The sequence below is a fragment of the Aotus nancymaae genome, unplaced genomic scaffold (genome assembly GCF_030222135.1).
Source record: "Aotus nancymaae isolate 86718 unplaced genomic scaffold, 86718_ANA_hifiasm-v0.15.2.pri h1tg000008l, whole genome shotgun sequence".
In the NCBI taxonomy this organism is placed as follows: domain Eukaryota; kingdom Metazoa; phylum Chordata; class Mammalia; order Primates; family Aotidae; genus Aotus; species Aotus nancymaae.
The window spans coordinates 2,705,868-2,982,869 of record NW_026988419.1 but is presented as its reverse complement, the minus strand read 5'-3'; the positions used below and the strand labels follow the sequence as shown (position 1 = coordinate 2,982,869).

At 48.8% G+C, this 277,002-nt stretch overlaps 5 protein-coding genes, 4 non-coding genes and 3 pseudogenes across 15 annotated transcripts; 6 read left to right on the top strand and 6 right to left on the bottom strand.

The window, feature by feature from the left end:
* Window positions 1-8,021: 8,021 nt before the first annotated feature.
* Window positions 8,022-8,128, bottom strand: LOC135273792 (U6 spliceosomal RNA). The gene has a single exon (XR_010341594.1). It is a non-coding gene; the product is annotated as a U6 spliceosomal RNA (small nuclear RNA).
* Window positions 8,129-40,556: 32,428 nt separating this feature from the next.
* On the top strand, window positions 40,557-41,969 carry TEX44 (testis expressed 44). Its single transcript, XM_012434046.2, has one exon. The coding sequence runs from the start codon at window positions 40,593-40,595 to the stop codon at window positions 41,832-41,834; it is 1,242 nt and encodes a 413-aa protein (XP_012289469.2). The 5' UTR covers window positions 40,557-40,592; the 3' UTR covers window positions 41,835-41,969.
* Window positions 41,970-96,992: 55,023 nt separating this feature from the next.
* On the bottom strand, window positions 96,993-97,100 carry LOC135273695 (U6 spliceosomal RNA). Its single transcript, XR_010341511.1, has one exon. It is a non-coding gene; the product is annotated as a U6 spliceosomal RNA (small nuclear RNA).
* A 32,502-nt stretch (window positions 97,101-129,602) lies between these two features.
* LOC135273692 (5S ribosomal RNA) lies at window positions 129,603-129,723 on the top strand (annotated as a pseudogene).
* Window positions 129,724-145,639: 15,916 nt separating this feature from the next.
* Window positions 145,640-146,378, bottom strand: LOC105704721 (glutathione S-transferase P-like). The gene has a single exon (XM_064372794.1). The coding sequence runs from the start codon at window positions 146,349-146,351 to the stop codon at window positions 145,719-145,721; it is 633 nt and encodes a 210-aa protein (XP_064228864.1). The 5' UTR covers window positions 146,352-146,378; the 3' UTR covers window positions 145,640-145,718.
* Window positions 146,379-159,677: 13,299 nt separating this feature from the next.
* On the top strand, window positions 159,678-164,932 carry PTMA (prothymosin alpha). Of its 2 annotated transcripts, none has more exons than XM_012434092.3 (5): window positions 159,678-159,905; window positions 162,775-162,846; window positions 163,283-163,376; window positions 163,822-163,895; window positions 164,197-164,932. In XM_012434092.3, the coding sequence occupies exons 1-5, from the start codon at window positions 159,861-159,863 to the stop codon at window positions 164,242-164,244; spliced, it is 333 nt and encodes a 110-aa protein (XP_012289515.1). In that variant the 5' UTR covers window positions 159,678-159,860; the 3' UTR covers window positions 164,245-164,932. The 2 variants fall into 2 exon arrangements, with proteins under 2 accessions (XP_012289515.1, XP_012289514.1); XM_012434091.3 differs by having other exon boundaries at window positions 163,280-163,376.
* LOC135273789 (U4 spliceosomal RNA) lies at window positions 162,930-163,082 on the top strand (annotated as a pseudogene).
* Window positions 164,933-183,643: 18,711 nt separating the features above from the next.
* PDE6D (phosphodiesterase 6D) lies at window positions 183,644-242,953 on the bottom strand. 2 transcript variants are annotated; one of them, XM_012434138.2, is made up of 5 exons: window positions 242,718-242,953; window positions 190,103-190,191; window positions 189,046-189,171; window positions 188,225-188,330; window positions 183,644-184,255 (listed from the first exon to the last, which is right to left on the bottom strand). In XM_012434138.2, the coding sequence occupies exons 1-5, from the start codon at window positions 242,765-242,767 to the stop codon at window positions 184,174-184,176; spliced, it is 453 nt and encodes a 150-aa protein (XP_012289561.1). In that variant the 5' UTR covers window positions 242,768-242,953; the 3' UTR covers window positions 183,644-184,173. The 2 variants fall into 2 exon arrangements, with proteins under 2 accessions (XP_012289561.1, XP_012289562.1); XM_012434139.2 differs by lacking the exon at window positions 188,225-188,330.
* LOC105704739 (histone H3.3A-like) lies at window positions 201,138-203,321 on the bottom strand (annotated as a pseudogene).
* On the top strand, window positions 214,620-214,721 carry LOC135273709 (U6 spliceosomal RNA). The gene has a single exon (XR_010341524.1). It is a non-coding gene; the product is annotated as a U6 spliceosomal RNA (small nuclear RNA).
* On the bottom strand, window positions 220,864-220,967 carry LOC135273754 (small nucleolar RNA U13). Its single transcript, XR_010341563.1, has one exon. It is a non-coding gene; the product is annotated as a small nucleolar RNA U13 (small nucleolar RNA).
* A 210-nt stretch (window positions 242,954-243,163) lies between the features above and the next one.
* On the top strand, window positions 243,164-271,938 carry COPS7B (COP9 signalosome subunit 7B). Of its 5 annotated transcripts, none has more exons than XM_021676870.2 (7): window positions 243,176-243,534; window positions 250,479-250,656; window positions 253,306-253,381; window positions 256,442-256,530; window positions 258,983-259,185; window positions 261,392-261,497; window positions 270,150-271,938. In XM_021676870.2, exons 2-7 carry the CDS (start codon window positions 250,495-250,497, stop codon window positions 270,306-270,308), a joined length of 795 nt encoding a protein of 264 aa, XP_021532545.1. In that variant the 5' UTR covers window positions 243,176-243,534; window positions 250,479-250,494; the 3' UTR covers window positions 270,309-271,938. The 5 variants fall into 5 exon arrangements, with proteins under 5 accessions (XP_021532548.1, XP_021532545.1, XP_064228958.1 ...); XM_064372888.1 differs by lacking the exon at window positions 270,150-271,938 and adding an exon at window positions 266,126-267,720 and having other exon boundaries at window positions 243,445-243,534; XM_021676871.2 differs by lacking the exon at window positions 243,176-243,534 and adding an exon at window positions 248,401-248,494.
* The last annotated feature ends 5,064 nt before the right edge of the window (window positions 271,939-277,002 follow it).

The window sequence follows — 277,002 nt, the reverse complement described above, 5'->3', positions numbered from 1 at the left end:
TACAAAAATTAGCCGGGCATGGTGGCGCATGCTTGTAATCCCAGCTACTCGGGAGGCTGAGGCAGGAGAATCGCTTGAACCCAGGAAGCGGAGGTTGCAGTGAGCCAAGATTGAGCCACTGCACTCCAGCCTGGGTAACAAGAGCAAAACTCCATCTCAAAAAAAAAAAAACAAAAAGAAAGTCCACAACAGGAAATCTATAGTGACAGAAACCAGATTAGTGGTTGCTTAGGGCTGAGGGACGGACAAATAGAGGTGATCACTAAAAAGAATGGAGTTTCTTTGAGGTGATACAAATGTTCTAAAATTGACTATGGTGATGATTGTACATTGATGGTGACAATAAAATCCACTGCACTTGGCCGGGTTTGGTGGCTTACACCTGTAATCCCAGCACTTTGGGAGGCTGAGGCAGCTGGATCACCTGAGATCGGGAGTTCGAGACCAGCCTGACTAACATGGAGAAACCCTGTCCCTACTAAAAATACAAAATTAGCCGGGCATGATGGTGCATGCCTGTAATCCCAGCTACTCGGGAGGCTGAGGCATCACTTGAACCCGGGAGGTAGAGGTTGTGGTGAGCCAAGATCACACCATTGCACTCCAGCCTGGGCAACAAGAGTGAAACTCCATCTCAAAAAAAACCCCACCGCACTGTACACCTGTACACTTTCAATGGGTATGTGAATTATATATCAATAAAACTGTTTTTAAAAATACACCAGGCAAGGTGGCTGAAGCCTGTGATCCCAGCACTTTGGGAAGCTGAGGTGGGTGGATCACTTGAGGCCAGGAGTTCAAGACCAACCTGGCCAACATGGCGAAACCCCATCTCTACCAAAAATATAAAAATTAGCAGGGTGTGGTGGCACATGCATGTAATCCCAGCTATTCCAGCAGCTAAGGCAGGAGAATCACCTGAACCCAGGAGGTGGAGGTTACAGTGAGCCGAGATCATGCCGCTGCACTCCAACCTAGCCAACAGAGCCAGACCCTGTCTCAAAAAATAAATAATAAATAAAAGTAGGTAACGAATGCACTACGGCTTCCTTGCCCTTCTGTGGGAAGACTCTGAGCCACGCTCCACAGGGTGTCTCAGGGGTCTCGACCGTGTTGCCCATAGTCCTAACTGGCCTGGAAAAACACACTTCATTTTCTGTCTTCTCCTCGTTGTCGCACTTCCTCCACCCCCTCGCCATGCTTTCTGGGCTTACATATCAAATAAAGGACTTCATTCAATTCATGCCTTCAGGTCTTCTTTTTGAAGGAACCCAAGCCACAGCAATCCCCCTCGATGGGCTGGAAGTCAAGGCACCCCTTGGGGTGGAGCTGACCCTGAGCCCTGTCTGTAGGGAACCTGGCCCCTGGCTGACTGTCCAAGGCGTGGAACAAAGTCAAGAACAGCCACAGAGCTGGCCTCAGCCCATCCAGCCTGCCTGGCATCCACCTGATGTGATTTGCACACACGCTGACACCCGTTTTCAGGCCTGGGAACAGTGGCAGGGACTGTTGAACAGGCAAGCCCTGTCACTGCCCCTTACCCCAGAGGCAAGCTGTGTGGGACATGTTCATTTCCCCTTGAGCTTACTCTGCCTGTTCCTGTGGCTGGGCTGTATCTGACCACACAAACCACCAAGACTGAGAAAGAGGAGGTTACGGAAGGGTGTTGGGGCAGAGTTCAGCAGAGTCCGTGGGAAGGGTCAGACTCCTCGACTGTGATCTTAATTCTCCGATTACGAGAGGGCAAAGATTGCACAGCCAAGACTTGAAATTAGGGCACCAGGAACACCCCTCTGCCCCTCAGAGAAGAGGTGTGTTCATTTGCCAGGGCTGCCACAACAAAATACACAGGCGAGGTGGATAAACAACAGACGTTTATCAGCTCCCAGTTCTAGAGGCTGAAGTTCAAGATCAAGATATCAGCAGGTTTGGTTTCTCCGGGCTTGCAGGCGACCGTCTTCTCCCTGGGTCTTCTTACGGTCTTTCTGTGCACACACATATCTGTGTCCTAATTTCCTCTTCTCATAAGGACAGGAGCCATATTGCATTAGGGCCCACCTCTGTAAACTTATTTTACCGTAATTACCTCTTTACAGGCCCAATCTCCAAATGTAGTCATATTCCAGGGTACTGAGGGTTAGGACTTCAACACAGGAATTTGGGGTGATACAGCTCAGCCCATAACACAGGGAAAGGAGGCACAGGGACCAGTGGGGTACAGCATCCTCTGACCAGCGAGGCCCCTGCCATTTTGGCTATGAACTCACTGACCACCACTCAAAGCACAGGCCAAGAGTCAAAAGGCAGAGAGGAGGCTATGGGCGCAACACCGCCTCCCCGACTGGCCTCCAGGCCCAGATTGGGCAATGAATGCCCAGAATTCTATTCTTTCACAGATTCAGGCCTGTTCAGGCTTCATCAAAGGCCCTCATCCTCAACCCGAGGACAGTTGGTCAATGTTAATGTCCCCAACACTCACACGCAGGGTTGTTCAGAGCGATAAAACCAAAGAGCCTTGGGTTGGCTCAAAGATTGCATGAGTTGGGCTGGGCGTGGTGGCTCACACCTGTAATCCCAGCACTTTGGGAGGTCAAGGTGGGCAGATTACTTGAGCTCAGGAGTTTGGGACCAGCCTAGGCAACACAGTGAGACCCTGTCTCTACTAAAAGTACAAAAATTAGCTGGGTGTGGTGGTGCATGCCTGTAATCCCAGCTGCTCAGGAGGCTGAGGTGAGAGAATTGCTTGAAGCTGGAAGGCAGAGGTTGCAGTTGAGATGACGCCTCTGCACTTCAGCCTGGACGACAGAGTGAGACTCCACCTCAAAAAATAAATAAGAAAAGGCTGCAGCATCAACTCCTGCCTGAGACTCCAGCCGCTGGCCCCACAATCACATGAGCCAACACCTTGAAATAAATAAATATATGTAGCTACACACACAGGTATACATACACATGCGTGGTGCGTGACCTGTTGCTTCTGTCCCTGCAGAGCCCATGGGGATACATCTACCCTTCGTGGAAGGCAGGCATGCAAGGTGCTGGGTGTCAGTGTGCCAAGGGCATGGCGTCCACCATTCAGGGGGTTGTGTCTCCAGGGGAGATGGCCCTCGAGGTCATGGAGGAGCAGGTGGGACGTTTGCTGAAATGTGCCCTGATGCTCCGTGCTTGGAAAATGCATTCTTCTGTTGGTTTGACCAAAATGGCCAGAGAACCAAAAATAACCCGCACAAAGCTATCCCAAGTCCACACTATAAGTGGAAAATTACAGAAAGCACTTAAAGGACTCACGAAGTCCAGCTCTCTCGTAAATCAGACCAGATCACGCCACTGTCTGCTGAAAATCCTCCCAAGGTCCCTGAGAATAACCCAACGCCCAATGCAGCCTGTGGCCCAGCCGTGCCCACCTCTGCTCCCCTTCTCCTTTCTTGTGCCCCCGCCAGGCCACTCTCTGCCACCTCAGGGCCTTTGCACGTGCTGTGTGCCCTGCTGAGATTCCCTTTCCCTGGCCCATTGCCCAGCACTTTCTCATCCATTAGGGTTCTGCCCACGCGTCCTGACATCCCACCCCAAACCTTCTATAACATCTTCTGTGTGTGTCCTTTTGGAACAAAGGATGCAAGAGAATGAGATGAGCTTGTTTTACAATATAGGAGATGAGCTTCTGTGAGCCAGTTTTGGACCGCAGTTTTACTAAGCTCGGAGGAACTGAGGGAGAGTGTTCCAGGAAGAGAGGACAGCAGGGGAAAGGTCACGAGGCAGTGTCACCAGGAACCCCTTAAAGCCACAAACCCACCACAAGGAACCAGGGGGACAGCCACCTGAGCCAAAGGCAGAGGGAAAGACAGGGCTCAGAGGCCACTCTGAGAGTCACAGAAGGGATGTGGTCTCATCCTCAGGTGGAAAATGTAAAAGATTGTTTCTTCGGTGGGAGGGTGGGGAATGGGGTGAGAAGGAGATGCATTTTACCGTCCTATCAGCTACACTGCTAGAATTTTTTTAACCATATACATGTATTGCCTTAAAATTAAACAATCAGCCAGGCGCAGTGGCGCGTGCCTAAAGTCCCAGCTACGCGAGAGGATCACTTGAGCCCAGGAGTTCTGGGCTGTAGTACGCTATGCCAATCAGGTGTCCACACTAAGTTCAGCATCAATATGGTGACCTCCCGGGAGTAGGGGACCACCAGGTTGCCTAAGGTGGGGTGAACCGGCCCAGGTCAGAAATGGAGCAGGTCAAAACTCCTGTGCTGATCAGTAGCGGGACTGTGCCTGTGAATAGCCACTGCACTCCAGCCTGGGCAACATAGTGAGACCCTGTCTCTAAAAAAAAAAAAAAAAAAAAAAAAAAAAAAAAAAAAAAAAAAAAAATTAAGCAATCACTGTGGCTGCTCAGCGGAGCCTGGACTGCAAGAGATGAGAAGAGATTCGGGTTGGGACCTGCGGTGGAGGCTACAGGCCGCCCACCCAGTGTCGTCTCCTCTCTCCCTATTTCCTCGATGACACATCCCAGATTGTTTGTTTTTCCAAGTGATCATTTACACGGCATGTCTCAGCTAAATGACTACATTTCCCAACTAGAGGAGGCCATTCAGAGGTTGCGGAGTGGGACTTACAAGGAAATGGTTTAAGAGAGACACACAGCTGCTTGGAGGATCACTTGAGCCTCGGAGTCCTAGGCTGGCGTCAGCTAGATCATGCCTGAGAATAGCTGCTGCACTTCAGCCTGGGCAACACAGGGAGACCATGTCGCTTTAAAAAAATTTTTTTTAAAGAAGAGAGGCCGGGCCAGTGACTCACCTGTAATCCTAGCACTTTGGGAGGCTGAGGCAGGTGGATCACCTGAGGTTAGGAGTTCTAGACTAGCCTGGCCAACATAGTAAAACCTCCTCTCTACTAAAAATACAAAAATTTGCCGAGCATGGTGGCGGGCACCTGTAGTCCCAGCTACTCAGGAGGCTGAGGCAGGAGACTTGCTTGAACCCAGGAGGCGGAGGTTGCAATGAGATGAGATCACACCATTGCACTCCAGCCTGTGCAACAGAGCAAAACTTCGTCTCAAAAAAGAGAGAGAGAGAGGCTGGCGGGCAGGGCACAGTGGCTTACACCTGTAATTCCAGCACTTTGGAAGAATCACTTGAGCTCAGGCCAGGCTGAGCAACATGGTGAGACCCCATTGCTACAAAAAAATAAAAAATAAAGAGAGGGTTGGGGACAGACAACTGATGAAAACTTTGTTTTTGTTTTTTTTTTTTGAGACAAAGTCTTACTCTGCTGCCCAGGCTGGAATGCAGTGGTGTGATCTCAGCTCCCTGCAGCCTCTGCCTGGGTTCAAGAGATTCTCCCACCTCAGCCTCCCAAATAGCTGGGACTACAGGCGCACACCACCATGCTTGGCTACTTTTTGTATTTTTAGTAGAGATGGGGTTTCACCATATTGGCCAGGCTAGTCTAGAATTCCTGACCTCATGATCCGCCCACCTTGGCCTCCCAAAGTGATGGGAGCCGCTGCGTCTGGCCTGATGAAAGCTACTTTTTACCTTCTCCTTAGCTCCTACTTCCTTTCTGGAATATAGATGTGAGAGCTGGAGGTCCAGCAGCTATCATGGACCCTGAAGTGATCTAGACACTAGACATCACACCCTAAGAATGGCAGAGCTGAAAGGCAGAGGAAACATGAGTCTCTGGTGATACTATGAAGCTTCTAGACCAGCCCTGAGCACAAGAAAAGTTTCTTGCTTTCTCAGTGTCTCTGCAGGGAGACAGGGTATTCTCCTTATCCATGTCACTCATGGACTGATGCTAATGGAGTAACCACCATGTTGAATATCACTCTATTAGACTCCTAGAGGGTACTGGTAACTAAGTACTCAGCCTGGAAGTCAAATGACTTCTGCTCATTGACCAGAACTCGTCCCATGTCCCCATCTAATCAATGGTAAGACAGCCAGGAAATGTCATCCTGCCAAGTGCCCAGAAGGCAGGGAGCAGAAGGAGGTGCAGTGATCATCATTAAGAAATCAAGTTGGCCAGGAGCGGTGGCTCACGCCTGTAATCCCAGCACTTTGGGAGGCTGAGGAAGGTGGATCACTTGAGGTCAGAAGTTTGAGACAAGCCTGGCCAACTTGGAAAAACCCCATCTTTACTAAAAATACAAAGTCAGCCAGGTGTGTTGGCTCATGCCTATGATCCCAGCTACTTGGGAGCCTGAGGCAGGAGAATCACTTGAACCTGGGAGGTGGAGGTTGCAGTGAGTGGATATCACAACATTGCACTCCAGCCTGGGCAACAAGAGCAAAACTCTGTCTCAAAAAAAGAAAAAAGAAAGAAAGAAATCATTCAATATTTATTCCTCTTGATACAGAAGGAACCGATAATATTTAAACATATTAAAATCACATTTTTGTCAAATAATATAATGAACTTAGAATATTTTAATGCCAACCTCTTCCTATCTTTTGTGGTATTATGTTCTTTTTTTATTTTAAAAAACTGTTTTAGAGACAGGGTTTTTCTCTCTGTTACCCAGGCTACAGTGCAGTGGCATGATCATAGCTCACAACAGCCTCAAGATCCTGGGCTCCCACCTCAGCCTCTGAGTGGCTAGGACTACAGGCAGGCACTACCATGCCTGGTTAATTTTTTAAAAAAATTTTTGTGGGGCCGGGCGCGGTGGCTCAGGCCTGTAATCCCAGCACTTTGGGAGGCCGAGGCGGGTGGATCACGAGGTCAAGAGATCGAGACCATCCTGGTCAACATGGTGAAACCCCGTCTCTACTAAAAAAAAATAATAATAATTAGCTGGGCACGGTGGCACGTGCCTGTAATCCCAGCTACTCAGGAGGCTGAGGCAGGAGAATTGCCTGAACCCAGGAGGCGGAGGTTGTGGTGAGCTGAGATCGCACCATTGCACTCCAGCCTGGGTAACAAGAGCGAAACTCTGTCTCAAAAAAAAAAAAAAAAAATTTTTGTGGAAACGGGGTCTCACTATGTTGCCCAGGCTGATCTCAAACTCCTGGCCTCAAGTGATCCTCCTGCCACAGACTCCCAAAGCCCTGGGATTACAGGTGTAAGCTATTATGCCCAGCCCTGAGGTATTATTTTCTAAAAAATAAGTTAATATATGTAAAGTGCTTAAAACAATGCCTGGCATGTAGCAAGCACTATATATGTCTTCTCTTATAAGTGGTTGCATTAAAGTAAAATTGGTCTTTTTCTTTTCTTGTTTAAATTTTGTAACATTTGTATTATTTAGCACAGATTTGCCCATTTCTAGCTCCTCAAATATGAACTCTCTCTCATTCTGTTACTGTGTTCCTCTGAAACTCTTATTTAATGGCTACTGCATCATTTCATTCTCTCCTCCCAATTCCATTTCTTTACCTCATTGTGCTGCATTCTGGGAAATTTCTTCAGCTTTGTTTTCTTTTTTTTTTTTTTTTTGAGACAGAGTCTTGTTTTGTCGCCAGGCGCCAGGCTGGAGTGCAGTGGCAGTGGCGCGATCTCGGCTCACTGCAACCTCCACCTCCCGGGTTCAAGCAATTCTCCTGCCTCAGCCACCCGAGTAGCTGAGACTACAGGCACATGCCACCACGCCCAGCTAATTTTTTTTATTTTTTTTGTATCTTTATTTTTTTTTAATTGCATTTTAGGTTTTGGGGTACATGTGAAAAACATGCAAGATTGTTGCATAGGTGCATACGTGGCAGTGTGATTTGCTGCCTTCTTCCCCTTCACCTATATGTGGTATTTCTCCCCATGCTATCTCTCCCCGACACCCCACCCCTCGCTGTCTCCCCCCACTCCCCCACAACAGACCCCAGTGTATAGTGCTCCCCTCCCTGTGTCCATGTGTTCCCAATGTTCAACACCCGTCTATGAGTGAGAACATGCAGTGTTTGATTTTCTGTTCTTGTGTCAGTTTGCTGAGAATGATGGTTTCCAGGTTCATCCATGTCCCTACAAAGGACGCGAACTCATTGTTTTTGATGGATGCATAATATTCCGTGGTGTATATATGCCACAAAAAATATGGAACACTTCATGAATTTGCGTGTCATCCTTGCGCAGGGGCCATGCTAATCTTCTCTGTATCGTTCCAATTTTAGCATATGTGCTGCCGAATCGAGCACTTTTTTTTTTTTTTTTTTTTTAGTAGAGACAGGGTTTCACCATGCTGGCCAGGATGGTCTCGATCTCTTGACTTTGTGATCCACCCACCTCGGCCTCCCAAAGTAGTGGGATTACAGGCATGAGCCACCGTGCCTGGCCCAGCTTTGTTTTCTAATTCACTAATTATTTCTTTGGCTATGTCTAAAATGCTGTTTAACTCATCCAATGATGTTTTTTCCTGTTCCATAACTGTATTTTTATAGCTATAACTTTTGTTAGAGTCTTTCTCAAATCTGCCTGTTCTTTTTTCCATTTTATTCAGTCTTTACCATATGGTTAATAGCTCTTTCTTTCTTTTCTGTGAATATTTTAAACACTTTGCATTAGAGTACATTTTAGATTTTTCTATTAATTCTATTTTCCTTGGGAGGCTATTCTTCCTATTTCCTTCTGACTGCTGCTTTTCTTACTTTTGACCCCTTGTGAGCTCAACTCAGTGGGGGATGCTTTCTGTGGGAGTCTCTCATTCCCAAATTGTAGAAGAAATCCTGCAGAGAGGCTTCACATTTGCCTCTCTCAAGCTCCCGAGATGTGCCGGTTATGCTAATTTCTTGGTCCCCTTCGTAACTTCAGAAGCCCTGCCCAAAGCATTGAAGGCCAACATCTGGCTCCAAAACTCCATGAGCCATTTCAACTTCTCCCACTAACGCTCTCATTTGATGTTCCCTTTGTATTCCCGGCAGCTGGAAATTTTCTGCTCTTAGTATAAAGCTGGTTGAGCTTTCAAAACATTTTTGAACTATATTTTCTTCAGTGTCTCCATATGTAGTCATTTTTTATATACTGTTTTATTTTCTCATTTCTTTATAGCACACAGTTTAGCAAATAACTGTACACTATCTTGTCCATTTCTTAAGTGTGTATGTTTTGTCTCCCTGACAATATGTAGATGCTCCTCGATATGGGCAGAATTGTCCTCCCAAAATTCATAAGCTAAAGTCCTAACCCTCAATTAGTATCACTGTATTTGGACATAGGCTCTTTGAAGAGGTGGAGTTCAATGAGGTCCTGTGAGGGGGGCTCTATCCAATATGACTGGTGTCCTTACAAGAAGACAAGTTCAGGGCCGGGCGCGGTGGCTCATGCCTGTAATCCCAGCACTTTGGGAGGCCGAGGTGGGCGGATCATCCGAGGTCAGGAATTTGAGACCAGCCTAGCCAACATGGTAAAACCTCAACTCTACTAAAAATACAAAAATTAGTGGGGCATGGTGGCACATGCCTGTAGTCCCAGCTACTTGAAAGGCTGAGGCAGGAGAATCGCTTGAACCTGAGAGGCAGAGGTTGCAGTGAGCCAAGATTGTGCCGTTGCACTCCAGCCTGGGCAACAAGAGCAAGACTCCACCAAAAAAAAAAAACAAAACAAAAAAAGACAAGATCAGTATACAGACACTCACAGAGGGAAGTCCACATGAAGAAGCAGAGAAGACGGCCATCTGGAAGTCAATCCTGCTGACACCTTGATCTTGGACTTCAATCCCCTAGAACTGTGAGAAAATTCATTGCTATAGTTTGAGCCCCCTAATCTACGGCACTTTGTGACAGCAGCCTGAGCAGTCTCACACGCTTCCTTCCTTCCTCTGCGTACTCAGCCAGCACATAGTCAGCCCTCATATGGAGCCGACACACCCGTGACCAGCAACGACTGCGCGCAGGGCTCACTGGAGACGCACTGACACCTCGACTTCTTTTCCCACCCACTGCCCCCGTGAGGCTGTGAGCCAAGCTGGTCCCCATCAGCTATTTGTAAGCCTTCCCAGCCCCTTCTCCCGCTCCTCTGCCTCGATCCCCTAAATAAAGCAGTCTCCACGCTGAGGCCTGGCCCTCTGCCCTCCCACTCCCAGGGTGGTCCTTACCAAGGCTGCCCCCACCCTCCCTCCGGGCCAGCATCCAGGCTCAGCTCTCCCCTGACCCTGGTTCTTTCCACCCCTGTCTTTCCATGGTCCTCTGGACACGACACGGGCGAGGCCACGGCTTTGGCTTTCCCCACGAAGGGGACAGCTTCTTCAAGTCTCCAGCTCGGGCCTCCCAGCCTCCCTAGCTCCGCTTTGATGTCTTCCTCTCTGCCACAGCAGTGGGTCCTGTCAATTCAACCTCCCAGTTGTCTCCACCTCTGCCCTCCCATGCCACCCCAGGCCACCGGCTCTGTAGGGCCTTCTCCTCCCCGGAGGTCCTTCTGGCTTTTGTTTTCTTAAAGCTGAAGGTCTCAGGAGAACTTGGAGGGTTTACTGAGCAAGTACAAGGAAAGAAGGGGCATGTCTGACTGGAAGCAGGGGACAAGGTCCCCCTCCCTCAATTAGAGGACAGGAGGGAACGATGGGCTAGGGCCGGGGAGGGAGAGCTGGGTCCTGCTCCTGGACGTGAATCGAGACCAAGAGAGGGATGCCGTTGGCCTGGGACATCCAGGAAGAGGACCCACGGCAGCGTCACAGGAGCCCTGAGGCCCAAGGGCAGCCCCAAGCTGTGAGGGGTAGCTGGCTTCCAAGAATCTGGCAGAGCCAGGCACAGTGGCTCATGCCTGTAACCCCAGTACTTTGGGAGGCTGAGACAGGCAGATCATCTGAGGTCAGGAGTTCGAGACCAGCCTGACCAACAGAGTGAAACCTCATCTCTACTAAAAATACAAATATTAGCCAGGCGTGGTGGCACGCACCTTGTAGTCCCAGCTACTCGGGAGGCTGAGGCAGGAGAATCGCTTGAAACTGGGAGGCAGAGGTTGCAGTGAGCTGAGATGGTGCCACTGCACTCCGGTCTGGTGACAGAGCAAGACTCTGTCTCAAAAAAAAAAAAAAAGAATCTAGCAGAAAGACAAAGAGAGGCCAGGTACAGTGGCTCATGCCTGTAATTCCAACACTTTGGGAGGCTGAGGTGGGCAGATCACTTGAGGTCAGGAGTTCAAGACCTGCCTGGGCAACACGACAAAACCTACAAAAAATATAAAAATTCGCTGGGCACAGTGGTGTGCACTTATAGTCCCCGCTACTTGGGAGGCTAAGGTGGGAGGATTACTTGAGCCTGGGAGGTCGAGGCTGCAGTGAGCAGAGATCCAGCACTGCCTCAGCCTGCATAACAGAGTGAGACACTGTCTCAAATTAAGAAAAAAAAAAAAAAAGGCCAGGCATGGTGGCTCACACCTGTAATCCTAGCACTTTGAGAAGCCAAGGCAGGCAGATAGGGTGGATCACTTGAGGTCAGGAGTTCAAGACCAGCCTGGCCAACATGGTGAAACCCTATCTCTACTAAAAATACAAAAATTAGCCAGACATGGTGGCAGGTGCCTGTAATCCCAGCTACTCGGGAGGCTGAGGCAGGAGAATTGCTTGAACCCGGGAGGCAGGCAGAGGTTGCAGTGAGCTGAGATTGCACCATTACACTCTAGCCTGGATTACAAGAGTGAAACTCTGCCTCAAAAAAAAAAAGCCAAAAGGAGTCTTGCAGCCATGGTGTGGGTTATTGACTGGGGACCTGCTGCCCGCCTACCATGGCCTTGGCACTGGAATGACCTGGCGGGAGAGAGCCCTCAAGGACTAAGATTCGACCCATCAGAGCGGGAATTGGGGGCTCAAAGTCAGCCCTCTAAAGTTCGGTGATGAACTTAATTTGGAAATTCCTAACATTCATAGGCTTGGTATTTATTCCACTTGTTTCCCAGCTGGAAAACACAAGTGCCCTGCCAGCTGGTTCCTGAGAAGACACCAGGCAACCTTGGGCCTGGGCTGGGGCTGGAGAGACCTCCCAGGCCAGCAGGCCCTGTCCCCAACCTTGCAGCTGCACGTTCACCTTCTCAAAGCCGGGAGAGAGGAGCAGCCTCCTCACCCCGGATCTGTGGCTGCCCCTGCAGCTTAGCTGGAGGTGGAGGTGGGGTGGAGGTGGAAGCCGCAGGGGCACTGCCTGGTCAGGCCAGGGGGTCACGGAAGGCAAGGGGCCAGAAGTCTGGCTCGAAAGTGAGTTGTTTTTGTTTCTGTTTTTGTTTTTTTGAGATGGAGTCTGGCTCTGTCTTCCAGGCTGGAGTGCAGTGACCTGATCTTGGCTCAAAGCAATCTCTGCCTCCCAGGTTCAAGCAATTCTCCTGTCTCAGCCTCCCGAGTAGCTGGGATTACAGGCATGCACCTCCATGGCTGGTTAATTTTTTGTATTTTAGTAGAGATACGGTTTCACCATATTGGCCAGGCTGGTCTTAAACTCCTAACTTCAAGTGATCCACCCACCTCGGCCTCCCCAGAGTGCTGGAATTACCGGCGTGCGTCACTGCAACCAGCTGCAAGTGATGTTTTAAATGAACTCCCACGAGAGAACCAAATGAAATGGCAGAGTTACCAAATGAAATGACTCCATCTGAAACAGCTGACATCTAGACCAGATGAATTCAACCATCGGCCCGGCTCTGGTGTTCTGGTTTTGCCCCTCCTCGGCGAGCCCCTGAGGGGCCCAGCTTCAAACCCAGTTGCTGGGTGGATTCCACAGGCCTTGGGCCCGTATCTTAATGGGTCTTAGACCACCCAGCAGGGCAGGTCCTTCACGATCTCCGGGAACACAGACCCAACTGAGCCCAGCCAACTTCAAAGTCCAGAGCAAACATCCCAGGGCAGAGGGGCCCCCTGGCTTCAGGCGGGGAGAAGGAGGAGGGACACCTCACCTGCTGTTTCCAAGACGCTCAACTGGGGCACACGCAGTCTGCTCAGAAAAACCCCTCAGGAGGACAGTCCTGGGGGTTTCCCACCTGGCCTTTGGTGCTCCTTCCTCTCCTGACCTGGGACCCCCTTTCCTAACTCTCCCACCCTCCCCATTCTAGTCCAGAAACGCCCCTCTGACATGAGGCCTTCCCCTCACGTTCCACCTCCTTCCAACTCCAGATTCTTCAGTACTCACAAGAGCCCCGACTGTGGACCAGGGACCTCCACTCACTGTGAGGGAGGGGCTTCGGCCCTCACCCAGGCACCCTGAGGCCATGCTGCTGACGGGCGCTGGGGGCAGTTGGGTGGTCCCTGAAGCTGGGAGGGGCAGGGCAGCATCTCCAGTGGCTCTTATCTGCGTCCAGCAGGCAGATGGGGCTGTCGCTGAAGTCAGGGGAAGGGGGAAATGGAAGGGGCCCTGGGCAGAAAGGGGAGCCGGCTGTCAAGGAGAGAGCCCAGTAGTCAATCATTGGGGTCTCTGAGTCTCCTCACAGCTGATTGCAACTCAGACGGCTGGGCCCAGCCCGAGTTCCCAAGTCAGACAGGTGGTGGGCAGGCCGACAGCATGCATGCCTAGCAAGTCCCCAGCGACGCCATCCTGCTGCGTGAGGACCATGCTTTGAGAACCGCTGAGGCTCAAGTTTTTCTGTCTGCGTCTGGAGTCTGGTAACCTGGGTTTCTGGCCCAGGTCTGCCCCCTAGTGGTAAGAAGTCGCTTCTTCAGCCAAATTTCGTAACAAGTTGGGAGAGAATATATTTACCTCCTGTGGTAGGTGTAGAGATGAAGTGATATAACTCGGGAAAATTATTTAGCGCAATTCCTGGCACACGATAAGACTGAAAAACATTTCTTATCAATTGGTTGAAGTGTGGTAATTTAGGTGGAGGAAGCTGCTTTTTTTAAATAAGCCTTATAGAATTATTTGGCTTTAAAAAACATTACCTGTACAAATGTGATAAAAAATAAAAGTTAGTTTAAAAATTGTATTAGCCAAGCCGGGCGCGGTGGCTCACGCCTGTAATCCCAGCACTTTGGGAGGCCGAGGCGGGTGGATCACGAGGTCAAGAGATCGAGACCATCCTGGTCAACATGGTGAAACCCCGTCTCTACTAAAAATACAAAAAAATTAGCTGGGCATGGTGGTGCGTGCCTGTAATCCCAGCTACTCAGGAGGCTGAGGCAGGAGAATTGCCTGAACCCAGGAGGCGGAGGTTGCGGTGAGCCGAGATCGCGCCATTGCACTCCAGTCTGGGAAACAAGAGCGAAACTCCGTCTCAAAAAAAAAAATAAAAATTGTATGGCTAGGCGAGGTGGCTCAAGCCTGTAATCTCAGCACTTTAGGAGGCCAAGGTGGGCGAATTGCTTGACCTCAGAAGTCAGCAACCAGCCTGGGAAATATGGCAAAACTCTGTCTCTACAAATAATGCAAAAATCACCTGGGTGTGGTGGCATAGATACCATGGCAAAACTGTCCCTGCTCCTTGGGAGGCTGAGGCTCAAGAATTGCTTGAACCCGGGAGGCGGAGGTTGCGCTAAGCCAAGCTCGTGCCACTGCACTCCAGCCTGGGTAACAAGAGCAAAACTCCGTCTCAAAAAAAAAAAAAAAAAAAAAAAAGTCAAAGAAAAGAAAAGAAAACACAGCTAAATAAATAAATACATAAAATTATATAAGATGTGGCTGGGCTCACGCCTATAATCCCAATACTTTGGGAGGCTGAGGCAGGAGGATCTCTTGAGCCCAGGAGTTTGAGACCAGCCTGGCCAACGTGGTGAAACCCCATCTCTACAAAAAATACGAAAATTAGCCTGGTGTAGTGGTGCATGCCTGTAGTCTCAGCTGCTTGGAAGGTTGAGGCAGGAGGATCACTTAAGCCTGGGAGGCAGAAGTTGCAGTGAGCTGAAATCATATCACTGCACACCATCTAGCCTGGCAACAGAGGGAGACCCTATATCCAAAAAAAAAAAGTATATATATGCTTTGAAATGACATTGAAAATGAGAAATCAACAGCTCTTCCCTGATCGTTTAAACATGGACACATCTGTGGAACATTGTATTATTGTTCCCGATCATTCACACCCACTTCCTGAAAGCTGAATCCACCTTCTCCCTTCTGGGGAAGGAGTGTTATCTGGCCCCAGTGATCCCATGATGGCCTTTGCCAAGGGCACGTGTGTGGACGTGACCAGTACCCCTTCAGAGCAGAAACTGAGAGCCGTCGCTCTCTTGCTGACCTTGGCCACAAGACTGTATCCCACGTGGAGGCTGTTCCTTTGGCTTGCAGTTTAGGATGAAGAAGAATTACAACCACACCTGACCCACAGCCAAGAAGAGCCCAGCCACAACTAGCCTACAAAAGGAATGAAAAACAGGCCAGGCGTGGTGGCTCATGCCCGTAATCCTAGCACTTTGGGAGGCCGGGGCAGGCAGATCACCTGAGGCCAGGAGTTTGAGACCGTATGACCAACATGGCGAAACCCCATGTCTACTAAAAATACAAAAATGAGTCCTTTCGGCCGGAACTGCCATCTTCCAGTAATTTACCAAAATGACGAACACAAAGTGAAAGATCCCGATATATGTTCTCTAGGCCTTTTAGAAAAAGTAGGAGTTGTTTCTTTGGCCACATATATGCGGATCTGTAAGAAAGGTGATATTGTAGACATCAAGGGGATGGATACTGTTCAAAAAGGAATGCCCCACAAGTGTTACCATGGCGAAACTGGCAGAGTCTACAATGCTACCCAGCATGCTGTTGGCATTATAAACACACAAGTTAAGGGTGAGATTTTTGCCAAAATGATGAATGTGCCTTTTGAGCACATTAAGCACTCTAAGAGCCTGAATAGCTTCCTGAAACTCGGGAAGGAAAATGATCAGAAAGAAAGAAGCCGAAGAGAAAGGGACCTGGGTTCAACGGAAGCGCCAGCCTGCGCCACCGAGAGAAGCGCAGCATGTGAGAACCAATGGGGAGGAGCCTGAGCGGCTGGAACCTCTTCCCTATGGACTCATAGCATCATAGGTGTTCAAAAAATAAAAGAGCTCTGGACTGTAAAAATAAATAAAAATACAAAAATGAGCCAGGCGTGGCAGCGGGCACCTGTAAAATCTCGGCTACTCAGGAGGCTGAGGTGGGAGAATCACTTGAACCTGGGAGGCTGAAGTTCCAGTGAGCTGAGATGGCACCACTGCACTCCAGCCTGGGTGACAGAGTGAGACTCTGTCTCCAAAAACTAAATAAAATAAAAACAGGCAAGAAATAAGCCTTTATCACTGTGAGCCACTGAGATGTTGGGATTTTTGTTTGTTTGTTTGTTTTGTTTGTTTTTTGAGACGAAGTCTCACTCTGTCTTCCAGGCCAGAGTGCAGTGGCGCGATCTCAGCTCACTGCAACCTCCGCCTCCAGGTTCAAGAGATTCTCCTGCCTCAGGTAAGTAGCGGGATTACAGGTGCCCGCCACCACACCCAGCTAATTTTGTATTTTTAGTAGAGACAGGGTTTCACCATATTGGCCAGGCTGGTCTCAAACTCCTGACCTTGTGATCCACCCACCTTGGCCTCCAAAAGTGCTGGAGTTACAGGTGTGAGCCACCCTGCCTAGACAAGGGATGGTTTATTATCACAGCTTAACCCTGTGAAAACTGATTAAAAAGCCTCCTATGATAGAATGGTTAAATAAAGTATGGTGTGCCTATATGATTAAAATGCAGATATTAAATTTATTTATTTATTTATTTTTGAGATGGAGTCTCACTCTTGTAGCCCAGGCTGGAGTGCAATGGTGCAATCTCGGCTCACTGCAACCTCCGCCTCCCAGGTTCAAGCGATTCTCCTGTGTAGTTGGGATTACAGGCACCCGCCACCACACCTGGCTCATTTTTGTATTTTTAGTAGAGACAGGGTTTCACCATGTTGGACAGGCTGGTCTTGAACTCCTGACCTCAGGTGATTCGCCCACCTCAGCCTCCCAAAGTGCTGAGATTACGGGCGTGAACCACTGTGCCTGGCCTGTAGCTACTAAATTTAAAATTATATCTTAAACTGTATTAAACTTAAGTTTATTTGTATACAGCTTCATGTTTAAAGATAGAAATTGCTCAAAATGTCATTTTCATAAGTGAATAAGAGGAAAGTTTAAAAGTGAAAGTACATCAGGATCTCAATTTTGTAAATGCAAATATAACTTGTATATCTATTGGCTGAAGTATGGTAATTTGAACGGTAACTTTTGTTGTTTTTGAGATAGAGTCTCACTGTGTTGCCCAATTCTCTTGCCTTAGCCTCCTGAGTGGCTGAGATTAGAGGCACGCACCACCACACCAAGCTAATTTTTGTATTTTTAATAGAAATGGGGTTTCACCATGTTGACCAGGCTGGTCTCCAACTTCCAGCCTCAGGTAATCCACCCACCTCAGCCTGCAAAAGTGCTGGGATTACAGGTTTGAGCCACTGTGCAGGCCCTTGAGTGGTAACTTTTTAAAAAATAAAATGCAGGCTGGATGTGGTGGCTCACACCTATAATCCTAGCACTTTGGGAGGCCAAGGCAGGAGGATCACTTAAGGTCAGGAGTTTGAGACCAGCCTGACCAATATGGTGAAACCCCGTCTCTTTTAAAATTACAAATATTAGCCACGCATGATGGCAGGCACCTGTAGTCCCAGCTACTCCGAAGGCTGAGGCAGGAACATCACTTGAACTCAGGAGACAGAGGTTGCAGTGAGCTGAGATCATGCCACTGCACTCCAGCCTGGACAACAAAGCAAGACTCCATCTCAAAAAAATAAAATAAATAAAAATAAAAAATAAAATGCAGAAAGCCCAGAATTGAGTGGTAATTTTACCTAGAAAAAGGGATTGAGGGAAAAATATACCGAAATGTTAACAGTGTTCTCTCGAGAGGGTAGAATTGGGGAGGGGGTCTATTTTCCTTTATGCTCATCTACATGGTCCAGCTTATCTATAATCGCTTTTGTATTTTGGAAAAATCATTATTCTGTATGGAGATATTGAGAAGAATCACTGGCCAATGGCAATGTGATAGGGAGAGGCAGGGGCCCTGCACAGAAGATATTAGGGCCCAGCACCCAGCAGCCCATGGTGGGATGGGGAGGTGGGAGTGGAGAGGGGCTCTTCTGGCCTTAGACCCAGACCCTCCAGGCACAGACCTAAGCCTAGCAGCTTTGAAGGTCCTGTGAGAACGTGACTTTTAAAAAATTAATTGACTCTACCCATCTGACAAAGGGCTAATATCCAGAATCTACAAGGAACTAAAACAGATATACAAGAAAAAAACAAACAACCCCATTCAAAAGTGGGTGAAGGATATGAACAGACACTTTTCAAAAGAGGACATATATGAGGCCAACAAACATGAAAAAATGCTCATCATCACTGGTCATTAGAGAAATGCAAATCAAAACTACATTGAGATACCATCTCACGCCAGTTAGAATGGCGATCATTAAAAAATCTGGAGACAATAGATGCTGGAGAGGATGTGGAGAAATAGGAATACTCTTATACAGTTGGTGGGAGTGTAAATTAGTTCAACCATTGTGGAAGACAGTGTGGTGATTTCTCAAGGATCTAGAAATAGAAATTCCATTTGATCCAGCAATCCCACTATTGAGTATATACCCAAAGAACTATATATCGTTCTTCTATAAAGACACATGCACACGTATGTTCATTGCAGCCCTGTGTACAATAGCAAAGACCTAGAACCAACCCAAATGCCCATCAATGATAGACTGGACAAAGAAATACACCATGGAATACTGCATAGCCATAAAAAACGATGAGTTCGTGTCCTTTGTAGGGACTTGGATGAATCTGGAAACCATCATTCTCAGCAAACTGACCCAAGAACAGAAAGCCAAGCACCATATGTTCTCACTCACAGGTGGGTGTTGCACAACGAGACCACGTGAACTCAGGGAGAGGAGCACACACACAGGGGACAGTTGTGGGGGGTAGGGGAGAGACAATGGGGGGTGGGGAGGGAGGGGATGATGGGGAGGGATAACATGGGGGAAAATGCCAGATATAGTATGCACCTGAAGTAAAATAAATAAATAATTTTAAAAAATTGACTCCTGGCCAGGTGCAGTGGCTCACACCTGTAATCCCAGCACTTTAGGAGGCCGGGGTGGGCGGATCACGAAGTCAGGAGTTCGAGACCAGCCTGGCCAACACGGTGAAACCCTGTCTCTAGTAAAAATACAAAAAATTAGCCGGGCATGGTGGCAAGCACCTGCAATCCCAGCTACTCAGGAGGCTGAGGCAGGAGAATCACTTGAACCCAGGAGGTGGAGGCTGCAATGAGCCGAGATCGCGCCATTGCACTCTAGCCTGGGCAACAAGAGCAAATCTCCATCTCAAAATATATATATATTGACTCCAAATATAAGAATTAAAATGTCATTTCAAAGTTAATAGATGTTTAAATGTCTAGGAATTTTTAACCTTATGTCAAAAGTCAAATATAATGACTGCTTAATGGGTGTGGGATGCCATCTGGGGTGACAGAAAAGCTCGGGAACTAAATAGTGGTGATGGGCACACAGTCTTGTGAATGGTCTTAATACCACTGAATTACGCACTTTAACATGGAACGTCGTATGTGTATTTAACCGCCAAAACAAAACGTTCAATTTCAATGCAAGTCAACTCACATATAATTAGTGTGGACGGAACTCACACTTAATGTGGGGTTTGGATGACCTTCTGTGTATTGAATACCATGCTAACGGGACCCCAAAATTAAATTGCTCCAGAAGAGGCAGTGGTTGCTAATGATTCATGATCTCCTGTCACCGGACACCTCGTGGCGTGACAGTGAATGGGCAGCTTTTGGGGGAGGGGCGGGAATGAGGTACAGAGCACAAAACTCCTACTCACCTCGCCACTTGAGGTCTGGGGCACAGTCTCAAGTCTGAGGAATCAGCCAACCCACATAATTACAGGCTACACTCTCCTGAGATGCCATCGAACCAGCACTGGGGGGCAGCAGAGAGCTGAGTCTGGCTGGGGAGGGCTCTGGGGTTCTCCCCACATCCAGGACTCCTCCCAACTCCCCCACCCCACCCAGCCTTACCCCTCCCCCCCACCCCGCTCTCTTGCCCCTGCCCAACCCTACCAAGACAGTCTCATCACTTTGGTTTTCAGAAGATGATGCCATTTCGAAAGAAAATTTTTGCCGTAAACCCTGAGTGTCTCACCAACTCCTTCCAATGAGATATTCAAGAGTATTCAAGCAAGGCCAATTTTTACGTGTTAAACACATTCCGTAATTTAAAACATGTTTTGAATTTCCTCTGGGACAGTCTATGGGTAATTTCAGAAGCTGGCCTAATAAAGTTCACATCCTATTTTTGCGGGGTATCAGTTTTAAGACTTTTCACCTGATACTCATCATGTTGATGTCTTTAAATGCTAGGAAAGTTTAATAGCAAGACTGCAGGCAAAGGATGTTTCTTTTCTTTTCTTTGTCTTTTTTTGTTAGAGACGAAGTTTCACAGGCTGGAGTGCAATGGCACGATCTCGGCTCACTGCAACCTCCACCTATCGAGTTCAAGCGATTCTCCTGCCTCAGCCTCCTGAGTAGCTGGGATTACAGCCACTATGCCTAGCTAATTTTTGTATTTTTAGTAGAGACCAGGTTTCACCATGTTAGCCAAACTGGTCTTGAACTCCTGACATCAGGTGATCTGCCTGCCTCAGCCTTCCAAAGTTTTGGGATTATAGGCATGAGCCACTGCACCCAGCTAAGAATATTTTTTTATAATATTGAAAAGGTTAACTCAGTGCAGATGGGAGCAGCCGGAGAAAACCATTCATATAAAGCAGTGATAGGGCCGGGCGCGGTGGCTCACGCCTGTAATCCCAGGACTTTGGGAGGCCGAAGCGGGTGGATCACGAGGTCAAGAGATCGAGACCATCCTGGTCAACATGGTGAAACCCCGTCTCTACTAAAAATACAAAAAATTAGCTGGGCATGGTGGCGCATGCCTGTAATCCCAGCTACTTAGGAGGCTGAGGCAGGAGAATTGCCTGAACCCAGGAGGCGGAGGCTGCAGTGAGCCGAGATCACGCCATTAGCCTGGGTAACAAGAGCAAAAACTCCGTCTCAAAAATAAAAATAAAAATAAAAATAAAAAATAAAGCAGTGATAGCCACAGGTCTCTTCTAAGATGCTTGGGATCCGTTGGCCCTTACCATGTAACAAACCACCTCACAACTGAGTAATTTAAAGCAACAGCTTGGCAGTGGCTCACACCTGTAATCCCTGCACTTTGGGATGACGAGGTGGGCAGATCAATCGAGGTCAGGAGTTCACGACCAGCATGGCCAACATGGCGAAAACCTGTCTCCACTGAAAATACAAAAAGTAGACAGCTGTGATGGTACATGCCTGTAATCCCAGCTACTTGGGAGACTGAGGCAGGGGAATTAATTGAACCCAGGTGGCTGAGGTTACAGTGAGCTGAGATCATGCCACTGCACTCCAGCCTGGGTGACAGAGTAAGACTCTGTCTCAAAAAAAAAAAAAAAAGCAACTACAATTATTGTTATTACTATATTTGGATTGGGTTTAGCTGAGTGTTTATGATGCAGGTCAGGTAAGCCCCAAAACTGGGGCTTAGCCTGAGAGGGTTCTCGACTTTGCCCAGGAAAGAATTCAAGGGTAAGCTGGGAGAGTTAAACAGCAACTTCTGTTGGTGCAGCTGTGCACAGCAGCATAGGTGCCGCTCCTGGCGGAGCACGCCTGCCCCATAGACGGTGTGCCCAGAACAACAGCTCAGAAGCCATCTGCACTCACAATTATACCCACTTGTAATTATATGCAAATTTAAAAACAGTTTATATGGCTGGGCCTGGTGGCTCACACCTGTAATCCCAGCACTTTGGGAGGCTGAAGCAGGTGGATCACGAGGTTAGGAAATCAAGACCAACCCGGCTAACACAGTGAAACCCCGTCTCTACTAAAAATATTTTTTAAATTAGCCAGGCATGGTGGTGGGCACCTGTAGTCCCAGCTACTCAGGAGGCTGAGACAGGAGAATCACTTGAACCTAGGAGGCGGAGGTTGCGTGAGCCGAGATCATGCCACTGTACTCCAGCCTGGGTGACAGAGCAAGACTCCATCTCAAAAACAAAACAAAACACACAACAACAAAAAACAGTTTATGCAGAAATTTCTAGGATGAGAGTGGTAACTTCTGGGTCTTTGGGTTGTTGCCATGGAAAGGGATGGTAACTTCCAGAGTTTGCCATGGCAATGGTAAACTAACATGGCACAGTGGTGGGCGGGTCTTATGGAAAGCTGCTTCTGCCCCAACCTGTTTTAGCTAGCCCTCAATTTGGTCGGGTGTTTGAGCCCTGCTTCTGGAGTCAAGTCCCACCTCCTACCTCAGTTTTTCTGCTGGTGTCACCTGGTTCACTATGTGGCCACAGTCAGCTGGCAGGTGGGTGGGAGCTGGTTGGTCTGGGCCCCAGATGGCCTCACTCACATGTCTGCATTTGACTGGGGTGATGCGGCAACCTGAGCCAGGTTAATCTCCTCATCAAGCAGACCAGACTTCACATGGCAGCTGGTCTCAAAAAGAAGCAAGAGAGGCCAACCCCCAGCACACAAATGCTTTTTTTTTTTTTTTGAGGCGGAGTCTCGCTCTGTCGCCAGGCTGGAGTGCCGTGTTGCGATCTCAGCTCACTGCAACCTCCGCCTCCTGGGTTCAAGCGATTCTCCTGCCTCAGTCTCCCGAGCAGCTGGGACTACACGTGCACGCCACCACACCCGGCTAATTTTTGTATTTTTAGTAGAGACGGGGTTTCACCATGTTGGCCAGGCTGGTCTCAAACTCCTGACCTCAGATGATCCACCCACCTGGGCCTCCCAAAGTGCTGGGATTATAGGCATGCGCCACCGGGCCTGGCCCCCTCCTACTCAGATCTTTAAAAGGAACTGGACTCTCAGCTAATCACTTCAGAATAAGAAAAATATCTGGAAGGGGAAGGAGCTTCTCTATAGAACATACATTTCCCCACAAGAGGAAGTTTCGTAGGGCCATTTCAACATATGTCAACAAGGGCAGGCGAGGTGGCTCACGCCTGTAATCCCAGTGCTTTGGGAGGCCGAGGTGGGCAGATCATGAGGTCAAGAGATTGAGACCATCTTGGCCAACATGGTGAAAGCCTATCTCTACTAAAATTCAAAAATTAGCTGGGCGTGGTGGCGCATGCCTATAGCCCCAGCTACTGGGGAGGCTGAGGCAGCAGAATTGCTTGAACCCGGGAGGCAGAGGTTGCAGTGAGCCGAGGTCGCACCACTGCACTCCAGCCTGGGCGACAGAGCGAGCGAGACTCTGTCTCAAAAAAAAAAAAAATGTCAACGAAATATATTTGGGGACAAAATACTTTCATTTCTTTCAGGGCCTACTGTCTTGTCATGCTATACTAGAGTCAGTTTCGAATTTGATATTTATGGCTACAAAGAAACTGTGTGATCAGTCTTAAGATCTCTGCTTTAATGTTAATGCTGGACTGTGCCCGAACTGGGAAGGAAGGAGGATATAATGAGCATGGCCAACACCCTCCCCGCCCCCACTTCCCATCACGGCCTGAACTCATTTTTCAAGTTTACTTTAGAATCCCCTTGGCTGAGAGGAGGGGTCCATTCAGTCAGTTGGGGAGTCTTAGAATTGTATTTTTGGTTTACAGGGCTGGGGACTAGAAAAGTTGACCTGAGGGCTGGGAAGGTGGGAGAGGGCGTGTCTGTGGTGTGGAGAGGAGCTGAAGCACCCTTTGTCTTAGAGATGGGTGGGAGGGATGCTCTCAGTTCAATTTCCTTCCCCACTCTGTGGGTGTTTGGGTGGCCCCAGGAATCCTATTTGCATAAGGGGTCAAAGGCTCCTGGGGACTTGGGAAGAAGGAATTTATTTTAACTTGCAAATGTATTCTAATAATTAAAGTAATACTGAAAGGGCAAATGAATTGTATGAATTTAAACATGTTCAAAAACTCAAAAGAAAAAACTTGCCTACAGTTCTACCATAACTAGAATTCTGTCTCTGGCACTGGCTTCCCATCTGTTGCTATTTGTCCTGAATTGCACGCTTTTCACTTGCAGGATAGCCTCTTAATGCAGGAGACCCTCTGCAGAAAAACTAGAAAATCCAGATAGCCCCAGGAAAACAATTTCATTAAGTCACTTGTAATCCTACTCCCTGAAGAGATTTTGTTTTTGTGTCTTTTATTTATTTGGTTACTGATACCTTTAACCTTTTTTTTTTTTTTGGAGACAGTCTCGCACTTTCACCCTGGCTGGAGTGCAGTGGCGCAATCTCGGCTCACTGCAACCTCTGCCTCCCAGGTTCAAGCAATTCTCCTGCCTCAGCCTCCCCGAGTAGCTGGGATTACAGGTGCCCGCCACCACACCCGGCTAATTTTTTGTATTTTTAGTAGAAACAGGATTTCACTATGTTGGCCAGGCTGGTCTTGAACACCTGACCTCGTGATCCACCCGCCTCTGCCTCCCAAAGCGTTGGGATTACAGGCAGGAGCCACCGCGCTCAGCCATGTTTAAACATTTTTGCAGGTTTATTAGCTGTCTGGGTTTCTCTGGTGCCTTATTTATCTGTTTGGGGTGTTTATATTGTATTGATGTCAACGTTTCATGATATTTGTACAAATATTTTTTCCAGTTTGTGATTTGTTCTTAAAATGTTTAGAGCATTTTTTTTTACCTATGTCTGTTTTCCCCTTTGAAATTACTTTACTGGCTGGGTACAGTGGCTCACGCCTATAATCTCAGCACTTTGGGAGGCCAAGGCGGGAGGATCACTTGAGGCCAGGAGTTCGAGACCAACCTGGCCAATATGGTGAAACTCTGTCTCTACTAAAAATACAAAAATTAGCCAGCATGGTGGTGCACGTCTGTAATCCCAGCTACTCAGGAGGCTGAGGCAGGAGAGTTGCTTGAACATGGGAAATGGAGGTTGCAGTGAGCTAAGATCAAATCACTGCACTCCAACCTAAGCGACAGAGTAATACTCTGTCTCAAAAAAAAAAAAAAGAGAGAGAGAAAAGAAAAAAGAAATTACTTTAGGATCACCTCAGCATGGGCTAGATGTTCCTCCACTTACGATGAGGTAAACCCGTCGTAAGCAGAAAATATCCTAAGAGGAAAATGTACTAAAAACACCCAGAACATCATCGCTTCGCCTTGCCTCCCCTACACATGCTCGGAGCACTGCCGCCAGCCTGCAGTTGGGCAGAATCACAGGCAGCACAGCCCGCTGTGGAGCTGGACGCTCACCCTCTGATGGCGCAACTGGCCCAGAGCCTCAGCTTCTGCCACCCAGCATTGCAGAGAGGATCGCACCGTGTGTATTCCCAGCCCGGGAAAAGATCAAAGTTTGAAGTCTGATTTCTACTGAGTGCAGATCACTTTCACACCATCATAAAGTCAAAATCATAAATTGAGTCATCCTAAGTTGGGGGATCATCTGTACCGGCTTTTATGTTTAGAAAGTACTTCTTCTGGCCAGGCACGGTGGCTCACACCTGTAATCCCAGCACTTTGGGAGGCCAAGGTGGGCTGATCACCTGAGCTCAGGAATTCAAGACCATCCTGGGCAACATGGTGAAACCCCCACTCTACTAAAATACAAACAATTAGCCAGGCATGGTGGCACGTGCCTGTAGTCCCAGCTACTCAGGAGGCTGAGGCAGGAGAATCACTTGAGCCTGGGAAGCAGAGGCTGCAGTGAGCCAAGATCATGCCACTGCACTCCAGCCTGGGCTACAGAGTGAGACTCCATCTCAAAATTTAAATTAAAAAAAAAAAACGTACTTCTTCTTCCCAGGATGAGAATGAGGCTAACCCAGGGTTTTCCAAATACTTAGCAATCGTCCCAGCACTTTTGTTACTCAGTCCTCCACTGTCCCTGCTCTCTGCGTCCTCAAGGGCAGTCTCTGCTTGCTGGGAGCCAGCGCACAGGGGGAAACACCACCCAGGTCCTGCAGTCGCCCCAAGCCACTGCTCACACAAAAGCTTGAGCAAACAAGGTGGGATTTTTGATGTTGTGGAGGAGGAGGTGAGGCATTTACCTTGGAGACCTCAGCACAAACACCTCGAAAATTCCCTTGATGTTTCTGTTCTCCCCAAGTCCCAACTGCTCCCCGCCCCGGGGTGGGGGGAAGGCCTCAGTGCCCCGCTTCCCAGCGCTGCCGGCCTCACTGCTCCCCTCCAACACATGCATTTCCCAGGAACTTCAAACTCCTCGCCCCTCAATTGCAGAACAACTGTGCCCTCCCGCAGCCCCTGCCCAAACCCTACCTCTTCCAGACAGAGGCCCTGTAACAGCGTCCACCCTCGCTAGAAAGCAGGGTGGCAGCCTCCTTTGTAACTTGAGCATGGCTTTGTGTCCCTGGCCCCTCCCCACGGGGCTTATTAACCTGTTTCTACCAAACAAATCTGGTGTGAGTTCTAGGGGGAATTCCCACACCAGCTGTGAGTGCAGCCCCCGCTTCTCCAGCTCCAGGGGTTTTTGCATATTTGAGGAGTGGAGATTCTGGGGAGACCTGGAATTAGGAGGTCCCCTAGAGGGCTGGTGATCACAGGGGCTGCCCTGGGAGCTGAGAGCTGGGGCAGAGCACCCCTTGGGATGGCCAGCCCAATGACTCAGGTTCCCAAGGACCTTCCCAGGTGCCCCCAATCCCCACCTCAAGTGGCCGCAGTGGCAGGCAGGGGCCATGTGCACTGCCCGCCTCAAGGTGGGCATGGCCATGGGGGTGTGTGGACAGGGACAGCAGAGCCCTCGAAGGGTCCAGGCCCATACACCCAGAAGCAGCTGTGGGAGACCCAGTGGGGCCAGATCCCTGTGGTCACCCGGAGATGGCAGCAGCTGGAGCAGGGACCACTGTAAGCAGCACCCATCACCGCAGGTGGAAAGTGAGAGCAGCTGCAGCAGAAACACAGAGCTGGGGAGGGGTGTGGCTAGCTGTGATAAGCGAAGCTCCAAGCTTCCCTAAAGGGCGCGCTGGTTCGACAGTGTCAGCCTGCACGGTCTTTCAGTGGTCAAGAGCATGGGTTGGCTAGACTCGACTCTCAGAGTCCTGCTGTCCTCCCTGCTGAGCTGCGGTTTCCTCGCCTGTAAATTGGCAATAATGACAGTACCTACCAGCCGGGTGTGGTGGCTCACGCCTGTAATCCCAGCACTTTGGGAGGCCAAGGCAAGCGGATCATCTGAGGTCAGGAGTACTAGACCAGCCTGGCTAACGTGGTGAAACCCGGCTCTCCAAAACATACAAAAATTAGCCAGGCATGGTGGTGCATGCCAGTAGTCCCAGCTGCTTGGGAGGCTGAGGCAGGAGGATCACTTGAATCTGGAAGGTGGAGGTTGCAGTGAGACGATATTGTGCCACTGCACTCTAACCTGGGCAACAAAGTAAGGCTCAGTCTCAAAAAAAAAAAAAGAAAAAAAACATATAGGCAGGGCACGGCGGCTCATGCCTATAATCCCAGCACTTTGGGAGCCTAGGTGGGTGGATCACCTGAGGTCAGTAGTTCAAGACCAGCCTGGCCAACATGGCGAAACCCTGTTTCTGCTGAAAATACAAAAAATTTAGCTGGGCATGGTGGCAGGCACCTGTAATCCCAGCTACTCGGGAGGCTGAAGCAGGAGAATTGCTTGAACTCGGGAGGCAGAGTTTGCAGTGAGCGGAGACCATGCCACTGCACTCCAGCCTGGGCAACAAGAGCAAAACTCCGTCTCTAAATAAATACATAAAAACAAAAACACAAACAGAAAAACAGTATCTACCACGGAGGGCTCTTGGCAGGATTAAGCAGTTCGGTGTCTGACAGCGTCAGGGGTTAAGACTCAATGCTGGGTCACATCCTTGGAGGTTCTGTTAGCTTCCTGGGCTGCCCTAACAAATGACCACAAACCAGGCGCCTTACAACAACACGGGTTTATGCTCTCGAAGTTCTGGAGGCCAGAAGTCCGCAGCAAGGGTGTCAGCTGTCAGCAGGTCTGTGCTCCCCCTTGACTCTTCGAGCTTCTGGTGGCTCCGGGAGCTCCTGGCTCTCACTCCACTCGCCGACTATGTCCTTCCAGGGTCACCTTCCCTGTGTTGTGCCTTCTTCTTTCACCTCTTTCATTATGACACTAGTCATGGGATCTAAGGCTCACCCTAATTCAGGATGATCTCATCTCTATAGCCTTAACTTTTTTTTCTCTTTCGAGACAGAGTCTTGCTCTGTCTCCCAGGCTGAGTGAATGGTGCAATCGCAGCTCACTGTAACCTTGACTTCCTGGGCCCAGGTGATCCTCCCATCTTAGCCTCCCAAGTAGCTAGGACTACAGGTACATGCTACCACGTTCGGCTAAGTTTTTTTTTTTTTTCTCCCACTGCTCTGCCGCCCAAGCTGGAATGCAGTGGTGCGATCCTGGCTCACTGCAGCCTCTGCCTCCCAGGCTCAAGTGATTCTCCTGCCTCAGCCTCCCGAATAGCTGGGAGTACAGGCTCGCGCCACCACACTCAGCTAATTTTTGTATTTTTAGTAGAGATGGGGTTTCACCATGTTGGCCAGGATGGTCTCGATCTCTTGACCTTGTGATCCACCTGCCTCAGCCTCCCAAAATGCTGGGATTACAGGTGTGTGCCACCGTGCCCAGCCTGTTTGGCTAATTTTTAAATTTTTCTGTAGAGACAGGGTCTCAATATGCTGCCCAGACTGGGTTTGAACTCCTGGGCTTAGGAGGCCTCAGCCTCCCAAAGTGCTGGGACTACAGGCATAAGCCACCATGCCCAGGGGTATCATCAACTTAATGATATCTACAAAGACCCTTTTGTCCAAATAAAGTCACATTCACAGGTTCCAGGGGTTGGATCTATCTTTTAGGGGCCTCAATTCAACCCACTACAGATGCCAGCTTACTGAATCAGTTCATCAATTCTCTGTTCGCTAGTGTAGACAGGGGGTAGGGGACAACAGCTTTTGCTTTTTGGAATGGTGAGTCTTTCCATGCTGAATTCAAGTGAGGGCTCTGGCCATAGGTCAGGGGCAGTGCCAAGGAAGGCTCTGCGGATGGGTATGGGAGGGGTCTGTGGGAGTGATTTATGGACCAGTGTGGGCAAGGGTCTACGGATGGAGGGTTCTCACACCCAGAGCAGGAGGGAGGTGACTCGAGAGCTGTGGCCATGGCAGCTGGAGGAGCCAGGGTGCTCCCAGAGAGGCAGCGTGGTGGGGCCCTGCCACTCGGGTTCCCTGGGCGACTTTCAGGCTTGGGCTATTTCTTAGGGTGCCTTTGGTGGTTAGTCACAGGAAGCCCTGGCTCAACTGGCTGAAGGAACACGGAAACAGATCACCTCCCATCATAGGAAGCCTAGTGGCTGGGTGGCTTCAGGTACAGTGTGTTCCAGGCTTGGCCTACTTTTCTGCAGGCTCCCTGGTTCGGCCATTCTCTATGTAGGGCTTTTCTCAGACCAGATGCCCTCATGGTCACAAGTGTAGGGCACGTTGGGAGCCCAACGTAGGGCTGAGTGGCCACAGGGTCGTGGGGTGAGCCTTATGCTGTGCTGAGGTGCAGGATCCGAGAAATAAAGAGACAGGACACAGAAGTACAAGAAAAATGCAGCTGGGCTTGGGGGCCCATGCCACCTATAAGCAGAGTCAGGCAAGGCCCCGAATATCCAGAAGCGTGAGTATTTATTGTGTATAGGTTAGGGGGCAGGGCAGTGAGTGAAATCATCTTTAAGGATTGTGATAAGGTCGTGAGTAATAAAACATGGGGTCCACCCCCATTAGGTCACCTAGGCCAGGAGGTGGACAGTGCGCAACAAGGGGCCCTTTCCCACGAAGGCAAGGGCCGTGTGCAGTAAGGGGTCCACGCCTATTAGGTCACCGAGGCTTGAAGGTGGGCCGTGCGCAGTGAAGAGGGTGCAGTGTGCAATACTTCTATCTATGGGCAAACTACTTCTAAGAAGATTTATAGGAGGATGCTTTAAGTCACATAGCAGTGACAGAGCTGTCAAGGTTACTGCCACCTTCTAGCAGCTTCCAGTGGATTCTATGGGAAGATGCTTTTCAAGCAGCACAGTAGCAAGAGCTGATAAAGTTCACAGTCACCAAGGTGGATTGCCGTTCTGAGGGCAGCCCTCCACAAGAACTGGAGCAAGGTCCTACAGCTCCTTTATCAGGAGGAGTGGCTCTTGTCCCAAGCCTGCCACACACGGGTATCTTTACGATACTGAACGCTGCCGCCTGGGCCATGGATTCTCGTCCTGGTATAACTGTTTTCCCTTAAATCATGCTCTGCACTGTGTCTGCTCTAGGCATTCCTCCGATTATAAGCTGCTTATTCCTTAATTCATGCTCTGTACTGTGTCCACTCTAGGCATTCCTCCGATTATGAACTAAGATATAATTATAGGTATATATGTAGGGAAATATTCTTTAGGCACTCATACTATCAACTAATATATGATTACATATAGAGGATTATACAAAGGAATTCTTCAAGCCCTATTTCTATAAACTAATATATGATTGTATAAAGGATTATATAAAAGGAAATAGCTGAGTCGTAACACTATAAAGTGAGATATTCCTCAAGCCCTAACTGTGCCAGGGTTCTGCTTAGCTCTCATTCCTCGGTGCCTATATGGGGGGTTACCCACAACAAGAGGACCAACTGGATGTGATTGTTTCTTTTCTTTTTTTTTTGAGAAGGAGTTTCGCTCTTGTTACCTAGGCTGCATTCCAGGCTGGAGGGCAATGGTGATATCTTGGCTCACTGCAACCTCTGCCCCCGGGGTTCAAGCAATTCTCCTGCCTCAGCCTCCCAAGTAGCTGGGATTACAGGTGCCCGCCACCACGCCCAGCTAATTTTGCACTTTTAGTAGAGATGGGGTTTCTCCATGTTGGTCAGGCTGGTTTTGAACTCCTGACCTCAGGCGATCCGCCCTCCTCAGCCTCCCAGACTGCTGGGATTACAGTGTGAGCCACCATGCCTGGCCTGGATCTCCTTTTTTAATGCGGCTGTGGTCACCTTTCAGCTCTGCCTGCTTGGCCTTCAAAGCCTTTGCTTTGGCTTCAGCTTTAGCAGGGGCAAGAGTTTCCTTCTTTGCCTTCAGCATCATCTTGTAAAAAGCGTCCTCTACTTTTATTAAGTAGTTCTCATAAGAGGAAATTTGTCTCAAATAATTTGCCTTTGATTTATTCTCAATTCCTTTCTTTTTGAGACGGAGTCTTACTCTGTCACCCAGGCTGGAGTACAGTGGCATGATCTCAGCTGACCACAACCTCCACCTCCCAGATTGAAGAGATTCTCATGCCTCAGCCTCCCAAGTAGCTGGGACTAAAGGCTCTCACCACCATGCCTGGCTAAGTTTTGTATTTTTAGTACAGATAGGGTTTTGCCATGTTGGCCAGGCTGGTCTCTAACTCCTGACCTCAGGTAATCTGCCCATCTCAGCTTCCCAAAGTGCTGGGATTACAGGCATGAGTCACAGTGTCTGGCCCTGAAATCCTTTCTCTTGTGGAGAATGACTCTCCAATTAAATAACTAAATTATCTTACTTTAGGGTAAACTCATTTACAGAATATTATGCAGCTGCATAAAGGCTACACAGAAACATGGAAAAAGAATGTTATATAATATTATTTTTAAAAGTAGGAGGTTGGGCATGGTGGCTCACACTTGTAGTACCAACACTTTGGGAAGCCAAGGTGGGAGAATCATTTGAGCCCAGGTTTTCGAGGCTACAGTGAGCTGTGATTGCACCACTGCACTCCAGCTTGAGCAACAGGGTGTGACCCCATCTCAAAAAATAAGGCCAAGTACAGTGGTTCATGCCTGCAATCCCAGCACTTTGGGAGGCGGAGGCAGGTGGACAGAGACCAGCCTGGGTAACATGAAGAGACCTATCTCTCCAACTAAAAAAGAAAATTAGCCAGGCATGGTGATACGTACCTGTGGTCTCAGCTACTCTGGAGGCTGAGGTGGGAGGGAGGATCGCTTGAGCCTGGGAGGTAGAGGTTGCAGTGAACTGAGATCGTGCCACTGCACTGCAGCCTGGGTAACAGTGTGGGAATGCTGTACCAGAGCGAGCATGGAAAATCAACACCAAGACAAAAGTATGCCAAATTGCAGGGTCTTTATTGCCGGCGGCCACAGAGGACTCACTTCTCTCCAACCCATGGCCCCAAAAGGAGGGTGTCAAGACTTTTTATGCCTGTAAATCACCTCCTGGGTGGGGGTGAGGGTGAGGGTCTTCGGACATTCCAAGGGCCAGAGGACTTTGGACATTTTGATTGTTACTTAAGTGGTTCACAGAAGTCAAGATAAGCATTAGTTTACACATTGTCTGGGTAGGGTGGAAATTACAGACCTTAGTTACTTATTACAAGTCGCAGGGACCAAGATGGCGTGGGTTTGGACTGCTTGCCTGTCACATTAGGGTTACAGAGAGCAGTTTCGACAGAAAGCCGAGTATGGTTGAGGTATGTAGTTTATAGGGCAATTACCATGTCACAGGACCCTGTGTCAATAGATAAATAAATGAAATTAAAATACGAAAATAAAGGAAGACCAGGTGTGGTGGCACACACCCATAGTCCCAGCTACTCAGAAGGCTGAGGCAGGAGGATCACTTGAGCCTGGGAGGTTGAGGCTTCAGAGAGCTGGGATAGCACCAATGCACTCCAGCCTGGGCAGCAGGGGGAGAACCTGTCTCAAAAAATAAAATATTATAAAAAAGCAGGATGCCATATTTTATGCACGCTCTATGTATGTGTCCATACTCTTTCAGCTGCAAGCTAAAGAAACCCAGATCAAATTGGCTTGTGCAATAATAACAAAAATCAAGAAATTTCTTGGCTCACAGGAACCTGTAAAGTCTGGAGGAAAGGGTCCGCACAGCAGGTGGTCATGCTGGAAGGGACTCGGTTCTCTCTCTCCTCTTGGCTCCCTTTGTCATTGATGGCTAAATTTTCACGGAGATTTCCTCCAGGTGGAGGCTGCTAGCGCTCCAGGCATCCTTCCTAACAGCTCTCGCCAGTGCAAAGAGATGCTGGTCCCCTGCCGTTTCAGCAAATCTTGGGACAGCCTCGCAGGCTCCTGGCTTGTCTCAGAAGCAATTTCTTTATCTTCTTTTTCCTCTTTCTGAGACAGAGTTTCGCTCTATCCCACAGGCGGGAGTGCAGTGGCGTGATCTCAGCTCACTGTAAACTCCACCTCCCAGGTTCAAGCAATTCTCCTGCCTCAGCTTCCTGAGTAGCTAGGATTACAGGTGTGCACCACCACGCCCAGCTAATTTTTGTATTTTTAGTAGAGACAAGGTTTCACCATGTTGGCCAGGCTGGTCTTGAACTCCTGACCTCCTGATGTGCCCACCTTGGCCTCCCAAAGTGGTGGGATTACAGAAGTGAACCATGGTGCTCAGCCCTCAGAAGCAATTTCTACAGCATCCTGATTGCGCAGGGCTGGGTCACGTGAACACTCCCGGCGTGGGTGCAGGTGGGGGTGGGGGTGGGGGTGCAGCCCCACCCTAACATAAGGCCTGTGGAAGTAGTGGAGTCATTCTCTGGAGGAAAACTGGGGTGCTGTTACCAAAAGAAGGTGAACTGGATGTCAGGCTGGAAACATAAATTCCACTAAATGATCATCACAGACATGTGCAACAAAGGCTGTTGACTAGGGAAAAGCCTGGCAGGAAATAGAGCAAAATGTCCGGAAGAGAGTCTGATTGTTGTTAACAAAATCAGAAAACAGGGCCAGGCGAGGTGGCTCATGCCAGTAATCCCAGCACCTTGGAGAGACAAGGTGAGCGGATCACTTGAGGTCAGGAGTTCAAGACCAGCCTGGCCAACGTGACAAAACCCCGTCTCTGCTAAAAATACAAAAATTAGCCGGTGTGGTGGCAGGTGCCTGTAATCCCAGCTACTCAGGAGACTGAGGCAGGAGAATTGCTTAAACCTGGGAGGCAGAGGTTGCAGTGAGCCAAGATCACACTGCTGCACTCCAGCCTGGGCAACAGAGCAAGACTCTATCTCAAAAAAAAAAAAGAAGAAAAGAAAGGCCGGCTGTGGCGGCTCACACTTGCAATCCCAGCATGCTTGGAGGCCCAGACAGGTGGATCATTAAGTCAGAAGTTCAAGACCAGTCTGGCCAACATGGTGAAACCCTGTCTCTACTAAAAATACAAAAATTAGCCAGGCATGGCAGCACACGCCTGTGGTCCCAGCTACTCAGGAGGTTGAGGCAGGAGAATTACTTGAACCTGGGAGGCAGAGGTTGCAATGAGCCAAGATCGTGCCACTGCACCCCAGCCTGGGTGACAGAGCAAGACTCCTTCTCAAAAAAAAAAAAGAGAGAAGAAAAGAAACTGACCCATTTGGGAAACTGGCAATCATCTCTGTCTCCCAGTGATTTGGATCCTCAGCGTGAGTGACCCCATCTTGACGTTTAGTCCAGTCTGCTGGGGCCTGGTGCAGAAGCCTCATCCGAAGCAGGAGCCTCCCGTAGTTTCTATTTAGCCATTGGTCTGGCACTAAGGAAGAAGGCCGTCTGGGATGCACAGACTCCAGCCTCTCCAGGACTGCTTCACAAGCTACAGGCTGTCCTCGTCTGTCCCTCATACTCCAACAAGCCTGGGTTTGCACTGTGACCTCTGAGCTGGCGGCAGGTATCTGCAGGGAAAATAAACACTTAGTGAGGCAAGGAGCCTGGTGTCAGAAGTGCAGTCAGTGTCAGAGGGTTAAGACAGAGGCTGGCTGAGTGGGAGTCAGTGAAAGGAGTGTGAAGGGAAGGCCTGATCTTGGGAGAGGGGGAGGAGGGAGGGAGCCAGCCAGGAGAGGCAGCAGGAGAGAGGAGAGAGGACAAGGGCAGAGAGTTTCAGGGAGGGAAATTTTCCATACACTCCTGACTATGCTGCTGTGGGTGCGACCCTGCGCTGGCAGCAGCTGTCACCTGCTGGTGTGGTGGAACCAGTTCTACTGGGCGGCCTCTGCATCCGCCAGCATCGTTACCATGCTAGTCATTAGATACATTTTTTTCTTTTTTCTTTTCTTCTTTTTTTTTTTTTTTTTTGAGGCAGGGTCTCTCACTGTTGCCCAGGCTGGAGTGCAGTTGCACAATCTCAGCTCACCATAATCTCTACCTCCCAGGTCCAAGCAATTCTCATGCCTCAGCCTCCTGAGTGGCTGGGATTACAGGTGCACACCACCACACCCAGCTCATTTTTGTAATTTCAATAGAGACAAGGTTTCACCATGTTGGCCAGGCTGGTTTTGAACTCCTAACCTCAAGTGATCTGCCCACCTCAGCCTCCCAAAGTGCTGGGATTACAGGCATAAACCACCACACCCGGCTTCTTTTTTTTTCTTTTTTAAGGCACAGGATTTTGCTCTGTCACCCAGGCTAGAGTACAATGATGTGATCATAGCTCACTGCAGCCTTGAACTCCTGAGCTCAAGAAATCCTCCTCCTGGGCCTCAGCCTCCCCAGCAGCTGGGACTACAGGTGCACACCACCATGCCCAGCTAATTTTTGTTTTATTTTTTGTAGAGACAGGGTCGTACTACATTGCCCAGGCTGGTCTTGAACTCCTGGGCTCAGGCTCTCCTCCCACCTTGACCCTCCAAAGTTCTGGGATTGCAGGCATAAGCCACCGTGCTCAGCCACTCATGCAACATTTTTAATATCCCTCCTGGGTATGAGAGTGTTGGAAGTAGATGCTCAGTGCCACAAAGAAAAATCAGCACTGAGACAAAGGATCTTTCAGCAACGCAATTTTTACTTCCTGGACTGTGGAAGGGTACTCTTGCTAACCATCTTGTCACAAAAGTACAATGAATCAAGGAAAACAGACAAAGTTATTCCTTATGCATTTGGGGTGTCTGTGTCTGATCTTTGTTGGCTGGAGCCAGACCTCACAATCTAAACTAAAACCTGATAGGCTAACAACTTAAAACTTTTCTAAACAGGTAAAAACAATGGAGAGCTGGGACATGACTGTGAGCATGTCCAGCACAGATATCTTGGTTAAAGTACAAGGACATAGAATGTACTACGTGCCTGTAAGCATGGCGTGTCTAACAGCTACATAGGATAGGGCTTAACAAAGAGTTATTAGCACACTTATGATTTATTCTTTAACAAGAAAGGAAACTTTAAAGAGGAACTTTCTACTTCCCATAGAGAGAGTGCTGGAAGGCTTAGTATTGAAGCCAGACAGGGTTCAAATCCCAGATTCAGTGCTTATTAGTGGTGTGGCTTTAGGTCATTTATTCTCCGTGAGGCTCAGCATGCCTGTGTGTGATGGGTGATGGGAAGGATGCCATGATCCTTTTTCTGCCCACAAGCAGTCACCAAATGTTAGCTGATAACCCCTGGAGAAGCACAGACACAACAGACTGAGCCTTTTCCTCCAACCATCTTCCTTTTTTTGGGGGGGGGACAGAGTCTTGCTCTGTTGCCAGGTGCCAGGCTAGAGTGCAGTGGCACGATCTCGGCTCACTGTAACCTCTGCCTCCCAGTTTCAGGCAATTCTCCTGCCTCAGCCTCCCAGGTAGCTGGGACCATAGGCATGCGCCACCACACCCAGCTAATTTTTGTATTTTTTAGTAAAGACTGGGTTTCATCATGGTCTCAATCTCTTGACCTCGTGATATGCCCGCCTTGGCCTCCCAAAGTGCTGGGATTACAGGCATGAGCCACCATGCCTGGCCTCCTCCAACCATCTTCTTAATGACCATAGGCACAAGTAGGTTTATCCGGGGTTATCCTTTTCCAAGGACTACTCAGAGGTCTGTAGACCTTTTATTATTCTCTGCCCTCCCAGACCGGTTGGGCAAGGAGAAGATGGAGATTTTTGCCCTACATTAAAAGGGTTAACCCCGCAGCCACAGCTGGTCAGGAGCTGCCCAGGCCCTTGGCTTTTGCTTATTCCTACTCTCACTGCTGGGAAAATGATTCCCTGCAGGAAACTGATTAAATTAGGGTCTTTCTTAATTTCTTTTTCTTGGATCCAAGATGGCTGATCACTAGCAGCTTGGGATTGTAGCTCCCACAGAAAGTGCACAGAACGAGAGGATGCCATACTTTCGATGAATTTTTGTTACCCACAGACCAGAAGATTCCCAGCGGAGGAGCCCCACGGGTCGCCAGGGCGACTCTTGTGGCCGGCATCACGGTTTTGCCGGCACCCTGGTGCGGCAGTTCTTGGTGCACAGTGAACAAGACTGGGTCCCCTTTGGATTGACATTTGGAGCTCTGGGAAGGCAGAGTCACACATTAACCTGATTGAAGAAGGGACTCAAGAGGGAAGCCAGACCGGAGATTCTCAGGCAGAAAAGCACCGACAAATCTTAATGCCGCTGTTTTGGTAGTGGGTTGCTCAGATTTCAGCGCTGGGAATCAACAAGTTGGACATCCACTCAGAGACCTAATTTGAAAGTAGGCAATTACAAAGACGACAGGTGGATGAACTTACAATGATGGGAAGAAACCAGCGTAAAAAGGCTGAGAATGCCCAAGATCAGAATGCCTCTCCTTCTACAGGGGATCACAGTTCCTCATCAACAAGAGAACAAGGCCTGATGGAGAACGAGTGCATTCCAATAACAGATTTAGGCTTCAGAAAGTGGATAATAAGGAACTTTAGTGAGCTAAAAGAACATGTTCTAGCCCAATGTAAAGAAACTAAGAACTTTGAAAAAAGGGTTGACGAAATGCTAACGAGAATTGACAACTTAGGAATATAAGTGAATTAATGGAACTGAAGAACACAATACGGGAACTTAGCGAAGTATGCACAGGTTTTAACAGTCGAATTGATCAAGCAGAAGAAAGGATATCAGAGGTCGAAGACCAACTTAATGAAATGAAATGAGAAGACAAGATTAGAGAAGAAAGAGTAAAAAGGAGTGAGCAAAGTCTCCAAGAAATATGGGACTATGTGAAAAGACCTAATTTACGATTGGTAGGTGTACCTGAATGTCATGAAGAGAATGAATCCAAGTTGGAAAATATTCTTCAGGTTATTATTCAGGAAAACTTTCCTAACCTAGTAAGGCAGGGCAATACTCAACTCCAGCTAATCCAGAGTACACCACAAAGATATTCCTCAAGTAGAGCAACTCCAAGACACATAATCACTAGATTCACTAGGGTTGAAATAAAGGAGAAAATTCTAAGGCCAGCTAGAGAGAAAGGTCATGTTACCCATAAAGGAAGCCTATCAGACTCACAGCAGACCTCTCACCAGAAACCCTACAAACTAGAAGAGAGTGGGGGTCAATATTCAATATCCTTAAAGAAAAGAATTTTCAACCCAGAATCTCATATCCCGCCAAACTAAGCTTCATAAGTGAAGGAAAAAGAAAATTTTTCACAAACAAGCAAGCACTTAGAGATTTCATCACCACCAGGCCTGCTTTACAAGAGCTTCTGAAAGAAGAAGCACTACACACAGAAAGGAACAACCAGTATCAGTCATCCCAAAAACTTACCAAAACATAAAGAGTATCTCTACAATGAAGAATCTACATCAACTAATGGGCAAAATAGCCAGCTAGCATCAAATGACAATATTGAACTCACAAATATTAATATTAATTCTAAATTTAAATGGATTAAATGCCCCAATCAAAGACACAGGTAAATTGAATAAAAAGTCAAAACCCATCGGTACTCTGTATCCAGATCTATTTCACAAGCAACGACATACAAAAAAAAAAAAAAACAGGAGTTGTAACTTTTGTCTCTCACAAAATAGACTTTAATAGTAACAAAGACTAAAAGAAACAAAGAAGGACATTACACAATGGTAAAAGGATCAATGCAACAACAGGAGTTAATCATTATAAATATATATGCACCCAATACAGGAGCACCCAGATACATAAGACAAGTTCTTAATGACTTATAAAGAGACCTGGACTCCCGCACAATAATAGCGGGAGATTTTGACACCGCATTGTTAATATTCGACGGATCAACGACATAGAAAATGAATAGGGACATCTATGATTTGAACTTAGACCTGGAATTAGTAAACTTAGTGAATATTTATAGAATTCTTCACCCCAGGTCCACAGAACATACATTTTTCTCAGTATCACATTACACCTATTTTGAAAGTGACCACATAATCGGAAGTAAATCACTCTTCAGCATTTGCATAGCATTTCACAGACTTAAATGAAATATTGGTTGGCTGTTTGTTATTTTCTTCCCTTATTCCTTCATGTCTCCATTGTTAAGCACAATTATTGGCATAAAAGAGGTTTTTAATACCTATTTTTAGATTGCATTCCAGCCCGGGCAATAGAGCAAGAATCCTGTTCTCTCTCTGCCTTTTTCTTGCTCTTTCTTTCTTTCTCTCATAAAAAAAAAAAAAAAGGAATATTTTCTGGGGCTCTCATGTATAGCACGGTGTCTATAGCTAATAATACTGTACTGTTTAGTTGAAATTTGCTAACAGAGCAGATATTAAGTGTCTTTACTCCTGTCTCCCACCATACACACACAGTAACTCTGTATTGTGAGGGATGTGCTGGTTGATTGTGCTAATCATTACACAATGTATACACACATCAAATTAGGTTGTACACTTTGAACATATACACCTTTTATTTGTCAATTACACTTCAGCAAAGCTGGGGGAAAGTTTGTCATTTCCTTCAGAAACAAATTAGCATAATTCTCATGATTTATATATTCTTGTCACCTCTATGCCTTAAAAAAGAAAAAAAAAATTTCTTTTTCTTTTTTGAGACAGAGTCTGCTTCTGCCCAGGCTGGAGTGCAATGGCGTGATCTCAGCTCACTACAACCTCCACTTCCCGGATTCAAGTGATTCTCCTGCCTCAGCCTTCCGAGTAGGGATTACAGGCGCCCGCCACCACGCCTGGCTAATTTTTGTACTTTTAGTAGAAACAGGGTTTTACCATGTTAGCCAGGCTTGTCTCAAACTCCTGACCTCAGGTGATCTACCTGCCTCAGCCCCCCAAAGTGCTAGGATTACAGGCATGAGCCACCATGCCCAGCTTATATTGGGGTCTTGAGGCACCAGAGTAGACAGAAAGGTGCCAGGAGGGGTCCCTTATAAACACTGATTCTATTTTTTTATTTTTTTGAGATGGAGTTTCACTCTTGTTGCCCAGGCTGGAGTGCAATGGCGTGATCTCGGCTCACTGCAACCTCTGCCTCCCAGGTTCAAGCGATTCTCCCGCCTCAGCCTCCCTAGTAGCTGAGATTACAGGTATGTGCCACCATGCCCAGCTAATTCTGTATTTTTAGTAGAGACACAGTTTCTCCATGTTGGTCAGGCTGGTCTCAAACTCCCAACCTCAGTTGATCCACCTGCCTCAGCCTCCCAAAGTGTGGGGATTACATGCGTGAGCCACCGCGCCAGGCCAACACTGATTCTGAATCAACATCTGCATCCCTTCTCATCTGTTGAAGTCCCAGCTCTCACTCCTCCTGCAGCCCTGTGGCCGTACTTGTCCCCATACACACACCTCCAGCCCTTTCCAAGTTGGTGACAAAGTTGGTGACAAATTGTTCCATAGACTCAGCCCACTTGGAAGGTTGCTGCAGAGGCTCAGGACCCTTGCTCTACGGGTACCTGTGACATCACCAGTGGCCACAGTCCCTTGTGACCTCGTCACCTGGACAACCCAGCCCAGCTGGGCTGCAGCCACTCCCTCCAACCACCACAAGTAGCAAAGAGCATAGATGACCATAGGAGAGCCCTCGGTAGAGGCCAGCGCCACCAGCAGCCCCACACATGGCACTTCCGGGGTCCCCCCAGGCAACGTGGCTGACAACACTTCTAAGGACATCCCAGCAGGAGGGCCCCAAGGTCAGGTCCCACTCACAGCAGATGTCTTGGTGGTGAGCAGCTCTGCCACATCCACCGACCAGCAGGATGTTGATCAGGCCTCCTTCCAGACGGCCACTCCTGAGGCCATGTCAACATCTGGGGACAAAGACAAGGGTGCAGTTGTTCCAGAACATGACCAGAAGACACCTAGAAAAATCACAGCCCTGCTTCCTAGCCAAAACCCAGGTCCCCTGCAAACGTCTATGAGCCTCCAGAATCCAATGTGGGACACGCTGGGTCAAGACGCAAGGACAAATCAGAGTCTAGTGGTTTTCCCAAGTCACCTCCTGGGTAAGGACAAGACATTACAAACGGCAAGTGTTCCCAAGAGAGAGCCGGAGTCAGCCCCCTCTGCCCCGAGTGCTGAGCCACAGTCCACCCAGCACGTGGAGGCTCAGCCGGCCGCCGGGAGTGATGCTGATGAGGTCACAGCCGGTGCCGATGGCCAGGGTGGCCCTGAGGCCACTGGCACCACCAAGGCTGCAAAGGAGAAAGCTGAGTGTCCGAAGGCCCCACACCCTGACGCTGAAGCTTTGCCATCCGATGAGTCCCCGATGGCCATGGGGGAGAACGTGGTGGACAGCTTAGAAGACCTGCAGGTTTGGTTCTTCCCTCAGTCTCCAGCAGGCAATGTGCCCCCGTCACCTGGCCCCCACGAGGTGGCCCTGTGGTGGAGACCCCTCGACCCCAGCCTGTACATGGCCAGTGATGAGAACGGCTACGTGGGCTTCATGACCAGCCTGCTGGGCAGGGGCGAGGGCTCCATCAGCTCCCTGGCAGGTATCCTGGTGTGGTCCGAGACTGCCATGGGCATGGCCGTGGCCACGGGCTTCCTGGCCTCTGACCACAGCACTGAGGCAGGCCTGCTGCACAGCTCGGGGCCCAGCCTGCGCTCGGTCTCCAGCATGCTGGGAAGCGTCGGCTTGGCCTTCTTCTCCGGGCTGGTGTCCAGGACCGGCTTGGCCCTGCGCGCCATCGCCCACGTGCTGGAGACGGTGGAGCAGAGGACCATGGAGGGCGTCCGCTCAGCTATGCGCTATCTGACCAGCCACCTCACCGCACGCCGGGCCCATGCTGACCCCAACTACGATTAGAGCCCCGCACAGGAACCCCCGAAGGGCTGGTTCAGTGGCCTCCAGGGCCCCTGGGACCCTCACGCCCTGCTCCCTTGCCCACCTCTGCTCTGGACGGTTCCCCCAGCCCATGCAATAAACCACCAGCAAGCGTTTCTTTCTAAGCGCCAGTCTCCTCCCTTGGGTTGCAGTGAGCAACATGGTGACAGCACAGGGGGTCTGAGGGTGGGGTGGAAACAATGTCCCCTGAGGGTCTCTCAGGTTGTCCCATTCAGGGGCAAATGTGCAGGCAGAGAAGAGCCTGGGCACAGCTGGGGGCAGTGTGGGCAGGGGGTTCTCAGACCTGCAAAAACCTATTCCTACTGAACCTCCACCCAGGTAAGCTCCCAAGAAGACCTCCCTGGGGCCTAGGCTGGCCCTGCAGGCTCAAGCTGAGAGGCAGGAGAGGGCAGTGCAGTTGACAGCACTGAATCAAAGCACTGTGGGTTCAAACTCCAGTGCCAGCACTTGCCCTGGGCGAGTCATGTCACTCTCAGCCTACTTAGCTGTAGAACAGAGAGAATAAATCCACACCACAATGCTGCTGTAAGACAGAGGGAAGCGATGCAGGTTATAATGCATGGTGTCTTCTGGCGCTTGATAAGCCACACACCGTGGCTGCCATTATCATTCTCCCTGGGGGGCTGGGGGTGCACAGGGAGCAGGAGTCTAAGCAAACCAACTGTCCCAGCTTGCATCGGACTAAGGGAGTTTCTGGGTTGTAGGACTTCCATATTTACAACCAGAAAACCCCAGGCAAACTAGGATGAGTTGCTCACTTTAGACCCAGGTCTCCTTCCATGGTACTTACTCTTGTCTGTGAAGATACACATCTGGAAAAGCAGTAGCAAGGTCAGGCCTTGAGTGCAGCAATGGGGCAGTCATCTGCTTTGGAAGCCATCAGCCCACACTCTGGCTAGACCCTGTGCAGCACCCGGCAGCATAACCTGGTGAGTGATGCCCCAGCTGGATGTCTGCTCCCATCCCGCCCTCAGTGAGTGCCCTCAGTAGCTCTCACCCTCGCGCCTTCATGTGTAGCCCTGGCCTTGGATCATTCACTTGCCCTTCCTGGTTCCCACCAGGGTCTCCCAATGGGAACCCTGGGGCCACAGCTAGTCAACTGATGGGTTGTTTGACCTACATAGTTTCTCAAATTGTAAACTAATCTCTAGCATTTAAAAAATAGATTTTGGCCGGGCACGGAGGCTCACGCCTGTAATCTAAGCACTTTGGAGGCCAAGGTGGGCGGATTACCTGAGGTCGGGAGTTCAAGACCAGCCTGACCAACATGGTGAAACCCCATCTTTAAAAAAAAAAAAGTAAAAAATAGATTTTACAGCAGGGTGGGGTGGCTTATACCTGTAATCCCAGCACTTTGGGAGGCTGAGGTGAGCAGATCACCTGAGCTCAGGAGTTCAAGACCAGTCTGGCCAACATGGTGAAACCCCATCTCTACTAAAAATACAAAAAAATTAGCAGTATGTAGTGTTGCACACCTGTAATCCTAACGACTCAGGAGGCTGAGGCAGGAGAATTGCTTGAACCTTGGAGGCAGAGGTTGCAGCAAGTCAAGATGGCACCACTGCACTCCAGCTTGGGTGACAAGAGCAAGACTCCATTAAAAAAAAATTTTTTTTTGAATACCCACTTCCCTCCAAAAGCTGCCACTTCCTTTTTCCTTTTTTTTTGAGACGGAGTTTTGCTCTTGTTGCCCAGGCTGGAGTGCAATGGCATAATATCAGCTCACCGAAACCTCCACCTCCTGGGTTCAAGTGATTCTCCTGCCTCAGCCTCTTGAGTAACTGGGATTACAGGCATGCTCCACCATGCCCGGCTAATTTTTTGTATTTTTAGTAGAGACGGGGTTTCTCCATGTTAGCCAGGCTGGTCTCGAACTCCCAACCTCAGGTGATCCACCTGCCTTGGCCTCCCAAAGCTCTGGGATTACAGGCATGAGCCACCTCGTCCAGCCCAGGAGCTGCTGCTTTCTGTAGGTGCAATGGGAACTATCCCTATGTCATGAAAACAATTAATTCAGAGGAGTGAGATTGTGGATTTAGATCCCAGTAATCAGGGGACTCTCAGAGAAGCAATTAAGCCAGTCCCTAAAAGAGTGGAGGAGGATGGCTCCCAGACAGAGGCAACAAAAGCAAGCCAGGCACAGTGGCTCACCACTGTAATCCCAGCATTCTGGGAGGCTGAGGCAGGCAGATCACGTGAGGTCAGGAGTTCGAGACCAACCTGACCAATATGGTGAAACCCTGTCTCTACTAAAAATACAAAATTAGCTAGGTGTGGTGGCACGAGCCTGTAGTCCAAGCTACTCAGGAGCCTGAGACAGGAGAATTGCTTGAACTCAGGAGGCAGAGATTGCAGCAAACTGAGATGGTACCATTGCACTCTAGCCTGCGCAACAGAGCGAGACTCTGTCTCAAAAAAAAAAAAAAAGAACAAAAGGCAAAGCAGGCGTGATGGGAGTGCTTAGGGTGGTATCAAGCAGCTGGGGCCCACTGCAGACGGCGATCAAGCTGTCAGGGTGACCTCAAAATGTGCTCACTAGTGCTTTTTATTTTTTTTTGTGAGACGGAGTCTAGCTCCATCACCCAGGCTGGAGTGCAGTGGCACGATCTCGGCTCACTGTAACCTCCAGGTCCAAGTGATTCTCCTGCCTCAGCCTCCCAAGTAGCTGGGATTACAGGCGTGCGCCACCATGCCCAGCTAACTTTTGTATTTTTAGTAGAGATGGGGTTTCACCATGTTGGCCAGGCTGGTCTCAAACCCCTGACCTCAGGTGATCCTCCTGCTTCAGCCTCCCAAAGTGCTAGGATTACAGGCATGAGGCCCCATGCCCAGCCTCACTTATGCTTTCAACAATTTTTTTTTTTGAGATGGAGTCTTGCTCTGTCGCCCAGGCTAGAGTGCAGTGGCCCAATCTCGGCTCACTGCAACCTCCGTTTCCTGTGTTCAAACAATTCTCCTGCCTCAGCCTTCAGAGTAGCTGGGATTACTGGCACATGCCACCACCCCCAGCTAATTTTTGTATTTTTAGTACAGACAGGGTTTTGCCATGTTGGCCACACTGGTTTCAAACTCCTGACCTCAGGTGATCCGCCTTCCTTGGCCTCCCAAAATGCTGGGATTACAGGCATGAGCCACTGTGCCCAGCCTCAACAAATATTTTTTAAACACCCACTATGTGCCAGGCACTGCTAGATACTGAGACCAGGGTGCACCAGACATCAGAAGGAACAAAAACCAAACTCAAACCCGATTAAGCAAAGAGATGAGTCAACCAGCACAACTGCTGGGTGTGGGCCGGGCTGGGCCAGGGCCTGGTCCTCAGGGCTCTGCCTTTCTGGCTCGGCTCCCTGGGGCTGGTCCCCTCTGTGCTCCTGAGTCTCAGTTACCCGCCGAGAAAAGAGAAGCTTGTTCCCACCGGCTCTAGCAAGAGAGTCAGGGGAGGACGCTGCTGGGCCTAGCTTGGTGCCTGTGCCCTCCCCTGAACCAATCACGGAAGGCACAGGAATGAAATCCCTCATCACCTGACCTGGGGCCAGGATCAGACCAGAATTGGGGCCTTCCCAGCAGAAGGGATGCTGGACCCACAGCCAGCAGAGTAGTAGTGAGCGTGTCCTTTGGGTCCAGCTGTCTTGAATCCTGACTGTTTCACCCACAAACAGTGTCACCTTCATCTCCCCGTGCTCAGTTTCCTCATCTATGAAGTGATAATAGTACCCTCACTTAGGACTATTGTGAGGATTAAATGAGTACACGTGTCAAGTGCCTACAACAGTGCTATGTGATCACAATCGTCTTTTTTTTTTTAGATGGAGTTTTGCTCTTGTTGCCCAGGCTGGAGTACAATGGTACAATCTCGGCTCACCACAACCTCCGCCTCCCGGGTTCAAGCAATTCTCCTGCCTCAGCCTCCCAAGTAGCTGGGATTACAGGCATGCGCCACCATGCCCGGCTAATTTTGTATTTTTAGTAGAGACAGGGTTTCTCCATTTGGTCAGGCTGGTCTCGAACTCTTAACCTCAGGTGATACGCCCACCTCAGCCTCCCAAAGTGCTGGGATTACAGGCATAAGCCACCGCGCCCGGCTCGTCTTGGTGATTGCGGCACATTGGCAGTTACTTGCACTAGGTGTTTGCTGTTGGAGAGGGAGGGAGGGAAAGAAAAGTGGCAAGCTAGCACACTTTTTCCTATCAAAGTGTTTCTGAGGGGCTCGTATTAACACCTAAAGGTCACTGCTACTCAGCAAGGACACAGCTCCTGCCCAGAACAGGGAAAAGCTGTGAAGCCTCAGTGGAACCACAGAACTCTGCCTTGCATTGCATTCTCCAGGGCCAAGTTCCCAGTCCCCCAGGGGCTGTGGCAGCCACGCCCCATTGGTTGCTTTGAGTCCCCAGGGCCCCACCACTGGCCGGAAGCCCATTCAGTCCAGTGTCTGCTGGACAGACCCTCCCTGCTTGCTCTTCTTGCTCCTCCCCTCCTTGCTGTGGGGTAAACAGTTGTGTGGGCAAACCCACCCAGGCAACATATGGTCTCCGAGGGGACCCCCAGGCATCAGGTACTATCACACCTGGGGAGGCGGTCAGGGCTGCAGGCTCAGAGCTGAGGTGTCTGACACAGAGGGAAAGGGTACACTCCAGCTCAGGATGGATGGCTGAAGGAAACATTATAGAGTGAGAAAGATAAAGCACAAAGACAGGAGCTTGGGGAAAGGTCCCATCCCACAGGCAAGAGAAGAGGAAGCAGTTCCTAAAACACAGGAGCAGTCCACACGTAGGGGTGACCCAGCCCCTCACGGGGACCTGGGCTTGAGGGCATAGGGGACCACCCCAAAATATACCCTCTGGCATAAGGATTATTTGAGCTGAAGGCAACTGAGAAAAAGTAGACGGGATGAGCTTTCTGCCTGAAAAGCAGGGTGCACATTTCCTTGTGAAGCCCTCCAACCTCCATACCAGGCAGGGGAGAACAGCTTTATCACTGGAGACAGAGATGGCACCAGGAAGCGCCTACACAGACAAGCCTTACTAAATAGCCTATCTGTCACAGTGTCCCCATGTTTACCTTCCCACAGCCTGCTACCCCTAAAAAGTCCAGAAGCCACTTTCCTTTGCCTTGTCACTTCTCTACAAATTTATCGTCCTTTGTTAGAATGCTATAAAGCCACCAGGCCTGCTTTGTGGGGTTTCTCTTCCATGCAGCACCCCCCCACCATGCCAGGTAACAAACACTTTTAACATTAGAAAGTCACCCGAAACCTATTCTGGTGTAGGGGTCTACCCAATCTGAAAAACAAAAAAAGCAAAACTTTTAACATCAAAGAAAACGTTTATGCCCTTCTCCAGTTTTGTTGTTGTTTTTTGAGACAGAGTCTTGCTCTCTTGCCCAGGCTGGAGTGCAGTGGCACGATCTCGGCTCACTGCAACCTCAAATTCAAATTCAAGCAAATTCAAATTCAACCTTCCAAATTCAAGCAAGTCCCCTGCCTCAGCCTCCCAAGTAGCTGGGATTACAGGCGTGCACCACTATACCTGGCTAATTTTTGTATTTTTAGTAGAGACAGAGCTTCACCACGTCGGCCAGACCGGTCTTGAACTCCTGACCTCAAGTGATCCACCTGCCTTGGCCTCCCAAAGTGCTGGGATTACAGGTGTGAGCCATCACACCTGGCCTTTTTCTCCTGTTAATCTGTCATTTGTCCAATTATTTTGCAGGCCCAGCTACTGAACCTAAGAGGGTAGGATATACTTCTTCCTCCCCTACAAAGGCCCCATGTGGTCCACTGGTTCAATGGATGAAAACTGAATAAGGGGGAGCACTATATACATATATATATATATAAAAATATTTGGTACAGAATTTCACTCTTGTTGCCCAGGCTGGAGTGCAGTGGCATGATCTTGGCTCACTGAAAACTCCACCCTCCTGGGTTCAAGTGATTCTCCTGCCTCAGCGTCCTGAGTAGCTGGGACTACCGGTGTGCACCACCACGCCCAGCTAATTTTTGTATTTTTAGTAGAGATGGGGCTTCACCATGTTGGCCAGGCTGGTCTCGATCTCTTGACCTTGTGATCCGTCCACCTCAGCCTCCCAAAGTGCTGGGATTACAGGTGTTTGCCACCTTGCCCAGCCAAAATCAGCATTTCTCTAGGATCAACAGCCATCTCTCTGGTGTGTTCTGCCAGGAGATATTGGCCAAGTACGCTGAGGTCTGCACTGGCCAATAGGCACGGAGGCTGGACCAAGAGCCAGCAGGCAGGCACCACGTCCTAACAACAGAGCTCATCTGGAGATGGCTAAGGGGAGCCCACCAACAAGTACTGGCAGCCATCAGAAGGGACATCTGGCCTCCCTGGCCTCCACCCCAAGGTTGGACCATCCTAACGCCCTCAAAGAAGGCCTTGGTCCCCCAGCCGCTGGGAGCACTGACGTTGGATAGCTTTCAGCCTCAGCTCCTGCAGAGAGCACCTCTCCCAAGGTCATGAGGTCCCAGGTGGCCCAATCCCCACACTGGTCTGTGCAGGGTCTGAGGCCTGACCATCCTGACCTATCCAGCTTGGGATAACGGCAGCTCCAGAGCCCCCGTGGGGCTGGCTGGGGCTGTTATTGAACCTGCACTACCAGCTCAACCTCTCCCTCTCACACTCCAGCTTCATTCTGCTCCTCCTCACAGGGCGTGATCCCAATAAACATCCCATGCACCAAACCCTGGCTCAGGGCCTGCATTCTGGGGAAGCTAATGTATCACCACAGGCGGCTAATTTCTCCCACCTGAGATGTGTTGCAATGAGGGGGATTCAAAACATAGAAAACTTTAAAGATTTTAAAAAAATTAAAAAAGAATGTGTCTCTTTTTTAAAAGTTAAAAATTTGGCTGGGTGCAGTGGCTCATGCCTGTAATCCCAGCACTTTGGGAGATTGAGGCAGGCAAATCACAAGCTCAGGAGTTCGAGACCAGCCTGGCCAACATGATGAAACCCCGTCTCTACTAAAAATACAGAAAAATGAGTTGGGTGTGGTGGTGTGCACCTGTAATCCCAGCTACTCAGGAGGCTGAGGCAGGAGAATCAATTGAATCAGGAGGTGGAGGTTGCAGTGAGCCGAGATCGCACCACCGCACTCCAGCCTGGGCAACAGAGCGAGACTCTGTCTCAAAAAAAAAAAAAAGCTAAAAATTTGAGGCAACTTTTGAGAATGGTAAAGAAACCAAATCTTCGTTAGTGTTTGTACTTGCTTTGTAAGCACAATATATACGCTTTTTATTTTTGTCAACACACCTCTGCTGGCAGGAATGTAGGATGATATTTTCGTTTAGTCTGTGGGCCTGCGGCTAATTGGTTGAAATTCCTATGCGACTGTAATCCAGGTTATAGGTCTGGCTGGATGAGGTATAGCTTCTATCAGGGAAAAAGAGTGTCTCCAAAATAAAGTGATAAAGTGATCACATATAGGACAGTCCCTCAAGGAGGATGTGATAAAGTGTAGAGGTAAATGAAGTACTGAAGTACATATTTAACTATTTAAATGAAAGACCTGCCCAGGCTAAGAGGTAGCCCTCTGTCCTAGACCGACTTGTTCTTGAGCTTCCAGAGTCCCTAAGAACACAGACTGTGCCCTCTGCTGGAGGGAAGGCACCACCAGCCCACACCAGGGGGGCCCAACGGTGCGGTGGCTCAACCTGCAGTCCCAGCACTTTGAGAGGCCAAGATGGGAAGATCACCTGAGCCCTGGAGTTCGAGACCAGCCTGGGCAACATAGCGAGACCCATCTCTACTTCTCTACAAAATAAAAAAAAAAAATAGCCAAATGTGGTAGCACATGCCTGTAATCCTAGCTACTCAAGAGGCTGAGGCAGGAGGATCACTTAAGCCCAGGAGGTTGAGGCCAGGGCAAGTGGCCAAGGGAGCAATGATCATGTAACTGCACTCCAGCCTGGGTGACAGAGTGAGACCCTACCTCAAAATAATAATAAAAAGAAAAGTATTTGTTTTTATTTTTTAAAGAAAGGGGACAAAAAGGGCACAAGGACTGAGGGGCACAAGGACTGAGGGGCACAGACCCTCCAACTGGAGTGACTGCCAGAGCTGAACAGCACAGCAATATAACAGTGCTCCAAGACTCAGACCACAGGAGGCCCAGGGTCCTCCAGGAAGGACCCAGCCACAGAGTAAAGGTCTCCATGGGTGGAGTCTGGCTGAGGGGGTCTCAGGACAGGCAAGGTCCACTGACCCTGTGCCTAGAAGCAGGTTGGCCCACCCTGTGGAATCCTGCACAACTGGACACTGTGGCCCTTACTATCTCCAAACCTCAGTTTCCTCATATGCAAAATGGGTCTTCCATTTGCCTCACAGAGATGCTGTGGTCAATAATGCTTTCTTATTTTATTTTATTTTTTTGAGATGGAGTCTCACTCTGTTGCCCAAGCTGGAGTACAATGGTGCCATCTCAGCTCACTGCAACCTTCATCTCACAGGTTCAAGCAATTCTCTCACCTCAGCCTCCCAAGTAGCTGAGATTACAGGCGCTGGCCATCATGCCTGACTAATTTTTGGATTTTTGTAGAAATGGTGTTTCACCAAGTTGGCCAGGCTGGACTTGAACTCCTGACCTCAGGTGATCCCCCTGCCTCAGCCTCCCAAAGTGCTGGGATTACAGATGTGAGCCACCGTGTCTGGCAATAATGCATATTTTTCAAAAACAGCATTTAACAATGGGCATATGGCCAGGTAAGGCTCATGCCTGTAATCCCAGCACTTTGGGAGGGTGAGGAGGGCTGATCAAGAGGTCAGGAGATCCAGACCATCCTGGCCAACATGGTGAAACCCCATCTCTACTAAAAATACAAAAATTCAGCCAGGTGCGGTGGCTCATGCCTCTAATCCCAGCACTTTGGGAAGCTGAGGCGTGTGGATCACCTGAGGTTGGGAGCTTGAGACTAGCCTGACCAACATGGAGAAACCCCGTCTCTACTAAAAATACAAAATTAGCTGGGCATGGTGGTGCATGCCTGTAATCCCAGCTACTCAGGAGGCTGAGGCAGGAGAATTGCTTGAACCCAAGAGGCAGAAGTTGTGGTGAGCCGAGATTGCGCCACTGCATTCCAGCCTGGGTGACAAGAGAGAAACTCCATCTCAGAAAAATAAAAATAAAAAAATTAGCTGGGCATGGTGGCTCACTCCTGTAATCCCAGCTACTTGGGAGGCTGAGGCAACAGAATCACTTGAACCTGGGAAGCAGAAGTTGTAGTGAGCCAAGGTTGCGCCACTGCACTCCAGCCTGGCGACAGAGCAAGGCTGTCTCAAAAAAAAAAAAAAAAAAAAAACAACAACAACAATGGGCATGTGACAAATGCCAGTTTTCTTATTTATTTATTTTTTTTAGACAGGGTTTTACCATGTTGGTCAGGCTGGTTTTGAACTCCTGACCTCAGGTGATCCGCCTGCCTTGGCCTCCAAAGTGCTTGGACTATAGGCGTGAGCCACCGGCGCCAGTTTTCTTTTCTTTTCTTTTTTTTTTTTGAGACGGAGTTTCGCTCTTGTTACCCAGGCTGGAGTGCAATGGCGTGATCTCGGCTCACCGCAACCTCTGCCTCCTGGGTTCAGGCAATTCTCCTGCCTCAGCCTCCTGAGTAGCTGGGATTACAGGCACGCGCCACCATGCCCAGCTAATTTTTTGTATTTTTAGTAGAGACGGGGTTTCACCATGTTGACCAGGATGGTCTCGATCTCTTGACCTCGTGATCCACCCACCTCGGCCTCCCAAAGTGCTGGGATTACAGGCGTGAGCCACCGCGCCCGGCTGCCAGTTTTCTTTTACTGGGATTTTCCACATGATCTGTGTACTAGTGAGGAGCCTCTTAATTGAAAGTGACAGAAACCCAGCATGTAGTAGCTTAGGCACAAACCGGATTAATGGGCTAGGTCAGGAAGGGCTAAGGTGGGACTGGCTGTGGGGATGCTGGGAGCAGGAACTCAGTGCTGCCAGGACTCTGTCCCCATCACTTGTGTCCTCCACCTGCCATTGAGGTTCTGTCTCTCTGCCAGCCTTCTGCTCCTTGCCAGGACCGTGGCTCCTGGAGGCTCCAGGCCCATAGGCTGGCCCTTGAAAGACCAAAGAGGAAAGTCTCAGTTTCCCCGGCTGGATCTGATCCATCCTAGGGGGTGGGACCCTGGTTGGCCCAGCTTGGATCCTCTCAGAGCAGGATGCTCCCAGAGAGGGGAAGGAGAGACCCAAAGCAGCCTGTCTCTTATGGCTCCCCTAAGTCCCCACTGCAGGGGTCACTGTCCTAAGCCCTGTCCCTCCTATATCTGAAGTTTCTCCAACAGATAAAAGTTGCCTTTCCCACAAAAATAGGCCAGGAAACCAGATGGGGTCTGATTTTTGCCTAAGACCACACAGAACCCACAACTGGGCTCTGGGCCCTGGGGCATGCCCATCCACGACACACAAGCTTGCCTGTGAACGCCCTGCACACAACCAGAACCTTCCTTTAACCACGTGCTTTGGCAAGAGCCAAGGCACTCAGATCTCTCAATACTCATCCCCCAACCCCATGGATTAAAAAATATTCCTTTGCACCAGGCTCAGAGGCTCACACCTGTAATCCCAGCACTTTGGGAGGCCAAGGTGGGCGGATTACGAGGTCAGGAGATTGAGACCATCCTGGCTAACACGGTGAAACCCTGTCTCTACTAAAAATACAAAAAATTAGCTGGGCATTGTAAGGCCGGTTGCCTCGCCTGGAGCTCGGACACACATCTCCCCTCACCTTTTTTCCGAAAACTCGGACATGCTCGGGTTGTTCCCCTTTCCCCTTCTTGCACAGCCTGACTTTCCCTTAAAGAACCCAGTATGCAAGCGGGGTCTTGTGATTCTAGCCAATAGCAGCCGAGTCTTTCTAGCCAATAGGAGCCGAGTTTTTCTAGCCAATAGCAGCTGAGTAATTCTAACCAATAGCAGCCAAGTCCTGTATGCAAACAAAGGCTTGTAACCTTACCCACTAGTAGTCCTGCTCTCCCAAAACCAATCGAGCTCCTTCACTCCCTATAAAACCCCACGTCTGAGAGAAGTCCGTGGGACTTCTCCGGCCCCTCCTGTTGGACCCCAGAACCTCGCCCGGGAGCCTGAATAAATTCCTTCACGTTGGATCTTGTGTTGGCCTCAGTTTCTTCTTTTTAAACTCGGCAAGAACCCAAGAACAAACCTTACAGGCATAGTGGCACATGCCTCTCGAGGCTGAGGCAGGAGAATCACTTGAATCCAGGAGGCGGAGATTGCAGTGAGCCAAAATCGAGGCCACTGCACTCCAGCCTGGGAGACAAAGCGAGGCTCTATCTCAAAAAATAAATAATGAAAATAAAAATAAATTCCTTTGCATCTCTGAATATTCAATGTCAACCAATAAGGAAATAGAATTCACCTAAAATTCTGCTTTGGCTACTCACCTCCTGTATTTTATTAGTACTTTTCAAAATACAGTCTTTGGGGAGGAAAAACACCTCCCACCAATGGTCTGACCACACTGAACTTGAACAAGGCACGCAGAGTCCTTCAGTAAGGGATGGTTAGGATTACCCCAGCGGCAGATGGGTAAGTCGAGGCACAGCAGGGCAGTAGCATGGTGGCCGGTGCGGGTGGCACTTGCGCAGGTTCTGGGCCGTGTGTTCCAGTCTGGGTTCCGGCTTCAGCACTTTATATTCTGCTGCGGTGGGAACAGCCTACGAACAGGGCCCGTGCCAGAAACTTGGAGGTGGTCAGTGCAGACCCCTCCGGCTCCAATGCCCTCATCCAAGGGTGGCCTGGGCTGGCCTGACTGCCCCCAACCTCAGGCAGCGGTGGAGCAGAGGGGATGTCACACAGCACAAACGCCAGGGGGGCCACAGGCGTGGGGAGGGCGGCAAGGGATGAAGCAGAGGGGAGTGCGCAGGCCTCGTGTCTCCTCCCCCAGGGCAAGTGGCCAAGCACAGAGATTTCCTGGGTGATTAGGGGGAGGGGCGCAAAAACGCCCAGGGCGGCCACCTGCTCCTTGTTGCCAGAGTAGGAACCCAGGTTGGGGCTTGGGGAGCAAATGAGGCTCTAACAGAGCACGGGGCAGTCAGATGGGGTGAGGCGAACAAAGGCCTCTCTCTGCGAGAGAAATACCGGCTGGCTGCGGGGCGCACTCAGGCCACAAAGGGGCTTTCTCCGGCCACAGGCGGCCTGGCCAGCCCGAGGGCAAGGCAGGGCGTCTGCGCTGCCGCGGGCCAAGCAGCACCGCTTCCGCGAGGAAAGAGCACCTCCCGGGTTGGGGCCGGAGCCGGGGCTGGGGCTCCGAGGCAGGACCTAGGGCGCGGGGGGCCGGGGGGGTGCCGCGGGGGGGCCGGCGGGGCCTGCGAGGCCGGGCGAGCACCCCCAGCCCCATCCCCCAGCCCGGCCCGGCCCGGCCGGCCCTGCCCCGCTGTCTCCATGGCGACCGTGATCTCAGTGCCTGGGCGGGGAGGGAGAGGCTGAGCCAGTTGCTACGCGACGGCCCGGTGACGTCAGACAATTGAGTTTGGTTCCCAAGGCAACTGGCCGGGCAGCTGGGCCGGGAACTATTTGTGTCTGTCCCCAGAGGAGCTGCGGAGCTTCTAGGGTCTGGCGCAGCTGAGGAAATGCGCTCCGAGCTCGGGGCAGGCGGGGGCCGGGACACAGAGGCCCTTTCAGCCCCCGGAGGCCTCGGGCCCGGGCGGGGCGGGGCGGCACCCTACAGGAGGACGCCCGGCCTTCTCCCCACTCCTGCCTGGGAGGCCCCTGGCCAGGCAGGCTTTGTACTGTTTATAAAAGTGCTCCTGAGTAAACTCACTGAAGAAAGGGGCCTCTGTGTGCAGCAGCCCGGCCCACAGCGCCGCCCTCAGTAGGCGCTCAGCACGGCCTTCTCATGGGACCGAGGACAAACGCAGACCCTTGGGAGCTGCCAGGCCCCTCCAGCACTCAGAACCCTGACATCGGGCGCCTGGACACCTGCGCCCTGGGCCGCAATGCTAGAATAAAATGCATGGCCGCTTGTTCTAAAACCATGGAGGGACAGTGTGGGAAACAGGCCCCAGCCCTGCCCACTGAGGGTGAATGCACGAGTGAAAGTGACAGTACATGGGTAAACTGAGGCAGGCGGCATCAGCCACAGAGGAGAGAGGATAAGATTCCAGCCTGGGGTGGAAGAGGAACTAGATGCGACAGGAGCAGACGGACCATCAGGTGTGCAAAGATAAAGCGGGAACCTAAATTTGGACCTGAGAGCTGGCCCAGGCCTGCCGGTGGCAATGGCTTAAGATGTGGGGCGCTGGGACTGAGTCTCAGACCCAGTGATGCTACCTACCCAGGCCTCTCCCAGGCTCCTCCCCCAGTGGCACTCTGACACTACAGCGTGACATCCAGGACCCTCACGATCTGTCTCCAGGGAGCCACCACCTCCCCCAGCCCAACAGGCCAAGCTCTGACTTCCAAACCCACTGCCTGCCCAGGAGCCAGGGCATGCTTTGTCCGTCTGGCCCAGGGAGGCGTCAGCCCATCCCTGTAAACAGCAGCGTCTCTCAACAGTCAGCGACTGCCTTCTGACAGCCTAACTGGGGGCTCTGAGTGTGGGAGGCGTCTGGCATCTCTGAAAGAGTAGTTCCAGCCTGGCTTCCAGAACAGGGATTCTCCACTGCCAGATCTGCAGACTGTCCACCACCAGAGCGCCTACTGCAGTTGGAAAGGCCTCAGATTTATGTCCTCTCCTCTCTGGGTGGAGCAGGCACCGTGATCCGTGTTTCATGCACAAGGACACTGATGCTCAGGGACTGCAGGGCCCGTCCAAGTATGCACCCAAGCCCACATCCCACCGAGGTTCCCCAGTCTCTCCCAGATAATCCCTCAGAAACCAGTCCTGGGCCCAGGAACCAGAGCTGCTGAGCAGGCCCACCTACATAATTTGTGGAGCCCAGTGCAAATTGAAAATTTGAAGCCCTTTGTTAAAAAATTATGAAGAGGCCGGGCACGGTGTCTCACATCTGTAATCCCAGCACTTTGGGAGGCCGAGGCTGGAGGATTACTTGAGTCCTGGAGTTTGAGACCAGCCTGGCAAACATGTCAAAATCCTGTCTCTACTAAAAATAGAAAAATTAGCCAGGCATAGTGGCTGGTACCTGTAATCCCAGCTATTTGGGAGGCTGAGGCAAGGAGAATTGCTGGAGCCCAGGAGGCAGAAGTTGCAGTGAGCCAAGACCGTGCCACTGCACTCCAGCCTGGGCAACAGAGGCTGGGCCTGGTGGTTCATACCTGTAATCCCAGCACTTTGGGAGGTGGAGGTGGGTTGATCACCTGAGGTCAGGAGTTCAAGACCTGGCCAACATAGTGAAATCCAGTCTCTACTAAAAATACAAAAATTAGCCAAATGTGGTGGTGCATGCCTGTAATACCAGCTACTTGGGAGGCTGAGGCAAGAGAATTGCTTTAACCTGGGAGGCAGAGGTTCCAGTGAGCCAAGATTGTGCCACTGCACTCCAGCCTGGGCAACAGAGTAAGACTCTGTCTTAAGGGCCAGGTGCAGTGGCTCACACCTGTAATCCTAGCACTTTGGGAGACCAAGGTGGGTGGATCACCTAAGGTCAGGAATTTGAGACCAGCCTGGCCAACATGGTGAAATCCCATCTCTAAAGAAACAAAAAAAAAGACTCTGTCTTAAAAAAAAAAAATCATGGATTTCAAGACAATATCAGGAGACCATCAGACTAAGGATGAGACCTATGTGACTGCACAGGTCATAGGCTCATGAAGCTGGCCAGGATGGCAAGTCCAGGACACCAAGCCACCAAGCCAGCCTCTTTCCCGGGCACCATCCACCTCTTCCCTCATTCTGGGTCCACCTGCTGGCCAGTTCCTGGGATCTCTCTGGCCCGCCCGCTGGATGCTGCTGGACATCCAGGGCATCCTGAGAGAGGCCCACTAGACATCAGGGTGGTGCGCAGTACTTTCCCATCAAAGACCACAGAACACTCCCGGAAACGCTTCCAGAAATGCTCAATGCTGCCAGCACTGGAAGTTTGCCTGCCTATTTTCAGCTGAAGAATACTTGCTCTTGAAGAACATGTAGCAGGGGCATCTACCTAAGGTGAAATGTAGCAGCCGAGAGATGAGAATCTGACACTGATCAACATTAAAACAATATATAAGAATGAAAGTCGGCCGGGCACAGTAGCTCACGCCTGTAATCCCAGCACTTTGGGAGGCCAAGGTTGGCAGATCACAAGGTCAGGAGTTCAAGACCAGCCTGGCCAGCATAGTGAAACCCCGTCTCTACTAAAAATACAAAAAATTAGCTGGGCATGGTGGTACGTGTCTGTAATCCCAGCTACTCTGGAGGCTGAGGCAGGAGGAGAATTGCTTGAATCGGGAGGTGGAGGTTGCAGTAAGCCGAGATTGTGCCACTGCACTCCAGGCTGGGCAACAGAGTGAGACTCCATCTCAAAAAAAAGAACAAAAGTCAAGGACATGTTTGTGGCCTCCTAAGGTCCTTGTCATGCCCATGATTTGTCTCACTCTGCCCTTGAGAAGCCAGGGAAGGGAACTTCTGCCTTGGCCCACCTGGGTTTGTCCCCACCCTGGCATCAGGCCATTTACCTTACATTCCCTTGAACCCAACACCTCAATTTCATTCCCACCCAAGAGCTTTGAACTTCCCTGGTTAATGTTTGTCTTCCAGTCTCTACGGGGATCCCTGCGCGCCCTGAGCTCTCTTCCAGCTTGTCTGGATCCGGCTCTCCTGTCTCAGTGCCATGTGCCGGGCAGCTTGCTGGGCTGCCCAGATGCCCCACAGGACTGCAGGGCTGCTGGGTGTCAGACAAGATGGCCCTCCGCTGTCAGATCCCTCCAGAGATGGCCGCGACCGGAGGGAATGCCTCTCGAAATCCCACATCTCCCCTTCGTGGGTTCACTCAATTACTGGTGAGCAGTGACGTCCTGATGAGTGACCAGGTCTGGAAAGGTCCATTCCCCCTTGCCCCAACTCGGGACAATAATACAAGACCTGCCGGGTGAGGCGGCTCATGCCTGTAATCCCAGGACTTTGGGAGGCTGAGGGGGGTGGATCACCTGAAGTCAGCAGTTTGAGACCAGCCTGGCCAACACGGCGAAACCCTATCTCTACTAAAAATACAAAAATTAGCCAGGTGTAGTGGCACATACCTGTAATCCCAGCTCTTCGGGAGGCTGAGGCAGGAGAATCTCTTGAACCTGGAAGGCGGAGGTTGCAGTGAGCCAAGACTGCACCACTGCACTCCAGCCTGGGCAACAGAGAGAGACTCTGTCTCAAATTAAATAATAATAATAATAATAATAATAATACAAGACCATCCCTGCTCCAGAGCTCCCCTTGGGGTCAGCAGGATCTTCCAACTTCTCCCTCTGCCCTTCCTGCTGCCTTCCCACAGAGATGCCGACCCCAGGAGCGCGCTCTGATGAACCTCCTGCCTGGCAGTCTCCCTCTCAGAGTTGGCTTCCCAGGAAAGCTGACCTGCCTCCACGAAGCTGCGTCTCCCCTACCTGGGGCAACAGTGGGCACCTCCCACCTCTTCAAATGCCCTGTAATAGTCATCCACTCAGCAGATCCTCTTTGAAGGCCTCCTATGTGCCAGGTGCTGTTCTGGGTGCTGATGGTAAAGCAAAATGAAGCAGACACCCCTGCCCTCATGGAGCTCAGTCCTGCAGATGAGCAGGCAAGAAGCAACCGAAGATTTAACGCAATGACATTAAACATCATACAAAGGAATGATAAAGCAGAGAATCTGATTGAGGCTGGGGGCAGCTGCTTTACATCAAACTTCCTCTGGGTCAAGGAAGGTCTCTCTGAGGAGCCATGTCTGAATCAGAAGCCAGTCGCTAGGTAAGTTGAAAGACGAACATGAACCAGGCAAGTTCAAAGCTCTTGGGTGGGAATGAAATTAACGTGTTGGGTTCAAGGGAACGAAAGGTAAATTGGAGTGAAGCTGATGATGGGAGACGAGGTGAGAAGTAGGACCAGGGCCGGGCACGGTGGCTCACACCTATAATCCCAGCATTTTGGAAGGCCAAGGAGGGCAGATCACTTGAGGTCAGGAGTTCAAGACCAGCCCGGCAAACATGGTGAAACCTAGTCTCCACTAAAAATACAACAACAACAAAATTAGCCAGGCGTGGTGGTGTGTGCCTGTGGTCCCAGCTATTTGGGAGGCTGAGGCATGAGAATCACTTGAACCTGGGAAGCAGAATTTGCAGTGAGCCAAGATCATGCCCCTGGGTGACAGAGTGAGACCGTCTCAAAAAAAAAAAAAAAAAGCCAGACCAAGCAGGACCAGAGGATGCAGGGCCTTGAAGAAGAATCTAGAAGAATCTAGCTTTTGTTGTGAGTGAGGTGGGAGTGTCAGATGGTTCTAAGCAGGGCAGTTGTGGAATCTTTACCTGCTTCAGGCGTCACTGGCCACCAGACAGAAAATGAATTCCTCACATGAACCACCTACTGTTTGGCATATGAGCATTTCTGGAAGTATTTCTGGAAGTGTTCTATGAAATGGCTGTTAGGTTTTGGGTTTTTGTTTCTTTTTTGGCCATTAGATTTTTTGGTTTTGGAGGTGTTTAGAGATAGGGTCTCATGTGGCCCAGGCTGTACTCAAACTCCTGGGTTCAAATGATTCTCCCACCTCAGGCTCCCAGTAGCTGGGGCTACAGGCACGCACCACTGCACAGGCTGAACATTAGCTTTTTTTTTTTTTAACAGATGGGGTCTCGCTATGTTGCCCAGGCTGGAGTGCAGTGGCTATTCACAGGCACAGTCCCACTACTGATCAGCACAGGAGTTTTGACCTGCTCCTTTTCCAACCTGGGCCGGTTCACCCCTCCTTAGACAACCTGGTGGTCCTCCGCTCCCGGGTGGTCACCATATTGATGCCAAACTTAGTGTGGGCCCCCGATCAGCATAGTGCACTACAGCCCAGAACTCCCGGACTCAAGCAATCCTCCAGCCTCAGCCTCCTGAGTAGCTGGGACTACAGGCACGTGCCACCGCACCCGGCAACATTAGCTTTAACCTGCACTTGCGGGGTATCCTGTCTGCTGTTTAGGGGCTGGAGTCCAGCACTTGAACTTGTTTGGATCCCCAAACTTCCATGTTCTGAGTAGGTGTTTAATGAATATTTGAACATTTGATGAGTTGAGGCTTCTGTTTTAGTTATGATCTTCTGGGTTTTTTTTTTTTCTTTTTTTGAGACGGAGTCTTGCTCTACCTCCCAGGTTGGAGTGCTGAAGTGCAGTGGCGCAATCTCGGCTCACTGCAACCTCCACCTCCCGGGTTCAAGAGATTCTCCTGCCTCAGCCTCCCAAGTAGCTGGGATTACAGGCACCCGCCACTATGCCCAGCTAATTTTTTTTTTTTTTTTTTGAGACAAGTGTTTCGCTCTTGTTGCCCAGGCTGAAGTGTAATGGCACAATCTCGGCTCACCACGACCTCCACCTCCCCAGTTCAAGTGATTCTCCTGCCTCAGCCTCCCAAGTAGCTGGGATTACAGGTGTGTGCTACCACGCCCAGCTAATTTTTGTATTTTTAGTAGAGGCAGGGTTTCACTATGTTGGCCAGGCTGGTCTTGAACTCCTGACCTCAGGTGATCTGCCCCCTCACCCCCTCGGCCTCCCAAAGCACTGAGATTACAGTCATGAGCCACGTGCCAGGCCTGATCTTCTGGTCTTCTTCTCACAGTGTGGTCCTTAGACCAGCATTGACACCAGCTGGGAGCTCGTAGGAAATGTAGAATCCTAGGCCCCACCTAGGCCTACTAAATAAGAATCTGCAATTTAACAAGATCCCCAAGAAACTCTAATGAATGGTAAAGTTTAAGAAGCATTTCCAGAGGGCAGAATAACTGAAGCGCCTCAGAGAAACCCCTCATAGGCAGCAGGAAGGGGGTGGGGGTTGAAAGAGAGGCAGCCCTTAAGCCCAGCTGAGATGAGGAAGATTTTGATTGGAGGTGAGAGAAGGCTAAGACAGGGCTGGGAAGGACGAGGCAGGTGTGAAGGTGGAGGGCCAGTGGTCTGAAGCAGCCAGCCCTAAGGGCCAGCAAAATGAGGAGGTGGAGATTCCCAGAAAGGCAGGAAGGGCCAGGCGCAGTGGCTCACGCCTGTAATTCCAACACTTTGGGAGGCCAAGGCAGGTGGATCACCTAAGGTCAGGAGTTGGAGACCAGCCTGGCCAAGATGGCGAAAACCCGTCTCTACTAAAAATATAAAAATTAGGCCGGGCGCGGTGGCTCAAGCCTGTAATCCCAGCACTTTGGGAGGCCGAGGCGGGTGGATCACAAGGTCAACAGATCGAGACCATCCTGGTCAACATTGTGAAACCCCATCTCTACTAATACAAAAAAATTAGCTGGGCATGGTGGCACGTGCCTGTAATCCCAGCTACTCGAGAGGCTGAGGCAGGAGAATTGCCTGAACCCAGGAGGCGGAGGTTGCGGTGAGCCGAGATCGCGCCATTGCACTCCAGCCTGGGTAACGAGAGCAAAACTCCGTCTCAAAAAAAAAAAAAAAAAAAAAAAAAAATATATATATATATATATATATATATATAAAAATTAGCCAGGTGTGGTGGTGGACGCCTGTAATCCCAGCTACTTGGGAGGCTGAGGCAGGAAAATCACTTGAACCTGAGAGGCGGAAGTTGCAGTGAGCCGAGATTTCACCACTGCACTCCAGCCTGGGCAACAGAGCAAGACTCCATCTCAAAAAGAAAAAAAAAGAAAGAAAGGAAGGAAGGAAAGAAGGCAGGAGAAAGTTCTCTCTGGAGCAGCTCCTCAGATGGCCAAACAAGAATGGGGAGTTAGGTGGCGTGAGGCTGAATTCTGGCTCTGGCTCTGGCTCTGGCTCCCACGAGCTGGGCGACCTTGGGCAAGTTATTATACTTAACTTTCTGAGCCTCTACAAAGTGGGGATAATAATAGATGTGCCAGCTGCGGGGGAGATTAAATGAGATAACACATATAAAATGCTTACTTGTAGAGTGCCTGGCACAGGGGAAAGGTGGGGGCACTCAGTAAATGGTAACTGTGATGATGATTCAAGTGCGGGTTGGATTGGGAGGGCCAAGAGGGGGCACTGAAGGCTTCTGAGACGGGGAGTACTGTAGCCTGCGTGTGGTTTCTTTTGTTTGTTTGTTTTTTTGAGACAGAGTCTCACTTTGTTGCCAGGTGCCAGGCTGGAGTGCAGTGGCACAATCTCGGCTCACTGCAACTTCCGCCTCCTGGGTTCAAGCAATTCTCCTGCCTCAGCTAGTTTTTGTATTTTTTTTTTTTTTTTTTTTTTTTGAGATGGAGTTTCGCTCTTGTTACCCAGGTTGGAGTGCAATGGCGCGATCTCGGCTCACCGCAACCTCCGCCTCCTGGGTTCAGGCAATTCTCCTGCCTCAGCCTCCTGAGTAGCTGGGATTACAGGCACGCGCCACCACGCCCAGCTAATTTTTTGTATTTTTAGTAGAGACGGGGTTTCACCATGTTGACCAGGATGGTCTCAATTTCTTGACCTCGTGATCCGCCCGCCTCGGCCTCCCAAAGTGCTGGGATTACAGGCTTGAGCCACCGCACCCCGCCCTGTTTTTTTGAGACAGAGTCTCACTCTGTGGCCCTGGCTGGAGGGCAGTGGCCTGATCAGCTTACTGCAACCTCCACCTCGAGGGTTCAAGCAATTCTCGTGCCTCAGCCTCCCTAGTAGCTGGGATTACAGGCGTGCACCACCACGCCCAGCTAATATTGTTTTGTATTTTTAGCAGAGACGGGGTTTCACCATGTTGGCCAGGCTGGTCTCGAACTCCTGAGCTTGTGATTTGCCTGCCTCAGTCTCCCAAAGTACTGAGATTACAGGCATGAGCCACTGAGCCCAGCCAGCAGCCTGTGTTTTAGGGAGATGAAGCCAGTGGGAGCACCAGGGACAAGGGCAGGGGGGTGGTCAGAGGCTGTGGGGGAAGCAGCTGGCCTGGGGGCAGAGGGAGGCAGGGGCAGGATGGCTCTGGGCTTCTAGGAGTGGGCCAAGGACAGGCAGGCTCTGGGGGAGACTCGTTGTGGGAAGTGTCTGGCTGGTGGGGAGAGGGGCTTCAGGGGATAGCAGAGAGGGGGGTACTGAGGCATGGGAGAAGGATCAGGACCAGAGTCAGAGAGGAAACCTTCGGCCACAGGGCTTTGTGGGTACCTTGGGACAGGTGAGGCTGCTCCCAAGAAGGAGGTCCTGAGGGAGCAGGAGGTGAGCTCAGGTCACACAGGGGGCTTAGTTGGGGAGTCTTAAAAGTGGCAGCCACCCTGAGTCACTAAGTCTGAGAGGTGTCACCTCTGGCAGAGAGGAGGCTGGTGCTCCCTGAGATGCTATCTCTGGCCAGTCCCTGGTTTGCAAATCCCTTCCTTGCCTGTGAGGTGGAGCTAGTACCGTCACTATCCTATACTGCGGATGGAGAAACCAAGGCCCAGTGCGACGAGGGTGTTCCAGACTCTGCTGCCAAGACACACGGGTTTGGCTAACCCTGGTGTTTGTGGCAGGGTCTGTTCTGATTGGCCGACGCCTGTCCTACTGGTTAGTCAATGTTTTGAAGGTCACCCTGGTTACACAGCTGGATGGAGGAGGCGGGATTCCAACGAACCCCTGGGGCTGGAGCCCTGCTCTGAACCACGACCCTCTCTCCATCTAGCGCCGCAGCACAGCTCAGAACAAGCCATGTGTGTCGAAGGGCTTTGGATACTGTCAGGCACAGTATAAATACCAGGCTCCTCCATTCCTCCTGGCCGCGAGAAGCCTGCTGAGGCCAAAGAAGCTGGGCCATGAAAAGGCAGAGGAGACGCTGCGGTGGGGAACCAGCATTCTCTCTGTTTACACGACGGGGAAAGTGAGTCAGAAGGGAAGCCTCCCTGAGTGGCGCCCCATGGTCAGCCCTTGGGAGGTTCTCACTTGCCAGACGCCATCCGGCAGTAACAAGGTTAGCCTGGGCTTGTCCCCAGGAACAGTCCAGGCTCTCCTGCAACTGGCCACCAGGGGGCGCCGCTCCCCCAGCCATCTCACTGAACCGCCCCCTCCGGCCCCCGCCTACCCCCTCCCCGCCAAACCTGCTCACGAGAAACCAGGCCTTGGAAGGAGTCCCTGAGAGCAGGCATAGAGACTTTGAAAGTAGCAAAGACGCGGGAGATGCTGAGTGGAGGCGGGAGTTCGACCCTGCCCCACTGGGAGGGAGAAGGGAAGGCGGGACGGAAGCCTATTTATACCCATTTTCAATTCCACTTTACAGATGAGGAATTAGAGGCCCAAAGATGTTGGGTGAGCTTAAGAGGCTAGGGACAGGCAGCGCTGGGTCATCTGCTTCCCAAGGTCAGTGACCAATGGGACCACAAGCAAATGCTAGCTCATTTGGCCCTGTCGCCTCCCGGGGTTCCACCCCCCCACACACTCCCCCGATCCTGTTCTGAGTCTTGGCCAACATCACAACCCATTCCCCCGCTGTGTTCCAGCAGCAATCCCAGCAGCCCCTTCTCCAGCCTGAACTTTTTGGAAGCCTGGCACCTGCTTCATTGTTCTCCAGGGACCTCCATCAGCCACCCATCCCACAGCCTCCCCATCTGGGCAGAGCCGGGAGCCCCCACTGCAGCCCTGTCCTGCTTGACATCCCTTCCCCACCCCAGATACCCCGCGGGGTCAGGCTTTCCTCGGCACTCCATGGCAGGCAGCAGCAGGAATAAACAATGGGACATTTGAACCAGGAAGAGCCTGCAGTTGAGGCCAAAACAGGCACCAACGTTTTCTCTCAGCTCCTACCAACTCCTTTTATGGCCTCTGGGCCCAGTTCCTTCTTCATAAAAAGTCAGAACTGGAAAAGGCCTCGAATCACTGGGTCCAACCTGAGCCAACACTTTCCTTCTCTATAGGAAAACCCGTCGTGCCTCCCCGGCTCCATCCAGGTTTACAGCATCAGGCTCGGGCCGGCAGCGTCCGGCACCAGAGGGAAATTCTGGCCCTGGGGCGGGACCTGGGCAAGTCCGCCCGGGAGGCCCAGTCCCTGCACCTGTAAAATGGGGGACGGGCCTAACTGTAGCTTCTTCAAAGGCTCCCCGCCCCCAGCTTGAGGCTCTGTATCTAGCCCTGGGACCCGCCCTAACGAACACTTATTTCGGCCCCCTCTGTCCAACCGTTTCCTTCCCTCTGCTCAGAGAGCTGCGGGCAGCTTGCGTGTGTGGGCGCACGTGCGTGCAAGTGATCCTGTATGTGCAGGAGCCGGCGGCGGCCGGACGCACCTCGGCGCACGCGTCCGCGTCTGTGCGCGCTCCGGAGGTGCCGACCTCCCCTCTCCAGCCAGGTGGCCGTGTGCAGCGCCGCGTGTGCCCCGCGTGTACTAGCCTGGGCCGTCCGCCCCTCGCGGCGGACAGCACGCGGTGCGCGGCACCCGGAACGTGGGAGCTTCTGGTTCCTGATCCCGGGGACCAGCGCCCCCTCCCCGCCAGGGATTTTTTTTCCTGCTCGGCGAGGCGCGCTCCGGGGCGGGGGCCGAGAGCAGCCCCGCCCGGGCCGGCCTGCTAGGGCGGCTAGGCTGCCGGGAGCGCGCCGCCCCCACCCCGGCGCCCCGATGGGTTTTTCCATGACTGCATCCGGCCTCGGGCCGCCTTTGTTCCCGCCGTCCCCGGTCTGCCCGCGATCTGGCCCGCCTCTCCCTGCGCGCCGGGGTTTTTCCAGGGCTCAATTGGAGCAGGGGCGAGCCGCCTCCCCACCCCCAGCCTCCCGCGCCCCGGCTGCCCCCGAGTCCTCTTTCGGGGATCCGAGCCCTCTCCAGACGCGCTGCTCTGTCCCCTGTCCCCGCCTCCAGGGCCTGCGTCCTCCCAGCCCGACAATTGTGCGCAAAGTTGACGGTCACCGGACCGGCGCGCTTCGGCATCTCGCAAAGGCGCTGCCCGCGTCCGTAGTCCCTCCCGGGGGCTGCACGTTGGAAAGGATGAGGTCGCCCCTACTTCGCAGTTGCAAAGGGACTCGCGTTTTCCCCAAGGGGCAGGCAGTGCATTCAGGGCCCTGGGAGGCCTGGCCCACTGCGGAGGGGAACTCGCTCGCGCGCACGCGGCCCGACGTCCCTAGGAGATCTCCGTGTGATCACCGTGCGTGGCAGCTCCTGGGCGGAAACACCTCCCACCTCCACGTGAAAGTGGGCTCACCCGCAGGCGGAAAGCGACAAGGCTGGGGGACTACTCGGTGCTCCCTCAATCCCCTCCCCGCTGTCAGTAAGGAAGTGGAGACAAACCGAAAATAGGCCTTGGAGAAAGAGAAGGGTGGGATGAGGGAATCGGGGGATTATTAGAGGGAGTGAGGTCACGCTCAGAGCCTCAGATCCCCCGTCCCCGTGGGAACTGCGCGTCCGCCACCGATCCTGCCAGCTCCAGGTTGAGTTCGCTCTGTGTCTCTGCGCGCTGCGACTTTGCGCGCCCGGGGGCCTCCCAGTTATTGCCTGGCTATGCTGGCGGGAAAAGTGTAAGAAACGCTGTGTTTGCCCTGCAGGAGAAACCAGAGTCGCAGGGGTGCTCGGGCTGGGGAAGGGTGCCTGCCTCTGTGGGGCTTTTGGAATCCCAGGTGGCGCCTTCCTACAGCCTGGTAGAAGGCAGCCATGCCCTCAGGTGGGGAAAGATCTGGAAGTGCGGGTGGGAGGAGGATGAGGACTGAGCAGGAGGAACTCCCGGATCCGCAGAGGCCAGAGTCCCAGAGCTGTCTTGCTGTGCGGGGTCCGAGGGAACGCCCCGTCGGCCCTTTGAGCGCCAGCTCCCTGGTCTAACCCGTCTTGAGGGAACCCACAGGCTGCTCGGGAAGGGCCTTTCCTCCACGTGTCCTCTTGGTCAGTTTTGCCTGCTCTTTCGGGTGTCCCTGTGTCTCCGACCGTCCGCTCTCAACCATTTATTTGCTTTCAGAGGCAGGATACCAGTTCCTCAACCATCCCAGGATGAGAAAGTCTTGGTCCTGGCCGGGAGCACTGGCTCCCAACACCTGTAATCCCAACACTTTGAGAAGCTGACGCAGGAGGATCTCTTGAGCCCGGCAGTTTGAGGCCAGCCTGGGCTATATGGCAAGACCCCTTATCAGTAAAAAACAAAAATAAATTAGCCAGAAGTGTGGCCTGTGCCTATGGTCCTAGCTACTCAGGAGATTAAGGCAGGAGGATCTCTTGAGTCCTGGAGTTGGAGACCAGCCTGGGCAACATAAGGAGGCCCTGTCTCTTAAATAAAAATAAAACAAAAAATAAATAAAGCTTTGATCCCACACCTGGATTCACTGCTGCTCACAGGCTAACTCAGAGGCTCTTTGCCCATGTGGAATTTGTGGGAGATTCCAGAAGTGGAGGCACAGGCCCTGGCTGGGGGGCCTAGCCCTCCCATAAGGAGAACTTTAACTGAGATACCTGCTTCCCTCTTCCATCAGTCCCCCCAACGCCATGGCGATGGAGGCCTTCAGGGTGCGCAACTCCTCATCTACTATGCCAACTGATACTGACTAGACCGAGCAGACAAGCAGGGCCTCCTTAGATTCACCTAAAAATATTGGGGCAAGCAGGATGGCATCCAGTTCCCAAAATGATAGCATTGTGGCATCTCCTCTCTCCTTCCTACACCCTGCACAGGGGAGGAAGTCACGTGTAAAGAGTTAGTCAGTGCCAGGCGCAATGGCTCACATAGCGAGACCCATCTCTACTAAAAATACAAAAAATTAGCTAGGTGTGGTGGCAGGTGCCTGTAGTCCCAGCTACTGGGGAGGCTGAGGCAGAAGAATTGCTTGAACCCAGGAGGTGGAGGTTGCAGTGAGCCAAGATCGCACCACTGCACTCCATCCAGCCTGGTTGACAGAGCGAGACTCTGTCTCAAAAAAAAAAAAAAATCTAGTCAATTCCGGTGGTACCAATGGTAATGATGCCAATTTAAGTGGTGTCAGATGGTTTCTACCTATCCTTCCTGGCTAGGGCCAGCCTCGGGGCAGCAGGAGAGAAAAAGGTGCTTGGGGTAGTGGGCCCCAGGTGTGACTCCCGTGTGGGGACAAACATCAAAGGTGGTGTCACTCAGAGATGAGGGGATTGCACCACTAAATCCTGTTTGCTGTTCCTTCATCCTCAGCTGTCATTTCGACTGTTCACCCTTCAATCTGCATGTCCTTGCTCAGGCTGCGAATATTCTATTTTTTTGGAGACAAGGTCACACTCTGTTGTCCAGGCTGGAGTGCAGTGGTAAGATCCTGGCTCCCTGAAGCCTCCACTTCCTGGGCTCAAGCCATCCTCCTGCGTCAGCCTCCTTAGTACCTGGGATTACAGGCGCACACCACCACACCCAGCTAATTTTTTGGATTTTTAGTAGAGAGATGGGTCTCGCTATGTTGCCCAGCCTTGTCTTGAACTCCTGAGCTCAAATGATTTTCCCACCTCACCTCCTAAAGTGCTGGGATTACAAGTGTAATCTTAACTCCCGGCCTGAAGCATTATTCTTCTTCATCAGAAGAAGAATACACCTTGCAGAACTTTCCTTCTAGTCAGAATGTTTTCTCCTCCCTTGAAAGGCAGAGTTCGAGAGAGCAGAAACAAAGAGGAATGCTCTGATCTTGGTGCATCCTAAAAATGGAATTAAACTTCCAGTAACGATAGCAAACGCTTAGTTAGTATTTGCTATTTGCCAGGCTGTTCACATATATTAATTCATTTAACCCACATAACCACCCTGGGAGGTGGGCACCATTATCACTTCCATTTTATAGATGAGAAAACAGGCACAACAAGAAAACAGGTCACACAGGCAGAGGCTCTGCAGCGTGTTGACCGTGGCAGCCTGGCCCAGAGCCTGTGCTTCTAGGCTGTGCTTATAAAATTTTGCACAGGCAGAATCAGGAAGTGGTGTGAATACACATGGCTCATCCATAGAGCAGGATGAAAACAATAGGTGCTGGGGTTTAGGAGACATTTTTCTAGGGAAGTCACATTCGTAGCGGCGATGCCTGCTGCACTTCCCACTTGTGGCTATTACAGTTGTTTTATGCGTTTTTTAAATCACAACTGTCAACTGAGAAGTGTATGCCAGTCAGATCATTACCTTGATGGAAGAAAACGCCAAGTCCTTCCAGCAGTCATGTGCACCCTATAATATTTCTTCGTTTCATATTTATTGACCCACTTGCCTGTGCCCAGTGCTGTAGCAGAGGCTGGGGGAACATTCTTAGCAGGAAGAGAGCTCACTTCACTGTCTTCTTGGAGAGACAACAAATACATCCATGTAACAGTGATGTCTTCAGTTGCCAAAGGGAGCATTTCAATTGACCAGCAGCTAATACCTGATGATGTCCCGTGGCCAACCAACAGAAGGTGGGCTCATGATCCCTCTGGTCTCCATGCCTTTGTGAGATGCACCCCACTTGGGTGTGGGTGGGACCTGTGACTTGCTTCTAACTAATAGAATATGGCAAAGGTGACAGGCTGGATATGACTGTGTGTGTGTATGTTATATGAAATTGTAATGACAGTTCTTCTAGGATACATCTTTCCTTGTTGGCTTACGAGCAAGAAACTGATGCCCTCAGCCCAACAACCTTCTCGGAGCTGAATTCTGCCAATGAGTACATGAGCTTGGAAGAAGATCCCTCCCCAGTGAAGCCACCACAGGTGAGACTCCAGCCCTGGCCTATACCTTGATCACAGACTTGGAGAGGACCCACTTGAGCCATACTCAGACTCCCGTAAGAAAATGGTAAGATAATCTACAACCATACCACCCTGAACGTGCCTGATCTTGTCTGAAAATTGCAAGATAGGCTGGGTGTGGTGGCTCATGCCTGTAATCCCAGCACTTTGGGAGGCTGAGGTGGGCGGATCACCTGAGGTCAGGAGTTCAAGACCAGCCTGGCCAACATGATGAAACCTTGGTTTCTACAAAAATTAGCTGAGTGTGGCCAGGCACGGTGGCTCACGCCCATAATCCCGGCACTTTGGGAGGCCAAGGTGGGTGGATCACGAGGTCAAGAGATCGAGACCATCCTGGTCAGCAAGGTGAAACCCCGTCTCTACTAAAAAAACAAAAATTAGCTGGGCATGGTGGCGTGCCCCTGTAGTCCCAGCTACTCGGGAGGCAGGAGAATTGCTTGAACCCAGGAGGCAGAGGTTGCTGCGAGCCAAGATTGTGCCATTGCACTCCAGCCTGGGTAACGAGCGAAACTCCGTCTCAAAAAAAAAAAAAAATTAGCTGGGCGTGATGGCAGGTGCCTATAATCCCAGCTACTTGGGAGCCTGAGGTGGGAGAACTACTTGAACCCAGGAAGCAGAGGTTGCAGTGAACCAAGATGGCACCATTGCATTCCAGCCTGGGTGACAGACAGACTCCATCTCAAAAAAAAAAAAAAAAAAAAGGAAAAGGAAAAAAAAGAAAATTGTGAGATAATAAATATATGTTTTTGTTTGTTTCATTTTTGTAGAGACGGGGTCTTGCTATGTTGCCCAGTCTGGCTTTGAATTCCTGAGCTCAAGGGTTCCTCCTGCTTCAGCCTCCTAAGTCTCTGAGACTACAGGCCTGTGCCACACTGCACCAAGCTAAATGTGTAATTTAACCCTCTACGTTTGTGGTGACATTCTTATGCAGCAACAAAGAACCAATATAGAACCTATTAGGTACAAAGTCCTCTGTAGGGCTGTTAGGGAATACCAAAAAGTGTAAGGAACCCAGAACTTCAGGAGCTTCCCAGCAGTCAAGGTGAAAAAGGAACGACAGTGTAGTTAAACTATTTGAAAAAAGAAAATTAATGTTTCCAAAGATTGAACCCAGCCAGGCACAGTGGCTCATGCCTGTAATCCCAACACCTTGGGAGGCCCATGTAGGAAGACTGCTTGAGGCCAGGAGTTTGACACCAGCTTGGGCAACATAGTGAGACCCCTATCTCTACAAAAATAAAAAATAAAGAGGGAAACCGGCTCCTGATTCTAAGAGGAATTTATCGTGTGGTCAATATCTATGTACAATCTGTGAACAGAGAGCACTGACTCTGTACGGGATGGACCGCCTGCAATTCCAGTCCTCCTCATCCTGCCTCCTTTGGGTCTGACCTCCTACCACCTCACACCCTTCTGCTCGACGCCCTCCTCCTGGACTGCTCATCTTCGTTCTTGGCCCATCACCTCCTACATTTCTTTTTTTTTTTAAAAAAAGACGGGGTTTCACCATGTTGGTCAGGCTGGTCTTGAACTCCTGACCTCAGGTGATCTGCCCGCCTTGGCCTCCAAAGTGCTTGGATTGCAGGCGTGAGCCACTATGCCCAGCCGCCTCCTACATTTCAAGGACCGGCTGGGACCTGTCACTCCTCCTTCAAAGCCTTTAATTCCCAAGCAGAATTAACTGGTTTCTCCCTGAACTCCCAGATTGCTGTTATCAAAGGCATCACGTCGTATTCTTCATTTTTCTTTTCCTCTGTCTCATTTCTGTAACTTAGACTTGATGCGGAGGTGTGTTCTTCATTTTTCACTGTTTTTATTGAGCACCTGCTAAATGCTGGGCCTCCTGGTAGGTGTAAGAGACACAGTCACAAATGCAGCGCAGGGCTGTCCTTGGGGGCCATCAGCCTGTGACACCATGGTCATGGCGCCATCCTTTCCCCCCACATAGGGCCTGTCCTCTCTTTGCATCTGTGGAGCTAGCATGATACACAGCAGCTTTGAGTCTCAGCATTGTCAAATGAATGATTGAGGCTGGGCAGAAGTTTCTCTGCTATCTCACAGGCAGCTGCTGCCTTCCTGACAGGCTTTAGGGAAAGTGTTCGCTTAAAATATGTCCCCAAGTAGCTGAATCTGTAGGATATCATAATTCTGCAGTGTCCATGTGAACTCAACATTCAACCTATTGAGAGCAAAAGCCAGCAGAAACTGACTTAGTTTCCCTGTTATTGATATGAGGTTGTGGGGGCTGACTCACTAGGGTCAGCAGCCTTTAAAGGTTGCTCGCGGTTTCTCATAGTGGTGTCTCCACAGTATGGAAGGAGATTTAGAACATCCTGTGGCAGTGATTTTACGCATCTAATTTATCTGAAAACTGAAGGACTTTAGCAACAAGATAAGAGGGAAGGCATAGCCGGATTGTGGTGGCTCACGCCTGTAATCCCAGCACTTTGGGAGGTCAAGAGATGGAGACCATCCTGGCTAACACAGTGAAACCCTATATCTACTAAAAATACAAAAAATTAGCCGGGCACGGTGGCAAGTGTCTGTAATCCCAGCTACTTGGGAGGCTGAGGCAGGAGAATCGCTTGAACCGGGAGGTGGAGGTTGCAGTGAGCTGAGATCGCGCACTGCACTGCAAGACTCCGTCGCAAAAAAAAAAAAAGAGAGAGAGAAGGCGACCAAGGTGTGGTCCTATTAGGTTTGTTGCTCGGCACTTCGCCCCAGGTGTTTACCGGAGGCGCTACCCAAGTCCTATTCACTAGCGGCAGCCTCAACGGAGAAGACCTCAGGGGTGCTACCTGCACCGTAGAAGGAGGTCCGGGAAAGTCTGAGGGCCCCGGAGGACACAGACCGGCCCTGGGGGCGGCGGGTAGCTATGGGGGCAGCCCACTCCATCCTCCCACCCCCACCCGACTTCCTGGCCTTCCCTGGCAAACGTAGGCCACCTTGTGTTCAGTTTCCTGGAGAGTCTCCTTTCCCCAGGATCCCGGTCCCCCGGGGAGGGGTGAGAGCTACCCCTGTCCCCGATCTGTGGGGCCTGTCCGCCTTCAGCAGGGCTGCGCGCCATTCCCGCATCGCGCTGCGTCTGGGATGATTTCCTGGCTGTGGCCCAAGCACCTGGAGCCTGCATTATTTCTGCTCAGAGTTTCCAAGCCTCGCCTAAGTCCTCCAAGGAGAACCCCTCGCCCCACCCCAGACACCGATGCGGGCCTCCAAGAGTTTTTTGTAATGTGACAAGGTTCCCGGAATCCACGGGAGTTTTGCTACATTCCCTGGGACTTGTTTACCGCATATGCAGATTGCGGCGGCGGGGGGCGGGGGGCGGGGGGCGGGGGGATGAGCCTTCTCCCCAGAGCTGAGGAACCTGTTTCTGTTTCTGTTTCCTCACTGTGCCTGGTCGGCCCTCCTTCCCTCTTAGGCAGAGCTGATGCCCCATTTTAATCTAAGCTGCAGGAGAAATGGTCTCAGAAATGGCTCAAAACACTGCCCCTGGATCCCATAATCTAAATTTCAAATATCCCGTGAAGCATGCCCGTTGTGTCATATCCGCTGTCCTCTTCCCTCCGTCCTCCTTAGATCTGCACCTTTTGGTGTCCTCTCGTGTGTGTGTGTGTGTGTGTGTGTGTGTGTGTGTGTGTGTGTAGTTTTGCTCGTTGCCAGGTGTCCTCTGTGTGTCTGTGTCTGTGTGTGTAGTTTTGCTTGTGTGTGTAGTTTTGCTCGTGTGTGTGTGTGTGTGTGTGTGTAGTTTTGCTCTTGTTGCCCAGGCTGGAGTGCAATGGCGCGATCGATCGTGGCTCACCACAACCTTCTCCTCCGGGGTTCAAGCGATCCACCACCTGCTTCAGCCTCCCGAGTAGCTGGGATTACAGGCGTGCACCACCACGCTCAGTTAATTTTGTATTTTTAGTAGAAATGGGGTTTCTCCGTGTTGGTCAGGCTGGTCTCAAACTCCCGACCTCAGGTGATCTGCCCGCCTCGGCCTCCCAAAGTGCTGGGATTACAGACGTGAGCCACCGCGCCTGGCAACCTGAAAATCTTAAAGAAACAACGTTTTGGCCGGCACAGTGGCTCACACCTGTAATCCCAACACCTTGGGAAACCGAGGCAGGTGGATCATCTGAAGTCAGGAGTTAGAGACCAGCCTGGACAACATGGTGAAATCTCTCTCTACTAAAAACTCAAAAAACTGGGCACAGTGGTGGGTACCTGTAATCCCAACTACTGGGGAGGCTGAGGCAGGAGAATTGCTTGAACCCAGGAGGCAGAAGTTGCAGCGAGCTGAGATCGTGCTGCTGCACTCCAGCCTGGGCAACAGAGTGACACTCCGTCTCAAAAAAAAAAAAAAAAACTTCGGATGATTGATCATATGTCCCAGCCAGAGAGAATTCAGGAATCTACAGACCCTGGAGAGAGGAGCCCAATGGAGATGGCACATGAGTGAGTGTGGCCGGGAGCTCTCATTGTCCCCAAGAGAAGCCACCGGTGGCCTGGCCTGGACACCCACCAAAAGGAAGTGCCTTAGTGGCTGCCCAGGACTCCCCTCGAGCTCCATTAGGAAACATTTGCTTTTTGAAACAAGTACTTGAAATGAGGACTTAACTCCCTGGGTTTCTGGGTGTCTTCCTCTGTGGTTGGCTTGTTGCTCTGCCTCCTGGCATCTCTGTCAGGCATTTTGAGCTTCCCACAGCCTTTGTCGGAAGGACAATTAGGGCTGGTGTCAACCTAGGCTCTGTGAGTCTGGGTTATTCTCTGGAAAGCTGCTTCTGAGAGACGCTTGAAATGGAGTTTTGCATGCCCTTCAGATGGCAGAAGGGGACCCACAGAGGCCATCTCCCTGTCTCAGTCCCAGGAATAGTCGAACAGGGGGTCACAGTGCTGAGTGTTAGAATCACAACCATTGATGCCTGGGCTTGGTGGCTCATTCCTGTAATCCTGGCACTTTGGGAGGCTGAGGCGGGTGGATCACTTGAGGCCAGGAGTTTGAGACCAGCCTGGACAACATGGCAAAGCCCCGTCTCAACGAAAAAATACAAAAGTTAGCTGGGCATGGTGGTGCACACCTGTAGTCCCAGTTACTCAGGAGGCAGAAGCATGAGAATCACTTGAACTCAGGAGGCTGAGGTTGCAGTGAGCGGAGATTGTGCCACAGCATTCCAGCCTGGGCGATAGAGTGAAACTCTGTCTCAGAAAAATATATAAAATGAAAATAAATAGAATAATAGGCATTGTGCAAGAAATGGGAGCTTCTGAAGTACCCATCTCAGCCTAGAACTCTGCAGAGGATTCACTCTCAATAGTTGAATGTCTGAGTGTAAGGACCCCTGAGCATCCTACCAGTCCTTGTTACACAATAGGAGGTTAAGGGGGACCCCACCAGCAGCACCTGGCCCGCCTTGAAGCGGGCAGTCATCCCCCTCTAGGAACTATCCTTTGCAGGGGCACACTATGGACAAAGCCACACTAGTGGGGAGACAGGAATATACAAAATGGGTATTTACAGCCAGAGATATAAGCAAGGCTCAAGGAACTGTCAGGCTGGAACCAGATAGCTGAGCAATCTCTCTTTTTTTTTTTTTTTATACACACATCAGTAAACTCTGTAAGTTGAATGTACACATAGCAATCTCTTTCACCTGAGCACATATACAGGAGGATGATACCATTGCATTCCTTTAGGGAGCAGCAGGAGTAGAAATGAATCGTCATGAAGATCAAGTAACTCAGAGATGACCCCTGACATGTTAAAGAGCTAAAGATATTTAGCCCACTGCTATAGTTGGACTTTATTTTATTCTATTCTATTTTATTTTTGATGGAGTCTTGCTCTTTTGCCCAAGCTGGAGTGCAGTGGTGCAATCTCGACTCACTGCAGCCTCTGCCCCTCAGGTTCCAGTAATTCTCCTGCCTCAGCCTCCTGAGTAGCTAGGATTACAGGCATGCACCACCATGGCCAGCTAATTTTTTTTTTTTTTTTTTTTTTTTTTTTGCGAAGGGATAAGGGAGGAAGGGGAGGGGAGCCTAATTTCTATATTTTTAGTAGAGACAGGGTTTCGTCATGTTGGCTAGGCTGGTCTCAAATGTCTGACCTCAGGTAATCAGCCCGCCTCAGCCTCCCAAAGTGCTGGGATTACAGGTGTGAGCCACCGCACCTGGTGGACTTTATTTTTTTATTTTATTTTATTTTTGATACAGAGTTTCGCTCTTGTTGCCAAGGCTGGAGTGTAATAGCACGATCTCAGCTTACTGCAATCTCTACCCTCCAGGTTCAAGTGATTCTCCCACCTCAGTCTCCCAAGTAGTTGGAAATACAGGGGCCCGCCACGATGCCTAGCTTTTTTTTTTTTTTTTTTTTTTTTTTTTTTTTAGTAGAGACGGAGTTTTGCCCTGTTGGCAAGACTGGTCTTGAACTCTTGACCTCAGGTGATCCCGGCCTCAGCCTCCCAAAGTGTTGGGATTATAGGTGTAAGCCACCGAGCCCAGCCTTTCATTTTTACTTTTATTTTTATTTTATTATTATTAGTTTTTGAGACAGGGTCTCACTTTTTCACCCAGGCTAGAGTGCAGTGGCATGATAGTGGCTCAGTGCAGCCGTGACCTCCTGGGCTCAAGCAATCCTCCCACCTCAGCCTCCTGAGTAGCTAGGACCACAGGCACGTGCCACCACGCCTGGTTAATTTTTTGTATTTTTCGTAGAGACGGGGTTTCACCACATTGCCCAGGCTGGTCTCGAACTCCTGAGCCCAAGCAATCCTCCTGCCTCGGCCTTCCAAAGTGTGGAGATTACAGACAAGCCACTGTACCAGGCCTAGTTGGATTTTAAAAGGAGGAGTTAAAAACCTAAAGTGAAAATTAGCTAGGCATGGTGACGTGTACCTTTAATCCTTGCTGTTGGGGAGGCTGAGGCAGGAGAATGAATCCCTTGAGCCTGAGAGGTTGAGGCTGCAGTGAGCCATGATCATGCCACTGCACTGCAGCCTGGGCAACAGAGTGACACCCTGTCTCAAAAACAAACAACAACCACAACAAAAAAACAAAACCTAAAATGGAAGGGAATTTGGTTTCCAAAAGCCACAGGCTGGTAAAGAAACGAGGCTTATTCTGGGAAGAAAGGTCAGTCTTCGGATTTCTTCCCCACTCCCACCACATTCCAGGAGAGAGTTTCCAGTTCATTGGCAGGTATATTTCACAACACCCTTGGGGGCAGGAAAAAACAGCCATTTATTTTTGGAGTTCAGGACCAAATAATTCTGGGATGGATTGACTCACATAATCAGGGTTAGACTTGCCTAATTCATGTAGGCTAAAGGGTAGTAACGCAAAAGACTTCATTCCTCCCATGGGAAAATTGCTGCACATTCCAGGGCATTCTGTGGGAAGAGCAGAAAGCTTCAGACCCACATTGGGTAAAGCTCTTCTCAGGCTGGCGACAGTGGAACAGTGTGGTCAGAGCACAGTCCAGAGTCACCGGCTTAAGAGGGGATCTGGGGAAGGGTCCCATGCAGGGCTCAGAAAGTCCTGGTGGATTTGTTGTCCAGGGTCAAGATGGAGGAAAGATCCCAGCTGCATAAACAGTCAAGGAAAAATTGGGAGCAGTACAGATTGACTGGAAAATATGTAAGAAAAATCTTTTTTTTTTTTTTTGAGACAGATTCTAGCTTTTTCACCCAGGCTGGAGTGCAGTGGTGCGATCTCTGAAGTGCGGCCTCGACCTCCCGAGTTCAAAACCATCCTACTGCCTTAGATTCCTAAGCAGCTGAGACTACAGGTGTGCACCACCACACCTCACTAATTTTTTTTTATAGAGATGGGGGTTTCGCTATGTTGGCCAGGCTGGCCTTGAACTCAAGCTCAGCAATTCACCTGCTTTGACCTTCCAAAGTGGTGGGATACAGGCGGGAGCTGCTGCGCCTGGCCAACTTTTTTTTTTTAAAAGAGGTGGGCTTTCACCATGTTGGTCAGGCTGGTCTTGAACTCCTGACCTCATGATCCACCTGCCTTGGCCTCCCAAAGTGCTGGGATTACAGGCGTGAGCCACCGCACCCGGCCTCAGCCAATCTTCTTTTGAAATAGTAAATCTGAGCCAGGCATGGTGGCTCATGCCTATAATTCCAGCACTTGAGCCTGGGCAACACAGTGAGACCCCATCTCTATTAATTTTGAAAATAACTTATAAAAAGAAATAAAATTTTAAAAGGATAGTATGGCCAGGCGTAGTGGCCCATGCCTGTAATCCCAGCACTTTGGGAGGCTGAGGTAGGGTGATCACTTGAGGTCAGGACTGGCCAATATGGTGAAACCCTGTCTCTACTAAAGATTTTAAAAAAAAAATTAGCTGGGCATGGTGGTGTGCGCCTGTTGTCCCAGCTACTTGGGATGCTGAGGCAGGAGAATAGCTTGAACCCAGGAGTGGAAGTTGCAGTAAACTGAGATCATGCCTCTGCACTTCAGCTTAGGCAACAGAGCGAGACTCCGTCTCAAAAAAATAAAATAAAATAGTCCCTTTAAATAAATAAACAAAAAGAATAGTAAATCTGCTGGGCATGGTGACTCATGACTGTAATCCCATCTTCTCAAGAGGCTGAGGCAAGAGGATTACCAGCCTGGGTAACAGGGAGACCTCATCTCATCTCTAAAACAAAGAAAAATAGTAAATCTGAAAATACCAGATACTGGTGAGGATATGGGGAAATGAGTACCTTTTTTGTTTTTTGAGACAGGGTCTTGCTTGGTTGCCTATGCTGGCATGCAGTGGCACACTCTGGGCTCACTGCACCCTCGACAAATCTGGGCTCAGGTGATCTTCCCACCTCAGCCTCCAAAGTAGCTGGGACTACAGGCATCCACCAGCACGTCTGAGTAATTTTTGTATTTTTTGTAGAGACGGGGTTTTGCCATGTTGACCAGGCTGGTCTCAAACTCCTGAGCCAAAGTGATCTGCCCACCTCGGCCTTCCGAAGTGCTGGGATTACAGGTGCGAGCCACTGCGCCTAGCCTGAAATGACACTGTCATTGGTAGGTACTTTGGGAGCATGTAGCAACACCTGGTAATGCCGGAGGTGTGTGCATGGGCTCTTGGGAGTTCCTTACCCAGGCTTTTGGAACAGGTGTTCAAGAAAACAAGTACAAAGATATTTACTGGAGCACTGTTTGCAATGGCAAAAAGAGTTAAAACAACCTAATTTGCCGGGCGCGGTGGCTCAAGCCTGTAATCTCAGCACTTTGGGAGGCCGATGCAGGCGCATCACGAGGTCAAGAGATCAAGACCATCTTGGCCAACATGGTGAAACCCTGTCTCTACTAAAAAATACAAAAATTAAGCCGGGCGCGGTGGCTCAAGCCTGTAATCCCAGCACTTTGGGAGGCCGAGGCGGGTGGATCACGAGGTCAAGAGATCGAGACCATCCTGGTCAACATGATGAAACCCCGTCTCTACTAAATATACAAAAAATTAGCTGGGCATAGTGGTGCGTGCCTGTAATCCCAGCTACTCAGGAGGCTGAGGCAGGAGAATTGCTTGAACCCAGGAGGCGGAGGTTGCGGTGAGCCGAGATCGCGCCATTGCACTCCAGCCTGGGTAACGAGCGAAAACTCCGTCTCAAAAAAAAAAAAAAAAAAATACAAAAATTAGCTGGACGTGGTGGCACGTGCCTGTAGTCCCAGCTACTCAGGAGGCTGAGGCAGGAGAATTGCTTGAACCTAGGAGGTGGAGATTGCAGTGAGCTGAGATCACGCCATTGTACTCCAGCCTGGCACCTGGCGACAGAGCAAGACTCTGTCTCAAAACAAAAAACAAAAAAACAAAAACCTAAATTTTCTCTCAGCCAAAGAAAAGACCAAACAGAGCCAAACTTGCTCAAGGTGGTATTCCACGCTGCAGTTAAAATGAATGAACAAGATCTTAATTTTTGGCTAGGTGTGGTGGCTCACATCTGTAATCCCAACACTTTTGGAGTCTGAGGCAGGTGGACCTCGAGGACAGGAGTTCAAGACTAGCCTGGCCAACGTGGTGAAACCCTATCTCTACTAAAAATACAAAAATTGGTTGGGTTTGGTGGCCTGCATCTGTAATCCCAGCTACTGGGGAGGCTGAGGCAGGAGAATCGCTTGAACCTGGGAAGTAGAGGTTGCAGTGAGCCCAGATCGTGCCACTGCACTCCAGCCTGGGCAACAGAGCAAGATTCCGTCTCAAAAAAAAAAAAAAAAAAAAAAAAGAAGCAAAAGTTGGCCAGGCATGGTGGCTCATGCCTGAAATCCCAGCACTTTGGGAGGCTGGGGCGGGCAGATCTCTTGAGCTCAGGAGTTTTAGACCAGCCTGGGCAACATGGCAAAAACCATCGCTACAAAATATACAAAAATTAACTAGGCATGGTGGCTTGTGCCTGTAGTCCCAGCAACTCGGGAGGTTTCAGCATGAGAATCGCTTGAACCCGAGAGGTGGAGGTTGCAGTGAGCCAAGATCACGCCACTGCACTCCAGCCTGGGTGACAGAGTGAGACTCTTCTGTCTCAAAAAGAAAAAAAAGAAAAGAAAAGAAGGAAAAAAAAGTTGCAAAAAGCAAAAGTTGCAAAACAGTACACATAGTGATTTCATTTACATGAAGTTCCAAAACACACACACAAAATAGTCAACTGTGTTTAGAAAGACATTTATAATATGGAGTAAAATGACAGAAAACATGCATGGGGTGGTTTACACCTGTCTCAGGATAGTCGTCACCTCTGGGGAGAGAGGGAAAGAAAAGTCATAGAGGGCTTTAGCTATTTGTGTAAAGCTTTATTTCTTTTTTAGAAATCTGAAGAAAATGAGGCAAAATATTCATATCTATTTAATCGTAGTGGTAGACACATATGTGTTTATTGTATTTCATTTTATACTTATGCTGGGCTGAATAGTGGCACCTCCAGAGATGTCCACCCAGTATCCTAATTCTCAGAACCTTCATGTGGTAAAAGAACCTTTGCAGATGTATTATACATCTTGAGATGGGGAGATTATCCTGAATTTTCTGAGTGGGTCCAACATTGTCACAAAGTTCCTTGTAAGAGGGAGGCGGGAAGGTCAAAGTCAGAGAGCGGAAATGAGACAATGGAAGTAGAAGTTGGGGTGATGATGTGTTTTTTTTTTTCTTTTTTTTTTTTTGAGACAGAGTCTCACTCTGTCACCCAGGCTGGAGTGCAGTGGCGCCATCTGAACTCACTGCAACCTCCACCTCCCTGGTTCAAGCAATTCCCCTGCCTCAGCCTTCGGAGTAGCTGGGATTAGAGGCTCATGCCACCAAAACCAGCTAATTTTTTTGTATTTTTAGTAGAGACAGGATTTCACCATGTTGCCCAGACTGGTCTTGAACTCCTGACCTCAGGCAGTCTGCCCAACTCAGCCTCCCAAAGTGCTGGGATTACAGGCGTAAGCCACCGTGCCCGGCTTGGGGTGATGTGTTTTAAAGATGCAGGAAGGGCCGGGCACGGTGGCTCACGCCTATAATCCTAGCATTTGGGAGGCCCAAGTGGGTGTATCACGGATCACCTGAGGTCAGGAGTTCAAGACCAGCCTGGCCATCATGGTGAAACTCCATCTTTAAAAAAAATAATAAAAAAATAAAAAGATGCAGGAAGGGAACCTGAGCCAGGGAATATAGACAGTTCCTAGTAGCTGGAAGAGGAAAGGAAACAGATTCTTCTCTGAGGCCTCCAGAAAACAACATGGCCCTGTCAACACCTTCATTGTAGCCCTCTTTTTTCTTTCTTTTGTCACCCAGGCTAGAGTGAAGTGGTGGAATCTCAGCTCACTGCAGCCTCGACCTCCTGGGCTCAAGCGATCCTCCCACCTCAGCCCTGCCAGTAACTGGGACTACAGGCACGTGCCACCACTCCCAGCTAATTTTTGTATTTTTTGTAGAGACGGTTTTGCCATGTTGCCCGGGCTGGTCTGGAACTCCTAAACTCAAGTGATCCACCCACCTCGGCCTCCCAAAGTGCTGGAATTACTGGCATGAGCCACCATGCCCAGCCCTTCATTCTAGACTTCTGACCTCCAGAAATGTACCAGAATAAATAAATTTGCATTGTTGTAAGTCACTAAATTTGTGGTGATTAGTTGCAGCAGCAATAGCAATAGAATCCAGGACTTGTGGGAATGTTTCATCATTTTAACTTTGTGTTTGTTTTTCTTGTACAGCGTTAAGTTCCGCGAGGCCTGCGTCCTGTCTGTTGACATCTTCCTGTTCCTCCCCCTCAGAGGCGGTAGAGAGCTGTTCAGAAGTCTTCTCACCAGCCACACCACAAACACATCATGAGACTTCTGTGCGAAAGACAGAGCTATACGCCCATCTCAGGGGCCCTGAGGTTTCTGGAAGACCTGGTTGTCAGAAGATGTTTGGGGGCTGGGGTGAGCTGCTCTAGGAGAACCTCTGGAACTGGCTCCTTGCTCGCGGGAAGGTGGAGCCGTCAGCGGCTCACACAAGGCTGAGGGTGACAGTTTGCAGAGATGAGCTTTGAGGCACTGAGCCTGCCTGGAACACTCTCCTCGCCCTCTTTTTTTTTTGAGACAGAGTCTCACTCTGTCGCCCAGGCTGGAGTGCAATGCCACCATCGGTTCACCACAATCTCCATCTCCCAGGTTCAAGCGATTCTCCTGCCTCAGCCTCCCAAGTAACTGAGATTACAGGCATGCACCACCACGCCCGGCTAATTTTGTGTTTTTAGTAGAGGCAGAGTTTCTCCATGTTGGTCAGGCTAGTCTCGAACTCCTGGCCTCAGGTGATCCACCCACCTCAGCCTCCCAAAGTGCTGGGATTACAGGCATGAGCCACCATGTCCAGCCTCCTCGCCCTCCTTATCTATCTCCTGAAAAGGCTGTGTGGACCCACCAGGAGCTGGCCAGTGTCAAGGAGATTTGCCTGGGAAGGGAGGCACCAGATGTCAGATGGGCAGGTCCTCCTCCACCGCCAGAGCAACTTGGCAGTGAGGGCAGCAGCGCGGTGCCCACAGGAACTGACACGCCTCCCTTGGGGCAGTGCCTCCCAGGTCCACCTGCAAGCTGAGCTGGTGCAGCTGGGATGTGTGGAGCCAATGGTGCCCACACGTCAAAGTTAAGCTTGAGAAGGAGGCTGATAGGAGAGGGGGCTACAAGACCCATAAGGACCCAGAAAAACTTATGTTCAGAGGAAAACACCGGTGCATATTTGTATGCATATATGTGTGTGTGTATGTGTGCGTGCAGGCATGTATGTAGAGGCCACAAATAAGAGCAGTGTGTCTGCGTCTGTGTGTCTGTAGAGACACAACAGTAAGGGTAAGGAGGCAGTGTGATAGTATGTGTGAGTGTGTGTATGTACGGGCTACAAATAAGCAGCATGCCTGTGTGTGTCTATGTGTGTGTGCCTGTGTGTGTGCCTGTGTGTGTGTCTCTGTGTGTGTCTGTGTCTCTGTGTGTGTCTCTGTGTCTGTCTGTGTGTGTCTGTATGTCTGTGTGCCTGTGTGTGTGTCTGTGTGTCTCTGTGTCTCTGTGTGTGTGTGTCTCTGTGTGTGTGTCTCTGTGTGTGTGTCTCTGTGTGTGTGTCTGTGTGTGTGTCTGTGTCTGTGTGTCTCTGTGTGTGTCTGTGTGTGTGTCTGTATGTGTCTGTGTATGTGTCTGAGTGTCTGTGTGTGTGTCTGTGTCTGTGTGTTTCTGTGTGTGTGTGTCTGTGTATGTGTCTGTGTGTGTGTCTGTGTGTCTCTGTGTGAGTGTCTGTGTGTGTGTGTGTCTCTGTGTGTGTGTGCGCACAGGCAGGCATCTGTATACATTTCCTGACCAGCCTGGAGACTCTGGGAGTATAATGGCCTAGGCCCAGGGGAGGAGGGCCAGGATGAGGAAAATGGGAGAAAACGGCAGGGCTAAGACACGTTTTAGGGAAGAAGTGAAGGAAACAGCTGACTGGCCACAGCACAAAGGGCCTGGCCGGCACAGTGGCTCATGCCTGCAATCGTGCACTTGAGCCCAGGAGTTCGAGATCAGCCTGGGCAACACAGCCAAAACCCGTCTCAACAAACAATACCAAAATTAGCAGGGCATGGTGGTGTGTGCCTGTAGTCCCAGCTACTCAGAAGGCTGAGGCAGGAGGATCTCTTGAGCCTGGGAGGTTGAGACTGCAGCGAGCCAAGAACGAGGCTACAGTGAGCTGAGATCGCACCGCTGCACTCCAGCATAGATGACAGAGCGAGACCGTGTGTCAAGAAAGAGAGAGAGAGAAGAAAGAAAGAAGAAAGAGAGAGAGAGAGAGAAAGAGGGAGGGAGGGAGAAAGGTGACTGCTAGGCCTGCAAGCCCAGACCTGGGCTTGGCTGATCACGGGGCCCATCCTGAGGTGCCATGTTGCTGGGTAGGGTGAGGGGACAGAGAGAAACGGGGTGATTCCAACCCTAGGCCAGGGCCTCTTCAGCAGAGGCCTCCTCACCCCAGACACCTGGCTGAGCACCAGGGCTCCGGCTACCTGCAGTCCCACCTCCACGCCGCTCCCCAAGAGCTCACCGGTTCATCCTGCCAACTGCTCTCCCACAGCCTCCGGTCCCCACTCCCCGGCCTCATTCCAAGGTCCCACACGTCTCAGAGCACGAGGCTTCAGGGAAGACTCTGTCCACGGGTGACTGCAGGGCCAGGGAGGGGCTGAGCGAAGCCTCAAACTTGCAGGCTCAGAATATTTATCAACTGCATTTTTTTATTAAGACAATAAAATATGCAATAACATTCTGGCACAGGAGGTGCAGGATTTAAGTAAATATAACATAAAAAGGACCCAGGGGAATTGGGTATATAGTCAAGATATGAGAAAATTACGAATCTTTTTTTTCTTTTTATTTTAGCAACAATACTGCAATGAACATTTTTGTTGCTACATTTTGGATGTCTTAAATATTCCTTCCAGAATAATTTCTAGATGTGGAAGTGACCGGTCAAAAGGAATTGGTAATTTAAAGGCTTAATTTTCTTCCAAAAAGGCTCTTCCCATGATATGCATTCTTAGAAGTAATTAGTTGAGAAAGCCTCTCCTCTAAGTGATATTCTTTTGCCAATCTGATAGGTGAAAGGAGAAATGTTATCTCAAATGGTTTTACTTCGCCTTGTGTTGAGTACAGAGAGGCTGAAGATTTTCTCCTCTTATTGACCATCTGGCTCACGGTTGAGTCATCCGCCAGCTCACACATGCTCCATCTTTATCCTTGGTGCTCTATTCTTTTTTATCTGGAGACTCACGGTCTCGGCTCACTGCAACGTCCTCCTCCCGGGTTCAAGCGATTCTCCTGCCACTGGGATTACAGGCACCCTCCACCACGCCTGGCTAATTTTTGTATTTTTGGTAGAGATGGGGTTTCACCATGTTGGCCAGGCTGGTCTCGAATTCCTTTCCTCAGGTGATCCGCCCACCTTGGCCTCCCAAAGTGCTGGGATTACAGGTATGAGCCACCAAACCTTGCCAGTGCCCTATTCTTTAAAGCAACAGCCCCTTCTAGGCTGGGCGTGGTGGCGCACACCTGTAATCCCAGCACTTAGGGAAGCCAAGGCAGGCGGATCACCTGAGATCAAGAGTTTGAGACCAGCCTGGCCAACAGGATAAAACCCTGTCTCTGCCAAAAACACAAAAATTAGCCAGGCGTGGTGGAGGGTGCCTGTAATCCCAGCTACTCAGAGGCTGAGGCAGGAGAATCACTTGAACCTGGGAGGTGGAGGCTGCAGTGAGTGGAGGCTGCAGTGAGTAGAGACTGCGCCACTTCCTCCAGCCTAGGGGAAAAGAAAAGCCCCTTCTATATAAAGGGTATTTGTCTCTGCCTGTCACATTAGTGCAGAAAATATAGTTTCCAAGTTTATCTTTTGCTTTTCAAATTTGTTTGTGGCTTTTACCCTATAAAAAATTCTCATTTAAAAATTAAAACTGGTCTAGGTGTGATGGCTCATGCCTGTAATCCCAGCACTTCGGGAAGCCAATGAGGGAGGATCACTTGAGCCCAGGAGTTTGAGACAAGCCTGGACAACATAGTGAAACCCCGTTTCTACAAAAAACAGAAAAATTCGCCAGGCGTGGTAGTCCCAGCAACTCGGAAGGCTAAGGCAGGAGGATCTTTTAAGCCTGGGAGGTTGAGGCCGCAGTGAGCTGAGATCACATCACTGCACTCCAGTCTGGGTGACCGAGTAAGACCCTGTCTCAAAAATTAAATTAAATTAAATTAAAATTAAGGCCGGGCATGGTGGCTCATACCTGTAATCCCAACACTTCGGGAGGCCAAGGCGGGCGGATCACTCAAGGCCAGGAGTTCAAGACCAGCCTGAGCAACAAAGGGAGATCCCCATGTCTACAAAAATTTAAAAATTAGCCAGGTGTGGCCAGGCACAGTGGCTTACACCTGTAATCCCAGCACTTTGGGAGGCTGAGGTGGGTGGATCACAAGGTCAGGAGTTCAAGACCAGCCTGGCCAACATGGTGAAACCCCATCTCTACTAAAAATACAAAAAATTAGCTTGGCATAGTGGTGCATGCTTGTAATCCCAGCTACTCCGGAGGTTGACGCGGGAGAATCGCTTGAACCTAGGAGGCAGATGTTGCAGTGAGCTGAGATCGCGCCATTGCACTCCAGCCTGGGCAACAAGAGCAAAACTCCATGTAAAATGTATATAGATATATATTTTTTTTTTATTTGATCTTTGGGAAGAGGGACTAAGTGTGACTTGGCAAGAGGAGGCATCCAAGGGCAGAAACGCCAAAGTGAAAGGGCGAAGGACGCAGAGCACCAAGGAACATGGGAGGCTGACTCTCCCAGTGGGGTCCACAGAGGCCCAGTTCACTAAGGGTCACTGCTCCAGGGAGGGAAGGAAATGGGGGAGGAGGGAAAAGGAGGAAGGAAAGGGCAAGGATCTTCATGGCCAAGTGCAGCTCCAAGGTGCCCCTAGGTCAGTCCTGTGGGGTGACAGTGCTGGAGAGGCCTGGCCTAGCCTCTGGAAACCAGATTATCTCACCCAAGCCAACACAGGCTTGGAAACATCCCAAGAACGGGACAGAATTGATGGAGTTCAGGATACACCACTCCAAAATATGGCACCTCAGCATCTGGAAAACCCTAGAAGCAAAAAGGGCTCTCTCACCCTCCTCTCACCCTGCTCCTCTAAAGCAGGTCATAAGAGTCTCACTCCACGGCAGGGTGTGGTGGCTCACACCTGTAATCCCAGCACTTTTGGAGGCTGAGGTGGGTGGATCACAAGGTCAGGAGTTCGAGACCAGCCTGGCCAACATGGTGAAACCTCATCTCTAATTTAAAATACAAAAAATAGCCTGATGTGGTGGCAGGTGCCTATAATCCCAGCTATTCAGGAGGCTGAGGCAGGAGAATTCCTTGAACCTGGGAGGCAGAGGTTGCAGTGAGCCGAGATCATATCACTGCACTCCAGCCCGGGCGACAGAGCAAGACTCTCTCTCAGTTGGGGGAGGGAAAGAGTGTCATTCCAGAGATGCCCTCCTGATATCTGGAGGAGAGGAACAGCCTTGTCTCCAAAGACACGGGGACACAGACAAGACTCTGAACAAACAGGCCTTGCTAAGTCCCACGCACCACCCCCTCCCCCGCCAGTTTACTGCCATTAGATAATATTTATTTATCAAACCACACTTCTCCATGACTACACACTTCATGATCAAACCTAACATAAAAAATACACAGGTTGGCCGGACGTGGTGGCTCACACATGTAATCCCAGCACTTTGGGAGGCCGAGGCGGGTGGATCACGAGTGGATTTTCTCAAAAAAAAAATACACAGGTTGGCCAGGCGCGGTGGCTCACACATGTAATCCCAGCATTTTGGCTCAAGTAAACACTTTATTTTTTTATTTTATTTTATTTTATTTTATTTTTGAGACAGAGTTTCGCTCTTGTTACCCAGGCTGGAGTGCAATGGCACGATCTCGGCTCACTGCAACCTCCACCTCCTGGGTTCAAGCAATTCTCCTGCCTCAGTCTCCTGAGTAGCTGGGATTACAGGCACGCGCCACCATGCCCAGCTAATTTTTTGTATTTTTAGTAGAGACGGGGTTTCACCATGTTGACCAGGATGGCCTCGATCTCTTAACCTCGTGATCCACCCGCCTCGGCCTCCCAAAGTGCTGGGATTACAGACGTGAGCCACCGTGCCCGGCTTTTTTTTAATTTTTAAAATTTTTTTTTTGAGACGGAGTTTCGCTGTTGTTAGCCAGACTGGAGTGCAATGGCACGATCTCGGATCACCGCAACCTCTGCCTCCTGGGTTCAAGCAATTCTCCTGCCTCAGCCTCCCGAGTAGCTGGGACTACAGGCGTGCACCACAATGCCCAGCTAATCTTTGTATTTTTAGTAGAGACGGGGTTTCACCTTGTTGATCAGGATGGTCTCGATCTCTTGACCTCATGATCCACCCGCCTCGGCCTCCCAAAGTGCTGGGATTATAGGTGTGAGCCACTGCGCCCGGCCAAGTAAACACTTTAAATTCTGAGTGAGTGTGTGTGTGTGTGTGTGTGTGTGTAGGCATGTATATAGATAGGGTGTGGCTATGTTGTCCAGGCTGGAGTATGGTGGCACAATCATGGCTCACTGTAGCCTCGACCTCCCAGTCTCAAGTAATTCTCCCCCCTCAGCCTCCCTAGTAGCTGACACTACAGGCAGGCGCCACCACATCCAGCTAACCTTTTCTGTAGAGAGGAGGTCTCATATTATTGTCCACGCTGGTCTCAAACTCCTGGGCTCAAGCATCCTTCCCTCTCAGCCTCCCAAAATGCTGAGATTACAGGCATGAGCCACTGTGCCCGGCCTAACCTGTTTTTTGTTTTTTTTTTGAGATGGAGTCTTGCTCTGTCACCCAGGCTAGAGTGCAATGGCACAATCTCTGCTCACTGCAACCTCCACCTCCAGTTCAAGCAATTCTCCTGCCTAAGCCTCCTGAGTATCTGGGATTACAGGCGCCTGCCACCACACCCAGCTAATTTTTTGTATTTTTAATAGCCATGGGGTTTCACCATGTTTGCCAGGCTGGTCTCAAACTCCTGGCCTCAAGTTGATCCACCTGCTTCGTTCTCCCAAAGTGCTGGGATTACACTGTGAGCCACAGCACCCGCCGGCCTGTTTTATTTTATTTTATGTATCTTATGTTATTATTTTACGAGACGGGGGGGTCTCACTATGTTGCCCAGTTTGGATTTGAACTCCTGGGCTCAAGTGATCCTCCTGCCTTGGCCTCTGGAGTAGCTGGGACTACAGACATTCACCACTGCACAGCTACACATGGTTTTTTGTTTTTTTGTTTTGAGATGGAGTTTTGCTCTTGTTGTCCAGGCTGCAGTGCAAATGTGATTTCGGCTAACTGCAACCTCTGCCTCTCAGGTTAAGGCGATTCTCCTGCTTCAGCCTCCCAGGTAGCTGGTATTACAGGCATGTGCTACCATGCCCGGCTAATTTTGTATTTTTATTATTTATTATTATTATTTTTTGAGACGGAGTTTCGCTCTCGTTACCCAGGCTGGAGTGCAATGGCGCGATCTCGGCTCACCGCAACCTCCATCTCCTGGATTCAAGCAATTCTCCTGCCTCAGCCTCCCGAGTAGCTGGGACTACAGGCGTGCGCCACCATGCCCAGCTAATTTTTGTATTTTTAGTAGAGACGGGGTTTCACCTTGTTGACCAGGATGGTCTCGATCTCCTGACCTCGTGATCCACCCGCCTTGGCCTCCCAAAGTGCTGGGATTACAGGCGTGAGCCACCGCACCCAGGATTTTTTTTTTTTTTTTTTGAGAGAGAGTCTTGCTTTGTTGCCAGGCTGGAGTGCAGTGGTGCAATCTCAGCTCACTGCAATGTCCGCCTCCAGGTACATGCCACCACTCCCGGCTTTTTTTTTTTTTTTTTAGTACAGACACTGTTTCACCATGTTGGCCAGGATGGTCTCAATCTCTGACCTCGTGATCTGCCCGCCTCAGCCTCCCTAAGTGCTGGGATTACAGGCATCAGCCACCACACCCAGCCTACACATTCGTTTTTAAAGGTACAAAAGGGAGACAGGAAGAGTAGGCTGATACAAGGTTGTTCGTCAGAAATTCTCATTGGTTTACAGAAGTAACACTGACTAATGATTGCCTTTACATTGTTAAGCTCCAGGTTAAGTTTTACAATGACGCAGATCATACAATGGTATAGAGTCCCCTCGCAGCATTATTAGGTTAATAGCCAGCAGTTTCAGAGATGAATGCCCTGTTGAAACGGGGCAATAGGCCCTTATTGCTGGTTCATTTTAATGTCACTCTGGGCCTGATAACTGAAAAGGACTCAAATTCCTCAGATAAAAGATCTTTTCTTTTCTCGCCTGTTTCTTTTTTCATTCACAAAGTTTCCTGTGTTATGTAAAACTTATATTAAATAAATGTGAGGCTGGGGTAGTCTCACATTCTCTGCCTCAGCCTCCTAAGTGGCTGAGATTACAGGTGCCGTCACCACGCTTGGTTAATTTTTTTGAGACGGAGTTTCGCTCTTGTTACCCAGGCTGGAGTGCAATGGTGCGATCTCTGCTCACCGCAACCTCCGCCTCCTGGGTTCAGGCAATTCCCCTGCCTCAGCCTCCTGAATACCTGGGAATACAGGCACGCGCCACCATGCCCAGCTAATTTTTTGTATTTTTAGTAGAGACAGGGTTTCACCACGTTGACCAGGATGGTCTCGATCTCTTGACCTCGTGATCCACCCGCCTTGGCTTCCCAAAGTGCTGAGATTACAGGCGTGAGCCTCTGCGCCCGGCAATTTTTTTGTATTTTTGGTAGAGACGGGGTTTCACCAACTTGGCCAGGCTGGTCTTGAACTCCTGAGCACCCGCCTCGGCCTCCCAAAGTGCTGAGATTACAGGCGTGAGCCACCACGCCCGGCCCATTCTATACTTTCAAGACGCTACAGTTTTGGCAGTTGTTGGGTTTTGTTTACCAAGTTAGAATTTTAAGAATTGCTGAAAAGTTGATAAGCTTGCCTGTCTCCCACATTCAGAGGTTGAAAAAACCCTCAAACATGGTTTGTCTGTGAATTTTTCTTTTTCTTTGAGATGGAGTCTTGCTCTGTTGCCCAGGCTGGAGTGCCAACATGCAATCTCAGCTCATTGCAACCTCTGCCTCCTCGTTTCAAGCAATTCTCCCACCTCAGCCTCCCAAGTAGCTGGGATTACAGGCACCACCACTCCTGGCCTGTCTATGAATTTTAAAAATTGTTTTGGGTGTGCCTGTAGTTCACAGCTACTTAGGCTGGAGTGTTTAGTGTTTGCATGGCTGAATTTGAAAACAAACAAGGCCAGCAAGGTAGCTCACTCCTGTAATCCCAGCCCTTTAGGACGCTGAGGCAGGTGGATCACTTGAGGTCAGGAGTTTGAGAACAGCCTGGCTAACATGGTGAAACCCCATCTCTACTAAAAATACAAAAATTAGCTGGGTGTGGTGGCGCATGCCTGTAATCCCAGCTACTTGGGAGGCTCAGGCAGGAGAATTGCTTGAACCCAGGAGGTAAAGGTTGCAGTGAGCTAAGATTGCACCATTGCCCTCCAACCTGGGCAGAAAGAGCGAAACTGTCTTAAAAAAAAGAAAGAAAGAAAGAAAGAAATAGAAAAAGAAAAGAAAAGAAAACAAACCAAACGTCAGAGGCATTATTTGTAACTTACTATAGATCTTTCAAAACAATCCTTGGCTACTACTTAGAAGTTACAGAAATAGATCATTTGGTCACTGGCTGATTAAAATGGAAAAGCTAAAGGTTTTCCAAGGGAAAACAAAAGGAGGCAAGGAGTCTAGACTGAGTACTCAGAAGAGAGGGTGTGTTACTAGGGAGTGACTGGGAGTTGGGGACCTTGCCTGGACACTGTCCAAATCCGGGGAAGTGTTCTGGGGGGCAGATGAGTGGGCTTTTCAGTTCCCTTGCCAGTTCTGCCCTGAGGCTTTTCCCAACGGTCACATTTGCTTGGAGAGGGGTCCCGTGGAGCAGCCTGCTTCCTGCAATTCTGCTTGTGCCCAAACAGTATGAGTGTGTTGTCCCAAAGTGGGTGCGTCCCTGTGCGCCACTGCTGTGTTGCCCAGCAACCCAGTGTGTGTCCCCTTAGAATTCTCTCTACTCCTGGAGCCTGAGGCAGAGTCGGCATGGCGGGTGTCCAGGGCTGCGGCTGCCCCGACCTGAGCAGTCTGGGATAGCCTCTGCCCTCCAGTCCCAGGGCGAACAGAAGCCCGGGAGGTGTGGCTGGGGACTTGCCACACTGCTGTCTCTGGGGGTTGTGGCTGAAATGGGAAGTTTCCATTTGGCCATGAGAGAGAGAGAGAGAGAGAGAGAGAGAGAGAGAGAGAGAGAGAGTGTGTGTGTGTGTGTGTGTGTGTGTGTGTGTCTGTGAGCGCACGTGCGCTCCCGTGCGTTCTGTGTCTGAGTGTTGTTGGACTGTTCAAGGCTCTATCAGGACCCTACTCATGGCTGAGAAGTTTAGGAAGTGGAGCTTGACCATCCAGGGCGGTTGTCCCTCTCTGGGGGCCAGCTTTGGGCACTGGGTGGATGTGGCCACAGTGACAGCATTTGCCAGACCCTTCTCACTAGTCTTTTTTTTTTTTGAGAGAGTGTCTTGCTCTGTTGCCCAGGCTGGAGTGCAATGGTGTGATCTCCGCTCACTACAACCTCCACCTCCCGGGTTCAAGTTGTTCTCCTGTCTCAGCCTCCTGAGTACCTGGAACTACAGGCACCCACCACCATGCCCAGCTAATTTTTGTATTTTTAGTGGAGACAAGGTTTCGCCATGTTGGCCAGGCTGGTCTCAAACTCCTGGCCTCAAGTGATCCACCCGCTTCGGCCCTCCGAAAATGCTGGGATTGCAGGCGTGAGTCACCATGTCCGGCCACCTTCTCACTATTCTTGCAGGAATCTTTTATTTTTTATTTTTATTTTTGAAGTAGAGACGGGGTCAGGATGGTCTTGATCTCCTGACCTGGTGATCCGCCCGCCTCAGCCTCCCTAAATGCTGGGATTACAGGTGTGAGCCACTGTGCCTGGCTTACAGGAATCTTTTAAATTCATTATTTGGAACCAGCATGAAGTGTCTTGGTACCAAGGGTAATGATCACTCAAGACAAAAACAAAATGCCTGGAAATGTGCCAAGGCCTAATTGTATGTTCCGAAAACAGGCTCTGAAATGAATTTTTTTTTTTTTTGAGACGGAATCTTGCCCTTGTTGCCCAGGCTGGAGTGCAATGGCACGAGCTTGGCTCACCACAACCTCTTCCCGAGTTCAAGCGATTCTCCTGTCTCAGCCTCCTGGGGAGCTGGAATTACAGGCGCCTGCCACCACACCCAGCTAATTTTGTATTTTTAGTAGAGATGGGGTTTCTCCGTGTTGGTCAGGTTGGTCTTGAACTGCGACCCTCCGGTGATCCTCCCGCCTCGGCCTTCCAAAGTTCTGGGATTACAGGCATGAGCCACCGTGCCCGGCCGGAAATTTTTTTTTTTTTTCTTTTTGAGACGTAGTCTCACTTTGTCACCCAGGCTGGAGTGCAGTGGTGCGATCTCACCTCATTGCAGCCTCCACCTCCTGGGTTCAAGCAATTCTTCTGCCTCAGCCTCCTAAGTAGCTGGGACTACAGGCATGCACCCTCGTGATCCGCCCACCTGAGCCTCCCAAAGTGCTGGGATTGCAGGTGTGAGCCACCACACCTTTTTTTTTTTTTTTTAGGTGGAGTTTCACTCTTGTTATCCAGGCTGGAGTGCAATGGCTCGATCTCAGGTTACTGCAACCTCCACCTCCCAGGTTCAAGCAATTTTCCTACCTCAACCTTGAGAGTAGCTGGGATTAAAGGCATGTGCCACTATGCCCAGCTAAGTTTTTTGTATTTTTAAGTAGAGATGGGGGTTTCGCCATGTTGGCCAGGCTGGTTTCAAACTCCTGACCTCAAGTGATCCACTGTGTGGAGCCTCCCAAAGTGGAATTCAGGCATGAGCCACCGCGCCCGGTCAGAATTTTTTTTTTTTTTTTTTTTTTTTTTGACATAGGGTCTCACTGTCGCCCAGGCTGGAGTGCAGTGGTGCAGTCACTGCATCCTTGACCTCCGGGGCTTTAGTGACCCTCCCACCTACAGGCTCATGTCATCACAAAAAGCAAATTTTTTAATTATTTGTAGAGACGGCGGCGGGGCGCGGGGCTGCGGTCTCCGTAGGTTACCCAGGCTGACCTTGAACTCCTGGCCTCCAGTGATCCTCCTGCTTCAGCCACCCAAGGTGCTGGGATTACAGGCGTGAGTCACTGTGTTCTGCCCTGAAAAGAAGTTTTTTTAAAAAAACAACTTTAAAAATAAAATATTTTGAACAGTGAAAGCAACATCTTTGAAATAATCACAGAACTTTCTAGGATTATTCCTTTGAAGTTCCGTTCTATTTTGATTTTTAAAAGATCTCTCTCAATACTGTAGAGGTGAAAACGGGGGTTCAGGAAGAGGAACCGACCCACGCTCGCGGCACAGGGGGCAGGAACCAGGGCAGAGCCAGGGCTGCAGCGGCTTCGCTAGGGTCCCCGCGGCCCGGCCGCTCCTGGGGAGGGTTTCCAGTGTTTCTGTTTATATCTGTGCGTCTCTGGGTGTGTCTCCCTCTGGGTTGTGCACTGGCAGGCTCTAGGCGTGTCCCATCTCAGAGCAGCTCAGCCAGGAGAGTGTTTCATCGCTGCAGGGAAATTCCAGAGGGCAGCTCCTGCCACAGCTGCGGTGAGACGTTATTTCCTTGGGAGGAAACCGGTTCTCAGCAGCCAGGAAGAAACAGTTTCCACTCTGGGAGGGCGCGGGAGGGTGTGGCCGCAGGCGGGGCGAGCTGCCGCCTGGAGGGCCTGCGGGCCGGCCTGGCTCTCTGAAGCCTCCAGTCACAGTTTAAATTTAGACCTTCTATTCTGGTCCGCGCTGCTCACGCCTCACCCCGTGGCCACCGGTCAGCCAGTTTCCCCGCGCACAAGTGCGTTCCCGGGGGCAGAACGCGTAGGAGGTCAACTGTGTCCCGACCATCGCCCTGTGGCGGTGTGGAATTGTGGAGTGCAAGAAAGAGCAAAGCCAGAAGAATCCTCCACCCTAACAAATTTCAGAACCAGGGACCCTCTGTCCACGTGCCCCATTAACGTCACAGACGGAAACGCGCTGGTCCCACAGCCATTCGTGGAGCCAGCCGCGTGAGCCACAGAGACGAGGTCCCCATTCCCGGTCTGGTGGAAATTCAGACAAGAAGGCTGATTAGTGAACAGGAAGAGAGTGCACGTTACCGGCGACTTGAATCTATGCCTGGGGGCGGGGGCGGGGGCGGGAGTGGGCCAAGTGCTTTGAATCCCAGCACTTTGGAGGCTGAGGCGAGAAGCCTGCTCAAACCGGAGTTCAAGGCCAACCTAGGCAACATAGTGAGACGCAGTCTCAGAAAAGATACAAAAATGAGCCAGGTGTGGTGGCACACACCGTGGTCCCATCTACTACAGAGGCTGAGGTGGGAGAATCACTTGAGCTTGGGATCATGTACCCCGCTGACTTCACAGACAGAAATATGCTTGTCCCACTGCAGCGAGCGGAGATTGTGCCACTGCTCTCCAGTCTGGGTGACAGAGCAAGACCCTGTCTCTCTCTCTCTCTCTCTCTCTATATATATATATATATAAACAAAGTTAGCAAAATCTATGAGAATGAAGGCCTGCTTTAACCTGAAAATCATCATTATTATTATTATTATTATTAATTTTGAAACGGAGTCTTGCTCTCTGGCTGGAGTGCAGTGGTTCGATTTCAGCTCACTGCAACCTCCGCCTCCCAGGTTCAAGCAATTCTGCCTTAGCCTCCGGAGTAGCTAGGACTACAGGTGCCTGCCACCACGCCCGGCTAATTTTTGTAATTTTAGTAGAGATGGGGTTTCACCATATTGGTCAGGCTGGTCTCGAACTTCTGACCTCAGATGATATGACTCGGCCTCCCAAAGTGCTGGGATTACAGGAGTGAGCCACTGTGCCCAGCCGAAAATTATTTTTTAAAAATCATATAGGCAGCCCTGTGTGGTGGCTCATGCCTGTAATCCCAGCACTTTGGGAGGCCAAGGCAGGCAAATCACCTGAGTTCCGGAGTTCGAGACCAGCCTGACCAACATGGAGAAACCCCGTCTCTACTAAAAATACTTAATTAGCCGGGCGTGGTGGCGCATGCCTATAATTCCAGCTATTCGGGAGGCTGAGGCAGGAGAATCACTTGAACCCGGGAGGCAGAGGTTGTGGTGAGCCAAGATCCTGCCATTGCACTCCAGCCTGGGCAACAAGAGTGAAACTCATAACTGGGTGTGATGATACTCGCCTGTAGTCCTAGCAACTCAAGAGGCTGAGGTAGGAGGATGGCATGGCTTGAGCCTGGGAGGCGGAGGTTGCAGTGAACTGAGATCACGCCATTGCACTCCAGCCTGGGTGACAGAGCGAGACCCCGTCTCAGACAAAAGAAAAAAAAGAAAAAAAATCATATAACCATAATTCCTGTAATTTCCACTTCATTCTGTTTCCTGTTCTCCCTTTCTTTCCTTCCTTCCTTTTCTTTCTCTCTCTTTCTTTCCTTTCTTCCCTTCTCTTTCTTCTTTCTTCCTTCCTTTCTCTCCCTTCCCTCCCTCTCTTTCTTCCTCTCTCTTTCTTCTTTTTTTCTTTTTTCTTTTTTTTTTAACGGAGTTTCACTGTTGTTGTCCAGGCTGGAGTGCAGTGACACAATCTCAGCTCACTGCAACCTCCGCCTCCTGGGTTCAAGCAATTCTCCTGCCTCAGCCTCTCCACTAGCTGGGATTACAGGCATGTGCCACCACGCCTGGCTAATTTTTTTTTTTTTTTTTGTATTTCTAGTAGAGACAGGGTTTTTTCATGTTGGTCAAGCTGATATCAAACTCCTGACCTTAGGTGATCCACCCACCTTGGCCTCCCAAAGTGCTGGGATTACAGGCGTGAGTGACCTCACCCGGCCCCGCAAATGACGGAAGAGCAGTGGGCTGTGCTGCCCAAGGATCTGATTTTCTTTCTTTCTTTCTCTCTCCCTCTCTCTCTCTCTCTCCCTCCCTCCCTTTCTTTCTTTTTATTTTATTTTGCTTGAGACAGAGTCTCTGGCACAGGCTGGAGTGCAATGGCACCATCTCGGCTCACTGCAACCTCTACTTCCTGGGTTCAAGGGATTCTCACGTGCCTCAGCCTCCTGAGTAGCTGGAACTACAAGCGTGTACCACCATGCTGGCTCATTTTTTGTATTTTTAGTAGAGACGGGGTTTCACCATGTTGGCCAGGCTGCTCTTGAACTCCTGACCTCAAGCGATCCATCCACCTGGGCCTCCCAAAGTGCTGGGATTATAGGCTTGAGCCACCCAGCCCCTCCCTTCCTCCCTTCCTTCCTTCTTCCCTCCCTCCCTTCCTTCCTTCCTTTTTTTTTAAATTATTTTTTAAAAAACTCGTGACATCCTTGCACAGGGGCCATGCTAATCTTCTCTGTATCATTCCAGTTTTAGCATCTGTGCTGCCGAAGGGAGCACCCTTCCTTCTTTTTTTTTTTTTTTTTTGTAGCGACAGGGTCTCACTATGTTGCCCAGGCTGGAGTGCAGTGGCTATGCGCAGGCTCCATACTGCTAGTGACCATCACAGTTCACTCCCCCTTAGGCAATCTGGTAGTTCCCTGCTCCTGAGAGGTCACCATATTGATACCAAACTCAGTGTGAACACCTGTTTGGCGTACAGCATTAACACCCTGAACCTCTGGGCTCAAGCAATCCTCCTGCCTCCGCCTCCTGAGTAGCTGGGACTACAGACACAAGCCACCATGCTCAGCAGTATTTTCAGCCTACCATGGGTTTATCAGGACATAGCCGCATCATAAATGGAGGCGTATCTGTATCACTGGGTAGAGTTGTTTTGTTTTTGTTTTGAGACAGGGTCTCACTCTTGCCCAGGCTGGAGTGTAGTGGCATGATCACGCCTCACTTCACCCTCCACCTCCTGGGCTCAAATGATCCTCCCACCTCAGCCCTCCCAAAGTTGTTCTTCTTTTCCCCACTGAATACCTCTTATCTAAAAGCAGGGCCTCCCAAAAGAATTCAGCTGTCCTCAATATCCTTTCCGGGAGTTTCGAAACAGGGAAGACTGAAAAGTCAGCAGAATGTTAAGAAATCACCTAGGCTGGGAGGGGCGACTCACACCTGTAATCCCAGCACTTTGGGAGGCTGAGGCAGGTGGATCACCTGAGGTCACGAGTTTGATACCAGCCTGGCCAACGTAGTGAAACCCCGTCTCTGCTAAAAATACAAAATTAGCCGGGCATGGTGGCAGACACCTGTAGTCCCAGCTACCTGAGAGGTTGAGGCAGGAGAATCACTGGAACCCGGGAGGCAGAGGTTGCAGTGAATGGAGATGGCGCCACTGCACTCTGGCCTGGGAGACAGAGCAGACTCCATGGGGGCAGGTGTGGGGGAGAATAAATCACCTTAACAGACATCATAACAAAAGCATCTCCACTTATTCTCCTAAAGACTTTTTTTTGCATGTTTGTTTGTTTTGAGACAGGGTCTTGCTTCCTCACCCAGGCTGGAGTGCGATGGTGCCATCAGAGCTCACTGCAACCTCAAAATCCTGGGCTCAAGCGATCCTCTCGCTAAGAGCCCATTTATCTTTCCTAAAAATACTTCGTTTTCTCTAAGTGTCCTTTCTCCCCCTTACTTCTCATATTAAGATAATATATAGCTGGGCACGGTGGCTCACGCCTGTAATCCCAGCACTTTGGGAGGCCGAGGCGGGTGGATCACGAGGTTAAGAGATCGAGACCATCCTGGTCAACATGGTGAAACCCCATCTCTACTAAAAAAAATACAAAAAATTAGCTTGGCATGGTGGTGCGTGCCTGTAATCCCAGCTACTCAGGAGGCTGAGGCAGGAGAATTGCCTGAACCCATGAGGCGGAGGTTGCGGTGAGCCGAGATCGTGCCATTGCACTCCAGCGTGGGTAACAAGAGCGAAACTCCACCTCAGAAAAATAAAAAATAAAAATAAAATAAGATAATATATGGGCTGGGAATGGTGGCTTATGTCTGTAATCCCAGCACTTTGAGAGATGGAGGTGGGCAGATCACTTGAAGTCAGGAGTTTGAGACTAGCCTTGCCAACATGGTGAAATCCCGTTTCTAATGAAAATACAAAAATTAGTCCGGGCGTGGTGGCTCACGCCTGTAATCCCAGCACCTTGGAGGCCAAGGCGGGCGGATCACCTGAGGTCGGGAGTTCAAGACCAGCCTGACCAACATGGTGAAACCCGTCTTAACAAAATAATAATTAAAAAAAAAAAAAAAGAAAATACAAAAATTCGACGGGGGGCGGTGTCGGAAAAAAAAATTAGCCGGGTGTAGTGCCATGTGCCTGAAATCCCTGCTACACAGGAGGCTGAGGCAAGAGAATTGCTTGAACCCAGGAGGTGGAGGTTGCAGTGAGCTGAGATCGCACCACTGCACTCCAGCCTGGGCGACAGAGCAGGACTTCATCTCAAAAAAAAGGGCGGGGGGGTGGGAAGCGAGGGGAGGAAAAAAAAGATAATATATAACCCCAAATTCTTTTTTTTTAATTACTTTTTTCCTATGGCATTCAGTAGTATATAACCCCAAATTCTAACTGCCTCCTTGAGTCACATTTTTCTGCAAATTCCTGCCTGCAAACATGTCTCTTGTTTAGCTCTTGTCAGCTTCATTTGCAGGCTCCAGAACGCTGAACCTAAGAATCCACCACGGTCTGCAGTACAGTCCCCAGCTCTGTGGGCCGGAGGGAATCCCTTTCTGAAGGACCAACTCACACTAACCAAACTCATCAAGCACTGAGGAATAGACAGAGATAACGGCGCTCAACACCTGGACTTAGGGACCACAGATAAAATCCTCCACCCAGAGACCAAGCTACCTCAGACCCTATTGATCAAAAATCCACCATCTAATCATTTTGGTGGTTAAAGCATCATAGTCCTATGAAGTCCCTTTGAAATGCAAATCCACCACAAAGGAATACAGAACTACTCAACTCAGTATCCCTAGAATTTTGGAGGTGAATAAGAGAATCCTAAAAGTATCCTGAAATTTCTAACGATGTCTCGGTATTCCTGTTTCTATGGAAAGACATTATTTCAATGGACTGCTTGGAAATGATCTGAGAAAAATAAAGAGAAAAAATTGAGGTTGCTACTTCTATGTAGATAAGGAACAATTTCCAAAGCATAGGTTGCTAAGTAAAAATGGAAATGCAGCCAGGCGCAGTGACTCACGCCTGTAATCCCACCACTTTGGGAGGCGGAGGCAGGCAGACCACGAGGTCAGGAGTTCGAGACCAGCCTGGCTGACATGGTGAAACCCCATCTCTACTAAAGATACAAAAAAAAACGTGGTGGTAAGCACCTGTAATCCCAGCTACCCAGGAGGCTAAGGGAAGAGAATCACTTGAACCTGGGAGGCGGAGGTTGCAGTGAGCTGAGATTTTGCCATTGCACTCCAGCCTGGGCAACAGGGCAAGACTCCATCTCAAAAAAAAAAAGCCAGTGCAGACCAGATGCCTCACACATTAGCATTTAAGACACCAAAGGTGTGCAGTGGCCCATGCCTGTAATCCCACCACTTTGGGAGGTGGGAAACTTGCTTGCGTTCAGGAGCTAGAGGCCACAGTGAGCCATGATAGCGCCACTACACTCCAGCCTAGCCAACGTTGTCTCTCTCTCTTTTTTTTTTGAGATGTAGTTTCACTCTTGTCGCCCAGGCTGGAGCGCAGTGGCACCGTCTCTGCTCACTGCAACCTGCGCCTCACAGGTTCAGGCGATTGTCCTGCCTCAGCCTCCGGAGTAGCTGGGATTACAGGGATGTGCCACCACGCCCAGCTAAGTTTTGTATTTTTGGTAGTGACGGGGTTTCTCCATGTTGGTCAGGCTGGTCTTGAACTCCTGACCTCAGATGATCCACCCACTTTGGCCTCCCAAAGTGCTGGGATTACAGACGTGAGCCACTGCACCCGGCACCTTGTCTCAAAAAGAAAGACCTGGTCCAAGAAAGAAAGAGTAGGGGTGGGGTTGAGGGAGAGAGGAAGGAAGGAAGGGAGGAAGGAGGAAAGGAAAAAAGGAAGGAAGGGAGGGGGGAAAGAAAGAAAGGAAGGGAAAAGAAAAGAAGAAAAGAAAGGCAGCATTAAAACACACATTCATTTTTGGCTGTGTGTTGGACAACTCTGGAGAGAGAGGGAAACTGGTAAAATTTGAGGCCAGCCTGGCCAACATGGTGAAACCTCCGTCTCTACTAAAAATACAAAACTTAGCCATGCATGGTGGCATTCACCTATAATCCCAGCTACTCCGGAGGCTGAGGCAGAAGAATCACTTGAACTAGGGAAATGAAGGTTGCAGTGAGCTGAGATCATGCCATTGCACACCAGCCTGGGCCATAGAGGGAGACTCCGTCTCAAAAAAAAAAAAAAAAAAAAAAAAAAAGTTTGAAGCCAAGGACAGGGTGGGAGAGAAACTTCTCACATTTTTTTTTTTTAATTTTTGAATGTTGTCCCTTGTGCTCGTGTATCTAGTCAAAGAGCAACTGTCCTTAAGGATTCTTTCTGCCTGATACTGAAATTACAGATGCCCCTGCCTCCAGCTCTGAGACCCTCATTTTGTGCTCTGACGCTGACCTGCCCTGAGCGTCTTCCTCCTGGTCAGGCAGCACCAACCCACTGCCCCAGGACAGAGGTGCCACAGGGAAGAGAAGGACCAGCAGGAACCAGCGCCACCAGGGTGTCGTGTGGGCCAACTCCAGCAGATGGCAGCGTGTGGCCACTGAAGGTGGCCGACCCACTGAGGAAGGGTGCCAGGCCATTGAGGCACAGGAGTGGAGACAGGGAGGCCAGGAGGGAGGGCTGGGGGTGACTGTGAGGGCAGTTAGTGCCAGCCAGGGCTGCTTCCTCTTCTGTGTCACAGCCCCCCTGGAGTCTAGTGGGACCCATGGACCCTTCTCAGAGTGGTTTATGCATTTTTATTTTTATTTATTTTTTTGAGACAGTCTTGTTCTGATGCCCAGGCTGGATTGCAGTGGCACAATCTCAGCTCACAGCAACCTCCGCCTCCTGGGTTCCAGTGATTCTCCTGCCTCAGTCTCCCAAGTAGCTGGGACTACAAGCAAGCACCACCCTACCTGGCTAATTTTTTGTATATTATAGTATAGACAGGGTTTTACCATATTGGCCAGGATGGTCTCGAAAGCCTGATCTCATGATCCACCCACCTTGGCCTCCCAAAGCACTGGGGTTACAAGTATGAGACACTGTGCCTGGCCTATTTTCTTTCTTTTCTCTTCTTTTCTTTTCCTTTTTTTTTTTTTTTTTTTTTTGAGACAGAGTTTCACTCTTGTCGCCCAGACTGGAGTGCAATGGTGGGATCTTGGCTCACTGCAACTTCTGCCTCCCTGTTCAAGCAATTCTCCTGCCTCAGCCTCCTGACTAACTGAGATTACAGGCATGTGCCACCATGCCCGGCTAATTTTGTAATTTTTTTTTTTTTGAGATGGAGTCTTGCTCTGTCACCCAGGCTGGAGTGCAGTGGCTCAATCTCGGCTCACTGCAACCTCCACCTCCTGGATTCAAACAATTCTCCGGCCTCAGCCTCCCAAGTAGCTGAGACTACAAGCGTGTGCCACCGTGCCCGGCTAATTATTTTTGTATTTTTAGTAGAGATAGGGTTTCACCATGTTAGCCAGGATGGTCTTGATCTCCTGACCTCGTGATCCGCCCACCTTAGCCTCCCAAAGTGCTGGGATTACAAGGGTGAGCCACCACACCCGACCTTTTTTTTTTCTTTTTTTGTATTTTTTTGAGACAGAGTCTTGCTCTGTAGCCCAGGCTGGAATGCAGTGGCGCAATCTCAGCTCACTGCAACCTCTGTCTCCCAGGTTCAGGCAATTCTCCAGCCTAATCTCCCGAGTAGCTGGAATTACAGGTGCTGGCCACCAGGCCCAGCTAATTTTTGTATATTTAGTAGAGATGGGGTTTCACCGTGTTGGCCAGGTTGCTCTCAAACTCCTGTTTTCAAGTGATTCGCCTGCCTTGGTCTCCCCAAGTGCTTGGGATTACAGGCGCTAGGGTAATTCTTTATAAATGTATTCAATAACTAGATTCAGTAGTGAGCTCGATAACTACCACGATTTTTTTTTTTTTTTTTTTGGGACACGGTCTCTGTTACCCAGTCTAGAGTGCAGTGGCAGGATCATAGTTCACTGCTGTCTCAAACTCCCAAGCTCAAGCAATTCTCCCAACTCAACCTCCCAAGTAGCCGGGACCACAGCTGCATGCCACCATGCCCGGCTAGTTTTGGTTTTATTTTGTTTTTCTAGAGATGAGGTCTCACTACGTTGCATAGGCTGGTCTCAAACTCCTGGACTCAAGCAAATCCTCCCTCCTCAGCCTCCCAAAGTGCTGGGATTACGGCATGAGCCACTGTGCCAGGCATTACCATGATTTCAAAGTTGTGATGAACACAAATGACAGCCACAATACCTTCCACAACTGTGGTGTGATAAGAAAATGCCTGTACTTTCTATAGGTGACACAGTCCCAGGAACTGCCTGCACTACTGTGGTATGCTGCTTACATACACATAGAAGGAAATGCTAGATGTCAACGCGAGATCAGCAAAAATCCACGGCGCCACTTTCTCCCATCCTAAATTCACCGAATCCTCAACTGTAGCCTGAAACTCTAAGGTGTGCAGGTCTGAAGGGGCCTCAACCTGGGAGGAAAACCTGGATTTCTGGACACCTTCTTGAACTAGAGTTGGATTCTGCTGTCATTGAAAGTTAGTGTGGGAGCTAGGCGTGGTGGCTCACACCTATAATCCCAGCACTTGGGAGGCTGAGGCGGGTGGATCACCTGAGGTCAGAAGTTTGAGACGAGCTGATGAAATCCCCATCTCTACTAAAAACACAAAAATTAGCTGGGCATGTTGGCAGGCGCCTGTAATCCCAGCTACTTGGGAGGTGGAGGCAGGAGAATCGCTTGAATCCAGGAGGCGGAGGTTGCGGTGAGCTGAGGTTTCGCCATTGCACTCCAGCCTGGGTACAAGAGTGAAACTCCATCTCAAAAAAAAAAAAAAACAAAGTGAAGGTAGTGTGGGAGACCTGGAAGGTAGAGGAGGGGGGCCATCGATAGGAGGACAGCCTGGGCATAGTGGAGCTGCCAACCAGGGACACTCTGTCCTGGCTGGAAGCCAGCCTGGAGTGTGCACGGATAGGTGCTCCACCTGCCGCCTCCAGGCCCTCTGGTGACAATAGCAGGGTGCGGCTGGTCTGGCTGGGAGGACCGGTCAGGGCTCCCTGCTTCTCACGTCCCCAGCTCTCTCCCAGGCACCCCAGGTCCTTTCACTTCACTTGAACCAGGGAGTTGAAGGTTGCAGTGAGCTGAAATTGCACCACTGCACTCCAGCCTGGTGACAGAGCAAGACTTCGTCTCAAAAAAAAAAAAAAAATCAACTTTGGCTGGGGGCGGTGGCTCACGCCTGTAATCCTAGCCCTTTGGAAGGCTGAGGTGGGTGGATCACTTGAGGTCAGGAGTTTTAAACCAGCCTGGCCAACATGGTGAAACCCTGCCTCTACTAAAAATACAAAAAAATTAGCTGGGCTTGGTGGTGGACACCTGTAATCCCCGCTACTCAAGAGGCTGAGGCAGGAGAATCGCTTGAACCAGGGAGGTGGCAGTTGAGGTGAGCCGAGATAGCACCACTGCACTCCAGCCTGGTGACAGATCAAGATTCCGTCCCCGCCCCACACACACACAAAAAAACTTCCATAAATTTAACCTTGATAAGACTATCTGCTCTACTGTTTACATTTCAATTTTACTTTACATGAAAGTAAAAAAAAAAGATGGTAAAATATACCCCATTACCTCTTTGCTCAGATTCCACAATTATCAACCTTTCACCACAGTGGCTTAATTATTAGTTGTGCCATCTCTCCCTCAGAAGTCCTGGTTTGAACAAGTTAATGCGATATCTGGCCTTTGACTGAATGCTGCCCTAGAGGCAAAAAAATTGTTATTAAGGACATATTTGGATCAATTGATAAAATTGGAATATAAACAGTAGAGCAGATAGTCTTATCAAAGTTAAATTTATTGAAGTTTGTGTGTGTGTGGGCGGGGGGACGGAGTCTTGATCTGTCACTGGGCTGGAGTGCAGTGGTGCAATCTTGGCTCACTGCAACCGCCACCTCCCTGGTTCAAGCGATTCTCCTGCCTTAGCCTCCAGATTTTTTAATGATCACCATTCTAACTGGCATGAGATGGTATCTCAATGTGGTTTTGATTTGCATTTCTCTAATGACCAGTGATGATGAGCATTTTTTCATATGTTTGTTGGCCTCTTGTATGTCTTCTTTTGTAAAGTGTTCATATCCTTCGCCCACTTTTGAATGGGCTTGTTTTTTTCTTGTAAATCTGTTTTAGTTCTTTGTAAATTCTGGATATCAGCCCTTTGTCTGATGGGTAGACTGCAAAAATTTTTTCCCATTCTGTTGGTTGACGATTCACTCTAATGACTGTTTCTTTTGCCGTGCAGAAGCTGTGGAGTTTGATTAGGTCCCATTTGTCTATTTTGGCTTTTGTTGCCAATGCTTTTGGTGTTTTAGTTATGAAGTCCTTGCCTACGCCTATGTCCTGAATGGTTTTGCCTAGATTTTCTTCTAGGGTTTTTATGGTGTTAGGTCTTATGTTTAAGTCTTTAATCCATCTGGAGTTAATTTTAGTGTAAGGTGTCAGGAAGGGGTCCAGTTTCTGCTTTCTGCACATGGCTAGCTAGTTTTGCCAACACCATTTATTAAACAGGGAATCCTTTCCCCATTGCTTGTTTTTCTCAGGTTTGTCAAAGATCGGATGATTGTAGATGTGTTGTGTTGCCTCCAAGACCTCTGTTCTGTTCCATTGGTCTATATCTCTGTTTTGGTACCAGTACCATGATGTTTTGATTACTGTAGCCTTGTAGTATAGTTTGAAGTCCGGTAGTGTGATGCCTCCCGCTTTGTTCTTTTTGCTTAGAATTGACTTGGCTGTAATGGGTATAAGCAACCTGGGCAAACTTCTTAACCTCTGTACCTCAGTTTCCTCCTCTCTAAAACAGGGATAATAATAATGCCTTATAGAGTGGCTGTGAGAATGAATGAGTTACATACACAGTTTACAGCTTAGCTCTTTTTCACAAATACCGCCTTCTGCACATCCCTCCTTTAAAGCCTCTGGGGGAGCCGGAGAACTCACCCAGTTGTTGAAAACTTAACGAGTTTAACCAATAAAGGGTTGATTAATAAGTAGTTATCACTTTTTTTTCTTCTTTTTCTTTTTGAGACAGAGTCTCTCTATCGCCAGGTGTCAGGCTCGAGTGCAGTGGCACAATCTCGGCTCACTGCAACCTCTGCCTCCTAGGTTCAAGCAATTCTCCTGTCTCAGCCTCCTGAGTAGCTGGGACTACAGTCGCATGCCACCACGCCCAGCTAATTTTTGTATTTTTAGTAGAGACGGGGTTTCACCATGTTGGCCAGGATGGTCTCGATCCCTTGACCTTGTGATTCACCCGCCTCAGCCTCCCAAAGTGCTGGGATTACAGGCGTGAGCCACCGCGCCCGGCTCTTTTTTTTTTTTTTTTTTTTAATAGAGATGGGGTTTCACCGTGTTGGTCAGGCTGGTTTCAAACTCATGACCTCAGGTGATCCACCCACCTCGGCTTCCCAAAGTGCTGGGATTACAGGTGTGAGCCACTGCACCCTGCCATAAGTAGTTATCACTTAAGAAAAAAAGCACAAAAGGCTTTGAAAAAGAAAAGTTAGATCCAGATAGAAAGTTTTCAGGAAGTCATCTGTAAGGATGTATGGTCTTTTTAAATGTGAAAAGAAAGATTTGCAAGAAGGCACATGAATGGCTAGAGGTCACATCACCTTCTTTACTCGAATATAAGTGCCAGCATTTCTCAAAGAAAAAAACATAATAAATGGGCCAGGTTAGGTGGTTCACGCCTGTAATCTCAGCACTTTGGGAGGCTTAGGTGGGTGGATCACGAGGTCAGGAGTTCGAGACCAGCCTGGCTAATATGGTGAAACCCCATTTCTACTAATAATACAAAAATTAGCCAGGCACGCTGGTGTGTGCCTGTAATCCCAGCTACTCAGGAGACTGAGGCAGAAGAATCACTTGAACCCAGAAGGTGGAGGTTGCAGTGAGCCGAGATCCTGCCACTGCACTCCACCCTGGACAACAGAGCAAGACAACATCTCAAAAAAAAAAAAAAAAGTAAAAAGTAGCCTGGTGTGGTGGCACACATCTGTAATCCCAGCTACTAGGAAGGGTGAGGCAGTAGAATCACTTGAATCTGGAAGGCAGAGGTTGCGTGAGCCTAGGTTGCGCCACTGCACTCCAGTCTGGGTGACAGAGCCAGACTCTGTCTCAAACAAACAAACAAACAAACAAACAAAAACCCTGTTTAGTGTGTAGTATCATTGCACTTTTAAAAATTATTAAAAATAAAAAAGGTCGGCCAGGTGCGGTGGCTCTGAGAACTTTGGGAAGCCAAGGCAGGAGGATCGCTTGAGCCCAGAAGTTTGAGACCAGCCTGGGCAACATATTGAGACCATGTCTCTACCAAAAATACTAAACTAAACCAGCCGGGTGTGATGGCACAAAACCTGTAGTCCTAGCTACTCAGAAGGCTGAGGCGGGAGGATCGCTTGAGTCCAGGAGTCCTATGATTGGACCACTCTGCTCCAGCCTAGGGTACAGAGCGAGACCTTGTCTATAAAATAAATAAATATTAAAATGTGGCTGCCAGAGCACCTGGTGCTGTAGTACGGACTGGTCCCCTCTTGGCTTGTTCCTGATGGATACTACTGTTACTACAGGCAAGATGGCCAGGATCTGGGGACACCATCATGCTACAGGTGCTACGTGATTTCAGTGGAAGGAAGGGGGCAAAGAGCCCTCAGTTGCAACAGCTGGGGCTGCAATTTAAAAAAAAAAAGAGCCCTCAGTGAATGCCTCTGCTGCCTCGTCAAGCCTACGTTTCTCAACCCGCCCACAAAACCAGTTCCCCCAGGTTCTTGCAAGATGGTTTCTGCCTATTGGGTGTGCCTCCCCTATATGGTTGTGGGACAAAAGCCCTCTGTCAAGAATTGAAAAATTGGAATAAAGGCCGGGAGCGGTGGCTCACACCTGTAATCCCAACACTTTGGGAGGCTGAGGCAGGCAGATCACCTGAGGTCAGGAGTTCAAGACCAGCCTGGCCAACATGGTGAAATCCCGTTTCTACTAAAAATAGAAAAATTAGCCAGGGGTGGTGGCCGGTGCCTGTAATCCCAGCTACTAGGGAAGCTGAGGCAGGAGAATTGTTTGAACCCGGGAGGCAGAGGTTGCAGTGAGCCACAATTGCACCATTGTACTCCAGCCTGGGGGACAGAGTGAGACTCTGTCTCAATAAAATAAAATTTAAAAATGGGAATAAATGTTGAAGGTACATGGGGAATCATACTCTTGTATTTTTTTTTTTTTTTTTTTTTGAGACAGAGTCTCGCTCTGTTGCCCAGGTGGGAGTGCAATGGCATGATCTTGGCTCACTGCAACCTCTGCGTCCCGGGTTCAAGCAATTCTCCTGCCTCTGCCTCCCAAGTAGCTGGGATTACAGGCGTGTGCCACCACAACCGGCTAATTTTATATATTTTTAGTAGAGATGGGTTTTCACCTGTTGGCCAGCCTGGTCTGGAACTCCTGACCTCAGGCGATCCACCTGCCTTGGCCTTGCAAAGTGCTGGGATTACAGGCATGAGACATCATGCCCAGCCTCTTACTTTTTTTGTATATTGAAAATTTACATTAATTTTTTAAATGTGCCAGGCACAGTGGCTCATGCCTATAATCCCAACATTTTGGAAGGATGGGGCAAGCAGATCACTTGAGCTCAGGAGTTTAAGACCAGCCTGGGCAACATGGTGAAACCCAGTATCTACAAAAAATACAAAAAGTTGCTGGGCATGGTGGTCTGTACCTATAGTCCCATCTACTCGAAGGATCTCTTGAGCCTGGGAAGTCGATGCTGCAGTGAGCCAAGATTGCACCACTGCACTCCAGCCTGGGCAACAGTGTGAGATCCTATCTCCAAAATACAAAAAAAAAAAAAAAAAGAAAAGAAAAGAAAAAGAAAGAAAGAAAGTGATTTGCTCAGGTCACACAGCCAGCAAGGGGGAGAGCTTAGGCTGTCCAACTCCGGTGCCATACAGAGCACACTGTTTCTCACACCAAGATCAAACACCAAATCGCTCATTCACATCACACAGAGAAATACCTTCTCGAGTCTTTTGAGGCATATCTATACAGTGGAATATTATTCAGCCATAAAAAGAAATGATATATGCTACAACATCGATGAACTTTAAAACATTATGCTAAGTGAAAGAAGCCAGACACAAAGACCACATGTTGAATGATCCCATTTATATGAAATGTCCAGAACAGAAAATTCCACAAAGACAAAAGGAGATTAGTGGTTGCCAAGAGCTGGGAGGGAGGTGGGCAGATGAAGAGTGACCACTCGTGAATACGGGTTTTGCTTCGGGGTAATGAAAATGTTCTGGAATTAGTGAAGATGGTTGTTCAGCTTTATGAATACACTGAAAACAGCTGAATTATATATTTTTAAAGGGGGAATTTATAGTATGCGAGTCATATCTCAAAAATTAAAAGGTCGGGTGAGGTGGCTCATGCCTGTAATCCTAGCACTTTGGGAGGCTGAGGCAGGCAGATCATGAGGTCAGGAGTTCAAGACCAGCCTGGCCAACACGGTGAAACCCCATCTCTACTAAAAATACAAAAATAAGCTGGGCATGGTGGCACGTGTCTGTAATCCCAGCTACTTGGGAGGCTGAGGCCAGAGAATCACTTGAACTGGGAGATGGAGGTTGCAGTGAGCCGATATTGCGCCACTGCACTCCAGCATGGGCAACAAAGCAAGACTCCATCTCAAAAAAAAAAAATTGAATTAAAAAAATTTTAGGCCAGGGTGGTGGCTCACTCCTGTAATCCCAGCAATTTGGGAGGCGAGGCCGGCAGATCATGAGGTTAGGAGTTCAAGACCAGCCTGGCCAACATGGTGAAACCCTGTCTCTACTAAAAATACAAAAATTTAGCCGGGTGTGGTGGTGCACACCTGTTGTCCCAGCTACACAGGAGGCTGAGGCAGGAGAATTGCTTAAATCTGGGAGGCGAAGGTTGCAGTGAGCCGAGATCACATCACTGCACTCCAGCCTGGGCAACAGAGTGATATTCTGTCTCAAAAAAAAAATCTCTATGCTCTGGCTCTGCTCTGTTTTGAGCTCCTGTCATCCCATCCCATCTCCCCATGCTCAGCCCTTCTAGACTTCAGTTCCTCATGTTTAATGAGCCCTTTTATTCCTCAGAGTCTTAGCAAATGCTGGGCTTGGTGGGGCACGGTGGCTCACGCCTGTAATCCCAGCACTTTGGGAGGCCGAGACAGGAGGATCACGAAGTCAGGAGATCGAGACCATCTTGGGTAAAATGGTGAAACCCCGTCTCTACTAAAAATACAAAAATGAGCTGGGCGTGGTGGCATGTGCCTCTAATCTCAGCTATTCAGGAGGCTGAGGCAGGAGAATTGCTTGAACCTGGGAGGTGGAGTTTGCAGTGAGCTGAGATCCCACCACTGCACTCCAGCCTGAGCCACAGAGCAAGACTCCATCTCAAAAAAAAAAAAAAAAAAAAGAGGGCCGGGCACGGTGGCTCATGCCTGTAATCCCAGCACTTTGGGAGGCCGAGGAGGGTGGATCATGAGGTCAAGAGATCGAGACCATCCTGGTCAACATGGTGAAACCCCGTCTCTACTAAAAATACAAAAATGAGCTGGGCGTGGTGGCATGTGCCTCTAATCTCAGCTATTCAGGAGGCTGAGGCAGGAGAATTGCTTGAACCCAGGAGGCGGAGGTTGCGGTGAGCCGAGATCGCGCCATTGCACTCCAGATGGTAACAAGAGCGAAACTCCGTCTCAAAAAAAAAAAAACGAAAGAAAATGCCAGGCTCAGCTGATGCATCACCACCTCCAGGAAGCCTTCCTGGCCTTCTGCCTAGTTAGGACCACTGCCACCTTGAGTAGCGCCCCCATCCTAACACTTACCACCCTGGTAATTTCCTCAGGGTCTGGCCTCCTCACTAAACTCTATGCTCCACTAGGTCAGGGATCAGTGAGCTCCTTTGCTGGTCTGTCTACTGCCACCCACACTGAAACAGAGGACACACAAATCCACTGGACAGGGAATACAGGGACCACACTCAGCCTTGTGGCTCACAGAGGCCCTGCTGCTTTGAAACGGGGCCTTCCCTCTCAGGGCTGCAGCTGAGACCAAGCCCCATTCTTTCCACCCTTCAGAGAAGGGAGGGGCATCTCACATGGGTCCATCCCAGCTAAGCATTTTATGATTTACTCTAGATAACACATGTCCCTGATGCATCAAGCAAGCACCTGACTTGTCTCTGAAGTGAATTTGGAAACTTCTCTCCTTGATTAAACGTTCTGAGCAGTTTCAGACGTTGTTTGGGGTGGAACCAGGCACAGCTGTGATCCGCAGTGATTTGTATTAATGTTTCCTAATGGCAAACAGCTAGTTGATCATGTTCCTGTTCCTTTTCACGTAAAATAACAACCAAAACCAACTGCTGCCACTTAAATATTGAGCACCCACTATGGTCTAGGTACTTTACAATTACTATCTCCAACCATCCTCCCGAACTCTGCCAGGACACACTTTACAGATGGACAGAATCAGGAGATGAGTAACTTGGCAAAGTCACAGGCTAGTAAGTGGTTTTTTTTTTTTGAGACGGAGTTTCGCTCTTGTTACCCAGGCTGGAGTGCAATGGCGCGATCTTGGCTCACAGCAACCTCTGCCTCCTGGGTTCAAGCAATTCTCCTGCCTCAGCCTCCTGAGTAGCTGGGACTACAGGTGCGCGCCACTGTGCTTGGCTAATTTTTTTGTATGTTTAGTAGAGATGGGGTTTCACCATGTTGACCAGGATGGTCTCGATCTCTTAACCTCATGATCCACCTGCCTCGGCCTCCCAAAGTGCTGGGATTATAGACATGAGCCACCGCGCCCGACCTAGTAAGTGTTAAAGAACTTTCTGGCCAGGCGAAGTGGCTCACTCCTGTAATCCCGGCATTTTGGAAGGCCGAGGCAGGTGGATCACCTAAGGTCAGGAGTTCGAGACCAGCCTGGTCAACTGGTGAAATCCTATCTCTACTAAAAATATAAAAAATTAGCCGAGAGTGGTGGTGTGCGCCTGTAATCCCAGCTACTCAGGAGGCTGAGGCAGGAGAATCGCTTGAACCCGGGAGGCGGAGGTTGCAGTGAGTTGAGATCATGCCACTGCACTCCAGCTTTGTGATAACAGGTGTGGGCCACCGCGCCCGGCCACCTTGTTAAAGTTTTAAAAAGAGAAATAAGCAGGCCGGGCACGGTGGCTCACACCTGTAATCCTAGCACTTTGGGAGGCCAAGGTGGGTGGATCACCTGAGGTCAGGAGTTCAAGACCAGCCTGGTCATCAGGGTGAAACCTCATCTTTAGGAAAAAAAAAAAAAAAGAGAGAGAGAGAGAGAAATAAGCATGGACACAATAAAAAGATCACATGGACGCTGAGGACTTGGAAACCGAGGTTGCAAGTCAGACACTTCATACTTGGATGAAGGATCTCTGCTCACTATTAGTTTATGAACTTGGGCAAGACTAATAACCTTAAAATCTCAGTTGCTTCAGGTATCAACGACGAATGATCCCTGCCCTCTGCTTTCTACCTGGACCCCATTCTGACCTAAAAATGCCGTTCCTCATAATCCTCAAATGAGTTGCGAAACTTAAAGTCAGGCAATTGTGACCTGCGAATATGCTACTGACTACTGACACCCTGTAGGGGAAAAAAGGGAAGGAGGAATAGAGAGACTGATCACATGGGTTATATGCATTCTGGATCCCAGATCACCATACAACTAGCATTCTAACCTTAAACTCGGTCCCTCAACTGGCCGGGACCTAGCTCTCCCCAGAGATCATGAGAAACTGGCAGTTGACTGGCTCCTCTGAGCCTGCTGAGGTTTTTCTATTTGCCCAACCACAGCTCTCCCAGAGAAGGAAAAACTGCTCCAGTATTCAGGTAAACCATGACCCAAACGTCCTAACGCACTGAAGAGCCCTGGCGGGAGCCATGCCACTGAATTAGACAGTGGCTGTACTGGAAGGTGGAAAGAACTGTTTGTCCTTTCACATCCCTAAGGACCATCCTAGCTAACATGGTGAAACCCTGTCTCTACTGAAAATACAAAAAAAAATTAGCCAGGCGTGGTGGCGTGCGCCTGTACTCCCAGCTACTCGGGAGGCTGAAGCAGGAGAAGCTCTTAAACACAGGAGGCAGAGGTTGCAGTGAGATGAGGTCGCGCCACTGCACTCCATCCTGGGAGACAGAGCCGGACAGTCTCAAAAAAGAAAAAGAAAAAAGAAAATTAATACACTTAAAACGGGGCCTGGACCAGGATCAGTGGCTAATGCCTGCAATCCCAGCACTTTGCGAGGCCAATGCGGACGGATCATGAGGTCAGGAGTTCGAGACCAGCCTGGCCAACATGGTGAAACTCCCTCTCTGCTAAAAATACAAAAATTAGCAGGTGTGGTGGCGGGCGCCGGTAATCCCAGCTACTTGAGAGGCTGAAGCAGGAGAATCGCTTGAACCTGGGAGGCGGAAGTTGCAGTGAGCCAAGATCGTGCCATTGCACTCCAGCCTGGGCGACAGAGCAAGACTCCATCCCAAAAAAAACATAAAACAAAACAAACAATGAACAACAAACAGGGCCTGGCGTATTGCAAACGGAAAGTGAACGCTATCATTCTTTCTTTCAAAAATTTCTACCAAGAACTTACTAGTTTTATGGTTAAGGTTTGCTTTTCAACGTTTTCTTGATCATTGTTTTTATACAGGAATGTCTCTTTAGTGAATTTTTTTATCCCAGCAATAATGAAAGTGATTGCTATAACTTTTTTTTTAACCTCCTCCAAATCCGTAACCCCAATTTGAAGTTGAAATTTGCAAATATCGGGATGACTTTGCGGAAGGGTATGTCTTCTTTTTCCATGAAAAACTCAGAATCACATCTCTAAACGTGTAGGCATTTTCCAGAACGCTTCATCCGCCGGCTTTAATCTCGCCCACCGAGGAAAGAGTTTGGGGAGCGAGCGCCTCGGGCTTCCCTGGAGGCGAGTTTTTCCCCCACCAGAGGAAGTGCGCCCAGCTCCGCCATTAGCGCGCGCGAGGGAAAATGGAGGCGCCTTGTCCCACCCGCGCGGCGCCTGCGCCCTGAGCGCCCACGCCGGTCCTCGAGGTGCCTCTGGACGGAGAGGGAGCGGGAGGGAACCAGCGCTGCGCAGCGCCCCACCCCGCGCCCGAGCGTAGTGCCGGCGAGCCCGGCTCCGGCCCTGAGAGTCCGCTCCCGGTTGTTCCAGACCACGAGCCGCTCCGCAGGCTTGCCGCGCTCCGTGCTTTCTCTCCAGCCCTTTGTGTCCTAGCGCGCGTCGGAAGGAACGCGGGAACGCGCGCCATGCTGTGCGCCTGCGCAAGGGGGCGGGCGGTGCGCCCTGCCTGGAGTCGAGAGTGGGCGCGGCTCCCGGCCGCTCCGCCCCCCGCCCGCCATTTCGTGCTCCGGCGCGTCACCTGGGTCCGGCGCGCGCGGCCTCCTCGTGATGGACGCCCGGAAGCCGGCACAACAAAGGCTGAAACGTGGGGGTTTTGCTGGCTGCAGGTCCTTCCGCTGCCCGCGAAGCGAAGATGGCGCCTACAGCCTGCGGCGGTGGCCATGTATGGGGGGAAATGGGCGTCTGTACCTCCTCCGGAAGGGTCAGCGGGCTGGCCTCGGGGGTGTGCACGGCCTCGTGTGTGCAGAACCCTGTGGCGTGCGCCTTTCTGTGTATGCACAACCTTGGACGTGTGCACATACCCTAGCTTGCACTCCCTAGCTCGCACGCCCACACTGTTAATGCACGAACCCACGGGTTTCCATGTATTCGTGTGTGCACGACCTCGAGGATGTACTTGGACCCGAGAATGTCCGCATTTGTGTTTGCGCAGGTCCAGGTGTGCACGGACACGTGCGTTCGGGAATCTGGTGGTTCGCAGGAGCCGGTGTTTGCGTCCCGGGGATGTGCGTGGACCCCCGAGTGCAAGCCCCCGCCTCCGCGGCCTGTTTCCGGCCTGTTTTGGATTCATTAGCACTTGGCGAGTTTACATGCAAGGCATAACCTACCGGCCACCCCAAGCAACTTTGAACCTTTCCTTTGTTCTTTCTTCACTGATTTGTGGGCTCCTGCCGTGGTGGACCTAACTTTGCACTTGGGGGCACGCGGTGACTCGGAGTTTGAGGCCAATGGGAGAAACACCAAAAAATAGGCAGTTAAGGGCATCCTGAGGCTGCTGTGAAGGAGGTGCATGGCTCGCTAATGACCGGAAAAGTGGCTTAGGGGAAGCGGCCTGGGGGAAGCCATGAGCCGAGACCAGGGCCTGGGGTAGCAGGAATGGAGTAACGACCCAGGGCTGTTGGGGGAGGCATTCAGTCTCATTTGAGAGGGCGGTGGGTGGAAGCAGAGGGGCAGGTGATGAAGAGGAGAGTGTGTGAGGAAAGGAACCCGTTGGTAAGGCTCAGGACCGGCGTCTGAAGTGAGGACGTAAGGACGGCCTCCCCAGGGAGCAGTGGGGAGAAGCAGCTGGGGTCTGGGGGTAGGGCCCGTGTGCCCCACTGTTAACACCTTCTGGGGCTGCTGCTCCTTGTGGCTTCTGTGTGGAGCATGGGCCTCTTCCCGAGAGAGAGACTCGGACTGCAGGCTCCGGCCCTGCACTGCCACTGAAGGCCTGGGCAGGTGGCCTGCATAAGAACAGTAGCTCTGGCCGGGCGCGGTGGCTTACGCGTGTAATCCCAGCACTTTGGGAGGCCGAGGCAGGTGGATCACGAGGTCAGAAGATTGAGACCATCCTGGCCAACATGGTGAAACCACGTCTTTAAAAAAAAAAAAAAGTACCTCTGGTGATGGAGATAGAGGGAGACGCCGAGACACAGGACCTGTCCCAGACACGCGCGGTGGCAAGCATCAGAGCTGGAGTGACTGCCGAGGTCCCTGGTGTGGGCCTCCTGGTCTCTGCCTCAGAGAGCAGCCTAGTCTCTCGTCTTTTTTTTTTTTTTTTTTTTTTTGGTGTTGGAGTGCAGTGGCACCCTGTCCGCTCACTGCAACCTCCGTCTCCCGGGTTCAAGCGGTTCAACTGCCTCAGCCTCCCAAGTAGCTGGGATTACAGGCGCCCACCACCACACCCTGCTAATTTTTGTATTTTTAGTAGAGACAGGGTTTCACCATGTTGGCCAGGCTGGTCTCGAACTCCTGACCTCTGGTGAACCGCCTGCTTCAGCCTCTCAAAGTGCTGGGATTACAGGCATGGGCCACTGCACCTGGCCTGGCCTGTTTTTTTTTTTTGAGACAGAGTTTCGCTCTTGTTACCCAGGCTGGAGTGCAATGGCGTGATCTCGGCTCACCGCAACCTCCGCCTCCTGGGTTCAGGCAATTCTCCTGCCTCAGCCTCCTGAGTAGCTGGGATTACAGGCACACGCCACCATGCCCAGCTAATTTTTTGTATTTTTAGTAGAGATGGGGTTTCACCATGTTGACCAGGATGGTCTCGATGTCTTAACCTTGTGATCTACCTGCCTCGGCCTCCCAAAGTGCTGGGATTACAGGCATGGGCCACCGCGCCCGGCCCCTGTTTTTATGGTCACAGTTACTCCCTGGTCATGCTCAGGGAAACCTCTCCCCTGAGGTATCTGCCTTTGCATTGAGAATCCTTCCTTCAGCCCTTTGGAACATGTCTCATAAGGGACCGGGAGCACTTCACACACTTTGCAAGACAGCCTTTTTCAGCCTTTTTGCTGTAGGCCAGATCTTGTTTCTTTTTCTTTCTTTTTTTTTTTTTGGAGACAGAGTCTCGTTCTGTAAGCCCAGGCCGGAGTGCCATGGTATGATCTCAGCTCACTGCAACCTCCGTCTCCTGAGTTCAAGGGATTCTCATGCCTCACCCTCCTGAGCAGCTGGGATTACAGGCACACACCACCACTCCTGGCTAATTTTTGTATGTTTAGTTGAGATGGGGTTTCACCATGTTGCCCAGGCTGGTCTCGAACTCCTGGCCTCAAGTGATCCACCCGCCTCAGCCTCCCAAAGTGCTGGGATTACAGGTGTGAGCCAGTGTGCCTGTCCTAGGCCAGATCTTTTTTCTTTTTTTTAATCTGAAATGAAGGCTTTTTTTTTCAGCGCCTCAAAAGATACTTTTTTTTTGAAATGGAGTCTTGATTTGTTGTCCAGGCTGGAGTGCAGTGGTGTGATTTTGGGATTACGGCCAGATGCCACCACGCCGGCTAATTTTTTGTATTTTAAGTAGAGATGGGGTTTCGTTGGCCAAGCTGGTCTCGAACTCCTGACCTCAGGTCATACTTCTGCCTCAGCCTCCCAAAGTGCCGGGATTACAGGCCTGTGCCACCTTGCCCAGCCTAGGCCAGATCTTTTTTAATCTGAAATGAAGCCTTTTTTTGGTCCCCCAGAAGATACTTTCTGAGCACATGCTCTGTTAGGCCTGTGTCTGGACTAGGGATAGCGCCACGGAGCAGTTTCTGCCTCTAAGGAACATCCAGACCCAAGTCCTGGGACAAGGATCCAAAAGCCAACAAACAGCTTCTTTCACTCGATGCAGTGATGTGGAAAGTCTGTGCATCTGGACCTGTCTTCACCCCCTCAACCCTGTGCATCTTGAATTTAAACAGAGAAGGTGGGGATTGGATGGCAGCAGGCCCTTCTCCCCACTGAAGGAGTGACCTTGCTAGGCACTGCCTTCCTCTTCCCAGGCTTGGGCATGGCCCCCAGCCCCTGCTTCTGGGAGTAGCAGGGCATTGACTGCAGTCCCTGGGACACCAGTTGGGACCTTCCTCAGAAGGGAATGGGGGACTCTCAGTGCAGGGTAGTCTGCGCGGAGGCCATGGTAGGGCCATCCCACTGACCTCCCTCAGGCCCATATCTGGCAGCTGTGCCCACCTGGGAGGTGGGGCAAGGGAACCAGTGTCTAGCCATCTAGCCTTGGTTCCCATGCACTCAGGCCTCAGGGCAGGTTGTGGCACTTTAATCCACCAGCAGGGCCAAGGGCAGGAGCCCTCAGGGCACCAATTCTGAGACCTGCTCTAAACAAGGTCTGCATCCTTGGAAGTAGGTGAGCTGGTCTCACCTCCTGCAGAACAGGCAGGTTTCCTACTTTCCCAGAAGGCCCCAGGACCTGGGTGACATCCTCTCCCTCAAAGGCCCTCTCCTTCAGCACAGGGCTCCAGAGGCAGCTCCCCAGCCCACCCCACTCCTGAGCAGGGGGCCAGAGCTGCCCCCTCTGAATGCCGCGCTGGGCAAGGGGTCCATGCCCAGGAAACACCTGGTGGGAAATTCTCCTGTACTCAAGAGTAAACAACAGGGACCTAGAAGATGCCACCATCCTCGGCCTCTGACCTCCAAAGGAGCCACATTCAAGAGAAGGGCTTCCCTAGAGAAATGAGACGGCAGAAGAATAAATGCCACCCTGTGCCTGCTGACTTCCTGTAGGGGTCTGGGCTCATGTAAATAATTTAATGGAAAACTCCAGAAGGAAGGCAGCCCATGGGAACCTGGCCTTGCCTGCCAGAAAGCAGGTTATAAAATGTTTCCACTGTCAGCGGTGGCTGGGGGGAGTCAGGATGCCTAGTTACAGCCCTGAGAAGGAAGGCTGCCCTGGACTCCTGGGGGAACCGCTGGGCTGGGCAGGTGGGAATTCTTTAGGGAGTAGATTCCGGCCACCCCAAGCTTCTAGACTCCTGGGTGTGGTAGCTCCAAGATCTCAAAGCCCAATCTCCCAGTCTGGCTGTCCCTGATGTGTTCTGCCCTCCCTCCCCATCCCCAAGCAGCTTGCCTTGCAGGGGAGTAAGGGGAGAAGATTTCCGGCCAGCAGGTCCAGCCAGGAAGGGTGTCCCCTGAGGCGGCACAGCAGGAGGACCACCGACAGTGGCCCACACGCCCTGCATCCGGCCCTCTCCCCGCCTAGTCCTCAACTGAGGCCTGGGGTGAGTCGGAGGCTGGGCCGAGTCCCCACCCCAGGCCTCGGGGCAGTTCCTCCTGGGTCCAACTGCCCCAGTCCAGGCCATCTGGGAGGCAGGCTGGGCGGGGAGAGAGAGAGGGAGGGAGGGCGCGGAGCCACTGCCCGGCCCCCAAGGCACAAACATTTCCTTATGTGGTGGCTCTGAGTGCCCAGGCGGCGCCCTAGAGGCTGCTGGGGAGGGCTGGACACACCCTGGGCGGTCGCAGAGCAGAACCCCTGCCCAGCTGGATCTTGGCCTCATCTTGTGGAGGAAAGGACCCACCCCCGCCGCGGCTCTTTGTCCCCTGGAGTGACCCACGGTCCCCTAGGAGGAAGTGGTCACTGCTTCTCTACGGGATGTTTCCCTGAATTCCCCCTGTGTTTGTGGGAGACTCTGAGATCAGAGGTACAGCAGAGAACCCAGGCCCAGACAGGAAGGGGTGCAGGGTGGGCTGGCTGGCCCCTAGCCTCAGGGTGCTCCTCCTCACCACCCCCCACTTAGCACCGGGCACAGTGCTACACCCGTTGTTTCCATTGTTTCCGGCAGGCCTGGGAGCTATATTTGGCTGTGGGGGGATAACAGGGTGACTCATGGGAGGGACGGCCCGGGGTGGGAAGTGGAGGAGCTGCGTCTCTGGAAATGCGGCTCAGGCCTGCCACAGGTGCTAGCCCTCCATGAGCGCCGACAGCCAAACTGCAAACAACCCCGGGGCTCCGGCCTGTAATCCAGCATTTTGGGAGGCCGAGGGGGACAGATCGCCTGAGTCCAGGAGTTTCAGACCAGCCTGGCCAACACGGTGAGACCCCTGTCTCTACAGAAAAAATCAGCCAGGCATGGTGGCGCTTTTGGTCCCAGCTACTATGGAGGCTGAGGTGGGAGAATCACCTCAGCCCAGGAATTCAAGGCTCTAGAGAGCTGAGATCGCGCCACTGCACTCCAGCCTGGGCAACAAAACAAGACCCCATCTCAAAAAACAAAAAAAGAGAAAAAGAAACCAGGCAGACCACAGCACAGCTGCCTCCCACAGCAAAGCAAGGCTCTGTGGTCCCTGCACTCACTCTCGGGATGTGAGACAGTGACCTCAGGGAGCACTCCAGCTGTCTAGAGCCTGGTTAGGTACTGCAGCCCTGATCCCCTGGGGTGTCTACTCAGACCCCCTGAACTGCCCTAGATTCTCAGGCCAGTGTCTCACTTCTCCAAGGTGATAGCCTTTAAAGCAGATGGGGCATGTTCCCCACAGGATATATATATATATATTTTTTTTTTAATTTGAGACAGAGTCTCACTCTGTCACCCAGGCTGAAGTGCAATGGAGCGATCTCGGCTCACTGCACCCTCTGCCTCCTGGGTTCAAGAGATTGTCCTGCCTCAGCCTCCCAAGTAGCTGGGATTACAGGCGCCCGCCACCATGCCTAGTTAATTTTTGTATTTTTAGTAGAAACGGGGTTTCACCATTTGGCCAGGCTGATCTCGAACTCCTGACTTCAGGTGATCCGCCCACCTCAGCCTCCCAAAGTGCTGGGACTACAAGCCTGAGCCACCATGACCGGCCTCCCCATGGGATTTATTTTTGTTTGTTTTTTTAATAGACGGAGTCTTGCTCTGTTGCCAGGCTGGAGTGCATTGAAGGTTGGCTAATACATTGCAACTTCCGCTTCCCGGGTTCAAGTGATTCTCCTGCCTCAGCCTCCTGAGTAGCTGGGACTACAGGCACATGCCACTATGCTCAGCTAATTTTTGTATTTTCAGTAAGGGCAGGGTTTCACCATGTTGGCCAGGATGGTCTTGATCTCTTGACCTTGTGATCCACTTGCCTTGGCCTCCCAAAGTGTTGGGATTACAGGCATAAGCCACAGTGCCTGGCTGGGATTTTTTTTTTTTTAGGGACGGGGTCTTGCTGTGTTGCCCAGGTTGGAGTGTGGTGGCTATTCACAGACACTATCCCACTACTGTTCAGCACGAGAGTTTTGACCTGCTCCGTTTCCAACCTGGGCTGGTTCACCCCTCCTTAGGCAACCTGGTGGTCCCCCGCTCCCGAGAGGTCACCATATTGATGCTGAACTTAGTTCGGACACCTGATCCGCATAGCTCACTACAGCCCAGAACTCCTGGGCTCAAGCGATCCTCCCACCTCAGCCTCCCGAGTAGCTGGGACTACAGACATGTGCCACCGCACCCGGAGGTTGCAGAGGTTTTTTTTATTTTTTATTTTTATTTTATTTTATTTATTTTATTTTTGAGATGGAGTTTCGCTCTTGTTACCCAGGCTGGAGTGCAATGGTGCGATCTCGGCTCACCGCAACCTCTGCCTCCTGGGTTCAGGCAATTCTCCTGCCTCAGCCTCCTGAGTAGCTGGGATTACAGGCACACGCCACCATGCCCAGCTAATTTTTTGTATTTTTAGTAGAGACGGGGTTTCACCATGTTGACCAGGATGGTCTCGATGTCTTGACCTTGTGATCCACCCGCCTCGGCCTCCCAAAGTGCTGGGATTACAGGCGTGAGCCACCACACCCAGCCCGGTTGCAGAGTTTTTTTAAGCAGTGTGTCCCTGCAATGAACTCTGCAGTAGGCCCCACTCCACTTCTGCGCCATCCAGGACGGTCCTCCAGGGCTGTGGAGGTGGAGTGGGGCCTACTGCGTCCTGGGGTGCACTCCACGCTGCTGTCCACACAGCCTGCCTTGCGAGGGCTTATTTCAACATCACACCATGGTTGCATCTCTTTGAGCCCCAGGCTGGTCCTTTGTGCGAGAGATATAACTTTAACTTCCAGAGTTTTAGCAAAGCATGAGGCTCCTTGCTTGGTATGGCAATGGCACCACCACACCCTGGAAGAGGGCAGGTCCAGGCCCTCCTAGGTAGGACCTGTTTAAGGACCAACAGTCTAGTTGTGGGGCAAGAAGGTGCCAGAGTGTGCCCCTTGCTTGGTTTTCTCAGCGAGCAAGACCTGGCATTGGAGATCTCCCAGTCCCCAAGCTGAGACCCATAAGCAGGTCATCGGCAGGTGTCTGACTGTGGGTGGAGGAGCCCCTGGGCTCCCGGGCTTCTGGGTGCTGTGGCTCAGCTTTGCAGCCCACAGAGCTGCACAGGCATGGGGTAGTTGTGAACACACAGCTCTGGGTTAGTGTTTGCTGACTGACTCCTGAGGGCTAGGAGGTAGGGAATCACCACAGGCTGGTGGCTGGCAGACTTCATATGGCACCTGGGCCACTGGCTCCTCCTGGTCCTCTCTGCCATGAGGGGCCAGGTCAAACTCACCCCTCTCACGCCAGCCCACAGGTTGCAGATTCTATTTATATATTTATTTATTTATTTATTTATTTATTTATTTATTTATTTTTGAGACGGAGTTTTACTCTAGTTGCCCAGGCTGGAGTGATCTCAGCTCACTGCAACCTCTACCTTCTGGGTTCAAGTGATTCTCCTGCCTCAGCTTCCCATGTAGCTGGAATTTCAGGCCTCCACCACCATGCCCAGCTTATTTTTATATTTTTAGTAGAAATGGGTTTCACCATGTTGGCCAGGCTGGTCTCGAACTCCTGACCTCAGGTGATTCGTCTGCCTTGGCCTCGCAAAGTGCTGGGATTGCAGGCGTGAGCCACCGCGGCTGGCCACACAGGTTGGGGATCTGATTAAGGGCAGGGAGGAGGCTGTGGCTGAGACCAGCCTGTACCTGAATTTGCAGTGCAAAGGCAGGAGGAGTGAGAGCCACAGACTGTCCCAGGGAGGAACCGGGGCCTCTGCCCAGAGAGGTTTTCTTCCCCTGAAGGGGTTTTGTGCCAACATTCCTCAACAGAACCACCTGGTGGCCACAGAGGCTCAGGCAGAGTTGCGGGGGCAGGGGGCAGGTTGGGTCAGGGCCATGGCTCCCTGCTGAGTCCCACTGAGGGTCACTGTGACAGAGAGGAAACCCCTCTGTCCACTAAGGGAAGCCAGAGGAAGATGAAATTTGCGCCACGCTGAAAAGCAAAGGGAGACTTGGGAGAGAGGTCCCTGCGGGGGGAGGCTTTGCCGCCCGCAGTTTCCGCCAGGCCAAGGCCTGTTGGGTCAGCAGACACCAGCTGTGTCCCAGCAGAAGGTGGCCAGCTCAGCCCAGCTCCAGGAGGACACCAGCCCGGCTCCCATGCCCCTAGGGCTCGCCAGGCCTGAGAAAGCGCCTGCCCAGATGTGCCAAGGAGAGCTGGCTCCACACCCAGACCCGCACTGCTGACTCCAGGCACAGGCAGGTGCCTGCCTCCCCTTCATCGCTGGAGGAGGTGTGGCTTTGCAGCAGTGGCTGGTCTAAGGAACTGCCTCCTAGGCCAGCCCTCTGCCTGGAGACCTCCAGCGCCCCCCCACCCCGCCCCGCTCCTGCCCTAGGCCCCTGGGCCCCCTGGGCCCCCTGGGACACCTGCAGTCCTGCCCAAGGCAGGCTGTGTTCTGAAAGAGTCCTGGGGTCTCGGGGCAGAGCCCGCCAGCTCTAACTGGCCAGAGAGCCTGGGGCAGGTCTCTGCCGGCTGAACCCCAGTGCTTGGTCCCAGCTCTGCAGGCCAGCATATCACTTTTCTGCCTCTTAGAGCATGAGCCACCTGAGTGGGCTGAGCAGAGTGGGCAGGAGCAGAGGTTGGACCAGAGCCTGGGTGCGAAATGCAAACTGGCCCCATATGCAAATCAGTGTTTGTTCCTTCTCTGCTGACAAGGGCCAGCCACACCCAGATGCCGAAAAGAGTCCTGGTGGCCTGGTCCCTGGGTATCCTTGAGAGAGGAGTGGTGGGCACTTGGTGAAGCACAGCAGCACTCACCCACTGGGCAGGACCCAGCTAAGCAGCGGGCCCTCTCTCCCCCGAGCCCTGAGCCATGAGTCCCTGCCCAAGGGCACTCATAGCCCTCTGCCTTTGCTGAAATCTGTCCTATCCCAAGTGTAGTCATCACACAGACCATCGGTGATGTCTGTCCCCCCCAGGCTCAGAGCAGACTTTTAGTCTGGGGCTGAGGTGGCCCTGTGTGTCTGGGGGCCGATGTGGGCAGACTTTTGAGGAGCTGGCTGGGAACCCCTCCCCTGACTCCATAAAAGGGACCACAGCAGGGTGCTGGGCCAAGCCCACATAGCTCTGTTTTCTTTTTCTTTTTTTTTGAGATGGAGTCTTACTCTGTTGCTCAGGTTGGAGTGCAGTGGTGCGATCTCGGCTCACTGCAACTTCTGCCTCCCAGGTTCAAGTGATTCTCCTGCCTCAGGCTCCTGAGTAGCTGGGAGTACAGGCAAGTGTCACCATGCCCAACTAATTTTTGTATTTTTAGTAGAATACAAGACCAGGTCAGGCTGGTCTTGAATTCCTGACCTCGTGATCCACCTGCCTCAACCTCCCAAAGTGCCAGGAATACAGGCATGAGCCACTGCGCCAGGCCTCTTTTTTTTTTGAAACTGAATCTCGCTCTGTGCCCAGGCTGGAGTGCAGGGGCACAATCTTGGCTCACTGCAACCTCCACCTCCTGGGTTCAAGCAATTCTCCTGCCTCAGCCTCCCGAGTAGCTAGGATTCAGGCGCTTGCAACCACGCCTGGTTAATTTTTTGTATTTTTTAGTAGAGACGGGGTTTCACCATGTTGGCCAGGCTAGTCTCGAACTCCTGACTTCAGGTGATCCACCTGTCTCAGCCTCCCAAAGTGCTGATATTACAGGCATGAGCCACAGCACCCGGCCATCCACATAGCTCTTTCTTGCCTGAAAGACCCCGGGCCAGGAGGGAGCTAAGCTTGGGACCTTGCCTCAAAGGATGCTGGGCAGGGCGATGCCAGCACTCGGTGGTTGCTGTCCCCTGAGACTGCAGGTGGCAGACAGCTGGGCCACAGGGGCCCTGGGGAGCCCCAGATGTTGTCTCTTTCAGCTCACTGCTTCTTGGAGTGTGAGGGGGAGACTGGGGAGGCCACAAGGAGGAGCCAAGGGGCCCCCCACAGGGTTTACTGAGGAGCCCACAGTGGGGCAGTGGACCATCTGTCCCCCAGGCTGCAGGACCAGCGAGGGGCTTCCCAACACCAGCAGGCAGGACCGCCCTCAGGCCCAGCTCCCGCAGGAGTGGATGGCGGGACACCTGGCTCAGGGCTGAGATGGGTTCAGGGCACCCACTGCACACTGTGAGGCTCAGCTGAACCTGGGGAATGTTCAGGGCGCGGGAGGGGAGAAACAGGAGGCCTGAAAGGGAGGGTCCTGGCCTGAGGGCAGATGGGGAAGGTAGGTCTACTCCCAAGCTGCTTCCCTGTGGCCTGCTGGAGGCACCAAAATCACCCTAGCCCGGCCCCACCTGAAGGTCTTAAAGCCCTTTCAGCCAGGCACAGTGAGTGGCTCCCGCCTGTAGTCCCAGCACTTTGGAGGCCGAGGCAGGGGGATCACGAGGTCAGGAGTTTGAGACCAGCCTGGCCAACACGGTGAAATCCTGTCTCTACTAAAAATACAAAAATTAGCTGGGCGTGGTGGCACGGGCCTGTAATCCCAGCCACTTGGGAGGCTGAGACAGGAGAATCACTTGAACCCAGGAGGTGGAGGTTATAGTGAGTCGAGATCGCACCACTGCACTCTAGCCTGGGTGACAGAGCCAGACTCCGCCTCAAATTAAAAAAAAAAAAATTAGCCAGGCGTGGTGGCGCGTGCCTGTACTCCCACTACTCTGGAGACTGAGGCGGGAGAATCACTTGAGGTTGCAGTGAGCCAAGGTTGCGCCACTGCATTCCAGCCTAGGCAACGGAGCGAGACTCTGTTTCAAAAAAAAATAAGCCCTTTCAGACCCTGAACAGGAACCGAAGTTCTGACTTCACGGCAGACCTTGTTTTCCACCAAAATCAATGAGCCCTGGTTCTGGAGGGTCTTTAAAGTCTCCCCTAAGAGCTTGGTCAGAGCCTCAGAGAAAGGAGGCATGAGGGAGGAGCCTCAGATCTGGGAGGCCGGGTCTAGAATGTCCAGCTCATCCTTGGGACCCTGGAACCTGGTCCCTGAAAGTCATGGCCCCTCCTGAGGCATGAACTCTGGGCACCAAACTCCGCATGGCACTCACTTCCAAGGCCCCCAACCCTGGGCCACTTGGAAATCCCCACTCCCTCCTCTTCCCCATCTGGTCCTCTTGGCTCCTCCTCCCACCACCCTCCTCCCCCACGCCCCAGGGTATCCTACTTCCTGCCTCTCACCTGCAGGCAGCTCCCTATCCCAGTCCCAGCCGGGCTCCACCACTCCGCTGGCCCTGACTCCATCTGTCCCTCCTGTTGGCTTCTGCCGGGTCCCTCTGCTCACATGAGGTGCTCCAGCCCACCCCCCTCCTGCTTCCCTGACTTCACAGCCTCCATATATATGGTTTTATTTATTTATTTATTGAGATGGAATCTCACTCTGTCACCCAGGCTGGAGTGCAGTGGCATGATCTCGGCTCATTGCAACCTTTACCTCCCGGGTTCAAGCAATTGTCCTGCCTCAGCCTTCCGAGTAGCTGGGACTACAAGTGCCCGCTACCACACCTGCCTAATTTTTGTATTTTTAGTAGAGAAGGGCTTTCACTATGTTGCCCAGGCTGGTCTTGAACTCCTGACCTCGTGATCCACCCACCTCAGCCTCCCAAAGTGCTGGGATTACAGGCCATAGCCTCCTTCTTGAAAGAAATATTCTCACCCCATCTGCACCTCCTCCTCCCTTCCTCATTCCTCAGCAGCTGGCTTCCTGCAGCTGCTCTAGGGATCTTCTGTAGAGTCCAGTCCTCCCACGCAACTGACCACATACCTACGTGGCCCCCTGTCCATGTCTTCAGAGCCCTCCTCTTCCCTGCCCCCTGGGTGCCTGTTTCTCCAGGCCCGCCTCTGCCCTCCTGTCTTCACTGCAGGCCCCTCTCTCTACCTGGGCCTTGGTGCTGGTGGTCTCCCTTTGAGAGTGGAAGTGGGGAGGCTGGGAACGAGGGCTGGCATAGGGCATCTGGGTACAGAGAGGCCTTGCTGTGTACCAGCTGGGTGCCCTTGGTTTCGTCAGGCTGAAATTGAGGATGGTAAGGTGGAATTGACCTCTGGGTCCTGTGAGGACTTACAGGCACAGGTCCAGGCAGCGGCTGCACACCGAGGGGCCAAGCTTTGCCCGGTGGACTCCGGCACCGGTGCTCTCAGCCACAGTGAGAGGTTTGCAGAGGGCTTCATGAGTCTGCAGGCATTTGCACTGATCTGGGAGTCCCAGTGACCCGGGCAGTTACACGCATTCTCACACGGCCGGCCGAGCGCATTACTCTTCTGAGCAAGGGGTGGGCATGTTTCGAAGGCCTCGGCTATTTGCTTTTCTTTCACTCTGTCACCCAGGCTGGAGTGCAATGGTGTAATCTTGGCTCACTGCAACTTCCACCTTCTGGGTTCAAGTGATTCCTTTGCCTCAGCCTATGAGTAGTTGGGATTACAGGCATGGGCCACCATGCCCGCCCGCTAATATTTGTATTTTTGTAGAGACGGGGTTTCACCATGTTGGTCAGATTAGTCTCAAACTCCTGACATTGTGATCCACCCGCCTCAGCTTCTCAAAGTGCTGGGATTACAAGCATGAGCCACTATGACTGGCTGGGCCTCAGCTATTTGCACAGAATACCATGTTCTGTCTGCTGCCACTAGTCCCAAGGAGGATGAATCCCCTCATCCTTACCCCACCCTGGGCATCTCTACCCAGACCCCTGGGGTGTGAGAGCTGGGGCTGGCAGCAGATGGGTTAACTCCTGGCCTGGCCCCGGCAAGCATGGCCCCCTCAGCCTGCAAACCCCTCTGGACTCCCGGCACCACTCCCCTCACACGGCCCCTCTACCCTCTGACCGAAGGGCACAGGGGCTCCCCCAGGTGGCCAAATGCACCAAGGTCAGAAACTGGGGAGTCCGTCAAAGACTGGCTGCAAACAGTTCGCCCCTTCAGCCCCATCAATACAGCTCCCAGGTCGGACCAGGTGTTCTGACCTGGGATTTGGAAAACCAGGCCACCTGGATGTGGATTTACGTCTGTAGGAAGCGAGCGGCTTTGCAGCCCAGGTGTCAGAAAGTATTCTTAGCTGGCTGCAGGGGAGCTGCTTGCGGCCATTCTAAACGTGGCAGCAGGGTTTATAATGACACACTCTGCCATGTGTCACAGGTCACAGGACACAGAGATATGGGGACAGGAAACAGCCCAGAGGCCCAGCTCAAAGCCAGAAATGCACCAGTAACCACCATCACGTATTACATGCCTCTGTGTGCCTGTCACACTGCTCAGGGCTTTCCATTCCTCGTCTCACTTACTTGTCACAATGGCCTAGGAGGTAGGCACTCTTCTCCCCATTTAGCAGATGAAGAAACTGAGGCTGAAGTTAAATCCTTTGTCTAGAATCACACAGCTAGACAAAGCCTGAACTTGAACTCAAACATGTCTGCCTCCCAGCTCCTCGCTCTTAGGCAAGGCTGCCTGTGCACAGGAAGAGGTCCTGGCCGCGCAACTAGAGAGCCTCAAGTATCGTTGTGAGATGCTCACGAATGAGGATGTGCAATTCCTTCCTACCCCAGAAGCATGCACAGCAGCTGCTTCGCAAATGCAGCTGGAACACAGGGAATACATACACAGGAGGACAGGAAGGGAGGCGCCAGCTTCCCCCTAAGCAGCACACACAGGCACCCAGGGGCCCTGATACCTGCCGACAGCAAGATGTGTGTGACACTCAGGCTGGGGGCCGGGCATGGTGGCTCACACCTGTAATCCCAGCACTCTGGAGGCCAAGGCGGGCAGATCACCTGAGGTCAGGAGTTCAAGACTAGCCTGACCCACATGGTGAAACCCCGTCTTTTAAAAAAAAATGAAATTAAAAAAAAAGAGAGACTCAGGCTGGGCGCGGTGGCTCAGGCCTGTAATCTCAGCACTTTGGAAGCCTGAGACAGGTGGATCACCTGAGGTCAGGAGTTCAAGACCAGCCTGGCCAACATGGAAAAACCCCATCTTTCCAAAAATACAAAATTAGCCGGGTGTGGTAGTGCATGCCTGTGATCCCAGCAACTTGGGAGGCTGAGGCAGGACAATCGCTTGAACCTGGGAGGTGGAGGTTGCAGTGAGCCGAGATCATGCCATTGCACTTCAGCCTGGGCAACAAGAGCAAAATTCTGTCTCAAAAAAAAAAAAAAAAAAAAGGAGAGACTCTCAGGGCTTGGGTACCGGTCCTTTCTAGACCACAGACACCTAGACACCGTTGAGTGAACCAAGATCCAGAAAATTCCAGTGACAGGTTGTGGCCCACTCTCGGCTTACTGGTAGGCTGAGTTCCAGCATTCTCAGACCCAGACAGGTTCCTGGTGACAGCCATGCACAAGCAGGGGACACAGCAACGAATGTAGGCTCAGTTGCACCCAGCTCCACCCACACCTACATCTTCCAAAGACAGAACCCGCTGCCACCATCTGTTCTGTGCAGACACAGTTGAACACTTGGCCTCTTGGGCACACAGTTCAGCTCACAATGACAAGCACACACACAGACACACACACAGAGAAACAGACACACGCACACACAACACAGACACACAAATACACGCGAGCGGGGCATGGTAGCGCATGCCTGTAATCCCATCTCTTAGGGAGGCAGAGGTAGGAGGACAGCTTGAGCCCAGGAGTTCGAGACCTGCCTGGGTGATATAGCAAGACCCCCGTTCTCCACAAAAAGGAAAAAAAAAAAAAGACAAAAAAAAAATAAGTGGAACACAAACACATGACAGGGGATCTCAGAAAGAAGAAGGAAGGAGGAGCTGGCTAAGGAGCTAAGATCCCTGCAGTCCCATAGACATGCAGGGCCGTCTACGGCCATACCACCCTGAACGCGCCCGATCTCGTCTGATCTTGGAAGCTAAGCAGGGTCGGGCCTGGTTAGTACTTGGATGGGAGACATGCAGGGTCAAGGCCCTGGGCTGCAGACTCTGTCCTCAGGTGGCTGCCACCCACCTTCCCAGCCTACCTTCTGCCTTCTGCCTTCCCGTCTTATTTATTTATTTACTTTTTGAGATGGAGTCTCGCTCTGTCACCCAGGCTAGAGTGCAATGGTGAAATCTCAGCTCTCTGCAACCTCTGCCTCCTAGGTTCAAGCAATTCTCCTGCCAAGGCTTCCCAAGTAGCTGGGACTATGGCACTACGGATGCGCACCACCACGCCCGGCTAATTTTTGTATTTTTAGTAGAGACAGGGTTTCACCATGTCCAGGCTGGTCTCAAACTCCTGACCTCAGGTGATCCGCCCCCCTTGCCTTCCCAAAGTGCTGGGATTACAGGCATGGGCCACCACGCCTAGCCTGCCCACCCATCTTAGTATTATTATTATTATTATTATTTATTTATTATTATTTTTGAGACAGGATCTCACTCTGTCACCGGGGCTGGAGCGCAGTGGTGCCATCATAGCTCATGGCTCACTGCAGCCTCAGCCTCCTAGGCTCCAGTGATCCTCTCACCTCAGCCTCCCAAGTAGTTGGGACTACAGGAGTTAGCCACCACACCTGGTTACCTGGCTAATTTTAAAAATTTTTGTCGAAATTGCGGGGGAGTGTGTCTCACTGTGTTGCCTAGGCTGCTCTCGGACTCCCGGGCTCAAGCGATCCCCCTGCCTCGGCCTCCCAAAGCAAAGCACTGGATGATAGGCATGAGCTACCTTGTGCTGCCACTCTACTGTTTTAAACGTTGAGCCAAGGCCTGAAATGCCCATGATCACCACCAGAGGGCGCATGAGCATCAAATAATTCCTTCAGCCAGCCTCCTTCCAAAACCCTCGTTTATTCATTCCGAAACATGTATTAAGCACTCGTTTGTGCCAGGTCCTGGGACACAGGGAAAAAAGGTGGGGGAAAGAAGGGGAAAGGCAATTAGGGCAAGGGAAGAGGTGTGTGCCTAAAGTTTGGTGGGACTGGAGGTTAGATTTTGAGGAAAGGTGTTGGTAGGAGGGGCTGGGTCAAAAAAAAAAAAAAAAAAAACCCGGCTAGAATGTACTGAGTTTTCAGGCTGTTCCAGAGTTTCTTTCTTTCTTTCTTTCTTTTTTTTTTTTTTGAGACGGAGTTTCGCTCTTGTTACCCAGGCTGGAGTGCAATGGCGCGATCTCGGCTCACCGCAACCTCCGCCTCCTGGGTTCAGGCAATTCTCCTGCCTCAGCCTCCTGAGTAGCTGGGATTACAGGCACGCGCCACCATGTCCAGCTAATTTTTTGTATTAGTAGAGACGGGGTTTCACCATGTTGACCAGGATGGTCTCGATTTCTTGACCTCGTGATCCACCCGCCTCGGCCTCCCAAAGTGCTGGGATTACAGGCGTGAGCCACCGCGCCCGGCCTCTTTCTTTCTTTTTTTAAGATGGGGTTTCACCATGATGGCCAGGCTGGTCTTGAACTCCTGACCTCAGGTGATCCACCCACATCGGCCTCCCAAAGTGCTAGGATTACAGGCGTGAGCCACTGAGCCCTGCCGAGACAAAGTTTCGATCTTGAAGCCCAGGCTGAGAGTGCAATGGCGCGATCTTGGCTCACTGCAACCTCCACCCCCTGGGTTCAAGCAATTCTCCTGCCTCAGCCTCCCAAGTAGCTGGGATTATAGGCATGCGCCACCACGCCCATCTAATTTTGTATTTTTAGTAGAGACAGGGTTTCTCCATGTTGGTCAGGCTGGTTTTGAACTTCCAACCTCAGGTGATCCAACTGCCTCGGCCTCCCAAAGTGCTCGGATTACAGGTGTGAGCCACCATGCCCGGCCCAGAGTTTTTATTTTTACATGCATTACCTCATTTACTCCATGACTGTAGGAACTAGGTATCTAGTGTAACTTCCATTATTCTACTTATCATTGGTACAGTAAGGCAGACATAACGAGAGTTACTACCCCATCAGGTTGTTGTAGGGATTAAACAGCTCAGCATGAGTATGTGTAAAGCACTCAGAAAACTGCCCCGTTGTTATTGTCATTCTCATTTTACAGATGGGGAAACTGAGGCGAGGAGTAGGTTTCAATCATGAGCAGGCTGGTTCCAGTGCATGAGTGGAGGAGGCCAAGGCAGTAGCTGGGGAGCAGACCAGGAGAGGTAGGGGCGTATGGGGCATCCGAGAGGAGAAGCATGGGGGTCCAGACCTACCCTCTGGCCTTGACCTGGGAGAGTGCCTCCACATCCCCAGGGCTAAAGATAAAGGGAAAACAGCCTCCAGATCCTTCTGCCTCATCTTTCTTGGAGACCTTGGGGATGGTGTGAGGGCCAGGTCCCTGAACTCTGGCTCCCTTCTGTTTGGGGCTCAGGGCTCCACAGGGATGGATGGGCCTCTGTACTGGCCTCTCCCAGCTGACCTGGCATCCTAGCCCTGGCCCATGCAGCGGGGACCAGGGGCCCACCCACTCTGTGGCTGCCAGTCCCCAGCATGTGGGCAGAGTGAAAACACCCCTCCACCCTCCTACACATGTTGAGGCTTTACTCCCACAAAGCCCTCATCTCTATAGGATCCCATCTAATCTTCACAGCAACCTGGGAGATAGGCCCCTATTATCTTAGTGTCACATCTGCGGGAGCCAAGGAAGGAGCTTGCCCCAGGTCACACAGCTCGTGCCTGGACCAGCCCTCTGCCAGGATTTTTGCCGCAAATCATGGGCTGTTACTCCCACCCCCGCCCTGTTCCCTGCACCACGGGGCCCTAGGTGGCCATCTAGGGGATGGAGGTTGCTGTCCCTTGCGGATGATGACCCGTGTGCCAGGCTGGGGATGCAGCTGTACGGAGGCATGGTTGACAGTCATCAACATTCAAATGGGCAGAACCTGCGTCCAACTTCAATCTAGGCCGGGGACACCTGGGGAGGCAGGAACCAGCGTGTGAAGCACAGAGCCTCCTGAAAGGTGGGGATGGAGTGGGACGTGCCTGGGCAGGCAAGTGGGGACAAAGAGGGCGCCGGCACACCTGGCGGCCAGGCAGCCCGCGCCCGCCAGCCCAGATTCAAAGTGGAGCCAAGGCTGTGATTGGCGGCCCAGCCCGAGCCCCACCCCTTCTCTCACCTCCCAGGCCGCTGGGAAAGAAGCATGGAGTGGAGAAGGCCCCTCATCCCGCCTTAAACCACCCAGCAGTTTCCTGGTTGGTGGTGAACTGCTAACAACCTCTCCTCCTCCAAACCCTGCCCGGCCCCTGCTTGGAATTCTGGTGCCGCCTTCGGTCCCAGTGACTCTTGGAGCTGCCGGGCTCCGGCCATCGAATCACCCCTCCCTGAGCTGTCCTTTAGCCTGAGGCCTCCTCCACTACCTGGTCTCACCCCCAGCCCGCTCTCTCCAATGTCCCCAGTTCTCTGAGTGCTCTCCCAGTCCAGCCACCATCCACCACCAGGCCCAGGGAGGAGCCGCTTTCTGGGCCCTGTCCCCTGTCCCCTCGGGCCCACTGGCTCTCCCGTGCCCATCGGGCTTTCCCCCACGGTGGTGGCCCAGCCTCCTGCTTGGACCCCGGGGACCCTGCACGCAGCTGGGCCGGGGGCGGCGGCGGGGGAGGCCAGTGCACAGGTTGCCGGCCGGCGGCGGGGACAGGCGGGTTGGGGCGGGTGCTGGGCGGGAACCCGACTCCGGGCCGGCGCCCCGCCCCTGCGCAGATGGCGGCTGTGGGTCCGAGGCCGCTGCTGGGGGCTCTGGTTTCGGCCGAGAGGGGCGGGGCCAGCGCCAGGGGCGCCGGGGAGATCGCGGCCAATCACGGCCCGGCCCGGACGCTGCCCCCGACCCCGGCCGCCAATCACTGCGTGGCCCGGCCGCCCCCGCCCCGACGCGTCCTTTGTTCCCGCTCCCCTTTGCATTCCCCGGCGCCCCGCTCCGGCCCTTCGGCTTCCGGCCCGTGCGGACCCGCCGAGTGCACGCGCGTGGGCTGCTCCCGCCCCAGGTGCACTTCGGGCCCTGCCGCAAGGCACCGGCCCGCGAGTGGCTGGGCATGCTCGTGTGCCCTTGGCGGCCCCAGGCGCTCGGGATGGCCTGGCCAAAGCCCCGGAAGAGCCCTTTGGAGGGACTGAACTTTGACCACGGGCGGAGGGCAACAGAGGAACCCAGGACCTGGGCAGTGTCCAGCCCGGGCCCCGCCTTCCCTTCCCGGGCCACGGCTCTCCTCACTCAGCCTTCTTGCTTTGCCCACACTGCTGTCCTGGCCCCGTTGCCTTTCACGTACCGACTTCCTTTGGGGATGCACCCCCCACCCCGGTTGTTGTCCCCTTTGGTCAGGGTCTGTGGCCTCCCCAGCAGAAAGCCCCAGCGCTCCGCAGGGCTCACGTACTGTGCAAGGGGCCGTCAACAAGCCCTGGTCCCCACGCTTCTGCGGGCACTGCAGGCCTGATCTTGGTTCCGTATGAGGCTGTGTGGAGGCTCTGTCACTCACTGAATCGGAGCCGCGGTGTTTTCAGCGGTGAAATGGGCACGATTATAGTACCAGGGTCAACTCTGTAACCCAGGTCAGAACTACTGTAAGGATTAAAAGAGCTGGCCAGGCATGGTGGCTCACACCCGTAATCCCAGAACTTTGGGAGGTTGAGGCGGGTGGATCACGAGGTCAGGAGATTGAGACCATCTGGCCAACATAGTGAAACCCCGTCTCTACTAAAAATACAAAAATTAGCTGGGCCTGGTGGCATGCACCTGTAGTCCCAGCTACTTGGGAGGCTGAGGCAAGAGTCGGAGGTTGCAGTGAGCTGAGATTGTGCCACTGCACTCCAGCCTGGGGACAGAGCGAGACTCTATCTCAAATAAAAAAAAAAAAAAACTAGAATCTGCAAAGAACAGAATACCCAGCTACCTAGCTAGGAGCCTTGGCACCCACACAGGCCCCACCCCTGCCTCTTCCTAATCCCCAGGTCCAGGGGACACTCCTGCTCTCCCTCTCTCTCCTGGAGTTCCCTTCCTAGACCTCTTTGCCTTCTGCTCAGGACCCCACCCTCAGCCCCTTCTCCCCTTACTCTCTCCACCTTCTCCTAGGCCAGCCAATCTCAGACCTCCCTGCCCTGCCCCCACCTCTCTCCTGGGCCCCCTGGAGATATCCCTCAAACATCTCCAACTAGTTTTTCTCAAATTCAAGCACCCCATTGGCCACACCTGTTTGTGTTTCTGTGAAGGACTCACCATCCTCACCACTACCCAGGCCAGAGACCCACATGTCCTCCTCAGCCTCGTGGCACCCCACCATATGCTGGGGCCAAGATGCTCCCAGGCCTGGCCTGCCCCGTTCTCCCAGGTCAGCGCCTTGGCCCACGCTCTTCTACTTTTGGCCTGGTCTCTTAATCTGTCCACTAGCCCTCTGCCTCCACAGTCTGTAGGGCCCACTGCCGGGAGGGCTCTCCCACACTGCCCTTAGCATCCAGTCCCAGCTCCTGGGTGTAACTGACTGAGCCCTGCCATCTGGCCCTGCCTGCCTTCCTGTTTCAACCACAGGCACACAGGATTGCTACAGCTGAAGCCCGTGAAGCTAACGAGGAGGTTGGGAGTGGGTCCACCTTTCCCCCGGCCCTAATAGAAGCAGGGCTAGGCCCTGGGGGCAGTCAGAGGAACAGCCGAGGCGAGGCGGGGAGCAGGCTGGCTCTGCAGACAGGCTCTGCAAACAGGCACACAGGGTGTGAATCCTGGCTCTGCCCTTGCCCTGCTCGGTGACTCTGGGTTAGTTACTCACCCACTCCGGCTCTCACGGTGTCCCAGATGGGTTTCATATCACCGGCTGGAGGAAAACTTGGGACCCAGGGCCAAAAATGGTCAGGGCTGCCTTCCCTCTGGGGATTCCCCAGGGCCCCGGCTTCTAAATCACCTGGTGGGGGGTGAGGAGAGGCTGGGTCTGGTATGAAGGAGCCAGTTGAGAGGCACTGGGGACAAGGGGACGAGTAGGGCGGCTGAGGGGGGCTGAGGCTGACAAGAGACCAGCTGCTGTTTGCACACAAACCCCAAGTTGATAATGAGTGCAGGGGCATGGGCAGGGCGGGGGAAATGGCTTGGCAGGAGCCTCTGCCAGCTGAAGAGGCTGCCCAGAATGGACCCCCTCACCCCCGCAGACCCCAGTTCTGGGCTCTCACTACCCACTCCCAGCGCATAAATCTGCTTCTGGGCCTGTAGCATGGAGGGCAGAGGGGCCCAGTCTGGGCGATCTGGTCCCGCTAAGCCCAAGGCTTAAATCCTCTTCTAGAGCCACATGCATCCTGAGCCCTGCCCTGGGGAGGCCCTAGTCATGGAGCTCAGGACCCCGCAAGGAGCTGGGAGCAGGCCTGGGCTCTGTCTCTGAGCTCCTGGTCAGAATGAAGGCCCTTGGAAAGGCTCTGAAGAAGAGCGGAGGCTTCCAGATGTGAGGCCTTGAAGAGTCCTCTGCACTGCAGCCTCCCCAACAGGAGCAAAAAGGCAGACCCAGGCATGTGGGGAGGTTGGGAAGCTCCTGTCAGCCCCTTAGCCCCCAGTAATGCCGGGAGGGCCCTGGGTAGTCCACCAGATAGGATGCGGACAACACAGCCAAAGAATGAACTGTCGCAGTGGCACACGCCTGTGGTCCCAGCTGCTTGGGAGGCCAAGGCAGGAGGATTACTTGAGCCCGGGGTGTTGGAGGCTACAGTGAGCCATGATTATGCCACTACATTCCAGCCTAGGCAACAGAGCAAGACTCCATCTCCGAAAAGAAAAAAAAGAACAAGCTAAGGAAGACCAGCCGGGCCCCTCGGGGTGTCAGGAGTGGGAACCCCCCCATTTGCTCACCCCCACCTGCTGAAGAGTCGTGGAAGAGTTTCCCTTTTTGTGACCCCAGGGCCCTGCTCTGTTCGTCTGTGCTTGCACCCCCAGTCCCCACAGTCTGACTAGCCTGTTGGCATCCCCCCGGGCAAAGAGCTGCCCCATGCCCGAGGCTGGCTTCTGCCATGTGGGCTGTGGGCGCAGCTGACAGACTGTGCGTGCAGAGACCGAAAGCACGTGCTCCTGCTGCTGCCGGGTGCCAGCCTAGCAACGGCTCCCAGGGGCCGCGAGAGGTGGCGCCGAGAGGGGATGGCAGCTCTGGTACCCTCCCCACAGCGCTGCCTCCTAGTTCCCGTGCTGCTTGAGCTCCCTGCCAACACCTGCTCCAGGAGAGGGTCAGCCTGGCACTAGGCCCCAAGGACAGCAGAGGACCATGGCAGCCTGCACACCACAGAGGCCTCGGTGGGCTTCTGCTGGGGCCAGTCCCTAAGAAACCAGGGGCTGAGCTTCAGGGGGAGCAGCAGGGAGGAAACCACTCTGTGTGAACCAGGAGCCCTGCTCTGGGCAGAGCACGGTTGGGGAGCAGGAGGGTTCCCTTAGGTGCCCTTTTTAGACACTCACCCCATCTCAAGGCCAGAGTGAGACTGGGTGTAGCAGGAGGAGAGGGAAGTGGGAGAATGGGACGGCAATGAGAGAGGTTGGGGGAGAGGCACACAGCAAGGAGGCGGTGGGGGGGGAGAAAAGGGGGAGGGAGGGGGCAGAGGGAGGGAAGTAGGGAGAGGAGGAGGTGGGGAGGGGAGGAGGAAGAGAGGCTTGCAGCCAGGTGTTGGAGGGGCCTTGAATGCCAAACAAGCAGTTAATCCTGGGGTTAGGAGAAGCCACAGAAGAGAGACAGAGCAGGAGGGGGACCGTGGCCACAGGGCAGTGAGAGGAAGCCAGAGGGGTCTGTACTGGGGGAGCGGTGCCCTCCCACAGGGGCAGCTGGAACCCAGGCCTGGTTCCTACCTGTGCTCGAGCTGTTGTGGGCAGCTAGGCAGCTGTGATTTGGGGCAACATGATGGCCTGTCCCTGTTTCTGGGAGGGTGGGATAGTATAATGTAGGCAGAGCTGTCCTGGAAGGAACTGCTGTCAGCGGTGGGGAGGAAGCGCGGCCTGGATGGGAACTCAGGCTCCTGAGCTGGAAGGGTAGCCCCAACGTGTCAGAAATGGGCACCTTTGGCTGGGTGCAGTGGCTCACATCTGGAATCCCAGCACTTTGGGAGGCTGAGGCGGACGGATCACCTGAGGTCGGGAGTTCAAGACCAGCCTGACCAACATGGAGAAACCTCATCTCTAAAAGTAAAATAAATAAATAAAAATAAAAAATAAATGGGCACCTTTGCTCACTTCCCCTCCTGGGTGTTGGGGGCAGTGGTGTCCACAGTGAGCACTGGTGGGCTCCTGAGGGGCCCTGCCTGGCACTGGTCACACAGCTGGGGCCACAAGCAGTATGTGTCCTCGATCCCAAGTGTGGCACAAGGCATTGAGGGGAGGGGCTCGGCCTGAGTGGGCACGTGAATGAGCAGGAATGGGGGAGGTTTGAGCAAGGGCCCCCGGAGGCAGACCAGTAACCAGCATGAGGGGCTCCAGAGCCCTAAGAGAGGCCTGAGGACCACCAGGGAAGAGGCGACTGGGAGCAAGGAGCCAGCAGAACGCCAGGTTCTAGAGGGCAAATGAGACTTGATAGGAAAGGCGTGCTGGAGTATAGAAGTTTTCCTCCCATGCCTGAATGTGTGCCCACGTGACTGCCCTGGTGTGCCTGGATGAGTGTGTGTTCGGGATGCTTTCTCTGGGCTGGAGTTCACAAGCCGCCACAGGGCCCACCTCACTGCAGGGCTTCCAGGCCACCGGGCCCTCAGGATGGAGCATGCCTACTTAGGACCCCAAGGCCAGTGCCAAAGAGGCCAGCCCAGTGCCACCCGGAGAGGGGACCGAGCTGGCTGGGGCCCCAGGCCTTACCCAGCCCACCCTCCGAGGCCACAGAGGAGGCATTGATGGCACAAGAGCGCCCAGAGGCCACCGCAGCTGGTGCAGCGTGGGCACCGCTGGGCCTTGGAAGGGGGAGTTGGGATGAGTCTGTACCCTGGGCTGCTGCCAAGCAGGCCCCTGAACCCGGAGGTGAGAGTGTCTGTGGTCAGCCTATGCCCTGGGCATCCTGGCCTCCGGTGCGCCTGGGCAGGCAGGGCTACCTAAGTCAGAGCCACACACCCATCTGTGTGTGTTGGCAGGAGGCCACGGATCCCCAGTCCACCCTCACCCCCACTCAGACTTCTTCTGTGACCCTTCCCCGCCAGGCAGCACGGGGGCCCCTGTGCCCGGCCCGCTGTGAAGCTCTGGCCTTGCTCCTCACCACTGGACTCCCAGGGGGCCCCTGTCCTCCCACCTCTCCTGCTGATTTGCTGCTTTCCTGTGCCTTGGGCCTTTGGGCGCCACCCTCCTTCCTCAACCAACTTATCTGTCTGTCCAAGGCTTTACCTCCCCATCAAGCCTCTAGGCGGGCCTGCCTCCTCCATGGAGCCTTCTAGGATTGCTGCGGGCCATCTAGGGCCCCCAGGAAGCCTTGTGTTTTGCAGGTACCTCCAGGGGAGCTAATTATCATGCTAGATTCGGATTTCTCACATGCAAAGCTCCTTAGGGAACAGAGCTGAGCCCTACATTGTCCTCCCTTTCTCCTTGTAGGCACTGAATAAATGTCACGGTGGCTGGCGGACCACTCTGCCCTCTTCCTCGTTTCCCTCCAATTTTCAGGCATGTTGTCCCCAAGTCAGGCTCAGGTAAGTGAGGACCTGCAGCCTCCCCGGCCTCAGCCTGGCTCCGTTCACACCCCACAGGGCCAAGCCCAGGCGGACACCCACACTCACACAGACATGCACCCACACAAACGTACAAAGAAAAAATGCAGGCCGTGCGCGCAGGAGACACAGACGCATGCTCACAGATTCACACACACACTCACAGGCACACGGTGCACACATCAGACACAGGCATTCCTGGACATATTGGCAGCCACACGCACACATAGACCCGCTCACACACAGGCACATACACAGAACACACAGGCACACACTGGCATACACCCGGCCAGGCCTCAGGTGCTGGAAGAGGAACAGCTGATCAGGGACCCGGAGCTGCCACCTCCTCCCTCAAGGAACCCCCAGGCGGGCAGAGGGCGCTCTAGGCTCCATCCCTACAGGCCCCACCACTGGAGGGCGGGGGGCTGGGAGGGAGCACATGGTTGCCTCCTGCCCTCCCAAGCCAGGTCCCCTTTGTTTCACCATCCCCCAACTCCTGGGAGGCGGCTGCGCCTGGGGACCACCTGCGACTGTGCCTGGGGACCGAGAGTCCTGCAGGGCCTGCTCGGTTCGGTTGTGCTCATCTCAGCCCGGGAGATGATCCTGGGGGCTATGGAGCAGTGAGAGGACCCAGGCTCGAGGCAGGTGCCCAGCACCAGGGCAGCAGCCAGGTGGAGAGCCCGCCTATCAGTCACGGTTGTTCCAGCATGACCGTGGACCTCCCAGAGCCCTGCAGTCCCCCACCCCTCACAGCACAGCCCAAGGGGCCAAGGGTGCCTGCCCTCTGGCCTCCCCATTGTCCCCTTGAGAGCTTGTTAATGAGCTGTCCCATGGCGGGAGGTGAGGAGGGGCTCCCAGATGCCGAAATGGGAGCTGGGAACCCCAAGGGTGAGCCCCTCAGTCTTCCCCGTCTCAGTGCCCAGCTCTTCTGGCCTCACCTTTCAGCACCCCCCTTCACCCCCTCACCCCAACTTGGAGCCTTGGAGGTTATGCATGGGAGTCATTGAAGACCCACCTCTGCTACTTACAAGTTAAGAGCCTTGGGCGATGATTTAACCTCCACAGCCTCAGTTTTCTTATCTGTAAAACAGACATCTTTAGCAGTCCCTGCCTTGCAGGTGGAGCTGGGAACAAACAAGGCAGCGCATGCCGAGGCTGGGTATGGGGCCAGGCCACGGTGGGTGGACGTTGGCTGTTTTCGCCTCGGTGATCGTTGTGTGCTGAGTGCTTTCCTGGCTGAGCCTTTGGGAGGGTGTGTGGACCCCAGCAGGGAGCCACATAGTATGTGTTCACTAAACACAGGTACAAGAACTGGAAGGGGGCGGGGTCAGCCCAGGAATGCCACACTTGTGCCATCAGCCGACAGCCAGCATCAGGGAGAGCCTGGCGAGGTGCCTGGCCTTGTTTTCTAAGTGGTTCATTTCTTGGGACTTGAGTTTCTATTCCTGGTAGGGCCAAGTTCTGGACCTGGCGATGGGCCTTGGCTGAATGAGGTTCCTTCTCCTCCTCCTTCCACCAGGGAAGGAGAAGGCTGCCCCTCCCCACCCACCTGCCCCCGCAATCTCCTTCCCAGTTGCTCCCATAATTAGGCTCTGTGCAGTTCAAGAAGGGGAGCCTGCACTGCCTCTCCTCTCCCGGCTTCATCAGACCAAGGGTCGGGGGGCTCCCCTCCCTTAAGGGTGTTTCTGGCCCTCCCCAGGGCAGGCAGGGAGCTGGCCAAGCCTGTGGCAGGGAGGGGGTCCTGTCCACGTCTTAGGGTCCCTTGCTAGGAGTTCAGCGGTACAGGGGGCTCGGCAGGGCTGGGGCATCCTTAGGTACATGGGCCCTCATTAGCTCCAGCCTCACTCCAAGTGAATTAGCTGATCCTCAGGGAGCGAGTGCTGAGGCCTGCAGGCTTCTGGCGCTGGCGAGTGATTCATGACCACAACCTCACCCACAACAGAGGCCGTGGCATCCCTGCCCCCAGCCCACTGGCCTGGCCAGCGGCTAGGAGCAGGAGGCTGGTGCCCAGATCGGCCCTGGCTGCCAGTCCACCTGCTATTCATCTGTCTATTCATCAGCCCATCCCTGCCCCCTCCCACCGGTCCACTGCTTCCATCCACCAGGCCCTCTTGCACACAGGCCTGGCCCACTCTGCCAGGCTCTGTCTCCTACTCTCTGAGTCCCCTAGTACCTTGGGTGACCCCAAGGGAGGCCCCCTTGTCCTCCTTCCCCCATCTCTGCGTCTTTCTGCCCCCCACAGCTGAAGCCCCAGGATCCACTAACTGGTGATGATGAAAACCAGAGTTCTGCTCTTTCAGAAAAGCCGGCCCTTGGCAGCCTCTACAAGGCTGAGGGAGGTAACCCGTTGGACCCAGTCACAAAAGCCCTGAGGAACCCATCCCACTCCCTTCCATGGTCCCCAGAATGTTCAGTTCCTCCAGTGGAGGCAGGTGTTCAGTGAGCATGTGCTGATTAGTGCACGAACGCGCAGCTGCCCTTCCCCACGGCAGACACTCGCTTCACCTGTGTGGCTCACATCTGCTCCCATGTCTCCCTGTCTCCAGCTTGAAAACTGGCCTACTGTGGTGACAGCATGAAAAGCGCTCATGTTTTGAGGCCAAAAGACCTGAATTCCAAACCTGGCCTTGTCTGTGAGTTGTGTGATCCTGTCTGTGAGCCAGACATCCTAAGGTCATGTGAGGCCAGTCCCCTGCCCCTGTGCTGGCTCTGAGGCATTTATCTTGTGCAGAGAATGCAGGGCATAGAGATGCCACCCAAATGCAGTCACCACAGCAGAGCTTGGCTCAGAGTGCTCTTCCTCCAGGCCTCCTTAGCACATATGTGTGCAATTTTCCCGGCATTGTTCTACAATCCTTGATGTGTCGCTCTGTAATTGGTCCCAGCTAACTTTTTGTATTTTTAGTAGAGATGGGGTTTCGCCATGTTGGCCAGGCTGGTCTCGAACTCTGACCTCAAGAGATCTGCCCGCCTGGGCCTCCCAAAGTGCTGGGATTACAGGCGTGAGCCACCACGCCTGGCTTAATTTTTTAATTTATTTGTAGAGACAGAGTCGCCCTATGTTGTCCAGGCTGATCTCAAATTCCTGGGCTCAAGTGATCCTCCTGCTCCAGCCTCCCAAAGTGCTGGGATTACAGGTGTGAACCACTGCACCCAGGCCAAAAGTTTTCTTAATACAGACACATACTAGGGAGAATAAAGCCAACACCCACAGATCTGCAGGGACCGGCCTGGCGCTTGGGCCCTAGGCGGGTGAAGGGTGCTTGATTGGATGGTGGTAACACAGGCGCATGCGCACATCTCTGGCCATACTCGACATAGGACCCGTGTTCATGGTTGTACAATGTACGTGCACACCCAGAGACTGGGTGTGGGAGTCTGGAACCAGCCTGTTACAGGGAAGAGAGGACAGGTGGGGACACAGCCTGGGTGTGGCCGAGCGCCTGCAGGTCGACCCCTGGCCACCCCAGGCCAGCCCGCAGTGGCCGCTCCATGCTGTGCTTCTGTCCATGGAGGCAAGGCAGCCTCCCTCAGATCCCCACCAGTGAGCAGCCGGCTCTCGGGCCCCACAGCACTGTTCCTTGTGTTTTCCGGCCTGGCTCTTCCTTGGCCTTTCCGACGGGCCCCTCTGGCCAGAGTGGTCCCTGAGCTCCAGCAGCCTGAGGCACCACACGTGCATGGTGGCCTGTGGACAGATGAGGACAAGCGTGTTTCTGTGGAGAGGGTGGGTTGCCTGACACCCGTGTGCACACACAGGAAACACTCAAATTCACTCATGTTGTTCCCGGGCTGTGGGGCCCAAGGAAGTCTGTATGTGGTGAGTGTTTGGGATGACAGCACAGAGCTCAGGGGGCCAGTGTGCCTATGCAGCAGGCGGGCCCTGGCCTGAGACCTGGAGATAACTGAGGCCCCCTGGGAAGGGGACCCCAGGGTAGGAGTTGGAACCTTTGGGGCAGAGCTGACCTCAGAGGTAACACTACCAACAACGCTCCCACAGATTCTTGAAAAGCAATGACCATAAGCTTTGAATTCTAAGAAGGGACATTAAGAATACATTGTAAGTCTCGGGTTGCTTTGCTATTCCACGCCAGTGGTAAGGCTCCGCTGTTCCCCTTCTATCCTGAAGGGTGGCTCAGCTCTCTCCCACCCAGGCGGGCCCCAACTCAGCTCTGGGCCTGCCTGGCACATCTGGAGATTTGGGTGCTCAGCTGGATACCAAGGTTGTAAGCCCCCAAGAGAGGCGGGGTTTTTTTTTTTGAGACAGAGTTTTACTTTTTCTGCCCAGGCTGGAGGGCAGTGGCGCAATCTTGGCTCACTGCACTCTCTGCCTTCCGGGTTCAAGTGATTCTCCTGCCTCAGCCTCCTGAGTAGCTGGGATTACAGGCATGAGCCACCACACCTGGCTGATTTTTTTTGTATTTTTAGTAGAGATGAGGTTTCACCATGTTGACCAGGCTGGTCTCGTACTCCTGACCTCAGGTGATCCACCCGCCTTGGCCTCCCAAAGTGTTGGGATTACAGGCGTGAGCCACCGCGCCCAGCCCAGGATGACACTTCCCTAAGGCTGAGCAGCGTGCTGCCACTCCCAGGGACATTCCTGTCTGGCCCATGAGGGAAAGCCAATCAGAACCATTTGGAGTAGATGCCATGGGGGACCATGCAGGGGGTGGCTGGTTTCTCATTCATCCTTCAGTAATGGAGGGAATGACATCATCTCTTGGAAAGTTCCCTCAAAATGCCAGAGAGTGATACTGGGGAAATGGAAGGTGAGATGGAGGTGACCACATAGTCACCAAGCTATGGCTCAGCGGGGGACAGTGGGAAGGGCTTCATGAGTGGGGGCAGCCACCCATGGAGCCGGGACACGGTCAAAGCCAGGGTACAAAGCCAGGACGAGGGCAAAGCCAGGGTTGGTCCCCACCCCCACCAATTCCCTCTGGCAGCCTTGACTTCCTCTTGTGTGAAATGGGGACACCTGCCTTGATTGGCATGCGGCTCAAATGACATAACCCGTGAGAAACTGCCCTGGGTATAAAAGGCTCTAGTTTGTTTAATTCATTACCACTTGAATTAATATAGGCCTCAGTTCTAAAGTTTGTAGAAATACCTAAAGGACAACAGGAGAAAAATAACTGAAGTTGCTGGACCAAGGAAAATAGGGTGGGAAAGAAGTCAGAGGCCAGGTTAGTCCCGTCAGCCTCTGGGAGTGGAGGCTGCAAGAGCTGCAACTCGCAGCTGGCACTGAGCTTCTGACAGCCAAGACAGAGAAGGAAAGGGACCGGTTACAAGACCTGGAGGCTTTATCAAGACACAAAGGAAACAAGTTACTCAAAAGCCCAGCTTTTCCTGGTAGTAAGAAGTGGCTGGTGTTTATCAATTTTTCTTTTTTTTTTGGAGATGGACTTCACTCTTATCACCCAGGCTGGAGGCCTCCACCTCCTGGGTTCAAGCAATTTTCCTGCGTCAGTCTCCCAGGTAGCTAGGATTACAGGTGCCCGCCACCACACCCAGCTAATTTTTGTATTTTTAGTAGAGATGGGGTTTCACCATGTTGGCCAGGCTGGTGTTGAACTTCTGACCTCAGGTGATATTCCTGCCTTGGCCTCCCAAAATTCTGGGATTACAGGTGTGAGTCACTGAGCCTGGCCAAGATTTTTTTTTTTTTTGAAACGGAGTCTCGCTCTGTCACCCAGGCTGGAGTGTAGTGGCCTCACTGCAACCACTGCCTCCTGAGTTCAAGTGAGCCTCCGGCCTCAGCCTCCTGAGAAGCTGGGATTATAGGCACTCACCACCACGCCCAGCTAGTTTTTGTATTTTTAGTAGAGACGGAGTTTCACCGTGTTGGCCAGGCTGGTCTCAAACTTCTGACCTCGTGATCCACCGGCCTCGACCTCCCAAAGTGCTGGGATTACAAGCGTGAGCCATCGCGCCCAGCCAATATTTATTTATTTATTTGTTTGTTTAGAGACAGAAGTTTGCTCTGTTACCCAGGCTGGAGTCAGTGGTGCAATCTTGGCTCATTGCTACTTTGATCTCCTGGGCTTAAGCGATTCTCCCATCTCAGCCTCCTGAGTAGCTGGAACTACAGGCATGCACCACCATGCCTGGCTACTTTTTAAAAATTTTATTAAATTAAATTAATTAATTAATTGATTAATTTTTTTTGAGACAGTCTTGCTGTGTCACCCAGGCTGGAGTGCAATGGCATATTCTTGGCTCACTGCAACCTCCACCTCCCAGGTTCAAGCCATTCTCCTGCCTCAGCCTCCCAAGTAGCTGGGATTACAGGTATGCACCACCACACCCAGCTAATTTTTGTATTTTTGTATTTTTTTTTTTCTCTTAGAAATTTTATTGGTCTTGAAAAAAGGGAGGCAAGCAGTTCCTGCCTCCCACTCAGAGTCTCCCCAGCCCTCACTGTTTCCCGTTGCCATTGATCGGGAGGTTCAGGTGCTCAGGGGAGGCCAGGAAGGCCTTGAGCTTGGGCCGGGCGCAGAGGCGCACCACGTACGCGGAGAGCAGGGGGAACGCATCCAGGCAGCTGGGGGCCAGGACCTGATGGATCAGCAGCAAGTCCAGCAGGTTGTAGTCAGTGAAGGAGATCTGGTCGCCCACAATGAAGGTCTTGCCTCCCTGGTTCTGGGACAGCAGCGTCTCAAAAGCCTTCAGATGCCCGGGCAATGCCTTCACATAGTCATCCTTGCCTGCCTCGTAGTTGGTGTAGATGAGGGAGAGGTATTTGCAGCGGAGGTCCTCCACACCGTCATTCACCACGTCCACCATGGCTGCCTCCCGCTGGTCCTTCCCATAGAGCCCCAGCGTGCGGCCCAGGTGACGCAAGATGGCATTGGACTGGTACAGGGCAAGGTCTCCATCCTGGAACTTGGGGAGCTGGCCATACAGGCAGGAGGCTTTGAGTGAGCCCTGCTGCCAGGTGTCCATGCTCACCACCTCCTCCTTCCAGCTCTGGCCCTGGTCCACCAGCAGCATGCGCATGGCCTCGCAGCGGCCTCGAACTGGGAAGTAGACCACGGTGTAGGGCGGCATGTTGGTGCAGATGGCGGCGGCAAAACTCCCAATTTTTGTATTTTTAAGTAGAGTCAGGGTTTCGCCAAGTTGGTCAGGCTGCTCTTGAACCTCTGACCTTGTGATCTGCCTGCCTCAGCCTCCCAAAGTGCTGGGATTACAGGCGTGAGCCACTGTGCCCGGCTCTGGCTACTTTTTAAATTTTTTGTAGAGATGGAGGTGGGGGGAGGTGGGGGGCCCCCACTGTATTGCTGATCTCGAACTCCTAGGCTCAAGTGATCCTCCTGCCTTGGCCTCCCAAAGTCCTGGGGTTTCAGGTGTGCGCCACCAGGCTGGGCCAGGAGGTTATTATTTGTGTGTTTTACACATGAGAAGCGGCTCACGGGGTCACACTCTTGCCCGAGGACTCAGTTCCATGACACAGAAGCAGGCGAGGAGCCCAGATGTGGGAGGGGATCTTACCCCACTCACAGAAGGGGCCACCCGGAGCCTGTGCTTCTAAACACGGAGTCATACTGTCCCATGGGTGCTGAGACCCGAGAGAATTTGTCCTGCGGGTCCCCTTAAAAGGAACATTGTGCAATGCAGTACATCTTGGCGCAGCGCTGGAGCAAGGCCATGGGATAGGTTAGCCTGGAAATTCGTTCAAGGCAGATGTTACCAATTATCTACTGATGCCATGAAAAATCTCAAGAGAACACCCTGGGAGCACATCTTTAGTAGGCCTTCTGATGAGCCCCTGGCAACAAACAGTTGCAAAATGTCCTGCCTAGGTCGCCAGGTCCTACCAGAAAAGTCTTGCTTTATAAGAAGAAATCACTCATTTGGGACACCCTCCCTTACCCTCATACCACCTTTGAGGCATCTGTTGGAAAATGAGTGTCTCCGTCTGTGAAAATAAAACTCTGGCAGGGCACAGTGGCTCACACCTGTGATGTCAGCACTTTGTGGGGCCCAGGTGAGAGGACTGCTTGAGCCAGGAGTTCAAGACCAGTGTGGGCAACAAAGTGAGACCCCCCATCTCAAATACATACAATGAAATAAAGGAAAACTGCCGGCCGGGTGCGGTGGCTCACGCCTGTAATCCCAGCACTTTGGGAGGCCGAGGCAGGCAGATCACTGAGGTCAGGAGTTTGAGATCAGCCTGGCCAACATGACAAAACTACTCTTCTCTACTAAAAATACAAAAATTACACATCTGTGCCGGGCACGGTAGCGCGTGTCTGTAGTCCCAGCTACTCGGGAGGCTGAGGTGGGAGGATCGCTTGAGCCCAGGAGTTCTGGACTGCAGTGAGCTATGCCAATCGGGTGTCTGCACTAAGTTCGGCATCAATATGGTGACCTCCTGGGATCGGGGGACCACTAGGTTGCCTAAGGAGGGGTGAACTGGCCCAGGTCGGAAACGGAGCAGATCAAAACTCCTGTGCTGATCAGTAGTGGGATTGTGCCTGTGAATAGCCACTGCACTCCAGCCTGGGCACTATAGTGAGACCCTGTCTCTTAAAAAAAAAATTACACACCTGTAATCCCAGCTATTCGGGAGGCTGAGGCAAGAGAACCACTTGAACCCGGGAGTCGGTGGTTGCAGTGAGCCAAGATCGGGCCATTGCACTCCAGCCTAGGTGACAGAGCGAGACTCCATCTCAAAAAAAAAAGGGAAACTGCTTACCAATCAAAAGAGGACACCCCCATGATCCCCTCTGTGGTGCGTGAGGGGACACGGTAGTCAAGGGAACTGCCACGTGGATGGTGGTGGTTCTGCTTGTGACTTTTCCCCTTGAAGCTGATGCTGCAACTGCAGGTAACAGGGGGCTCTGGAGCCAGGTGGGGTTCAAATCCCAGCTCTGCCACTGAATAACTGTGTGGCTTTGGGCAGTGCCTGTTCACTCTGTGCCTCAGTTTTCTTCACCGTAAGGTGGGGGTAACAACAAGCCTCATAGGATGGAGCTGAGTGAGTGTGTGTCTAGGACTCAGAACCATGATTGGCCCAGAGTTCATTCAGTGAGCAGGAGCTGTCATCATTCTCACTGGTGGTCTCTCTGCTGCTTCTGTTTCAAGGTGCTAGCGCCATGGCTGTGGTCATTCACTGGGCCCCCAGTGGAGCGGGTCTTCGGGTTCTAACCCCATTGCTGTGCACCCAGGTGGAATCACACTTGGAATCCCTCTGCTTGGAGCTGGCCAGGCTCTTGCCCTTGCCCTCTCCCTTCACCCCAGCTCTGTTTGCTCCGGAAAGCACTTCTGGCGCTCTGACCTGCACTGGTCTCTGCGTTTTCAGAGCTGGTGTCACCCAGGGCCCCCGTCATTCAAGGGGAGGCAGGGTGTGTGGCCTGGAGACCTGGCAGCCAGGGTCACCAGGGGTCAATTCCTGACCAGGGCCACCCTGCCAGTCACCTTGGGCAAATCAGGCCCCCATTTTGGCCCCAGCATCTCCATCTGTAAAAGGAGGCTCTTCCTATCTCTTCCTGCTGCAGGGGTGCTCGGTGTAACTGGAGTATGTTCATTTTTTTCTCTTCTCTTACCACTCTGGCATGGTGTAGGCCTCGACACCCAGGGAAAGGGACTTAACGAACATCAGAGCAACAGAATTTATCGTTTTTGTTTTTGTTTTCCTTTGAGATGGAGTCTTACCCTGTTGCCCAGGCTGGTGTGCAGTGGTATGATCTCAGCTCACTGCAACCTCTGTCTGCAACTTCTGCCTCCTGGGTTCAAGCGATTCTCCTGCCTCAGCCTTCTGAGTAGCTGGGACTATAGGTGTTCACCACTATGCCTGGCTAATTTTTTTTGTTTGTTTTTTGAGATGGAGTCTGTCTCACTCTGTCCCCCAGGCTGGAGTGCAGTGGCGCAATCTCGGCTCAATGCAACCTCTGCTTCCCGGGTTCAAGTGATTCTCCTGCCTCAGGCCTCAGCCTCCTGAGTAGCTGGGATTACAGGCACCCGTCACCTCACCCGGCTAATTTTTGTATTTTCAGTAGAGACGGGGTTTCTCCATGTTGGTCAGGCTGGTCTCGAACTTCTGACCTCATGATCCACCTGCCTCAGTCTCCCAAAGTGCTGGGATTACAAGCATCAGCCACCACACCCAGCCGATCGTTTCTTATGAAGTGTAGTTGGATATGCAAGGCTCGAGGCCACGCTGAGTAGAGGACGGAATCATGCCTGCCCCTGTCCACGCCCAGCTCACAGGGCCCGCAGGGAGGCCGGTGATGACACAGCCATCCATGCTCAGAAATCTACACTCATGTCAGCCCTGGATGAGGGGAATGAAGTGGGGGAAGTAAAGGGAGCTGTTTAGGACCAGTGTCAATCAAGTCCAGGAGTGAATCCTGCAGGCAACGAGCTCCCTGTCCCACTGTGGCTGGGTCTAAGGGACCTGAGAGGGGAGTGGCTGGGACCGAGACAAAGCATGAGGAAGCCCTACTACTGCCAGGCGACAGTCTCCATGAAGCTGAAAGCTTTGAAAGCTGGGGTTCTCTGCCTCGGCCTCCCGAGTAGCTGGGATTACAGGCACCCACCACTACGTCTGGCTAATTTTTGTATTTTCAGTAGAGACAGGGTTTCAACATCATGACCAGGATGGTCTTGAACTCCTGACCTCGTGATCCACCTGCCTCGGCTTTCCAAAATGCTGGGATTACAGGCGTGAGCCACCACGCCCGACCACGTTTTTTTCTTTCTTTTTTTTTTTCGAGATGGAGTTTTGCTCTTGTTGCCCAGGCTGGAGTGCAATGGTGCAATCTTGGCTCACTGCGACCTCCGCCTCCCGGGTTCAGGCAATTCTCCTGCCTCAGTCTCCCAAGTAGCTGGAATTACAGGGATCCGCCACCACATCTGGTTAATTTTTTTGTATTTTTAATAGAGACAGGCTTTCACCATGTTGGCCAGGCTGATCGTGAACTCCTGACCTCAGGTGATCCACCTGCCTCAGCCTCCAAAAGATCTGGGATTACAGGTATGAGCCACCACCCCCAGCCGAGAAGCAGACACTTCTGAAGAACATTCCAGAACACATCAACACATCATCCTAAGTCTTTTTTTTTTTGACACTGTCGTCTTGCTCTCTCACCCAAGCTGCAGTGCAGTAGCTCAATCATAGCTCATTGTAACCTTGACCTCCTGGGCTCAAGCAATCCTCCCATCTCAGCCTTCTGAGTAGCTGGGAGTACAGGCATGTGCCATAATATCTGGCTATTAAAATTTTTTTTTTGTCCGGGAGCAGTGGCTCACACCTGTGGTCCCAGCACTTTGGGAGGCCGAGTGGGCGGATCACTTGAGCTCAGTTCAAGACCAACCTGGCCAACATAGTGAAACCCCATCTCTATTAAAAATACAAAAATTATCCAGGCGTGGTGGTGTGCTCCTGTAGTCCCAGCTACGTGGGAGACTGAGGCAGGAGAATCTCTTGAACCTGGGAGTTGGAGGTTTCAGTGAGTCAAGATCGCGCCACTTCAGTCCAGCCTGGGTGACACAGAGACTCTGTCTCAAAAAAAAACTTTTTTTTTTTCATAGGGATGGTGTCTCATGCTGTCTAGGCTGGACTCAAACTCCTGGGCTCAAGTGATTCTCTTGCCTCAGCCTCCCAAAGTGCTGTGATTATAGGTGTGAGCCACTGTGCCCCACCCCTAAAAATCTCAATTGAGGGAAAGTCCCATGTATCACATACAGCCCAAGAGGAGACTGATGATCCATACCAAAGTTATTAATACTCCGGGGTCTCAGAAATATGTCTTAGTCAGGGACTGTGTGCCTCAGCACCGCAGCCCTGTGAACAGTCAGGTCAGAGTGGGGACAAACAGCTGTACTGCTCTCTCTCCGGGCGCTGGGCCATATTCTTCTCTCCTTTTAGCAAGTGGGAATGCTGAGACCATGCCAGCAGCAAAGTGGATGAGAGGTGTCTGCCCAATGCTGCTTTTTTTTTTTTTTTTTGAGACAGAGTCTCACTCTGTCACCCAGGCTAGAGTATAGTGGCTTGATTTCAGCTCACGCAACCTCTGCCTCCTGGGTTCAAGCAATTTTCCTGCCTCAGCCTCCCAATTAGCTGCAATTACAGGCACCTGCCACCACGCCCAGCTAATTTTTGTATTTTTAGTAGAGACAGGGTTTTATCGTGTTGGCCAGGCTGGTCTCGAACTCCTGACCTCAGGTGATCCGCCCGCCTCAGGTGATCCGCCCGCCTCAGCCTCCCAAAGTTCTGGGATTATAGGTGTGAGCTACCTCACCCAGCGAGGTAACATTCTTACAGCATCTAACAGCAACAGGAGGGGATAAGCGTATAAAGATGCTGGAACGGGCCGTAAATGACCACAATTCAAGGCCTGGCCACAACCTGCCGGGCCCAGGAGAACTGTTTGAGGCTGAGGACAGCTGGGAAAGCTATCAGTCCAGGTGCCGACTGCCAGCTTTCCCCTGGGACTTCACATATGTGTAGGGCTCGAGCTTTCCTGGAAGGGCCTCCCCCTTGCCTTCCCTTCCCTGGTGAGGCTTCAGTTCTGGGTGACATTGCATTCTATTTTGAGGTTTTCCTATAGAATTGTTCAAGTGAGATTCCTTTGGTGAGATTCTCAGAAAACATCTTGGAGGAGAAAATGTTTCTGAAAGGAACTTGAGAAATCTCTTCCCCTTCTAGAGACACTTGCTCCGAGGGGGCCGGGATCTAGAAAGGAACAGATCTCATGCTATGGACCTGATTAGTGACCCTCACCACTGGGGCAGCTGAGAGCCCTCCCTGGAGGGCCTGATCCCAGGCACCAGCTCCCACCGTGATCTACCTAAGCCCTTCAATCCCCCGCTCTGCCATGTGCAATCCAAATGCTCCCAGGATCCTTGCAGCTCTGTGACCCTGGGTTCCTGTAGCAAAGAGGGATGGATCTCAGTGGGAGGCTGGTTTTGGATTGAGGACCACAAGGACTGTGGTGTTTACAGATTTCTTCAGAAATGTCCTTCTCTGGCCAGGCGTGGTGGCTCACGCCTGTAATCCTACACTTTGGGAGGCTGAGGCAGGAAGATTACTTAAGGCCAGGCGTGCGAGACCAGCCTGCATAACATAGGAAAACCCCATTTCTATGAAAAATAAAAAAATTAGCTAGGTGTGGTGGTGCGTACCTGTAGTTCCAGATACTTGGAGGCTGAGGTGGGAAGATCGCGTAAGCCCAGGAGGTCAAGGGTGCAGTGAGCAGAGATTGTGCCATTACACTACCACACTCCAGCCTGGGTGACAGAGCAAGACCCTGTATAAAAAAAAAAAAAAAAAGTAAAGAAATGTTCCCAGTGTGTGATAAGGAGTGAACTAGTGTGACCAACATGTCCCAGTTTGCCCAGGAGCTTTTCTGGGTGTGGCACTGAGAGTCCTGCATCCTGGGAATCCCTCAAACAGGGACTGTGGGTCACCTGTCCGCAGCCTCCTGTGGCAGGAGGACAGTGAGCCAGTCTGGGATGGCTGTATGTCCTCCCCCTGCCTCTGCCCTCTGCCCCTTACACCTTTATCCCCAAACAAGCTGGGGAGATTCTCTGCCAGGGGAGAAGGGAAGTTAGAAAAGACCCATTTAAGATGAACAGAGAAGATGCAGTGAGCTGAGATCGTGCTGCTGCACTCCAGCCTGGGTGACGTAGTAGGACCCCATCTGAAAACAAAAATTGGCCGGGTAAGGTGGCACACACTTGTATTCCAGCACTTTGGGAGGCTGAGGCAGGCAGATCAAGAGTTCAAGAGATCAAGACCATCCTGGCCAACATGGTGAAACCCCGTCTCTACTAAAAATACAAAAATTAGCTGGGCATGGTAGCGCGCGCGCCTGTAGTACCAGCTACTTGGGAGGCTGAGGCAGGAGAATCACTTGGATCCGGGAGGCAGAGGATGCTGTGAGCTGACATCGCACCACTGCACTCCAGCCTGGTGACAGAGGGAGACCCTGTCTCAAAAAAAAAAAAAAAAAATTAACCGGGAAGGAGAAAGAGTAAGCGTCAGGAGGTCGCAGAGCCTGGCCTCCTCACCCTTGCGCTTACCAGGCCTGGGCCTCCTGGCTGGGCACGGGCACACAGACCCTCCTTGGTGCCTACTTGGGGCTCCTGGTCTTCTGGGCTCCCATGTGGGGCCGTGTGGCAGAAGGTCACATGGTGGTATCTAACCTTTCCTTGGGTGCAGCGCTCTTGTGGGCATTCACGGCAGGACACCTGCCTGCTCACATGCTCCCCCAACTAGCACCTGGGCCTGACCACACTGTGCTGCTGGGCCCACCCACTCATGAACTGTAACCGGAGCTTAAGCAAAATACCCACTACATGAGCTATGCAAATAGGTGTACATGCATGGAGGGAACCAGGGAAGAGGGCCAGGAAGGGACACAGGCAGGCAGAGAATTCCTGGAGGGAATCTGAAGGAGCACCTGTGCAGGGAGTCAAGGACTGTCACAATGGCCTTTTGCCGTCCAGGGGGCAGTGGCGTCCGTGCCCACCGCACATTCATCTCTCCCAGCCTCCTTCTCTAGGCTAATGCCCTGGCTCTGCAGGCCTTGGCATCGGTTTGGGGCCAGGTCTGGGACATTATGAGACATTCCCCACCCTCTCCTTACCAGGCAGGAACCTCCCAGGACGGCCAGACCTGTGTGGGTACCAGGAGCCGGGTCTCTGGCACAGCTCCCCAGGAGAACGGGCAGGCCTGGGCGTGCTGAGGGAGCAGGCGTCGGGGGCTCTTACACAATCCCAGCCAGGCTCGCAAGGCGGGAGGGTTGAAAGGCTCCTGGCAGCTCCCCAGGCCCTGATGCCTGAGCAAGGAAACCACAGTCTGAAACTCCTGGGTTTCTGGAGGGCGGGAAGGCAGGATTTTTTGAGACCTGCTCCACTCCACCCGCCTCCCAGACTCTGTCATGCCTTTGAGGCCAGAGGGGCTGCCAAGCATGTCGGACACCGAATCACAGGCTTCCAGAAACTCAGCGAGGCCAGTGCCCTCATTTCCCACTGAATACGAAGAGAACTTGCTGAAGACATAGTTCCTTTGTGCAGAGTCCTAGAAGCTCTGTAAAGCCAACCCACTTCGGTACAGATGGCAGCTGGAAAATGAGGCACAACGGTTTCCCAGATGTGTCAGGCGCTATTTGCAGCACTTTCTGAATATTAACTTATTCAGTTTTCACAATAATCCTGCAAGGTAGGAACTATTATTGTTTTCTCTTATTTATTTATTTATTTATTTATTGAGATGAAGTCTCACTCTGTGACCCAGGCTGGAGTGCAGTGGCATGATGTCGGCTCACTGAAACCTCTACCTTCTGGGTTCAAGCAACTCTCCTGCCTCAGCCTCCGGAGTAGCCTGGGATTACAGGCGTGCCCTACCACACCCAGCTAATTTTTTGTATTTCTTGTAGAGACGGGGTTTCACCATATCAGTCAGGTGGGTCTTGAACTCCTGATCTCATGATTTGCCCCCCTTGATCTCTCAAAGTGCTGGAATTATAGGTGTGAGCCACTGCACCTGGCCTATTTTTTATTTTTTAAGACAGAGTCTTGCTCGGTCACCCAGGCTGGAGTACAGTGGTACCATCACTGCTCACTGCAGCCTCAACCTCCTGGTCTCAAACAATCCACCCATCTCAGCCTTTCGAGTAGCTGGGACTATAGGCACATGCCACCATGCCTGAGTAATTTTTTAAAAAAATTTTGTAGAGATGACATTTTGTCATGTTGCCGAGACTGATCTCCAACTCCTGAGCTCAAGCAATCCTCCTGCTTCGGCCTCCCAAAGGGCTGGGAATACAGGTGTAAGCCATCACACCTGGCCATCCTCTCTGTTTTTTAGAGGAGAGGAAGTAACTTGCCCAATTTATAAAAGGTAGCATATGTCAGGGCTAGCATTTCAACCCAGGCAGTTTAAAAATACATTCTGTCGGTCAGGCGTGGTAGCTCACGCCTATAATCCCAGCACTTTGGGAGGCTGAGGCAGGAGGTTCATGAGGTCAGGAGTTCGTGACCAGCCTGGCCAACACAATGAAACCCCATCTCTACTAAAAATAGAAAAATTAGTCAGACATGCTGGCATGTGCCTGTAATCCCAGCTACTCTGGAGGCTGAGACAGGAGAACTGCTTGAACCTGGGAGGCAGAGGCTGCAGTGAGCAGAGATTGCGCCACTGCACTCCAGCCTAGGCGACAGAGTGAGACTCCATCTTAAAACAAAACAAAACAAAAACTTTGTCTGATCTTTTGGGGATCAAGCAGATTTGTGAGATAACCAATTAGGAATATGTTGGAAATGGCTTTAGGGGCAGGCTTAGTTGCAAACTGAAGTGCCCACAGGGCCAGGCAGATGAGATCAATGTGTTGTTATTCAGGCTGGGCAGGGAGAGGCCTGTGGGCCATCTGGACAGTGTGTAGGCCACCCAGAGGCATTCCTGTGAAAACTCCCCCCAAAGATGCCAGGCACAGTAGCAAGCATCTGTTGTCCCAGACACTCAGGAGGCTGAGGTGGGAGGATAACTTGAGCTCAGGAATTGGAGTCCAGCCTGGGCAACACAGCAAGACGAGGTCTCAAAACAAAAAACAAAACATGCCTGGAGGCCATTTGGGGCCCTTGCTCAGAGCAGCTCTAGCCTAAGCCCACTGTAGCTCAGACTCGGGTCAGGAAAGGAGGCTTACCAGGGCACTTGTCTTGGGGGGTTTGAAGGGCAAGGCCACAGAAGTGCCTGACCTCTTGTGTAATAACAAAGAGCATGAACTGTATCAATCAGTGAAAGTGACAGGGGACAGGAAGAACAGTCTGTTCAGAAACAGCAAAAAGAGAGCCGGGTGCAGTGGCTCACGCCTATAATTTGGGAGCACTTTGGGAGGCTGAGGCAGGCAGATCACTTGAGGTCAGGAGTTCAAGACAAGACTGGCCAACATGGTGAAACCCTGTCCCTACTAAAAATACAAAGATTAGCTGGCGTGGTAGTAGGTACCTGTAATCCTGGCTTCTCGGGACAGTGAGGGAGGCAGGAGAATGACTTGAACTGGGGAGGAAGAGGTTGCAGTGAGCTGAGATTGTGCCACTGCACTCCAGCCTGGGTGACAGAGCAAGACTCTGTCTCAAAAAACAACAACAAAAAGCCGGGCCTGGTGGCTCATGCCTGTAATCCCAGCACTTTAGGAGGCTGAGGTGGGCAGATCATGAGGTCAGGAGTTCGAGAGTAGCCTGGCCAATATGGTACCCCGTCTCTACTAAAAATACAAAAATTAGCTAGGCGTGGTGGTACGCTCTTGTAGTCCTAGCTACTCGGGAGGCCGAGGAGAATTGCTTGAACCCAGGAGGCGGAGATTGCAATGAGCCAAGGTCATGCCAGAGCAAGACTCTGTCTCAGAAAAAAAAAAAAAAAAAAAAGCAACAGCAAAAGAGGTAGGGAGCTACCTGTTGCTGAAGGAACACGGTTCTTCACAGCCTAAATAACTCCACGACTTATGAGCTATCAGATGCCACACTTCCGGGTTAAGGAGAAAGCCCATGGAGCCAACTTCCACCCCAGGGTTCATCTAAAAATGCAGATGCCTCTGTTTTCGGACTTAGCCTCGGCTCCATCACTGATCCAGTGGGTAACTCCAACTTCCTGGCAAAAATCCCTAAGTCTGCTTTTATAATTTGTTAAAAGGAGGGTTATATCAGAGATTGAACCTGTAAATGTGTTGATTTTCAGTTGGTTTTGACCTACATAAACATGTTTCATATGGTTCAACTCCATAACTCCTACCCACCTTGTACACGAAAATGAAGCATGTGCCAAAGGCTCACTGCCATGTACTCAGCGGCCATTCAGTGAGTGTCTGGGAAATTTAAGTGGTGGGTCTGGAACCAGTGGGCATGAGCCTTCCTCACCCACTTGTACCAAAGCCACCTGCATGGGAATGTCACGCAAAGCAGTTCTTAGAGGGAAATTCACATTCATCAGTTCCTCCTGGGTGTTTGACCTTCCCGCTCCCACAATGGCCTCAATCCAAAATTGACAAGTCCGGATTTCAGCTGTGGACACAGGCCACTGCCCGAAGGCCACCATCCAGACTAGGGGGAAGTCTGGATGCTTAGAGGTGGTACAGGCAAGGCTCTCACTGCATCCAGGTTTTGTGGAAAAAACAATCCCCTCGAGGGTAACTGGAACTTAATGGATGCGCCGCAGGTGGAAGGCGCTCTGTCTCCCTGTTTACGAGACGCATAATCCCTCCAACTCTCTGAGAATGTGAAACAAAAGAGGGGGTCACGGGGGCTGAGGCCGAGGAGCCCTTCCTCTCTGCGAAGGGCCGCCCCAGGTCTAAGCGGCGGTCAAGACAGACTGGCGGTAGGAGGGAGGGGAACGGGTTGAGAAGCGTGGTTCTCCAGAACAGCACTGTGAGAGTCCCCAGGATTGGGGCGCGCCTGCCCAGAGGAGAATGCCACCTCAAGCCATTGGGGCGCCTGGGGGCAGGGCGGAGACCCAGCGGGCGTTCCTTCGCCGCCGCACGGGAGGGTGACGGCTGGGCAGCGGTATCCACGCCCCGCCTAGCATCTGCCCCACGTTTCTTCAGGCCAAAGTACTGGGAGCCCGGGCTTCTTCCTAAAGTAAAACTAGCTCGGGAAAGGCCAACAGTGCAGCGGTCAGACGGGCACCTGGGAACTGGGATGCTGGCCAGATGCGTACGGGAGACGGGGTGGCACCCGGCACTGCGCGCCTCCTCCCCGCCGGGAGAGTGCGTGCTAAGCTCAGCAAAGCCCCGCTGTGGGGATGGAGCCATCTCGCCCATTACCTAATGAAACCAAGAAGGGAGACTCAGTCTCTCTTCTAGCCCCGAGCGCAAGCTTGGCTGGACTTGGCATCGTCCGTCCTCCCCGATCCTACATTCCGGGTTTTCCTCATTCCCAGTTCGGCGGCACACGAGAGACAGACGGCAGGAACTGCCAATGGCAGGACGCAAAGCGTCAACTTTGTGTTCGCCCGCCACTCTCGGCCAATGTGCGTTCGTCTCTCCGGAGTCCCGCCTTCCGTGTCGGGCGCCCCCTTTTGGCAGCACAGGGACGAACGCTACCTCTCGCCATTTTGTGTGTGGCACAGGTAAATTTCAGGAATATCTTTTTACCTGTTCTGGTCTTTTTTCCCACACAGTGGATTTCTTAGTTCGACAGCCAAGTGCGGTGGCGATAAGGCCGGCGTAGCCTGTCGTTCTTGGATCGCCCACGTGGGCTAGATCGCTACGTCACGCCACACTTGCCTAGCTCAGCGCCATCTTGAGTGTGGCGTCTTGATGCTCCTCTTTCTCGAGCCTCCGCATGGTTCTCTAAATGGTCCCCCAAATTTCTCTAAATGGCCCCCTAAACCCCAAGGATTAGCCCAACTGGCTCAAGAGACTATTATTTCCCCCGAGTAACTCCGCGATGTCCATATGCCCACCGCAGTCCAGCAGTGGGGTGGGAGGGTAGACTCGATGGCCCGGCGGGCCGCTGGAAGGAGGCTGCCCTGAGACTGTCGCGACGGCAGTGACCGCTCGGGACAGACCCTAACCAGAGCCCTAGTGAGGGGACCGCTATGCCGTGCGGGGCCCGCGGGCTGTCCCACTCGAGGGCAGGAGCCGGCATTGCTCATCGAGTCCCCTTGATGCATGAATCCCTGTGTACTTGGCACGGTGCCCGTTTGTTGACTGGCTTGGCCGACGGACGTCGGACCTGGTGGTGGGCAAACGGGGTCACTTGCCCACGGGACTAGGGGTGCCCTGCCCTGGGCGGGCGCGAGGGCGTGGGAGAGGGACGGTGCGGCCCAGGTGCCCGGGTCTCGGCCTCGTGACCTTGTTGCTCGTCGTGGCGCTTCCGTCCACTTGCACTGGGACTGTACTTGATCGAAGGCGCCCAGGCGCGGGGGGCGGGCACCTCCGCGGGCACTGGGCTGGGCACCGCCCGGGGCGAGCGCGGCCCAGCACCCCGCCTTCCCCTCCCCCGCGCTGGCAGCCGTCGTGCGCCCGCCGCCGCCCCCTCTCGCCCTCCCCCTCCTTCCGAGCATTCGCGGGGAGGGCGAGAGGGGGAGGGAAGGGAGCTGGGCGGGCAGTTTTGCCGCGCTTTGGCTTTCTGCGTCAGCAGCCCCAGCAAAACAGCTGCGGGAGCGCGCGTCCGGAACGCGCCCGCGCACCCCTCCCCCGCGGCCTCGGCGCCGCTGAGACCCCGACAAACTCCGGCCTTGAATGACAGTGCGACCGGCGACTGCGCAGCGCGGGACGCGCCGGGGCACTGCCGCTTTAAGCACGCTTGTCCATTGTTCGGAATCGAGCCAATGAGCGAGCGCCCGCTCCCTGCACTTAGCCAATAGCGTCTGGGCATGGGAAGCCGAGCGCCGCCCACTAATCTATATTAAAGCTTCTGGCGCCGCGTGAGTCCCCCACTGGCTGTTCTGAAAAGCCATCTTTGCATTGTTCCTCGTCCGACTCCTTGCTCGCCGCAGCCGCCTCCGCCGCGCGCCTCCTCCGCCGTCGCGGACTCGGGCAGCTTTATCGCCAGAGTCCTTGAACTCTCCCTCTCTTTTTAATCCCCTGCATCGGATCACCGGCGTGCCCCACCATGTCAGACGCAGCGGTAGACACCAGCTCCGAAATCACCACCAAGGTGAGGTTGGACGCCGCCCGCCCCCTCGGGGTCCGCGCGCCGCCGCCCGGGCGGTGTTTGGAGCGCAACAGCTGGACTGCTTCAAGCCCGCTGTTGCTTCCTCTTGCGGTGAAATGGCTCGCCCCCGGCGCGGTGCCTTCAGGCAGCCCACTCTTTGTGTGGTGCGGGGGAGGGGGCGGGAATTGCCGCGGGCAGACGTGATGCCCGTCGGGGAGTGAGCCGAGGGTTAGGCGCGGAGGCCGGCTCAGTGCTCTCGAAACTAGTCTGTGAGCCGTCCGAGTGGCGGCGGGAGGAGAAGGGCCTGGCTGGGGTCGTCGGCCCGCCGGGCGCACGGAAATAACTTTGAAACTCGAGCGCGTTGGGAATCGGAAGTGCTGGGGGGCGCGTGTTGGGGCGCGGGCCGGCCGAGGGAAGTGGCCGCGAGCGCTTGCCGGCCGCACTCCTCTTTGTTAGGCTCCAGGCCGCCGGTTTTGCGCCCTGCAGCGGACCCGAGGTGGTTTATCTGGACTAAGCCCCGATAAGGCGGATGGGGCGGCGGGCCGGAGGGCCGCGACGTCGGTCGTCCTCGCGGAGGTGTGACGGGCTTATCGGCTTTGGGCGCCCGGGGAGGCGGGGGTGGGCGCCCTTCGAGGTGAGTGCGCCGGGAGCAGCCGCCCAGCTTCAGTCATGCTACCGCGGTGCTGGGCTTGGCTGTGGAGGCGAGCCCACGCGTCGTAGGGGGAGGAAAGAGAAAGTGAAGCGCAGGGCCGCGGCGACGATGGGCGCCCCCGGCGGCTGCCCGGGAGCACCGTGTGCGCCGCAGCTCGGAGCGACGCGGACCAACACCGCGGCAGCGACAGGCCGGTGGTAGGGCCGAACTGGGGGGGTACCCGGGACCCGAGGCGGGCTTAACTGCCCATGGCTATGAGGTCCTGCGCGGCTGGCGCGGCTCCGCTCCTGTTCTCTGCGCCGCCTTGGTCCCGCTGTCCGCCCTGGGTACGGTCTCTGCCCTCGGCGGGAGCGCAGAGGTCTCAGACGGACTGGCTTTTTCTTAATCCTTCGGCCCTCGTTCGCGCCCCTTGTGCCCCTCTGGGGATTGGCGCGAGTCACCTTGGCGTTTCTTTAACCCTTGTTCCCCTGGCGTCACCTCTGGCTCTCCCAGGAGTGACTCCCTTGGCAGAGCCGAACTCGGGCCCCGGATCTCCGCAGGGGCTCTTGGTGCCCCCTTCTGGGCTCAGTCCGGGAACCAGTTTATGGGGGGAGAACACCGTTCCTAGTGCTGGGCCTCGGTGTTCGATTTTTCCCGAAGCACCAAAAGATGATTGGGGCCCCGGATCTCCGCAGGGGCTCTTGGTGGCCCCTTCTGGGCTCAGTCCGGGAACCAGTTTATGGGGGGAGAACACCGTTCCTAGTGCTGGGCCTCGGTGTTCGATTTTTCCCGAAGCACCAAAAGATGATTGGGGCCCCGGATCTCCGCAGGGGCTCTTGGTGGCCCCTTCTGGGCTCAGTCCGGGAACCAGTTTATGGGGGGAGAACACCGTTCCTAGTGCTGGGCCTCGGTGTTCGATTTTTCCCGAAGCACCAGATGATTTACCGCGAGGGCGATGAGTAGCCGGAGATGCGCATCCCCGACAGTCTCAGACTAACACAGCCGGTTGGATTTCGGGGCGATCTCCCGCAGGACTTTGCCCGCCAAATGCAGTCATTCAGGCCCGCGCATCTCGCCTGCCGGGGTGGCAGCAGGGGGGCGTCGAGTTGAGAGTCCTGCTGCCTGAGGCGCCACTCGCGCGCGTGGCACGACGAGCTCTGCTTGCCGGCCCGGAGTCTCCAAGGCTGGGGACGCACTCGGCTGCCCCAGGCCACGTGCTCTCTGCGCGCGATGCGTGCTGAGGCCCGCGCGCAAAGCCCGCCGGGCGGGGGATGCGCGCCTGCGCGCCACGACCTCCCTGCCCCCACCTGCTCCTCGGGGCTTCGGCCGCCAGGGGGCGAGAGCGGGCAGCACCAGGGTCCGCGGAGCCGGGCGGACAGGACGGAGAGGGCAAACAGGTGGGCCCGGGGACGCTCGTGGACAGCGGCCGAGGGGCTCCCGCAGTCCCGGCCGCGGGACGCTTGTTGGTGTTGGCCGTGTGGTGTGGAAAAAGTTAAGGGACACCCGGGGCGGCACTGCCTTTTAGATCACAGGTGGAGTCCCAGCCCTGAGGTGCGGTCCGGACCCCGAACCGCCGCGAGGAGGCCGGGACTTGGTCGCTCCGGGCAGCGCTTCTGAGTCAGCGGCAGGCCCCTGCCTGGGGCACCGCCAAGCAGCAGTCTGCAGCCTCTTGAACAGCAGTCGGATTTGGGGGCTCAGTGCGCTTTGGCGTTTTCAGCGACCTGTCCTGACCGGGGCTCGCAGCTGTGGCCAGTCGGTGCGGCCTCACTGGCTTTCCCAGGCCAGCGCGCTGGTGGGGCTCTCCCTGCGCGCAGGCTCCTCCCTCCTAGCCTTATTTATTTCTGGAACATAACCTGTCGCCTTCCAAGACGGCTTGCGGGGCGGAGCTCCCTGCACTTGGAAGCAGGCTGATGGGCGTGAGTGTCCGGGGCTCGTCCACCCGGACCGACGGGTTGGAGCTGTGGTGCCACATGGCTCCTAGAAAGCGCCAGGGGGCAGTGGGAACCCGCTGTAGCGGGTCTTAAAGGATGGGAAACCCCATCACAGATGCCCCCGCGGGCCTTCCTTCCACTGGACTAGCGGGAGACACTACTCCCACAGGGGCGTCAGGTCCTTCTCCACATGTCACATGCGACTCTTGGGATGGACAGAGCAGCCCTATGGACCTGTAGTTAGTTGTTAGCGCCTTTGCCTGCCCTGGGTTGCTCAGAAGACTCACTGATTCCTTCTTCCCTTATGAAGGACTTGAAGGAGAAGAAGGAAGTTGTGGAAGAGGCGGAAAATGGAAGAGACGCCCCTGCTAACGGGAATGCAGTGAGTGTCAGCCTTACTCCTGAGCCGTGGCAGCTACTGCCCCACAAAGTTTTTCTTGCTCTACTTAAAACGTATATATATATAGTTTTGCACAGTGGCAGTATTGTAGCCAATGAGGTTTACCTGAGGCGCGATTGTTGCCAGTTAAATATATATAAAAACCTTTTGAGCAACGCCTGAACTAGAATAGATTCAGAGGAGCTCCCCTGCTCTGAGTTTGGACTTGGCTCAGGGTAGGGGAAGCCTGAGCCCCTAGGGCAGTTAATGTGCAGGTTTCACTGTGGAGCCTGGGGGGGTGTTCCCTGGAGAAGGGTCTCTGGGGAGGGCTGGGCTGGGCTGTAGATGCATTGGTGGCCTCTGGTGGGAGGCCTGGGACAAACACTGTGCCCAGCCTTGGGTCAGTTGATAATGACTTGGCCTGTTTTCTGTCGAGGAGAATGAGGAAAATGGGGAGCAGGAGGCTGACAATGAGGTAGATGAAGAAGAAGAAGAAGGTGGGGAGGAAGAGGAGGAGGAGGAAGAAGGTGATGGTGAGTACTCTGTCTCTTTCTCAGGTGGTACTGTTTCCTGGTCTTGTCTGGCAGAAGGGGAAGGAGTGGGGCCTTCTGGGAGTGGGACCATGATACTTGGGGCCAGTGGACCACATGGTCCTGGGCTCCCACCTGTAGACTCAGGTCTCCCTGACTGACATGGAGCTGTGCCCATACCCACTCACTCACTCTTACACCTGAAAGTGTCTTTCGTGCAGCTCTGAAAGCCACCAATCTGTTGGCTCGCCTCTTGGGGTCCAGCTGCTTGGAACTCTGTCTTCTGGAGATGCCCACCTGTGCAGTGGGTATGGGTGCCCTGACTGGCCCAGTTGCAGGCAGTAGAGGCAGAGCCGGGACCTTGTGGTCCTCCACAACTTCCTCAGGATTTTCCCAGGAGCCACAGTAGGAGGGCAGGGTGCTTTACCTGGCCTTTGAATCTCTCCAGGTGAGGAGGAGGATGGAGATGAAGATGAGGAAGCTGAGTCTGCTACGGGCAAGCGGGCAGCTGAAGATGATGAGGTGGGTTCCAGCTCGAAAAGAAGGGGGGGTCTGGCATCTTGGGTCTCCCCTCCTGCCTCTAGCCGAGTCTGTGCCTGAGGCTCTCAAACGGTGGACAGAGTGATTCTGACTTCATAGGGGTGGGCACTGTGTGGTCCTGAATCTTAAGAATAGGAAGGAACAGGCCTGGGCGCAACTTACCAGAGGCCTTGGGCTGTGGCCCTGGGGGTCCCTGGTCCTTGGTGTGCCGGTGGGAACTGAGGCAGTGGGCTGGATAGGGCAACTGGGGTTGGAGGGGCCTTGACAGTCTTTTTCTGCTCAGGATGATGATGTTGATACCAAGAAGCAGAAGACCGACGAGGATGATTAGACAGCAAAAAAGGAAAAGTTAAACTAAAAAAAAACAAAAAAAAAAGGCCGCCGTGACCTATTCACCCTCCACTTCCCGTCTCAGAATCTAAACGTGGTCACCTTCGAGTAGAGAGGCCGGCCCGCCCGCCCACCGCGGGCAGTGCCACCCGCAGATGACACGACGCGCTCTCCACTACCCAACCCAAACCATGAGAATTTGCAACAGGGGAGGAAAAAAACCAAAACTTCCAAGGCCCTGCTTTTTTTCTTAAAAGTACTTTAAAAAGGAAATTTGTTTGTATTTTTTATTTACATTTTATATTTTTGTACATATTGTTAGGGTCAGCCATTTTTAATGATCTCGGATGACCAAACCAGCCTTCGGAGCGTTCTGTCCTACTTCTGACTTTACTTGTGGTGTGACCATGTTCATTATAATCTCAAAGGAGAAAAAAAACCTTGTAAAAAAAAGCGAAAACGACAACAGAAAAACAATCGTATTCCGAGCATTCCAGTACCTTTGTTGTGTATGTACTTAGCTGTACTATAAGTAGTTGGTTTGTATGAGATGGTTAAAAGGCCAAAGATTAAAAGGTTTCCTTTTTTTCCTTTTTTGTCTATGAAGTTGCTGTTTATTTTTTTTGGCCTGTTTGATGTATGTGTGAAACAATGTTGTCCAACAATAAACAGGAATTTTATTTTGCTGAGTTGTTCTAACAAAGCTGTCTCAAAGCCTGGTTTGTCTGTCTCAGTTTCTTTAGACCTTCAGGGCGCAAGGATAGGAGGGGGGGTGATCCTGGGGACAGTGGGTTGAAGCAGTTGGATGTGGCCTGTGGTGGACGAGTCTGGTGGGTGTTCAGGGACTGAGCTGCAGTTGTGTGGGGGCTGCTTGCGGGGCAGTCGGTGATTGCCCCAAGAAGCCTTAACTGGGGATGAGGACGCCATCACTGGGTGCCACATGGGGACCCTGGTTCCTTGGCAGTGGGGGTTTAAGTCCTGGACACTGGAAGAAGAGGCCACACATGGGACTGCCATTCCGTGGAGCGCAGGGTGGTGGTGGCACAGGCCCAAGAGAACTTGCCAAGATGCTGGCAAGGAGTGGCTTTGCCTCTGCAGCCTCACCCATTTAACTCCACGGTGTGGCTCCCCCTGCTGGTGGCACGTCATACCTGCTGGCCCCTTAAGATTGCCGGTGCTTTGGTTTTCCAGGGCTCTGGTGTAGCCTGGCTGTCATCCAACCTTTGGCCTCCAGGTCCCTTAGGTTAGCTGGGCAGGCCCACCCTGCCTACCCCCTGAACACAGTTGGAGAAGTTACTGTGCCTTTGGGATTTTCACACACGGGCTGTGAGCAGTGGGTCAGGATGGCCAACTGGAGGAAGCGCCACCTCAGCCCAATCCCTCAGAGGTGGAGGTGAGGATTAGCGCTCACCAGGAACCTTCTGGGATCCTTCAATGAGAGATGCAGGGGTCGGGACAGGCGCTGCCAGTGGGCCTGCTACCGATGTAGGACCTGGGGAAGCCTTCGAGGGGTTTCTGCAGGAAAACTTGCCGGAGAGGACTGAGGTGTCTGCAGAGATCTGGCCTGGGTTGAAGGGAGACTGGGAAGAAGGGAAATGTGTGTAGTGAAGACAGCAAGAGGCCAGTTCCCTCCGCCTGCGCCTCAGCACACCGGCCCCTGCAATGCCATGTCCGCTGCATTCCATGCCCCTCCCCGGCCTTTGTGGTTCGCACCGGGTGCCAAGAGTTCTGGGGGGACCTTGCCCTTCTCTGGCCGGAGCTGTCACCCTCACGGGGCCGCTCAGGCCGTCTGTCCAGCATGTCCCCAGACAGCTGCCACCAGGATTGGGGCAGGTTGAGGCTTTGGTAGGAGGGGCCTTCTGACCTGTGTCTACCCCATGCCCCCTGCAGAGCCTGGGTGTCTGCATTCTGGTTCATCCAGGGAAGAAAGGAAGGGTTCAGAGCCAAAACACCGGCTCCTCTCTGTCCTGCCACCCAGGGCAGCTCAGTACCGCCATGTTTCCAAGCTTGGCGCCCAGGAAGATGTCTCTAAGGCACGAATGCAGGTGAAGGCCATGCAGGAAGGCCACATGGGGCAGACAGCGCTTGGAGCTGAGAGCAGGTCTAACCCAGCTCCCTCAGCCTGCAGTCCTGCTCAGAACCATACTGCGACACCCCCTGAAAGGGGAGGAGCTGAGCCCTGGTCGCACACAGACGGGACAGCCACGTTACCATGAGGCAAGGAACTGAACCTTGTGGGCTTCAATCCTCTCCTCTACAAAATGGGAACAATAGGATGAGGCATGAGCCAGGGCCCAGGGCGGCCTTGCTAGGTTGCCCCGAGACACCGACATCAGCAGAGCTGCTGACCGAGCTGCCTCATCCCGCCAAAGGTTTGGCCTGGAACAGGATTTGCTGCTGCTGCCAGCAGAACACAACCGCCCTTAGTCCTGAGCCTGGCACACAATTAGCCACTGCCTGAGGATATGCTTCAGGGCCAAGAGTCACCTTGCCCACTCCCAAAGTCCCCAAATGGCCTCCCACTGGAGCCCAGGTGAAAAGATTAGCAGGGAATGGGTGCCCTCTGGTGGACACAGAGGAACTGCAACGTGTTCCTCTCTGCCCAGGATTCTGTTCAGTCCAGGAAAAACCCTTCGGTGGGCCCTGGTCCCAAGGTAGGTAACTTCAGTCACCTTCACACCCTGACCCACCAACAAGACCTTTCTCCCTCTCTGTCGCTGGAACACCAGTCAGATGTCACAATCGGTAGTCCTTTCCCAGGCCTTCCCTCTGGGCAACTGACATCCCCTCCCAGGGACTATCTTTTACACGGAACAAGAGCTGGAGGCTGGGGTCCACTCTTCCACTCCTGAAGGCCTTGGGATTCCCTGCGGTGACATGCGCTCCTGCTCAGCTCTGTTCAAATGCGTGGTGTGCATGGTGTCTGCCAGGGCAGGCCTGTTCCTGAGCTCTCTCCAGCGCCAAGTACAGCACACAGGGAAGGAAGGGCCTCATGTAGGATGGTACAATCCCTCACTAGACGCCACCCGCCCTCACTAGAATCCACGCGCCCTCACTAGACGCTGCGATCCCTCACTAGATGCCGCGATCCCTCACTAGACGCTGCGATCCCTCACTAGATGCCAGGCGCTCTCACTAGACGCCGCGATCCCTCACTAGACGCCGCGATCCCTCACTAGACGCTGCGATCCCTCGCTAGATGCCACGCGCTCTCACTAGACGCCGCGATCCCTCGCTAGATGCCACGCGCTCTCACTAGATGCCGCGATCCCTCACTAGATGCCACGCGCTCTCACTAGACGCCGAGATCCCTCACAAGACGCCGCGATCCCTCACTAGACGCCGCGATCCCTCACTAGACGCCACGCGCTCTCACTAGACGCCGCGATCCCTCACTAGACGCCACGCGCTCTCACTAGATGCCGTGATCCCTCACTAGACGCCGCGATCCCTCACTAGACGCCGCGATCCCTCACTAGACGCCGCGATCCCTCACTAGATGCCACGCGCTCTCACTAGACGCCGCGATCCCTCACTAGACGCCGCGCTCTCACTAGACGCCGCGATCCCTCACTAGACGCCGCGATCCCTCACTAGATGCCACGCGCTCTCACTAGATGCCACGCGATCTCACTAGACGCCGCGATCCCTCACTAGATGCCGCGATCCCTCACTAGATGCCACGATCCCTCACTAGATGCCACGCGCTCTCACTAGACGCCGCGATCCCTCACTAGATGCCGCGATCCCTCACTAGATGCCACGCGCTCTCACTAGACGCCGCGATGCCTCACTAGATGCCGATCCCTCACTAGATGCCACGCGCTCTCACTAGACGCCGCGATCCCTCACTAGACGCCGTGATCCCTCACTAGATGCCACGCGCTCTCACTAGACGCCACGTGCCCTCATTAGACTCCACGCGCCCTCACTAGACGCCACATGCCCTCACTAGACCCCACCCTCACTCACTGGGACTGCTACCCTGAGTGCAATCCCACGGCCCTCTGTCACTAGAATGAGGGGCAAGGAGTCAGGGGCTCGCAGCTCTACCTCCTGGCTCTCTCTTGGCTGTCGGCTACACACTCCCAGTATCCAGCACTGCTTCTCCTCTGCTGCCATCACAAGCCCTGGGGTCAGGATCCTCAGCCTCTGCCATTCCTAACTCCAACCGGATCTCAGTCCTTCCCCGGCCTTGCTGCCTAGCCTGCCTCTACCAGGCCACCTCTGCAGGTCGGATGCCTGTGTCCTAGACACAGGCCAGCCCTGCCTGCCTCAGGGCCCAGGCCATGGCATGGTCTCCTCTTGGTGGGAGCTGCTTCGTGGGGTTGGACTCCCTGGGCCCCACGTTATTTGGAGCCTGCTTGAGTCTGGCTGAGCCTCACAGGTCAGGCCCCCGCTATGCCCAACCTGTCTGCCCAGGAGCCCATCTCCTTGATGCAAGTGTGGTCAGTTTTGCAGTGTGGCTACCTGTCTTCCCTGTACCCCAAGCCCATGGAGGCATGGGCAAAGCCAGCCAGGGAAGCGGGCAGAGCTGTGCTCTGAGCTCCTCCTCTTGGGATACCTCAGCCTATGCTCATGGGTCTGGCCTGAGCTCAGAGGGGTGATGGAAACGCAGATTAGGAAACATGGCTGAAACAATTTAAGGCCACCTGGCATACTGACCTTACTTATACACTGGGTGAATGACAATGCATTATTTGCAGAGAAGGCCTAGCAGCCAGTGAGCGGTGTGGCTTCCATGAAGTCCTGAGCACAGCCAAGGAACCCAGCTTCAAGGGTGGGTGCTCCCATGGGCTCTCTATCAAGGCTGTCACCCACAGCAACAAGAAGGTCACTTGAAGCAACCTCATTTTACATACACTTATGTGGGGATCCCACTGTGAAGCTCTGGGCAGGGAGCAGACCCCTTACCGAAAGGAGATGCTGATGGATTCCTGGCTCTCCAAGGTCCCAGGGGACATCTATTGTTTTTGCCACTGAACACAGCCATCCCTTCATCCTCTTCTTGGAAGTAATGCCCTGAAGCAATGTCGTTTTTTTGTTTTTTGGTTTTTTTTTTTGAGACGGAGTCTTGCTCGTTGCCCAGGCTGGAGGGCAGTGGCATGATCTAGGCTCACTGCAACCTCTGCCTCCTGAGTTCAAGCAATTCTCCTGCTTCAGCCTCCCGAGTAGCTGGGATTACAGGTGTGAGCCTCCTGGCCCCAGCTTTCCTTCGGAATGTCCTCTCTCCCACACTCAGACAAGCCCCAGGGCAGAACATGTGACTTATTCCTGGCCAATCAGTGGCCTGAAGTGTCCTGGCCACATTGATTGGTTCAGAGTTGGCACACGACCCAAGTCATACAATCAGAAGGAGTTCTGGGACTTTTTTCCCTTTCTTTCTTTTTTTTTTTTTTGAGACGGAGTTTTGCTCTTGTAGCCCAGGCTGGAGTGCAGTGGCGAGATCTCAGCTCACTGCAACCTCCACCTCCCAGGTTCAAGCAATTCTCTTGCCTCCGCCTCCTGAGTAGCTGGTGCCCACCCCCACACCTGGCTAATTTTCTGTATTTTTAGTAGAGATGGGATTTCGCCATGTTGGCCAGGCTGGTCTTGAACTCCTGATCTCATGATCCGCCCGCCTCAGCCTCCCAAAGTGCTAGGATTACAGGCATGAGCCACCACGCCTGGCCACAATTTTTATTTTTTAATTTTTTTATTGGGTTGCTGGAAAGGTAAGAAACATTTGGTTTTATCCCTTAGGGATTTAAACTTAAGAGGCTGAGAAGATGAGGCTGCAGTCTACTCAGAGAGAAGCAGAACTGAGCCAAGAGGCAGAGGAACCTCATGTTCTGATGACATTGCTTGAGCTCTTCAATCCAGCCATGCAGAGTATTCAGTTATGCAAGCCAGTAAATTTCCTCCTGGTTTAGGCTAGTTCAGGTTGGGTTTTCTGTCATCTGTATGTGAAAGACTCCCAACTAATAAACAGGGAAAATGCAGGGCTTCAGGCTCCAGTCTCCAGGGACAACCAAGCCTCCATGAACAAAGACAGCTTGTTGGTGGGGGACAGAGGTGTGGGGATGCCTTCTCTGGTGTGGTTTCCAGATTTGGAGGAATACAGAGAGGTGAGTCAGCCTCAGAAGAGGCTGTGATGGTCATGGTCCATCTCTCAGCAGGATCTGAGTCCTGCCTGAACCATTCCAGCCAGGTGGGGGGATGGCAGGGGTCATCTGAGCTGCCCACCTGGAGCGCTCTGCGTGGACCCCCGTCCCCTCTTCTCCAGCCTACAGTGATCTCTGGCCCTCTGACCTCCGAGTGCTTCCACTGGGCCTCACAGTCAAACACACTCACTGAAGTAACTTGATGGCCCTGGGAGGCTCCTGGTTAAGGTGTGAGATCCCATCTCCAGGCAGTCTGGAACCTCCCAGTTGTCTCTCTGCCCCAAGGTGTACCTGAGAAAGGGGAGGTGACTCCATCCTGTCTGGAGAAATGCTAGGTTAAGCAATGATCAAAGGGCATGGTGGCTCATGCCTGTAATCCCAGCACTTTGGGAAGCTAAGTTGGGAGGATCACTTGAGCTCAGGAGTTTGAGAGCTCAGGAGTTTGAGGCCAGCCCCAGCCTGGGCAACATGGTGACACCCTGTCTCTACAAAAATTAAAAAATTTGGAGTGATGGCACATGCACCTATAGTCCCAGCTACATGGGAGGCTGTGGTGGGAGGATCACTTGAGCTTGGCAGGTTGAGGCTGCAGTGAACCACTGCACCACTGCACTCTGGCCTGGGAGATAAAGCAAAACCCTGTCTTAAAACAAAACCAACCAACTAACCAAACAAAGGAATGTTTTCTTTCTGTAGAATTCATTGCCACTAGGCAGTGCAGCAATATTCAGGTGCTCAAACCATGTCATCAGGAACCCATCTACCTCCCGCTTTCTGTCAGTTCTATTTTTCTTGGAATTGATTTTGTTTTCTGACCGTTTCACAGCTATAGTAGTATTGAACATGGTGACTACTTTCACAGCTTCTTCACCTAGCTTGGTGATGGGAGTGGGAGGGCTGAAAAGGTAGTATGTTAACAGGACAGTTGTTGGTTTTTTCTTTTTGAGATGGAGTCTTGCATTGTGGCCAGGCTGGAGTGCAATGGTGGGATCTCAGCTCACTGCAACCTCCATCTCCCGGTTTCAAGCAATGCTCCTCCCTCAGCCTCTCGAGTAGCTGGGACTACAAGCATGCATCACCATGCCCAGCTAATTTTTGTATTTTTAGTAGAGACGGGGTTTCACCATGTTGGCCAGGATGGTCTTGATCTCTTGACCTCGTGATCCACCCGCCTTGGCCTACTAAAGTGCTGGGATACAGGCGTGAGCCACTGCGCCGGGCCTCAACTGTCGGTTTTCTAATGAAACTCATGAGAAAGCGGTATGAAAGAGATCACGAGCCCTTCGGGAAGCCAGCAGCCCCTCATCCCCCTACTCCTAGTTCAGCTGAGATCAGGCTGTGCTCTGCAGGTCCACCTCACGGGCCCGCTGGGACCCAGCATCGCCGAAGCGGAACCAGTCTTTTTCCCCATGGTTCCAGCCTAAGTCCTGAGGAAGGCTCTCACTGGTCAGATCTGGTCACGTGACCCCATCCCCAAGTCAGTCTCACAGAGGCACTTGGACAGAGGGTGAGAATGGATTAGGGGTCTGCCCTTATGAAAAGTCAACGTTATGAATAGGAGGGAAGCTGGGCAGGAGAAAGCAACTGATGTCTTCCGCATCCAGTCCGTGGGTATTTGGGAAATTTCTTTTTTTGAGACAGAGTCTCCTCTGTCGCCCAGGCTGGAGTGCAGTGGCGTGATCTTGGCTCACTGCAACCTCTGCCCCCCAGGTTCAAGTGATTCTCCTGCCTCAGCCTCCCAAGTAGCTGGCACTACAAGCGCCCGCCACCATGCCTGGCTAATTTTTGTATTTTTAGTAGAGATGGGGTTTCACCATGTTGGCCAGGCTGGTCTCAAACTCCTGACCTTGTGATACAACCACCTCAGCCTCCCAAAGTGCTGGGATTACAGGCGTGAGCCACCGTGCCTTGCGGAAGAATTTCAATACAATTCAAAATGGAATCAGGTTGACCTGGGCCTGCTCTTGGGCAGGTGGGCCTGAAGTATGATTGCACCCAGTGGTAGTGGAACCACATGTCAATATTCCCCCTGGTATTGTCCCCGCGTACTTCTTTCACTTCCCTTTGTAGCTCTTCCACCACTAGGATGAGGCAGGGAGCTTGAGTCTCATTCCCTGAGAGACGGACACAGCCTGAGCCAAAAAGACACTGCTCAGCTTCAGTTTCAAAGTAGACTCTCTTTACTTATAGCGAGATGACGCTGGAAACCAAGCTCTCAAGAGTAGCAAAGGGCTAATGTGTTTTTATGTATCATGGACCAAAGTTCAGAGGCATGACCACAGTGGGAGAGGATAGTGAGAAAGGGCCCTGCTGACTGCACAGGGAGGGGACAAGCCTTTCAAGGCCAACTGGGGTAGGGCTAGGAGCAGGACAGAGACAATTTAGACATGAGTGACCTCATGGGCTGGCAGCTAGTGTCACATGATGCCCCAGAGACCACACAGGTCCTTCAGTGGATGCCAATGTAGGACGCCTCTGTCTTGGGGTGCTGAGCCACCAGCCTCTGAGGAACTATCCTCTCATCCCTGCTCTCTGGGTCTTTCCAAGCAGAGGAAGGATACTGCTGTCTGAGGGGTGTGGCTAGTTGAGACCTTGTCACATAGTTGGCCACCAGGCTCACTCACCACTACTCCTTTCGAGGTCACTCCAGCCAAAAAATGGCCACCTGCTCTCTGGGTCAAAGTGGTGCACAGAAGGGACCAGACGACATCACAGCCAAAGACTTCTAAGGGAACAGGTGGCACCAAAGGATAGTGGATCCTCCACAGTTCTCACGCTCAGCCCTGTCCTGAAGATGCTGGGAGCAGGACAGGCCCAGCTCTGACCCTACATGAGGGAGGCTTTAGGCAAGAAACTTCCCCTATGAGGTCTTGGGCTTCTCATGTCTGGAACGGAGCTCACCAGCTCTGCTCCTCTCAAGGTGAGGACAGACACAGCCCTCGCCCCCACCACTGAGTGTCACTGTTCATCAAGATTAGCAACTGCAGGTTACAGGGATTTTGGCAACTCTTCTACAGGCAGGATGGGAACAAATATCAGGGCTCTCAGGTGGCACAGTGTGACAAGGACCGGTGTAGCTCCAGCTGCTTATGGCATAGGAGGCTCATATAGCAAAGGACTCAGCCACTGGAAGAGCTGAGGGGTCTGTGGGGGACTGAGGAGGTCTGAGTGGGGAATGTGAGGGGGACTGCAGGGTGACACTAAGGGGTGTCTTAGCTCAGCTGCTGTAACACAGTACCTTCAACTGGGTGGCTTATAAACAGCAAATATTGGCCGGGTGCAGTGGCTCATGCCTGCAATCTCAGCACTTTGGGAGGCCGTTTTGGGTACATCACCTGAGGTCAGGAGTTCGAGACCAGCCTGGACAACATGGTGAAACCTCGTCTCTACTAAAAATACAAAAGTTAGCCAGGCGTGTTGGCAGGCACCTGTAATTCCAGATACTCAGGAGGCTGAGGCAGGAGAATTGCTTGGACCCAGGAGGCGGAGGTTGCAGTGAGCCAAGATCACACCATTGCACTCTAGCCTGGGCGACAAGAGCAAAACTCAATAAAAACAAACAAACAAACAAAAAAACCCAGCAAATATTTATTTCTCACAGTTCTGGAGGCTGGAAAATCGAAGATCAAAGGTGCCATCTGTCTACAAAAACAGAAACAAAACAAAAGGGTGCTGGTACACTTGCTGTTGGGTGAGGGCTGCTTCCTGGCTCATGGACAATGCCTCTCTGCTGCGTCCTCACATGGTGGAAAGAGGGAGGGTGCTTTCTGGGGTCTCTCTTTATAAGGGCACTAATCCCATTCATGAAGACTCCACCTCCTTGGCCTTATCTCCTCCCAAAGGCCCCACCTCCTAACACTGTCTCCTTAGGGAGACATAGGAATTTTGGGGGGATACCAACATGCAGACCATAGCAGAGGGATACAGAGAAGGGACTGAGGGGACCTGAGTGGGTACTGGGAGGAGAATATGGGGGACTTGAGGTAGGACTGCCCAGGGGCCTACTAAAATAACAAACTGGTTGGGCACAGTGAAGCTCACGCCTACAATTCCAGCACTTTTGAGGCCAAGGTGGGGGGACTGCTTGAGCCCAGGAGTTTGAGACCAGTCTGGGCAACACAGTGTGACAACTGTCTCTTAAAAACATTTTAAAAATTAAAGAGAAATCAAAAACACCGACTTAACTTTTGCTGGTAGCCTCTTGTGCAATGACCTGTTTTCAATGTGGCCATCCCAGTAGCTTTTTGCCTCTTCAGGTAGGAGGCCAAGGAGACGCCTGTGTACAGAGGCATGGTTTTCCTTAGAATATCACTGTGTATCTCCTCCAGAAATACCATTAAGTCCACAACTGATGTTCTCTAATTTGGTGCTATAACATCATTTGTAGCCTACAAACGTTTGAGGATCACTTTGGTTATAAAACTACTTTAATATCATGTCTTTTTTTTTTTTTTTTTGAGACGGAGTCTTGCTCTGTTACCCAGGCTGGAGTGCAGTGGTGTAATCTCAGCTCACTGCAACCTCCGTCTCCTGGGTTCAAGTGATTCTCCTGCCTCAGCCTCCTGAGTAGCTGGGATTACAGGCATGAGCTGCCACACCTGGCTAATTTTTGTATTTTTAGTAGAGATGGAGTTTCACCATGTTGGCCAGGCTGATCTCAAACTCCTGACCTCGTGATCCACCCGCCTCAGCCTCCCAAAGTGTTGGGATTACAGGCTTGATCCACTGTGCCCATGAAAAATGTCTACTTTTAAGTAAGTCTGCTTTTACTTTCTTGGAATCCTCCAAGAAAAACTGGTTATAATCTTAGCCTAATTTTACCAAATTAATATTTATTATTCAAAATTTTCAATATTTGTTAAATTATATTCAGCTTATTGCTGAATATAAGCTAATTAAAAGTTGGTATATACCTGCCAGAAGAGATGATTGGGATTCTAATCCTGACATAAAACAATAAAATGTAATTTTAAGTTCTGTAAACAGGTAGACCAATCATCTCCACTTGATTATGCCAGCGTACCTTGTGACTCATAAAATACTCAGATAGCATATTATATATCTCAAATGCACATAATTTAGCTCAAGATGAATTAATATTATATATAAAGCATTCAAGTAATAATAACTTTGCTTATCCTCTTATAACAGAGAAGAGTTATTTGGGGGATGATTTGAGTAAGTCAATTCACTTAAGATGCCATTCTAAGATATCTGAGTAGATACCTTTTCCTTTGAATGCATTTTCTCTAATAAGTGTAAGAATTCAAAAGCATTCTATTGAACCAAGAGCTCAGAGTTCAGAAGTGGGTGGTCAATACCCATTTGTTGCTACAGCTGCCAATAATGGGGTTTGAGGGTATGTTTCTTTCTTTCTTGAGACAGGGTCTCACTCTGTCACCCAGGCTGGAGTGCAGTGGCGTGATCTCAGCTCACTGCAACCTCTGCCTCCCAGGCTCAAGCAATCCTTCCACCTCAGACTCCTGAATACCTGGAAACTACAGGTGTGCACCACCACACCCAGCTAATTTTTGTATTTTTTGTAGAGACGGGGTTTCACCATGTTGACCAGGCTCATCTCAAACTCCTGAGTTCAAGCAGTCCCCTGCCTCCACCTCCCAAAGTGCTGGGATTACAGCAGGGAGCCACCATGCCCAGCCAAGTACATGTTTTTAACCCTCTGAAAGACATTTTATTTTTTGTGAGACAGGATCTCGCTCTATTGCCGAGGCTGGTGTGCAGTGGCATGAACATGGCTCACTGCAACTTTAACTTCCTGAGTTCAAGTGCTCCTCCTGCCTCAGCTTCCCAAGTAGCTGGGATCACAGGTGTGTGTCCCCATGCCCACCTAATTTTTAAAATGATTTTTTTGCAAAGACAGGATCTTGCTTTGTACCCTAGTCTGGCCTTATACTCTTGGGCTCAAGCAATCCTCCTGCCTTGGCCTCTCAGTGCTGGGATTGCAGGTATAAGCCATGGTGCCTGGTCCTTCAAGACAAGTATGTCTTTAAGAGCTTACCTGAGGTCCCCAAACTTTCTCTGTTCACCGCAATCTTAGTGTTTCAGTAACTTTTTCGCAGTGCACCTAAGCCAAAATAAATATCTAACTCCTTTTTATTTAGTTAGGTTTAAACAACTTATAAAGTATTTCTGCCCTAACTTAGTAGCTTGCCATATTATTTTGGAGAAAAAAAGCCACATAAATTGAGAAAATATTTTCTTTTCTTCTTTTTTTGAGAGAGGGACTCACTCTGTTGCTCAGGCTGGAGTGCAATGGTGTAATCTTGGCTCATTGAAACCTCTGCCTTCCAGGTTTAAATGATTCTCCTGCCTCAGCCTCCCAAGTAGCTGAGACTAGAGGCACACGCCACCACACCCGGCTAATTTTTGTGTTTTTTTTTGGTAGAGACAGGGTTTCATTGGGCCAGGCTGGTCTCTAACTCCTGGCCTCAAGTGATCCACCTGCTTCGGCCTCCCAAAGTGTGGGGATTATAGGCATGAGCCATTGTGTCCAGCCTACTTTTTTTTTTTTTTTTTTTGAGACGGAGTCTCACTCTGTTGTGAAGCTGGAGTGCAATGGCTGATCTTGGCTCACTGCAACCTCCACCTCCCAGGTTCAAGTGATTCTCCTGCCTCAGCCTCCCGAGTAGCTGGGACTACAAGCGCACACCACCATGCCCAGCTAATTTTTGTATCTTTAGTGGAGACAGGGGTTCGTCTTGTTGGCCAGAATGGTCTCCATCTCCTGACCTCGTGATCCACCCACCTCAGCTTCCCAATGGGCTGGGATTACAGGCATGAGCCACCGCCCTGGGCAATTTCATTTTTAGTTAAAATGAATGACTTACTAATGGGGTGTGTGTGCCTGTTAGGCACTGCACAGCTTTTCGAACCTTGGAATCTGATTGGACACCACCACCCTCATCTCCTGTTCACGTTGATTTTCTCTGTGTTCTGGCTTCTTATCACCCAAACCTCTGCAAGCTCAGCTTCCCACAGATATTTCATCAAAGAGAATGCAGCATGGCCTAATTTGAAACTTAACGGTCTTGAGCTAATAGTTAAGAGTTAATAGGACAGATGTTCAGTGCCACTGTATTTTCTTTGAAAATTAAAAAAATCCTGCAACCTCCCTGTGAGTTTGTGGAAGTCTTCGCCAAATTCCTGATTCTCACCCAACTCCACCCTTCAGTTTATTCAAAGCTACAGCTGAAGCTGTTTGGTTACAGATCAAAGAAAATCACCAAAGAGAATTGCTAAGCCCATTATGTCTTCACTTTGAGGACTATTTTAACAGTGCGTTTTGAAAGCTGTAAAACAATTACCAGGTCACTAGCAAGAAGTTCTAAAAATAAACTTGACAATACAGGCTTAAGGTACTGTCCCACAGGCACAGGACAGTATTGTAACTAGAGGGGCTGGCATTGCAGCTTAGCATGTTCTTTCTGGCTGGGATGTGGAGGATAAATCAGGCAGGGAGGCCGGTGCTGCAGTCCTGAGATGTTACAGGAACTGAGGTGGGGGCTGTGGGGATGGTGAGGACACAAACAAGATGTTTATGAAGTGAAGTCAGTAGGCTAGGGTCTATTGGGCTGTGGGGCAGTAGGGCTGGGAGAATGGAGACAGCCCATGCCCCCACTCTGGGTGGATGTGTCCACCCACCCCTCTCACCCATGACTGGGGAGTGAAGGAAAGCAAGAGCACCTGACCTCTTTGCCTGACTTCTTCCTCATTTCTCTTCTCCACCCTACACTTGGCTGCAAGGGGAGGGCTTTCATCTCCTTCTATAATGCAAGGATTTCCCTCACATTGTAGCCTGAGTTCTCTGTATTCAACAGGTAATCAAGTATGGTCACCTGGTTCTTACCAAGTTGATGGCAGTTTAAGGGATTTAAAAACTCTTTCTGAGTAAAGCCTGGCTTTCCAGACTTTCGGTTTGATGGAGATTCACAAATCCTGTTTTGGAAGTCAATAGCTGAACGCTGACTTCTTTCATTTATTTATTTAAAAGAAATAAGACAGGGTCTTGCAATGTTTTCCAGGCTGATTTCGAACTCCTGGCCTCAAGTGATCCTCCCCCTTGGCCTCCCAAAGTGTTGGGATTGCAGTTGTGAGCCACCCATGCCTGGCCTTGAGTTTTTTCAATTTCTACACCCCTCACTCCAGATTGATGCTGCCATTACTGTCTTGTCTTCTTCACAACACTGATCATGATCTGAAATTATTTATTTACCTTCTCTCTCCTCCCATTAAAATCTAATGGGAGATTGTCTGGGCATGGCAGCTCACACCTGTAATCCAGCACTTTGGGAGGTTGAAGCAGGAGGTTCACTTGAGGTCAGGAGTTTGAGACCAGCCTGGCCAACATGGTGAAACCTGTTTCTATTAAAAATGCAAAAGTTCGAGACTAGCCTGGACAACATGGTAAAACCCCGTTTCTACTACAAATACAAAAATTAGCCAGACATGGTGGTGTGTGCCTGTAGTCCCAGCTATTTGGAGGCTGAGGCAGGAGAATAGCTTGAACCTAGGAGGCAGAGGTTGCAGTGAGCTGAGATGGCACCACTGCACTCCAGCCTGGATGACAAGACAAGACCTGTCCAAAAAAAAAAAAAAAAAGCAAAGTTAGCTGCGGGTGGTGGCAGATGCCTGTAATCCCAGCTACTTGGGAGGCTGAGGCAGGAGAATTGCTGAACCTGGGAGGTGGAGGTTGCAATGAGCCGAGACCACGCCACTGCACTCTAGCCTGGGCAACAAGAGCGAAACTCCATCTCAGAAAAGAAACAAACAAACAAAAAAATCTAATGGGAAAATAGGGACCTTACTCATGTTGTCTAGCAAGTTATCTCCACTGCTTAGAACAGTGTCTGGAATATAAAAAGTAAATGTGTGTGGAGTAAATGTATAATGCTTAAAGAAATTGGCACATAGCATGTTCTCAATACTCAATCTACAACTAAAAAAGAAAATCTGAAATTTTCGGGACAAGGCAGCTGGAAGAAAATGAAGAGTCTACAGAGGAGGAAGGAGCAGAACACCCAGAGGAGGGGCTCCCAGAATCCAAGAACTTGAAGGGGCTCAACAGAGTAGGGGGGGCCAGAGCCAGATGGCAGTGTTTGAGGAGTGGATGAGAGGAGTGGGAAGCGTGAGTGAAGACAATTCCAAGTTTGGATCTGCAGGGAAAGAGAAGGACTAGAGCAGGAGCTGAAGGCCATGCAAGATTGAAAAGAAGTCTTATTTTTAGAAATTTATTTTTTAAGGTGATTTGAACATGTTTTGTGGGCTGAGGATTGAAGGATCCAGAGAAAAGAAAAGGCTTTTCCAATTTTGTCTTAAGCCTAATCTCCGTTTCCTTTAGATTTCTACCTGGTATTTCTCTTACGGCATTTCTTTCTTTCTTTCTTTCTTTTTTTTTTTTGAGATGGAGTATCCCTCTTGTCATCCAGGCTGGAGTGCAGTGGTACGATCTTGGCTCACTGCAACCTTCACCTCCCGAGTTCAAGCAATTCTCCTGCCTCAGCCTCCTGAGTAGCTGAGATTACAGGCACCGGCCACCACACCCAGCTAATTTTTGCATATATATATATATATATTTCTTTTTGTAAAGACAGGGTTTCCCCATATTAGCTAGGCTGGTCTCAAACTCCTAACCTCACAGGTGATCCACCCGCCTCAGCCTCCCAAAGTGCTGGGATTACAGGTGTGAGCCACTACACCAGGCCTCTTATGGCATTTCTGATAATTATTTGTTATTCTCCTATTAGAGAGAAACTCAGTAAAGGTAGCCCTGTGCCTAGCACAGCAGCTTATTAGTGGTTATAATAGGCCTGTAAGTGTGGCTATATCCCCTTTGGAAGACTTTCATGCCCAACTAGGGCCAGACTCAGTACTTTATCACATTCCCCATCACAAAAGCCCAATACTCAAAACACTGGCAAGAAACAAAATAGGGGTACAGATGCAAGGGTGTATTGCCTATTACACAGCAAAGCTTACCAGAAATTCTCTAAATAGAAATCTTATTATTTCTCGCAAGTCTCCTTCTCCAAGGCTGTGCAGCCTGGGATTCTTCCCCACTCTCCTCCCCTATACAGACTCTTAAGCCCCTCTTGATTACCCTGAGTAGCTGAACTCTCTTTCTCAGCTTGTACAGGTCAGAGATGGGACTCCATTCCTTAAGCAAGCTGCTTGGAGACCTTGGTCTGTCCTGTAGCCATCCCCATGTACACATCTATGTCTCTAACACATATTAAATGCCTCTACCAGTATTTCTCAAAGCATGGTCCATGGACCACCTGCATCAGAATCACCTGGTGGCTTTAACGTGCAGATTTCTGGGCCTCACACCTGCTAAATCAGAATCTATGGGAGGGTGGGGCAGGGAAGTGCCCATCAGTGGTTTGAAAATCAGTGCCCATAGACTGTGCCAAGCCTGGTCTATATACATCTCTTTCCAGGAACATTCTGCGGCCTTCAGTGTATCCAAAAAAAGCTGCCTCTCCTGGCATCTGGGCCTGCATCAAGGCCTACCACACAAGAGGTGACTTTGATTTAAAAAGGGTCCTCATCCCTACAGTTCCCCTGTCCTCTGCTTTTGCTTGTGTTTACTCAGGCCTGCACCAATTCCCTCCTTCTCCTCCTAGCATTCAGCCTTCCTTCCCACCAGTTTAAGTCCCACCCACACTACTTGGAGCCCCCAATTAGTACTGTCCCTGAAGCACATATCTTTTTTTTTTTTTTTCCCTCAGAGCCGCTAGCAAGAAGCATGTCTGCCTGTTCTGGCCAGATGAATGAGTGGAGAAGCATTCTCTGGGAAGTCCTTTCTCCACTACAGTTCAGTCCCATGAGAGCATTCCCTGATGGAATTCTGGGGAGCAGATGTGGTTTAGGAAAGAGAAGGAGATGGGTTCACTCAGAAAAAGAGATGGCTTTTTTTTTTTTTTTTTTTTTTGAGACGGAGTTTCGCTCGTTACCCAGGCTGGAGTGCAATGGCGCGATCTCGGCTCACCGCAGCCTCCGTCTCCTGGGTTCAAGCAATTCTCCTGCCTCAGCCTCCCGAGTAGCTGGGACTACAGGCACGCACCACCATGCTCAGCTAATTTTTTATATGTTTAGTAGAGACGGTGTTTCACCATGTTGACCAGGATGGTCTCGATCTCTTGACCTCGTGATCCACCCACCTCGGCCTCCCAAAGTGCTGGGATTATAGGCGTGAGCCACCGCGCCCGGCCTAGATGGCATTTTAAGGAAGTAATTTAGGTTGGGTGCAGTGCCTCATGCCTGTAATCTCAGTGCTTTGGGAGGCTGAGGCAGGAATTTCTCTTGAGGTCAGGAGTTTGAGCCCAGCCTGGGCATCATAGTGAGACCTTCATCTCTACAAAAAAGTATTTAAAAATTAGCTGGGCATGGTGGCGCACATGTGTAGCCCCAGCTACTTGGCAGGCTAAGGTGGGAGGATCCCCTGAATCCAGGAGTTCAAGGCTTCTGTGAGCTAGTATCATGCCACTGCACTCCGGCCCGGATGACAGAGAGAGACTCTGTCTCTAAAAAGAATAAATAAATAAGTAATAAAGCAATTCATTTTCACCTTGTTTTTTCTATTTATTTATTTATTTTTTGAGATGAAGTCTTGCTCTGTCGCCCAGGCTGCAGCACAGTGGCACAATCTCAGCTCACTGCAACCTCCACCTCCCCGGTTCAAGCAATTCTCCCTGTCTCAGCCTCCTGAGTAGCTGGGATTACAGGTGCCCACCACCACACCTGGCTATGTTTTTTTCTTTTCTTTTTTTTGAAACAGGGTCTTGCTCTGTCACTCAGGCCAGAGTGCACTGGCATGATCTCAACCCACTGCAACCTCTGCCTCCTAGGCTCAAGCAATCCACCTGCCTTATCCTCCCAGGTAGTTGGGACTACAGACACACACCTCCATGCCTGGATAATTTATGTATTTTTTTTTTGTAGAGACTGGGTTTTACCATTGTTGCCAGGCTGGTCTTGAACCCCCGGGGTCAAGCGATCCTTCTGCCTTTGCTTCCTAAAGTGCTGGGGTTACAGGCGTAAGCCACCGTGCCTGGCTCACCTTGTTTTTCCATCCAACCTTTGGTATTTAAAAAATAGCTTTTGAAGACAACATATCTAATATGAGAAATTGAATCATCATTGAAAGATGGTGCTAGTACATTAAAAATGTATCATTTCTCCTCCCCAACCACAGATGCAAACAGGCTCAGGTAATAGACAGAAAAGGTAAACAGAAATCTGAGAGCAAGAACCACACCAAAGAGAGCGAGCCATACCTCTGGTGTGTTCTGTCCTCTGGCCTCAGACCTTACTGCTTTGGTAACCGGAAACCATGTAATTGTTGGTATTTTATAAAAGACAGTGAAGGAAGGCTGGAAGCAGTGGCTCATGTCTGTAATCCCAGAATTTTGGGAGGCTGAGGTGGGTGGATCACCTGAGGTCAGGAGTTTGAGACCAGCCTGGCCAACATGGTGAAACCCCGTCTCTATTAAAATGACAAAAAAATTAGCCAGGCATGGTGGTGGGCTACTTGGGAGGCTGAGGCAGGAGAACTGCTTGAACCCAGGAGGCAGAGGTTGCAGTGAGCTGAGATTATGCCACTGCACTCCAGCCTGGGCAAAAAGAGTGAGATTCTGTCTCAAAACAAAACAACAGCAAAAAAAGACAGTGAAGGCTACTGGTAGCTCAGAGGTAAGAACACTTTTTGGTGTTCTCTTTTATGTCAGACCTGAAAACACTGCCAGTTGTAATTCCTCCTCTCCCACACTGGCTTCCAATGATGGCAGTCTTAAAGGCCTCCCAGCCTCCTCCCAGCCCAGAGGCCTTCCCATTGTTCTCCAGTTAGGTTCATGGAGATCTCTTCATTTTGTAGCTTCTAGTCTCATTTAGGAATACAAGAGTCCCTACTCTACCAACTTAGGACTGCCCTTTCTGGAAACTTCTTGAACAAATGAATACTGTAAACAAATAGAAAAAGTTAACAACAATAAACAAACAAACGGTGAATGTATGTTGTGGAAAATAATCATTAAAAATTGTGTCTAAAAGACAAATGTTAGGGTCATGGGTTTGGTTCAAGTTTGTTGCACAGTTTTGGAAAGCAGTAACTGTGGCACTCAGGAACAAGATCTATCAGTTCCATTCCTGGGGTAAAATACAGTTGGGATCTTATATCTGGTTTCTTCCCATCATGCAGCCAGGTTCATTTTCCAGAAAAAGGAGAGATAAAAGCAGTGCCATGCTAAAGACTGTAGGAATATTTTAATTCATATTTTTAATTACATTATGTAATAATAATATCATAGTCTATTTTACAAGTTAAATGTATGAGAATGTATGAAATAGAAATGGTAGGAAAAAAAACTAAACATGGGTCAGGAACATGGAATTTTTCCAAAAACCAGGGGCCAAAGGTAGATGTGTAGCCTGAAGGGCCCAAGGAGGAGTCAAGAAGGGTAACAGGTACAGTTATTGGTTTGTGGTATGTATTTGTTCCCTGTGTGTACACTGGGAAGGACTTGAGACCTGTCCCCTGCCCTGGTCTGGGGTTGGGAATTTAGTCTGGTCAGCTGGAAGATGGCGGCTTGGGAAAAAGAGCCATCTGGTTACCTACACAGAGCTGGTCCCCTGGTGGCTGCAGGTAGGTTCTGCTGTTGAGGAAATTAGGGGTGGAATTGTCAAAAATCAAATGTGTGGAAGAAAAAAGTTAACAGTTTCCTCCTCCCTCCAAAAAACTCAAATTCTTGAAATGCACACATATTCTTCTCTCAAACATAGAAAAGTCTCACTCTGGATGTGCTTACAAGAAGATCGTCGTCAAAAAACTTTGTTTCTATGATAACGTTCCCACTGTAAGTAAGACGAGAAACAGAGGGCAAAAGAAAGAGAGTGAGCATGTTAGGCACAGGATTTCATTTCCACAAAGTGGTTTCTATCTGGATTCCTAGGCCAATGGACATGCACCCACCCAGAGCCTTAGCTTAGGGACATTAAAATCCTTGTCTATATGGGGCTACAAGTCTAATGTGACATTTAACTTATGTTGTTAGATTCATCCCTGTTAAGCTCACAAATCAGAAGTGAGAGCATTTCTCCACTCCTTGGTACACTCTAAAGCCCTTAGTAGAGTGCTCTGCACACAGGGTGCTTATAGATCCGACTGATTTTCTGATACCGCATTCATGGACACCTCTGGCTGGTTTACACATAGAAGCCTGCAGACCTCAGGGGCAGTATCCTTCCCTACAGTACTCACTATAGTGGAAAGGTGGGCTTTGGTCTGGCCTGCATCTACTTTCCTGCCTTTGGGTAACAGCACCTTGCTCTTCATTTGGGAACTACCCTTCCTCCAGTCCACATGCCAAGTGAGTGGCCCCTCACTCACCTGGCAAAAGGGTGAACAGAGGATGTAACTTAGCCCAATTAGACTCTTTTTGCTTGAACAAGATCCTTCCTGTAGTTTCTCCTTGAGGAAGCCATCCTGTCTTCAGGAATTCCTGTCCCCTGCATCTTCCAAGCCGCCCCAGGTCTCCCCCTTAGTCTTTCAACTCTTGTATTAGCCAGAGCCTGTTTCTATGATTTACAACTAAAGAACACTAAACGATGCACCTGTATTGTGAGGGCAGAATTTTATTTTTCTTGGTAGGTATTCTCAGTGCTCCTATTTGTAAAATGGGAGAGACTATAACCTTACCAAATTACACTTGAACTGAGTTTAGGGCAACTGTTTTTGGGGGTTCTAAAAAGTTAAGTATAGCTAGTCCCCTGCTTACAATGAATCAGCTTATGATTTTTCTTTTTCTTTTTCTTTTTTTTTTTAAGACAGGGTTTCACCATGTTGGTGGGGCTGGTCTTGAACTCCCGATCTCAGGTGATCCGCCCACCTTGGCCTCCAAAGTGCTTGGATTACAGGCGTGAGCCACCACGCCCGGCTGATTTTTCAACTTTATAGTAGATTTATGAGGATGCTAAATGCATTTTTGACTTATGATATTTTCATCTTATGATAGGTTTATCAGGATGTAACCCCACTATAAGTTAAGGAGTACCTGAACTATTTTGGGGGGCTCTAAAAGGTATGACATGACTTAACCTAAAAATGTTATCACAGACTTAATGGTTTTAGTACCTGAAAGAAATCAGGCCTGGCCCCAGCCTGACCAATATGGAGAAACCTCATCTCTACTAAAAAAAAACAAAAATTAGCTGGGCATTGTGGCAGGCACCTATAATCCCAGCTACTCGGGAGGCTGAGGCAGGAGAATTGCTTGAACTCGGGAGGCGGAGGTTGCAGTGAGCCAAGATCACGCCCCTGCACTCCAGGTTGGGTGACAGAGCAAGACTCTGTCTCAAAAAAAAAAAAAAAAAAAAAAATCAGGCCTGCTCAAGAAATAGTCAAATGAAGTTTAATAAAATCTAAAAAAACCCTGCTTTCATAAACTACTGTACTTTCCCAGGGTAATTAATTACCAGCAGATACATTTCTGCTGGTAATTAATTATAAAACAGGTAAATAAGGTACTCAAAATCTGACTGGCTGATAGGATATAAAAGTAGCTACTATTGTAATTAAAAATCTACTTTTAAAACTATTAAAACTTTTAAAAAATTCTATTACAATTTTTTTTTTTTGAGACAGTCTTGCTTTGTCACCCAGGCTGGAGTGCAGTGGCACAATCTTGGCTCACTGCAACCTCTGCCTCCCAGGTTCAAGCGATTCTCCTGCCTCAGCCTCCTGAGTAGCTAGGACTACAAGCACGTGCCACCACACCAGGCTAATTTTTTCTATTTTTAGTAGAAACAGTGTTTCGCCATGTTAGCCAGGATGGTCTCAATCTCCTGACCTCATGATCCACCCGCCTCAGCTCTCAAAGTGCTGGAATTACAAGCATGATCCACAGTGCCCTGCCTCTATTATAAAATTTAGATGGGGTCTTGCTATGTTGCTCAAGCTAATCTCAAACTCTTGGACTCAAGCAATCCTCCTGCCTCAGCTTCCCAAGTAGCTAGGATTATAGGCAAGTGTCACCACATCTGGCTATTAAAAAAACCATTAAAAACTTAAAAAGGGGCTGGGTGCAGTGGCTCACTCCTGTAATCAATCCCAGCACCTTGGGAGGCCAAGGCAGGTCGATCACCTGAGGTCAGGAGTTTAAGACCTTCAGGAGTTCAGCCGGGCCAACATGGTGAAACCCCATCTCTGCTAAAAAACACAAAAATTAGTTGGGTGTGGCGGTGGGTGCCTGTAATCCCAGCAACTCAGGAGGTTGAGGCAGGAGATTCACTTGAACCCAGGAGGCAGAGGTTGCAGTGAGCCGAGATTGCACCACTGCAATTCAGCCTGGGCAACAGAGAGACTCCGTCTCAAAAAAAAAAGAAAAAAAAAACCCAAAAACTTAAAAAGTAGAGACAGGCATGGTGGCACATGCCTGTAGTCCTACCTACTTAGGAGGCTGAGGCAGGAAGATCACTAGAGCCCAGGAGCTGGAGTCCAGCCTGAGCAACATGGCAAGACCCTGTTTCTAAAAAATAAATAAATAAACAAATAAACAAAACCTCAAAAACAAAAAACCTAAAAGTAAATAACCTTAATTTAACAGATTCAATATGGCTTTCATAAAGGACCTGTTGAAAGAGATGATCCAATATTACACAATTATCTGTGGGACTAACTTTTTTTTTTTTTAAACAGAGTCTCACTCTGTTACCCAGGCTGGAATACAGTGGGGCAATCTTGACTCACTGCAACTTCCACCTCTCAGGTTCAAGCAATTCTCCTATCTCAGCCTCCTGAGTAGCTGGTATTACAGGCATGTGCCACCACGCCAAGAGTTAACTTGGGACTAACTCTTCAGAAAGTACTGTTACTGTAACATTTGAGAGACTAACATCCTTCCCACAGAAAATGGGGGGTGAGAAGTTATTGACAGTATTTTTGGACAAAGGACAAACGAATTATTCTTTGAAGAGGAAGTAAAGCTATAAATATGGTGAGCTATTCGCCAAAAAACTGTAACCAAGTATTATACTCAAAACCTTAATTTTTTTTTTTTTTTTTTTTTTTTTTTTTAGATGGCATCGTGCTCAGTTGCCGGGCTGGAGTACAGTGATGCAATCTTGGCTCACCACAACCTCTGCCTCCCGGGTTCAAGCGATTCTCCTGCCTCAGCCTCCTGAGTAGCTGGGACTACAGGGACACGCCACCATGCCCAGCTAATTTTTGTATTTTTAGTAGAGACGGGGTTTCACCATGTTGGCCAGGATGGTCTTGATCTCTTGACCTTGTGATCCACCCACCTCAGCCTCCCAAAGTGCTGGGGAAAACAGAATTATTAATAGGACTTTGCGAGATTCTGTTAAAGGTGATCTAAACAAAATACAGAGGTACCAGAAGTATGATAGTCAGGAATGAGAGCAAATTAACATAGATTTGGTATATATTAAAGGCAGTCTCCTTTCATGTCATCTCATTTTATCTTCATTACACCTCTGTAAGAGAGAATTATTAATTCTGTGTTTAGAGATTAAAGACTAAAGCTCAGAGAAATAAAGTGTATTAGAGCCCAAGATGACACAGGTAGTCAGGGTGAATCAGGAATTTAAACCTCGTCTAAAGGTTTTCTTATTCTTTCCACTCTATCACACTGTCTTTTTCATTTGAAAAAGGTCAGGAACCTGGAAACCTAGACACCCTTGGATGCTCCTTTACTCTATTTCTCAGCTGAACTCTCTGCCCACTGAATGGCACCAGGAGTCCCACCTGCCTGGAATGCCAGTTTCTAGACACACTTCATAATTTCCTGAGACCTGCTCACTCACGTTAAGACGCTTGCTGGCATCATCTGGGACTCGGGTGCTGCCTCTATCAAGGACTGCCAGGTATTTGTGGAGTTAGGGATCACAAAGCCAAACTCGAAGAACCATTCTGAAGGAAGAAGGAAAAGCCTGGGTGAGCAGGTGCCCCAGTATAAAGTTTAAGGGCTCTTTGTTTCCCTCCTCTAGAGTGAGCCTCTTTCTACCCTGAAAACCACCACAGGAGGCTATCAGCAACCTCCCAGACCAGAGGCATAAAGAAAGACAGGGAAGTCTCCTTTAGGTTGTCCTCTGAACCACACCAAAGGCTTGCTTCTCCTGATTTGAGGTCTAAAGGACTAGGACCAGCAAGCAGGATATAATATAAGCAGCATTTTCTTAGAGGTAGGCTAGATGTGAACTATACATAGATACATAGCTAAATTCACCTGGAATTAGCTCAAAGGGGCATATGTGCCCTCTTACACTGCTTGGTGAGAATTCAATGCAGAGTGGCCTTGCCAGTCAAATCTGTATGATACTGTATGTAGAGCACTGTACTAGGCCCTGCTCACAGCAGCTTCCTCCATGACCATATCACAATACAACGTCAGTGCCTAAACCAGGCACCACCCATGCTCCCAGTGTCAGAGACCTCAAAGCCCCTTGTATTGGCCAGCTTCGTTTTGGTTTGTTTTCACTGGGGATCCCCAGTCTTGCAGGCTGTAGGAATCCTACCACAAACTGAGTTGTAAAAGGAGTTATCAAAGCACTGCTTTAGTTCACTGGTGTGCCTTTTGTCCTGGTCGCCCTAAGCCCTGATTTCAGGCATGTAGGCAGCAGAATACCTTCTAGGCATTGCCCTTTGAAGTAAACTTTTTGTTCCAGGCGGAATTTTTCCATTTGTTCTGTTGAAGAAAAATTCAGTTCTCGAGACACTGCCTTGCACTTGAGGATTTTCTTGGGAACACGGGCTGATAAGAGAAAAATAAATGTTGAAGCCATTCTAAATGAAAACCACATGACTATGATGCTTCAGATTTTTGGGGAGTTTCTTACAGCTGATTTAGACAATGCTTTATTTATTACATTTTGGATAATGCCTTGGTAACTGCACTACACTTTGTGTGGCTGAAGGCAGAGGTTTCCAATTGGTCACCTGTATCTGAAAGTTACTAGATCTTCACAGAACACCAGATTTTGTTCATTTAAGGGTCTCATCTAGCTACTCTCCTCAGGAAGGGGGCTGTATAGGTACCTTCTCTCTACTCTCTTCTGGTGATTTTAACCCCTTCTTTTACTTCAGAGAGATAAAAATGAAAAATTTTCTTTTAGAGAAAAAAGTTGAGATCTTAGTTTATATCTCTGGATATGTTCTAATGGTAAAATTTCAGCACAAAATGAGTTTTGGGAAGTGGGAGAAAGAAACGTTAAGAAAGTAACTGGGATGGGCGTGGTGGGTCACGCCTGTAATCCCAGCACTTTGGGAGGCTGAGGTGGGCAGATCACTTGAGGTCGGGAGTTCGAGACAAGGATGGCCAACATGGAGAAACCCCGTCTCTACTAAAAATACAAAAATTAGCTGGGCTTGGTGGCGTGCGCCTGTAATCCCAGCTACTTGGGAGGCTGAAGCAGGAGAATTGCTTGAACCCGGAAAGCAGAGGTTGCAGTGAGCCAAGATCGCGTGACTGCACTCCAGCCTAGGCGATAGAGTGAGACTGTGTCTCAAAAACAAAACAAAACAAAAAAAGAAAGTAACTGAAACTGTCAACAACACATGGATTAACATGCTGTGTCTTGAGGGGCTCACCAGCCTATTAGGTATGTGTTAATTTAGCTCTCTGATGCCCAGGCCCTAGTCTGGCATTGGTGACAGCCCCGTGTAGACAAAGGGTTGGAAAGTACCTTCATGCTCCACACCAGGAACAGACAGGTCTTCTGTTCCTTGCCAGAGTATCTTCCCTGTTTCAGCATCCCGAAGGTTCATCCAATTTCTGATCAAATATGACTAAGGAAAAATAAGGCACTGAAAGTGACTCCCACTTTGTACTCTAGGTGTCTCATGGTTGCTTCCACCAATTCTTGTTTACTTTTTAAAAAGTCTGTCAAAACTGCTCATTGCCATGGAAGCAGATCAGAATGTGTAGGAGAGTCAAAAAGACATCTAAAGGAAGAAGCAGAGACCTAGAGAAGATATTTTTATCTATAAGAATCCTGACTGCACACACCTGGAAACTGCAAGAAAGTGACAGAAAATGAACAGTGCAAAATTTAAAACTGAATTAAAAATGAACAGTGCAAAATTTAAAATTTACCAACAGGATCTGACCAACCAAGATAAAATGCCTAAAGAAACAATATCAGATGTATCCCAAAGAAACAACTCATAAAGATCACTCCATAGTGAAGGCCACAGTCCATAAACTTCACCCACAAGCACAACTCTCAACTCGCTTTTTAGAGCCCCCTTTTATATATTTTTTTGAGACAGAGTCTCACTCTGTCACACAGGCTGGAGTGCAGTGGTGCAATCTTAGCTCACTAGAACCTTTGTCTCCTGAGTTCAAGCAATTCTCGTGTCTCAGTCTCCCGAGTAACTGGAATTACAGGAGCACGCCATCATGCCCAGCTACTTTTTGTATTTTTAATAGAGATGGGGTTTCACCATGTTGGCCAAGCTGGTCTCGAACTCCTGACCTCACGTGATCCATCTGCCTCAGCTTCCGAGTGCCCTGTTTCTAAATAGGAGAAGATAACCAAGTATCGCCAGAAATTAAAGAAAGCATTTATTATGAAAGAACAAAAGAGGCTTACAGATAAAGACATAAAGTTGTAAAAAGGAGCATTAAAAAGAGAGAGATATGACATAACCTCTACAGACACTAAAAATCGATACAATAAAATTGTGTATATTTTAGGTGAATTTCTCTGGCTTGAGGTTACAACTTATGAAGCAGGTCAACTGATGTTCTCTGTCAGAAAATGCCTTCTAACTTAAGTATTTATATTTTCTAGTTTCTGTATTGTTTGATACATTAAATGAGTCAATAATACCAATTTTAAAATGAACAGAACTCTAGAAACACATATATTTTGATAGCAGAACCAAACAACTCAACACAAAGACATAACTGAAGAAACCTTTCAGAACAAAAAAGGCAAGGATAGAAAATAGGAGAGCAGGCTGAGCGTGGTGGTTCATGTCTGTAATTCCAGTACTTTGGGAGGCTGAGGCGGGTGGATTCCTTGAGCTTGGGAGTTTGAGATTAGCTGAACCATGGTGAAACCTCATCTCTACAAAAATACAAAATTAACTAGTCATGGTGGTGCATGCCTATGATCCCAGCTACTCTGGAGGCTGAGGTGAGAGGACTGCTTGAGCCCACAAAAATCAATGCTGCAGTGAACCGAGATGATGTCACTGCACTCCAGCCTAGGCAACAGAGGGAGACTCTGTCTCAAAAAGAAAGTAAAGGCACAAAAACTGGAGAATAGTCCAAGAGTTCCAATGTCTAACTAACAGAAGTTCTAGAAAGGCAGAACAGAGAAAACTGAGGGGAGGATGGCATCAATAAATTAATTCAAGAAAATTTCCTAGATTGAAAGTGTCTAGCCCTCCACTCCCTTCCCTTTCTTTAAAAAAAAAAAAAAAAAAGAAAGTGTCTAGCGAATACCCAAGTCACATCATAGTGGATTTACAGAACATTAAAGACAAAGAAAAGCAAAAGCTGGCTGGGTGCGGTGGCTTACACCTGTAATCCCAGCACTTTGGGAGGCCGAAGCGGGTGGATCACCTGAGGTCAGGAGTTTGAGACCAGCCTGGCCAACATGGAGAAATCCTGCCTTTACCAAAAACACACACACACAATTAGCTGGGCGTGGTGGCAGGCGCCTGTAATCCCAGCTAGTCGGGAGGCTGAGGCAGGAGAGTTGCTTGAACCCAGGAGGTGGAGGTTGCAGCGAGCCAAGATCGTGCCATTGCACTCTAGCCTGGGCAACAAACAAGAGTGAAACTTCGTCTCAAAAAGAAAAAAAAAAAAAAATGGAAAGCTTCCAGAGGGAAAACAAGTCATTATACAAAGGGTCAAGTCATAATGGGAAAAAAAATCAGAATGAATCAGACTTTTCAGTAGGAACCCTGGAAGATAGGAGACAACTGAGTAGGGCCTTTAAAATTCTCAGGGAGGCAGGCGCAGTGGCTCACGCCTGTAATCCCAGCACTCTGGGAGCCGAGGCACATGGAACACGAGGTCAGGAGATCGAGACCATCCTGGCTAACACAGTGAAACCCTGTCTCTAGTAAAAATCCAAAAAAATTTAGCTGGGTGTGGTGGCATATGCCTATAGTGTCAGCTACTCTTTGGGAGGCTGAGGCAGGAAAATCGCTTGAACCCGGGAGGCGAAGGTTGCAGTGAGCCAAAATTGCAGCACTGCACTCCAGCCTGGGCGACAGAGCAAGACTCCAGCGCAAAAACAAAAAACAAAAAATCTCAGAAAAACAATTCCTAAAGCAAACTAAAAAATATTTACTTTCTCAAGAAACTAAGAATAACATGGCTTCACCAAAATGACAGAGAAAACCAAGGAAGGGGAAGACATGGCATGTAGGAAGCAACAAACAGCTAAAGGGTGTCCCCTGAGTGACAATGAAGGAAGATCCCAAGACAGTAGCTCTTCAGCAGGTCTGCAGAGTGACTAGTCCAGGGTCCAGGCTACAGCAGGTCAGAAAGCTCAGGAAGAGATTTTCCTTTTTTCTTTTTTGAGATGGAGTTTCGTTCTTGTTGCCCAGGCTGGAGTTCAATGGCGTGGTCTCAGCTCACTGCAACCTCCACCTCTGGGTTCAAGCGATTCTCCTGCCTCAGCCTCCGAAGTAGCTGGGATTACAGGTGCCCACCACCACGCCTGGCTAATTTTTTTACATTTTTAGTAGAGACAGGATTTCACCATGTTGGCCAGGCTAGTCTTGAACTTCTGACCTCAGGTGATCCACCTGCCTCAGCCTCCCAAAGTGCTGGGATTACAGGCATGAGCCACCGTGCCCAGCTGAGATTTTCTTTTAAAAAGATGAAATTCATAGAATACCTATTGTGTATGGAAGGGAGATTTATACAATTAGGGGGAGATTTTGGGGTCAAATTGATGAGAAGCACAGAAAACCTAAGCAAATGACAAAAATCCAATTATTGACATCAAGGAAAAATCAAAAGTAGTACTGGAAGAAAAAAGTAGTCATAGTTTAACACATGGCTTCATTGCAAGTAGTGCTGATGCAGTCATAACAATGAAAGTACATGCTAAGGCCCAGTATAATTACCTGGGAGGATGAGGGAACAAGAGTATGTATGGATAGTCAGGCACGAAATGTTGAGAAACAACAAAACTGTCATTTTCCACGGTGGAAAGTGGATAAATAATGCTAAAATGAAATCATTAAGACATAGCCACAATGTGCTTTTTAGAAATATCAAGATAAATACCAAATAAGCTAAAAAGAATTGAAAAGTTTTTTCTGGGGAGTAGAAAATAGGGGTGGTACAGGGAGTGGTGCTCCTCATTAGAAACTAGGTAGACTGTGATTCTTTAAATGATGAACATATACAACTTAATAAAAATAAAGACTAAATTTAAGAAGAGGATCCTAAGGCTTTTTGTTTTGTTTCAAAAAAATGGACAAACCATTAAAGGAAAAGAAAATTAATATTATGCAAGCACAGAGGCTAAGTCTGCAAAAGATGGTTAATATTTGCAAACAGACTGAGCTTCAGATAAATATATATAATATAGATATACTTTACATGTGTTTTGTTTCTTTTCTTTTCTTTCGAGATGGAGTCTCACTCTGTGGCCTTGGCTGGAGTGCAGTGGTGCGATCTTGGTTCACTGCGACCTCCACCGCCCGGGTACAAACGATTCTCGTGCCTCAGCCTCCCAAGTAGCTGGGATTACAGGCGCCCACCACTACACCCAGCTAATTTTTTGTATTTTTAGTAGAGACGGTGTTTCACCATGTTGGCCAGGCTGGTCTCAAACTCCTAACCTTGTGATTCACCTGCCTCGGCCTCCCAAAGTACCAGGGTTATAGGCATCAGCCACCACACCTGGCCACACTTTTTTTCTTTTTCTTTTTGTTTGTTACCTTGTAATCAAACTCTCTTCTCAAAACTCTATATCCTCGCTTCCTTGTGGAAGGCAGTGACCACTCTGTACTACAGCAGCTAGAAAGGCCAGATCCTTTTTTCCCAGGCCTGGTATAATTGGGATGAGCACAAGAAGGCCTAGCCTTGGACATTTGCTGCCCAGTTCTGGGGTCCTGAAGCTATAATTACACAAGGTCTTGTGGAGGAGTTGGCAATTCTTCAGGGTAGGGGTAGCAGGGGTATGCCAACCTGCCCTTTCCTACTGTGTGGTCTTTGTTGCAGGCCCTGTCCTTCAACTTGCAGGCAGTTCTGAAAACCTGATATCCCTTCCCATTTTTGAATAGCTTGCAGTGGAGAACTCTAAACAACACAGCTGACTGGAATCATCATGTGTGTAATGGCACTACATTTTACCCTCTGGTTTTGCTGCTACACAAGAAAAGTCTCAAAAGATAACCAAGTGTTGTTCAGCAGAGTGCCTGCAACGTGATGAGGAGTTGAGCATTCTGTGCACTCATCCTGCTTGTGGGCACCCCTGCATGAATGTACCATCACTTTCAGGTCACAATGGTTGTGTTACTCCCCTCTCAGGGTGTGCAATTCCTAAAAAGCTCTTCTTCTATGCTCATTACATCTCCAGACAGTGCTGCTCCTCTCCACCCATGTGATCTGCCTTCCTCTGGTTCATATTTTCAAACTCCATTTTTTTTTAAAAAAAAAAACAACTAAATTCAAAAGCATGTTCATATGCTTGCTTAGGTCATGTCTCACAATTATAATTACTACAAATATGCTCACCCATCCCAGGGTCTCTATAAATTAAGAGAAAGCTTTCCAACTGCAGAAGGAAAACAACAGATACTACTGCTCTACCAATCCCCTCTGAGCTCAGATCTAAACTGTCCTAGGCAGCTAAGCCCAAGGTTTTCTGAAGACACAGTCCTCATTCGACCTGCTCTGAACAAGCTTTTGATTCTTTCACAGCAGTGTCCTATGTACCCAATACGGCAACACAGACATCAGACTTTCTTAAATTAAACAATAAAACTAAACAAAACTAAAATGACTTCTACAGTTCCAGGCTCACAGGCAGGTAGACATTCTAGTAAACTAGAAAAGTCCTGGAGAGAGGGCCCCTGCACAAAGCTGTAGCTGGAACAGACTGATTTTCCAGAAAAAGCACTACTGTGACTGGCAGAGGTCAGAAAAGGAAAGCCTGGGGCCAGGACTTACTCTTCAATTTATACATTAAATGATAAAAAGAAAAACATTTTAAATTAGTCTTCTATCTGGTATTTAGTGAAGAGTGAATTTAAGCTCCCCCTATTTCAAGGGAGAGAAGTAGCTAAAAATACATAGGTGATTTCTACAACGTGAGTGTCTTTTCTCTATAAAGAGGCAGGTTAAGGACTTAATTGCTTATCTTTTTTTTTTTTTTGAGACTGAGTTTCGCTTTTGTTACCCAGGCTGAAGTGCAATGGTGTGATCTCGGCTCACTGCAACCTCCACCTCCCAGGTTCGAAATTCTCCTGCCTCAGCCTCCTGAGTAGCTGGGATTACAGGCATGTGCCACCATGCCCAGCTAATTTTGTATTTTTTGTAGAGATGGGGTTTCTCCATGTTGGTGAGACTGGTCTCAAGCTCCTGACCTCAGGTGATCCGCCCGCCTCGGCCTCCTGAAGTGCTGGGATTACAGGTGTGAGCCACCGCACCTGGCCCTAATTGCTTATCTTTTTGGGAATTATATAAAAATATATTTTATAAAATATATTTATATGTTTGGCCAGTTCAATAACTATGCACTTCCTACCTATGCCCTAATCTGGAAAATTATCTACCAGTATCTATATCATGTGCTTAGTTTTATAATCCTTGCACATTTTAATCCTTAACACATTTTGTAAGATTTTATCCTCAATATAGCATTAGAGAAATACAAAGAGAGCTCCATTGAAGGAGGTTGGGATTGAGGCTACTGAAGGCCCCCCAAGTTCTGTAATTTTAGGGGTGAAAAGGAAGCTCTTTGTTTATGGTAGAAATGCAGCTTTGCCGGGCGCGGTGGCTCACGCCTGTAATCCCAGCACTTTGGGAGGCCGAGGCAGGTGGATCACGAGGTCAAGAGATCGAGACCATCCTGGTCAACATGGTGAAACCCCGTCTCTACTAAAAATACAAAAAATTAGCTGGGCATGGTGGCGCGTGCCTGTAATCCCAGCTACTCGGGAGGCTGAGGCAGGAGAATTGCCTGAACCCAGGAGGTGGAGGTTGCGGTGAGCCGAGATCGCGCCATTGCACTCCAGCCTGGGTAACAAGAGCGAAACTCTGTCTCAAAAAAAAAGAAAAGAAAAAGAAATGCAGCTTTATAAAATGCAAATCCACAACAGTCTATTAGTAAAGAGAAATAAAAGTTATTAAGGTAGGTGTCTTAAAATAATAACAATGAGAAAAGTTGGTCCTCAAAAGAGGAAACTTCAAGTTGTCTTCTGAGGAGCCAAAAAAAAAAAAAAAAAAAAGAGGAAACATTTGGCTAAAAATGCTAGAAATGAAAGGCAAGTGGTGATGATTGGTCATCATTTGGCTAAAAATATTGTTTTAACAGCGTATTGCTAACGAGATTTTTCAGAGAAAAAGAGCCTGTGTTTTAAGACTCAAAGGTCAAGTCACTTCCAATCTTGAGAGGAAGATTAGGTGGACAGGCTTTAAAGGAGGGGCTGGAGTGCTATTTATAAATTCTACCCTCTGGGTCAGCCAGGTCTTTGTTCATTTAAAAGCTCTCTGGTGATTTATATGAAGGATGAGCACAGAGGAACACCCCTTTCCTATGGGAAGCCTCCTGCTTAGATGGGAGTGGGCCCTGGTACCCTCTAATTTGCAACAAGGCAAACATAAAGAAGTACTCTTATATGTAAAAGTAAGATTATCTTAAAAATAAGCTTCAGAACAAAACCAAGAGTTTGCAAAGTATTAAGTTTTAGGAAAGGTAAAAAGGAAGTAAATATTCCATGAATATTATGGAAGAATGGGTGACACTTGGCTCAAGAGAGGTTACACAAATCCTTGTCTTACAGAATAGTTGTGACCTGGTGTGATTTAGATGCAGTCCAGTGCAGAAGCTGGGGGCAGACTTGAGGTGTAGAAGGCAGTGAGGGAGATAAGTGGTAGAACAGGAAGGGAAGGATTGGGGATCAGAAGAAACCAGTTAGATGAATGGGGCACTAGGCAAATTTCCTTGAGAGATGTAAAAGTAGAAAACAGGATAATAAAAGGATCTGAACCAAGCTTGTCCAACCCACGGCCTCTGGGTTGCATGTGGTTCAACACAAATTTGTAAACTTTCTTAAAACTTTTTTTTTTTTCAGTTCATCAGCTATCGTCAGTGTATTTTATTTTTTTATTTTTATTTTGAGACAGAGTCTTGCTGTGTTGCCCAGGCTGGAATGCAGTGGTGAAATCTCAGCTCACTGGAACCTCCACCTCCCAGGTTCAAGTGATTCTCCTGCCTCAGCCCCCTAAGTAGGTGGGATTACAGGCACCTGCACCTATGCCCAGCTAATTTTTTGTATTTTTAGTAGAGATGGGGTTTCATCATGTTGGCCAGGCTGGTCTTGAACTCCTGACCTCAAGCAATCCACCTGACTTGGCCTCCCAAAGGGCTGGGATTACAGGTATGAGCCACTGTGCCTGGCCCATTAGTGTTTTTATGTGTGGCCCAAGATAATTCTTCTTCCAATGTGGCCCACGGAAGCCAAAAGATTGGACACCCCTGTTAAACTAGTTTGTAACAGTCATCTAGGAGTATTTTGAAATAAGTACACTGGTTCTGAGAGTCTTAATTAGTTTTAAATGGAAATGGTCAACATCAATTTTTATATAATAAACAGATCCACAGTACATGCCAGTACCTCACTTGCCAGTTGAAGAAGGAAGAAAGAGAAATCAGGGTAAGAGAATAGAGAGTGAGAGGGAATAGGAAGACAAAAAGGGGAAAGAGAAAAGAAACACGGGGGACACACACAGAGGGAGAGACACAGGGAGGGAGTGAAGGGGAAAAAAGACAGAGAAAAACACACAAACAGAAAGGCCCACATACAACTCAGAACCAAGAGAGAGAGCCAGGACAGAAGGCAACAAAGAGGAGTCTCAGAAAATTTGAAGATGAGATCCCACACAATTTTCTTCCTACTTTAATATTATATAGCTGTCTGGGTTAGTGAGTTTCATAAGACAGTTTGAAATTGATGAGCAGAGAAGGAAGACTAAACATTGAAGTGTTAAGCCCCTCTGAAAATATTAATTGGCTGGTTCATAGTTTCATGTAATTTATCATCCAAACTATGATACTTTTAAGAATGAAAGAGGGTGTTAATCAAAGAGCATACTTAAAATGAGCTGGTTCGTGAAATGTGTTTAGGACAGTCCTTGGCATTAGTAATACATGTGTTAGCTATTATTATTATCAATGAGAATTAATTCATTATCATCTCCCATCTAGCATTCTGACTGATTTTCCTTCCTTCATTCTTGCCTTCTTCTCCATTTTCTTCACAGAAGGAAGGGGTCTTTTAAAACTACAAGTTAGGTGTCAATTCCTGGCTTTCCTCTGCACTTAAAAAAATCGAGTTCTTTCCATGGTCTACAAGGCCTGTCAATCACTATGCCCTAGGCACAAAAACCACTTACCTTTTTCTCTTCTCCCCTGTGCCAGACAGCCTGAGTACTCTTGACCTTATTCTTCACACCCTCAGGCCCTGGTGTCAGTGGCACCTCCTCTGAGAGGTTCTTGGGAACACTAGTCCACAGTGGTTTCTGAATGCACATGTGCTTAACTTCTCAGTTGGGGCTCCTTCTCTGCCTCCATGCCAACACTTGGTTATCCTCCCCTGGACAGACAATTTGTGATATCTCTATCTCTTCTGAGGAGAGGCTAAATTCCACTTCATCTTTGGTATATTACTTTCCTAGTCAAAGACTTTCTGGGATGTCAAGTGGGTATTTTAAAATATACAATAGGAAATTAAAAAATTTAGAAATAGGCCGGGCGCGGTGGCTCATGCTTGTAATCCCAGCACTTTGGGAGGCCAAGGCAGGCGGATCACAAGGTCAAGAGATCGAGATCATCCTGGCAAACATGGTGAAACCCCATCTCTACTAAAAAAAAATACTAAAATTAGCTGGGTGTGGTGGCATGCACCTGTAGTCCCAGCTACTCAGGAGGCTGAGGCAAAAGAATTGCTTGAACCTGGGAGGCGGAGGTTGCAGTGAGCTGAGATTGAGCCACTGCACTCCAGCCTAGCACCTGGTGACAGAGCAAGACTCTGTCTCAAAAAAAATAAATAAATAAAAAATAAAAAATTTAGAAATAAGGAAAAAAAAAGACTTTAAGTGGATTCTCACAGACTAACCCAGGGGCCTCCATATATCTGATATCAAACTATCATTCACTCTTTTATTCATTCAATACATGTTTACTGACAACCTATGATATGGTTTGGCCTCCCCAGCCATGTGAAACTGTAAGTCCAATCAAACCTTTTTTTCCCCCCAGTTTCAGGTATGACTTTATCAGCATCATTAAAACAAACTAGTACAACCTACAATGTGACATGTATTAATGTCAAAGTTGCATCTAAAAAATTTGGGCAATATGTTTCGTATAAAATGACAGGTGGTATAGAGGGGGATAATATTTTTAAATTCATTTATTATTTGATAAAATTTATGGTCTTAGTTAATATATGTGAAAATATATGTCTATTTCATCCACATCACAATTTTTTTTGTTTAGACAGAGTCTCACTCTGTCTTACTCACTTGCTCTGTTGCCCAGGCTGGAGTGTGATCTTAGCTCACTGCATCCTCTGCCTCCTGGGTTCAAGTGATTCTACTGCCTCAGTCTCCCAAATAGCTGGGATTACAGGTGTGCACCACCATGCCCATCTAATAATTTTTTTTTTTTTTTAGTAGAGATGGGGTTTCACTGTGTTGACCAGGCTGGTCTCAAACTCCTGAGCTCAAGTGATCTGCCTACCTTGGCTTTCCAAAGAGCTGAGATTACAGGAGTGAGTCACCATGCCTGGCCTCATATCACTTTTAAAAAATGTTTTTTCACTGGAAAAAGAAGAGATTGCATTATATTCAGGGTTACCTTATATTTGGACATTATTCTGATAATTTTATGGGTTCCCTTTAGTTAGAACAAAAGAACTTACTTACTCATCTTCTTCAAAACAGTTCATACACAAGCTGGACACTTCTTAATCATACTGAGATAATCCTCTAATGATATTACCCCAAATCCTCATTACCAATTTAGGGATGGAAAAATCTAAAACATTTCAATTCATAACAATTCACCAAGAATTATTCTACTTAAAATATAACTCTTTTTTTGAGTTGGATTTTTGCTCTTGTTGCAAAGGCTGGAGTGCAATGGTATGATCTTAGCTCACTGCAACCTCTGCCTCCCAGGTTCAAGCGATTCTCCTGCCTCAGCCTCCCAAGTAGCTGGGATTACAGGTGCCCGCCACCATGCCCAGCTAATTTTTTGTATTTTTAGTAGAGACGGGGTTTCACTATGTTGGCTAGGCTGGTCTCGAACTCCTGACCTCAGGAGATCCACCCGCCTCAGCCTCCCAAAGTGCTGGGATTACTGGTGTGAGCCATTGTGCCCAGCTATATAACTTAAAAAAAAAAAAAAAGCTTTTATTTTAGAATAGCTTTTTTTTTTTTTTTTTTTTGAGACAAGGTCTTCATTGCCCAGGCTGGAGTGCAGTGTTGAAATCACTGCTCACTGCAGGCTTGACCTTCCAGGCTCAATTGATCCTCCTACTTCAGCCTTCTGAGTAGCTAGAACTACAGGCACTTACTACTTCATTTGGCAAATTTTTTTTTTCCAGAAAAATTTAACAGGTTTATTTATAATTATTATAAAGTTGAACCGCTGAAACTTGTTCACTGAAACATTTTAACTTGCATTAATGCTTTACGTCTCCGCATTTATATTAAAAATTCACACACTAATGAAAATGGAAAAACTACCAATACCTGATTTCTGTCCCCTATTTTTCCACTCACAGTCATATACTTAGGTACCCTTTGACCCCATGGAAAAAAAATTATCTAACGTTCAGAACTACCAATAACAGGAAGAAGAGAATTTTTTTTTTTTTTGAGAATGAAGTGTTTCCCATCATAGTGGATTCTTAAGCATGCTCTCCATGTATGCGGCATGCTAGCTGGATGTCTTTTGGCATAATTGTTACACGTCTGGCATGGATAGCACAAAGGTTGGTCTCTTCAAAAAGGCCAACCAGATAGATAGGCCTCACTTGCCTCCTGCAAAGCACCAATAGCTGCGCTCTGGAAGCACAGATCTGTTTTAAAGTCCTGAGCAATTTCTCGCACCAGACGCTGGAAGGGAAATTTGCGAATCAGAAGTTCGGTGGACTTCTGATAACGTCTAATTTCACGGAGTGCCACAGTACCAGGCCTGTAACGATGAGGTTTCTTCACCCCTCCAGTAGAGGGTGCACTCTTGCAAGCAGCTTTTGTAGCCAGTTGCTTCCTGGGTGCTTTACTACCGGTAGATTTGCGGGCAGTCTGCCTTGCACGAGCCATGGTATAGAGACCTCCTTACTTTCCCCCCTTCTCCTTCGGCTGGAGCTCGGCGAGTGAGAGGCAGAACTGGCGTTGGAGAGCTACGGCGGTGCAGCGGCGGCTGCGAACACCCATTTGGCAAATTTTTAAAAACATTTTTTATAGAGATGGGATCTCACTATGTTGTCCAGGCTGGTCTCAACTTCCTGGGCTCAAGTGACCCTCCCACCTTGGCTTCCCAAACTATTGGGATTACAGGTTGAGCACTGCACCCAGCCAAAAATAGTTTCGGATTCATAGAAAAGTTGCAAAATACTGGAGTTCTCATTTACCCCACACCCAGTTTACTCTATTAACATCTTACATTTGTCACAACTAATGAACCAATGTTGATGTACGCTCCTCTTAGATGTGGCAGAGTCTCAGATATTTCCTGTTTTTGATGACCTTGATAGTTTTGAGGAGAACTGTTTTGTAGGGTATCCATCAGCTGGTATTTGTCTGATGTTTTCCTTATGATTTGACTGGAGTTATGGTTTTTTTGGGAGGAAGACCACAGAGGTAGTGTCATTTTTATCACATCAACATCAAGGATACATGCTATCAACATGACTGATCACTATTGATGTTAACCTTCATCACCTGGTTGAGGGTAGTCTTTTCCAGTTTCTTCCATTGTGAAGTTACTCTTTTCCTCTCCTTTCCACACTGTTCTCTTTTGAAGGGAGTTACTACACCTGGCACAACTTAAGGGGTAGGGAATTATGCTTTACTTCCTTGAAGTAAAAATACTTCAAGGAGAAGTATTTATCCTTCCTTGAAGGATAAATAACAACTATATGAATTACTTAGAATTATGCACTGCAGATTTATCTCTTCTCCCCATTTGTTTTATTCAATCACTTATATCAGTCCAGTTGGGTTTTAAAAAAAATCATTTGTGCTCTGATTCCTAAATTTTTATCGCCAAGATGAAAATATTTCAATACTAGGAAATCTGATTAAAAATATTTATTTGATATGCTTACATGTAAGTCTCAGGAATTCATCTGAGTTACAGGGGAAGATGGAAACCATAGGGCATGCTAGTTTATAGCCAGAAGGAAAAGCTGAGAGAGGGGAAAATACAGTTGGTTTAGAGCAGAACATCTGTTTTGGAGTCCCAGTTCTATTATGTAGCAGCTGTGATCTTAGATCAGTCATTTAACCTGCCTGAGATTTAATTTGTAAACAACAGATAATATGAACGCCTTACAATTATTCTGCGATTATAAGAAATGCCTACAAAAATGGTTTAGAGATTATAAAACATGATATACACAAGTGTAGGACATTATTATACCATAATTCTTCAGGATTGAAAAAGGCAAATTATGGAAGTGACTTTTTATGAACAACTTCAAATTCTCTAATAAAAGCATATATTGGCCAGGCTCCATGGCTCACGCCTGTAATCTCAACACTTTGGGAGGCTGAAGCAGGCAGATCACAAGGTCAGAAGTTTGAGACCAGACTAGCCAATATGGTAAAATCCTGTCTCTACTGAAAATACAAAATTAGCTAGGTGTGGTGGCAGGTACCTGTAGTCCCATCTACACAGGAGGCTGAGGCAGGAGAATTGCTTGAACCCAGGAGGTGGAGGTTGGAGTAAGCCAAGATTATGCCACTGCACTCCAGTCTGGACAATAGAATGAGACTCTATCTTAAAAATAAATAAATAGGCCGGGCGCGGTGGCTCACGCCAGTAATCCCAGCACTTTGGGAGGCCGAGGCGGGTGGATCACGAGGTCAGGAGATCGAGACCATCCTGGTCAACATGGTGAAACCCCATCTCTACTAAAAATACAAAAAGTTAGCTAGGCATGGTGGCGCGTGCCTGTAATCCCAGCTACTCAGGAGGCTGAGGCAGGAGAATTGCCTGAACCCAGGTGGCGGAGGTTGCGGTGAGCCGAGATTGCACCATTGCACTCCAGCCTGGGTAACAAGAGCGAAACTCCGTCTCAAAAAAAAAAAATAAATAATAAATAAATAAATAAATAGAAGGATATATTATCTTATTCTTTCTCTAAAATCTTCAAAAAGGAAAACAAAACTGAAAGCTTATTTGTATTAATGTTTGACTAGAGTTTTATTCACTCAAAACCTTGTAATTTCTAGAAAACCTGCTGCAGTTTTTTTGTGCTGCTCATATACTTATCTTCATCTCTTTGCTCATCCTCTTCTGTTTTAGAGGTAAGACCTAATTCTACTTTTATACTTGTATTACATATACTATTAGATAGACATACACAGAGCAGAAATTATATTTGAGAGATTTGAGTACCTTAACTTGAAAACAAATTAAATGAAGGCTCCCTTGTGTTCAATTTTTTTTGGACGAAAATGACTAGCAAGCAATGATTGTTGTCTACTGTTGGCACTTGCTGTCAAGAATTCTTTTTTTAAGGCCGGGCGCGGTGGCTCAAGCGTGTAATCCCAGCACTTTGGGAGGCCGAGGTGGATGGATCACAAGGTCAAGAGATCAAGACCATCCTGGCCAACGTGGTGAAACCCCATCTCTACCAAAAATACAAAAATTAGCTGGGCGTAGTGGCGTGCACCTGTAGTCCCAGCTACTCGGGAGGCTGAGGCAGGAGAATTGCTTGAACCCGGGAGGCGGAGGTTGCAGTGAGCCGACATTGTGCCACTGCACTCCAGTCTTGAGGCTGGTGACAGAGTGAGACTCTGTCTCAAAAAAAAAAAAAAAAAAAAGAATTCTTTTTTTTATCTTTCTAAGGTATTTTTTCTCTTTTATATTGTTGGTCCAACAGCCTCCCAACTTTTTTTTCTCCTTCAGTCTCTAGTCCATTGTTTCTCAAAGGGTGGTTTCATGACTTTGTTAAAAATGCTTTTTCAGCTGGGTGAGGTGGCTCACGCCTATAATCCCAGCACTTTGGGAGGCTGGGGCAGGCGGATCACCTGAGGTCAGGAGTTTGAGACCAGCCTGACCAACATGGTAAAACCCCATCTCTACTAAAAATGTAAAAATTAGCTGGGTATGGTGGCAGGTGCCTGTAATTGCACCTACCTGGGAGGCTGAGGTAGAAATGCTTGAACCCAGGAGACAGAGGTTGCAGTGAGCCAAGATCATGCCACTACATTCTAGCCTGGGTGACAGGGCGAGACTCCGTCTCAAAAAAGTAAAAATATAAAAAACCACTAGTTTTCACATAGATAAGCTTTTACATGGAAATAAATTAAATAACAAAAAAAATTTTTTAAACCCACTAGTCTGGCTTTTACAATCTAATACACTGTGACTAGCATTCCAGTCCTAAAATACAAACTGGATCATATCATTACCTCCTCTTCAAAAATCTTCAATAGGTTTTCACTGTTCAGAGGAAAGTGCTAACTTCTTAGCTTAGTATTGAAAGTTCTTTACATTGTGGCTCAAAGATTTTTCCCTTTCCTCCTTCTGTTTTACACTCCTTCCTACTACACCCATTCTCATCCAGGCACAGTGAATATACTATGCACGTATGCATCTCTATGCACTCTGGTCAGCTTGCACACTCTTGTTTGAAGCCTCTCATAAGGCTTCAAACATCAGCAACAACAAGAGTTGAGTGGCCTTTCAGGAATCCAATCAAGTGTTATGATGACCATAGGGCCACATTCAGACCAAGATGATAAAGGAGGTAGGAATAAACCTTTCCCCAACTTAGAGGATCCCTGTGGAGGTAAACATGACAGAGGAAAATGGGAATAAGGAAGACAGCAATTATTGTTATTAGAGGCTGGCTACAATTGCCCTAGATGTACCAACTACAGAGCAAAGCCAGCCATATCACCTCAAGAAAATCTCTCTAAAATACGTCCTCTCAATAGTCTTCACTTCCATTGCTGCGAGAAGAAAATGGCTTTTGTCTTTTTTTTTTTGAGATGGGGTTTTGCTCTCTTGCCTAGACTGGAGTGCAGTGGCGTGATCTTGGCTCACTGCAGCCTCTGCTCCCAGGTTCAAGTGATTCTCCTGCCTCAGCCTCCCGAGTAACTGGGACTACAGGCATGTGCCACCACACCCAGCTAATGTTTGTAGTTTTAGTAGAGACGGGGTTTCACCATTTTGGCCATGCTGGTCTTGAACTCCTGCCCTCATGATATGCCTGCCTTGGCCTCCCAAAGTGTTAGGATTACAGGCATAAGCCACCAGGCCTGGCCTAATTTTTTTTTTTTTTTTTTTTGAGATGGAGTCTCCGTCTGTCGCCCAGGCTAGAGTGCAGTGGTGTGATCTCGGCTAACTGCAACCTCCACCTCCCAAGTTCAAGTGATTCTCCTGCCTCAGCCTCCTGAGTAGCTGGGGTTACAGGTGCCCGCCACCATGCCTGGCTAATTTATTTTTATTTTTATTTTTAGTAGAGACAGGGTTTCACCATGTTGGCCAGGCTGGTCTTGAACTCCTGACCTCAAGTGATCTGCCTTGAGGCCCTGGCCTCCCAAAGTGCTGGCATTACAGGTGTGAGCCACCACGCCCAGCCTGCTTTTGTCTTTTTCACATGAGAATGCCATTAATGCCATGCAGCAAAACTTATTCCAAAGAATGGCAGTTTCTCATTATGTGATGAGACTAAGAGAAAGGTAATAAAGTAGACTGGCTAAGTACCCTGGCCAAGGTTACACAGCAAAGAAAAGGATAATCTTCTTCTTGCTCTGCTATCACCTTTGTTATCCTCTCCTCCCAAGACTAAACTTGACCCTTATTTCTTACAATGAACTAAATGTTTGTGTCCCCTCCAAATTCATACATTGAAATCCTAAACCCCAATATGATGGTATTAGGATGTGGGGATTTAAGAGGTGATGAGGTCATGGGGGTAAAATCCTCATTAATGGGATCAGTGCCCTACAAAAGGGACCCTAGAGAGCTTTTTGCTGTCTTTGAACCACATTGGGATACAAGAAAACAGTAGTCTGCAACCTGGAAGAAGGCTCTCACCAAAACCCGACCATGCTGGTACCCTGATCTCAGACTTCCAACCTCCAGAGCTGTGAGAAATGTTTCTATTGTATATAAGCCACCCAGTCTTTGGCACTTTGTTACAGCAGCTGAAATGGCAAACATATCTCTATTATAAACTTTTTAAATTACAGTGCTTTATTTCGTAATGAAATAACAACTTATTTGTAAAAGACTCCGAAAAACTAAGTCTTAAGCACTTCTATAAACACCAAAGTGCTCAAACCAATGACAATTCTGATTTCAGTCACAGGCTCCCAATTCTAGGGAAGCTGATTGCTTATGAAAGTAATTAATGCTGGTGCAGTAGCTCACGCCTGTAATCTCAGCACTTTGGGAGGCTGAGGCAGGTGGATCACTTGAGGTGAGGAGTTCGAGACCAGCCTAACCAACATGCTGAAACCTCATCTCTACTAAAAATACAAAAATTGGCTGGGCATGGTGGCAGTTGCCTGTAATCTTAGCTACTTGGGAAGCTGAGGCAGGAGAACTGCTTGAACCCCAGGAGGCGGAGGTTGCAGTTAGCCGAGCTGCTGCACTCCAGCCTGGGCAACAGAGCAAGACTCCATCTCAGGGGAAAAAAAATGGTTGTAATTAAAAAATTTTTTTTGTGTGTGGAGACAAGGTATTACTATGTTGCTCAGGCTGATCTTGAATTCTTGGCCTCAAGTGATCCTCCTGTCATGGCCTCCCAAAATGCTGGAATTACAGGCATGAGCCACTGTGCCCAGCACTATTGTAATTTTTTACAAGGAGAGTTATTAGCTAAGTAATTAAACTTAATTTAAAAAGTAGTTTGCCGGGTGCAGTGGCTCACGCCTGTAATCCCAGCACTTTGGGAGGCCAGGGCGGGCAGATCATCTGAGGTCGGGAGTTCGAGACCAGGCTGACCAACATGGAGAAACCCCGTCTCTTTAAAAAAAAAGAAAAGAAAAAAAAAGTAGTTCAGAAAGTAAAAACGGAAAATCTTTTGTAACTCAAAATCATGGTAAACAAAGGCAAGTCAAATGAAAAACTAGAAAAATATTTATAATATGATGAGCAAAAAGACAAACTCTTTACTATATAATAAGCACTTATATACGACAAGAAAAAGATAAACAGGCTGGGCATGGTGGCTCAGGCCTGTAATCCCAGCACTTTGGGAGGTCAGGAGTTTAAGACCAGCCTGACCAACATGGAGAAACCTTGTCTCTACTAAAAATACAAAATTAGCTGGGCATGTTGGCGCATGCCTATAATCCCAGCTACTCAGGAGGCTGAGGCAGGAGAATTGCTTGAACCCGGGAGGCGGAGGTTGTAGTGAACTGAGATGCCATTGCACTCCAGCCTGGGCAACAAGAGCGAAATTCCATCTAAAAAAAAAGATAAACACCTCAAAAGAGCATTAGGCAAAACATGAGGGAAATGCAAATTTTCACCTGGCAGACTGACCCCTGAGTCCATCCCTCAGAGAAAGTGACGGAGAAGCAGCTTGGTCCCCAGAGGGTTCCTGAGGAGGCTGCCTCCATGGGGGAGGGTCAGGTTTCAGTGAGGGTAGGAAGATGGAAGGAGGGCTCTATGAAGAGCTCCATGAGGTAGGGGATTTTGTTTATAATGGAAGGGGCTTTCTGACAGGACAGTAGTGGTGTTGAGGAGAACTGGGTGGAATATAAAGCAAGGAGCTGATACCACCAGAAGGGACTGGTGCCTGGAGGAACCTGCATTTGGGGAAAACAGGAAGTTTATAGAAGAGCCAGGGAGTCATTTATAGCTCATTCTCAAGGTTTCTAATCTGGTGAAGGAGGACACATTACTTTCATGCCAAAATTGCCTGAGGGCTTTGTGTTTAGACATGCCTTTCATGACCTCCCTGACCTTCCTTTCCAGTTACCAGATCCTGGTATTTCTTCCACTGAGATGCACTGTCATGTTTCCAAATTATTGGACTTCTTCAAGAACTTCCTAACTGCTTTCTCTCCCTCTCCACTCCACTCCAGTCTGCACATTGCTGCCAGACTAATTTTTCTCAAATATCACCTGTATCATGTCACCTTCCTACTCAAAACCTTTCAATGCTTCTCCCCTCATTGGATCAAGTCTAGACACCCTTGATCAACATCCTTAACTATGCAGGTTGTCTCCAGTTCACCTCAAAATACATCTGCTCCAGCCAAAGAGGGTCAATCACTATAATAACTAACCTGTCCCTATAGGTGATACCATCTCTTCAAACCTTTTTTGTTTTTCCTACTCTTGATTTCCTCTCTTCCCTTTACTTATCCATATTCTGGCATTCTTTCACATTAGTTTCACTGCCTTTCCTCCCATCAGTATACAATGTGGTTAAAGCACAGGCGTAGTCTCACAGCCCTGGGTATAATCATGGCTCTGCCCTTTAACAGTTTAGTGGTCTTGGGCTTTCTTATGGCTTAGTTTGCCTCAACTCCATAATGTAATAAATACATGATTTTTGTGAAGATTCAATAAGATGCAATGTATATAAGACTAATAGAACATCTGGAACACAATAGGTACTCACTAGATTAGTATTAACGTTGTCCAAATGTACTATTTTCCCTGAGTATATAGGCTTTCTAACTAGCTTGTGTGCACTATTATTTTTCTCTTACATTTAAACTTTTAATATTTCAGTCTAATTTCTTCATACTTCATCTCATTACAGTCAGTATGCCCAGCCCTGTATTAGGTGATTTACCTATATAAAAATCCTGTGAATTGGGTCTTATTACCTCTATTACTTCATTTTCTGGATGAGAAAACTAAGTTTTAGAGATATTAAAAACCTTAATATTAAATAGCTGGGAAGCAGTGAGATAAAGATGCAGGTGATATTTTTTGTTGACTTTTTTTTGCTGCTTTTTTTTTTGAGATGGAGTCATGCTCTGTCACCAAGGCTGGAGTGCAGTGGTGTGATCTCGGCTCACTGCAACCTCTGCCTCCCGGGCTCAAGAGATTCTCCTGCCTCAGCCTCCCGAGTAGCTGGGATTACAACGCTCACCACCACATCCAGCTCATTTTTGTATTTTTGGTAGAGACAGAGTTTCGCCATGTCTCTACAAAAAAAAAAAAAAAAAAAAAATAGCTGGGTATAATGGCAGGCACCTGTAATCCCAGCTACTCAGGAGGCTAAGGCAGAATCGCTTGAACCCAGGAGGTGGAGGTTGCAGTGAGCTCACACCACTGCACTCCAGCCTGGGTGACAAAGCGAGACTCTGTCTCAAAAAAAAAAAAAAAAATTTTTTTTTTTTGGTAGAGACGGGGTTTTGCCGTGTTGCCTAGGCTGTGCGAACTCCTGAGCTCAAGTGGTTTGCCGGCCTCAGCCTCCCAAAGTGCTGGGATTATAGGTGTGAGCTACTGTGCCTGGCTGGAAGTCATTTTAAATAGCAATTTAGCATATACTAAAATGTAGTATATATTCTGGACCAATCTTAAATCACATATATATATGAATTTTTTTGAGACAGTTCTCACTGTCACCCAGGCTGGAGTACAGTAGTATGTTCCCAGATCACTGCAGCCTTGGACTCCTGGGCTCAATCAATCCTCCACCTTAGCCTCCTGAGTAGCTGGGACTACAGGCATGTGCTACTGCATTCAGTTAATTTTTATTCTGTTGTAGAGGTAGGATCTCACATATGTTGCCCAGGCTGGTCTCAAATTCTTAGGCTAAAGCGATCTTCCTACCTTGACCTCCCCCTACAAAGCATTGGCATTATAGGCATGAGACACCTTGCCCAGCCTTACTTTTTAAAAATAAAAAAACTATTACTTAGGATGAACAAATTCCAAGCTGACAACTATAGATAGTTTTTGACTAATGGTTAGGAAGCCAAAACAATACTCTAGAGCAATAACTTTGCTAGTTATCCAAAAATGAAACATGCATCTCATTCATTTAATTTATCTAATATATTAGCATTTGTGGCCAGAAAAAAAATATATATATATTTTTAACAGAGACAGAGTCTTGCTATGTTTCCCAGGTTGGGCTTGAACGCCTGGCCTCAAGGGATCCTCCCTCCTTGGCCTCCCAAAGTGCTGGGCTGGGATTACAGGTGTGAACTACCATACCAGGTCCAGAGAAATATATATATATATAATTTTTTTTTTCCAAGACAGAGTCTTGTCCAGGCTGGAGTGCGATGGCATGATCTTGGCTCACTGCAACCTCCACCTCCCAGGTTCAAGCGATTCTCCCACCTCAGCCTCTTGAATAGCTGGGATTACAGGCACACCCACCACACCCAGCTAATTTTTGTATTCTTAGTAGAAATGTGGTTTCACCATGTTAGCCAGGCTGGTCTCAAACTCTTAACCTTGTGATCCACCCACCTCGGCCTCCCAAATCCCACACTTTGTAATCCCAAAGTGTTGGGATTACAGGCATGAGCCACCATGCTTGACCCGAGAAATACTCTTTAATTTTGTGTTTTCATCTTATTTAAGAGTCAAAGTACTATGCTGACAGGCAGCGTAGCATACACATATCCTCCAAAGTATAGTTTCATTTTGAACATAGATAAAGCAAGTCTAACAATCTAATCCGTGGGTGGTACAGTGGTTTATGCCTGTAATTCCAGCTCTTTGGAAGGTCTAAGTGGAAGGACTGCTTGAGTCTCAGAGTTCCACAGCTGCAATGAGCTATGATAGTGCCACTGCCCTCCAGCATGGGTGGCAGAGTGAGACCCTGTCTCTAAAAATAAAAAAAATATGGCTAGGCATGGTGGTTGATGCCTATCATTCCAGCACTTTGGGAGGCCGAGGACAGTGAATTCCTTGAGCTCAGGAATTCAAGACTAGTCTGGGAAACATGGTGAAACGCCATCTCTACAAAAAAGACAAAAATTAGCCTGTCACAGGGTAGTGCACACCTGTAGTCCCAGTTACTTGGGAGGCTGAGGTGGGAGGATCCCTTGAGCCCAGGAGGCAAAGACTGAAGCTAAGAATGCATCACTGCACTCCAGCCTGGGTGGCAGCATGAGACTCTGTCTCAAAGAAATAAAAATAAATCTGGTTCTCAAATTTTGATATAATTTTAGGTTCAAAGTTTCTTAATTATTTTTCTCCATCTTTCCTCCAGAATAGTTATCAACTTCAGTTGTTCTACACTTAAAAAAAAAAAAAGACTAGTTAAGCATAGTAGTGTAAAGACTTATTGGTATTAAGTAATGATCAACATGTAATTGGTTAAAAAAGAAAAAACAAAAGTCAAATTAATCTGGATTTGTATAAGAAGGCTGAATTGAATATTTCATTTGTCCAACATTTACTGAACACTTAGGAACATGTACTGAACACTTAGGGCTAGGGTATACTATGATTAGTAAGACATGGTTCCTGCACATGGTCCCTGGAGTTCTTCTTCAGGTAGGGAAACCACCAGGTAAAAGAATAATTGCAACACAATATGAGAAGGACTATCTATAATGGAGGCTTGTACAAAGTACCATCTTCAGCTTGCCTGTGATCAGGCCTTGTGAGATAAGTATCAGTGTCTAAAACATGCCTCTGAAGCTGAATATCCACTCACTGACTTGTATCATTTTTCAGCACTGTGCCATACCCAGGTGTCTCTTATTTTCCTGATTTGCATACCTAGACAAGATAGCCAACATCGATAGGGCCATAGTCTCAGGTTAAGGCACAAACTCGGATCAAACACTACTCAAAGAAGCCTGCATTCTTTAGGTACCAACAGGTACAACTTCTGAAGTCTTTAGGTCATGATGTGCCATGTAATCTTTCTCTTCAAGAATGCTAAGTTTGAAAGCTCTGTTTGAATTCAACTCTAAATAAAATATTAAGCCTGTTTCTCTGAAAATAAAAACTGTGCATTTCTGAAACTTTTATATACAGATTCTGGTAGAGAAAAGGTTAAAAGAGGTAAAAATATGATGACAGAGCTTTTCTCCTGCAGAATAAGCCACTGTGCATCTTTATAAAAGTTCCCTAATTACAGAACATGTCTCTTTTCTTTTCATTGTGAAGAGACCATTAGCAAAATTACTCTCTTCTCCTATAATGCAAGTGGACTGGGGCAAGAACAAAACAGTTTCGGGGGGCAGATAATTTCTTTTGTTGAAGTTGGTGGAGTGGTATTTATTCCCAAAGGTTTGGGAAAAAAGACGTACTTGATTTTCTTTGATTACAACATAGCTTGGCCAATCATACACCATTGAGGTTTTCAAGATGTTGCTCCAGCTTTCCATAACATAATGTACATATTAAAGCAGAGGAAACTCAAACTATAAGAGATATTTGTTGTCTTGAAGCACAATTCCAACCAAATCAAAGGTTTATTTATTTATTAGAGACAGGGCCTCACTCTGTCACCCAGGTTGGAGTACAACGGGACAACTGAAGCTCACTGCAGCCTTGAACTCCTGGGTGCCAGTGATTCTTCCCACCTCAGCTTCTCCAGTAGCTAGGGTCTCCTTCTGTTGTTCTAGGCTGATCTCTATCTCCTGGCCTCAAATGATCCACCTGCCTTCACCTCCCAAAGTACTGAGATACAGGCATGAGCCACCATACCTGGCCCTAAACCAAAGATTTAAAGAGAAAGCTTAGAAATATAATTCTAACCAAAGGTTGCAATCCAAACATCATTAAGAATTCCCTGTGGTGCAGCATCTTCTGAGAAAGTGAAGTCAAGCTCTATATGTCAGGCTTAAGTGCTCAAAAAAAAAAGATGGTATTCAATTGAGGATTGTTGTAAAAGCCTTAGAGAAGGGCTGATCTAACTCGCTTCCAGATATCCTTTCTTTTTTTGAGACAGGGTCTTATTCCAGTTGCCTAGGATGGAGTGCAGTGGTACGATCACAGCTCACTGCAGCCTCAACTTCCTGGGCTCAGGTGATCCTCCCACCTTTACCTCCCAAGTATGTGGGACTACAGGTGTACGCCACCACACCTGGCTAATTTTGTATGTATTTAGTAGAGAGAGGGTTTTGCCATGTTGCCCAGGCTGGTCTCGAACTCCTGGACTCAAGCAACTCGCCCGCCTTGGCCTCCCAAGAGATATCTCCTTTTAAAAATGTCCCCTTCTGTGGACCAGGACAACTTCTAAACACTAAAGCTTTCAAGAATTAAACAATTTATTTATTTATTTTTTTGACCGAGTTTCACTCTTGTTGCCCAGGATGGAGTGCAATGGCACGTTCTCGGCTCACTGCAATCTCTGCCTCCCGGGTTCAAGCAATTCTCCTGCCTCAGCCTCCCCAGTAGCTGCGATTACAGGTGCGTGCCACCACGCCCAGCTAATTTTTGTATTTTTAGTACAGATGGAGTTTCACCATGTTGGCCAGGTTAGTCTTGAACTCCTGACCTCAGGGGATCTGTCTACTTCGGCCTCCCAGAGTACTGGGATTACAAGTGTGAGCCACTGCACCTGGCTAAACAATTTATTAAAAACCTCATATCAATGTGTAAATAAAAGTAAGGTAAAAATTCAGTTATCCTGGGTCAGGATTCACTTTAAACAATATAAAAGCCTATCTAATAATGTGTAATGGTATGATAAAATGTTTATAATGTATTGATATGTGAACAGGAATAACAAATTTATTTAAATTAAAAAGCAGTTTACAAAATATGTATAATGTGATCACAGTTATTAATAATTATATTTACACATATAAGGATTCTTTACCAAAGGAATGGCTATTATAGAAAGTTTGGAAAATAGAGGACAGTGCTTGCTTCGGCAGCACATATACTAAAATTGGAACGATACAGAGAAGATTAGCATGGCCCCTTAAAAAAAAGAAAGAAAACAGAGGACAAAAAAGAATTAACCAAGAGATTACCATTTAATATTTTGATGTATATATTTCTAATTTTTAATGCACATATATTAAATATTTCTCCCCAAAAAACGTAATTGTAAAAGTATATTTTAATCATTAGCCTTGCCTGCCTATCTATCTACCTACCTACCTACCTGCCTACCTACCAACCTGCCTACCTGCCTGTCAGTCTGTCTGTCTGTCTAAAATGGCATCTTAGATAGACAGACAGATAGGTAGATAGTGCAGTGCTGCACATGGCTTACTGTAGCTTCAAACTGCTGGGCTAAAGGGATCCTTCTGGCTTGGCCTTCTGTGTAGCTAGGACTACAGGAATGCCTAGCTAATTTTTTTTTTTGTAGAGACAAGGTCTCACTATGTTGCCTAGGCTGGTCTCAAACTCCTGGGCTCAAGTGATTCCCCCAACCTTGGCCTGAGCCACTGCATCTGGCCACATCAACTTATATATACCTTGTATTATAAGAAGCTACGGCAAATTATAAGAACGATATACAACAGTGGTTCTCAACCTTGGCTGCCTATTATAATCACTTGGGTAACTTCTAAAACTCCTGATTCCTGAACCTGACCTTCCACCAAACCAATTAGAATCTCTGGAGGTGAAATTCAGGCATCAGTATTTTTCAGAGTTCCCCAAGTGGTTCCACTGAAGCCAGGGTGGAGAACTACTATTTGACAAAGTGTCCCCTAATCCCTGACCCTTGAGCAAAAGATGATTTACAACAGGGATTTCTTAAATTTTCATGTGCATACCAATCATCTGGAGAGCTTGTTAAAATACAGATTCTGGTTCAGCAGGGTTGGGGTGGGAGCTGAGATTCTGCATTTCTAACCAGCCCCCAAATGATGCCAATGCTACTGGCTCAGAGACCATACTCAGAGTAGCTTTAGGGTACTAGGAAAGAAGACTCTCATAAAGAATGAAAAGAAAAAAATTATAGCCACTAAATCCCATATTCTATACCACCAGACAGGGAGGGGTGGTCCACAGTGGATGAACAAAGGGTTAAGGCTGGGAATTAAAAGATGTTTCTAGGCCAGGCATGGTGGCTCATGCTTGAAGTCCCAGCACTTTGGGAGGCTGAGGCATGAGGATTGCTTGAGGCCAGGAGTCTGAGACCAACCTGGGTAACATAGAGAGACCTCATCTCTATTAAAAAAATAAAATAGGCTGGGTGCGGTGGCTCATGCCTGTAATCTCAGCACTCTGGGAGGCCGAGGTGGGTGGATCACCTGAGGTCGGGAGTTCAAGACCAGCCTGACCAACATGGTGAAAGCCCATCTTAAAAAAGAAAAAAAAAATTTTTTTTTAAAAGAAAAAAATAATTTGGGAGGCTGAGGCGGGTGGATCACGAGGTCAAGAGATCGAGACCATCCTGGTCAACATGGTGAAACCCCGTCTCTACTAAAAATACAAAAAATTAGCTGGGCATGGTGGCGCGTGCCTGTAATCCCAGCTACTCAGGAGGCTGAGGCAGGAGAATTGCCTGAACCCAGGAGGCGGAGGTTGCGGTGAGCCGAGATCGCGCCATTGCACTCCAGCCTGGGTAACAAGAGTGAAACTCCATCTCAAAAAAAAAAAAGGAAAAAGAAAAAATAAAATAAAATAAAAATTAGCCAGGTGTGATGGCACATGCCTGTAGTCCCAGCTACTTGGGAAGCCGAGATGGGAAGATTGCTTGAGCCCAGATGTCAAGGCTACAGTGAACTGTGGTCGTGCCACTGCACTCCAGCCTGGGCGACAGAGTGAGACCCTGTCTCAAAATAAATAAATAAAACAACTTTAAAGAGAAAAAAGGGAAAAAAGATATTTCTAGGAAATGAGATTTTAGAGATTGGAAAGGTTTGGAATAACACTTTTTTCAGGGGAAAAACAGCCATTGGAGCTTCTGTATTTGTGTGTACAAAGGTGAGCAAGCAAACATGGGGGAGAAGAGGGGTAGGCAGTGAGAGAAAAAGATCAAATGTCTAAAAAATTGTTATTAAAAAAAACCCATGGCTACAATGCTGGAAAGGGAATAAGCATTATAAGGGGATCTGTGGAATCTATTTATCTGTCAAACACATGTTTGGGAGCCAGAAAAGCTACTAAACTGAAGTTGGTGTAGATTAATAACCATCTTCCATCAACTCCTTCCTGGGGACATGAAGAGACCCCAGGAGTATAAGTCTCTCCTGGCAGTGCTTTAGAAACTAACAACAAACAGTGAACTACTGCCCATATGTTTCTCTATGTAAGCAATAAGAATGGCAAGAAGCTCAAACACGACATCCCTTTGTGGCTTCTTGGCAATACCCTTCTGGGAATTTCTAAGCTTCCAGGCAGGTTAGAGCTGTAGTCCCCAAAACAGGGAAAAAACTATTTTTCCCCTGAGGGCCTTCCCATAGAAATAAGAAATGTTTAGTCTCTTTTAGAATAAGGTAAACATTTAATATAAAGATATTCGCAAGTCACTACCAGAGTTTTATACCTCCAAAATAATTTCTAAAAACAATAAAATAGGAAAACCTTCATGTAAATTAGCTGGAGCAATTATTTGAATCAGCTGGTATACTTCATCAGCTGATTCTTATCAAATGGGTCACATCCAAGTAAATTTCGGTTTAAATAAATAGAAGATAGTAAGGGGAAGGCTTTACCACGATATGGAAAGAATTCTGTTGTCAGATGATTTGTGTTACACATCACTTAGGTATACAAAACTTTGGCAGAAATGTATGCAGCCTTCACATTCAGTACCTATTTACTATACAGTAAATGATGATGGCTAAAATGTACTGAGTACTAGATAGTATGCTAATAATTTAGATATTATTCATATATAAATTAGTCCACATAACCCTATGAAATAGGCATTATTATTACAGCCCTTACATTGGTGAGGAATCTGTGGTTTGAGGATGGTAAGTTTTTGCTTCATTTCATTGCTCAAAGGTCACAAAGCCACTAAGTGGTCCAGTTGGTTTTTGACTGCCTGATTCTAACATCCATGATTTTTAAAATTTATATGACACCCCCAACTATCCTGCAAACCCAGTTTGTACCAGGGAGAGACTGAGGGATGTAAGATGAATAAGTCATGATCCCTACATTCGTGGTACAAGAATTAATAATTCTTAACCTATGGTTCATTATCAATGCAGACAAAGTCTTAACTATTTTGCATTCGCAGGGCTAGCTTTCTAACAGTCTTGTTTAACTTAATTGCAGACAGCATAAGGCCAGGAAAAAGTAGTTCCTCTAGGACATGAGATTAGAAAGGCATTTCCAAATACTACAGGATACAAGATGCCAGATCAGATTATGCTGCTAGTGTATTCCACAGGTCAAAACCCATATACTTTTGGGACTCTTGATTTTTAATCTTTTTTATATACCCTTAATGGGTAAAAGGCATATTTACAAAAAGGACATGCAGCAAGGCTAGTGACACTATTTTCTAGCTCAGGCAAGCTTTCCAGAAATTACTGAACGACATCAAACTATATAAAAGTCATAAAGCCATAACAATGTCCAGGTAACAGATCTGATACCAGTTGAGTGGATGATCTCTTCCATATTCAAGTGATAGAGTGTTGCCTGACAACCTGGTCCATGAATACATTAGAATGGAGGCAACAGAAATGAGTCTAAGACTAAGGTTGTGGTCTGTCTTCTGAGTTTCTATAAAACCTCCAAAGGCTAAAGGGAAATCCCATTAATTGTATTAGCCCAACGATGGCTATAAATCAATAATTCTTAACCTATGGTTCATCATCAATGCAGACAAAGTCTTAACTATTTTGCATTTCTCAGGGCTAGCTTTCTAACAGTCTTGTTTAACTTAATTGCTGACAGCATAAGGCCGGGAAAAAGGTAAACAATATTTCTAGCCCTATCTGGCATCTAGCTATATTCATAGTTTAAAGACAGTCCTTAAAGAAAGAGGAGGCAGGGTAAAAGAGCTAATATTTGCGTACCTGCTTTCAACACGTATGTCATGTACTGTGCTAACAGCCCCTCTTTTCTAGTTTTCAATCTTATTTAATACTCATACCCACATAAAATAGTGGTGCTCCCAGCAGTCAAATATCTTTCTTAGGAACTCACAGCTGGTAAATAACATAGCTAACATTCAGACAGAAGTCTGTTCTCACTATTTACCCTTGGGAACAGAGAGGCTCCAGGCAACTGCAGGGTCCTGGCTACCTTTGTGACGACATTCCTCCAGAGCTACAAGAGCTGAGGAACTGATGAGAGGGTGAGAAAGGCAAGCAGACTCCCTCAAATATACCATGGAAATGGCCCTTTTACCCTTCCTAACAATGTTCTCTTGGGGAGATGCTTAGTAAAGAAGGAAGATAATGTATTGAGTCATTGAATTTGTACTGATCCACACTGAAAACAAAATTCCATTTATGATAACAAAACTTCCCTGTTAGAGGTTGCACTTAAATATCGTGAGCTTAAATATTTCAAAATAATAATCTCCACTGAGAATAGCTATACCTGCGGCTATTAAAAAGTAGACCTCCTCTTTTCTATGCCTTGAATGAAACCATGATTTTTTTTTTTTTATCTGAAGGGGATTTAAGGACTAATAATTTTTGTTTTGGAGACAGTCTTGCTCTGTTGCCCAGGCTGGAGTGCAGTGGTGTGATCTCGGCTCACTGCAACCTCTGCCTCCTGGGTTCAAGTGATTCTCCTGTCTCAGCCTCCCGAGTAGCTGGGATTACAGGTGGGGACCACCATGCCAGCTAATTTTTGTATTTTTAGCAGAAACAAGGTTTCACCCTGTTGACCAGGCTATTCTTGAACTCCTGACCTCAAGTGATGCACCTGCCTTGGCCGCCCAAAGTTCTAGGATTACAGGTGTGAGCCACCACACCTGGCCTAACAATTTGGTTTTAAGAACTGAAGACTTACAATGTTGTAAGCAACCTGAAACTATCTTAATGGACACAGAAGACTTGTTTGTTTCAAAGTTTTTCATAAAACTATTTCTTACCCTATTCAGCTAATCTTCTGAGAGGACACAGAGGAAACAAGAAAATCTCAGACAGAGATCTTAGGTGCAGTGGCTCACACTTGTAATCCCAGCACTTTGGGATTATAGGGAGGATTACTGGAAAGATTGCCTAAGCCCAGGAGTTCAAGACCAGACTGGGCAACATAGTGAGACCCCATCTCTATTTTAAAAAAAAGAAAATTGCAGGCAGAGAAAGCATTTGGCAGTATGATCTATACTACAACATGGAGAAATGCACTGGTTCTAAGAGCAGGTGTTAATATTTGAAATCAATCCTAGCCAACTGTAGGTCTGCTCACGAGAGTTAGTTTAGATAAACAGGTTGACATCTTTGTACAGTCATTTAGAGCAAGTTTTACATATTCAGCAAGATCAAAACTACATTTTTCAGAAATTCAGACAGAGGATTTATTAGTATTTATTTGTCTTGCTAGAGAGCCAAAGAACGGTATTCAGAGTGAATGACAAAAAGTTTGTTTTACATGGAGGGTAGCATTATTATTATTATTATTATTATTATTATTGAGATGGAGTCTCGCTCTTGTTGCCCAGGCTGGAGTGCAATGGCGTGATCTCAGCTCACTGCAACCTCCGCCTGCCAGGTTCAAGTGATTCTCCTACCTCAGCCTCCCGAGTAGCTGGGATTACAGGCATGCGCCACCACACCCAGCTAATTTTTTTGTATTTTTAGTAGACATAGGGTTTCTCCATGTTGGTCAGGCTGGTCTTAAACTCCTGACCTCAGATAATTCACCCACCTCGGCCTCCCAGAGTGCTGGGATTACAGGCGTGAGCCACTGCACCCAGCGGGAGAGTAGCATTATTGTAGTAATCTTGAGTTTCTCACGTGATCATTTCCTTCCAACTCTCCAAAGAGAGCTTCTATTCTTCTTTTTTCTTTGTCTACCACTATAATCATGTCAACCATCTCATTCAAGTATTTGTTGCACAAACATGTGCTGAGGTACTGTGTATCAGGCACAAATATTGGGGATTCCACAGCTGTACTACTTAGAAGGTGGCCCATAGACTGGTGCTGGTCTATGAATCCATTTGCCACCAGCCTGTGACATGTATTTAACGTTTTTTTTTTTTCCCTTCTTTTTTTTTGTTTTCTTCAGGTCAGATGGGTAATGTGCCGACGTTGTAACAAGGTTCAAGGGTGGCACATCTCACACAAGCGCGTGAACACCCAATCATCATGCTCATGAACTACAAAAGGATAGTGTTTAAAGTTTTTAATAGTAGCTGGGTGCGGTGGCAAGTGCCTGTAGTCCCAGCTACTCGGGAGGCTGAGGTGGGAGGATTGCTTGAGCCCAGGAGTTCTGGGCTGTAGTGTGCTATGCCGATCGGGTGTCTGCACTAAGTTAGTCATCAATATGGTGACCTCCCGGGAGTGGGGGACCACCAGGTTGCCTGAGGGGTGAACCGGCCCAGGTCGGAAACGGAGCAGGTCAAACCTCCCGTGCTGATCAGTAGGGGAATCATGCCTGTGAATAGCCACTGCACTCCAGCCGGGGCAACATAGCCAGACCATGTCTCTTATAAAAAAAAGTTTCTAATAATAATACAGCAGAATAATTTGCTGATTTCAATAATTTTTAAAAGCTTTTATTTTATGTCATTTTTCTTTAAAAACAATTTTTTTTAGAGACAGGATCTCACTTTGTCACCCAGGCTGGGGTGCAGTGGTGTGATCATAGCTCACTGTAACCCCAAACTCCTGGGCTCAAGTGATCTTCCTGCTTCAGCCTCCTGAGTAGTTGAGACTGCAGGCGTGTGCCACCACGCCTGTATAATTTTTAAATTTTTTTGTCGAGACAGGGTCTATGCTGCCCAGGTTGGTCTTGAACTCCTCCCAAAGTGCTAGATTACAAGCATGAGGCACCAGGCCTGGCTTTATGTTATTTTTCCAATAATTCATTTTACTGTATTTTACAAACATATTGGTCTATGAAGGATTAAAGCAAAAACCTGATTGTTCGCTAGCCATAGTTTAAGCAGCATTGTTCTAGGAAGCAGGAAGAGTAAGATATGACTTTTGCTCTTGACAAGGTCTTAGTCTAGTCTTGTGTGAGTGTTCAATAAAAAGTCTTGCCAGGTATAGTGGCTCAAGCTTGCAATCCCAGTACTTTAGGAGGCCAAGTTAGGAGGATCACTTGAACCCAGGAGTTTGATACCAGCCTGAGAAACAGAGTGAGACTGTGTCTCAACAAAAAAAAATTAGCCAGATATGGTGGTGTGCGCCTTTAGTCCTAGCTACTTGAGAGGCTGAGGGCAAGATCGCGCCACTGCACTACAGCCTGCGCAACAGAGGAGACCCTGTCTCCAACAACAAAAACAACAACAACAACAACAAAACCTCCTTCCATTCTCATACACATTCTGAGGAACACTGAAAGTTTAGGCTTTGTAAATAGGTCTGGGAATATTAATTTTTTGCTAATGAACTATTAATAGGTTAAAAGGACAACAGAGAAAGGTGAGATAAGGAAGGCTGTCAACAGAAAGGATAGTTTGATAGAAATCAACAGGTAACCAGGAGGCCAGCAGGTATAACAAATTGCTTTATGCCTCAGGTAAAGAAGTCAAGATGGCAAATCAAGGCTTAGTGGACGAAGACACTGTGTCCAGTCTCTGCCATCCATTCCAGTCTCCAGTGTGCTGTCTGTTACAGCATTACCTCCTATTCTGGCCACTTGTTTATACCTGTGTCATAGTACTTATCAGAGAGTACTATGAATATATTAGTTTGCAAGTCAAATTCTACTGACACTGTATTATTTATCTTTCTCTTCTCAGTGCTCAGCATGTAACTGGCACTCAAATATGTGTTGAACCACACTAAGCAATAGAGGGCAAGTCAGAGAGTTCATTAGAATTCTCTTTCAGGCTTAGCAACCAAAAAGCAAGGCTTATTGAAGAGTGTCTGGGAGCCAAACCAGCAGACTGTAGAAAGGGCAATTTAGGCTGGGTGCAGTGGCTCATGCCTGTAATCCCAACAGTTTAGAAGGCCAAAACAGGAAGACTGCTTGAGCCCAGGAATCCAAGACCAGTCTGGGCACATAGTGAGACTCCATCTGTACAAAAAAAAAAAAAAAAAAAAAAAAAAAAAAAAAAAAAGAGAGACAAATTAACTGTACAGTGGTGCATGCCTGTAGTCCCAGCTACTCAGAAAGCTGAGGCAGGAGAACTGCTTCAGCCCAGGAGTTCAAAGCTGCAGTGAGCCATGATCTCATCACTGCACTTCACCCTAGGTAGCAAAGCAAGATTCTATCTCTAAAAAAAATAAAAAAAATAAAAAAATAAAGTGGTGGGTGGGCAACTTAAACCTAGAACTGAGAAAGAAAAAGAAAAGTTAAAACCAACCCACCCACCAACCAAAAAACCTCCACTCTCCCTAAGGAGAAGAGCTAAATCAGTCAGCTGAATTGCAAGTAACAATACATTAGAATTTAAAAGCCCATTCTGCATTAAGTTTGAATTCATGACTTGACAGAGTACTCATAAATTATATATGAGGATGTGGCTCTGAGTAATTTCAAGGTAAGTATATTTTTCAGGCAAAATGGCTGACTAAGCACATAATGATATATGCTAATGTCTACTATGGTAGAGCAGAGCAATATGAAGCAAAGCTTCAAAACCAAGGTCACAGGCATAAAGAAAAACCTCTCCCTTCTCATTACTTTGGGGTGGAAGCAGCTGCAACGACTAGCAGTAAACAAAGGGAGTTTTTATTTGGTGGTATTCTGAGCATTTTCATTACAGGGCTGTCTTTCTTTACTCTGCTTTCATAGTTTTTGGTTGTGTCTTTTTCTTTTTCTTCCTGTTCTCCATCTTTCACACTCTTCCTTTATGATCTCTCCCCTCTCAAACTCTCTCTTCCTTGTTCCCTTTCTGAACGCATTTTCTTCTCTAACTCACACCTTCTTCATTAATTTTTAAATACCACTTATGTCAGAGCCCTCTTACGCTTCTGCCTTAGTGTTGGTTATACAGACCATTCTGACTTTAGTACCTTCTTAAGAACCAATTCTAATTCACAGACATTTAAATGTATTTCCCCATCCAATGATTTTCCAGTGATTTTCCCATTTATGGAGGATAAGGTGAGAAATATAAATGGATCCCTGAGAACCCAAGTTTCAGTATCCTTGAAACATAATATGCAGCATTGTAATCAGTGGTGATATCCCTGTGAAATAATACTCTTGTACTGGCAAAGTTACTGTGCTTGGAAAGTATACAATCAAAATTTAAACTGGCCTGAGAAACAGTGGAGGCAAGTAATTTAGTAATGAGAAAAATATCAGTATTTGAAACATAACACAGTCTTCTCCCTACCAAAATCAAACAATGAAACAAACCTTTCTTTTTCTAGTCAGCCCATTATCCTACTGACATGCACAGTTAGGTGCCTGGAACTGGTCAGAAATAAGCTAGAAGAGACATGTCCAAAGAGATTCTTAGAGGCTCCCTTTGTGCTTTTATTTGCTTCCCAGCACCTCCTGATTGAAGAAGAGATAATATAAGGCCCTTTCCCAAGGGCATGTTCCCAAAAGGGCCACTGTTTCTTTCAGGTTATTTGAAGGCACAGGGATATTGCCTTGAATCCTATCAAAATCTACATTCAGAGATTCCTGAATTTCAACCAGGTTTTTTTTTTTTTTTTTTTTTTTTTTTTTTTTTTTTGAGACAGTCTCGCTCTGTCACCAGGCTGGAGTGCAGTGGCATGATCTCGGCTCACTGCAACCTCTGCCTCCTGGGTTCAAGCAATTCTCCTGCCTCAGCCTCCTGAGTAGCTGGGACTACAGGTGCATGCCACCATGCCCAGCTAATTTTTGTATTTTTAGTAGAGACAGGGTTTCACCATGTTGGCCAGGATAGTCTCAATCTCTTGACCTTGTGATCCGCCTGCCTCGGCTTCCCAAAGTGCTGGGATTATAAGCATAAGCCACTGCGCCCAGCCTTCACCAATTTTTTCCTAAAATGCTATAGTAGGCCAGGTACAGTGGCTCACGCCTGTAATCCCAGCACTTTGGGAGGCCGAGGCGGGTGGATCACGAAGTCAGGAGATTGAGACCATCCTGGCCAACATGGTGAAACCCCGTCTCTACTAAAAATACAAAAAAAATTAGCTGGGTGTGGTGGCACACATCTGTAGTTCCAGCTACTTGGAGGCTGAGGCAGGAGAATTGCTTGAAACCAGGAGGCGGAGATTGCAGTGAGCCAAGATCGTGCCACTGCACTACAGCCTGGGCGACAGTGCGAGACTCTGCCTCAAATACAAAAAACAAAAAACAAAATGGTATAGAATTGGGAGGAAAATCAACTTCCTCAAATTGTAACTCTTAAAAAAATAAAAGCTGGCCAGGCATGGTGGCTTATGCCTGTAATCCTGGCACTTTGGGAGGACGAGAAGGATGAATCACCTGAGGTCAGGAGTTTTAAACCAGCCTGACCAACTGAAACCCTGTCTCTACTAAAAATACTAAAATAAGCTGGGTGTGGTAATGCATGCCTGTAATCCCACCTACTCAGGAGGCTAAGGCAGGATAATCACTGGAATCCAGGAGGTGGAGGTTGCAGTGAGCCAAGACTGTGCCACTGCACTCCAGCCTGGATGACAGAGCCACTGCACTCTAGCGTGGCCAACAGAGTGAGACCCCATCTCAAAAAAAAAAAAAAAAAAAAAAGCAAAGTCGATGATTTTGATTTTCCAGTGGGATATAAGTGTCATCTGTGGGTTTCTTCTGTTGTCACTCCAAGAGCCACAATTAATTCCCAGAATTGGCCGGGCATGTGGCTCACACCTGTAATCCCAGCACTTCGGGAGGCTGAGGCAGGTGGATCACAAGGTCAGGAGTTCAAGCCCAGCCTGGCCAAGATGGTGAAACCCCATCTCTACTAAAAATACAAAAAATTAGCTGGGCATGGTGCCAGGTGCCTGTAATCCCAGCTACTCAGGAGGCTAAGGCAGAGAATTGCTTGAACCCGGGAGGCGGAGGTTGCAGTGAACCGAGATTGCGCCGCTGCACTCCAGCCTGGGTGGCAGAGCGAGACTCCATCTGAAAAAAAAAAAAAAATTTCCAGAATTGTGAAAAAAGGCTTTCAGGTATCTAAGCTGAAGTAAGAAAGAATCACTAAGGCTCTGGCTTTTCTGATACCCCGAAACATGAAATCTCTAAATTTGAAAAATAGAAAGCAATACTAAACTTTAAAGCAAAGATAATGATTGTAATAATGTAATAATGTAATAGAAAGCATAGTGCATTTGAAAGCTACAGTTTTTTTTTTGTTTTTTTGTTTTTGAAGTGGAGTCTTGCTCTGTTGCCCAGGATACAGGTATGTGCCACCAAGCCCGGCTAATATCTGTATTTTTAGTAGAGATGGGTTTTCACCATGTTGGCCAGGCTGGTCTTGAATTCCTGACCTCATGATACACCCGCCTCAACCTCCCAAAGTGCTGGGATTACAGGCGTGAGCCACCTCGCCCGGCTGGGTTTTTTTTTTTTTGAGATGGAGTTTTGCTATTATTGCCCAGGCTGGAGTGCAGTGGCACAATCTTGGCTTACCACAACCTCCGCCTCCCGGGTTCAAATGATTCTCCTACTTCAGCCTCCTGAGTAGCTAGGATTACAGGCATTACAGGAATGCACCACCATGCCCGGCTACTTTTTGTATTTTTAGTAGAGATAGGGTTTCTCCATATTGGTCAGGCTGGTCTCAAACTCCCAACCTCAGGTGATCTGCTCACCTTGGCCTCCCAAAATGCTGCGATTACAGGTGTAAGCCACTGCGCCCGGCCAGAGCTATGGTTTTTAAAGTGAGTTGGCATGTATTATTTCATTCAAATTTCATAACATCTCCATCAAACAGCATGCATTATCCTGGTTTTACAGATATTAAGTGACTTGTACAAAGTCAGATCGCTTAAATAAGTGATTTTCATTATTTAATAAATTATATCTACCCATTCAAGCTGCTCCCTTAATATCTGCTTTCCTAGGTCACCAGATTTCTTGAAAGAATAATCTATTCTTGCTGACTTTATTTCCTCATCTATTTAATTCATTTTCTAATCTTGAAATATTATAGTTTATTTGTTCCTTTAACTATTCTTTTTTATTTTTTATTTTTTTTTCCCAGGCAAGGGCTTGCTCTGTGGCCCAGGATGGAGTGCAGTGGCATGATCTTGGCTCACTGCAATCTCTGCCTCCTGGGCTCAAGCGATACTCCTACCTCAGTCTCCTGAGTAGCCAGGACTACAGGTGCACACTACCATACCTGGCTAATTTTTGTATTTTTTGTAGAGACAGGGTTTCACCATGTTGCCCAGCCTGGTCTCAAACTCCTGAGCTCAAGGGATCCACATGCCTTAGCCTCCCAAAGTGTCGGGATTACAGGCGTGAGTCATTGCACCCTGCCACTATCTTATTCTTTTTTTTTGAGACGGAGTTTTGCTCTTGTTACCCAGGCTGGAGTGCAATGGCGCGATCTCGGCTCACTGCAACCTCTGCCTCCTGGGTTCAAGCAATTCTCCTGCCTCAGCCTCCTGAGCAGCTGGGATTACAGGTATGCACCACCATGCCCAGCTAATTTTTGTATTTTTTAGTAGAGACGGGGTTTCACCCCGTTGACCAGGATGGTCTTGATCTCTTGACCTCGTGATCCACCCACCTCGGCCTCCCAAAGTGCTGGGATCACAGGCGTGAGCCACCACGCCCGGCCCTATCTCTTATTCTTAAAAAGATCACAATGACCTATAAGGTATCATGGGACTCTCAGTTGATTCTTAAATATCATTGAATAAATAAAATTTTGATGAATTCCAAGGACTTGTTTGACCCTTATCCTTCCTCATTCCTGACTCCAACTCACTCTTGAAATACTTTCCTTCCTCTCTGTTACTCCCTACTACCGTAAACTAGGCAACACCTCTTCTTTTAAGATCCTAGTCAACGATAATTCTCTTTTTTTTTTGAGATGGAGTCTCCCTCTGTTGCAGGTGCTAGAGTGCAGTGGCATGATCTTGGCTCACTGCAACCTCCGCCTCCTGGATTCAAGCAATTATCTGCCTCAGCCTCCTGAGTAGCTGGGATTACAGGTGCCTACCAGCACACCTGGCTAATTTTTGTATTTTTAGTGGAGACAGGGTTTCACCTTGACCAGGCTGGTCTTGAACTCCTGACCTCATGATCCACCCGCCTCAGCCTCCCAAAGTGCTGGGATTATAGGCGTGAGCCACTGTGCTTGGCCCCCTTTTTCTTAAGCTTTAGCAGTGACCTGGTGAAGAACTGTACTTTCCACACAGAGTAGTCACCAAGGTAGCAGTGCCACACATGGTATAGTTACGACTATCCTACAGTTTGCTCACACACAGAGATCTATACAGTTTTTTTATAGATGGGGTCTTGCTCTGTTGCCCAGGCTGGAATGCAGAGGCATGATCATAGCTCATGGTACCTCTAATTTCCAAGCTCAAGTGATCCTCCTGGCTCAGCCTCCCAAATAGCTGGGACCACAGATGTGTGCTTCAACCACTTTTTTTTTTTTTTTTTTGAGATGGAGTCTTGGTCTGTTGCCAGTCTGGAGTGCAGTGGTACGATCTCAGCTCACTGCAACCTCCGCCTCCCGGGTTCAAGTGATTCTTCTACCTCAGCCTCCCGAGTAGCTGGGACTACAGGTGCACGCCGCCATGCCCAGCTAATTTTTTTTTTATTATTATTAGTAGAGATGGGGTCTCACCGTTTTGGTCAGGATGGTCTCAATATCTAGACCTCATGATCTACCCGCCTCAGCTTCCCAAAGTGATGGGATTATAGGCGTGAGCCACCTCGCCTGGCCCCCTCATCCACATTTTTAAACAGAGAATCAGAAAAAGAAATAGTCTGTTAGATTCTTTTATCAATCCATAAATACTTAAGGGACCTTTAAAACAAACCCTAAATGTATAATAACACTCTGTAACAGGAACCCTTGGGTTGGTTTTATAACCTACCCACAATATATTTTCACCTAATATTTTTCATAGACGTTTAAGGAAAAGGTTTCAGAATGAAACGGAAATAAACTGGGCACAAGGTAGCCTTGAGTATTCTGAATAAAGCCAAGTGATCTTGTTTATCCATGCTAATATCCAAGACTTTTTCACTGTTTTCCCCTATTAATGAGATTGTCTGAATTGCTCATCTGAAAACAACTTCGATGTGGGACAAATTTTGTGTTACTTTATTGGACAAAACTATATGGACACAATCTTGTGCATATCAGACTTGAGTAACAACCTCCTATGTTTGATCATCACTGAAATTGCTAATCAGACCCCTATCTCTTGACTACGGAGATGCTTAAGAGGACTGTGCTTAAGATGGAAAAAAATGAAAACAAGAATATATCCATCTGCCGCTTAAGTAGTTTCTGGAAAATGTCTTTTTTTCCTCAGGTAACTCTAATTGTTAACAAAATTCATTATCCTGAGCTAAACCCTACCCTCTGTATCTGGAGAGTTGAGAGAAAAATATAATAATATAGGGGATATTACCACATTAGAAGAGAATAATTTTCAAGTGGAAAATAAATCTGGCTGTGACTTAAACACTGAGAAAAGGGCTATACACGGTGGCTCATGTCTGTTAATTCCAGCACTTTGGGAGGCCAAGGCAGGCAGATCACTTGAGCCCAAGAGTTCAAGACTAGCCTGGGCAACATGGCAACACCCGGACTCTAAAAAAATGCAAAAATTGTCAGGGTGTGGTGACTCACAGCTGTAATTCCAGCACTTTGGGAGGCTGAGACGGGTGGTTCACCTGAGGTCAGGAGTTCAAGACCAGCCTGGCCAACATGGTGAAAGCCCATCTCTAGTGAAAATACAAATTAGCCAGGTATGGTTGCAGGCGCCTGTAATCCCAGCTACTCGGGAGAGTGAGGCTGGAGAATCGCTTGACCCTGGGAAGTGAAGGTTGCAGTGAGCCAAGATTGTGCGATTGCACTCCAGCTTGGGCAACCAGAGTGAGATTCCATCTCAAAAAAAAACAAAAATTAGCCAGGCATGATAGTGTGTGCCTGTAGTCTCAGCTACCTGAGAGGCTGAGGTGGGAGGACTACTTGAGTCTGGGAGGTTAAGGCTGCATGCAGTGAGCTGAGAAATTTTTTTTTTATTTGAGCAACCTCTGCCTCCTGGGTTCAAGCGATTCTTGTGCCTCAGACTCCCGAATAGCTGGGACTACAGGTGAGCACCACTATGCCCAGCTAATTTTTATACCTTTAGTAGATGGGGTTTGACATGTTGGCCAGGCTGGTCTGGAACTCCTGACCTCAAGTGATCCACCCACCTTGGCCTCCCAAAGTGCTGGGATTACAGGCGTGAGCCACCTGGCTCAGCCGAGCTGAGAAAATTTTAAAACTCAATCAATAATACAGCAACAAAAGAATAAATTCTCTAGAGAGGCATCATGGTATACCATAGAAAACATGGACTTTATAAAAGGACAAAACAAGACTTAAATTAAAGCTCTGCCTTCATCTAAGTGACAACCTCATCAATCCTCAATTCCTTCATCTATAATGTGAGGCTAATAATGAATAGGGTTGTTGTAATATATCAAAGTTCTTTAAAAACCAAAAAGCAGTATATCAGATATTATTAGACTACCCCTTTCTTCTTATGGCTATATTTATAGTGTTAATTTATATTAGAGCTATTTATGTTTCATTCTCTAAATGTTTTCTAATTTCAGAGGCAATAATTGCTCTCCTTGACTCTGAATCAGTTGTATCCACGAATGCACTAAATCAAATACTTCAATACTGAAAGTCTAAGAAAAGAGTTGTATCACAAACAGAAAGGAAACAATCAAGTCACAAAGAATGTTTTGCCTATTTTAGGCATAGAACATATCTCAATATAAATATTTGCTGAAAAGAGTACTTGTTAAGTAAAAAAGGCTGTCACCAAATCAAAGAATTGTAGTTTTGGGAAAGGATTTTAGAGTATTTCTGGAGATTATCTACTGTAATACACATTTGATACATACAAAATTTCCCTCTGCAATACTCTTGACAGGCATCCATCTGCTGCATGAAACACTTTCTAGAAAATGTCATTTTTCAGGTAACTCTACTAATTGTTAGAAACTGGGCTAAACTCTGTCACCTGTAATTTCTACCCCCTAAGTCTTGTACTTCCTCTGAGAGCTACACAGCAACATTTAATTCTTCCTTTTTAGAACATTTTTTTTTTTTTTTAACTTTAGAAGAGAATACTCACATCCCTTGTCCAACACTTTTCATCTTTAGGTCAAACTCCCCTCAGTTCCCCCATTATTGAACGTATGGCATACTTCAAGTAGCCCTCCTTTGTACCACTTCCACTTTCCCCTGCCTCTCTTTGCTGTAGACTAAACAAGCTGTCATGTGTCCTACAGTGAGACCATCACCTTCTTTACCATAAACAGTATGCTTTAGTCCAATCCATTGAAATATTTATGGATATTGAACTGTAAGAAAATATACTTGCTTTTCTTCCCAGCTCCAAAATTATAAGCAGGTCAAAAGCAAAAAAGAATGCTGCTCTCAAAACTTTGACAATTTGAGTTTTAAGCATTCAAGCAATTATTAGAATAGTCAGGATGCTGGAGAAGATGGCCTTTACAATTCCTTTCTCTGATGCTAGGCTTTAGCTCAGGACTAGGGAGGGACAGGTCTATACGTTCATAAGTCAAATCCTCCCATAACATGAGGATTTGTGGGTGTAGAATGCTGACAAGTAAGGGCTGGGAGGCAAAACTGAGGTTAACCCTAGTAACAGCCTAGAGCTTCCAAGCCTCAGAACCACTGCTAGTCCTTTATCAAATGTACTGGTGATACAACTGGAATTTTCCATGAGAGTTTTATTGTGTTCTGTCCCCTTTCTCCAGAAGTTACCATAATGTTTCACTATAAACCATATAAACAATCCTGGGAAGAAGCTTAGAAGGTTAGTAGAAGACTGTAAGTATCTAGTTATACTCTAAATTCCTTCCAAAAAGAAAGAGCAGGAATGCCTGTTTAAGAATCCTAAGTAAGGCCGGGTGTGGTGGCTCACGCCTGTAATCCTAGCACTTTGGGAAGCCAAGGTGAGCAGATCACTTGAGCCCAGAAGTCTGAGATCAACATGGGCAACATAGTGAAACCCTTTCTTTAAAAGGAAAAAATACAAAAATTAGCTGGGTGTAGTGGTGAACACCTGCGGTCCCAGATACGCAGGAGGCTGAGGCAGAGGATCACCTGAACCTGGGAGGTCAAGGCTGCAGTGAACTATGATGGCACCAGCCTGGGTGACAGTGAGACCCTGTCTCAAAAAAAAAAAAAAAAGAATCCTAAGATAATCAATAGGACATCATATTCATTTAATCTATTCAGGATAACAATAAAAATTCTCGAGTCCATGCATGAGGAAACAAGCTACCAATCACAATCTACATGAAATGAGGCTATGTGAGTGGTATGTCTGGTTGCTTTCCAAGAATTTGGGTTGACAGACAAAAACTATATTATGGGAAATAATAAACCTCAAATTCATTTTTAACATTTGGCCAAGGCAATTGTATTTGGGAATACTGACATTCGAGAGAAGTTCTATAGTCGACTGTTCTTAATAAGTCTACTATTCTTATTCTTTATTCTAAATGAGTAAATAGAAGATGTAAAGTCAATTATTTTTTGATTGGAAGCAAAGTCAAAGATCAAGGTACTATGAGAAAGGATATAGGGGGCCGGGCACGGTGGCTCACTCCTGTAATCCCAGCACTTTGGTAGGCTGAGGAGGACAGATCACGAGGTCAAAAGATCAAGACCATCCTGGCTAACACAGTGAAACCCCATCTCTACTAAGAATACAAAAAATTAGCCAGGCATGGGGGTGTGTGCTTGTAGTCCCAGCTACTCAGGAGGCTGAGGCAAAGAATCACTTGAACCAGGAGGTAGAGGTTGCAGTGAGCCGAGATTGTGCCACTGCATTCCAGCCTGGTGTCAAAGAGAGACTCTGTCTCAAAAAAAAAGAAAAAAGAAAAAAGAAAAAGAAAAAGGATATAGGGATTCCAGAACCAAACTATGTATGGGAGAAGAAATGTAAGAACACAAGTGAAAGGTGCTTTCAGAAACCTTCCAAGCCAAACTCTTGTCGCTAACCTGCCGTAAATTAGAATGAGATTCATTTTCTAGACAAGATAAACACGAGGTATACATCAATGCTTATTTATTGAATCATTTCTTCAAAGGCAAAACAGAAATACCATAGTTTTTCTATAAGAAAATATAACTAGAATGAAGGCATTAGTTATATCTCAGAGAAATAAATGGCTTTACAATCATATTAACACTATTATCATTATTATTATTATTTTTGAGATGGAGTCTCACTCTGTTGTGCAGGTGGGAGCGCAGTGGCCCAATCTTAGTTCACTGCAACCTCCACTTCCTGGATTCAAGTGATTCTCCTGCCTCACCCTCCTGAGTAGCTGGGATTACAGCTGCACACCACTACACCTGACTAATTTTGTACTTTTAGTAGAGACGGGGTTTCGCCATGCTGGCCAGGCTGGTCTCGAACTCCCAACCTCAGGCGATCCGCCTGCCTTGGCCTCCCAAAGTGCTGGGATTACAGGCATGAATCACCACACCTGGCCTGTCATTACTATTAATAATTATTAATAAAATGAATGACAGAAGATATTACTTACTATGTGCCAAGGACTGAACCAAACATCTTTTATTCAGTTTCATTTAATTCTCAAAACAACCCTCTGATGATATGAGATACAGATGTTGATGCTCAGAGTCTGAGTGTTCTGTTGAGAATCACAATGGTAAAGGCAGTAAGTCTAAATCTTGGAAGTGAGCCCATGCTTTCAACCACTGTGCTATAAACTCTACTACAGTTATGTTAAAACATTCAATAGATATTAATTACTGCCTACAGACAGTACGAACACACACATAAAGCAAATGAGAATGCCCCTTTCCCTCAAAGTTGTGAACACTGAATATTATCTTTTTTTTTTTTTTTTTTTTTTTTGTTAGATTGAGTCTGGAGTGCAGTGGTGCAATCTCGGCTCACTGCAACCTCGGCCTCCCAGGTTCACACGATTCTTCTGCCTCAGACACCCTAATAGCTGGGATTACAGCTGCCCATACCACGCCCAGTGAATTTCTGTATTTTTAGTAGAGACAGGGTTTCACCACGTTGGCCAGGCTGGCTGGCCTTGAACTCCTGACCTCAAGTAATCCACCCACCTCAGCTTCCCAAAGTGCTGGGATTACAGGGGTGAACTTGGCATCTTTTTTTCTTTTTTTTTAATGTATTTTTTTCTGAGACAGAGTCTCACTCTGTAGCCCAGGCTGGAGTGCAGTGGTATCATCTCAGCTCACTGCAACGTCCGCCTTCTGGGTTCAAGCGACTGTCCTGCCTCTGCCTTCCAAGTAGCTGGGATTACAGGTGTGTGCTACCACATTTGGCTAATTTTTTGTATTTTTAATAGAAAGGGGGTTTTTCTATGTTGGGCAGGCTGGTCTGAAACTCTTGGCCTCAAGTGATCTGCCCACCTTGGCCTCCTAAAGTGTTGGGATTACAGGCATGAACCACTGTGCCTGGCCTAATTTTTTTTTAAATTTCATTTTCATACAGTGCCATTCTCAGGATATGAATATTATCAATCTTTTAAATTTTTATCAGTTAATTGGGAATAAGGAGTCTATTATTATTACTATTATCATTATTTTAGACAGGGTCTCACTCTGTCATCCTGGTTGGAATGCAGTGGGATACGATCTTGGCTTCACTGCAACCTCCACCTCCAAGGCTCAGGTGATCCGCGCCCCCTCAGCCTCCCAGTAGCTGGGACCATAAGCATATGCCACCACACCTGGCTAATTTTTGTGGGTGTTTTTTTTTTTTTGTAGAGGTGGGGTCTTGCCATGTTGTCCAGGCTGGTCTCAAACTCCTAGGCTCAAGCAATCCACCCTCCTCAGCCTCCCAAAGTGCTGGGATTACAGGCACAAACCACTGTGCCTGGCAGATAATTTTTTTTTTTTTTTTTTTGAGATGGTGTTTCGCTCTTATTGCCCAGGCTGGAGTGCAATGGGTGATCTCGGCTCACTGCGACCTCTGCCTCTGGGGTTCAGACAATTTTCCTGCCTCAGCCACCTGAGTAGCTGGGATTACAGGCATGTGCCACCATGCCCAGCTATTCTTGTATTTTTTTTAAATACATATTTTATTGCATTTTAGGTTTTGGGGTACACATGAAGAACATGCAAGATTGCTGCATAGGTACATACATGGCAATGTGGTTTGCTGCCTTCCTCCCCATCACCTATATCTGGCATTTCTCCCCATGTTATCCCTCCCCATCTCCCCATCCCCTGCTGTCCCTCCCCTAGTTCCCCCTAAAGACCCCAGTGTGTGATGCTCCCCTCCCTGTGTCCATGTGTTCTCATTGTTCAACACCCGCCGATGAATGAGAACATGCAGTGTTTGATTTTCTGTTCTTGTGTCAGTTTGCTGAGAATGATGGTTTCCAGGTTCATCCATGTCCCTACAAAGGACACAAACTCATCGTTTTTTATGGCTGCATAGTATTCCATGGTGTATTATGTGCCACATTTTCCCTGTCCAGTCTGTTGTCGATGGGCATTTGGGTTGGTTCCAAGTCTTTGCTATTATAAATAGTGCTGCAGTGAATATTCATGTGCATGTGTCCTTATAATAGAACGATTTATAATCCTTTGGATATATACCCAGTAATCGGATTGCTGGGTCAAATGGAATTTCTATTTCTAGGTCCTTGAGGAATCACCACACTGTCTTCCACAATGGTTGAACTAATTTACACTCCCAACAACAATGTAAAAGTGTTCCTATTTCTCCACATCCTCTCCAGCATGTTGTCTCCAGATTTTTTAATGATCACCATTCTAACTGGCGTGAGATGGTATCTCAATGTAGTTTTGATTTGCATTTCTCTAATGACCAGTGATGATGAGTATTTTTTCATATGTTTGTTGGCCTCATATATATCTTCTTTTGTAAAGTGTCTGTTCATATCCTTCGCCCACTTTTGAATGGGTTTGTTTTTTTCTTGTAAATCTGTTTTAGTTCTTTGTAGATTCTGGATATTAGCCCTTTGTTAGATGGGTAGATTGCAAAAATTTTTTCCCATTCTGTTGGTTGACGATTCACTCTAATGACTGTTTCTTTTGCTGTGCAGAAGCTCTGGAGTTTGACTAAGTCCCATTTGTCTATTTTGGCTTTTGTTGCCAATGCTTTTGGTGTTTTAGTCATGAAGTCCTTGCCTATGCCTATGTCCTGAATGGTTTTGCCTAGATTTTCTTCTAGGGTTTTTATGGTGTTAGGTCGTATGTTTAAGTCTTTAATCCATCTGGAGTTAATTTTAGCGTAAGGTGTCAGGAAGCGGTCCAGTTTCTGCTTTCTGCACATGGCTAGCTAGTTTTGCCAACATCATTTATTAAACAGGGAATTCTTTCCCCATTGCTTGTTATATTTTTGTATTTTTAATAGAGACAGGGTTTCTCCATGTTGGTAAGTCTGGTCTTGAACTCCCAACCTCAGGTGATCCACTCGCCTCGGCCTCCCAAAGTGCTGGGATTACAGGCATGAGCCACTATGCCCGGCCAATAATCTATTATTTTATTTATTTATTTATTTATTTATTTTTTAGACAGAGTCTCACTCTGTCGCCAAGCGCCAGGCTGGAGTGCAGTGGCGCAATCTTGGCTCACTGCAACCTCCGCTTTCCAGGTTCAAGATATTCTCCTGCCTCAGCCTCCTGAGTAGCTGGGACTATAGATGCGTGCCACCACGCCCAGCTAATTTTTGTATTTTATTAGAGACAGGGTTTTACCACGTTGGCCAGGATGGTCTCCATCTCTTGACCTCATGTGATCTGACTGCCTCAAACTCCTGAAGTGCTGGGATTATAGGCATGAGCTACCATGCCCGGCTGATAATCTATTATTTTAACAAGGTTGAGCATCTCTTTATTTATTCATCGGTCATCTGCTTTTTTCTTCTAACAACTGTTTGTTCATATCCTTTGCCCATGTTGAGTTAAATGCTTATCTTACTGATTTGTAGGGAGCCATATATATTCTGGATATTATATTAATATCTGAAGTATAAATAAATGAATCAAATAAATAAATGGAAACAATAAGCCAATATTAAAAAAAGCTAAATCACTACTCCGTATCTTATATCAAAGCAAATTCCAGATAAAGATAATAAAATCATGAAAGTATAATTCTTTCCTATAGAAGTCTGTCAGTTTCTTGTTAATTTAATAGTTATATTTTTATGTTGATGAAAAAACTATTCAAATAGGCAAAACAGTGGATGTAGACAATATTAGAAAGCTACTATAAGACTACTGTGACAAATGCTGGGTGTGGTGGCTCACACCTACAATCCCAGCACTTTGGGAGGCCGAGGCAGGTGGATCACATGGTCAGGAGTTTGAAACCAGCCTGGCCAACATGGTGAAACCCTGTCTCTACTAAAAATACAAAAATTAGCTGGGCATGGTGGTGGGTACCTGTAATCCCAGCTACTTGGGAGGCTGAGGCAGCAGAATTGCTTGAATCTGGGAGGTGGAGATCATGCCATTGCACTACAGCCTGGGTGACAAGGGTGAGACTCCATCTCAAAAAAAAGAGTTCTATGACAAATCTACGTCAGGGAAAGCAACTGAAAGTAACCATTATTAAGTGATCAAAGCAAGTTACAAAATGACAGTTATAATTCCATTTTTATAAAAAACACATTAAACTGGCTACATTAGAAGGCTATATGAAAATATTTACAAAGTTCACTCTAGGTGGCTGGAGTTTGTAATAGGAAAATTAATACAATTTTAAAAAATCCATTGCTTTTGAAGATATTCCTTCTAAACAGACATAAAGCTGGTTAAGCTTCTGGAAAGAAGGGACTTGTAAGTCATTCATTTTTGTATCCTTCAAGTGTAGAGTGCCCTATACATAACAGTCACCCAACAGATACGAAATGGGAAATGTGAGATTTACAAACATCAATCTCTATATCAGCTGCTTAAAATAATCAAATCATAAATATTTGCAGGAGAATCTTACTGTTCCCCAAGTAGAATTTCATTCATAACATTAATTTATAATCAGGAAATGTTATGCTTTTAACAAACAAGAAAGAAATGCAAGGTTCTTAATGTGTATGAGAGCCTTGCATTTCTTGAGAGGTAGTATAGCTCCATAGCTCAGTATAGCTCTTAACCACTATGCTATTTTAGCTTTTATGGATCTAGGATTCAGGAAAATACAAATTAAAACAAGGTATCATGTGTTGTCCAAACCAGCAAAAATAAAAAAAGATTGACCTAGTCAATGTGGAAAACTGAGTACTATCAACACTATTGGTGAGAGATCAAAATGATGCTCTTTTTTTTTTTTTTGACAGAGTTTTGCTCTTGCTGCCCAGGCTGGAGTGCAATGGCGCGATCTTGGCTCACCGCAACCTCCGCTTCCCTGGTTTAAGCGATTCTTCTGTCTCAGCCTCCCGAGTAGCCGGGATTACAGGCGTGTGCCACCACGACCGGCTAATGTTGTATTTTTTAGTAGAGATGGGGTTTCTCTATGTTGATCAGGCTGGTCTCAAACTCCTGACCTCAGGTAATCTGCCACCTCAGCCTCCCAAAGTCCTGGGATTACAAGCATGAGCCACCGCGCCTGGCAATGGTGCTCTTTTTGTAGTAATAAACTATTCTCACAAAAACAGATACTCTGAAAGAGGTAGGGTGGGATGGGGTGAAGGTGATATGAGAATAAAATCTTATAAGATTTTGTTTTGAAACAACTGATGGCAAATACAAAGGCTTGTACTGGATTCACTCAGACTATACCTGATTTTTGCACACAGTATTCATTTTTATGGAGTAACTTCAATTTTTTTTTTTTTAAGAGTTGGGGGTCTCACTATGTTGGCCAGGTTTGTCTTGAACTCTTGGCCTTCAGCGATCCTCCCACCTTGGCCTCCCAAAATGCTGGGATTACAGGCGTGAACCGCCATGCCCAGTCAAGTCCTCATATTTCTATCTGTTATGGGCATATGGGCAAGCTTCTCTGTGAACAAAAGGGGCATAAATATTTATAGGGACCTTAAACACATATATTATGTTAATCACAGACCAATCCTATTGTAAACTACATTAAATCATATCATAAAGCTGTAATAGTTCAACTAAGTGTGTATAGGCACAGGAAGAGACAGATCAATGAAACAAATAATCCAAAAATAAACCTATGTCTTATGAAAATTTAGGATATGACGAGGATGGCATTTCAAAACAGTGAGGATAAGATGGACTTACTACTTAGTAAATAGTAGTGGAACTACTGGCTAACCAAACAGCAGAAGTACTTAGATGTCTACCACATACCAAATGTGTAAATACATTCCAAGTGGATTAAAGAGCTAAACATTGAAAAGAGAAGAAAGAAGAATATTTAGTCAATCTTGGGATAAGAAAGATCTTTTTAAACAAGATACAAAATGCAAAAGCTAGATGGAAAATATTAATACATGTGAGGCCAGCACGGTGGCTCACACCTGTAATCCCAGGACTTTGGGAGGCCGAGGCAGGTGGATCACAAGGTCAGGAGTTTGAGATCAGCCTGGCCAACATGATGAAACTCTGTCTCTACTAAAAATACAAAAATTAGCCGGGTGTGGTGGCATGTGCCTGTAATCCCAGCTACTCGAGAGGCTGAGGCAGGAGAATTGTTTGAACCTGGAAGGTGGAGGTTGCAGTGATCCAAGATTGCGCCACTGTACTTCAAACTGGGCAACAGAGCAAGACTCTGTTTTGAAAAAATAAAATAAATATGAAATGACAATTTTAAAATTCTGTTCAACAAAATAGGAGACAATACACTGAGAGAAAATAGTTGCAAAATACATAATAGGCAAAGGCTTGATATTAAAACATGTAAAGAACATCTACAAATAAGAAAAAGAAATAATTTAATAGTAAAATAGGCAAAAACAAAATTAACAAACAATTTACAGAAGAAAAAGAAATGGCCAAGTAGAGGAGATGTACAACTTCTTTGATAATAACAAGAAGCTAAAGCGTAATGTTTACTATGGATCAGGTGCTTTTCTAAATGCCTTAGATATCAACTCATTTACTCTAACAACCCATGCGATAGGTACTATCATTTTCCCCATTGTACAGATAAGAAAATTGAGGTGAGGTTAAAGCAGTTGCTCATGGACATACAACTAGGAGTGCAGGGCGAGAATTCCAGTGCAGGCAGTATAGCCACAGGCCAATATAGCTCTTAACCACTATGGTACATTACCTCTTCATGGATCTAGGGATCCAGGAGAATACCAGTTAAAACAAGATCTCATTTGTTGTGCAAACTGGCAAATAAAAAAGACTGACCTAGTCAACAGGTCAACTGAGTACTATCAATATTGTTGGTGGGAGAACATAATGGTGCTCTTTTTGTAGTGATTAACTATTCTTACAGAAACAGACACTCTGAAAGTTCAGAAAATCTATTTACCCAATAAAAAGTGGACAACAGTCAGATAGTTCCTTACTAAAACATTTTATCTTTTTTTTTTTTTTTTTGAGATAGAGTTTCACTCTTGTTGCCCAGGCCAGAGTGCAATGGCACAATCTTGGCTCAAAGCAACCTCCGCCTCCTGGGTTCAAGTGATCTCCTGCCTCAGCCTCCTGAGTAGCTGGGATTGCAGGCATGCACCACCAAACCCAGCTAGTTTTGTATCTTTTGTAGAAACAGCGTTTCTCCATGTTGGTCAGGCTGGTCTCCAACTCCCGACGTAAGGTGATCTGCCCACCTCGGCCTCCCAAGGTGCTGGGATTACAGGTGTGAGTCACTGCACCTTGCCAACATTAATTTTACTTTTTCCTGAAGGTAGGAGCGTATCCTAACGTTCCTGCTTTTCTTTTCTCTCTTACTCCCCAGACGCCCAATAAAGGCTACCAGAGGATGAGCACACCACTGCTCTCATGCTAACTTTTTGATGTGGCTGCTTCCCTTGTGCTTCAGGATTTAATTAGCTCAGGTCAAGCTCTCCCTGAAAGCCTGTTTATGGATGCACTAACATCACTGAATCAGTGGATTCATTTTCCTTCTAGTGGGCTGACACAGATTCTGCTTTCTACTCTTTTCTGTATTTGTCTCTCACCCTCTTTCTCAACAGGTTCAAGAGCCAAGACTGAAAGTGAGAAGCTCAAACTTTTTTGCTTGTTCAAAAGCCATTAAAAAGACCTTTCTTCTTTTCAGCAATATGGTTTTTCCAATTAGATTTTTGAAAACGCTGCTTCTGAAACCTCTCAACCTCTCAATTCTCCATAGTCTCTGGTTTACTGCCTACACAGCATGTGTATTATTACATTGTTACTTGTTAATAATATAATTACTTGAGGGAAAATAAAATCCATGTCATAGCTTTTCTAGCACTTTAGTCATCCCTGTATACCTATATGATCCATTATAGAAAGAAACACAGAAAGGCATATGGAGCTAAAAGAGGCTGCCACTAAACCACTACATAAAACTACTTAAAGTTTATCATGAATGGTGGTATGCAAAGGGGATACTGCCTTTATTTTTTAAAAAGCAAAGATCAATTTCCATTTGAAAAATCTCACTTGTACTTTTTGCACTGTGATCTAAAATGTATTACCAACTTGGTTTCCGATCATAGCAAAGCAATTAAAATTTGTAAGGGTGACATGGGCATCGTGAAAACAACAGTAGACCAAGAGAACAGCGCACTAAACCTCCAAGGGAGGAGCCCAAAAGTGATGACTACCTTTTCACCGCGGGAGGAATTTAAGAACGTTCCGCACTATAGATTACAGACAAGATGTATGAAGAGATTAAAGTCGGCAGGAGAATGGAAAATGTGAAGATACAAGTTTGCATTTTTTTTCATCTACATGATATGGTGACAGCCTAACACACTCCACGAAAACACAAAGGTTCCTTATCACATCTAGGAGAGGTTGCAAAAGCGACACCATAATAGGCCCGAGGCAATGATTTTTCTACCCCACTCTATTCTAGCGTGGCCCCAGCGACATCACACCATTGCTGGACAGCTCCACCACCGCCAGGCGTTAACCACACCGACAGGAGCCAGCAAAGACACCTCAGCTAGGAGTCCCAGCGCGAGGCATCCCACACCCAAGCCTAAGGTCCCCCATCTAGCTGGAAAGAAAACCGAGGCGCTGAGGGGGAGGCAGTAACCAATGCCTCAGAAGGCCAAGAGTGTTAAGACAAGGTCGATCTTGGACTTCTCTTTCCCCACCTCCCCCAACTACTCCAGCCCTGGAAGAAGCCACAAGTTTGGAAGAGAAGTTGTGGAAACCAGACGGAGGTGGGGTGCGGTGCGGTGGGGGACCTGAGAGAGTTTTAAAAAGCACTGGTAATTGTCCCACACAAGGTCGCCCGCTCCAAGTCGCTGTTCCCCGCTCCCCGGGTGGGCTTCCCGCCAGAGGGCTTCTAGCCTGCGAGATCAGCCCACCGCGCCCCCTCAGCCCTTCCCTGCGGGCCGGAGCTCCCACCCGGCCTCTGGGTCCCGGCCAGGGATCGGAACCCAGCCGGCCTCTCCGACAGCGTTTCCGAAGCCCGGCGCCTCTCGCAGCCCCGTCCCCCAGGCTCCACCGACCCCACCCGCCACCCCCGGGGCTCCCGTCAACGTCCTCGTCCTTCCTCCGGACGCCCCTGGGGCCGCCTCTCGCGCCCGGTCCCTCCGGGGGCCCGGCAAGCTGTTCCTTTCCTTTCCCCTCCCGCGGCCCTTCCTCGGTGGGGCCCACCTGGCGCGGCCCCCGCCCCCTGCCAGTCTCCTCAGGGAGAGGCAGTCTCCCAAGTCCTCCCGGCCCCGCCCTGCTCCCGGGCGGATACAGTTTGAAGCCCCTCAGGATCTCCCTGGCCCGCTCGTCCTTGGCTGACATGATGCGGCCGTCGCCGCCCGCGGCTATCTCACTCTGGTCGGCGGAGCCTTGCAGACGGTGCCCAGGAGCCGAGGATGGAGCCGCAGCCCGGCCTGGAGACCTCGGGAGAGCAGCAGCAGCGGCCAGACCCGGACCGGCCTCTCTCTCCCCTCAGCTCCCGCTCCTGATCCCTTCTCCTTCCCCCAAGCCTCGAGTGCCCTCCTGGAACCAATGGAAAGTCCTCCTTGGTAATTGGCAACCCAATCAGCCAATAGAAGCGCGCAGCGGCTTCGCGGGGGACTGTGAACGTCAATGGGAAGGGCCCACCCCGGGAAGTCCCAAAGGACGTAATATTCATCTGGTGTTGTTGCCTAGAGTTTGTCCCAGCGGACGGTTGCCTTCGGATATGCAGAGGCTTTAGGGACCTGCTCCAGCCGCTGAGCACACTAACCGTCTGAGACGGCAGCTAGTTGTACTGTGCGATGCGACAGACTACATTTCCCAGCATTCCAGCGGCGCACTCGGGGACCACAGATCCTAGCGCACCACAAAGAGGCCCGGGGACTACAAATCCCAATATCCCATGCACTCGGTTCCTCTATAACTTAAGGCTCCAGTGTGCCGCGCAGTGTGCGCAAATTCATAAACCCGCCAGCTGAGTTGGTGGTTTCGGAATCCCGAGACTTGAAACCAGGCGGGAATACCCTTCTCACCCTCCAAAGAAGATGACAGCCCGCAGAGAGTTAACTTCTGTTTACATGGAACTCAGACATCTTCTGCAAATCATGGTAAGACACCAAACAACAAACAAAAACACTGATTGAACCGTGAAAGATAACAAAATGACTTCTTCAAGTCGTGCTTGTTTGTTGGTCTGAGGCGTCTTTTACGTGTTTTTCAGGGGTTTTTGCTGTATTCCTGCTTTGGACCGGGAGAGCTGTGGATTGTATACTCAATATCAATACAGAAAGGGACTTTGCTAATCTACCCCCTATTTTTACGTATGAGGAAACTGAGGCCCAGAGAGGCGAAGGGATTGGTCACAGATCACAGCAAGTTCGGGCAGAGTTAGAATTCGGCCCTAAGTCTGCTGACTTGCAGTCCGGACTCTGCACCACACTAAGGAGGTGATATTTTTAGCAGGATGGCAATGTGAATCTTATTCTCCTTGAACGGTTTTCCCATCCAGTGTTGAAACACCCAGAGATTAGGTAGCATTTATTTGGTGATTTCTTGTAAGTGAGGGAGTGTGATATTTATTTATTTTCAGCCTAGGTAGGACTTGGTGTTTTGTTCTTTGCAACTCAAAGTGACATTTAACGTGATTTGAGGAAGTAGGTAAAATTGCAGTGTGAGCCACGGTTTCCTTGGAGACCTCCTATGTCCTTCTCTTGGCCTTCCTTCCTCTGCCTGTCCTCGCTTTCACCCATCTGGGAACTCACCCAATTTTTTCTTCTATGTAATTCAACAAACATGTTTTCAGCCTGTTATTTGTCAGGCACTGAGTGGGTAAAAGGTGAAGGACATGGTCACTGCCACCAGGAAGATAAACAAAACATCTATTTAGAGAAATAATTCAAGATGGAGTGTGGTAAAATGGCATAAAGAAATGACATCAGAATGCTAAGGAGGCCCTGATAAAAAGGTTCATTGCAGCTGGCAAAAGTTTAATGAGAAGGTGGCATTTGAATTTTTTTCTCATGTTAAAAAAGTTTTTGTTAATGAGGTGTAACATACATACAGTAAGGGAACAATTTTCACATAGGTATACGCCCCTGTCCCTGCTGCCCAAATCAAGATAAAGAACATTTCTAGCACGCCTAGTGCTCCTTCCCAATCAGATTACATTCTTACATGTTGAGATAATCACTCTTCTGACTGTATCACCATAGATCAGTTTTGCCTGTTCTTGAATTCCAGTTAAATGTAATCATAGAGTAGTTAAATGTAATCATAGAGTATGTACAGTATGTGTCTGGCTTTTTAACCTTGTCAGTATTTTTGTGAAATTCATCCATGTTGTGTGTAGCCTTTTAACTGCTGAGTAGTATTCTGTTGTATGTATATACCACAATTTATCTTTCCCACTGTTGGTGGGCATTTGGGTTGTTATTTTTTTGGACTATTATTAGCAAAGCTGTAGTGAGCATTCTTACATGTATCTTTTTGTAGACACTTGCACACACTTCCAGGATAGGAATTGCTGGTGCGTAGGGAGGGTTTGCACATGATCAGTGATAGTAGACATTGCTAGTCTTTCAAAATGATTGTGCCAATTTACGCCTTCACCAGAAATATGAGAGAGTTCTAGGTGCCTCTTATCCTTGTCAACACCGGATGTTTGTTGTCAGTCTTGTTAATTTTAGCCATTCTAGCTGAATGTGGTATCTCATTAAGGTATCTATTTACGTTTTTCCTGATGCTGAGCACCTTTCAATATACTTCTTGACTAGTTGAATGTCCTCTTTTGTGAAGTGTCTGTTCTTTTCCCGACTTTTAAAAATTGGGCTGTCTTCTTACTGATATGTAGTTCTTTACAGTCTGGATATGGAGTTCTTTGAAATATGCTTTGCAGATGTCTTTTCCAAGGCGTGGCTTGTCTTTTCATTCTCTTACTGGTGTCTTCTGAAACAAATTATTATTATTTCAAGGGATGGGGTCTCTACTATGTTGCTCAGGCTGAAATGCAGTGGCTATTCACAGGTACCACTACAACCTTGAACTCTTGGGATCAAGTGATCCTCCAGCCTCAGCCTCCCAAGTAGGACTATGGGCATACTCCACTGCATCTGACAAGCAGAAATTCTATTTTTGAGATGGAGTCTTGCTCTGTGGCCTAGGCTGGAGTGCAGTGGTGCAATCTAGACTCACTGCAACATCTGCCTCCTGAATTTAAGTGATTCTCTTGCCTCAACCTCTCAAGTAGCTGGGATTACAGGCTCCTACCACCACGCCTGGCTAATTTTTATATTTTTGGTAGAGACGTGGTTTCACTATGTTGGCCAGGCTGGTCTCAAACTCTTGACCTTGTGATCCACCCACCTTGGCCTCCCACAGCACTGGGATTACAGGTGTGAGCCACCGCACTTGGCCAGAAATTCTTAATTTTAACATAGTGCAAAAGTTCCGTGTTTTCTATTATGGTTAGTGTTTTTTGCATTGGATTTTAGAAATCTTTGCTTGTAGAGTTGGTAGGATTTTTAAAGGAATATATAAGAGCATTACAAAAAAAGAAAGAAAGCTTGAGCACAGGTCTGGTGTCTGAGAAGGAAGGTTTAAGTTGTGCCAGGCATGGGAGTTTGGACTGTGAAGGGGGTGGGGTGCAACAAAGCAAAGCTCGAGGAGTTAGGAGGGAGGCACACTTTGAAGGGCTTTAACTGCAGCCATGGGCTGGGCGTGGTGGCTCACACCTCTAATCCCAGCACTCTGGGAGCCAAGATGGGAGGGTCACTTGAAATCAGGAGTTGAAGACCAGCCTGAGCAACATAGTGAGACCCCATCTCTAAAAAAAATACGAACAAATTTGCTGACTGTGGTGGCACACATCTGTAGTTCTACCTACTTGGGAGGTGGAGGTGGTAGGATCCCTTGAGCCCAGAAGTTCAAGGCTGTGGTGAGCTATGATAGTGCCACTGCACTCCAGCCTGGGTGACAGAGTAAGACTCCATCTCTTAAGAGAAAAAAACAAAAACACTAAATCCAAATTGCAGGTATGGAGTCTGGACATTATTCTGGAGGAAGTGGAGACACTGCTGAAATTTTTGTGAAGTCTAACTAAACTCACTTGTCTTTCTCTCACTTCCATATTTGCCCCTCCTCTTCTATAGCCCTGTTCACCTAACACCAGCTCCAGACGCTCTGGCCTCCCAGGACAGAATCCTGGGTGTTATGCTCCTTCCCTCTCCCTGTATTCAACTGGTCACCAAGTCACCAAGTCCTATAGATTCTACAGTCTAAATGTCTCCAAAAATATCACTTCTTTTCCATCGCTAATGGCCACTACCTTTGTTTTTGTTTATTTGTTTGTTTGTTTTGAGATGGAGTCTTGCTCTGTCCCCCAGGCTGGAGTGCAGTGGTGCAATCTTGGCTCACTGCAACCTCCACCTCCTGAGTTCAAGCGATTCTCATGCCTCAGCCTCCTGAGTAGCTGGGATTAGAGGTGCATATCATCATGCCTGGCTAATTTTTGTATTTTTAGTAGAGATGGGGTTTCGCCATGTTGGCCAGGCTGGTCTTGAACTCCTGACCTCAGGTGATCTGCCCACCTCAGCCTCCCAAAGTGCTGGGATTACAGGCGTAAGCCACCTCACCTGGCAGTTGCCACTATCTTTGTTTGAGATCTCACAATCTGTTATCTAGAATAAATCAGTCACCTCACTGGAGGTTTTCCCTGCCTCCAGTTCTCTCCACATCCAATCCCTTCCTATAACACTTAGCATGATCACTCTAAAAAGGCAATTATTCATACCTCTTCTTAGCTTAAAAAGCCTAAGTAGTTCCCCAGTACCTGGCATGTGGATTCCAAGACACTTGATGACCTGACTCCAGCTGTGTACTCCTCATTTCTCACTCTTGAACCCTGGGGTCAAGCCACTCTGGGTTTCTTTTTGATATTAGTATATGCTGCACGGTGCAAGCCTGTGACAATGGGCACTACCTGCCTTTTTTCCACTTTTTGCCTATTTTTACTTCCCCAACCTCTTCTGTGCTTCCAAACTGTTGTCATATCTTCCTCATAGCATTTAACACATTGGAACTTTTGAGGATAAGAACCTTGTTTTATCTTCATATAACTTTCCAGGACATAACAGGTGCCAAAGAAATGTTTTTGAATAAATGAATGAATGGGTTGGTGCGAGGCGCCTTTGCATCTGTCCTATCTCATTTCTGCATTTTAATGCACAATAGGCAAATAGGGCTTTTTTCTCTCATTTTCAAGACCTGAAAGACTGTGGTGTATACAAGAATCAGTTTGTGTTCAATTATGTGGCATTTCTTAGCCATCTTCCCAGGGGTGTTGGTAAGCACCAGATGCAACGCTATCAATGACATTTTGGTCACAGAACATTGTTGGCTCAACCCATCTCTTGCTTATTTTAAAGCATTTTCTGAATAGAGATCAAGAACGTGGGCTTCGGCCTCAGACAGCTTGGGTTCCAAAGCAAGCTTTGCCACTTTCTGACTTTTGGACTTAGTTAACTCACCTGAAAAATGGGAAAAATAATACCAGCCATAGTTATGAGAATTCAACGAGATGATGCATGTACAGCACGTGGCACATGGAAAAACGCTCAATAAAGGGTAGGTAGTAGGCTTAATGTATCTCCGTGCCCAGGAGTAGCGCAGTCGCCATGGGGAGCTCCTGAGAGAGTGCAGCCTAAGGGGAGGTTTTGGAGCCCGGGATGGCGAAGGCGACGATTGGGCGGCAGTGCGCGCTAGGCCTCATTCCTCTCCTCCGGCCCCTAGCCACCCCCTCCCCTCCTGGTTCCCGGGCTGCAGCCTCTTCCCCGCCACCTCGCCCCCACTTCCCCACCGGAGGTCGAAGGCTGTGAACGCGGCAGGGGGAACCTTGAGTGGGCGGAACGCGAGTGCAGCGGTGGGAGGCTTCCGGGGGAGCTGCACGGGCGACGGGTCGGCGGAGGCAGAAAAGCGCCGGACGCCGGGCTGATCATGGACGCTTGACAACCTGCGGGCAAGCGCCGGGAGGCCGAGCCAGCGACTCAGAGGACCGAGAGGTGACGAGGACAGGTAGGGGCTAGCGAGAGGGTGAGCCGAGCGGGGCCGGCGTTCCAAGCTCGGCCGCACCATCCGGCTTAGCGCCGGGCGCCGAGGAAGCCCGCGACCGTGCCGCCCCGCCCCCGCCTTAGGGAGCGCGCCCCGTGGCTCCTCACTCCACGCCTGCGGCCCAGCTTGGAACAGACCGCCCGCCCTGAAGTCTGCTGCAGCTTGCGACCCTCAGCTTCAGCGCTGTGGCTGCCTTCGCTCTCCCATCCCCAAAGGCTGTCCGTTTGCCCCACTCCAGTCCATCAAAATAGCGCCCTCCCCTGACGGGAATTTATCTCCGCTCTGTGCCTAGCCTCCTCTGTCCCTCCCACTCCAGAAGAAAGCGACATCTCCTTACATTCTCTGCGCCCACAAGCTTTGCTCTTTTAAGTCGAGATCTTTTGAAGGGACCGAAGTTTCTCTCTATTTCCCTACCGCTTTTCTACCCCCACCTCCTTCCATTCAGTCTCTTGGCAGAGATCCCCCATCTGTCTCTTCGAAGACACGAGTCCACTTGGGCCATTTCGCTCCTCTTCTCTTGACCGTACCGACCCTCCTTTCTTCCCTGCTCCTTTCCTTCTTCCTCGTATCCTCTCCCGTTCTCTTTCCACTTTCCCTTCTTTCCTCAAAACCCATTGATCCCTAGCACTTCACTTTTTTTTTTTTTCCCCTGTGTCTGGCCGGACCTTCTTAGGTAATCCTAAGTGAGGCGACATACTTGTTTCTCTAATACTGTGAAAGGGCTGCTATTCTGTGTGCCTGCTTCCACAAAACTTAGTTTCTCTTGCACCAAACTATTCTTCGAATTGTTCTTTGCTCCACTCTACCGTCTTTTGTTCATTTTGTCAACGCTGCTCCAATATGTATCATTCTTGGAGGAGAAATCTTACCTGGAACTCCTGTACACTCAGCTTGTAATTAGATTATACAGTTGAGGGACCCTCCTGTACCTAATGTCTTCGGAGTGGTGATACAATATTTTCATTGGTTTCTCAAATCTTGAGGTTTTGTACACATTCTGCAGTCACGTTTGTTTAAAATGTCTTGTATCAGGAGGAGGCCGAATACAGGGATTTTCCTCTATGGTCTTACACAGCATTCATGTTATTAGTTTGAATATGTCGCTGCTTTTCTTTCAAAATGATGTCTTCCTTTTCCTGTGCTTACCTGACTTGATAAGACATCTTTCGTGTCTAATTTTTGTGTGTTCCTTATCTGTGTCTGGCTGTAGATGAGATTCTGATGACACAGTGGGAGCTGTAACTGATTGCTTTTGCTTACATCTGGTGCCTCTGTTTGGGCAGTATTCTCCATTTCTTAACCAGAATCTGTAAACGAGGTGGATATAAAACAGCTGCTGAGAAACTCCTGTGTTTTTCTTTAGGTCTTGATCAGGTTTAAGGATTTAGAAGGTGTTGCCTCTGGAGAAGGGCAGGTGGAAGTGAAATGATTTTTTTAAAGTGTTTCAAACATCAGAATTTAGGACAAGATCCTTTTAACTCCAGGTCGAACTCCACCCATCTCACAAGGTGGTATTGCATCTGGACTCAGGAACTGTTTTTTCTTTTTCTGAGACAGTCTTGTTCTGTTGCCCAGGCTGGAGTGCAGAGGCCTGATCTTGGCTCACTGCAACCTCCACCCCCTGGGTTCAAGTGATTCTCAAGCCACAGCCTTTCAAGTAGCTGGGACTACAGGTGTCTGCCACCAGCCTGGCTAATTTTTGTATTTTTAGTAGAGATGAGGTTTCGCCATGTTGACCAGGCTGGTCTCGAACTCCTCACCTCAGGTGATCCACCCGACTCGGCCTCCCAAAGTGCTGGGATTACAGGCATGAGCCACCGCACCTGGCCTGTTTTTTATTTATGAACACTATAAAATTAAAGTATTCTGGTGTTTGATCCAGCACTAAATAGGCATGGACTTTGCAAAGGAGAAGGAAGAATGACTGACACACTTTTCTTTTGGACAGATTTCAAAGCCAGAGAATGGCAGGGGAACAGAAACCCTCAAGTAACCTCCTGGAGCAGTTTATTTTACTAGCCAAAGGTACCAGTGGCTCAGCCCTCACTGCTCTCATAAGCCAGGTCTTAGAGGCCCCTGGAGTGTATGTCTTTGGAGAACTTCTGGAGCTGGCCAATGTGCAGGAGGTAAGAACGGTTTTCAAACAATTTCTCTTTGTTCTAAGCCTTTCTGTAATTGTCAAGGTTTCCGAAGAATTTTAGTGCTGAAGTATTGTGAACCGGTGAGGTACCCTATTGAGAGAAGGATGGGAACTGGTGGGGCAGGGGAAGAGATTGAGAGGATTGTCCTTTTCTCCTTTGATCCAGTATTTTCATCTTACCTTGGGTAAAATTAGATTGTTGCTAATAATGATCTAAAAGATAGTAAAAAAGTCAAATTGGTCCTGATAAATTAGAAAAGTAGTGCTAAAAGCATGGGCTGATGTTTAATAAAGGTAGATTCAGGCATTCGTAGGGACCAGAAATCTCCAGTGCAGTATCAATCAGGAAGATTGGTCAGGGACATACACAGCAGAAACTTACTGCTGTTGTATATAAAATGGACATGAGTAGGAGTATATTGTTCTTGTGGAAAAGGGCAGTGTTGTACTAAAGTAGATGTGTTAGAAAGATATGACATGAAAAGCTAGAATAGTTCATTTTACTTGTTTGCTTGCTTGTTATTAAAACCTTGAGTATCCAGTTTTGGTTATTGTGCCTCAAAAATGAGAAGATCCATTGAACAGATGGAACAAGGAGATGTAAAGCAATCTATACTTCTCAACCTCTACTTCCCACTTTGAAAACTTTTATTTATTTATATTTATTTATTTACTTGAGAAAATTCTGTGAGCATCTTTATTGCTTAGTGGGGTGGAGGGTGGTGCTCAGGAGCTTTTGGTGGATTGGTGGGGAAGGTCCCCTTCCTCTTCACTGTCACAGTTTTCTGGCTGTGTGGGCTGGTGCTGGCGCTGTGGATGGCTGCCATGCACAGATGTGGGTGGTGGTACTTCTTGTGGAGCATGTGCTGGTTGCTGTTGAGAGCGGCCCTGGAATTCTTGGTGGTGGCGATTTGCATATAGGAGGTGGTTTTCTTTCTTTGGACAGTTTATCACCTTCATGACCACCACGACACCTTTGCTGTTGGCTCCACACCCACAGTCAGTTTTAACAGGAGTTTCGGTGAATCAGCCAGTTGTAACCAAAGGAATTGCCGGCCTTCAGGTTACTGAGTTCAATGCTGTGTGTCTGTGTATTCTTCTTGAGGAAACTGGAGCAGTTCCCCACAGCCCAGCCATTTCAGATGCCCACACATGGCTCCTCTACCAGTGATGGTCAGAGAAGAGAAGAGCCACTTTTACCTTTTCATTGTAAGTTTGTATTTCATGTCAAGCTTGCTTGCCACACTATAAGCTCTGTGAGGATAAGGTCTGTAGTGCTCACCATTGTTTCTTCAGAGCTGAATAGCCTGACACACAGTAGGCTTTCAATACTCATTTCATTTACCAGAAGTGGAAAATGAGTTTTATGAAGAAAATCTGAGAGAACTGGGTTCGTTTTTCAACACAAGAGATGACCAAGGGGTAATGTGTTCCTTCAGGTTCATGAAAAGACTGCATGAATATGCCAAGTAATTGTTTTGTAACTGTGGAAGATTAAGAGGAGATGGATGGAAATTAAAGCCAGAAAGACCTTACTGATTTAGGCCAGTGGGAGAAGTTTTGGAGTATGTGCTCTAGAGAAAATACTCTTTTCTGGCTCGTTTTGTTAATTATGTGTCTGAAAAGTGGGGCTAGATTGGATAGTCTTTACCAGGTTTCTCCCTGCTCTGATTCAGGGACTTTAGGAGGTTTCTGGTAACCTGAGGTATTAGGATGCTGGAGTTCTCCATAGGGTGCTTAGCAGAGCACTTTTATCTCCCTGTACTTTGCGTTTTTCCATATGTGGGCCGAGAATAAGCTGGTTGCTTTTCAGTGATCTGAAATTATAGATGCATTTCTTGGAAACTTTTTTCTTAATTGTCAAAATTGAGTAGTATCGCTATTGCTGTCTGTAGAATACCACTTGCTATTTCTGTTTAGAGTTTACTGAGCTTGGTAAGTTGGAAGGGTAACAGGAGCATGTTTGTGATTTAAAAAAATATCAATTCCAGGCAGAACAGTGGATCTTTTCGTTTTTCTTCTACACATGGCTTTTTGCCATCAGCATCAGTGAAGAGTAAGTAATTTTAATGAACATTTTATTTGGGGCAGACTGATATCCTGGTTTTCTCTCCCAGCCTGGCTTTCTGTCTCAGCCTGGCTTTCTCTTATATCTTATGATATGCTGGTATCTCCCAGGGTTCATAGTCCACATGTAGTCCTGAAACTTGGAACCAATCCTGAGCTTTGTTCACTTTGGGTTGGTAACAGCTCATACCATACTTGCCAAGCTGGTATGTAGACAGGGCTGCTCCAGTCTTTGTTTTGATGCAAACAGAATCTTGAGAAGATTTGAACTGCTTCCAGTGCTTAATGCGTTGTATGTGTGTGAGAGAGAAAAGCAATTCTTTGGGCATGCTCTGTGGAAAGTAAAACAGTAGCCTGATACTCAGAAATTAAATTTGAGGCTTTAATAATCTTGTTTATTTTTTCCTGAAGAGTCAGAGTCGGAAGAAACCTGAGGGGCCAAGTAATCAAATAGTACAGAATAAACAGCCATGGCATCTTTGACACATGCTCACTCATCCTCTGTTTGAACACAACAGTGACTGGTAGACGGTTCGGTCTGTGGTGAACTTTTTTTTTTCCTCCTCAGCTTGCAGAAGGAGCTAATGCTGCTTATTTGCATTTGTTGAACCTGTTTGCCTATGGGACATACCCAGATTACATAGGTGAGTTGGTAAAGATCCTTCAAAAGACTTGTCTTAATTATGTTGCTCAGTTTGGAAGACCATCAAGGTTTGAGATATAAAGCATGGGGTAGTGGGGAGACTTCTTGACCTGGCTGCCTCCCATTTTGCTGTGCCCAGTAGGTGACCTCACAAAGAGAATTTTCCTTGTCACCTTTTATATTCTAATGGGTAAAATGAAGACTGTGTGGCTGGGTGCGGTGGCTTTAATCCCAGCACTTTGGGAGGCCAAGGCGGGCAGATCACCTGAGGTCGGGAGTTCAAGATCAGTCTGACCAACATGGAGAAACCCCGTCTCTACTAAAAATACAAAAAATTAGCTGGGCGTGGTGCTACATGCCTGTAATCCCAGCTACTGGGGAGGCTGAGGCAGGAGAATCGCTTGAACCTGGGAGGCGGAGGTTGTGGTGAGCCAAGATCGTGCCATTGCACTTCAGTCTGGGCAAGAAGAGTGAAACTCCATCTCAAAAAAAGAAAAAAAAAAAAAGGGACTGTGTGTGCTCATCCACAAATGGAGCCCTTGTTTGTTTTCCAGATGAGATTCTTGAGGACTGGTGTTTGTAGGGCTCTTGGAGTGCTATGAAGTGTCAGAATACACACCTGTAGAATATTTTAACATTTTAAATATCATCAAGATAATATCAGTATATTGAAGAAAATTTGGAAAATAGATTTTTAAAAAGTCACCATAGGCTGGGTGTGGTGGCTCATGCTGTAATCCTAGCACTTTGGGAGACTGAGGCAGGCAGATCACTTGAGGTCAGGAGTTCGACACCAGCCTGGCCAACATGGAGAAACACCGTCTTTACTAAAAATACAAAACTTAGCTGGGCTTGGTGATGGGCACTTGTAATCCCAGCTATTCAGGCAGCTGAGGCAGCAGAATTGCTTGAACCTGGGAGATGGAGATTGTAGTAAGCTGAGATCGCACCACTGTACTCCAGCCTGGGCGACAGAGTGAGACTCAGTCTCAAAAAAAAAATTAAATAAAAATAATAAATAAATAAAAGTCACTTATAGTTGTGTCTCCATCAAACATTTGGATGCTGGACTTTTTTGTGCCCCTTACGTTTGTGTTTTGTATTACATAGGTATAACTATGTATACAATTTTATGTCCTGTTTGTCTCCTACTTATAGACATCCATATTTTACATCTTTGTAATAATTTTTAATACTTCATAATCTAATGCTTTATAATCTAGCCCATTTTCTATTGTAGGGCATTTGAGTCATTTTAAATTAGAATCTTAAATATTAGGAATGAGGTACTTGTATATCCAACCACTAACTTACCTTCTACCCAAACCATTTTTTCTGGCTTTCCTACCCTTTTTTAATGGTTTGACAGTAGCCTGATACTCAGGGCCTTCTCTGCGATACCCCTGACTTCTCCTCCTTTCTCCCTGGTCACTTCTCTGTGCTGCTGTCAGACCGGACAGTTGGCCACTTCCTGGTACACCACATTTTTTTCTGATCTTCCCTTTGTTCCAGTGAGTGTGTTCTATTCTTCTATCTTTGCTAACTAAAGAGCACTTTGGGAAGCCGAGGTGGGCTAATCACGAGGTCAGGAGATTGAGACCATCCTGGCCAACATGGTGAAACCCCGTCTCTGCTAAAAATACAAAGAAAAAATTAGCTGGGCATGGTGGCGCACACCTGTGGTCGCAGCTACTCAGAAGGCTGAGGCAGGAGAATTGCTTGAACCCAGCAGGTGGAGATTGCAGTGAGCTGAGATCGTGCCACTGCATTCAGCCTGGGTGACAGTGCGTGACTCCATCTCAAAATAAAAAAAAGAGGCAGCATTGCGCAGACTCTGTTACCAGACTGCTTGTTGTTTGTCTGGCTCCACTTCTGCTAGTTTTGTGTTCTTTGACTAAGTAATCTTAATTTCCTCATCTGTAAAGTGGGAGTAACAATACAAGTCTGTTATTCCTTACCTACACTCCTTGAGGGTAGATGTTTCAGAATTTAGAATTTTGGGGACTTTAAAAAGGTAATGTGATGCACATGCCTCTTTATGTAACATTTTCAGAGGAATGTAGGCAGTTAAACACATTCATAATTTTGCAGCAGAACAGGTGAATACTCACAACAAGTGGGACAAAAAGCCTGTCTTGGTTCAGGTCAGAAATTCCCACCAGATGAATTTCAGCACCATGCTTAAGAAAAAAAAAATTAGTTTGGATTCAGCTTTTTGGAATCCAGAATTGTGGTTAAGGAATTGATGACACTTGGAGTCTTGTGGGGTTGTTGTGACGATGAACTGGATATGTGGATCTATGTGATGCACAAGATGTAAAGCTTGCTATTTATGTTAGCTGCGCAGCTGCTACCCTTGCTGTTATTATCATCTATGGTTATTACTGCAATTTTACCTCTTCCTCAAGGCTCAACTCAAACTCCATCTCTTCCATGAAGTCTTTCTTTTTATCTCCTGTACCTCCCAAATGATATTGTTCTCTTTCCCTTTCTCTCTTCCTCTCACCCTCTACCTCCTCCCCATCCCTCTCCTCTCTTCTGGTAGCTTGTACCTTTTTTTCTGGTAGTTCTGCCTTGCATATGTAGCTATTGAAACATTTGATTTTAAGACCAAGGACAAGTCCAGGGCCATTAAGTTGCACACCTCCAGGTGGTTGGTGGCCCTGGAGTTGTGCCATGCAGCAGTGCTGGCAAAGCCCATCTTATTCATCCTTGGTTCTTCTCAAGACAGAGCATTGCACGTAACAGATGCTCAGTGAAGATGTGTTTAACTTAATTGAATGTCACAAGGGGCACAAATAGTACTCCATTAAGATAATTGCCACATCATTTTGTTTGTTCAGTTTTTAGGAGATTAAACTTGGTGTGTAGAGACTGAGTCTTTTCTTTGGAAGTACATGGTCTTCCAAAGAAGATGGCAGTATTTGCCAAATGACTAAGTGCAAAGTCATGATAGTGATTCAGTAGTAGATTTGGTCTGGGGAGTTGGTGAGCTTATTCCATAAAAGAAATCCTAATTTTATTTTATGTCTTGATTTTTGTGGTGGGTGGGACCGAGCAGCCAACAAGGAGAGCCTGCCAGAACTGAGCACAGCTCAGCAGAACAAGCTGAAGCATCTTACCATCGTGAGCTTGGCATCAAGAATGAAGGTACAGTCCTGAGCCCTCGCCTGTCTTCTTCTTCACACCAAGTCAACTGTCTCACTGGCATCAATGAGGGAAGTCCCAGCTGCACACAAGAGAGTCACATCATTAATGCATAAAATTTGTTTTACAGAGGAAAAGATAAAATGGTGTAGACAAGTACTCCCCATTCCATACAGGAAGCGTATGTGGCATGCTGTGGTACCTCGTGGGATGAGCATTTTCCCATATTATGGGGAGACTGCTGTTAAAGATAGACATTTTTCAAATAGCAAGGCATCTCAAGGCAAGTTAATAACTTTATCTGTTGCTCAGTGTACAGTGAACTGTGCCCATGCTAGAGGAAAAACTCGCTATGTTGACTTACTAGATTTTTTTTTCTGAGACGGAGTTTTGTTCTTGTTGCCCAGGCTGGAGTGCAGTGGCGTGATATCTGCTTATCGCAGCCCCCGCCTCCCGGGTTCAAGTGATTCTCCTATCTCATCTCAGCCTCCCGAGTAGCTGGGATTACAGGCATATGCCACCATGCCTGGCTGATTTTTTGTATTTTTAGTAGAGACAGGAGTTCTCCATGTTGGCCAGGCTAGTCTTGAACTCCTGACCTCAGGTGATCCACCCACCTCAGCCTCCCAAAGTGCTGGGATTACAAGCGTGAGCCACCATGCCCAGCCTAGATTTTTAATATACTGCCTTTCTCTGGGATTTCCAAGGTTTATTACACTAATTGGAATGTGTGTCGCCTATGCTAACTTTAGATTCTAACCTTATATAAGATACCACCTATTCCACTGTACCTCCAAGTCCTTTCCCACAGTTGATTTAGAAGACGACTTGCAACCAGCTGCTCACAGCCATTAATAATGACGGTCCAGATTTAGTTAATGTATAGTTGATTTTGGCTCTCTGCCTAATCCCAGCCTAAATGCCTAAATTTTTATGGGACTATGCCTTTAAAAAAATTTTGGTTTTAGCATTTTCCCTCCGTGATTGAGCTTCAGTGATATATATTCTTTTTTTTTTTTTTTTGAAAAGGATGGAGTTTTGTTCTTGTTGCCTAGGCTGGAGTGCAGTGGCTTGATCTTGGCTCATTGCAACCTCCGCCTCCTGGGTTCAAGCGATTCTCCTGCCTCAGTCTCCTGAAGAGCTGGGATTATAGGCATGCACCACCATGCCCAACTAATTTTTAGTAGAGATGAGGTTTCACCATGTTAGGCTGGTCTTAAACTCATGACCTCAGATTATCTGCCTGTCTTGGCCTCCCAAAGAGCCGAGATTGCAGGCATGAGCCATGATGCCTGGCCAAGATATATATATAATTATTATTATTATCTACTTATTTATTTTTTAACTCAAAACAATTTTTTTAAATTGAGATGGGGGTCTCACCATGTTGCCTAGGCTGGTCTCAAACCCCTTACCTCAAGCAGTCCTTCCATTTTAGCCTCCCATAGTGTTGGGATTACAGGTGTGAACCACTGCACTTGGTCTGTTTTGTTCTTGGATTTCGATTTCAGTTGCTGAAACCATTTTATCTGAAATAATGACACTCTGATTCTCAGCCTAGCATTTCAGGTGGGAGGCCTATTTTGTTGGGAAATGAGGACCTGACCTTTTTTCATGTCCTGATTGTGGACTTCTCAAGTATAGTAAAGAAGTAGCAGTGACCCTTTTCCTCATTTCTGTAACCTGTCGTTGTAAGTCCACCTACTGCCCATGGATAGCGTGCCTTTAGCCATAGAAAACCCTTCTCGGCATATTTGCTCTCTTCTCTGTATATGTCTTCCTTGTGTCTGTTTCTACAGATTTGATCACTGTGTTAATTTCCAAACTAGTAATGATATGGCAGAGGATTTGCAGAAAACTGGAGTCTTGGGGTCATGCAGAATGTTGGTACAGCCCAATAAAGAACTATTTTTGGGAATTCATAGTGGTTCTAAGTGTCTGAGAAAACAGATGCAAACCTAAGGATGACCTCTGAGCTGGCAGTCCCCATTGGCCACCTGTCGGTAGATGTGCTGGCCTGCAGGTTTTTGTTTGTTTTTGCACTTTGTTGTGTGTAGCCAGTTCTCTCCAGTGTCTGGGATCTATTGGAGATTATGGTGATCTGGCAAAATCTGAAAGCTTCCAGAAGGTGGCAGAGAGGCATATACTGAGTAGTTACCTTTCTCTCCACTGGTAGAAGTTTTTAGGATCTCTACAAGTATGCCGCAGCGTGTGAAATCTGAAGGCTGAGTGAAGCCAAGGAGGTAGAGAACCAGGAGGTTGCTTTCTTAGATGTTGATGGGTCTTCTAGGCCTCATCGTTCATTATCCATCTCTTGTTGTCTTAGCCATTAGTAATTACCACTAGTTTGCAGTTCCCGAGCCTAGAGGCAGCTGTTAGCTACGTGGGTAATACCTGCATTTTCGCTAATGCTTGCCAGATGGTTTTTATAACAATCACATGGCCTTATCTACAGTGTATTCCCTACTCCGTGTTGCTGAAAGACCTGGAGATGCGGAATCTCCGGGAACTAGAAGACCTCATCATTGAGGCTGTCTACACTGACATCATCCAGGGCAAGCTGGACCAGCGAAACCAGCTGCTGGAAGTGGATTTCTGCATTGGCCGTGACATCCGAAAGAAGGATATCAATAATATTGTCAAGACCCTGCATGAGTGGTGAGGCTAAAAGGAGGGGGATATCTGGCATGTCTTTTGTGCCTCTCCTTGCAAAAATGTGATTTCTTGGTGTCAGCTGAGGGTTTGGGGTGGGCCTGTGGCTGCTTGGGAGCTGGGGCTACATTTGTGATCACAGCTGGGTGACAACAGGAGTCATTTCAGGCCTCCTGGTGCCTTGGTTATAAAATAGTTCTTGCCTTAAATGCAACTGGGGGCTATTTAAAAGTGGGCCATAAAATGCCCAGGGTTAGCAGGTGGAGCCTATGTGTCCTGACTGTGTGAGGCTAGTCCTGCTCTTGCCAAACTCAGACTCAAAGTTTACTGAACCAGGAAGTTTAGTGCTTGTAAGAGTCTTTCTTTGTTCTTCTTGATTTTTCTATCCCTGTGGAAGTTAACATGTTTGTAAGATTCTTAGGATAAAAGAACTTACGTTCAAAATCAGTAGCATATTGGGCTAGTGTTTGTAAAACACCGTGAGGGACATGGAAAACAAGGAGTGGGTCATTCTAAGTTGGAATACAGACTCATCCATAGAATATCTGATAACTATATTCTGGTATATAAAAAGCCTTGAGACATTTGGATGTTCTCTGTTTTTATGAAATTTGATATTTGCAAGAGCTGTCACACATTCTATGAGGATTTACTGTGGAGTGATTTAAATTATTTGGGGCTTATAAAGCCAGATGGACTTATTGGAGAAGTTTTAGCTCAGTTTTGAAGGAGAGGCAGGGTTATATGCCTGGAGGTGAGGAGAGTATGTTCCCAGGCAGGCACATGGCATGTTGGAAGCCATGAAGCAGAGCTGGTGAGCTTTGTGCACAGGTTAGGAAGAGAAATGGAATCTCTGCTCATCCCTGAGAGAAGTATATCCAGAGAGGAGCAGCGCCAGTTTGACTTCCTGGGGTCTGATGCCCCCAAGTCTCCCTCACTTAAGCTACTATACCTCACGACGTGTGTTGCTTACCCCAAGTTCTGTCCCAGGTGTGGCCCCAAACACCTTCTCTGTGCAACATCTGACACAAGTGGAAGTTTTCAATAGGTTACGAAACTTAGAATAAATAAGAAATAAACTTAGAAATACTCCATCACAAAATGGTCTGGCACACAAAATCTAGTTTCTGAACCTGCCAAAGTTGGCAGTCCTATTCTGTTTTTGAAATGGCTAACACAGTTTTTCACGTCCGTAGTTTGCTTTCCAGTTTCTAAGTCCTCAATATGTTTGACATAGAGGTGCCAGACTAACTGGTTACCACAGTATGTTTACTAGTAGAGATGCTTACAACTCACGTTTAGGCACTGGTGGTAGATTGAAACAAAACTGATTTGCTGAGGGGTACCACACATATGGCAAAATGCTCACAGCTATTGGATCTTAAGTGAAGGTATGGGGATATTCATTGTAGTATTCTTTCAACTTTTTTGTTTTTAAAAAAGTTAATAGGAAAATAAAATAGAAAGGATATGGCAATTAGGAAGTAACTTAAACTTCTGAGAAAAGGAGGAATCTTCGAAGTAGGATGCTTTTAGAAAATCTTTTTTTCTGTTGAGAAAAGGATTACTCAATGCCATCTGTAAAATCTATCCTACCTTCTTTTTTTTTTTTTTTTTTTCTGAGACAGAGTCTCACTCTGTCACCTAGGCTGGAGTGCCATGGTGTGGTCTCGGCTCACTGCTACTTTCACTTCCCGGGTTCAAGATACTCTCCCACCTTAGCCTTTCAAGTAGCTGGAACTTGTGTGCCTCCACACCTGGCTAATTTTTGTATTTTTAGTAGAAATGGGGTTTCACTGTGTTGGCTAGGCCGGTCTCGAACTCCTGACCTTGTTATCCACCCTTCTTGCCCCCGCCAAAGTGCTAGGGTTACAGACGTGAGCCACCACACCCAGCCTATCCTACTTTCTTTAATCTTAGGTGCTACAAAACCATCTTCCGTGAATACAAAGTTGAAAATTAAAGCTATATTCTAAGAAACTAGCCCCAGACTACCATATTTGTCTCCTTATGTCTTGCGTTATGTCCTGCAGTAGATATTTAGAAGTGCTTGTCTTTTGGAAGGAGTGAATGGGCAAGAGATGTGGCAGAAGGAGTATTAAAGGAGGTCTCTGTAAGACACTGGGGAGAGCTGTTGGGGAGGAAGATTTCAGAGGCTGGAAGAGACTTCCCAGGCCTTTCTGCAGCTCAGGGCTGGTTTTCTCCATTGTAGGTGTGACGGCTGTGAAGCAGTTCTGCTGGGCATCGAGCAGCAAGTTCTGAGAGCCAACCAGTACAAAGAGAACCACAACCGAACTCAGCAGCAGGTAGAAGCAGAGGTAAGGAAGGAAAGGAGCATTTGTTCCTCTCTCCAGGGCATACCTGTTGATTCCTTTGCAGTGTTGATGTTTTTGTTTTGCGAATCTTGGTGTAGATGAAATAAGCAGTCACCAACAAATCAGCCTGGGCTAGGTGCTGGGGTACAGGGATGAGTGTGACATGGCTCCTGCTCTTGGTGTTCTGTCTCTTTCTGATTCCTGGTCAGCAAGGGTGATTGATCAGGCTTGGAGAACAGAGGATGTTGCAGTTTCATTACACATGTACTTTGCAGCTGTAGAGCAAAAGAAAATGAGTTTGGGGATGGATCTTAAAAATGGATAAGATGGTGATAAGTTACCAGGTGGCATGAAGGGCGGGGTACAGCTGGGCACGGCCATGTGGGGCTTCAAGGCCCTGGGAATGTTCTGCTGCTTAAGTTGCATGGTGGGCACATAGTGTTCATTTTATTCTTTTTCTCTAAACTGTACGTATAATAAACTTGTAAAATGCATGACATGTTTCATACGGAAAGAAGAAAGGGATAAAATTTGGCAGATGAGCTGCAAGTGAAGTTAAGAGGATGTAAGTGTGGTTTTAGTGACACCTGGTTGTTGAGGAAACTTTTAGCCTCTTGGACAGATGTAGGCCCCAGCCTTTGTGTTATGAGCATTTGTGTACTTGTAGCCTGATACATGACGTGACCTCACTTCAGAATTCATCTGGAGCCCTTAACACCAGAAGCACTGATCTTCCTTCGCATTGGAAGTTCTTTTCTATGGTGAATGGTGTTTGAAGTGTTAATGATACTTAATGAATTTTGAAAATCAGGTGTCTAAGAGTGTGGCAGAGTAGGGCCCAGAATTCTAGCTAAGAAGCATAAGAAATGAGGAGATGGTGCCTTTCAAAGGGGGATTTGTGAAATTTGGAGTGATTCCCTATACTATTATATGTACTCCTTGAAAATAAACCTGTATCTTATTTGTAAGATAAGCTTCTTATCCCATGCGTAACCCGTAGTAGACACTCAAATGTTGAACTGAATATTTCTGGCACACCACAGAAGTGTGTTAATGGTCTGCTGAACTCTGCTTTTCATGAACTTGAGCTAAGTTTTTTGGATACACACACACTGCCCTATATACATATACTCTGTGGATGTTCAATTCATAGACCATTTTTAATCCTTCTTCTAGCCTTGGAAGTATGAGCTGGGTACAGTGGCTCACACCTGTAATCCCAACACTTTGAGAGGTGAGGAGGAAGGATTGCTTGTGTCCAGGAGTTCAAGACCAGTCTGGGCAAGGAAGTATGCGCTATAGTTAACACTAGCCAAAAGCAAAGACAATTAGGAAAATAAGCCTGCTGCTTTTCTAATAAGCTGTGCAACCACCTTCTTCATGATAGTGGCCTCATCTCTAACTTGGGATTGAGGTCTCAACAAAGTAGGAAGGGCTCACCACTCTCTCCTTTCATTTATTCTTCCCTATAAATTAAACTCTGGACAAAATGAGGTTGGGAGGCTAACCACACCACCTGATCTTTGGCATCGAGGTCATTAACAAAGATGAATGATACTAGTTTTAGAATTTTGAACTATTCAAGTTCATTTTCATGATAAATAGCATCAGACAAAAGAAAGCCAGGTGTGCACAGAGCTTGGCTAAAGTCTCAGTTACACTGTGTAGTTACACAACAGTGTAGACTCTTTAAATTTTCGTTATTTAAACACAGAGAGGGAGAGTGTGTGCACTAGCACACAGGGTTTTATTAAATTTGCCAGTGGTTGGAAGAGACTAGCAGAGCCCGATACTGCCAGCAGGTGGCAATAAGGATTTACATTTGAGAAAGAAATCTGAGGAAAAGGCCAAGGCCGCCTCCACCACCAATTAAAACAATCTGTTGACGTAATAGTCTTCTAGAAAATCTGGAGCAGACTAATATGGTCTGTTCCCTGAGCATGGCCAAAGCTTAGAGGCTTGTCAGTTTTTCCATTCAGTAAATGCATGCTCTGGCTGCTAAGTGTTGGAGGCTGCTTGCCCCCTGCTTGAGGCACACAGAAGGTACTCACCAAATAGCTACTGGCTTGAAAGAAAAAGAAATCTACAAACAACCAGGGTGATTCTGTCACATTCTTTTTGTATTTATGAGTCTTTTACCATTGGCCTAACTTTTAAAAGCTATTTTGTCAACTGACTGGTGAGCTTTTCTTATTTGTCCTTAAATTAGATTGCTTGTTTTCAGAGAGAAAAACATGATGTCCTCTCCTGAATCTTATAACAACAGCTTTCTTCTGGTGAGTTGTAGCTTTAAGAGCCCTCCTTCTTAATGAAGTCAGCCCTATCACAGACTGCCGAAGAATATTCTCTCCATTTAGGCTTTCATGGAAATAACACATATTAGTTCCTAGTTCCAGCATACCTGGGGGAACATTATGAGCTGTTTCATTATCTCTGAGGAAGCACTGTGGTGAGGAGGTAATACTCAGAACATTACAAAACACTTGTATATTTAAATTTGATTTTGGAAAGTATTTCCTTTTTTGTTGTTGTTGTTGAGACAGGGTCTCACTCTGTCACCTAGGCTGGAGTGCATGGAGTGCAGTGGTGCAGACACAGCTCACTGCACCCTCAGCCTTCTGGGCTCAAGCAGTCTTTCCACCTCAGCCTCCCAAGTTGCTGGGACTACAGGTGCATGCTACTACACCTGGCTGATTTTTTTTTTCTTTCTTTTTATGGAGAACTGGGTTTTGCTGTGTTATTCAGGCTGGTCTTGAGCTCCTAACCTGAAGCTATCCTCCCACCTGTGCCTCCCTATTGGTTGGGATTACAGGTGTGAGCCACCATGCCCAAACCACTTTTCTTTCTTTCTTTCTTTCTTTTTTTTTTTGAGACAGAGTTTTACTCTGTCGCCTAGACCGGAGTGTAGTGGCATGATCTCGGCTCACTACTGCAACCTCCGCCTCCTGGGTTCAAGGGATTCTCCTGACTAAGCCTCCTAAGTAACTGGGACTACAGGCATGCGCCACCATGCCAAGCTAATTTTTGTATTCTTAGTTGAGACAGTGTTTCACCATGTTGGCCAGGATGGTTTGCATCTCTTGACCTCATGATCTGCCCACCTCAGCCTCCCAAAGTGTTGGGATTACAGATGTGAGCTACCGCACCCAGCCCAATTTTTGTATTTTTAGTAGAGACAGGGTTTCGCCATGTTGGCCAGGTTAGTCTCAAACTCCTCACCTCAAGTGATCCACCTGCCTCAGCCTCCCAAATGTGCTGGAATTACAGGCTTGAGCCACTGCACCCAGCCCCATTTTTCTTTATATTTGGTTGTGCCTATGTCTGATGTTATGTAGAATGTTAATTTATAACTATTGCCATGTTTACAAAGTAGGCTATGTTCTAGTCATGTAGGTCCTAAAGTGTAACTGGACAAAGTAAGCTCTGTTTTCCATTATGTAGAAAATCCCCTAGGAGTTAGTGGCAATCTTGAGGTTTATTGGCACAGTTTTTCCAACTGCATTGCATTTCCTCTTGTCTGCCTTTGCTTTGTCCCTCAACTGAAGGAAGGTTTTCTGCCCCAGGAATTATTCTCTCTCCTTTTGCCTAAACATTTAAGGTCTCTGATAGAGCTAGGCTACATTTTTGCCAGCAGTGCAGTCCTACTTTTCTGAGGCTCATGTTTTGAGGAGCCTGTAAGCCAGGCCTCTGGAGGAAGAAACTCATAAGGGACTCTACCAAATTTACGTAAAAGAAGACAAGTCTGTGGGGATGACATTTGTCGTCAATTGAAGGGTGGCTCTGTGAAAGAGGAATTGGAATTCTTAAAGTCTACAAGGCCAAAATGAGTTTAATTGGTTGACCTGCCTGGGTGGCCAATTTGAAGTCCTAGAAGGAGCTGTCTGCGCTTAACCACCTGCCCAGCTACTGGTAGAAGCTAGTTGACTTTGAAGATCCCCTTCCACTGGGAGAGTCTGTCAGTGCTTCAGAAGTCTCGTTTGTGACTTGTGTGTTATAAATGCAGCGGTAAAGCTGACTTGAGCAAAGCGACTCTGTAATGGATCCCAGTGTGAGGACCATGGCACTGCCCCAGCCCAGGCCAGGCCCCTGTGGAGGATAAAGGGTTCATTTCCTAGGCTTAGACACGCTTGCCGAAGAAGCCGTCTTCTCCTCTGCAGGATGTTTACATTTTGCCTCAAAGTGGTAATGACTGTAGAGGACTTAGATTTGTCGGCAGTCTTACTGGCGGAGCGAGGCGTGTGCTTCTGACACACGAAGGAGACACAGTGGTGTGGGAGGCCATCGAACAGGGAGAGGCACTGCCAGGCAAGTACAGGTTGAAGGGTGGCAGATCAGCGTGGGCTGCAGCGGTCAGGGCAGGTTGTATGGACCAGGCGCTCAGCTCTCCAGGCAGGATCAGATGGGTGAGCTGGGGAGGAGTGGTGCCCTCCCAGGGTGCATGAAAAACAAGGGCAGAGGGGCGATGACAGCTTCCAAGTGTGGTGTGGAGGACGAGTGTGGCTGAGTATGGCTTGAGTGCAGGGCAGGCTTGAGGAGTGGAAGGAAGGCACCCAATCATGGTGTTTCAGAATTAGAGAAAAAAACAAGTTTTTCCCTGGCTAAGTCTTACTTCTTTTTATTGCATATCATAGTCATGGAGCACCTAAAACAGCTGATTGAGAGAGCAGTTTCTACAGGAGAAAATTGCTTGAGGAAGTAAATAGGCATTTGAATGACAGGGGAAGGTGTCTGTGCTTCTTTCTACTTATTTGCTCAAAAACTTTTGACAGGATCTTGAATCTTAAAGGCTTTTAAACAGATTGAGTGACCAGGAGAGAGGAAGGCTGCATTATGGTGGGGGGTGGCAGTAAAGAAATGAAGCAGAGGGTAAGTAAGCCCTTCTGTGACTGCAGAAGGGTGATGCACAGGCTCCCTCAAGACCAGAGTGAGAACCGTGAGTTCGTGGCTTTGTGAAGGAGAAGCATTGGAAGTGTTGAGCTTTGAAAAGTAAGAGAGTAAAATAGCAAAGCCTTTGGGGTCAGTTGAACTGGTCGGTTGCTGAGAGGCTGGCAGTAGAGCATTGCCTTGGTGAATGTGCCACAGGCAGAGTTTACTCCTTGGCTGGCAGGTCAGGGACTCATCACTCAGCCCAACCATTGATACTCTGAGTCCAAAGCTAGCCCAGGTCACCTTGGGCCACTCTAAAGAGAGAAATGCTGTTGTCACTTTTTGATAAGCTGGTAATAACTTTATGCTACAGAAACACAGATGCAGGAGATTGAAAATACAACCATTATTTGGGGATTGAGTAATCCCTTTTCCTTACTCATGTAGGGGTTATGAGATTGTCAGTAAATTTAAGACGTGTTAAACGAAGTAATATAGAAAACTATTTGTAGCATAATCTGATTGTTTAGTAAAAATTGTTACACAAATAACTTGAGGAAATAAGGCTGAATAGTGTTTATCAGCCAAGATGAAATTTGGAAATTTTTTTGGTTTTGTTTTTTAATTTTTAATAAAGCTATTTTGCCAAATGGGGAAGGTAATTATTTGCTTGGAAAGATAACAAGTTTTGGAAATACAATCCTTAAAACAAAAACTTGTTAGTTTTCTAATGTCTTACTTGATTAAAATTTTGTCAGCTTTTGGGGAAAATTTAAAATATATTCCCTCAGGTAATGTTAAATTGCAGGATCTTCTTTGGAAGTCAGAGGTGACTGACATGCAAAGAAATAAACTAAAGTCATGCTGTTCCCTTTTATGATTTTAATTCATTTTCTTCTGGATATTTAGAAAATATATCAAATTGGAGAAGCCATAGAATGTTATTTGATAAAGCAGTGTTCCCTGAGAAATCAAATTTCCTAATTTTTCCTCCAGTGTAATCAAAGTATGCCTTAGCTGGACATAATAGTGTGTGTCTGCAGTCCCAGCTACTTAGGAGGCTGAGGCAGGCAAATTGGTTGTGCTCAGAAGTTTGAGGCCAGCCTAGGCAACATAGCAAGATCCCATTTCTATTAAAAAAAAAAAAAAAGCCTTAAAGTAAAACAAATAATATCTCTTTTATCAGATAAAGAGTGGCAAGCCATTGACTTGCTCCAGATCATTCACTTACCTCACCAGGTGGCTCACTGAATGAGATAAACCAAAGCAGCAGTGAGTTGCCAGGAGGGTGAGATGCCTCAGGGTTCCCAGATGGTATTTTGTGGTCTGGCAGGATACTGGATAAACCCAGAGTTGACGCCCCTCCCTATTTATTTAATTATATATATATATATAATATAAATATATATATAATTATATATTTTATATATATATATATAAATAATTTATGCACACACACACACGCTCGCTGTGGGTCTTGCTGTGTCACGCAGGCTGGAGTACAATGGCATGATCATAGCTCACTGCAGCCTCAAACTCCCGGGCTTAAGTTATCCTCCTGCCTCAACCTCCTGAATAGCTAGGACTATAGGCATATGCCACCTAACTGGGTTAATTGTTTTTCTCTTTTCTTTTTTTTTTTTTTTTTGTCGTTGTTGAGATAAGGCCTTAATTCTGTCACCTTGACTGGAGTGCAGTGGTGCAAACATGGCTCACTGCAGCCTCTACTTCCTGGGCTTAAGCAATTCTCCTGCCTCAGCCCCTTGAGTAGCTGGGACTACAGCTACGCGCCAACATACCTGGCTAATTCTTTTTTTACTATGTTGGGGGTTTTACTATGTTGCTCAGGCTGGTCTTGAAACCTGCTCTTAAGCAATCCTCCTTGCTCAGCCTCCCAGAATGCTAGGAGTATGAGCCACCATGCCCAGACTGCCCTCTGTAATTTCCGTTTAGCCCACAGTCCTCTTGTCACTCTCTCTTCAGAAAGGCTACCGTGTTGATTGAGGTTACAGAAGTTTGGGGCATGGCTCTTTCCCCCATCTCAAAATAATGACAACAGACAATTTATGTTTTTTGTTTTTTTGTTACTGTTTTTTGTTTTTTTGTTACTGTTTTTTGTTTTTTTCTTTTTGAGATGGAGTCTTGCTCTTCTGCCCAGGCTGGAGTGCAGTGGCACGGTCTCAGCTCACCGCAACCTCCATCTCCCAGGTTCAAGCGATTCTCCTACCTCAGCCTCTAAAGTAGCTGGGATTGCAGGCGCGCACCACCACGCTTCACTAATTTTTATATTTTTAGTAGAGACAGGGTTTCACCATGTTGGGCAGGTTGGTCTTGAACTCTTGACCTTATGATCCACCCACCTCAGCCTCCCAAAGTGCTGGGATTACAGGCATGAGCCACTGCACTCAGCCAACGATTTCTGATCTAGTTAAAATTGATTCTGCAGATGATGGCGCTCCTCTAGGAACCTAGTTTTTGTCTCACTCTCATAGCATTGTTTCATCTTTGCATTTGGACTGTCTCTTACTGTCAAGCTCATGATATTCTGACTGTTCAGAACTTTGGACCCTGACAACTCCCTTTCCACTGTGTAGAAAACTGACTGGGTGCCATGGCTCATACCTGTAATCCCAGCACTTTGGGAGGCTGAGGTCGGAGGGTCACTTGAGCCCCAGGAGTTCGAGAACAGCCTGGGCAACATGATGAAACATTGTCTTTCCAAATAATTTTTTAAAAATTAGCCAGGCGTGGTGGTGAACACCTGTGGTCCAAGCTACGCAAGAGGCTGAGGTGGGAGGATCACTTATGCTTGGGCAGTTGAGGCTGCAGTGAGCTGTGGTTGCGCCATTATACTCCAGCCTGAGCAACAGAGTAAAACTCTGTCTCAAAAAAAAAATTGAAAAAGCTGTTACTTACCTTCTTCCCTACCACTACCATCCTTTTCCTGCTGTTTCTTCCTCTCAACAAGCTGAGGAACAAAGGTTTGGAACAGTCCCTTTTCAGCAGGCAATATAACAGTACTGATTCAAATGGAAAATGTAATCTACTTTGCTCTGTAAAGCTTACTTCCAGGAGTATCTTCCATAGATGTTCACAGAGGTATGCAAAGGTAAACATAGAGGGCTGTTCAGCATAGCACTGAAACTCAAACTAGGAACCGATTCAAAAAACTGGAGAAGCTTCGTAATAGAACCTTCACATATCACAGAAGATATCTGTTCTGACATGTTAAAATGTTCAAGAACTGCTTAAATATTTTCGAGTCTGTACTTTAAGTGAAAGAAAGGTATACTGCACATAGTAGTGAAATAGCATTTTGCCAGTACTTTTACTACATTTTCTTCATTTCTGACTTAGTTGGCTGAAGTTCATCCTCTACTGTTTATTCAAGAAGGGTTCATGGAGCTGTATTCCCAAAGTTCTTATGAAAATATTTGTGGTTTTATAAATGAATAACAGTGTAGTGTAGAATTCTTGGGCCCCTCTTTTTTTTTCCTGAGGACATTTTAATCACTACTTTGTTTCGCTATTGGTGTTGTGCCTCTTTGCCAAATGGTCCCTTCCACTTGTTTCCACCAGGAGAGCGTTAGTCCCACGTTTTTGCTTGGCTCGTTTCCACTTATCTGTGAATAGCCCAGGCTTGTTTCTCTTCATCTGGATTTCTGAAGATAATTTCAGGTTTTCTTGCAGAGGATTTTAGCTTTCTGTCTGAAGTGAAGACATTATAGTGAGAGCAAGATTTAGTGAGCACATACGGGCTGAGCACATGATTCTCTATCTCCCCACCAGGTAACCAACATCAAGAAGACACTCAAAGCCACCGCATCCTCTTCTGCTCAGGAGATGGAGCAGCAGCTGGCTGAACGGGAGTGTCCCCCTCACGCTGAGCAGAGGCAGCCCACCAAGAAGATGTCCAAAGTGAAAGGTCTGGTCTCCAGCCGCCACTAGGGCCGGCTGGGGCAGCTGGCACTCACCAGGCCTGGGTCAGGTGGGGAGGGGACACCAAGGGCCCATTTCCTCCCCTCTCTACCTGCAGTGAGTTCCAGACCTGCCCGTCCCCTCACCAGCGCCTCCCCACCCTCTTGGTACTGTTCCAGAAAAACTGTTACTCCCCCTCACCCACTCCCTCCTCCCCCAGTTGTTCCTTCAGACTCAGGGGCTCCGCCAATGCCATCCCAACAGGGTCAGACACTGCCCAGCTTCCCTCCAGGAGGTTCTTGTCTCTGTGTAAGGGCTTGTCTCCCTCCCAGTTTTTCTTTTGCTCCATGTCGTTTTGTCAGGCTGGTTATAAGCTGGAGGCAGCTTTAACCAGCCCCTAGGGATGACTGAAGGAGGCCCCTCCCCTTGTGAGGAGGGGGCGTTCCTCTCCAGCCTGTCATACCGCAGTCCCCATGATGGTGCAGCGATCTCTAGCCAGGCATTAAGATGCTCTGCTTTCCCTCTTCTGCCTCATCCCTTGTTGGCAGCTCCAGTTCAGGCCGTGGAGGGACGTGATGCTGGGCTGTGTTTACTAAACCCATGGGTTTTCAGCCTCTTAAGCCCAGCTTCGATCTCTGATTAATTGGGAGTGCTGGGTTAACTAACCTCTGGTATCTGAGTACAGACAGAGGGTACTGTGGGTCTGCTGGGTGGCAGAAGTGGTTCCTTCCGGCTTGGTGTTCTCTCCTGGCCACTCTTCCTGCTGCCTCTGACTACTCAGCCTTGTATTTGGTGTGTAGACCCCAGCTGCCCACTGGGGCTACCGGCTAATGCTTGGTCTCCTGAGATCTTTAACTCCTCCTGGCTCCACCTGGGTAGGGATGGTGGCACTGATGCCCCTCTGTCTGCTGAAGGACCTGTTGCTGCTTCCGTCTATCTTTCCACCCCTCCTTGGTGATGACCCAGAGCCCTCTGATGATGGCATTCTCCTGGCAAGAGAAAAGGACTTAACTAGACTTCTGAACTTGAACAGTTTCAGGTTATATTTTAATTTTTTTTTTTTTTGTACAGGTTCTGATTCTAATACATTTCAACATGCTTTTGTTCCCCCTTGTGTCAATATTTGTTATAGACTAATCGCCGGGGATTTTTCACCTGATTGGAGGGCTGTGTGTGTTGTTTAAGGGGAAGTGGGGTGTATGTGTGTGGAGGGCGGGTGTGTGTGTTTGTGTGTGTGTGTTGTTTAAGGGGAAGTGGAGGTCCTGGACTGATACTAAAGTTCATTGAGGAAAAAGCACATTTTACAAAAAAATAAAAATATAGATTTAATATATGTGACTGTGGGGTGTGGGGTTGCATATCTGGTAGATCTTGAGGGGCTGGGATTAGGGTGGTTCAGGAAAACGTGATGTTGTTTCACCATGTTTAGCCATGGTCAAAAAGTGGATTTCTCCTTTTTCTAAAATGTCCAGCAGCTGCGTACTATTGATTGAATGTTGAAATATTCTCATTTCCCCTTTAAGCAAGTCCATGTGCCCACATAACATTATGCCCAAGTGGAGAGTTCACTTTAATTTCCAAAGTATGTTTCATGAAACCCCCTGTCAGATGCTCTGTGGAAAAGGGGTTCTGTTATTAAATAAATATTGCACTCCCTTCATCCCATAACCTCATTGGAAATTGATTATTCAGGTCTCCAAGCAGTCCATGGTGAGGAAGCCTGTACCCACTCTGATTTCACCACCAGATCCTTTTGGGTAATACCTAGGTGGAACAAATCTTACGGAAATTTTCGGGAAGTATATTTCTCAAAAAGCCTAAGAGTACTGGGCACAGTGGCTCATGCCGCTTAGATCTTAGATCGCCTGACTTGCACATCCTGTCATCTGCTCTGCTGCATTCTCATCTGGAGTCTGCTCTCCACACTTGACCCTTGGCACCTCTCTACCTGCTGCTGTTCCTCTGAGAGTTCATCTTGCCCTTATTTTGAGGGAGGGAGAAGCAAGCCCAGTGTTAGTGTTGATTTTGCCTTCCAGGACCCTGGCAGGGAAGCAGCAGTGTTTTCGTTGTAGAGGTCAGAAAAGCTGCCCAGTGACACAGCCAGGGTCAGCTGTCGGGCTGTGACAAGCCAGAGCCTGGGCTCCTAGACATGAAGGTACTGAGGAGGGGTGGCAGAGGGCTGTTTGGCGAGGGCTGGGTGGGCTCAGGGCTTGGTGACCAGGGATGTGATAATCTGCAGGACCAGCACCATCACTGCTCTGAGGAAGTTCTTCCCCCGAAGGTCTGCCTCCAATAGCTCAGGCACCTGTGTCTCGGATGGTGGTGACACCTGAGTACTTGACTTTATCGGCTTCCCCTAGGAAGTGAGGTAGCAGTAGGTGAGGGTGACACCCTCCTCACCTTCAGCAGGTGAAAAGTGTGGTTCTTGATGAAGTTGAGCTGGTGTGTGTGCCAGGTCTCCTCCTACAGTGGGTACGTGTCATACAAGATCCCATCAAAGCGACCACCTGGCAGGGTGGGCACCACCTCCTCCCACAGGACTTTCAAGGGGATGACCTTGTGTGGCTGCTGGGCCCAGTCCTGGAGCCGCTGGAAGATGCTGTCATTGCACTTCATGATCCAGTGTTTCTGGATGGGGACCTCCTGCACCTTTGATGCTGTTGTGGCCATGCCGAAGCCCACCTCCAGGACTCGGCCTCCTTTGGAGGTGGCGACAACAGTGAGGGGGGTTGTGGTGGGGGCACTCATGATGCAGATGGAGCCCCAACTTGGAACCCAACGTGCCAGGACCCAGTCCCTGCAGCCATTGCGCTTTTAACACACCTCATTTCTGCTTGCCAAACCCACCCAGCCACTTAATAAGGAAGCAGAGAATATGGCATAGGGGCCTCCAGAAATTATGGGAATAGTGGCCCAGCCAGATGTTCATTGCTCTGCTGGGACTCTGGTAGGAGGCTTGGCCTTCAAGCTCTGCAGTTTCCTGTCTGGCACCCTGGTAGCTGGGCACAGGTCTAAAATGTGCAGAAGTGTTTTATACACAAATAAAACATTCCAAAGAGATGTCCTCATCAACAGTGAGACATCTTAGGGAAGGAGACACCACAGGATTAAAGAGAATTAGCTCAATGGCAGTGCCTGTGGGCTGGCTTGAGCACCTTCTTTACCTCTGAGCTTTCTGCCTTCTGAAGCCCTTTTTGCTTTTTCTGTTCAGATGAGACGTGTTATGGTTCATATTTGGGTAACATTAGGGAGGTGGTCACAAGCCCCTGGTACAGCCGTTCCTGGGGTACTAATCCGAGACGGTCATCACTGATAGTAGGATTCTCTTCTCCCCAGACTTTTCAGTCACAGGAAATGGGGTGGTGGTCAAACAAGCTTAAATGATAAACTGCTTGTTATATGTGTACATGTTTGTTGTTTTCTCCACTTATGAGGTACTGGGTTGCCTGAAACCAGAGTGTTCCAGTTTTTGTACTAAAGTTGTTTTTCTGGCATCCTGAGACTTCAAACACTTTTTTAAAAATGAAGCAAGTTGGTTTTTTTGTTTGTCCTGAAGGACCCATCACACTGCCATGGTATCTGAGTTTCAAGTCTAGCATGCCTTGGGTAGTCCGTCTGGTAGAGATAGGGTTTCACCATGTTGCCCAGGCTGGTCGCTGGTCTTGAACTCCAGAGCTCAAGCGATCTGTCCACCTTGGCCTCCCAAAGTGCTGGGATTATAGGCATGAGCCACTGCGCCAGGCCAGGCCTCTTCTCTCTGCACACATATCTCCAGTGTCTCTTCCTTTTATAAGGACATTGGTCCTATTGGGTTAGGGCCCCCCATGCTTATGACCTCATTTAACCTTAATTTCCTCTTTAGAGGCCCTATCACTAGTACAATCACATTGGGGGTTAGGACTTCAATATAATGAATTTTGGAAAAGACAGTTCAGTTCATAGCAGACATTTGCCTGAGCCAGAACTTGGGGTTCTTCCTTAACTCCTCCCTGTCCCGTATATGATTCACCACATCCTGACCATTCTACAGGCATACCTTGGAGATCCTGTGGATTTGTTTCCAGAGCACCACAATAAAGCAAATATTGCTATAAAGTAAGTTCTGCCAAGTTTTGGTTTCCCAGTGTATATAAAAGCCATGTTTATACTGTAGCCTATTAAGTAGCCAATAACATTATATCTCAAAAAAAGTACATACCTTAACTAAAAACACTTTACTGCTAAAAAATGCTAATGATTGAGCCTTTAGCACGTCATAATCTTTTTGCTGGTGGAGGGTCATGCCTTGATGTCGATGGCTGCTGACCAGTCAGGTGGATGAAGGCAGGAACGACTGTGGCAATTTCTCAAGATAGCAGTGAAGTTCACCACATTAATTGACTCTTCCTTTCACAAAAGATTTCTCTGTAGCATGTGATGCTCTTTGATGCATTTTATCCAGAGTAGACCTTCTTTCAAAATTGGAGTTTTCTCAAACTCTGCTGTTGCTTTGTCAACTAAGTTTATCTAATATTCTAAATCCTTTGCTGTCATTTCAACAGTGTTCACAGCATCTTCACCAGGAGTAGATTCCATCTTAAGAAACCACTTTTTTATCTTTCTTTTCTTTTTTTTTTTTTTTTGAGATTGAGTTTCGCTCTTGTCACCCAGGCTGGAGTGCAGTGGTGCCATCTTGGCTCACTGCAACCTCTGCCTCCTGGTCCCAGCGATTCTCCTGCCTCAGCCTCGTGAGTAGCCTAGATTACAGGAACCCACCACCACGCTCGGCTAATTTTTGTATTTTTAGTAGAGACAGGGTTTCACCCTGTTGGCCAGGCTTGTCTCGAACTCCTGACCTCAAGTGATTCACCCATCTCAGTCTCCCAGAGTGCTGGGATTACAGACGTGAGCCACTGTGCCTGGCCAGAAATGACTCTTGTCCGTAAGAAGCACTCCTCATCCACTAAAGTTTTATCATGAGATTATAGTAATTCAGTCACATCTTCAGGCTTCACTTATAGTTCTCTTGCTGTTTCCACCATATCTGCATTTACTTCTTCCACTGAAGTCAAACCGTTTGAAGTCATCCATGAGAGTTGGAATCAGCGTCCTTAAACTCCTATTAATGTTGATATTTTAATCTCCTCCCATGAATCAAGAAGGTTTTTAATGGCATTTAGAATGGTAAATCCTTTCCAGAAGGGTTTCAGTTTACTTTGCCCAGATTAATCAGAGGAATCACTATCTATGGCAGCTATAACCTTTAAAATGTGTTTCTTAATAATAAGACTTGTAAGTCCAAATTACTCTGTGACCCATGGGCTGCAGAATGAATGTTGTATTAGCAGGCATAAAAACGTTAATCTGAGCCGGGCGCGGTGGCTCACGCCTGTCATCCCAGCATTTTGGGAGGCCCAGGCGGGCAGATCACCTGAAGTCAAGAGTTCGAGACTAACCTGACCAACATGGAGAAACCCTGTGTCTACTAAAAATACGAAAATTGGCCAGGTGTGGTGGTGCATGCTTGTAATCCCAGCTACTCGGGAGCCTGAGGCAAGAGAATTGCTTGAACCTGGGAGGCGGAGGTTGCAGTGAGCTGAGATGCACCATTGCACTCCAGCCTGGGCAACAAGATCAAGACTCCATCTCAAACAAACAAACAAAAAACATTAATCTGGCCGGGCATGGTTTGGCTCATGCCTGTAATCCTAGCACTTTGGGAGGCTGAGGCAGGTGGATTGCCTGAGCTCAGGAGTTTGAGACCAGCCTGGGCAACATGGTGAAATCTTGTCTCCACTAAAACAAAAAATTAGCTGGGCATGGTGGTATGCATCTGTAGTCCCAGCCACTCGGGAGCCTGAGGCACGAGAATCACTTGAACCCAGGAGGTGAAGGTTGCAGTGAGCTAAGATCGAGCCTCTGCACTCCAGCCTTGGGGGACAGAGGTAGACTGTCTCAAAAAAAAAAAAAAAAAAAACTCCTTGAACATCTCCATCAGAGCTCTTGGATGACCAGGTGCATTGTCAGTGACCAGTAATATTTTGAAGGAATCTTTGTCTGAGCAGTAGTTCTCAACAGCAGTTTTAAAATATTCAGTAAAGCATGTTATAAACAGATATGCCGTCATTCAGGCTTTGTTGTTCCATTCACAGAGCACAGGCAGAGGAGATTTAGTGTAATTCTTAAGAGCCCTAGGATTTTTAGAAAGATGAATGAGCATTGGCCTGAAGTTAAAGTCCCCTGCTGCGTTAGCCCCTAACAAAACAATCAGCCTGCCTTTGAAGCTTTGAAACCAGCCGTTGACTTCTCTCTAGCTATGAAAGTCCTAAGCATTGTCTTCTATTTTCATCTACATTGAAAGTCTCTTGTTTTGTTGTTTATGTTGCAGAGATTGCTTCTTAAACCTCATGAACCAAACCTCTGCTTGTCTCAGACTTTTTTTTTTTTTTTTGAGACAGAGTCTTGCTCTGTCACCCAGGCTGGAGTGCAGTGGCGGGATCTCGGCTCACTGCAAGCTCTGCTTCCCAGGTTCAAGCAATTCTCCTGCCTTAGCCTCCTGAGTAGCTAGGATTGCAGGCGCCTGCCACCACACCTGGCTAGTTTTTGTGTTTTAGTAGAGACAGGGTTTCACTATGCTGGCCAGGCTGGTCTCAAACTCCTGACCTCGTGATCCACCTGCCTTGGCCTCCTAAAGTGCTGGGATTACAGGCATGAGCCACTGCGCCTGGCCCTCAGACTTTTCTTC

What these genes read in the sequence shown, in the direction of transcription:
- PDE6D (XM_012434138.2), bottom strand. Translation starts at nt 242,767, where the DNA reads ATGTCAGCCAAGGACGAGCGGGCCAGGGAGATCCTGAGGGGCTTCAAA. An exon ending in ATCCTGAGGGGCTTCAAACT is followed by an intron (nt 190,192 to 242,717) that starts GTATCCGCCCGG and finishes ATATTTGATCAG; the next exon opens with AAATTGGATGAACCTTCGGG. An exon ending in ATGCCAGCAAGCGTCTTAAC is followed by an intron (nt 184,256 to 188,224) that starts GTGAGTGAGCAG and finishes TCTTACTTACAG; the next exon opens with TGGGAACGTTATCATAGAAA.
- LOC105704721 (XM_064372794.1), bottom strand. Translation starts at nt 146,351, where the DNA reads ATGCCGCCCTACACCGTGGTCTACTTCCCAGTTCGAGGCCGCTGCGAG.
- PTMA (XM_012434091.3), top strand. Translation starts at nt 159,861, where the DNA reads ATGTCAGACGCAGCGGTAGACACCAGCTCCGAAATCACCACCAAG. An exon ending in GGAGGAGGAAGAAGGTGATG is followed by an intron (nt 163,377 to 163,821) that starts GTGAGTACTCTG and finishes GAATCTCTCCAG; the next exon opens with GTGAGGAGGAGGATGGAGAT. An exon ending in GGGCAGCTGAAGATGATGAG is followed by an intron (nt 163,896 to 164,196) that starts GTGGGTTCCAGC and finishes TTTTCTGCTCAG; the next exon opens with GATGATGATGTTGATACCAA.
- TEX44 (XM_012434046.2), top strand. Translation starts at nt 40,593, where the DNA reads ATGACCATAGGAGAGCCCTCGGTAGAGGCCAGCGCCACCAGCAGCCCC.
- COPS7B (XM_021676870.2), top strand. Translation starts at nt 250,495, where the DNA reads ATGGCAGGGGAACAGAAACCCTCAAGTAACCTCCTGGAGCAGTTTATT. An exon ending in GCTTGGCATCAAGAATGAAG is followed by an intron (nt 256,531 to 258,982) that starts GTACAGTCCTGA and finishes CCTTATCTACAG; the next exon opens with TGTATTCCCTACTCCGTGTT. An exon ending in GTCAAGACCCTGCATGAGTG is followed by an intron (nt 259,186 to 261,391) that starts GTGAGGCTAAAA and finishes TCTCCATTGTAG; the next exon opens with GTGTGACGGCTGTGAAGCAG.